General features: G+C 44.3%; 2 protein-coding genes across 2 annotated transcripts; both read right to left on the bottom strand.

Annotated features, from left to right (window-relative positions):
• Positions 1–31,507: 31,507 nt before the first annotated feature.
• Positions 31,508–79,339, bottom strand: LOC144798577 (asialoglycoprotein receptor 2-like). The gene is made up of 7 exons (XM_078669527.1): positions 79,199–79,339; positions 76,006–76,151; positions 72,500–72,616; positions 38,259–38,378; positions 34,856–35,007; positions 34,239–34,348; positions 31,508–33,197 (listed from the first exon to the last, which is right to left on the bottom strand). Exons 2-7 carry the CDS (start codon positions 76,076–76,078, stop codon positions 33,020–33,022), a joined length of 750 nt encoding a protein of 249 aa, XP_078525653.1. The 5' UTR covers positions 76,079–76,151; positions 79,199–79,339; the 3' UTR covers positions 31,508–33,019.
• Positions 79,340–95,800: 16,461 nt separating this feature from the next.
• Positions 95,801–270,183, bottom strand: LOC144799464 (excitatory amino acid transporter 1-like). The gene is made up of 11 exons (XM_078670786.1): positions 270,063–270,183; positions 185,522–185,732; positions 135,896–136,152; positions 133,767–133,904; positions 126,881–127,085; positions 125,233–125,275; positions 114,717–115,051; positions 110,456–110,689; positions 103,378–103,572; positions 102,207–102,341; positions 95,801–99,333 (listed from the first exon to the last, which is right to left on the bottom strand). Exons 3-11 carry the CDS (start codon positions 136,113–136,115, stop codon positions 99,138–99,140), a joined length of 1,701 nt encoding a protein of 566 aa, XP_078526912.1. The 5' UTR covers positions 136,116–136,152; positions 185,522–185,732; positions 270,063–270,183; the 3' UTR covers positions 95,801–99,137.
• Positions 270,184–288,358: the final 18,175 nt, after the last annotated feature.

The following is a 288,358-nucleotide window of genomic DNA, read 5'->3' as shown; positions in this document are numbered from 1 at the left end:
GGGAGTCTGGGAGCCTGTGCTGCAGTGAGCCAGAGACGAGCCCTAGAGTGGCAATGTGGAGTGCGGCAGGTAAGTTATTATTTTGTTTTTTCCTGTTTGTCGTCCACACCCTCCTCTCCTCTACTTTGCCTTGACAGCAGTTGCTGCAGGAGTCTGATATAGAGCAAACTTGGCCCAAGGTCATTAGCGGGCTTTACATGAACACAAGATTACATTACACGTGTTTTTGTAAGAGGCGCAGAGATTAAGTACTTTGCCCAGAATCACAAGATCATTTGAATTTGTTCCAACAGGAGTGGCAGCTAGGCCACATCTCCCCAAGTGAATATTAATTTGCTCAAAGTGGACATATGTTTTGTAATAGTATTAAGTGTCACATCTATTCATAGACATGCACTGGTCTATCAATCTATCCATGGTTGCTAATCTGGATTGCTACTGTCGGTCGTACTTACTTTTAATGTTGCATCTGTTTACCTTTTGCTCTTGTGCTGCACTGCAGTTGCTCTTCTGTTTGTATAAACCTGCAATCCAGTCCTATTATTTTGCCCCTGGTATCACTTGGGATGGTCAAGTTCTTCTCGACGATAGAGCAGGGCTCAGCTTCTAAGGCATACCCACCAGTTCGCAGACCGTGGGATGTTGTGCTGATCACACATCTCTCACAGACTTCTCTTTATGAATTTGTGGTTGTGTCAACTTCTCCTTTTCTATCGTGGCTGGGTGAAGTTTTGGAAACCATGCTGCCTTAAAGGGGCCATCGGATGAATGATGTCATAAGAAGTCTCAAATCCCAGGCAGAAGTCATCAAACAAGTGATGTAAATGGTGCAGGAATGGTAGTGAGAGATCTGTTTTTTCCTTCACTTGATGTCCACCCGCAGTGGGGCTAATTTGCCAGTTCACTCTGAGTGACACAGCCCTGAAATTGCAATGACAAGCGAACAATCCAAACTCATTAACACAATTGCATTAATGAATAAACTGGATCCAGACCAAGGACCCTATTAGGATGGCGGACGGACCTGCGTCCGCCCGCCACCCCAGAGGTGGAGGGACCGTCCGCAGGGGCAGCGGCGGTCCCTCCGTGCAAATTAGGATGTGACCGCCACTCTGGCGGTCACATCCTGTATTTTTAACATTGCGGCGGGTGCTGCTTGAAGCAGCGCCCCCGCAATGTGAAAACTGCATGCAGTGCATTTGCATGCACAAAGCGGCAGGCACCGCGCTGTGCCTGCCGCTTTGTGCATGCAAATACAGGGGGTACCATAGGTACCCCCCATGTGCACCCCCACCCCCCGCTTCAGCATGGGGGCCCGCGACGGGCCCCCAAAGAAAAGACTGTATGCCTTTTCGTGGCGGCATTGCCGTCGCGGAAAGGCATATCACAAAGCAAATCCTAATATGGCTGGCGGTGTCTGATAGACACCGCCACCATATTAGAGCTTTTCCGCCGCGGTCTCGCGGCGGACGGTCTCCACGTCCGCAGATGACCCCCCTGCCATCCTAATCTGGTGGGGGGTCATTTCTCACAACACAGCGGTGAATCCGCATCCTCCGGGCCGGCGGTGGCTTCCGCCGGCCCGGAGGATGCGGATTCAACGCAATCGTAATCGGGCCCCAAATGTCAGCACACAGTTTTTTAATAGAAGAAAGTTATGCCGCAGGTTTATTAAACAAGATAATAGGTTACCTTCTGGGTGTTCCAAAAGTAGTCAGTGATGATGCAACCTAAGGTGACTATCAGTCTTCTAAGCCAACAAGCATCGCAGCAACATACAACTAATGCAATACTCAAACTTCTTGGAATGGGTTTACCCCATCTCTGGAGACCATAGTCCAAGGGAATGTAGCTCTCACCAACAATGGAGTGAAAACAGTGCTGCTGCCCAGGCGTGGAACTCTCTCAGGGAATTCTGGGGCACCGTTCTGTTTACCGGGGGAGGGCAAAGGATTAAGGAGGTATTGCCACTAGGCCCCCTCTCCTGGGCACATTTCCTTAGTTTATTTCAATAGTTGATTAGCTATCCGTCCTGAAAATGGTCTCATGTATTTGGTGACAACAGTGACTGGCACATTGACTCCGCCTCCGCCCTGGATAAAGTCAAATGCCATATTGTCAACATTTGAAAAGAGTTAATACACATTGTTTATCTTTATAGAGCAGTAAAATTAATATGTACCCTACATTGTTGTGGGAGCATTGAGTACATTTCTTGACAAATATCTGTTCATTCGAATTGGACCCAACTTTTAGTATTGAAACAACATAACCCATAGATTATTAAATGTGATACTTCAAGCAACGTACACTATTCTTGATATGTCCACATACGTACACACTTGCTGATTTGCTCCATTACATGCTTCCCAGTTGCCCAGTACATTTACCAATGGGATTTGTTCATTTAAAACCACTCTAAATAAGTTCTGTAGGGGTTTTCTTTGGGTGCAATTTTGTTGTATGTTGCATGTACCCTGACTCTCAAGGGGCTATTCGTGTGCCATTTAGTGGTATTACCTAAAACAAGAACCCTACCATTAATAAAGAGCACGCACATTAACCACTCCAGATAGTGCAAGCGGAAGGGCGGCTTTCACTGCAACTGCCCAAAAACAGGCCAGGCTGAGAATTCAAATAGAGGTTGAGCCTCCTGACCCAACCCTGGAATTTATGAGCGGTAGAATATGGGGTACACCGAAGACTTTTTTTGCCCCGTGTCCACTTGCGTCTTCCCTTTCAACACCGTGTGGCTGTTCAATCCTCCCTCAGTGGGGATACAGTGGAACCAGGTGGAGAATTCAGCACTTACCTCTAGAAATGAGGAGCAAATGGAGTTCATCTCATCACACCCTCAACATTTGCTCAATCACAAATTATGCACCAAAAGCAAATGTGTGGCAAAGACAATAGCGTTCACAAACATCTGATTTTGCACAGCTGCCAATACTTCTGCAGATGAGCACCAGGGCGATATATATGTTTTCCTCATAGCCAAATCAGGAAAAAGCTTTTGGGACTCATGACCAAAGACAATATAGAAGCAATTACAATACGCTATCCTCCAACTACCTCTCACACACCTGACATGCCCTCTTCATCACAATACAGTATCATCACCACCCACCTTTCTAAGCAGTGCAAGTGCTAAAAATAGCAAAAATCATTTGTGCCTATTGTAATTCTAGTTTGCTGCCCATTAAAAAGAGTTGTGAGCTCTGTGTTGTGTGCTCCAGGTTTAGAAATGTTGATACAAATTACAATATATTTCCAGGTCAGAGTTTTGCCTTCAAGACAAATCAGATTATTTCTCTGAGCCATAAGCTTGAAGGGGGCCAAGGCTGCTTAGCAAACAATTTATACTGCAATCTGATGAAATTTTTTCTGCTTATTTTAATATTTTAAATGTTTATAATAAGTCATCTATCCTGCCTGTTGGCCCACCACTGCAGATCTATAGGGCACAGGCAAGGGGGGCTGCCATGTACGAGTGCGAGCTCTGGGGTCATGTACCCTCTCAGGATTTGTTAAAAGAGGAGAATAAGTTTATCCGGAGGATTGTAGCCCTTCCCCCCCAGCACTCCTCTTGTTCCTCTAAGGATGGATCTTGGGATGCGACCCCTTGACGAAGAACTGGCTTTCCGACCACTAGCATATTGGCTCAGGATATGGTCTGTCCCGGAACTAAAGAGCTACAGACAAGGACTTCAGGAGGTGCTTGCAATCCCTAATGCGGGAGAAATTAAATGGCTGAAATTTATAAAAACAGAGCTGGAGGGTCTGGGCCTTTTGAAATTGTGGTCCGACCCTATAACCACCTGCCCACTGCTTCCCAAAAAGTTATTGGCCAAAACATACCATGACTGCAAATTAACAGCTCTGCACCGTCATCAAAATAACGGGTCACTAACTGATTCATTTTTATGGACTAAGGACACTTATACCTTCGAGCCAGTACTAGATAATCTTTATCCCTCCCTGCTTAGGAAACTCTATTTACAATGGAGACATGGGACTCTCCCGCTCCGAGTATTCACAAGCAAGTGGAGTGAACATGCTAATAGTGTATGTCCTGTGTGCAAATTGGCTGATGAGACTGAGCTCCATATAATTTTTTTCTGCCCTGTTTATCACGTGACACGTAGGAAATGGATTATTCCTCTGTGTAGAAATCTGAAATTTACTGAATGTTCGGCCGCCTTCAGAGTCCTTAAAACTGACTTGTCCAACCACATTGTATTTACAGTAGCCAAGTACCTTGGTGCTGTTTGGTCTCTTAGGAGTAAATGTATCAAGGCTGCTTAGCAAACAATTTATACTGCAATCTGATGAAATTTTTCCTGCTTATTTTAAGATTTTAAATGTTTTACAATGTACAAATGTCTTTTATGGTAAATACTTTTGCCGAAATAAAGAACAATAAAAAGTATCAAATGGAAATACATATTTATGATTTCATCTGTAGTTTAACCTTCAATATCTTCTTGATAATTCACAGACACTGTCTTTTCACCACTACTTCAATAGGTGGCAGTGGTCCAACCATCTTTTCTATTCAACTCATTACAATCATGAAAGTTGAAGAACTAAATCAAAACATTGTCTCTTGGTGATCAATTGGAAGCATCTTGTGCCTTCACCCTTCCTTTTGCTCCTTTCCCTTATTGTTCCACCCATCTCCTGCCTCCCTCACACCGACTCCTTCCTTTCCTTATCCTACTCTGCATACTCCCATTTCTGTCTTTCCTCCATCTCCACTTCCACCTTTTGCTTCTTCTGTCTTTCTGCCTTCTTCTCTTTAACCTTCTCATTCTCCTCCTTTCTTTCCTTCCATCTCCATTTATCATCCTTTCTTCAATATTTGCCTTCCCCCATTTGTTTCTTGCTCGCTTTTTCTTAGTAGTTTGTGCCTCCTTCTCAGTGGCCATGTTCTTTTTCATGTATCTCTCTCTCTTTCTTACCTCCTTCTCCCTATCTACCTTTGTTCCTTCTTATCCCTTTCCCACCCTTCTGATGTCCCTACTTTCCTCCTTCTCCTTCTTCTCTTATGAGACTACCTTTGCCTTATACTCTTTATTCTTCTCTAATCCATTCTTATTCTATCATTCTGACTTCTCCTCCTGCCAATCAATTCTCTCCCCTGCTTCCACTCCCGATCTCCTTTTCCTCCTTCTCCAGCTTCCCTGTTTTCTTTTTCCTTGCTCCCCCATTTTCTTCACGTTCATCTCTTTCTAGTTCCCCTACTCCTTATCTTCATTCTTCTCCTCCTGCTTTTCCCTCTCTCCTTCCTGCTTTTGTTCTACTTCACTTTCTCCCTTTCTTTCGTGTGCTTCTTGTGTTTAAGTCCTCAGTGCACTTAGTTGTCTTTTTGTGAAGCTGAATGATGTCCACCTCTGACCTATTTTCTAAGATTCTAAACAATAGAGGGTTCTGACCCATAATCAGCAAGGCTAGGCCAATTCTATACTGTAACAAAAACACATTTGCCAATACTGATACTTATTCTGCTGATAACTACTACCGATCACACGTGACACTCCTAGTGACTGAAAAAATATTATTTTTTTCTTTTTCTTTTTTGTTTATCTAAAGATTCAATTTCATCAAGATTCACTTTATCAGTTCATGTTATTATTCCAATGAACAATTTCAACAATTTAGCTTGAAACACATTAAATTACAAACATATATAACATTAATCCTAAATCACATGTATGACAAGACTGTAGGAGAGTAGGGTCTGCTTTCCTATGGTCACCCCAATTTTTGCTTTTTGCTTCACTGGTTTTCGACTTAATGTGGCTGTGGGCCTGATAATCAGACCCACAGCCCTGCTGTTCTCTCTCTAAATTTCACACCATGTACTTTAGGTACATCACCAATTGGGATTTGGGTCACTCTTGTGAGTCCCTGTACAGTGTACTATAGGCACCCAGGGCATTGGTGCACCCAAGGCCTACCAGGGGCTGCAGCTTATCTTATGCCACCCCTGGCTGGCCATCCAAACTGACACAACTGGCTGATCACTCAGCTGGGGCTAGGTCGTGTAATCACCCCTTGCTTAGGTATAGTATTCCTATACCTATCATTATATATAGACACATATGCACCTATAAGTCACTCCTATGGCAATCCTTAACAATCCTGAAGGCAGAGTGCTTGGTTTTACGTGAGATGGTGCTCTAGCATGAGCTGAGCCTGTCTGCAGCTTTTGGAACCATGTCCTTATATCTGTTCTATGATATAGCCATACCATATACTCTTAAGTGCATTGTGAACCTCGCGGTTAAATGCTAACTTTGGTTTGGCTTTATCAAAACATTTCGTGTAAGGTGTCATACGCTTTGGAATACTACCCCCTCACCAGTTCTGGTGACGGGGATAGCATTCCACCCTTCTAGAGGGAGAAGACATGTTGTTCCTACTAATCCCGGTTAAAGTTAACCAGAGCCTCAGCATCACAAAATGGATGCTGCTGCCACAGACACAAGTCTGACCTCCTGCTGCTGGGAGTCCTTCCAGCGAGGGAGGCTTGGACAATAGGTTTCCCGTCTTGGGAGGTGCTAGCACCACCCCAGGCAGGCCATAGTGTATTGGGGCAGGGAGGGCTGAATGAAATGAGACACTGCCTGGGGCGCACAAGGTGTCCCATCCATAGTCCAGTTCAAACCGGTGCTGAGGCACTCCAGCCCCAGCTCTGGCGCGAAACTGGACAAAGGGAAAGGGGTGTAACCAACCCCTTCCTGGGTCCCACCCATAGGAGGGACCTAGCAGGTAATCCAGCCCCTAAATTTGGTATATAGGTAGGAGCTGAATCCCAAGACTTTAGATTTATCCTGACTGAAACTTGAAACGAAACTCTGGACCTTCGACATTCTACTCGACATAGAAGACTGAAGAATCTCCCTTGTGGTCAAGGAGTGACCACCCTGTGCAAGCAGGCACCATCAAGCGATCAACGGTTTGCTTTGTTGATGCTCCCGCCGGAGCCCGAGCACAGAGCCTGACAAGACCCAGACTTCCAGACTTCCAACAGCCCGATCTGCAGTCACAGCAGAGCTGAGACCCGTGGAGGCGACGAGAGACGTGGGACCGGCCATCTTGGAAAGCCAGCAAATTGCTTTCCGTGCAACTTCTGAGGCACCCTCGAAATTGTGAATTGGGGATTGAGAAGCCCCAGCCCCGAGCACCAACGGCACCGAAGATCAGCCCTTCACACTCCAAGAGTTCTGCGTGGGGCCCTTCTGCATTTTCCTGCTTGACGCGTCTGTCTGGTCACTTGCCCGTTGGCTAGTGGCCTCTGCGACGACGAACCTTTTGATTTACACCACTGATCTGGTTGCTCCAGACTGGTCCTTGCTTCCCTGAAAAGGAGAAGTCCATCAGACCTTGCTCGTCTGATCCGTAAGCCATCTTTGATTCCTGCGTGGGTTGCCTTTGCCAAGGCTTGTTGACTCCAATCCGGAAGCCGACACCGCCGACAGCGAGAACCTTTGTGGGACAGTCCGTATCCAGCTCCTGGTCATTGTCGACACCTCCTGGTCCATGTGGCTGCAGAGACAAGCTTCACAACATCACCTGATTGCTTCGCAACATCGCCTGGTTCCTTCCTGGTCACTGGCTAGTGACCCAGACTCTGTCCCCTCTGCTTTCAGGTACTCTTCATCCTCGATCCGCCCTTGGATCCAACCGGACACTTCCCTCGTGGTCACCTGCAGCATCTTTCTCCAAGGCTCCATAGGATTTAGCGACGAAACCCGACACACTTTGACACCTATGCACCCGCTTCCTGTGGGTGAGGTAACGCGAGTACTTCGGTGCTCCTGTGGGTATTTACTATCCTAGTGTCTAACTTTCAAGTAGCTTTCTCCTTGTCCATCCGGAAGTGACCTAAAAGAAATAGTTTCATTTCTTTCGTTCCCATTCTAACTCTATGGTAACTTGCGTGCGTGTAAAGACACTGCACGCGCATCCCGTGGGCCTCCTGCTCCCTATCCTTTGGTAGTACAGCGTAGCCCCAGCGATTCTCCAGGCCCTAGGCCTATCCTTTGTTCGTGATGTGGTTCTTATACCACTATTTTAGTATATGGTTTGAAGTGCCCCTAAGGCATTACTGTATTTTGTGCAACTTATTGTATTATAATTGAGTATCTTGTTATGTGCTTGTGCCTCTGACCTCATAAAGAGTTCAGAAGATTGTGTTAGAAATAAATACATATATATTTTGATATACAACCTGTGTGGTGTCCTTTCACTTGGTATTAAAGGGGTTACATATGGCTTCACATGCCCTCTAGAGTTTAGTCTAAGACTGCTTTGTCCATGCTCCCACTAGGATAGCTGGTCTATAAGGTTGACTTTACAACCATCACCATAAGGGTTGTTTGGACTGGTGCAAGGTGCTCACTAGAATAGTGAACATCATATACCAGGCCAACTTCTCACATTGGTGTGCAGCGGTTGGGATTTGAGCTTGCTGTTGTTTTACCAATTGTAATTTTGAGATATCATTTGAAAGATAACATTAGGTACCATAGGTACATATAAGACTTAGAATACTTAAGTTCTACTGAACTTAGTTGTTGTAGACCAAAGGGCCTAGCACATCCTGACTACAACTCCTAGAGAGGTTTCGTAGATAACACTTAGTGTAGGTAGGTGCACACACCACACCTCACTAGAAAATGTCAACCACTGGTGAACCTAGTTTATCTCTACCTGTGGGAGGTGACCCTATCAGGGTACCCTCAAAATTTGACATACTCAGCTTCAGAGAACTGAGATACTTGTGTACCACAAGGAAGCTGAAACAGGGTTCTAACCCTACCCTTCAGAACCTGATAGACCTCTTAGAAGAGTCTGAGGCTCTGAAGGCCCAAGGCACAGGTCCTACAGGGAATGCAGAAAGTATACCATCTTCAGAAGATGACCCCCCCTGTCCCAGAAGAAGAGGAAGAGGAAGAGGAGGAGGAGGAAGAAGAAGTTTCTGAGGAAGAGGTAGACAGCCAGGTCCCAGTCAGAAGACTTAGCCAGGCTAACCTAAGCCTGCATGGGGCTGGAGAAGGGCTAGCCCTCCCCAGACCCAACAGTAGACTTAATCAGAGGTATAGGAGGGATAGATCTCACTCAGGTGAATCTCTCCACTCCAATGCCTCAAGAGGTTCTCAGAGGCGAAGGACCTCCCCTCAGAGGAGACAACACCAGGCTAGGGTGAGGAAAGTCCAACTCAGAAGAGAGAGGGAAGAACTTGCCCTAGCTCAAGCAAAACTTGCTTCAGCAAGGGAGCAAAAGTTGAGTGGATTAGATTCCACTGGTGGCAGCAATATCCCTAAGGATAAAGACAGGTCCTATGACAATAGACACCTGAGTAAGATTGTGCCCCCTATAGAGATGGGGATGATATCCACAAATGGATAACTGCTTTGGAGAGGGCCTGCAAGGTACAGCAGATCCCCCAAAGTCCGTGGGCAGCAATCTTGTGGCTCTCCTTTGCAGAAAAAGGAAGAGCCAAGCTCCTCACAGTTAGTGATGATGATGCTAACAATTACACTGTCCTGAAGAGTACTCTAATTGATGGGTTTAGCCTAACCACTGAGCAGTACAGGTTGATGTTCAGAGATACCCAGAAGACACGGACTCAGGACTGGACTGATTTTGTTGATTGTGCCACTAAGGCTCTGGAAGGTTGGTTGCTGGGAAGTAAAGTTAAGGACTATACCGGATTGTATAATTTGATCATGAGAGAGCAAATTCCTAACAATTGTTAGAACCAGTTGCTGCACCAACCAGACCCTCCAGCTTTTCGCGATTTCGCGATTCGCAAAATTATCGCGAAATCAGCTGAGGACCGCAATGACCGCGATATTTACCTTTTGGGCCGCGAAAAATGTCTCCGGCATTCCAAAAAATAAAATGGTGACATCTTATTGGCTGTAAGCGCACACGTCACTACGTGGCGCCGTACAGCCGTAATTGCCGAGGCCGGCCCCTGAAGGGGGCCTCGAGAACTCCTTTGCAGCGCGACTGTGGTATACCCCAATCCGAGTTGCGGCTTAGAGCAAAATGAATATATGCACCCCTTGATTGAACGTGTGCGTGCCCCTGTAGAACACCCAGGGGAAAACGTTCAATTATAAACAATTTTCAAAGTATGCGCTGTTAATAAAATGCTTCCATGCAGGGCCGCCGAGTAACTGGTTGCTACTATGCTGCAGTGCGCAGGGAATAAACATGAGTGGATGAGCTCATGATAATAAATTAAATGTTTTTCACGGCCACACGTCAGCCAGTCTTCTTGTTCTCAGTTAAATTCGATGAGTATATTTACCATAGAGCTGGAACCCAGTCTCGAGGTGAGAGGTAGCTTTGACGTACGGGAAAAACTGCTCTGAACGTGGAAGCAGGTATTTTGTTCCTACACAAGAAAGAGAAGGCCAGCTTCTTGGTGCCTGCCACTGGGTACTTATGAGTGATTTTGATCGACCCCTTTTTTACGATGGTGGCGATTCTGCCGTGCCGCTGTATAACCGCAGGAAGTAGAATTACGTGACAAGGGAGGACCAAACCGTGGATCCGGTAGATTAAATTATGTGGCTAGAAGGCATAAATTAAGGTACAGCATTTGGCACATTCTGTATCCCCAGTTCACTGTTTGGTTGTAAACACACGGCATTCAGCGTGGGCACAAGGCTGGTTAGATCTCATTTGCAATCGGCAAATGTAAGGTGACCAAATAAACTCTGCAAGTCGTCTGCCATTTCCAGGCGCCTTATGTACAGTTGTGTTAGTAACTTTTAATCTGTTCGAGTCAGAGCCAATGTTTTGGTCGGGTTAGATATTTATAGAGCACAACTTTCTCCCAAAAAGTAGTCTTAACGCTGTAAAAGAAAAATCAAATGTCTAATGAGAAATAGAAGCCACAAAACCAAATAAAGATGCAAAAAAAAAAAAACCATGTATTTAAAGCCATTATAAATTTGGGAAGGTTCGACTTTTGACACAGAGGGCAAGGAGTTCCACTGGACTGCTACAACCACAGAAAAAAGCGTGATCTCCCGAAGTTTTCCTTTTTTTTAACACTCTGGGATCTCCAGAAATTAGCGGCCAAAAGAGCTCAGTGTGTGAGTTAGTCTGTAACACTTGTAACAATGGGGAAAAAGAAGAAAGTTAATGGTATCAATCGCTTTGGTGGCCGAATCCTGCAAGGTCCCGGGCACTGTGTTTGGGGAGGCCTTGCAGGTTTCCTGCTAGTGAAATGGTTCTAAATTGGATGAATGGTGCCTGCTTTTTTATAAGCGTCCTTTCAAAAGCAAACGCAAATATATTGCGTGCACCTGTGTGTGTATGCGTATAATTAACATTTAGGTGTAGGTTTACTTGTGTTGGTTAACAATCATTGAGCTTCATAGTCAAAGACCTCTTCCAAACTAAATATTGATCAACCGTTCACGAACATACGGAGAAAAATATCACGCTCAGAACCAAATGAAATGGCGCCGGGGCGAATAAAGTTCTACAATAACAAAGAATGCCATTTGTATAGTAAGCTAGATGGTAAACTTGCTGAACTGTCAGGATAATTTGCGTAGAGAAGTCCACAGATGCTCGAAAGGCCATACAAAAATGCAACCGCATAAGTAAGAATGCTGAATAGACGTGGTTGCATCTTTTGAGAGAGAGGTGTCACCCTGCTCCTGTACATCCCTCCAAATGAGAGACTGACAACTTGAAGCTGCATGTGTCTTCAGAATTCCATACTCTTAAGAAGGACCTCAGTATCTATGTGGTCATGGGACTCCTTGGTGCCTGGCTATATCCTTATAATGTACGGTAGTGGGTGCTTTCACCACAGAAAATGGGCATGACTGGCAACTCTCTGCTGTTGTGCTTGGCTTAACCTATGATCCAGTATATTACCACAAAGGGGAATATAGCAAATAACATTTTAGACACTTTAAACATGCCTATTTCAGAGTGGAATACATTGCTGAAACATTTTCACATTGACTTAAGGCCGAAAAGGAATGATTACGAGTAAAATAAAGTGCCGCTAAATGCCGCTAAATTTCCGTTTTTGTGCCGCTAAATTTTCATTTTTGTGCCGCTAAATTTGCCAATCCATGCCGCTATATCCTGGGGGGTCTGACCAACACCTGATTGGCTCAGATCTGACCTCTCCCCAAGAATTGGGAAAGAAGGCAGACAAATGGGTCGGAACCAGGGTTAAGCAGAAACCCCAGAACCAAGGTGGTGATCAGAAAAAGGCAGACCAAAAAGGTGGGGATCAGAAACAAAAAGACCAGAAGTCTTCATCCGGCCCCCAACATTCTAATGAAGGGGGTCCCAAAATTCCAAGAAGAAGAAGAAAGAATGTCCTAAGAAACCTTGGTGTAATTATTGTAAATCTGCCTCTCACTGGTTTAGTGAGTGCACCAATAAAGGTACAGCCCCTACCACCGTGGCCCCTAAGGCATCTGCACCCCCTAGTACAGTTAACAGTGGTAGTTCCCAACCCAAGGCTATAGTGGGGTTAACCATGGGTACTGAGATGGATTCTGGCCTTGTCAGGATACCAACTCAGGCTGTTTTTGTCTGTGATGTGGACATGGCTATGTCAACTACTGTGAGTCCCAGTACTCTGGGCAAGTACAGGCAAACGCCTTTAATCAATGACAAAGTGGCTCAGGCCTAAAGGGACACATGTGCCAGTGTCACTATGGTGACACCTAACTTTGTGGATCCTGGACAGATTGTACTGGGTGATAATTAGCTTGTGACCAATGCAAGCAACGTCACTACTACCCATAGTGTGGCAGTTGTTAACTTCTCCTGGGGAGGGGTAACTGGCCTCAAAAGAGTTGTGGTAAGTGTAGACCTCCCAGTTGAATGTCTGTTGGGCAAGGATCTTGAACCCTCAGTATGGTCAGAAGTGGAGTATAGGACTCATGCAGAGATGTTAGGCATATCAGCTCATGTCCTTGCTGTGACCAGGTCACAGGCCAAAAAGTGCCAAACTGAACAGGCCTTGGATCCTGAAACTATGGACCAAGTGCCCTCCAAGAGAAAGAGCAGTAGGGTTAAGGCAGCGCCTTCCCCCTGCCTACAAGTGAGGATCAGCCTTCTCAGGAAGCTGATTCTGAGACTCCTGAAGGACCCGTCCTAGAAGAACTTGAACCTGACCAGGTTGAGTTTCTTGGGACAGGGGGAACTTCAAGGGCAGACTTGGGGCAGGCACAGTTAGACTGCCACTCTCTTGAACCCCTCAGACAGCAAGCTGCTTCTGAGGCTGCAGGGAATGCTACAGGTACCCATAACGTTCACTGGGATGAAGGACTCCTTTATTCTGAGGGTAGAGACCCCAAGCCTGGTGCTTCCAGGAGGTTGGTCATACCTTAGGCCTTTAGGGGTTTCCTTCTTACCTTAGCCCATGATATTCCCTTGGCAGGACATCTAGGCCAGAACAAGACTTGGGACAGGCTTGTCCCTCACTTTCACTGGCCCCATATGTCAGAAGATACTAAGGAGTTTTGTCGCTCCTGTGTGACCTGCCAAGCCAGTGGCAAATCAGGTGGCACAACAAAGGCCCCCCTTATACCACTACCTGTGGTGGGGGTACCCTATGAAAGAGTAGGGATTGACATTGTTAGACCAATGGATCCCCAAACAGCCTCTGGGTACAGATTTATACTGGTGGTAGTGGATCATGCCACCAGGTACCCAGAAGCTATTCCCCTAAGGATCACAACAGCACCTGTTGTGGCAAGAGCCCTCCTGGGAGTTTTCTCAAGAGTGGGCTTTCCAAAGGAGGTTGTCTCAGATAGAAGTGCAAACTTCATGTCTGGGTACTTGACTGCTATGTGGAAGGAGTGTGGTGTTAATTACAAATTCACTACACCCTACCATCCACAGTGCAATGGGCTTGTTGAAAGATTCAACAAGACCCTAAAGGGTATGATCAAGGGTTTACCTGAAAAGCTTAGGCGAAGATGGGACATCCTTCTACCCTGCCTTCTGTTTGCTTACAGAGAGGTCCCACAAAAGGGGGATGGCTACAGCCCTTTTGAGATTTTGTTTGGGCATCCTGTAAGGGGACCCCTATGTCTGGTGAAGGAAGGATGGGAGTTACCTCTCAAAAAGCCTAAACAAGACATAGTGGACTATGTACTTGGTCTCTGCTCCAGGATGACTGAGTATATGAAGAAGGCTTCTAAAAACCTTGAGGCTAGCCAAGAACTCCAAAATGCTTGGCATGACCAAAAGGCTGTGCTGACTGAGTACCAGCCAGGACAGAAAGTGTGGGTGTTTGAGCCAGTGGCCCCAGCAGCACTCCAGGACAAATGGTCTGGACCCCACACAATTGTTGAGAAAAAGGGAGAGGTCACCTACCTGGTGGACCTTGGAATTCCCAGGAGCCCCCACAGGGTGCTCCATGTCAACAGACTCAAAGGCTCAAAGCATATGTTGACTGGACAGAAATGGGCTTGCTCATGGCTACAGACGAGGGACAGGAGGAAGAGAGTGACCCTCTCCCAGACCTGTTGACTCAGAACCCTGATGATGGTTCAGTTGATGGTGTGGCCTTAGCTGGCAGCCTCACTGGCCAGCAGCAACAGGACTGCAGACAAGTTCTACAGTCCTTCAGACATATGTTTTCATTGACACCTAGTCAGACTAACTGGTGCACCCATGAGGTGGACACTGGTGACAGTCTGCCTGTGAAGAGTAAGATCTACAGACAACCTGACCATGTCAGGGACTGTATAAAGACTGAGGTACAGAAAATGCTGTAGTTGGGAGTAATTGAGCCATCAGAGAGCCCCTCGGCCAGCCCAGTAGTCCTTGTACCAAAACCTCACACCCAAGATGGTAAGAGAGAGATGAGGTTCTGTGTGGACTATAGAGGTCTGAATGCTGTCACTAGGACAAATGCTCATCCAATTCCAAGAGCTGATGGGCTCATTGATAGATTGGCTTCTGCCAAGTTTCTGAGCACATTTGATTTGACAGCTGGCTATTGGCAAATCAGGTTAGCTGAGGATGCCAAGGCCAAAAATGCTTTCTCAACCCCAGGAGGTCATTATCAATTTGTGGTAATGCCCTTTGGCTTGAAGAATGCACCTGCCACTTTCCCAAGGTTGGTGAACCAAGTCCTCACTGGGTTGGATGATTTTGTGCAGCTTATCTTGATGATATTGCTGTCTTCAGCTCCACCTGGGAGGATCACCTGATCCACCCGAAGAAGGTTTTAGAGGCCCTGTAGAAGGCAGGCCTAACTATCAAGGCCACAAAGTGCCAGATAGGGCAGAGTAAGGTGTGTACCTGGGCCACCTTGTAGGTGGGGGTCAGGTTCAACCATTGGAGAGTAAGATCCAGACCATAAAGGACTGGGCTCCTCCAACCACCCAGACACAGGTCAGAGCTTTCTTGGGCCTGTCTGGTTACTACAGAAAGATTGTTAAGAACTATGGGTCCACTGTGACACCACTTAAGGACTTGACTTCAAAGAAGATGCCAAAAAAGGTTCAGTGGACAGTTAGCTGTCAAAAGGCATTTGATGACCTGAAGAAGGCCATGTGCTCTGAACCTATCTTGAAGAGTCCCGACTACTCCAAAGAGTTTATTGTCCAAACAGATGCTTCTGAGTTGGGGGTGGGAGCTGTGCTTTCACAACTTAATGTAGATGGTCAAGACCAGCCCATTGCTTTTATTAGCAGAAGGCTGACCCCTAGAGAGAAACGTTGGTCAGCTATTGAGAGGGAGGCCTTTGCTGTGGTTTGGGCCCTGAAGAAGTTGAGGCCATACTTGTTTGGAGCTCACTTCAAAATTCAGACAGACCATAAGCCTCTCTTGTGGTTAAATCAGATGAAGGGTGAGAATCCCAAACTGATCAAGTGGTCCATTTCCCTACAGGGGATGGACTTTACAGTGGAGCACAGACCAGGGACTGACCATGGCAATGCAGATGGTCTCTCCAGGTACTTCCACTTAGAACATGAAGACACAACTGGTCAAGGTTAGTCTAATGTCCCTGCGTTGGGGGGGGGGGGGTTATGTAGGAGAGTAGGGTCTGCTTTCCTATGGTCACCCCAATTTTTGCTTTTTGCGTCACTGGCTTTCGACTTAATGTGGCTGTGGGCCTGCTAATCAGACCCACAGCCCTGCTGTTCTCTCTCTAAATCTCACACCATGTACTTTAGGTACATCACCAATTGGGAGTTGGGTCACTCTTGTGAGTCCCTGTACAGTGTACTATAGGTACCCAGGACATAGGTGTACCCAAGGCCTACCAGGGGCTGCAGCATATCTTATGCCACCCCTGGCTGGCCATCCAAACTGACACAACTGACTGCTCACTCAGCTGGGGCAAGGTCGTGTAATCACCCCTTGCTTAGGTATAGTATTCCTATACCTATCATTATATATAGACACACATGCACCTATAAGTCACTCCTATGGCAGGCCTTAACAATCCTGAAGGCAGAGTGCTTGGTTTTATGTGAGATGGTGCTCTAGCATGAGCTGAGCCTGTTTGCAGCTTTCGGAACCATGTCCTTATAGCTGTTCTATGATATAGCCATACCATATACTCTTAAGTGCATTATGAACCTCGTGGTGAAATGCTAACTTTGGTTTGGCTTTATCAAAACATGTCGTGTAAGATGTCATACGCTTTGGAATACTACCCCTCACCAGTTCTGGCGACGGGGGTAGCATTCCACCCTTCTAGAGGGAGAAGACATGTTGTTCCTACTAATCCCGGTTAAAGTTAACCAGAGCCTCAGCATCACAAAATGGATGCTGCTGCCACAGACACAAGTCTGACCTCCTGCTGCTGGGAGTACTTCCAGCGAGGGAGGCTTGGACAATAGGTTTCCTGTCTTGGGAGGTGCTAGCACCACCCCAGGCAAGCTATAGTGTATTGGGGCAGGGAGGGCTGAATGAAATGAGACACTGCCTGGGGCACACAAGGTGTCCTATGCATAGTCCAGTTCAAACCGGTGCTGGGGCACTCCAGCCCCAGCTCTGGTGCGAAACTGGACAAAGGGAAAGGGGTGTAACCACCCCCTCCCTGGGTCCTACCCATAGGAGGGACCTAGCAGGTAATCCAGCCCCTAAATTTGGTATATAGGTAGGAGCTGAGTCCCAAGACTTTAGATTTATCCTGACTGAAACTTGAAACAAAACTCTGGACCTTCGACATTCTACTCGACATAGAAGACTGAAGAATCTCCCTTGTGGTCAAGGAGTGACCAACCTGTGCAAGCAGGCACCATCAAGCGATCAACGGTTTGCTTTGTCGACGCTCCCACCAGAGCCCGAGCACAGAGCCTGACAAGACCCAGACTTCCAACAGCCCGATCCACAGTCACAGCAGAGCTGAGACCCATGGAGGCGACGAGAGACGTGGGACCGGCCATCTTGCAGCTTCTGAGGCACCCTCGAAGTTGTGCATTGGGGATTGCGAAGCCCCAGCCCCGAGCACCAACGGCACCGAAGATCAGCCCTCCACACTCCACGAGTTCTGCGTGGGGCCCTTCTGCATTTTCCTGCTTGACGCGTCTGTCCGGTCACTTGCCCGTTGGCTAGTGGCCTCTGCGACGACGAACCTTTTGATTTACACCACTAGTCTGGTTGCTCCAGACTTGCCCTTGCTTCCCTGAAAAGGAGAAGTCCATCAGACCTTGCTGGTCTGATCCGTAAGCCATCTTTGATTCCTGCGTGGGTTGCCTTTGCCAAGGCTTGTTGACTCCAATCCGGAAGCCGACAGCGAGAACCTTTGTGGGACAGTCCGTATCCAGCTCCTGGTCATCGTCGACACCTCCTGGTCCATGTGGCTGCAGAGACAAGCTTCACGACATCACCTGATTGCTTCGCGACATCCCCTGGCTCCTTCCTGGTCACTGGCTAGTGACCCAGACTCTGTCCCCTCTGCTTTTAGGTACTCTTCATCCTCGATCCGCCCTTGGATCCAACGGGACACTTCCCTCCTGGTCGCCTGCAGCATCTTTCTCCAAGGCTCCATAGGATTCAGCGACGAAACCCGACACACTTTGACACCTATGCACCCGCTTCCTGTGGGTGAGGTAACGCGAGCACTTCGGTGCTCCTGTGGGTATTAAATATCCTAGTGTCTAACTTTCAAGTAGCTTTCTCCTAGTCCATCCGGAAGTGACCTAAAAGAACTAGTTTCCATTTCTGTCGTTCCCATTCTAACACTATGGTAACTTGCGTGCGTGTAAAGACACTGCACGCGCATCCCGTGGGCCTCCTGCTCCCTATCCTTTGGTAGTACAGCGTAGCCCCAGCGATTCTCCAGGCCCTAAGCCTATCCTTTGTTCGTGACGTGGTTCTTATACCACTATTTTAGTATATGGTTCGAAGTGCCCCTAAGGCATTACTGTATTTTGTGCAACTTATTGTATTATAATTGAGTATCTTGTTATGTGCTTGTGCCTCTGACCTCATAAAGAGTTCAGAGGATTGTGTTAGAAATAAATACATATATATTTTGATATACAACCTGTGTGGTGTCCTTTCACTTGGTATTAAAGGGGTTACATATCGTAAAACGGCTAGCTTCACATGCCCTCTTGAGTTTAGCCTAAGACTGCTTTGTCCATGCTACCACTAGGATAGCTGGTCTATAAGGTTGACTTTACAACCATCACCATAAGGGTTGTTTGGACTGGTGAAAGGTGCTCACTAGAATAGTGAACATCATATACCAGGCCAACTTCTCACAAAGACATTCATTATCACATTTAGACCAAAACCTTTTAGTGCATGAACAAGCTCAAGTTCCAAAAGAATTTTTCACATAGACAATGACATGAATGAATGGAAAGACAGAAAGAAAAACAAGCAAAAGACCCAGGGGAAAGGTTTAAAGATTATTTGACAGAAAGCGTCTTCAAATTGTTAAAAGACACAAACCCTGCAGAGACATTAGCCAAACAGTATCGTATTCAGGTCTCCAAAGTTAGACATATACTTCTATATTTTAAGGTTTCATCAAAGAATACGTTTTGCATATAGTGGAACTGATATTCAAAATTAAAGATCACTTTTTTGGTCAAATAAAAAGGTTGACGCGTTTCAAACCCCTGATATACTTTAAGAGGGGTTCTCCTCAGGACCTGGAACAAGGAAGAGCTAAAAATAAAATAAACAAAAAGGTGCATGTGTTACCACTTATTCAGACCAATCATCAAGCACTCCAATCCAAGAGAACCAATCTCTTTAATTTACCTTGTATAGGCTTTTTTTTAATGACACTGACTGTGCCACCTCAATAGACTGTAGTAGATACAAATGTCGAAGTGAAAGCAAGGAAAAAGATTTTATTAGTGAGACTAAAAATATAGTGGGAAAAGAATTCTAAGCACTTTGTTCAATTTAGTTGAAAATGCAGGGCAGTGGCTTGCGTTAAGATGGCTTCAACGTTTTTATATGGGCTGGTCGAGACGATGTTTTTGGAATGTAATGCGTCTTTAAATAAAGAATCAAGGAAAAAACAAGGTCAAGAAATGGCCCATCCAGCACCAATCCGCTTATGGTCGGAAGGTCATCAACATCTCCTTTGATACAGCTACATTCCCGGAAAGCTGGAAGCACGCCGAGATCAACGCCCTCCTCAAGAAGCCCAATAGAGACCCCAAGGACCTCAAGAATTTCCGACCCTTCTCCCTGCTCCCGTTCCCGGCAAAGGTCATCGAGAAAATCGTCAACACGCAGCTGGCCCGCCACCTCGAAGACAACAGCATCCTAGACCCATCACAGTCCGGTTTCAGACAAAACCACAGCACTGAGACAGCCCTCATTGCCGCCACAGACGACATCAGGTGCCTACTAGACAACGACGAAACAACAGCACTCATCCTCCTGGACCTGTCAGCCGCCTTCGACACGGTCTGCCACTGTACCCTAAAAACACGCCTCCAAGAAGCTACAAGAGAAGGCCCTCGCCTGGACCACGTCCTTCCTCTCGGGCAGAACCCAGAGCGTCTGCCTCCCACCATTCCGTTCCGAAGCCACCGACATCATCTGCGGCGTCCTCCAGGGCTCATCCCTCAGCCCGACCCTGTTCAATGTCTACATGGCCCCCTTGCACAAGTGGCCCACCGGCACAACATCAGCATCATCTCCTACGCCGACGACACCCAGCTCATCCTCTCCCTCACCAAGGACCTGCACTCCGCCAAAACCAACCTCCAGGAGGGAATGAAGGCTGTCGCCGACTGCATGAAGAGCTGCCGCCTGAAGCTGAACTCGGACAAGACGGAGGTCCTCATCTTCGGATCCACCCATCAGCCTGGGACAACTCCTGGTGGCCGACCACGCTGGGAGCAGCACCAACACCCACCGACCACGCACGCAACCTCGGATTCGTCCTCGACGCCTTCCTCTCCATGTCAAAGCAGGTCAGCGCCGTCTCCTCCTCCTGCTACAACACTCTCCTCATGCTCCGCAGGATCTACAAGTGGATCCTGACCGAAGCAAGAAAAACAGTGACACAGGCGCTCGTCACCAGCAGACTGGACTACGGCAACGCACTCTACGCAGGAATCCCAGCCAAGCACCTGCGTCGACTACAATGCATCCAAAACGCCTCCACCCGACTGATTCTGAACATCCCCCGCCGCATCCACATCACCCCCTACCTGAGAGACCTACACTGGCTCCCCGTAGACAAGAGGATCACCTTCATGCTCCTCACCCACACACACACAAAGCACTCCACAACGCCGGACCAGCCTACCTGAACAGCAGACAAACGACCTCTGGTGGCAGATATTTCTCCTACCTCGCCACCAAGACCTGGAACACCCTTCCCACCCACCTACTGCAGACCCAAGACCTACTTGCTTTCAGAAGACTCCTCAAGACCTGGCTCTTCGAGCAGTAGCAGCACCCCCTCCCCCCAGCACCTTGGGACCCTCACGGGTAAGTAGCTCGCTTTCCAAATAACTGATTGATGGTTAATAACATGGAAGCAGTTCTACATACCTAGGGGGGACGTTTGTTCTCCTAGCCGAGCGCCTCTTGTTCAAATCAGCAAGTTGGCAACCAACAATCTTGCGTTTATGTTGCTCTGAAAGGAATGAAACTGCATAAGTAGAGGGACCGGACCACAGTTTTGCAAAAAGACAAGGAATCTTTGTTTCGTGTACCTGATTCGAATCTTCCTGAGCGCCGTCTGTGTACCAATCACGCGTTCGTGTCTCCCAACCAGCAGTATCGGGTCTTTGCGGGCGCAGCCTATTCATGACGACATCGGAATGCGCGTCCTGAATGATCAAATGACCGCATTAGCTTGAAGGCGAATGCATCAAAAAACGTTATTGTGTCCGGTGGGAAAAAACAATTATAAAATGCAAAATTGTAACAACCAGAACTTTGCAGTTACATCTGCGGTCCACAGAGGATTATCATAACGATCTAAAACTATTGCTAAATCACGTATATTGTTTGTTATCTGATGAGGGGCGTGTTTAAAAGTCGATAATTGTGGTGCAACATGGGATTCGGAGGCAATGAGGTTCCTTATTTGCCCCATCCATCGTAATATGTAAAGTGCAGTTTCTCTATATGAAAAAGAGAAATCTTTTATTTTGAAAATAGGAAGCCTGGGCTTTCTGTCTACTGTGCCATTTTCTTACAGTACTGTCACCAGCGAACACAGGATGTGTTATGTCAATAAAAATTAATTGACAGAAAAATTTAGTTGGAAGTGAAATCTGAGGTCAGAAGAATGATGTCATAATTTGTAAATTTCAGATAATTTGTTTAGCCCATCCACGTCGGTGTTAAATTTCACAATCAGCATGGCTTCTCTTTGCATCAATAGTCTCTCCATATCTCCACCTTGTGGGTCCTTCTCAATTTTTGTTAAAATAGTCCATTTTAACTCATTTGCAGTGTGATTATTGAGTATACAATAGTTAACCAAAGGTGTGTTTGGTTTTTTTTTTTGCGAATCCTGGACATGTGTTGTATTACGCTTTGGTGGGCTTCTTGGTTGGTTTTTCCAACGTAAAGTTTCGGACATGGACACATAATCCCATAAACTACATTCTTTGTTTTATAGTTGGTAAAGGCATCACGTTTCCATTTGATATTTTTATAGGAAAAAAGTGCTCCTTCAATTGTTTGGGGATAGCACACACAGGTGCCACATTTGTGGTGTCCGGTGATCGGTGGTAGCCTCAGTTGTGACCTTAATGTACTCCTATTTAGTGGTTTGGGTACTGCTGCATGAATAATTAGGTTGGCTAAGCTTTTGTCCTTATTGAGAGCAAACAAAGGTTTGCTGAAAGATGTAGGTACCTTTTGAACCAAGTGCCTATTTTGATGTATCACCTTTTTAAAGAAGTTTGTGCGCAAGCAATAGGTCGTCACACATACAAGACGTTCGGTGGTTTCCTTTCTTTTTCTCTGTAAAAGAGTTTCTCTTGGCGTCCACCAAGCTCATTTCATCGCATGTTTTAGAGGTTTTTTTGGGTAACCTCACAATTTTTATTTATTTTTTGTAATTCAACAGTGAAGCAATTGTATCTAAATAGTTATGATTAAAGATTTACTTATTTATGCACTCACTTATATACATGTTAAAGACAGAATAATGTAACAATCAGTAATATGTACATCTGTTAAGCAGAACTGACAAATATCTATATATTTAAAAATATAATTATTATAGATGCAATACACACATATAGGTGCATATCTATAGTCCAAATAAATGCTTATATACAGAGGGTTATGTTGTATATTTATGTTTGGACATGGTGGTTATGTGGGGAAAGGACAATTTTTGAGTAGTTTTCTGAAGATAAGGTGGTTATCTGTGGATCTCCTGTTAGGGTTTAAAGAGTTCCATAGTTTGGCTGCTTGAACAGAGAAGGATGTGCCACCCATTGTTTTTTTCTTGTATCTTGGGAGTTTGAGGTGAGGTGCCACTCTAGAGCCGACATTTTTTTGTTGAATGTAGTTGGTGATTTTATTCCTGATGAAGAGTGGTCCCGTTCCATTTATCGCTTTGTGGGTGATACAAAGCAGCTTGAACATGGATCTTCTGGCAACCGGTAACCAATGCAGGGCTTTTAAGGCAGGGGAGATGTGGCCTTGAGGCTTTATATGTAAGAGTAGTCTGGCAGCCGAGTTCTGAATCTGTTGTATTCTTAAATTAATTCAAAGTACAACAACACTTGAACGCCGGAGTTTATTAAATGCTTCTTTAATCTACATGTACTACCTTCCTTATGCGTGTATATTCCTTCCATGTAGTTACGTATCTATATATTTATCACCTTTCTTCTAATTCAGCATATCCACGGCACTACCCTATTTCTTACCCTATACCGTTCTCAATATATCCTCTACATCAACTCTGACTCATCTCAAACCTCATTCTACTACTCTTTCCAATGCACTACCATACTTCTTACCCTGTACCACTATCAATATATCCTCTACCTCCACTCTCTCATTCATCCCAAACCCCATACCACTACTATGATCCCCAAAATAACTCTTTCTAGACTTTACCCTCCACTACCCCTCCTTGCATCATCGCATACCTCATTAACTATTCAGATCTCCTAAACAAGCCTTTCTAAACCCTTACTTCTGCTTCTTCCCTCTCCACCTCCCTTTTACTCATTCCAAACCCCCTCTTACTGCTATGAACTAAAACTATTCTAGACCCTTCTATCTGCTATCCCTCCTTCCCTCGTCTATCCCTCCACTATTCCTTTTCAATCCAAACAACTGAATAACATGTCCACCACTCAAATTAATTTCATATTTCCCTATTCGAATGCCCCTCCAGCTCCCCTTTACTCACCCCAAACCCTCTCCTACAGCTATAAACTCTAAAAACGCTCTAGATCCTGAATGTATCCAGTCTAGCGCTTGAACCCTCAGCCTATGGTTTTGATAGCTAGCAGCCTTACCTCTAAGCCACAGAAGCTGCTCACTTTCATCATTCTGTTGTTAATAACTTTCTCAAACTTTTATTCATTTAAATGTATTGTTTATATTGCCCTAGTTAGCAAAAGTGCAGGTGTTTTGCTGGGACTGTAAATCACATATAAAGCTATCACTTTAATATGTTTTATGAACCTAAAATAGAAGCAAGCAGTATTTTTATTCACTGTGGTACCCAAGTACCTCATAAATACAGGGTATGTTATGTAATTTTACGTTCTACCTTTCGCAGGTCCCACAAACTGTCTTCCCTTTCTCTCATTCTTCTCAGTGGCTGAATTTGCAAACCATGTAACATCCTAAAGTTATTTGAGCTCCCTGGAAAACCCATCTCCTCCTGAAGCCTTCTTTCTACTTGCTGCATCTGATATCCACTACAACAGCTCTGCTCGAAAAGGACTTTTCCCCATTGGTCTTGTAACATCTTACATCACACGTATACTCAAAAGGCAAAGTCTAGACCTCTTGAAAACAGATAACTATAGACCTAACGAAAAAGAACAATGGGAAGAAGAACATCCACTATTCCTGTGCATTGAAGGGAATGATCTCTTCGTACCCCATCGTGGAACTGAGTCCACATTAATATCCATTTGGGATGACCTTAAAAATGCTGGTGGTCTTGGAATCCATCCATTTGAAGGTGTCAGCTGGAATGAATGGATTCATTTTCTTGAGATGTCAGAGAGTGAAACGAGCTCCTTTAGCTGAGTTTTTTTATGTGGTCGTTAAGAGTTAGGTTTTTGTCAACAGTGATAACAAGTGATTTCACTGAATTGGATAAGGAGAGCAAACAATTGGGTGTCAGATACTGCATGATTGATACTGCCTCTTCACTCTGCAAAACATGAGTTCCTTTCTCAGCACAAAATAAAGCTTTACACTCTGTGCTTTATTTCAATTTATGCCCGTTTACCACTCTTGTGAAACTACCATTATCTACGTAGTGCAGAAAGGATTAATTAAAGGTTGTTTGCTAAACACTTCTATATATAAAGGTTTAAAATACCTCATATCTTGATCCACTCAACAGACCCCTTTGCCCTCAATCGCTTTGCTCCAACACGGCATAATTCAGTTGCCCAGGCCAGAAAGATGAGTAGGTGTGGTACCTGGAAACCACTACTCTCAACTTGGCAACAGGCATATCTCCTTTTGTTTCATTGCATAGTAGACATCCAGGTACCAAGCACACTCCCAATTGGCTGAATGGGGTGATCCTCTCTGGGTTCATGGAGAATTCAGGAAGGAAAGAGGCTGACAACATCAAAGTAACTATAAAGGGAGGTATGGCTCCTACAAGGAGTAAAGGACCAACTTTGTGCTGTAGATGAATGGGTGGGTTTGAAAAGTCCAAGTTAACACAGTGATGAATCATCTCCTCTTGTCTCGTCTCATCTCAACTCATCTCAGCCTCCTATGAAACCTTTAAAGGTAAAACAAATGTAGTTGTCATGGAAGAGTCTGCACCTGGAAAATGGATAAATTAGCACATTGTTCTATCATTTATTGGGACAGACAATGCAACTTATCAAACGAAAAATTCTGAATCCCTACCTTTCAGTCAAGAATTTCCAGGAAACAGCTGAATTCTATATGGACTATGTGATGAGTTAAGACGTAGTTCCATCTGACATCTTTATTGACCATATGTTAAAGTTCTGCACAATTTGATGTTAGTAGCCACTACCAGAGAGAACAGCTTAAAAGGTAGCTTCCAAAATCTTAGTAAAAATGTCCACTCTTACAGATTGGAGTTGTTTCTTCACGGCCCCACCCCGCACTGGGAATTGTTCTATTCTTTCTTTTCTTTCGGGGTAAATTTGCATGCTCTCCTTCCTTCATCCCAATTGATGCTTGTTCACTCAAGTGTACAATACGGATAAGACTTCTTCTGACAGATACTTACTGATGCTAATGTAACGTTATTGATTCATTCGCCCCAACAATTCAGAAGTAATTTTAAAGTGAGAGAACACATCAGAAAACAAGCATTGTCTTCTTTGTCACTTCTTCCTGGCAGTATCAAACTGAATGTGCTGGAACCATCTCGAACTCAATGCTTCAAAAACTGAAATTCTAACTTGAAGGGACTAGACAATTCAGTCTGAGACTATTCAATTCTTCATCTTTACATGTCAGTGGGGTGGTCTGATTCCAGGGACAAGATTCAAAAAGCCAATCTTTCACTACAACATTCATAATTGGCATTTGCGGTCATAAAGAGGGCCAGACATTGATTGGCGAGCCTGGGCCTGCTCTTTTAGCCCCGCCCTCAATGTATTACAAAGTTGTGTGTCTACTGCAATATTATGCCTTGGCTCCCCAAAATACCATCAGTATGGTGGCAGAGCCCACTGATATCATTAGGCTTGCATCCATTTACCTACAGGCTTCCTGGGGCAGATATGCCTGAAGTTTAAAAGGATGTACGTGTCACACCTTTGTTCTAAATCTCCAAAGTTCCTGTTATTTGCCAAGAACAACCAACAAGTAACTGTACAAAACTAGGTGTAGGCCATGATCCTTGATTTCCTCGAAACCCATCTTTCACTGAATGCCCCTTGAATTGACCCTGAACACCAACCTTACCCTTAATAAACACACTGGCAAAAAAACAATGACAGCCTGGTACCAACTCTCTCTTCTAAAGAAAGTGAAACATTTTCTTCTGAGAGTGATTTTATATCTGTTGTTCATGCTCCTGTATTCCCGTATCTGGATGGTGGTAATACCCTTCTCTATGGCCACCAAGACACCACAATGGCACCCCGTTAAAGTGATCATAGGCCCTGCCAAAAAAAGGATCACATCACCTCCATCCTTATGGAATTCCGTTGACTCTCTTTGCCAGCCCACCGGATCTTGAAAACCAGCTGCATCGTTACCAAAGCCATCAAGAACAGCATCACACAGCTCACTTGCCCTGGGGGTTGTCGGCACAAACAGAGCTGGTCTGGCCATAGCGGGCACTGGGCATTTCCCCGGTGGGCTGGTGAGGTGGAGGCTAGTTTTGTGCCCGTGGGGGCCGGTTGTAACAAAAGCAGGAGCGGTGCTTGCTAGCACACACTCCCGCTCCCAGGGTCGGTTGAGCAGAAATGTGCCAGGGCTGGTTGCTGTTCCCAGTCTGGCCCTGATTAGACCGGGGATTAAGAAGTGTATAAAAACAAAGAGACAAGTCAGAAAGTTTTTTTTAAATCAATGTAACAATATTCCCATATCCATCAGGAATGGCAGATTGCTATCAGTTTAGGAAAGAGTTGAAGATGCACCTCTTTAAAGAGCACTCCATTACAATGCATTAACACCCGCCATCACTCGTTGACCTTGACCCTGTACAGAGATCCACTGCCTTTCAGCTAGGTTCACGCTATTGAAATACCACATGAAAATACAAATGAATTACGATGGGAATGTAAATCAGTCCTTCACCGCTCATGTAATTCATGAGCAGTGGAATATGGAATACACAAAGGACATTGTTTGAACCCTGTCCACTTGTCTCTTCCTTTTCAGCACCCTGTGCCTGTTCAGTCCTACCCTACTGGGGATGCAGTCAGCAGCGGTTCCTCCATATAAGCGGAGAAGCAGCCCCCCCAAACTGGTACATAGAAAACTGGAAAATTAAAATGGTAATAAAAGGATTTTATTGCCATTTTATTCCAGCTTTCTGCCGAACGGAGAGAGGGCAGGGCCAGTGCATCATTGCCGCTGATTGGCAGCAATAACAAGTGGCCCTTTCAGTTTAAAGTGTGCATGTGGTTAGGCTGGGTCTTGCTACGGCTAATCCCACATGCGCACTTCAAAATCTCCATCCCAGCTGTCTTAGACAGCTGGTTTACAGAGCAGATACAGGCCTCCAGTGCCCTTAAGAGCATTGAGGCATCCGCTCCAGCAAATTCCGACACTTCATTTATACTGCTTAACAGCATGAGAGTAGCGTCTGGATTGGATAAGGACCTGGGGAAGCTGTGGGACCCCGCACTCGAGGGGTCTGGAGCCGGGGACTGGACTGGCTGCACGATAAAGTAAGTTTCTTTTCTTTTTTAATTTTTAAATGTTTGTTTATTTGTATGTATTTTTATTGTATTCTGGTATGTTTTTGTATGTCGCCTCACCATTTTTGACGAGCACCAACCGTCACTGTATGCAGCGGAACCCGGTGGAGAATACAGCACTTCCCTGTGGAATGAGGACCAAGCTGAGTTCTATCTCATCACACCCTCAACTCTCGCGCAATCAAACATTATGCACCAAAGACAGATGCCTCACAAAAATAACAGTGTTAACAAACAGGTGCAAATACTTCTGCAGATTAGCACTTGACCAAAATGTACGCTGTCCTCGAATTACCTCTCATACACCTGACATGCCTTCCTCATCACAGTACATACGTCACAGGAATATACGTCATGATGGTGGGAACATGGATCAATTAAGTACCATCATCCCCCGACTTTGTAAGCGCTGCAAGTGCTTCAAAGAGCGAAAATAATGTTGTGCCAATTTTAATTCTCGTTTGCTGCTCATAGGTTGGTTAAAAAGAAGAGTTGTGAGCTCAGTGTTGCATGCCCCTGGTTTAGAATGGCTGACCCACATTCAATATATTTCCAGGTCAGAGTTTACCTTCAAGACAAATCAGGTCATTTCTCTGAGTCACAGGCTTCAAGGGCTTCCTTCTGAAACTCAGAGGCCTCTTACCCCATAGTGGAAGCAGATGAAACCTGGAGGCGTCGTCTTTTTTCAGTCATTTATTATTTTTATTACAACACAAAAACAGTGATATCCACAAGTCTGTGGGGGTTGAGAAAAATTGTATTGTATTTAAATTGGCAATTTCCATTTCAGTTCAGGCTCATATACATTATGTACCGTAAAAAGAAGGATAAAGATATATACATTTATGAGAGTTACATTATTTTATTTACATGAGGGGGTTACATCCCCATTATGGATTTACTATCAAAGAGAACTTTGCAATGCAAGAGGATTTTCATATCTATGCTCTAAATGAAGTCTTCCTGGAGACCAGCCACTTCAAAAAAAGAATAGTTACTAACTGTTTAGAGTGAAATTAATTCTAAACCTGATGACACAGGTTAAAGTGCAATTTTATGCTTTCTTAAAATTACAAAATAAACCGCAATATAATTTGACCATGAGATGTCACACCACAAATGTTTTAAAGGAAAATGCATATTTATGATTTCATTGGTAGTTTAACTCTCATTATCTGCTTGATAATTCACAGACACTGTCTTTTCACAATTACTGCTGCAGGTGGCCATGGCCCAACCATCTTTTCTTTTCAACTGATTACAATCATGAAAGTTAAAGAACTAAGGGCCAAATGTGTCAAACATTTTCCCGTTCGCAAACGGGCCGATTCGCAGAATTGGCCCGTTTGTGAACAGAAAAAGCCTTTTGGGATGTATTATCCCAAAAGGCATTCGCACAATAGGGAATCGCAATTTTGGCGATTATTTATTTTGCGAATGCATGTAGGGAAACACGATTTGGGATTCCTTAAATGCAATGCAGGAAGCAAGCAAAAATTGCGACCTTCTTTTAAGGAATCGCCAAATAACACCAACTTCAAGTTGCAAATTCCTAGAAAAATGCACATTTTTGCATTTTACTATGTGCCATGTGGCGCACATGCATGCCCTTAGGGCATGTATGTGTGCCACATATGCACACTTACCTTTTTGGGGGGTGAATCAGGGTGGTGTTTGGCCCCCTATCACCCTTGAAATTGCATTCCCAATTTGCGATTACCAATTTGGTAATCGCAAATTGTGAATGTCTTCCCATTCATTCTTATGGGCCTCTAGGCACATAGGAATAAATGGGAAGGCATTTTTTAATAGTGAATCACAATTTGCGATTCGCTATTAAGGAATATGTAGGAATTGCGATTTTATTTGCGAAACCTACATACATTGCATTTTGCGAGTCCATAATAGCGAATCAGTAAAATTTGCTATTAAGGACTCGCAAAGTACAATGTTGAAACATCTGGCCCTAACCTCTCTTTCTGTGGTCGAGTGAAAGCATCCTGTATCTTCACCCTTCCTTTTGCTCCATTCCCTTATTGTTCCACCCATCTCCTGCTTCTCTTACTCCTTCCTTTTCCTCTCCTACTCTGCATACTCTCATTTCTGTGTTTCCTGCATCTCCACTTTCTCCTTTTGGTTCTTCTACTCTTCTGTCTTCCTCTATTTTCCCCTCTCATTCTTCTCCTTTCTCTCCTCCTTCTATTCCTTCTACATTTCTCATCCATCCTTTCTTCAATGTTTGATTTCCCCCACTCTTCTTACTTGCCATGGTGTTCTTAATTTCTCTCTCTTCTTTACATTCCTCTTTCTCCCTCTCTACTATTTGTTCCTTATTATCACTTTCCTCCTCCTTCTGCTCTTCCCTCCTTTGTCTCTTACGGGATTACCTTTGCCCTATACTCTATATTCTTCTCCAACCCATCTCATTCTCACATTCTGTATTCGCCTCCTCTCACTCAATCTATTCTTCCCCTATTTCCACTCCCCATCTCCCTTTCCTCCTTCTCCACCTTTCCTGTTTTCTTTTTCCCCTTCTCTCTGTATCTCTCTTTCTATCTCTACATCTCCATTTTCTTCACCTTCGTCTCCTACTAGTGCTCACACTCCTTATCTTGATTCTTCGTCTTATGTTTCTCAGTCTCTCTTTCCTCCATTTACTCTACTTCTCTTCCTCCCTTTCTTTCCTGTGCTTCTTCTAAGTCATCAATGCACTACATTGTCTTTTGGTCAAGGTGAATGATGTCCCCCTCTTACCTATTTGTTTAGATGTACTGCCACAGCACACCTTAAACCCCTTCCTAAATACCTCTTCCTATACACATGCAAAGCACATTATTAAACTGCTGCTTTTCTTCCTATTCTTCTAAGACAGAATACTGAGTAAATCCTGCATTTTACTTTGTTCACTCTTGTTGCTTAGGATGCTCTCAATTGGGTAAACCCTCTCCTCTGTAGCTTCTATGGACAACTGGGTTCATAAAATATCCCAGCTATCCCAGATGTACCACACATTACACAATTTTATTCCAGTTCTTTGCTTATTATCTGATAGTAATCATTGCCACAGATGGGCTGGCCATGCTTCCCAAGCATCAGAGGACCATTGCTCACTTACTCAGTATCCAAGAACAACTGTTGGGAGTAACATCCTGGTGTAAGCCATTCTTAAGAGACATGGGCGCAATTTCTCTTCAGCAAAAAGACAAATATATCAGAATGTTGTATAACCAGTTGATGATTTAGTCAGGCCAGTTTTTGAGAATATTCTCATTGCTGCCATAAGACTTTCTAATGTATGGAGTTCTTCTGACATCCAAAGGTTCTGCCTTAGAGTGAGAATATTAACAGTATCCCTGTGTTTGTTTGTATTGTGGGTAGTAGTTACATAGACATTGTCTGAGGAGTTTAGTACCCAAAAATGTCTCTAAATAAAGATATATAGATATGTCTCAGCTTCTAACCTATATCTATTTGTGTGCGACGCAACCCATTTACGTGTCAAACTAAAAGGGCATGTATATGGCATAGAGATGAAAATGTCCAATTATACCAATATAAACAATTAATTCACAATGACAACTACTCAGGCCTTTGTTCTACGTTTCATTGTAATGTCGATTTGGGTCACAACAGAAATTCTGCTTGTATTGTTTTTACAAGAAATAGAAGGCCTGATTACGACTATGGTGGTTCTATCGACCGCCATAGCCGTGGTGGCAGTGCGGGCATGCCACACCGGAGGTCGGACTGCCCTATCACAACTTGGGCGGTCGGACCACCATTGCACCGCTGCAACAGCCAGAGATCCCTGGCAGTGGCACAGTGGTCTTGAGGCCGCAAAATGCTTGGCGTGACTGCTGCGGTCCTGCCAAGCATAGTACGAGTTTCCTCTCTGCCACGGGATTCATGGCGGTTCCTCCTCCATGACAACCATGGTGGAGAGGAAACAAAGGGGGTCCTACAGGGCCCCCTGTTGCCTCAGGCCCATGGGGTGCATGCAGGGGACAGATGTTGTGCCCCCCTGTGTGCATGCACCCTAGTACCTGCACGGCATGGATTGCAGCAGGCCATGCCATGCAGGTATTGCCTTTGACTTTCCATTTCGGATGCCTTTTTCATATGCACCGCCGTTGGGCCGCCAAAGAACCGCCGCCAGTGACTGTAAAAGTCGTAATCTGGCGGGCGGTGTGCACGCGGATTTGGGGGGGTGGGAGCGCGGCGGCAGCATGGTGGTCCCGCTCTCACACCGCCAAACTCATAATCAGGCCTGTAGTAATTTTCCGTGCTCTAATGCAAGAAGAGGTCAAACCTGGAATTTGTCCGGAACTCAGAATTTCCACATGGAGATCGATGCGGTAACACTGATGCCCACAAACGTTCTCCATTACAAAGGGGGAAAAAATAGTAAAACCACGTTACATTTTCACTCCTGCAGTATGAGTAATTCGAATGCGAAATTATTTCTTGGGGAGGTCCAGGTACATACATTCCAGATGTCCATTCAGATGGCCCCTTCAAGGATAAAACATTTCTTGAATTGTATTGTTTCGAATATCTCTTTGTCAAGAACACTGTCTTATCGTGAAATTTGCAAATTTTTATCTTACCGCAGTGGGCCTTTTCTTTCAACTCCATTCCCTTTTCTTTATAGTTCACCCTATCACCGGTTCTGGCCATTAAAAGACTTGCCTTTTTTATTTTAAACATTTTTCCTCTATTTACAATACATTGCATTTTAACTGTTTGTAACAAATGTACAATTCAAATGAAAACATGTTAAAAATTGAGTTCAATCAAATCTTTCTCTGTCTCATATATATGGGAATTAGACTTCACTATTATCAGTCAGGTTTTGACAAACTAATAACGCCTGTTGCCCCATGAGAATTGTGCAATCTGACGCTGTTTGTACATATTGTCTTTTTTAACATAAAAGGGCTGAATAAAGGCGATCCTTTGTCTGCCTCGGTATCTCACGGGGTGAAATCCATCTTCCTGTCCTCCGCCTCTTTTTCGCAGATGAATTTCTCTTTATTTTCACAGCGGGCATCATTCCAGCGACTCGAAGCGCCTCCGCACTGTGTGAAAGAGCCCACTGTGGCGCAATGCTCTGCCTCTCCAGCGTTATCAGGTTGAGTACAGGCCCAAAATCTAGAAAATAAGGTTCAAGAAATGGGTTGCAATTAACGAAAATATTTGTACATCTGCCTGATAGGTTCTGAATGCAATGTGTATTGGTAAAGGGGGGCTGAGTAACTTGTGCCAATGTAATCCAACCCAATGGTACCCATTTCATTGACCTCACAAGGATGAATGGGTGAGTAAACTCGACGGGATTCCAATGTGGGTCTATGCCGTGAAAACCAGGTGTCTGCAGTGAATGCATTAGTCCCCTGAGCAACCAGATTTGACCGAATATGACCAGGGCTTGAGCTGCAGTGGGCATTACATCTACTGCCGAGAGAAGAATTTAGATATCTCAGTCTCATTCTTTCTGTTACCTGAGGAATAAGAGTCCCCAACCCCCCTCCCCACACCCCACAGTACTGCCACAGGACAACCTAATGGAGGCAACACTTGCAACCGCATAAGCCAGCCCGGTTATGTTATGTAGTAATTGTTATACGATTTGCATAATGGATGTTGTTGTTCTGTTTTATATGTTGTGTTCTTTTGTGTTGCATTGCATTGCGTTATCCTTTTCGACCACGCTTAGAATGTCATGTTATTTTAGGGTTTAAACAACTCTAGGATGTCTCAAAGCGCTGAATTTGGAAAGGACTGACCAGGAGAGAGAGAGAGGAAGGAGGTAAAATGGAGGAAATCAGGAAAGGAGCCTGGTTGATAGCGTGATCGTCCTCACAGCGTCACTATTACACTACACAGAGCACTGAAGGAACCCTTTTTTCACAGATTGTTTGGCTCAGCCATATCCATCGCCAAAGAACCCCTATCCCTTCACTCCCATTCCTCTAATTTGACTTTTTACACAACCAACCACTTTTTATTTTTATCTTCCTCCAGCCCTCTCTCTCCTCTGTTTGATGTACTGGCCTTGCCTATGCTTGTTATCTTTAGTTAACACGTCGCTGTTCTACATTTGATTTTTTGGTAAGTAAAATAAGGTAAAAAAAGAAAACTATAATATACAGAAATATAAATCATGCACTTTTTTTGTGGAAGGTGACTTACTCTTTTGTTTGTAAATTGAGACCATTCACCCACTTCCAGGCATCTTCTTGGTCCTTATCCGTCAGGCCAATCCAGTGGACCTCGGTCTTGGTCGTGTTTCCGATAAAAATCTGTACAGGAGAGCAAAGGGAACAGGTGCTGTAAAAGAGCACAAGGACTGGGGGGCGTGGGGTATTTGTGACCTGTCTCAGACTCATGTGGCCTGTTTTCATGCCAGGCATGTCATAGATATGCGGGAGCTGGGGTCAGGCAGGCGTCCTGCAAATTAACTGACCAACATCCTTTCTATGGACAAAATCTTGCTGGGAGTAATAAGGCTTTTGACCTGTGCTGCAGCTGCTGCTCTCACCAGGATGTGCCTTAAACTCAATTCCATCATGATTGCAGTTGATGCGTAAAAACAGAAATGTGGGTTTTCAGATGTATCGCCTGTTGCACCCCTGAAGGCATGTATCCAAGCCAACTAACTTTATTACAATGCGCAACAGTGTCAACTCTACAGCAGTGTGCACTGCTTGCATAGGAAAAGGTATATTTACCTGTCTTTAATCCTGGAGATGCTCTAGACTAGTGTGTTTAGCCATCACAACAAAGCATTACACAAATCTTTAGCTCACCTGCTCCATCCTGTCATTGATGATAACCAGGTCTGCCTGACTTGTCAGACATTTTGATCTGCTTCCGTCCCATGTGAGGGTGTTTTGAGAAAAGAAATAGCATTTTCCATTGTACGGCAGCCAATCTGTGGGGCAGGCCCGGTAGAATAACTCTGAAAGACAAAGGTACAGTGAGAACAACCAACAACAATACTTCTGTTGTGTCAGGAGCGAGGCCTCAGGGTGCTCTAATGGGGAACTCAAACCACATCCTGTTTTTGATGGAGGTGTCTCTAGGGGGAAACATCGGTTACATCGCGGCGTTTACACCGCAATACCTTTACAACGCGGATATTACAACGCAAGTCATTACAATGACTCTCGCTGGATGGCGCTCTAAGCTAAGGAATAGTATGATTTACTATTTTCAACACCTTTCCTACTATAACATAGGCTGGAGTTGGAATAGTAAATCAAACTATTCCTAAGTCCAGCGCACTCCAGGGCAAGTCGTTGTAACAACTTGCGTTGTAATGCCTGCATTGTACACTGTGATGTAAGTTGTATATTCGTCTCTAGGGCCCTGAGTTTAAGCAGGAGAGCTTCTAACTTCACCATCCACTGCCCTGAATGTATATTCGTGCAGCTACTCTTTAAAATGGCCCCACAAGCTCAGTGGGCTGTCCTGGCGCAACTGGCTCGGCTTTTAGGATTGCTTCTGATCAGTATACGTTCTAATATAGCCAACAATACCAGCTCCTTTCTCCTGGCACTCAGGTAAAACCCCATTAAACCCTTCCAAGAGCCGGGCCCAACCCACACCACCTTAAATAAAGGCACCACAAGGACTAACCTGAAAAACCCTAAAGTTGATCCAGGCCACAATGAAAACTATAGGCCCATCACGGCTCTACCTTTCATTGCCAACATTTATGGAAAAATGTGTAACAAAACAATGCACCCAATAAGGTGACGGAAATGGAAAAATGAACAAATTTCAGGTGGGTTTCAAATCAAGACCCGGTGATGAAACTCCTGTGTTTATCATTACTGATGATGCCTATCAATGCATGGCAATGGTAACGCATTTCGCGTAATCCTGGATTGGCCAACCGTAGTTGATGCAGCGCTTTACTGTTTAGCACATCATCCTCCCTCTTCAGTATTGGAGGAACAATGTAAAGTGGTTCTGATGGTAACTAAACCAGCACATCCAGGTTGTGAGGATTAACAAAGAAATTCTTACAAACTATAAGAACTTTCGTTATCTCACTGGGCTCAGTTCTGGATCCCAACCTTTTTGAACTGTGACTGGGCCAATTTGTCGATTTTCAAAACGCTCTTAGCTTGTCATATCAACAATGCGCTAATGATACAACAATATATGTAACATTCAATGACTTATATTGGCTACATTAATAACAGTATACCTAAAATAGAAAAAAATGTATTTCCACACGGCAACTCAAGAAAAAACAGAATTTGGTGGTGTTAGTATTTCTCACTTGTGGGCCAAGAAATAGCATTGCAAACAACTTACAATTCAAAATACATGAAGCTGGGCCATGCTCCAAACATTTCACATGGCAAACAACAAATTCAACCTGAATGCACGCTTAACAATTAAGGCACACTTTGCAAACAACCAACTAAAGCTCAGACATAGAAGCGTCAATTGATTCTCTTTAAAGTTGCTACGCTTGGTGAAGAACAAACCATTCATAACCCTGATTTACTTGGGAGTTATTGTGAAGTTATAAAGCAGACACTGCAAAGTCATAGTCTGCATTGCCTGATACAGTTTGGAGTTTTTTTATCCAATCACTTATTTAATTCTTCTCTGTCAAATTAGTCCACAGTCAAAGCAATAGCCACTCTACTTCTTCTTTCCATCTCTCTTTCTTCCACTTCTCTCTAATCACCATTTCTATTTATATCCTGCACATCATCATGTAATCTCCCTGTCCTTTCTTCCCTTAACTTCTCTTTGCTTCCACATCAACTCATGTTCACTTCTCTTCCCCTTTCTCCCTTTTATTCCCCTCGTTCATTTGTACTCCTGTTTCCCATCTCCTCAAATTCTCTGTCCTCTATCGCCGTCTTCAAGATGAGGTACCATAAATACAGCTTCTCAATCATCAGTTAGCTCATGTCTGCCTAGAGCCTGGCTCTGTCTTTATGGCTGTGACTCTTCCAAAACTCCCCAAGGAAATTCTACAAAGAGACATACCCCAGAGAGGCATTCGTACAAATGAGTCTGAGCATGCGGCTTTTAACTGAAGTGCAGATGATGCAGAGAAAGTTGGGTTTCACATCATAGTCTAGGACCTGGTGCCACTGCACAAACTACCTCGCGGATCACTATGCCCTTGCAGAGTGGATAATGTCTTCCTTTGTCTTACAGACATTATGTCAGCACTGGTGTGCCAAGTACATGTAAACTAAGTATGGTTTACTGCCTCATTGGAGTTATTATTTACCCAACCTAGGGACAGGGCCGGACTGAGAACCGAAACCAGCCCTGGCAAAGTACTGAGCTGGCTCCCGGGGGTATTGCTGAGCTGTTTGCAAGGGCCGGTTTCAGCCGATTCTGGTACAGGCGGCTGATATTGCCGACCCCCGGTAACAGAAACCGCCTGCCAGGGGCCCAAAACCAGCCCCCCCCCCCCCCCTGGCAGCCCACCGGGAAAATGCCGGGAACCCGATAGGGCCAGTCCGTTAGTTTTCCCCCACAAATGATCTGTCTACGTTTGTTTTGTGTAGGATCATAGTATGGTAGTTGTGTGTGTGTGTGTGTGTGTGTGTGTGTGTAAGATGGTGTATGATTTTCTGCCACAGAAATAACATAATTCCGCCACATACTGCTATATCAGTAGTATGTTTTACACAAAAACACAAGCAGTCCGCTAAACCCCATTTGTGATTGTATGGATAGCGTTAAAACATCAATTTACACATGTATCAGAATCATAATATCGACACCCAAAATATCATCACATCAGAGTTAATTTAAGAAAATCTACACTTACATTGACAATTTTGCAAGAGTCAATTTTATGCTCCAACATTTGTGTATGTTGATATTTTATGGTTTGATATTGTAACGTACAACAACTGGACTGAATCTACAAAACCAAGCACATGTGTACTGGTATTGTTTTTATTGGTCTGTTTATCCAGTGGAGTGGGATGTTGTTTGTTTCGTATGTTGATTATGTGTAATACGTTAGTCAAAAACTCACTTGGAACATTTGAATCCATTACAACGCCTAGTACCTGGGCACATGGTCTAACAATTAAGTGGGCAGCTGTTTAATTATAGCACTGAAATAGGATGTGCCTCTGATTGGACTGATGGGGATATATTGCAGTAAAATGTAAGAAATGCAAGTGATAGCCGGGGATGAGTAGGAAGAGTACTCACCACTACAGTTCTGATCAGTTCTATTTTTGCATCCAATGTACTTAAGCACTTTGGTGTGATTCCGTTCCAGTTGTGCCATTTGCTTCTCCAACTCAGGGACCCTTGAAGATGCCTGGAAATCTATAAACAGTGCAAGTAATGCTGTTATCTATGGATGATCCTTGAATCACATCTGTTTGGAGAATTCACAATATCTGGACATTCCATTAAAAGTATTCCATTGACAAAGAATATTTAAGTCCTCTAATAACTATGGTAGTTTCAATATTTATTTTCACTTTATTATGGACGGAATGAGAACTCATGTATTGAGCAATATTGCATTCAGAGAAGAAAGTTGGTTCTGCTAATCCAATATCTTAAAAATATTCTGGGTTTACACTGTAAATCCCAAAAAGAAGCAAGAACCTAGCAGCTAAGTGACGGTCACTAATGTTTTTGGGTGAATTCTGTAGTTTTAATTTGTGCTCTATGAGCTTCAAAGTATCTGCAGATGTTAGTGTAAATTTTGCAAAACAGGAAGTAGGTACAACATGTTTTCAGTAATGCATAAAATAACATCAAAAATATACATGACGGGGGCGTGGCCAAGATGGCGGGGTAGGAAGACGTGTCTGCCGGAGCTCCCGACCCCATCCAAGGCCCCAAGCCCTGATTTCAGCTAAATCTCCCCCCCGGAGCCACACTGAGTAGCTGTGCTGTCCGGAGGGTTGGTCACCGCCCGGTCGCCACCGCCGGCGCCCCACAGAGCGAGAACTCACCGGGTTCGAGGTGCCGGGCTGCTGCCCGGTGCAGGCACTGTACCCAGGTCCCGACGGGACGGTGGCCACGAGACGGCGGTGAGGCACGGAGCTGTCCGACTGGGGTGTGCGGAGCTCCCTGAAAGCAGCGGACTGCGGAGCCCCCATAGCGGTGTGGAGCGGCGCGGTGTCCGGGGCGCCTCTGCTCTCTTCATTGCGCTCCAAGATGGCGACGCGCCGGGACCGGGGATCTCCGCCCAGACCTGAAGACGGCCCCGGGACTGCACAGTGAGTGCGCTGACTGGAGCGGTTGCTCCCCGCTGCTAGGTGGGACCTTCCGGGCGACGAAGCGGGAGAGGTGCCGGACACAGCGGACCCGCCGACCGGAGCCTGGAGATCTCCCCACCCGAGGTGCCTACGCGACCGGGGTGAGAACTACGCAAGTGCCCGGCTTGGAGGCCTCCCCGAACTGTGCGAGAAGCCGGGCGCGACATCCAGCGGGGCTGCGGCCCTAACGAGCGCTGTTTGAGGCCGACTAGACACGGGCACCTGACCAGCCTGTGGCGCCCCCACGCCCCCGGTGCCGACCCGCTTGTGCGCAGGGCCACAAGCGAAGCCCGCAGAGACTTGATGCAGGCGGGGGAGCTACGGACACACCCTTGAAAGAGCTATCTCCCCCGCAGACGCCTCGGGGCACACAGGGGGGAGACGACGGGGATCTGGCTGCCCTTATCAACGTTTGCCGCGACTGAAGTCGGACCCAAGGAGGCACAGGGACACGACCGTGCTGAGGTGGTGCGTCCTTTGACCACAAGTACCGGCTGGACATCAGTGAAGGCATCGGGGCCCCTGAGCCACTGTCAGCCCCAGAAACGCAGCACCAGTGACTCCCTGGGAACAGCGAGCGCGGCTTTCCCCACTTCGGCCTGGGGTGCGGCAACTGCCCTGACCAGCCGTGGTTTTTGGGGTTGCCGTGGACCACCGCCTGCCCTGGCCTGGAGGCGGACTCCTGGGGGTGCGGGAGTTGCTGTGAGGAGGAGCTGAGACGGGCACTCGGACCGGTGGAGGTGCCTACATCATGGCTGTTCAGCGAGGGGGTAAACGCAATGACCGCACGCTTCCGGAGATGCTCAACAGACAGCAGAACAAGGGGGACAAGAACTCTTCTTCGCCTGGAGCAGCTGGGAGCTTGCACTCGGGTGAGGCAGCGGAACCTCCGGTCACCAGATCCTTTTTAGAGTCTCTATTTGGCACGCTGAGGGACGACTTCCAGGCCCTGAAGCAGGAAGTAGCAGAAGAGGTGAGAGAAATCCGCAGGGAGGTGGAAGGTTTGGGTGAGAGAGTGGACACTGTGGAGAACTCCACGCACAGACAGGATGAAGAGATCACTCTTTTGCAGCAGGAAGTGCTGACTCTCAGGGAACAGCACTTAGATCTCCAATTGCACAACGAGGATTTGGAGAATAGGTCACGAAGGAACAACATTAGGGTCCGGGGTGTGCCATCATCGGAAGAAAACCCTGATATAGTCAGATACCTGCAGGAACTCTTTCGCATGGTCTTGGGAGAAGGGGACGATTTCCTCATTAGAATCGACAGAGCACACAGGGTGGGACCCCGCAGAAGGGCTAATGCCCCCCCCCCCGGACATCCTGGCGTTCCTCCCAGACTTCCCGCTGAAGGAAAGGATCATGGCGGAGGCCCGAAAAGCGCGCTCGCTCACCTTCCGAGATCACCCTGTGGCGCTATATCAGGACCTGTCTACTCTCACGCTTCAAAAACGTAAATCATTTAAGATTGTGACGGATTTCCTCAAGCAGCACGACACGCCCTATTCCTGGGGGCACCCCTTCCGTATTATCTTTAAGTGGCAGGGAGAGACTCACCAATTGCGGAACCTGCAGGACACCTGCGAAATCCTGGGCATCACCGCGGAAGGGGAGGAGTCCCACACGCCGAGAAGACGGCGCACAGCTGACCGAGAATGGCAACAGGTTGCACGAAGAAGAAGGACGGCTGAGGGGTCGCGGAGGCCGGGGTCTCCAACTATCAGAGCGGAACGTGAAGCTGCGGTTCGAACAGCGTCCGAGGAGCTTGGAGGTTCAGTGGAGGTTGCATTGACCGCTTAATCGTGCTCCGGGGGGAGTTCATTATAGCATTGTTCCACCTGCCGGCTGAAATGGGGGGGGGGCGAAGGTTGGACCACGTGTGGCTGGACGTCCACTAAGGTAACATTCCACGGACTGGTCCGTTAGGGCCTGTCTGGGACTATTTCAGGAAGTTTTGGGTAGTTTGGGGCGGAGGGGAAAGGTTACGATGCTGGGGGGGTGCTGGAGAGGGGGGGGGGAGGTTGGGGAAGTTGCGGTGTGAGTTGAGGGGAAGGGGGGGGAGGGAGTGTTGGGAGTTGGGGAAGGGGAAAGTTGAAAGGGGAGAGTTGGGGTTGGCCCTGTCCAGTGCTTCTTCGGTGTCTGCGAGTATTAATCTAGACACACACGTTCACTTGGAAGTCGTCGTGTTGCCACACACTTTGATCCGCACACATAGACAAAGTAGTCCCGACCGTCCATGGCGGAGTTGAAGATAGTCACCCTGAATGTTAAGGGTCTGAACAATCCCACGAAGAGGAGGGCTGTCCTCTCATTGTTGGAAAACTCCCAGGCAGACATCTGTCTGCTTCAGGAAACCCACCTATTGGCCGGGGATTGTCACAGGTTGAGGTCCCGCCACTTCCCTACACAGTTCTTCTCCTCCAACACGACCAAAACGGCTGGGGTGGCCATTCTTTTGTCCAAATCATTCAGGGGGGAGGTGCTGCACAAATTTGTAGAACAAAAGGGGAGACTTCTGGCCTACAGATTTAAACTGGGAACCCTGGTATTCACGGTGGGCACAGTTTATGGACCGAACGAACAGCAAGATAGATTTTTACGCAAGGCACTGGAGGACATCACAGCATCACCGGATATACATATAATACTGGGAGGGGACATTAATTTAGTCTTTGATTCCTCAAAAGATAGATCAGCGCAGCGACACCCACAGACTGGGGAACTCTCACAAGCGGTAAAGGCGCAGTTAGTTGATTCCGACCTGCTCGACCTCTGGCGCGAGCACCACCCAACCGACAGAGACTTTTCCTATTACTCTCACGCGCACAAGACATACGCCAGGCTGGACCATCTGCTGGTCTCTGGACCGGTTCGTGACTTAGCTACAGCCTCAGAAATAGGAGTCCTATCCCTTTCGGACCACGCACCGGTCTCGGGGACCTTCCTTCTCCCGCCGGGCTCTGCCTGGAGAGGGGTCTGGCGGCTTCGAGACACGCTTCTACATAAGAAAGCAGTAGTGCAGAGTATTATGGACTCTGTTAAGGATTTTCAGCTACACAATTCTAACCCTGACACTTCGCTATCGACTCAATGGGGGGCTCTTAAGGCGGTAATACGGGGAGAGTTCATTGCGATTTCAACCGCGGACAATCGAGATAGGAAAATAAAGCGAGACGAGCTCACTCAGAGGGTCAGGGAGCTGGAGCACGTACACCGTCGCACCGGGGCTCCGAGAGTTTGGAAGCAGTTGAAGGTAGCTAGGAAACTCTTGTCCTCGTTAGACTTAGATAGGGCTGAATATGCTGCGCTGCGCCTAAAACACGCCTATTACACGGGAGGAGATCGATGTGGCCGCCTCCTTGCAGCCAAACTGAGAGTGGCACACCAGAGTCGCCAGGTGAAGGAATTGGCGGGGAGCGCGGGACAGGGGATCTCAGGCGATGCTGAAATTGCCGAGACCTTCCGTCGATTCTATGCCGACCTGTATGCAGCTGAGGTTGCACAAATGGGGAACCCGGATGATTACCTTGATTCGGTGTCCTTGTTGTCCCTCACCCCCGAACAGGCAGGCTACCTAGAGAGAGAGATTAGGATTGAGGAGGTGATAGCAGCGATTTCTAGGCTTAAATTAGGGAAGGCCCCAGGCCCGGATGGTTATACCGCCCTCTTTTACAGGACGTTCTGCGCAACGCTAGCCCCGATCTTGACCAGGCTGTTTAACTCTTTCTCTGACCCAGGGGCTATTCCTCCAGATCTCCTACAGGCGACAGTGTCAGTAATTCCCAAACCGGGGAAAGACAGGAGACAATGCGGCTCCTATAGACCGATCTCCTTGCTGAACGTAGATCTGAAAATCTACACGGGGATCCTGGCGACGAGACTGGCACAGTACCTTCCCGGCCTGATTGAACCTGATCAGGCTGGCTTCGTGCCTGGAAGGCAGACTGTGGACAACACTAAGAGAATAGCACACATCTTAGAAAAGGCCTCCCGTATTCCCGGGGAGAGGATGCTGCTTTCGGTTGACGCTGAGAAAGCGTTTGACCGGGTGCATTGGCCCTACCTCGAACGGGTGATGGCGCGGTTGGGAATGGGGGAGAAATTCCGGAACATGGTGTTTAACTGCTATAAACTCCCTTCTGCGACTGTGCGAGTGAATGGCTGTGGTTCCCGGCGGTTCGCTATCGAACGCGGTACGAGACAGGGATGCCCCCTCTCCCCCCTCCTCTTCGCGCTCTACATGGAGCCCTTCGCTCAGCGGGTTCGGCAGAATATGGCCGTGACTGGGGTACGAATGGGTGGTTTCATCCATGCAGTAAGCCTTTACGCAGACGATGTACTTTTTACGTTGGAGAACCCGAGGCAAGCCCTGCCCGCATGTATGGCTGAACTTAAGGCTTTTGAGAGAGTAGCTGGCTTTCGGATGAATGTGGAGAAATCCACAGCCTTGGACATATCCCTGTCTCCGGCAACAAGAATCGACCTACAGAGGCTCTTTCCCCTACGTTGGTCGCGGGATCAGGTACAATACCTGGGGATTGCGCTAGCCTCGACTTTGCAGGCAATGGTTTCCATTAACTATGAGGCGATGGGTGTGAAGGTGAGGGAGGAACTTGGAAGGTGGAACAAAGGGACGATCTCCTGGCTGGGCAGGGTTGCAGCGGTCAAAATGACCGTTTTGCCCCAAATATTGTACTTATTCCGAGCACTACCTCTACAGCCCCCCAAGGGTTGGATTCAACAGATGCAAACTGAAGTGTCCCGCTTTGTGTGGAAGGGCCGTAAGCCCCGAATGCGCCGCGCCCTCACGACTCTGGCATCGGAGACTGGGGGACTGGGAGTCCCCGACCTCCGCAAATACTTCCAAGCGTCCCAATTGCGATACTTGGTGGAGTGGAGTAGGTGGGAGTCCGACAAACACTGGCTCTTCCAGGACCAAGCAGTAGCCGGGCGCCCTTTACAGGAAATACCATTCCTTCGCAGGCCACACCGCCCCCCGAATCTCTATGCTTCTTATATCACGCGAGTGCCGCTGAAAGTGTGGGACTCTACCTATCGCGCATTCTTTCTCACCACATTTCCCTCGCCATTCACACCGATTGTGGACAATCCTGACTTCACACCGGGGACAGAGCAGGGGGCCTTCTCACACTGGAGGGACAGGGGCTGCAGGGCACTTTTCCACATGTACACTGCAGAGGGGGTTATTCCCTTCCAGAGCTTTAAGGATGAGTATCAGATGGCCGAAACAGATCGCATGCGATACTGGCAGGTACGACACTGGGCCTTGCAGCCGAGCGTTAGAGAGTCAGCGGATAGGAAGCTGCTGCCGTATGAAAGGTGGCTAATAACCCGCAACTCGGACGCCAAACTCATAACTGACCTGTACAGGATGCTCCAGCTCCCGTCTTCCCACTTCCACATTCCTGGTCGGGAGCGCTGGAACAGGGAACTGGGGAGGACACTTAGCCTTAAGGAGTGGGACCATATTTCGTATAGGGCAAGACATTCAGCCTATCACGTGGGCCTCACGGAAACCTTCACCAAGATTTCCACATATTGGTATCACACCCCTGAGCGTTTGCATGAAATGAACGGACTCCTTAGTGACAAATGCTGGCGGGAGTGTGGGCAGGTTGGTACATTAACACACATCCTCTGGGACTGCCCCGTACTGCAAGCCTACTGGTCGGCGGTGATGGATGAGATTGATGCATGCTTTGAGATTGAACTGCCCCGACTTCCAGCGTATGCCCTGCTGGGTCTCCCAAATGGCTTAATGTACCCGCTGAAATCTAGGAGGGGACGGCAGATTGCTATTATGCTGGGTTCGGCGGTCCAAAACATACTGATACACTGGCGCACGCCTACCATTCCATCACACACAGGTTGGCTGCACAGGTTGTGGCATGTTCTGGGGATGGAAAAGCTGTCTCTCACATTAGCGGGAGACATGACTTGTTTTGAGGAGCTGTGGCAACCCTTTCACTCGCTACTGGCCACAGAATTTAAGGAAATTACATGACCTAGATACCTGAGACTACTGAGGCTTACGCCCCCGTTGTGAGGCACTGTTCCATTGAGGGGGGGGGGGAGCACGGCCACTCAGGAGTGAAGGGGTTCGGGATGGATGATAGGGATGACGACTTACCTCCACAATACGCAGCACTGGACAGGGAGGGTGGTGGGAGGGGGGAGGTTTGTTGGGGGGTGTTGTTCACTTAAGGAGGGGTACAGGACTTTGGGGCGATGCTCCTTCTTTTTCCTTTTTTGCACATTTTCATGCAAGACGCAGGATATTGAGGCAGCCCCCAGGGCTGGGACATTTGAACTTTAATCATAGGACAGTTCCTGCCACGAATATTGCATATCTGTATGTTTGTTCTACTATGCAACTGTACCTTGCAGCAGCGCGGACTTTGTTTGTGCCAAATACCGAGGAGACGGACTGGGGTTAAAACGCTACCCGACCGGAGGAGTCTACACATTGTGACTGTGCCTTTACTTCTCGCGTTTCCCGCTTCGCGGGAAACGCTCGCAGGAGCTAACATCAGGGCCAGAACGTGTGGAAAGGACTACGGGTCCCAGGAGGAACAGCGGAGCAGGGACAACGACCCGCCACACCCACCATTGATCAACAGGTGATTTAAATCACCACTGGACCCGCGCATAGCGGGAAACCTTGCAGCAGCGCGGACTTTGTTTGTGGCAAATACCGAGGAGACGGACTGGGGTTAAAACGCTACCCGACCGGAGGAGTCTACACATTGTGACTGTGCCTTTACTTCTCGCGTGTCCCGCTTCGCGGGAAACGCTCGCAGGAGCTAACATCAGGGCCAGAACGTGTGGAAAGGACTACGGGTCCCAGGAGGAACAGCGGAGCAGGGACAACGACCCGCCACGCCCACCATTGATCAACAGGTGATTTAAATCACCACTGGACCCGCGCATAGCGGGAAACCTTGCAGCAGCGCGGACTTTGTTTGTGGCAAATACCGAGGAGACGGACTGGGGTTAAAACGCTACCCGACCGGAGGAGTCTACACATTGTGACTGTGCCTTTACTTCTCGCGTTTCCCGCTTCGCGGGAAACGCTCGCAGGAGCTAACATCAGGGCCAGAACGTGTGGAAAGGACTACGGGTCCCAGGAGGAACAGCGGAGCAGGGACAACGACCCGCCACGCCCACCATTGATCAACAGGTGATTTAAATCACCACTGGACCCGCGCATAGCGGGAAACCTTGCAGCAGCGCGGACTTTGTTTGTGGCAAATACCGAGGAGACGGACTGGGGTTAAAACGCTACCCGACCGGAGGAGTCTACACATTGTGACTGTGCCTTTACTTCTCGCGTTTCCCGCTTCGCGGGAAACGCTCGCAGGAGCTAACATCAGGGCCAGAACGTGTGGAAAGGACTACGGGTCCCAGGAGGAACAGCGGAGCAGGGACAACGACCCGCCACGCCCACCATTGATCAACAGGTGATTTAAATCACCACTGGACCCGCGCATAGCGGGAAACCTTGCAGCAGCGCGGACTTTGTTTGTGGCAAATACCGAGGAGACGGACTGGGGTTAAAACGCTACCCGACCGGAGGAGTCTACACATTGTGACTGTGCCTTTACTTCTCGCGTTTCCCGCTTCGCGGGAAACGCTCGCAGGAGCTAACATCAGGGCCAGAACGTGTGGAAAGGACTACGGGTCCCAGGAGGAACAGCGGAGCAGGGACAACGACCCGCCACGCCCACCATTGATCAACAGGTGATTTAAATCACCACTGGACCCGCGCATCGCGGGACGCGCGCGGGAAGCGCCCGGGAGAAGCCCGGGACAAGGGCGGGACAGTCTAAGACTGGCCACGACTGGACTGGGCCAGGATATTGACATTTCCAGTACTGTGAGTCCTCTGCCTGTTCTCTTGGTCATTGAACTGTTAACATTTGCCCGTTAAACTTGCAGCGCTTATAATCGTGCAGAATTATGTCAAAGCAAAAAACACCTATTACCCCTGCAAACACCATGGATAATTATCTAGTGCACAGGGTGGCAAAAATAAATAGTGACCGGAGGTCCTCTTTGGGGCTTAGTGACTCTTCTCCTTGCTCCCAAAGTGAAGCTTTAGATCTAATTGATCTGGATCTAGAAGCAGGGAATTCAAAAGTAAGTCAAATTGCTGGAAATAACGATTGTTCAGTATTACATTCTCCTATAAATGGTTTACATCATGATATAAATGTTGATTTATTAACGGGGGAGGAGCTACATAGGTCCTGTATTGACCTAGAGGTAGTTGAAGAGAGTATTTCTCCGCCAACACCAGTCCCGGCTCCAAGAGCGGTCAAAAGATCCACTAAGGTCCCCCCGAAAAGGCTAGGTCTACGGTCCAATAGCAAAAAACCTGCAACCCCCCCTAACATTAAACACAAAAATGCTACTGATGAAATAAGGGAGGGAAGGAGCAATACAATAAATTTTGAAGAGCTGTTATCAAACAAGTTTATGGCCATGTTAGAAGCTAAGATATCTTGTATAATCAAGCCGCTCATATCCAAAATAGATCATTTGTCTGATAAAGTCCATAAATTGGAGTCCCTCTTAAAAACTACAAATGATAACATGGGCGAAATCCCAAATTTAATTATGAACAAGATAGATGAAAAACAGGTGAATATGACTGTTACCCCACAACCAACACCCCTCCCTATTCTGACAGGTGTATCCTGTGTCAGAGATGATGTTGGAAATCCCACAGTTGCAGTACCCTCGACAATCCTAGGGGATGTTTTAACACCCAACCCCCATCTAGAATCAAACCCTGTGGAACTGATTGTGGAAGCCTCTCCACTGGTCTTAGTATTGGCTAATGTCCCACCACTGGAAAAAGATCAGATTGAGACCCCTGATTCCCTCTTAAATAAATCCTTGCAGTGGTTAGGCAACAACATGCAAACATCTCCATGGGGTAGGCAAAAGTTGTCTGAAGATCTCCTAACAGCAAGAAGAGTAAAGTGGATAGGGACAAAACCAAAGAAATTTGCTGGGGATTGTGTGGTATTAAACCTTAAGAGCCCTGATGTATTACCAGATATTCTGCTTAATATTTTTCCACCACAACGTAGAATGGCAGAAATAATTCCATTAACGTTGGACTTTTTTTACAGCAGAAGAGGCCTAGTAGCAAACCCAAGCATCCTAAGGACAAAGTGGTCAGTAGTGGGAACTAGAAGGGCTAGGGGTGAACAAAATTCTAATTGGGGGATAAATTTGGAAAACCACTACTCGGCTTTATCTGACTTAAATGAATGTGATTGACTCACAAGCCATGATAGGCCGATGTTGCAAAAGCATGCAAGTAGAGGAAACATGACATGCACCGACCTGGTAAACCAGAATATTGATAAAGAGAGACCATTTTACATGGTACACGAAAACCTCGTCCCTGAAGTGCAAAAAATAGTTACAGAGTGTACCGCTTGCACTGCAGAGGTGGTAGAGCCCAAGGTTACATTAATGGAGGGCAGAATAGCAATACCAGAAAGCCAAATGATAACACGAAAATTTGAAAATGGGCAGCTATTGCTCCAACAAGATTCTACCTTGCTTTCCCTTGTATCTTGGAATATAGCAGGAATAGCAAGTAAGATATCCACATTGGAATGGGTCGATTATATCGACCAACATGATATAATCATGTTGCAAGAAACATGGTCACTTATTCCAACCTTTAGAGAGGGGTTTCTTAATTTCCATATCCCAGCAACCAAAAACCGGCTGGGACGCCCCTCTGGAGGTTTGTTAATTTGGATAAGGCAGTCCCTGAATTGTACCATAAAACAACTATCCATACCAAGTAATGATATTATGGCACTTATCGTCAGATGGGATAATGGCCAAGAGCTTATCCTGTATAATGTCTACGCCAGAGGAGTGTCTAGCGGCAATTCTTCTAATACTGTAACAATTTTAGAACAGAATATTGAAATGCTATCGGAACAAAGTCAAATAATAGTGGGAGGTGATTTCAATGTCACTTTCGAGCCTCTGGGAGAAGAGGTCGGGGCTTTGTCTGAGGAAGAGGATGACAAGTGGGGAATACCCCAGCTGGAATTACCAGCCATTAAAAAATGGAGTAGTGTGGTAATCCAGCTAAAAAGTCTCTGTCTAGCAAGAGGCTTGAGAGCGACAAATGGCCGCTCGCCTTCCGATCAAAAAGGACACAATACGTTTGACAATGGCCGATCAACTAGCAGAATTGACTACATACTTCTAGACGTTAGGATCTGGAGTAAAATGCTAGATATGGTTGTAGAAGACAGACTAGAAAGCGATCATAATCCCCTGCGGTTGACATTCTTTTCCCACTATGAGTCTATAGTGCGAATTAATAATATTGGAATGATGACGCAGGATGTAGTATGTTCGAATAACTTACGCCACCTTAAATGGAGAAAGCTCATAGAGGATGTAGCAAAACTAGAGGTACTTAAAAAAATGGTAGTCGATGAAGTAAACATCATCGAGTCGCACCAAGGGACGCCCAACTTTCAAGATTATGTGACAGAGGCTCATGAAAATCTTTTCTCCAAAATACAAAGTTTTTTCATTAAAAGAGCAGTTCCTTTTAAAGCGGGAAATAATTGCCCAATGCAAGGCTGGTATGATAAGAGTTGCAGGGTGGCACGACACAATTTGAGCCTGGAATTGAAAACAGTCAATGCAATAGCAATTAGGAGGGCGAGAGATGTATATAGACAAACCCAAAAATTGGCCAGGAAACGCTGGGATGAAGAAGGTTGGCAGGATCTGAAGGAGGCCTGTGCAGCCAAAGACTCTAGGCGTTTCTGGGCTATAGTAAAATGGGAGAGGGGAGGAATAGCTGCTCAGCCAAATAATAATGTTCCCACAAACCAATGGATAGAATTTTTTAAACCACAGTATGCCCGTAACCCTGCTCACATTTTTGAGCAACCACCCTCACTCACTTTTTTCAAAACTCAAATATTCAATGAGAAGGATGTGAGTATAGCGTTGGATTGTATAGCGGGGGGGAAAGCACCAGGCATGGACGGCATTCCAGCCGATGTATTTTTATCGGACCGAACTGCCTGGTGTTCCTATTTTAAAATGTTGGCAAATGCTGTGGCGATGGGAGGGGAAGTCCCCCCCTCTTGGAAGGGAGCAGAAATAATCCCCGTATACAAAAAAGGAGATAAAACACTAGCCCAAAACTATAGACCCATCAGTCTAATAGATACAGCGCAAAAACTGATGGGGCGCCTAGTCCAGAACAAGCTGCAGCAATGGATTGATGAGAAGAACATATTGTCCCCCTACCAGGCAGGGTTTCGGCCATTGACAAGTAGTGTTGACCAAGTCCTCTATTTTATGACCATTTATTGGAGAAACGTCACACTTAAAAAGGGTACGTTGTATGCAGTCTTTGTAGACCTAAAAGCAGCTTTCGACCTAGTCCCTAGAGAAAAACTGTGGCAGACCCTGGCTGAAGTAGGTCTAAGCCAAGAACTCCTTACTCTCCTGGTTCGCCTCCATGACAATAACTTTGCTAAAATTAGATGGGGCAAGCAAGGAGAAGTTACAGACTCTTTCCCAGTAGAACGAGGAGTAAGGCAAGGGTGCGTCCTTGCACCAACACTATTTTCAATTTACATAAACGGAATTGTTGCCCATTTAATGAAGTCCCCATGCGATGCTCCAATTATAGCAGGCTCTCACGTCCCCGTCCTAATGTTTGCGGACGACACGCTTTTACTTTCACGCACACCGAGCGGTCTCCAAAAAGTGGTAGATGCCTTTGGCGAATTCTGTGATAGTAGGGGCCTTGAATTGAATACCACCAAAACCAAATTCATGTGCCTAAACTACCAGTCCTCTTTCAAAGGCGTAATCAAATATAAAGGTATCCCTTTAGAGAAAGTGGATGCCTTTACTTACTTAGGCATCACCCTCCAGGAAAATATGAAGTGGAAATCGCACATTAACAAGACATTATTGAAGTTTAACCAGCTTACTGGTGTAGTAGCCCTAAAACATCGTAAATCGCTAACTAAGCCGGTTAACTGTGCATTAGAAATATATAATATGAAAGTATTAGGTGCCTGCTTATATGGATCCGAACTATGGGGGTTTTCTAACTTGGGTGAGTTGGGACGTGCGGAAAACAGATTCCTAAGAGGGCTTGTATGGGTTCCCCAAAGTACACCTGTAATTCCGCTAAAATTGGACCTGGGCAGAAAAAATATCGAGGATATAGCCAGACTACGGCCACTCCTTTACTGGAGGCGTCTGATGGTCACTCCAGAGCTGAGCCATTATGTTGCAGCTCTAGAAGATGTTGTTGAGTTCGATCGTTTCCATTGTATTGAATGGCTGAAAGAACTACGGGGGCTCCTTGTACTGCTAAAACTGGAATACCTCTGGGGCAACCATGATGTGGCTAGTTTCCCTTCGAAAGCGAAATTGAAAGATTTATACTGGGAGATGGTCTATGTAACAATGTTCAGTAAAGGTTCCCAATCAAAATTGACTAATCGCTTTTGTGATATTAAAATGTATCCATTTTGTGAAACATATTGGGACATAATAGAACGACCATATGATAGGAAATTATACTTTCAATTTCGCATAGGAACTTTACCAGTGAATGCATTTAAAAAACACTGGTCTCCAATGTGGGATGATCATTGCCATCACTGTAAAGATCAAACAGAGCACATTTCCCATTTGTTGTTCTGTTGTCCTTTATATGCTAGCCCTAGACGTAAATGGTTGAAGCCAGTGTGTCTAAACATCGGCACACGCAGACAATCGGTAGCCCTTAGAATACTTGAATCTGATTGTTCCACACCATTGGTTGTTGCCGTAGCTAAATTTCTTGCCTGGGCATGGATGATCCGCACACGCACTTTAAAATCAAATGTAAATGAAATAGTGTTGCCCTAATCTAATTAGTCTATTGTATGAATTGTTTTTAGAAGAAACATTTTTAGAAGTAATTGGACATTTATTGTACTTTTAATGCATAATATTCGACTGTCATTGTTTAATATGTGTTTTAGAAATATTTTTAAAAAATAGTATTTATTGTAATAGGGTTAGGAAGGATGCTTTTATGACAAATGTCGAATAAAGCTTTGAAATTTGAATTTGCAACTGTACCTTTCTAATAAAATACTTTAAACCTAAAAATATACATGACTTTTGATGAAAGCAAATTTCAAAAGTAACATTAAGTCTTGTCATCACAAGATGGAGGCTACTATGAAAAATGGAGTCCCTCAAAGAGATATGCTCAGTAAATATTGAATGGGATTGGGATCAAATTGTGCAGAATAATTGTCATTCTAGGTATCTCTGAAAACAAATAGTAAAATATGTACATCCTACAGAAGCCAGGTGTGTTTAATAGGAAAAAAGACTTTTAGCTATGAACCACTAAGACTAAAGGTAATGAGGAAGGTATGGGCTATTTATATTGTGATTCGATCCCATTTTGTAAATTTCAGACAAATCCTCTAAAGAAAAGTGGGACAGATGTCCACACAGATCCTCACTGTGAAAAGGAGTCTTCCTCACTCCCACTCTGATTAGATATGTGAATCTGGGGCATTTTGAGTCTCCGCTCTTAATGCCTTGCCATGGGATAATGGAATATTGTAGGGGAAGGATTCTAGAGCAGGTGGTTGGAGTGGCAGTTGAACTGGGAGTTCGGCGAGTGGCAGAGGCTGTTCAGTTGTCCTGCTGTTAATTAATAAAATCTGGATCTTACCTGCTAGTGTCGCATCGTAATAGGGCACATGCGAAAACTCTTCGAAAAGGGATACCTGAATTAAGTGTCTGAATTGCTCAAATGAAATGGTGTAGTTTGGAGCATTTTTCTCTGAAACTGAGTTGCCTATGGCACTTGAATTTGTGACCACGGCTGTCTCCCACAGTTTATAGCCACTGCTAGGTTATTTTGCAATTGCTGGTTGAACTTTTAAATAACCACATTCTACTGGTCGGGAAGCAGCTGATGCTCACTGTCCGGCATGCAAGACCAATAACTATACATCTATTCGCAGTTTCACAAACTCATCCCATATGAATTTATTTAAAAATACTAAAATAAATCTGCTACTCACTGCAGCTCTGATTACTAGAAAACGAATAATTGGCCCTCATTGTAAAGGTGAATTGTTAACCAGCAAAAAACAATATAGGGGTCTTGCAGTTCACTGCTTAGAATTTGGCATACAATAATTGTATTTATTGACAGAGCAAGAACAGATACAAACAGCAACACCGCTGGCACAGCAGGTCACTGGAGTCCTTGAATGTTTGGGGTGCAATAGTGCAGTCTAGTGCAAAGTCAATCAGGGAGTTCTGAAGCTGTTTCAAAAGTCCCACAGATACTCCTGTGATCTACATTGGTAGGTTATCACCCACATTTCTAGTAACTTTAGGGTTACCAAATAAATCCCTAAAAAAGATTAGTTCAACAATATGCAAGGCACTATGGGAAAGCAACAATGTGAGAATTTCAGTAAAAGTGTTGCATCATCCACAGAGGGTAAAACTGTCAAGCCACTGATAGGAAAAGAAAATAATTTAATCTGAGAAAATAGGAGGCATGAGGAACACCATAGAAAATGCTACCGGTCTGCTGTCAGACTGGGATTGGTTCAGATAACATCCTAGTAGCATTTAAAACGGTCAAAGGCCTCTTGCTGAAAGAAGTAACTTGGGGTTTGGAATGTGTGGATGGGGGGTGTCAACATTCTAGATGATGTAAATCATTACTTCTCTTTCGAAGTAGAAGAGACTTTTAGTAGAGCTACCTACTTTCTTTGCTGTTTGCCACAATTACTATTCAGGTTCTCCTTAAACTAAGACTTTTTGAGTTTACAAAAATTATACATGTGATATACTTATAGAGGCTTTCAGGCAGCACACTGCATCTGTAGATCTGTTGTGTCAATGTTTCTTCCGCCGTTTTCAGCACACAACATGAGTCAACACTTAAACTATTAGCTAACTTCATTCTGGGTGATGGCATTCTGCTTTTTCACAAGAAGCACATCCGCCCTCAAAATAGTTCCCTTCAGCTCAAGGTACTACAATGGCATAGATTGCTTCTGAAACCAAAATATATTTTAGCGTTTTTTTTTACATTGTTTGAAAATGGCAGTTCACACAACTATATAATAGTTTATTTAAAAAAACATAGCAAAACGAATAACCTTTGACAAAGTCAAAAAGCGGGCAGCCACACCATTCCTGTTGCTTGTTACTTATTGCTAAACTTGAGCACTGATTAATCCGCCACTTAACTACACAAGAGTAGGGAGAGCAAAGACTCTTGCACAGAAACTGGGTGTTTTTTCATGACTTACTTTTTTTAAACTTATTTTCATACATAGCGCAAACTCCACTCGATTAGTTTCAGATGTCTATACAGCAATCATGTATTGAACTGTGGCATTACAGCATTTGCAACATGTGTTAATTAACAAGAGTGATGTGGAAAATACAGACAAAAAAGGGTTAATCGATCATAAATGTAGGATTTGAGAAGAAACAAGATATGAATATAAAGACCGAGGAAAGGCTTGTCTCACAATTCCAGAGGACAATTAGGTTGCATCTTGAATCGGAGATTCGGATCAAATAAAGGAGAGATATATCCAACTGAGAGGAGGAGAATATCACAAACCAATATAATAATGAGGACATAAAGTGATTTTAAAGCTGTGGCCTTTATAAACATTAAGTAGTTTTCAATAATTAGACAAGACATTTTAAGTATATTATTCTGGCTAGAATCTTAATATACATAGGGGGCAAGAAATCCAAGTCCTACGGATATGAAATACAAATGGAGTAATGTATGTAAGGGAATAGGACACTTACCAATCTTAGATTGCAAACAGTGCAACGTAACATAGCAACAAAAAAATAAAATTGAGCAATTAACTTCTCTAAATTGCAAAAGTAACCATAAGAATATGAGATGGAGGAAGTTACTGTGGAGGGACTTTACTAATTGAGAAATACATGAAAGAAAACAGATTGATTTAAAAGGATTTGAAACAAAGCTTGAATTGTGTTTTAAAAGTGTTATTACTGACCACCAATTAAGCTATTATGTAGCCCTCTGAGCCAAGGATCACAGACCTACAAAATATTGTACTCTTTTGTTAACACGTTTGGAAATGGGAAGGCATTGGCATAAAGTGATATAAAAAGGGATTAATCACTATTGAGCATGCATAGTAAAAATAGATATCATGGTGTTTAGCTAGTTTGAAAAGTTTGTAAAGTTCTAGACTGATCCTTGAAGCCACTTTGCGAGCACCAAGCCCGTCCATCCTCTACCATATCTTTCCGCTGGTGAAGTCACTTACCCATGAGTTCATAAGTAAACAAATTGCTCCATTTTCATGAAACAAAATTTAATTCTAAGAAAATTTAAATTTCTACTCAAAATAATTTCAAAGGAGCTAAAGCCACTCCAAAATTTCCATAACTAGTACACATCTGAATTGGTTTTTGAACCTAAAGAGAATTTAAGATTGGGAATTTCAAGTTTGAACCCATTTAAAACCATTATAAGTTGTGTGATTGTTCACTTGAATGTCAGCGGTCAGATTTTTACTTGTGGAAGGAGACAGTTTTCTTGGAGATGGTATGAAGGTTACGGTCTGTTGAGCTTTGATTTGAGACACAAGTTGACTCTCTTAAAAATACAATCACTACCGGGGCCTGGATGTCCCAGATCTCGAATTATACTCATTGGCTGCACAATTGCAGTGGATAACTCAACTAGATGGTGAGGGGGTCAAAGAGACGGGTAACATGGGTGAGATACCCAACCAAAGTGTCTTAACATCTCCCATACTAGATAAAACAGCCAAACCCCATGCGACGTCCAGGCTATTATTGATAGGCTTGCGGTATTGGAGGACAAGTGCGTAAATTACGTCGGAAAGCCCACTGTACTCCCTGGAAATACCTATTGTGGAGCATCTAATTGAGCCTTCTTTACATCCCACCAGATGATACAATAGACAGAAGTGGGTCTCATTACGGTCGAGGATTGCTGCAAGAATGGAGAAGTCCTATCCTTTGAACAGTTGACAGCAGACTATGACCTGCCACCTGGAGAGTTTCTGACATACGGGGGCGCTACTCCATACAGTTACATGGCTTTGGACTTCGGCAACAATGAGCCCACATAATACATGGTCCTACATTCACTTATGACTCTGGGTAGTAGCAAACAAATAACTTGGACATGTAAATTCCTAAATTATATGATATGTCCAGACCTCTGAGGACTCAAACACAGATGAGAAATTACCCTGGGTTACCATATACTGGATTGAGAAAGGGATAAAATGATGGCCTATGTACAATCGTTATCCCGAAACAATAGACTGAAGTTCACTCCAATTAATTATCTACATTATACCCATCTCTCCCCTAAGAAAGTGGGGGATACGTGTGGGGTTCATCAGGGACTGCGACCTAGATGTTCAACTTGTGAGACTTGGCCCTTTCCCCAAAATTTTTCGCCTTTTTATTTCCCTTTTAAATCAGAATGCCCTCATGGTAACAACAATGTATAGGCCTTGTGTAGTGAGGAAAGCCCTGTGTACTGTGAAACTGATGTTAAGATGCAGGTGTCTTATACCCCTAACATGGCTGCCACTGACCACTGCTGCTGCAGCGGGGTTTAGTGGGCGCATTCTAGTGGCTAGGGCCTGGCTGGAACCCTCCAAACAATGTATCAACTTAGCCTGCCAGCCTGCCCACAGGTAGAATGGTGGAACCTCCTAGAACCCCCTGGAACCTTCTGGAACAGGTGAGGTGACACCAACTGCCACTGCCAACTGTCAACTGGCACTGTATAAGGAAAGGAAGGTAAACTTTCCTGTCAGAGGGACTAAGGGGAGACCTGGGGAAGTACCTACGCAGGAGGATAGGCAGTGGGGGTCAGGGCAGGGTCTTATGATGCTGGAATGACAGGGCCTAGTGTGCTGCTTTACAAGTATTGAGGCATCCTGTACCCCCCCCACTGACCTAACCCCGCGGCAGGGAACCCCCAGGGACCACTTGAAGGGATTGGCTGAGAAGAACTTGGAACTCCAGCCACCAAACTATTCCCCCCTTCAAGGAACAAGAAACCAAGCAACAAAACTAAGGGCGTAAGGAACATCACGCCAACAAGAAACTAAGCTTCTATTTACAAGGGCGCAAGAAACATCACGCCAACAAGAAACTAAGCCTCTATTTACAAGGGCGCAAGAAACCTAAAGCGCTAAGAAGAAATTAAATCATCACAGGACTTTTGAAGAAGCAAACAGGTATTGGCGCGGTACTGACCCTGCGTTTCCTGATGTCACCTGGGGTCTCCCTTGCTAACCTGCTACTGGGGTGTCACCTGTCCTGTATATCTAGCGCTGCCCTTGCTGACCCTGTGAAGAGCGCTGAAGTAATGGAGGGGGTTGCTGCCTTCTGAAGCGCTATATTTGCCTGAACTGCAGCACCCTGAACTGAATGTTATTAGACCTGCTGGTCTTGCCCCCACCTCGTGTGGGCCAAAGCGCTATAGCCCTGCACCCTGCTGTCTGTGAAGCGCTAGAATCCTGGGCGTGATTCCTGCCTGAAGCGCTATATTCTGTGGTGCCCTTCAGCAGCGCTACCTGGAATGAACGGTCTGCCGAGCGCTACCTCTGCTGTGAATTGCCTGCTATATCGTAGCGCTGTGAATCCTGAAAAGCGCTATCCCCCTGAAGCGCTGTGTCACCAAGAACTTCTGTGGCTCTAGAAGTTGCTGCCTTCTGAAGCGCTGACTCCCTGCTCCCCCAACGCTCCTTTGCTGTCCCTGTGAAGAGTGCTGAGGTACTGAAGGGGGTTGCTGCCTTGTGAAGTGCTGTACCTGCAGGGTGCTATTATCTAAACCTGATTGCCTGCTGAAGCGCTGTCCCCAGCATTGCCTGTGGCCAAGCGCTGTCATGTGAGGAACTGAGGTAGTGCCCAGGGAAGCGCTGTAATTTCACTTCAAGCGCTTTCTTGAATGTCCCATAGAAGCGCTGTAATTGTGCCTCCAAGCGCTCTCTTGTAGGCCCCAGAGAAACGCTGTATTTTTGACCTTAAGTGCCCACCTGTTGGCCCCTATGTGCCTCTAGAGACGTGGAGGCCATTAAGTTACTGTTTATGCCTGAGGACAGGCTTGCCATTCATGAACTGTTTGGGCCCTGGTTCCGGCGTAGGCCTAAAGACATACTGAGTTCATCTGCGATGGCTTAGCCCTGCATAGGGGAGTCCAAGGCATAGTAAAATGCTCATTGAGAATGCTTTACTGAATTGCTTATTGAAATGTTCACCTTAATTAACAGAAATGTTTTACTAATCTAAAGCAAGGCCTGTGCTTACTTAATGAGATGTTGCTCTCTAGCAATGAGTAATGTTCTATTTATAAGTTACTTAATGAAATGCCTATGCCTAATTCCTTCCCTGTAATGTTTACTCCTGATTAGGGGGATGTTACCTATGATTGGGGAAGAGTTTTGAAGTGGTTATTCCTGCTTGGAACCAGGATTATTCTGAACTTTAGACGTTTTATTACACCCCTGCCCCAGTGTTATAACCTCTACTTATTTACAGGATTACTCTTGGGTGCTGAGAGGTTTATGCCTGCTTAATGTAGGAATTAGAATGTTGATCCTGGCCTGGGGGTGGAAACGCCAACAGCTGCATAATGAACTGTGTCTGCTGACTAATGAAACATTTATTCATGTTGGTTGAAAGGTGGAGCACATGCCCATAGTTATGGAGTGAGGTGCTCCTTGCTTTAAAGAAATGTTTACATTTACTAAAAGGCTTTACATGCATAAACCAAGTCTTCTAAGCTCAGGCTTGCCTGTTAAAAATGGTTATCTCTGCCTTGAAGAGTTGTTAACTGTTGATTGCTGAGTAGGGGAACGTTAATGCTATAAGGATATAGTTACACTGCCTAATGAGATGTTTTATCCGCAGTGGCGTGTTTTTATTCCTGCCGTAGGAGTTTCATTCCTGCCTAAGGAAATGGTTAATGAAATGTTTTACCCTCAGTGAAGTGTTTTACTTCTGCTAAACTGATTATCTCTATTGCAGGAAATGTTTTACCTGTAAGCTCCTGATTAATAGGGGGAAGGCCCTGCCTGTTCAGGCATCAGGTAATAGGATGGTGTGTGATGCCTAAAGAAATACTTTATGCCTAATGAAAGGTGTTGTCGTCATTTGAGGCAATGTTTACTCCTGCCCAGGGAAGGGTCTCATACCCCTGCTATAACAGAGATCTACTTACACCTGCTCAATGTAGGGATTTCTACTTCCCTGATGGAATGTTGGTGTAGCCCTGATACAGTTAAACCTGCACAAGGGGATGGTTACCTAGATTGCAATGTTTTCTCCTAGTTAGTGCTGGCTAATGCAATGGTTAGCTGGGCCCAATGAGAAGTTCTCCCAAAGGGATGCCCAACCTTGTTATATGGAATAATTATTCTTAATGAAATGTTTAATTCCTATTACAGGAGGAGTGTTACGTCCACATACTTTTGTGGCAAATGAAATGTTTCATATTTAAGGAAATGTTTGAACTACACTTAACGAATTGTTTATTCCTACAGCGGGGAGATGTTTCTGTTATGGAACTGTCCCTTTGTTTACCTGAGGAAATGGATATTGATGCTTAATGTAGTGTTGTTCTTATGACTTTGAGAAGTATTCCTTTCAGGTAGTGACCAAGAAGCAAGGCGTAGGTCGGGCCTGTGTCCCACTAAAAATGTATTTAACTATTTATTGATCCAATATTTAATATTTATTGCAGAACGGATATTTATTCATCTAATATTGATCGCAAGTTTTGAGACACATGTATTTTAAATGAATTTATGATTTCCCTGATCCTGCTCTATCTAACTATTTATCTTAATACAAATCACTTGTTTTTATACAAGCTCTGGAGTGGAGTCATTTATTGCGTGCCCAGGTTTCTGTCTCAGTGTGAGTGTGTGCTGCATGATCGCTTAACACATGTGCTTTCGGATGCCTACCCGCTCGTGCCATGCTACCCTAGGGGACTGGTGACCCCAGTTCCAACATATTGGTGTCGAGCGGTGGGATCCAGGACCTGTGACCATGCAGCACCCTCCATTGGGACAGGGTGCACAGCAATTGGGCTGCACAATTATTGTGTGTGCAAGCCTTAGGAATTGACCCCTCCACTGTCTAGCCTGTGAGTGTATCAGGGCCTGTTGGACCTCATTCTGTCGCCACATCCTAGAACCTTTTTCCTGAATTATCTGAGTCCTCACCTGGCATGTGGAAAAGTAAATTTTGTCATGTTCTGTGTCCCTACGTGTCATCCATCATATGTTATATGTGCATGATTAAATATGCATATGCATTCCCTATGTTTGTTTATAGACGCAATTACAGTTGTGTCCACTTCTAGTATGCCAGTTTCCAGTTCTCGTGAATACTACGAATATCAGGCCTATGTAAAGTTACGTTGCCACGTTTCTCAGTGTGCACGTTATTCCATTGTAAAGTCCCCGTTTCTAGGCCTCAGAAGGGCCTGGACACCAGATTCAGCTCCTGTCTCCTGAAGCCTCGCTGAGGAGCGATACAGCCCCCACCTGTATCCTCGACCCTTCACTTACTTCCTGCCTCGCAGTGCCCGGTTCAGCCTGGCTCTGCCTCTGAGTCTGCCAAGAGTATGTTATGATTCCAGTTATCAGTTCAGTACTCCTTCTCTGCATTCCTAAGCTACTGAATCGCATCAATAGTTTCCGTCATTGTCTAGCCTTTACGTCTCCACGCTAGAGAAATACTGCATTTTAATGGTCATTTAATATTCTTCATCACGCACTACATGTAGAATAATGCATGCTCCAGTCTTAGAGTCCGTTAGCCTCTCCCCTCCTGACTCTTAGTTCATATCAACATGTTCCCTAAAACATCAGATACTAGATACTGCTTAGGTACATGTCGCCCTGACTCTCCAGACTTCAGTCTCTGCTCCTAGCACAGAGTTCGAAGCCCCCAGCTTCTCCTAGTGATACGTCATTGCCAGTTTGCGCGCACCATCAGGTTAGAGGTCCCGGCTCCTCAGGTAGCCCCCTCCATGGTTTCCGCCCCATTCATGACATATTCTGTTACGTTTGCATCACATGTCTATGTATACGCCCTGTTACACCTCTTTTCACCCTTATCTTTCGCGACTGCTACGCATCACGCCTATTGCTCCACCCACTGCTACGCCTATTGCAATGTAATGCTATGTGTTTGCGTTATGTATATATGCTCATGCACTGTTATTAAAAAGTTATCCTTCCTTAGCGCGCTCATCCCAGATCCAGCCCCAGCAGCTGCTGGGCCCTGCCTTCCTATTCCTGTGCAGGTTGTCCTGTTCCTGTCCTTATGCTGTATTAAACCTGCAAAACTCCTACTACCTCGAATCTTGACTCTTATTTATTGAGCTATCTGTTATTCATTTATTCATCCAAAAATAGAGGTATTATTTATTTATTTACCACAGGCACTGGAGTGTTGTGTCAGGGGATGGGGGTGCCTGTTGGGCGGAGGGAAGAAGGAACTCCGTACCACTTTGGGGCACGGGTAGGAGCCCACCCAGAGGGGAGAGGGGATGGGGACAGGAGGGGCAGGTCACACCCAGGGAGGCGGTCACACCAGAGAACCTTGGAAGGGGGGGGTGTGTCGTCAAAGAGGTTAGAGCAGAAAAGGGAGAGTGTGAGCCTTGCAATGAAGGAAGGGAAGCTGGTGCACAGGCTTCAGCTAAACAGAGACAGAGCTGAAGACCTTGAAATCATGTGTGCCAGGTACTTCCAAGGTGGCAGCGTACCCGAGGTTCGGGGTTTGGACCAGTCACGGGGTGTAGAACCTGGACTGGGGTTTCAGGTGCAGGGATTGCCTGACCTGGAGGGTGGGGTACCAGTAACTATGGACCCTACCAGTGTGACTTCCAGGGGTACCTATCCGGGGAGGAGGGTGCGGAAACCTGGAAGGGGGTGCAGAGGGAGGAAGGACTCTCCTCTGGCACTGGTCCAGCCACGGGGTTAAAGATCCTGGGTTGGGTGGCCAGGTTCAGGGGTTGCCTGACCTGGCGGGAGGAATCTCTGTATTCAGAGTTCCCCCGGTTGTGACTTCCAGGGGTACCTATCCGGGGAGGAGGGTGCGGAATCCTGGAAGGGGGTGCAGAGGGAGGAAGGACTCTCCTCTGGCACCGGTCCAGCCACGGGGTTAAAGATCCTGGGTTGGGTGGCCAGGTTCAGGGGTTGCCTGACCTGGCGGGAGGAATCTCTGTATTCAGAGTTCCCCCGGTTGTGACTCTCAGGGGTACTACTCCAGGTGGGAGGGTGCGGAACCCTGGGAGGGGGTGCAGGGAGAGGTAGGTCTCGCCCCTGTCACCAATTCAACTTAAGGGTTTAGACCCTAGGTTGAGGAGGAGAGTGGAAAAAGGTACCACGGGCCTGGGGCGACTGCCCCCCACTCTGAGAGAGAGTAAGGGCCAGAGACATCTGGATTGGAGGTCTGTCCTGGCCGCATCCCACTAGGAACACCAGTGGGGTGGTTGGATTAGCGAGAATGTCATGGTGGTATTGGGCCTGCGTCCACCTTTTTCCGCCCCAAGCAGGGAAGCCCATCAAGGGAATGATCGGTCTACCCTGGCTTTTGGCTGGGGGGGAGATGTGTGAGACTTGGCCCTTTCCCCAAAATGTTTCGCCTTTTTATTTCCCTTTTAAATCAGAATGCCCTCATGGTAACAACAATGTATAGGCCTTGTGTAGTGAGGAAAGCCCTGTGTACTGTGAAACTGATGTTAAGATGCAGGTGTCTTATACCCCTAACATGGCTGCCACTGACCACTGCTGCTGGAGCTGGGTTTAGTGGGCGCATTCTAGTGGCTAGGGCCTGGCTGGAACCCTCCAAACAATGTATCAACTTAGCCTGCCAGCCTGCCCACAGGTAGAATGGTGGAACCTCCTAGAACCCCCTGGAACCTTCTGGAACAGGTGAGGTGACACCAACTGCCACTGCCAACTGTCAACTGGCACTGTATAAGGAAAGGAAGGAAAACTTTCCTGTCAGAGGGACTAAGGGGAGACCTGGGGAAGTACCTACGCAGGAGGATAGGCAGTGGGGGTCAGGGCAGGGTCTTATGATGCTGGAATGACAGGGCCTAGTGTGCTGCTTTACAAGTATTGAGGCATCCTGTACCCCCCCCACTGACCTAACCCCGCGGCAGGGAACCCCCAGGGACCACTTGAAGGGATTGGCTGAGAAGAACTTGGAACACCAGCCACCAAACTATTCCCCCCTTCAAGGAACAAGAAACCAAGCAACAAAACTAAGGGCGTAAGGAACATCACGCCAACAAGAAACTAAGCTTCTATTTACAAGGGCGCAAGAAACATCACGCCAACAAGAAACTAAGCCTCTATTTACAAGGGCGCAAGAAACCTAAAGCGCTAAGAAGAAATTAAATCATCACAGGACTTTTGAAGAAGCAAACAGGTATTGGCGCGGTACTGACCCTGTGTTTCCTGATGTCACCTGGGGTCTCCCTTGCTAACCTGCTACTGGGGTGTCACCTGTCCTGTATATCTAGCGCTGCCCTTGCTGACCCTGTGAAGAGCGCTGAAGTAATGGAGGGGGTTGCTGCCTTCTGAAGCGCTATATTTGCCTGAACTGCAGCACCCTGAACTGAATGTTATTAGACCTGCTGGTCTTGCCCCCACCTTGTGTGGGCCAAAGCGCTATAGCCCTGCACCCTGCTGTCTGTGAAGCGCTAGAATCCTGGGCGTGATTCCTGCCTGAAGCGCTATATTCTGTGGTGCCCTTCAGCAGCGCTACCTGGAATGAACTGTCTGCCGAGCGCTACCTCTGCTGTAAATTGCCTGCTATATCGTAGCGCTGTGAATCCTGAAAAGCGCTATCCCCCTGAAGCGCTGTGTCACCAAGAACTTCTGTGGCTCTAGAAGTTGCTGCCTTCTGAAGCGCTGACTCCCTGCTCCCCCAACGCTCCTTTGCTGTCCCTGTGAAGAGTGCTGAGGTACTGAAGGGGGTTGCTGCCTTGTGAAGTGCTGTACCTGCAGGGTGCTATTATCTAAACCTGATTGCCTGCTGAAGCGCTGTCCCCAGCATTGCCTGTGGCCAAGCGCTGTCATGTGAGGAACTGAGGTAGTGCCCAGGGAAGCGCTGTAATTTCACTCCAAGCGCTCTCTTGTAGGCCCCAGAGAAACGATGTATTTTTGACCTTAAGTGCCCACCTGTTGGCCCCTATGTGCCTCTAGTGACGTGGAGGCCATTAAGTTACTGTTTATGCCTGAGGACAGGCTTGCCATTCATTAACTGTTTGGGCCCTGGTTCTGGCGTAGGCCTAAAGACATACTGAGTTCATCTGCGATGGCTTAGCCCTGCATAGGGGAGTCCAAGGCATAGTAAAATGCTCATTAAGAATGCTTTACTGAATTGCTTATTGAAATGTTCACCTTAATTAACAGAAATGTTTTACTAATCTAAAGCAAGGCCTGTGCTTGCTTAATGAGATGTTGCTCTCTAGCAATGAGCAATGTTCTATTTATAAGTTACTTAATGAAATGCCTATGCCTGATTCCTTCCCTGTAATGTTTACTCCTGATTAGGGGGATGTTACCTATGATTGGGGAAGAGTTTTGAAGTGGTTATTCCTGCTTGGAACCAGGATTATTCTGAACTATAGAAGTTTTATTACACCCCTGCCCCAGTGTTATAACCTCTACTTATTTACAGGATTACTCTTGGGTGCTGAAAGGTTTATGCCTGCTTAATGTAGGAATTAGAATGTTGATCCTGGCCTGGGGGTGGAAACGCCAACAGCTGCATAATGAACTGTGTCTGCTGACTAATGAAACATTTATTCATGTTGGTTGAAAGGTGGAGCACATGCCCACAGTTATGGAGTGAGGTGCTCCTTGCTTTAAAGAAATGTTTACATTTACTAAAAGGCTTTACATGCATAAACCAAGTCTTCTAAGCTCAGGCTTGCCTGTTAAAAATGGTTATCTCTGCCTTGAAGAGTTGTTAACTGTTGATTGCTGAGTAGGGGAACGTTAATGCTATAAGGATATAGTTACACTGCCTAATGAGATGTTTTATCCGCAGTGGCGTGTTTTTATTCCTGCCATAGGAGTTTCATTCCTGCCTAAGGAAATGGTTAATGAAATGTTTTACCCTCAGTGAAGTGTTTTACTTCTGCTAAACTGATTATCTCTATTGCAGGAAATGCTTTACCTGTAGGCTCCTGATTAATAGGGGGAAGGCCCTGCCTGTTCAGGCATCAGGTAATAGGATGGTGTGTGATGCCTAAAGAAATACTTTATGCCTAATGAAAGGTGTTGACCTCATTTGAGGCAATGTTTACTCCTGCTCAGGGAAGGGTCTCATACCCCTGCTATAACAGAGATCTACTTACACCTGCTCAATGTAGGGATTTCTACTTCCCTGATGGAATATTGGTGTAGCCCTGATACAGTTAAACCTGCACAAGGGGATGGTTACCTAGATTGCAATGTTTTCTCCTAGTTAGTGCTGGCTAATGCAATGGTTAGCTGGGCCCAATGAGAAGTTCTCCCAAAGGGATGCCCAACCTTGTTATATGGAATAATTATTCTTAATGAAATGTTTAATTCCTATTACAGGAGGAGAGTTACGTCCACATACTTTTGTGGCAAATGAAATGTTTCATATTTAAGGAAATGTTTGAACTACACTTAACAAATTGTTTATTCCTACAGCGGGGAGATGTTTCTGTTATGGAACTGTCCCTTTGTTTACCTGAGGAAATGGATATTGATGCTTAATGCAGTGTTGTTCTTATGACTTTGAGATGTATTCCTTTCAGGTACTGACCAAGAAGCAAGGCGTAGGTCGGGCCTGTGTCCCACTAAAAATGTATTTAACTATTTATTGAGCCAATATTTAATATTTATTGCAGAACGGATATTTATTCATCTAATATTGATCGCAAGTCTTGAGACACATGTATTTTAAATGAATTTATGATTTCCCTGATCCTGCTCTATCTATCTGATTATTTATCTTAATACAAATCACTTGTTTTTATACAAGCTCTGGAGTGGAGTCATTTATTGCGTGCCCAGGTTTCTGTCTCAGTGTGAGTGTGTGCTGCATGATCGCCTAACACATGTGCTTTCGGATGCCTTCCCGCTCGTGCCATGCTACCCTAAGGGACTGGTGACCCCAGTTCCAACATATTGGTGTCGAGCGGTGGGATCCAGGACCTGTGACCATGCAGCACCCTCCATTGGGACAGGGTGCACAGCAATTGGGCTGCACAATTATTGTGTGTGCAAGCCTTAGGAATTGACCCCTCCACTGTCTAGCCTGTGAGTGTATCAGGGCCTGTTGGACCTCATTCTGTCGCCACATCCTAGAACCTTTTTCCTGAATTATCTGAGTCCTCACCTGGCACTGGAGTGTTGTGTCAGGGGATGGGGGTGCCTGTTGGGCGGAGGGAAGAAGGAACTCCGTACCACTTTGGGGCATGGGTAGGAGCCCACCCAGAGGGGAGAGGGGATGGGGACAGGAGGGGCAGGTCACACCCAGGGAGGCGGTCACACCAGAGAACCTTGGAAGGGGGGGGGTGTCGTCAAAGAGGTTAGAGCAGAAAAGGGAGAGTGTGAGCCTTGCAATGAAGGAAGGGAAGCTGGTGCACAGGCTTCAGCTAAACAGAGACAGAGCTGAAGACCTTGAAATCATGTGTGCCAGGTACTTCCATGGTGGCAGCGTACCCGAGGTTCGGGGTTTGGACCAGTCACGGGGTGTAGAACCTGGACTGGGGTTTCAGGTGCAGGGATTGCCTGACCTGGAGGGTGGGGTACCAGTAACTATGGACCCTACCAGTGTGACTTCCAGGGGTACCTATCCGGGGAGGAGGGTGCGGAACCCTGGAAGGGGGTGCAGAGGGAGGAAGGACTCTCCTCTGGCACTGGTCCAGCCACGGGGTTAAAGATCCTGGGTTGGGTGGCCAGGTTCAGGGGTTGCCTGACCTGGCGGGAGGAATCTCTGTATTCAGAGTTCCCCCGGTTGTGACTTCCAGGGGTACCTATCCGGGGAGGAGGGTGCGGAATCCTGGAAGGGGGTGCAGAGGGAGGAAGGACTCTCCTCTGGCACCGGTCCAGCCACGGGGTTAAAGATCCTGGGTTGGGTGGCCAGGTTCAGGGGTTGCCTGACCTGGCGGGAGGAATCTCTGTATTCAGAGTTCCCCCGGTTGTGACTCTCAGGGGTACTACTCCAGGTGGGAGGGTGCGGAACCCTGGGAGGGGGTGCAGGGAGAGGTAGGTCTCGCCCCTGTCACCAATTCAACTTAAGGGTTTAGACCCTAGGTTGAGGAGGAGAGTGGAAAAAGGTACCACGGGCCTGGGGCGACTGCCCCCCACTCTGAGAGAGAGTAAGGGCCAGAGACATCTGGATTGGAGGTCTGTCCTGGCCGCATCCCACTAGGAACACCAGTGGGGTGGTTGGATTAGCGAGAATGTCATGGTGGTATTGGGCCTGCGTCCACCTTTTTCCGCCCCAAGCAGGGAAGCCCATCAAGGGAATGATCGGTCTACCCTGGCTTTTGGCTGGGGGGGAGATGTGTGAGACTTGGCCCTTTCCCCAAAATGTTTCGCCTTTTTATTTCCCTTTTAAATCAGAATGCCCTCATGGTAACAACAATGTATAGGCCTTGTGTAGTGAGGAAAGCCCTGTGTACTGTGAAACTGATGTTAAGATGCAGGTGTCTTATACCCCTAACATGGCTGCCACTGACCACTGCTGCTGCAGCGGGGTTTAGTGGGCGCATTCTAGTGGCTAGGGCCTGGCTGGAACCCTCCAAACAATGTATCAACTTAGCCTGCCAGCCTGCCCACAGGTAGAATGGTGGAACCTCCTAGAACCCCCTGGAACCTTCTGGAACAGGTGAGGTGACACCAACTGCCACTGCCAACTGTCAACTGGCACTGTATAAGGAAAGGAAGGAAAACTTTCCTGTCAGAGGGACTAAGGGGAGACCTGGGGAAGTACCTACGCAGGAGGATAGGCAGTGGGGGTCAGGGCAGGGTCTTATGATGCTGGAATGACAGGGCCTAGTGTGCTGCTTTACAAGTATTGAGGCATCCTGTACCCCCCCCCACTGACCTAACCCCGCGGCAGGGAACCCCCAGGGACCACTTGAAGAGATTGGCTGAGAAGAACTTGGAACACCAGCCACCAAACTATTCCCCCCTTCAAGGAACAAGAAACCAAGCAACAAAACTAAGGGCGTAAGGAACATCACGCCAACAAGAAACTAAGCTTCTATTTACAAGGGCGCAAGAAACATCACGCCAACAAGAAACTAAGCCTCTATTTACAAGGGCGCAAGAAACCTAAAGCGCTAAGAAGAAATTAAATCATCACAGGACTTTTGAAGAAGCAAACAGGTATTGGCGCGGTACTGACCCTGTGTTTCCTGATGTCACCTGGGGTCTCCCTTGCTAACCTGCTACTGGGGTGTCACCTGTCCTGTATATCTAGCGCTGACCTTGCTGACCCTGTGAAGAGCGCTGAAGTAATGGAGGGGGTTGCTGCCTTCTGAAGCGCTATATTTGCCTGAACTGCAGCACCCTGAACTGAATGTTATTAGACCTGCTGGTCTTGCCCCCACCTTGTGTGGGCCAAAGCGCTATAGCCCTACACCCTGCTGTCTGTGAAGCGCTAGAATCCTGGGCGTGATTCCTGCCTGAAGCGCTATATTCTGTGGTGCCCTTCAGCAGCGCTACCTGGAATGAACTGTCTGCCGAGCGCTACCTCTGCTGTAAATTGCCTGCTATATCGTAGCGCTGTGAATCCTGAAAAGCGCTATCCCCCTGAAGCGCTGTGTCACCAAGAACTTCTGTGGCTCTAGAAGTTGCTGCCTTCTGAAGCGCTGACTCCCTGCTCCCCCAACGCTCCTTTGCTGTCCCTGTGAAGAGTGCTGAGGTACTGAAGGGGGTTGCTGCCTTGTGAAGTGCTGTACCTGCAGGGTGCTATTATCTAAACCTGATTGCCTGCTGAAGCGCTGTCCCCAGCATTGCCTGTGGCCAAGCGCTGTCATGTGAGGAACTGAGGTAGTGCCCAGGGAAGCGCTGTAATTTCACTCCAAGCGCTCTCTTGTAGGCCCCAGAGAAATTATGTATTTTTGACCTTAAGTGCCCACCTGTTGGCCCCTATGTGCCTCTAGTGACGTGGAGGCCATTAAGTTACTGTTTATGCCTGAGGACAGGCTTGCCATTCATTAACTGTTTGGGCCCTGGTTCCGGCGTAGGCCTAAAGACATACTGAGTTCATCTGCGATGGCTTAGCCCTGCATAGGGGAGTCCAAGGCATAGTAAAATGCTCATTGAGAATGCTTTACTGAATTGCTTATTGAAATGTTCACCTTAATTAACAGAAATGTTTTACTAATCTAAAGCAAGGCCTGTGCTTGCTTAATGAGATGTTGCTCTCTAGCAATGAGCAATGTTCTATTTATAAGTTACTTAATGAAATGCCTATGCCTGATTCCTTCCCTGTAATGTTTACTCCTGATTAGGGGGATGTTACCTATGATTGGGGAAGAGTTTTGAAGTGGTTATTCCTGCTTGGAACCAGGATTATTCTGAACTATAGAAGTTTTATTACACCCCTGCCCCAGTGTTATAACCTCTACTTATTTACAGGATTACTCTTGGGTGCTGAAAGGTTTATGCCTGCTTAATGTAGGAATTAGAATGTTGATCCTGGCCTGGGGGTGGAAACGCCAACAGCTGCATAATGAACTGTGTCTGCTGACTAATGAAACATTTATTCATGTTGGTTGAAAGGTGGAGCACATGCCCACAGTTATGGAGTGAGGTGCTCCTTGCTTTAAAGAAATGTTTACATTTACTAAAAGGCTTTACATGCATAAACCAAGTCTTCTAAGCTCAGGCTTGCCTGTTAAAAATGGTTATCTCTGCCTTGAAGAGTTGTTAACTGTTGATTGCTGAGTAGGGGAACGTTAATGCTATAAGGATATAGTTACACTGCCTAATGAGATGTTTTATCCGCAGTGGCGTGTTTTTATTCCTGCCATAGGAGTTTCATTCCTGCCTAAGGAAATGGTTAATGAAATGTTTTACCCTCAGTGAAGTGTTTTACTTCTGCTAAACTGATTATCTCTATTGCAGGAAATGCTTTACCTGTAGGCTCCTGATTAATAGGGGGAAGGCCCTGCCTGTTCAGGCATCAGGTAATAGGATGGTGTGTGATGCCTAAAGAAATACTTTATGCCTAATGAAAGGTGTTGACCTCATTTGAGGCAATGTTTACTCCTGCCCAGGGAAGGGTCTCATACCCCTGCTATAACAGAGATCTACTTACACCTGCTCAATGTAGGGATTTCTACTTCCCTGATGGAATGTTGGTGTAGCCCTGATACAGTTAAACCTGCACAAGGGGATGGTTACCTAGATTGCAATGTTTTCTCCTAGTTAGTGCTGGCTAATGCAATGGTTAGCTGGGCCCAATGAGAAGTTCTCCCAAAGGGATGCCCAACCTTGTTATATGGAATAATTATTCTTAATGAAATGTTTAATTCCTATTACAGGAGGAGAGTTACGTCCACATACTTTTGTGGCAAATGAAATGTTTCATATTTAAGGAAATGTTTGAACTACACTTAACAAATTGTTTATTCCTACAGCGGGGAGATGTTTCTGTTATGGAACTGTCCCTTTGTTTACCTGAGGAAATGGATATTGATGCTTAATGCAGTGTTGTTCTTATGACTTTGAGATGTATTCCTTTCAGGTACTGACCAAGAAGCAAGGCGTAGGTCGGGCCTGTGTCCCACTAAAAATGTATTTAACTATTTATTGATCCAATATTTAATATTTATTGCAGAACGGATATTTATTCATCTAATATTGATCGCAAGTCTTGAGACACATGTATTTTAAATGAATTTATGATTTCCCTGATCCTGCTCTATCTATCTGATTATTTATCTTAATACAAATCACTTGTTTTTATACAAGCTCTGGAGTGGAGTCATTTATTGCGTGCCCAGGTTTCTGTCTCAGTGTGAGTGTGTGCTGCATGATCGCTTAACACATGTGCTTTCGGATGCCTTCCCGCTCGTGCCATGCTACCCTAGGGGACTGGTGACCCCAGTTCCAACATATTGGTGGCAGCGGTGGGATCCAGGACCTGTGACCATGCAGACTTCAACCATATGGGACGGATGTGCCTGATTATACAGGGATACTGGACACGGGTTGTCAAACACCTGAGCAAATCCTTCGAATCAAAATAGATATGTCACCTGAGACATACCTGATGAGAGGGTTCCTCTGTCCTATCCCAAGAAAGCGATAACAGACTGGTTGACCTGGCGCCTGCATTGGTCAGGAAGTTGATAGTTAAGAACCGGAAGTCGACATCGGGCCCGCTCTATACCAGATGGGCTATCGAGGTTGAATACAGGGCCAGGGAGGAGGAGGAAGCTCTACTCCAGGAAGAAGCCTGTGGCTCCAAAAGAAGACCAATGTCAGATGTTTGGAGGAAATTCACCCAGAGTTTGGTAGAGTCCTCAAACTCTCCGGGGGTTCAGTATTCACCCCCCCCCACCCCAACACCGAGACGAATGAGCCTATAGATGCTGATGGAAACTGCCACAATGGAGCCGATCGGAATGCCCCACACCCAAAAGGCCACTAGAAAGAAATGTATTGCCTTTATCCACATGCATGTCAATGAACCCTACGCGCCCCACTCACACACATTGTATGTTGCCAAGAGAACCTACCCATGTGTCTGTTAAGGTACCCTACTATGATTGGTTACTTGCACACAATTAACCTCAACTCTAATATGTTCCTATATGCAAAACAAACAGTTTTGTCTGTCATATATCGCGATGTATAATCTCTACCATTCCATGATACTAATAAACAGAGGTTTAAAAAAGTCTTGGTATACCAATGATTTGGAAGAAATACATTTCTGGTGACCTTGTCGGAATCAAGAAACAATACCTGGCCTCTAGATTAGGATGATTAGTAAAACACAAGGTACTTACAGAGAGTTATCAGAACACACAATCCTGCTAGCAGAATGAGGATCACCAACAATAACACTATCAAGATCTTTGGTGATGTCTTTTTCACGGCCTGAGCCTGGGAGTCTGTCTTGGCATCTAGAAACACAAAGACCATTAATTTGATTATTAAGAGGATGTTGACCATATGTTTGAAAAAGCACCTAGGTTAAAACCATTAAAAAACTAATATTTTCTTGTGCAATTTTTTCCTTCACATCTTCCTCCTTTTTTCTAAATGGAAAAGCCCTCTTCATTTCACCGCTAAATACATATTTTTTGATCACTTTTCCTATTCTCACTTTTATTCACAAGTATCCAACTAGCTTGTTAATATTTGCAATAGTGGTACCTTTTAACAGTTGTATGACACAATATCAAGGACTATAATATTGGCCTACAAAATCAATGAAATTGCCTACTACTACATGGACAAAGAAAGTATATATTTACTACTCTTACTCCACATATGCTTATCAAAACTTATTATGAGATGTAGGGCCATATGTATGAAGCAAATTCGCATTCGCAAAGGCCGAAATTCGCAGAATTTCGGCCTTTGCGAATGCAAATTAGCAAAATGATATGTATGAAGTAAAATCTAGTGCAAAATAAGGAATCGCAAAATTTGCAATTCCTTATTTTGCAATTGCATTTAAGGAATCGCACATTTTGCGATTCCTTAAATGCAATGTATGAAGCCAAAACAAATTGCAAAATGCCTTCTAGTTGGTGGTAAATTGCGATTTCCTTGAAAAATGCACATTTCAGCATTTTTCAAAGTGCCATGTGACGCACATACATGCCCTTAGGGCATGTATGTGTGCCACATGTGCACCCATGCATATTTCAGGGGAGCAACAGTGTGTCCTTTGGACACCCCTGCACCCTTGAAATTATTCTCAATTTGCGATTTTCACATTGCGAATCGCAAAATTGAGAATACCTTCCCATTCATTCCTATGGGCCTCCTGGCCCATAGAAATGAATGGGAAAGTATTCCTTAATTGCGATTCGCAATTTGCTAATCGCAATAAAGGAATACTAAGAATTCGCTAAAAAAAAGCGAATTTGTACATACATACCAATTTGCGATTCTGAAATAGCAATTTCTTAAAAATCTCTATTTCAGAATCGCAAATCAGTACCTTCATACTTATGGCCCGTAGTGGTTAGGTATTGTGTCAGATGCTATATTTTATTCATGCTATAGAGCAGCAAAGAGCGGTAAAGTAGTGGTGGCATGTCTCTTTAATGCCTTTCCCCTTATCTTGAAAAGCAGGAAAATACAAGAAAAACAATCTTGGGTTTCTTGTTCCTCCTGATTTGAAATTCTAAGGCATGCAGGGATTGGGTAGCCAGGGTCTAGACAATGAATTGTTTTGCAAATCAAAAGTAGATTCAACACCATTTGCAATAGAAATGTGAGGTCCCTTCACCCACTAAAAGTTTTACTGAGCCATATACTCATTACTCTGAGAAACTGATCTAATTGAGTATGTCAAATAGGCAGTCCTCACAGATAAAGGGGTTTCACTGAGTGCAACCTTGGTTCACAATCAATCGAGTTGGCAAGAAAGCTTACATTAGTAAATGAGGTATTGAAGGTGCAGTTAGTGTGGTACTTAATAAACCATCCAATACAACACACATTAAGATATTACGAACTTCAATACCTAAGCCAAGTTTAAATAAAATAAATGTTTTTTTCCCAAGAATAATGAAGCAAAAATGTGAAGACAAACAGAAAGGGTGTTCAAAAGTTATGCGAAAAGGAAGAGCATTGCTTATAAACATTCAGTGGAGAGAGCGGTCAGTCTCAAAATCCATGACAAACACAAATTATTAAAGCTGTCTCCCGCAAAAATAAATCTAACAGTTATGTATTAAAAACAAAATGTGAAAAAAATGTCAATGATGAAAGTTCATTGTAAAAAGCAGAAAATTAAAACTCAATGGTATACAATTGATAATAGTGTAAAGTCGCTAATCAAGATTAATAGTAAAATATGCTACCTTTAAAAGCAACAGGAAAAAAAAAATTATGAACACCAGGGTGGATCTAGTTAATGTCGAAAGACGTTCCTTCCTCAAATGTATCTAATTAATTAATTTATTATGTGGTCATTTACCATAATACATCTAGTTAATTCACAGTGGCTTTTCTTCACCAGAATATATCCAATTAATGAGTGTAGCTATCTCTGACCAAGTAAGACCAACTAAGGCTTCACTCAACCAAATATATCCAGTTAATGCACACACACTCACATACATAACTTTACCAGAATATATTTAGTTAATGCATGGAGGCATTCTCTAATCAATAGTCCAATTTCTAACCAGAAAATATCTAGATCACGCATGCAGGAGTTAATCACCAAAAATATACTGTTAATGCATAGAGGGGGACCCACACCAGACAACGTACAGTTGATGCAGAGAGGCAATCGTCAGCAAAATATATTCAAGTAAATCCACATGGGCATTCGTTGAACAGAAAATATCGGGATATTGTAGAGGCATTTCTTCATGAGAATATAACTGGTTAATGCTTGTGGTTAATCAGTTGCCTGAATATATCCAGTTATTGAATGGGGAGAGAGGAGTTGGCCTGGGGGAGAGGAGTTGGCCTAATGGCTAGGGCGGTCTTCCTCAATACTGGGGAACTGGGTTCGAGCCTCGGCAACGACTCTGAACATCCTGTGATTCTGGCCAAATCACTTAATCGCCCTGTGCCTAACAAAAAATATATATATATGTATGTGTCCTTGTGTAATGCAACTGGTGCTATGTAAAGCACTCTGATACCTGATTCGGGTCAAGTTTGTGCTATATAAAACTCCATAAAAAAAAAATGAAAGCCATCAGTCTCTAACCAGAAACTATCTAGATCATGTCCGGTGTTAATCATCACTGAAATGTACCAAGTGCTTAGATGGAGTTAAAAAAACACACAATCTCCAATTCATACCGACAGGCATTCCTCCCCCGAATATATTCCAGTTAATCCAGAGAGGCATTAGCAGATCTAGATATGGCTGAGAGGCATGTGCTCATGAGAATATATCTGGTTAATGCTGGATGGCAATTTCTCACCAGAATGCATACTGTTAATGCATAAAATCATATCTATACACGAATATATCCAGTTGGTGATATCCTATCAGTAATTGTTAGTCTAATCCCAGACTTGTGCATTATTTACTTCTGAATGTCATAATAATTGAGTAAATTCATGGAGGCCTTCCATCACCAGAATATATCCTGTTACTGGAGGAATGGATTACCTCACCTGAATGCATCCATTTACCTCTTGGAGGCATTTTATGAGTTGTTTGGAGAATTTCTTACTACCTCTTGAATTTTGAGGCATAAGAAACACTTGGTCATGGTAGAAAACTTTGCGCGACTTAGGCCCATTATCAGTAAAAGGGGGTCACTCATTTACTTAAATTGCATTGGATAAACCTACCAAGCTATCATACCTGTTTTTATTTCTGCTTTTATTTTAGCTCCATCACGAAATTTCACCTCCGCATAGGTAACATCCGGTTCCATTTTCGTAAGGCTCCGCCTCCTCAGCCGCGGGGCGGTTTAGTGGAGATTCATTTTCGCCAGCTGCTCGGAGATGCTACAAGGGGTAAAGACAAAATCTACTAGCAAAATACTTTTGGAGGAGAAGTAGGAACGGGGAAAGAATGGCACAATTGAAGATTGACTGTTCTGTTACAAAACAAATAAACAAACAGTTTCACCCGATGAATGAATGGCGGTTCTAAGTTGGAAGTACAACACCGGCCCTCAATAGTTGCCACTGTAGAAGATTTTCAGGTTAATCTTTACCTATATACAAGATTTCCATTATATAAATTGCATGAACTTTTTTCTCTGGTGGATATTCTGAATATCTGGCAGGCTGTACCCACAAGGGGGAGAAGTCAGGGTTATTGTAGGGCCCTCACTGCCACTTGCTAAATCAATTTATATATCACAAAAGCACTACTTGATAGGACAGGTAACCTTATACGTCACAGGAGATGCGATAAAACCAGAGACGGGCCCTGGATCATATTTTGACTTGAGATCCAAAAACGATTATGAATATCCTGTTTCTGTCTCTTTAAGACCAGGATAGGAGGCTCTAACCAATAAGAACATGGTGATTTAAATTTTTGGCAGAGGTACATTGCTTTCCTCGGGGGACATTTTCAAGTTGTTAGAGTCGAAGGCTATCATATACTTGCGATTCACGGCTAAATGGAGCAGGTTATTAATTTTTATTTCAATTAAATCCTTTATTATACAGTGCAAACATTCCACAAGCATGCTGGGACTATTTTCAATAAAGTGAAAAGAAATTCTTAAAATATTTATTTTACTACCCTTACACTGTACAAATTATCATAACATGTTTAGGAACATATAGAAATCCAGAGAGTGAAACGGTTAAGGTATTGAAAATCTTCAGTAATTCACACCCTAAATGCTTGTCCAAAGAACTGGTATGAATCTGAGCAGGGCCAACTTAGCCATCCATCCTTCTGTGGGTGCTGCAAAGAGTAGCATCGTGTTTTGAAACTAAAATCCTATTGCTTAAGCATCTAGAAAGAGATCTCTACAACTGGCCACAATAATTGCTACATATACAAGGAGTCACAGTAATTATTCAGTAAAGAAGGATCAAATTATGCACTTGGGTTTACTAAATTATGCACCAAGTAGAGGCAAATTATGCACCATGATGAGTAACACACTTTGGCAGGATACTTTTCCTATTTTACCATTTTAACACACAATAATAGGTAGGCAAAAATGTCACTTCATTAGTCTCAGGTTAGCAATATATATATATATATATATATATATATATATATATATATATATATATATATATATATATATATATATATATATATATATATATTCATATATATAGATATTGGCGTTGCACTGCACCAATAGTGGCGTTTTTTTAATTCATTTTTGATCTGTGTGTGCTCGAAACCATTCCTTTAGTTGAAATCTGAAATGTATGCAGCATGTAGCAGATGTGTGCGTATCATATGTAATGTTGGCATGTTATCGAAGGGTCGTACACATAGGTGTACAGGCTATAGGAAGACAGGAAGAATTCTCCAAGAACATTTGAAAAGTTAGCTGAGCTGGGGCAGAGTCAGTAATGTCACTCCCACACGTCTAACACTAGTGAAAGAGGAAGGAAGTGGGTGCAGAGGGTGTTGCAGCAAAAATAAACCACCCTCTGGTGCCAAGAAGACTGCCGAGGTGACGAAAGGCAACTGTGGGGGGAGGAGGGAGAACTGTAGGGGCAGATTTGCAGATTATTAGGTATGTTACGTTAAAGTAGCGGGGGTCCACAGAGTCCTTAAAAACAAATTGAGGATTAGGGAAGAAACTTGAGGGCAGGAGTAAAAGGAATGGAAGCTCGAGGTGGCGGCTCATATAAACCAGGGTGTCCAAAGTAGGACCAGGAAAACTGTCTCATGCTAGAATAAAGGACGAAAATAAATTTAAATACAATCAATGGACTCTTTTAAATAGTCATTGGTAATCCTGAAAATCTGGCACGGATCGGAACCATGGGCACAACCTGATGTGGTAAATTGCCTGCTTATTGTATTATTTTCTTGATTATTTATGTATTTGAAAAAACGATAAATCATGCATGGAAGCCTGGTCACCTACAATGAGGGGGCATATATTTGTAGCTATGGAAGTTATAAAATCGCAAGCCTAAAAATCTGGTCGTCATTCCATTATTTTGAAGTTTGAAAACTGGAAAAATAGTGGTCGCCGAGAGAATGTAGAGGAGCCCTAAACTATCTATTCTTCCGGTGTCAAATCTAGGACCAAAAGGTAGACCCGGACGAGCAATAAGTATTTAAAACCCCAGAACGTGAGGTCAGAGGTTAGAGAGAAAGACAGAGGAACATATAGAAATATAGTGCCTGTCATACATTTCTGTAAGGTTTCCTTTGCTCTTTAGATAGCAATGAAACTTTGAGAGAACAAAAATTAGATTTTCTTCTAGTTGTAAACTTTTTTTCAAAATATAACAAAACAACACACTGAGCTTAGCTGAAACGTGTCCTGCCGAAATCCTTGAAGTAGTTGAAAAGAAATCAAAATATACAAATATAAATTATTCTAATTTATTAAGAGAACCAAGTAAAACAGGAGAGATAAGTAAAGACAAATACCGAAAAAAGTTATAAACAAAAAATAGAATGCAAATTTACACTGTTGTGAGCATGGATGCTTTTTATTTTTTCTTAATTTTATGTTCTAAGGTGTAAACAGTAGCTCTATTGAAAGATAATTCCACTAATTATCTCCTCACACTAAAATCTGTTACCCTAAGACTCAGTATATTTGCACTAAGAGGGCAGAGTTACTCTTGCGCGTCATTTGTACGGGACGGAGGCAAGCCAGAGGCGTAACACAAGCCCATGCAGCACCTCTGGTGCAAGGTGTCCCCCAATCAGAAGCTCCCAACCCTTCAGCAAAAGGCCAATGAATAGATGTGAGAAATAGGAGACTAACGGACACCGCTTCATATACTGCAGGGGGCCCCCTATGATCTTGTGTTACACCACTGAAGCAAGCCAAGGTGAACTTAGTGTTGTCTGCACTGGTGACCATTCATCATTCTTTACTTACAAATCAGCTTGGTGAGTGGGTCTCTTCGCCAGCAGCCCGGTACCTCCTGGTAAGTCCACCCCTCTATTTTCACATAGTGCAGGTGGCAAGCAACGAAGCGCATAGTACGTGCACGGCTGAGGAACCAACTCTACAGTATGCGTTGATTATGGCTTGGGATGAAGTAGTCCCAGGGCAGAGACTTCCGCAATGTATCAAAAGGGAAGTTGCACAGAACCACAATTTCGCAGCAAACGTGCGACTGACGCTTCAAATCAAATCTGCATGATGCTCGCTGTTGCAATTTGCTAAAGTTACGCGTTGCTAGAGAAGACACAAAGTCTGCCGTCATGGGCACCACGTCTTCTATAAACAGTGCCATGACAATATTGTAACATACAATTTTGGTCCAAAGCTATCTATACTCCTGCTGGGCAGGTGTTCTCCTGACTAGTTCGAAGATTTATCCAGATTTCAGTAAAGCACAGATCCCTCTAACACAATTCTGTCCTCTGAGTTAGACACAAATTTATCAAGACAAAAACATAACATGGACCTCTGTGCTCAGGTGTTCTTTCTTACTAATACAACTTGTAATTCAGGTTCAAACAAAACCATAGTCTTTAAGAAGAAGCTTTTCTTTCCCACCAATACCAATAATGATCCCAATTCAAACACAACCTAGGTCTTTATGGTGCAGAAGAGCCATTTATCTCATATAAATATTAAAGAAGGCTCAATCACAGCCCAAGTACCTGTGAGCGAAGCCTACTGTTGACCAATGTTGACTCGAACACAAACTCTAGCCTATGAGGCACGTGTATTGCTGACCAATACATATATTGATTCAAGTCCAAACATAACCCAGGTCTCTATGCGGCTGCTATTCTCTCCGATAGATATAAATATTGATCCAGATTCAAGCACAACCTCTGTCTTTAAGGGTCAAGTGTTCCCTCAAACGGATACAAATATGTTCTGGCGACCAATAGTAATATTGATGAAGAATCAAACCCAGCCTCCGTCATAACAGGCATGTGCACTCCGACCAGTACAGATATTGGTGAAGCCTCAAACACAGAATCAGTCGTATGAGTCATGTGTGTTGCCAACCAATTAATATATTGATCCAGATTCTAACATAACCTAGGTCACATTGTGGCTGGTATCATCTCTAACAAATTCAAATATTGATCCAGATTCAAACTCTACCTCTGCCTCTAAGGGCCACGTATTCCCTCAAACAATACAATATGTCCCATCGACCAAAACAAATATTGATGAAGACTCGAACACAACCTCAATCCTACGAGCCATGTTTTCTCCTGACCGATAAAAATACTGATCCAGATTCAAACATAACCTAGGTCTCTAAAGAGCTGCTGTTCTATTTCAGAAATAAAAACAGTAATCCAGATTCAAGCTCAATCTTGGTTTAGAAGGACTGAGGAGGTTTTCCAGCCACTACAAATGTGTTCTGTCAACCAATACAAAACATCCTCGGTCCTATGAAGCAGGTGTACCGCCGACCAATGCAAATATTAATCCAGATTCAAACATAGCCTACGTCTCAATGGGTGTGGTATTCTCTCTTACCAATACAAATATTGATCCAGATTAAGCATGGTAGTTATCTATTGGGTAGTGCACTCTATAACCCATATTACATTGATCTAGATTGAAAAACAAAATAGATGTTTATATTTGATCGCACCAATACAAATATTGATCCAGATTCGAGCACCTAGGTAGGTGTACTCTCTAATAAATATTAACAATGATCCAGATTGAAACACAGAACAGATGTCGATGTTCCATCCACTAACACAAATATTGATCCAGAGTCAAACACAACTTTGACCCTTACGGGCCAGGCATTATCTCCAACCATTACAAATCTGTTCTGTCGACCAATACAAACGTTGGGGAGGTTTTCCAGCCACTACAAATGTGTTCTGTCAACCAATACAAAACATCCTCGGTCCTATGAGGCAGGTGTACCGCTGACCAATGCAAATATTAATCCAGATTCAAACATAGCCTACGTCTCAATGGGTGTGGTATTCTCTCTTACCAATACAAATATTGATCCAGATTAAGCATGGTAGTGATCTATTGGGTAGTAAACTCTATAACTCATATTACATTGATCTAGATTGAAAAACAAAATAGATGTTTATATTCCATCGCACCAATACACATATTGATCCAGATTCGAGCACCTAGGTAGGTGTACTCTCTAATAAATATTAACAATGATCCAGATTGAAACACAGAACAGATGTCGATGTTCCATCCACTAACACAAATATTGATCCAGAGTCAAACACAACTTTGACCTCCAAGGGTCGGGCATTATCTCCAACCATTACAAATCTGTTCTGTCGACCAATACAAACGTTGGTGAAGAGTCAAACACAACCTCAGACATATCACGCACACGTATTGCCAACCAATATAAATATTAATCTATATTGAAACATTATCTAGGTCTCTATGGGGGCTGGTATTCTCTGTCACAAATATAAATATTGATCAAGATTCAAGCACAAAATTAGGTGCTCTCTTTAAATAATATCAACATTGATCCAGATTCAAGCATAGAATAGTTGGTGTTCCTCACCAATACAAATAATGATACAGATTCAAATATACCCTTGCTCTATAAGGGCAAAGTGTTCTCTCCAAACAGATCAAATGTCGGTCCAATTGCAAACCTTGGTCTCTATGGGACACTTGTTCTCTCAGACCAGTATACATATGGACCTATATTTAAGTACAAGCCAGATCTCTATGGGTCGTGCCTTCTTCTGGCCAACAGGAATCATACGCCCTGCACCTTTGATTTATTTCCAGCTGTGCTCCTCAGGGGCAGAAAGTACATACAAAGGCATTAGGAGCTGCCTCCCAAGATCTGGGAAGATGGAAAACCTGTGATGGATTTTGTAAATATCCACTCTTGAACTGGAAATCCAATCCACCATGTGTAAGAGTTTCCAGCACACAATAGGATTTATTTTGTTATAAAGGACCGCATTAAGAGTTTGGTGGGAATCTAAAATCCTCCATTTTCCAGAGGAGCAGAATCCACCAGCTGAAATTCCTCCACAATATTATGCCACAGTGAAGGAAATTGAGCAGATGGACCCTCCTTGTTATTTAGAGTTTCCTACAAAAATTGCATTTGCCGCAAAACTTTAAATAAGACCCAAAGATTCACCAAATGCCTCTTTGCAGGAAGCATAGCATGTGCTATCTTGCACAACATTGTAAGGTGCCAGGAAGGCATATATTAATCCGGATTCATAGATCACATTCGCCTTCATGAAGAATAGGAAATTCTAGATTAAGTTTGAGTTGGGCTGTCACATCTGATTGTGACATCTTGGAGAAGAAGGAGTTCTGAAAGTGGGTGTTTACTGCTGGTCTTCTAATCAGTTAGATGTTACGTATTTTAGGGCAGTAAAATAGTTTGAATCAGTGCTCCACATATGGTGTAGGAATGTTGGCTCTCTGGTTGTGTCAGAATATAGTTAAAAACAAAAATACTGTAGACCGAATATGGGGTACCAAAATATTTCAAAGGTAAGTATAACCAGGTAAGTATAGGTGTAGTATTGTTGCGCCACCATCCACATACCTTGGTTAAATACTGAACCAAATTCAAGCAAAACATTTATTCCAATTGGACACATGTTCCCTCAGACTGGAACAAAAATCTAACTGGATCCAAACACACCGTAGATCCAAAAGTTAGTAGGTGGTCCTACTTGGTTAATTTGCACCCATAAAAACGTTTACACAAAGTTTAACAGGACATAGCCCCATGTGGAGCTGTGGGCTCTCTGGCCAATCTAAGGGGCCGATTATGATAGAGGATTTTCCGCCTCCTCCGGGGCGGCGGAAGCCACCTCCGGCCCGGAGGAGGCGGAAAATCCTCTGCGGAGTCACCAAAGACCCACCGCCGCATTACGATGGCTGGTGGGTCTTGGATTCTGTCCGCTGCTTTTCCGCCGCGGTCGGATTACAACCGCGGCGGAAAAGCTCTCCTTTGGCTGGCAGTGTCTATCAGACACCGTCAGCCAAATTAGGAAGCATTAGTAAACATGCTTTTCCGCAGCGGTTTTTCCGCCGTGGAAAAGCATGTGTACTTTTGCTTTTGGGGGCCCGTTGCGGGCCCCCAGGGCGTAGGCGGGTGGGGGGTGCACATGGGGGGTACCTATGGTACCCCCCAGCATTTACATGCACAAAGCGGCAGGCACCGCACGGTGCCTGCCGCTTTGTGCATGTAAATGTTACACATGCACTTTTAACATTGCGGCGGGTGCTGCTTGAAGCAGCAACCGCCGCAATGTTAAATATCCAGGATGTGACCGCCAGGGTGGCGGTCACATCCTGATTTGCATGGAGGGACCTCCGCAGTCCATGCGGACGGTCCCTCCACCTCTGGGATGGCGGACGGACGCAAGTCCGTCCGCCATCCTAATCGGCCCCTAAATTTGAACCCAGATTCCAAAACAAGTTAGGCCTGACCTAATGAGTAATCCAGACTTAAACACAACAAAGGTCCGTTGGCGTCGCAAATTACCTGAACAAATATTTATTCACATTAAAACACAACAAATATCCCTCAATCAGGCATGTGTTCCCTGTATCCAGAATAAGATTTAAGCACATTACAACGGTCCCTATAATGGATGTTACCTCTGATCAGAAAAGATTATGTCAAACCTAAATATTCTGTGCTAAATGCCCAGATGGTATGGTTACCAATAAGGGACCGCAAGGATAAATGAATCTGTCTCTCTCTGTGGGTATGAAAAGGGAACTCTCACTGGAAGTAAGTATTTTTTACCATGCATAAATCGAAATAATATTTATATACAATGTACGTGTTTTAGATTGTTTTTAATGCAGTTTTCCACTTAATGAAAATACTGCGTGTAGAAGTTGTATACATGCACTTTCCACTAGAAAACTAAAACAGCCAAAGGTCTTCTGGAGAACCCCTGAATACTGAATACTTTTAGAATTCCATAAAAGTTCAGGAATTTTGAGCAGCTGGGGAGGAGCAAGATGGCGGGTTGACGCCGCCGGGAGACAGGCACTCTGAGCAGCTCCCGCTAAAGCCCTTTAAGCCCGGCTATAGCCCTTGCCGTTTGCTTCTATCTACCGGAAATCGATGGAATCCAAAACGTGGAAACTAACAAGGTTGCAGAAAGGAGTTCTGACTTTTTAAATCTGACCTTAAATCGGACCTTAAATTTATATCGCGTCCCGCTGGTACACGAAAATCAGCGGTCGCCAGTGCTTGTGAGCTGTAAATTATAAAACTAATAAGGCGTAACAAAGTAACCAATTCAGGAGCCATCACATACCTGCCGGATCTATCGCATGACTCATGCTTGCACTAGCTGTCAGCACCGGAGCCCTCAGGCGGATTAGCAGATCACGGCAGCTCTGCTTGTTGAACTTGCGGATTAGCTGGGTGTCCTGGGTTTCCTGGTTTGCAGGCAGAAGTAGCAAGCTCGTAATGGCTCCGCCGAAAATACCAGCGTGCGTCACACGAGCAGGAAAGCTTCCACCCCCCGCTGTAGTGGCGGAAACAGAGCGGAGAGAGGACATGGATGCCAGCACAGGAACGCCGAACGGAAAAATTCGGGCCGACAACTCCAAGGTTGGTAAGCCCATTCTTCAGCTGATTCGCTCAGGGAAAGCAGTGGAGATAATCTCATCAAAAGTGACTACAGAGAGCGGCCTAAATCAAGATATTGCAGCGATGCTTATGAGGGCTGTACCTGGCCAGCAATTAAGCCTTGAAGAACGGTCTGCAGAACCAGATGGGGGTGAGACTGTGGAACAGGGGGCAAATGGGCTGGATAATGTGGCTTTGATCTCGAATAGTAACAACGATATGCTAGAAACAAGACTTCAGACTAGCTTGATTGAGGAAATAGAGGATGGCGCTGTTAGCGCGATTATAACAGAAGATGCTGCTGAGACTAGTGGGGCTAATGGAACTCAGAACTCACTAAATCGGAGTTCATCAGAAGAAGGGGAGGCACCTCAAAATTTAAATCGAATGGGGACTAGAAAGGACCTAGAATCAAATACAAAGAACTCACCCAGGTCAGGACCAACAAAAAGAATGTAGTAACAAAAGCTAAATATCTAAGGGGGAACAATAAGAAAAAACCCGCTAAAGCGGACCAACAGGGTGGTGCATTAGGCAATAAGGAAATTCTGAATGATACGTCCCTTCGCCGCTGGGTTCAAACAAAGGGTGGTGTTAAGTCTCTGGTCTTAAGACTTTCTGGGAGCAGCCCGACAGAAGCACTTCATAATGAATACGCGATAAGGAATAAAGATACAGACATAACTCCCATTGTTTCTATCATGCCTCCTTCTTCTGTAATGCCCACGGTAATTCCCACTGCCTCCACACAATCAAAGCCATCTGATAATGGGGCAGCCTCAGGAGTTTCAGGAGCTGATTGTGGCGAAGTTGACTCAAGCGTAAGAACAAGCCTAGACCATCGTTAGCTTTGATCTTTCAAGCTTTAAAAGATCAGAGACAGGAAGCTCAGGAACATTATTCACAACTCAGGTCGGATAACGTAGGCATCCAACAGGCTCTTCAATCTGCAACAGCTAAGGTGGATTCCCTGGTAAATGAAAAATAACAGATCTCCAGCAACGTATAGCGGAAACTGAGGAGGGTGTGTCACAGACAGTGGAACTAACACAGACTCATGATACTTTAATTAAAGTACTCCAGCTCAAGGTGGAAGATTTAGAAAATCGCCAAAGACGGCAGAACTTGAGATTATTTGGCGTTCCGGAGGGAAAAGAGGGCGCAGACCCTCGAGCATACCTGGTGCTGCTACTTCAGAAAGCCTTCCCAGATCTGGCAGATTGGGATTGGGACAGCCAGATACAGCGGGCACATAGACAAGGATCTAAATTTCCAAGGCCTATGTTAATTTATTTTGGCAATTTTTTGTTACGTCAAGCTGTATATCTAAAGGCTCGCCCTAGCTCGCCTATAACATCTGAAACTGTAACTTTTTTTGTACGCTCAGATCTTTGTAAAGCTACGATGGATAGGCGATGGTTAATGCGGCAGGTAATAGAACCTATGAAATCTTTAAATGCGCAGGTCTTCTTACAAGAGCCGTCACGGCTAAAGGTACTCAGAGGAGGTCAAACGTACTTATTTTCTGCAATTGAAAAGGCTAAGAAAGCACTTAGTACATGGCAACATGAGAAGGGTGGGAAGCATTAAGGTGAAACGAATTGTTGTAGAGGGGCTTATTAATATTATACTCTCACGATTTTGGGAGTAGAGGCTTTCGGGTGAGGGGGCTGTTTCGGGGATGTACTGTCTCCCTTTGCCTGCTAGTTGAGCAGCTTTTTGCGAGGGAGGTAATTCCTCTCCTAAGGTACGGGGGTGGGTCGATGAGTACAGGGAAGGGTCGGGTGAATGAAAAGATGAAAAAGAGTTCAACAAGACAGCTACAAAAGAAGCAGAGATGCTTATAACAGGGCAGGAGGAAAATAAACAGAACAGAGTAATAGGTTATATTAAACAGGAAAATAAATACTTTTATGATGAGTAAAATTGAATGTATAATTTGGAATGTCGCTGGCTTAAATAGCAAACTCAAGAGGCAGTTGGTACGCGAGGAACTGAAGACATATAACCCACAGCTTGTAATACTTACTGAAACACATCTTTCTTATAAAGATCGGAGGTTATTAGGGCAACTTGGCTATGAAATTATTATATGCACTTCACAGTCTTGCTCTATCTGGGGAGTGGCTATTCTAAACCAAAAGGGATTTCGCTGTGTGCCTTTAAAAACTTTGACCGACCGAGCTGGGAGGTGGGCAATAGCCCAGGTAGAAATACAAAGCGAAAAGTATGTCATATGTGGTGTATATGGCCCTAATCTAGATGAACCACTTTATTTTGATTTGGTAAATATGGAACTTCTAAATTGGGAAGGAGAAAATATGATCTTGGGAGACTTTAACTGTATTATGGATTACAACATAGATACTAGCAGACAGACACCGAATCGTAGAATGAATAGATCAAGAGCAGCCATAGTAGAAATGGGGAGGTTACATCTAGTGACGGATCTGTGGAGATACTTACACCCTAACACAGCAGGATACACTTATTATTCATCTCCGCATCAGTCATATTCAAGAATCAACATGGTATGGGTTTCCAACGGTATTGCTACAACAGCTGAGATGACGATATGCCCACGTATAACCTCTGACCACAATCCCCTTATGTTAAAATTTCAAGCTGCACCAGCAGAAATGATTCGCAAAACTTTTACTTTCCCAGAATATTTACTTACAGACGAGATTTATGTAGAGACTATTAGCAAGCAGCTCAAGCTCTTTTTTCAGGAAAATAAGGATACATCTACACCTATTATAATATGGAATACTTGGAAAGCAGTGGTTCGAGTCCTGACATTAAAATACATACTACAGCTAAATAAAAAAAGCAAGACCAAACACCGCAGGGTATTTTGCTAATGAGACAGGCTGAAGAGGCTCATATGCAAGCAGTTTGGTCCGCTTCATCTAACCAACAGGAGTTGTTACGAGATTTAATAGATCGAAGGGTAGCAGCTAAAATGGTATTTAGGGAAAGAATGATCAATAGACTTAATAAATACTGTGCTATACAATATGAGTTTGGTGAGCATATGGGAAAAGTCCTTGCTCATAAAGTAGCCGACGATCAGGCTAAAACCCATATTAAAGCAATCAAATCAGCAAATGGGACTACATATACGGAACCAAAAGGGAATTTAGAAAAAAAATGTTTTATCAGAAGCTATATACTTCTGAAACTACTCCTAATGATTTAGATATACAACACTATTTTCAGAATATACACTTGCTAAAATTAAAAGAAGAAGATACTGCTATTATGGGTAATGACATCAGCAATGAGGAAATATTATTAGCAATATCTGCGCTCCCTTTGGGAAAAGCTACAGGGGAAGATTCGATACCTCTAGAATTTTATAAAGTTATCAATGAGCACTTAATCAAACCATTTAGAGAGGTAACTCAATATATCGGTTACAATGGAGTGGTACCAGAATCTTAGAATTTGACACGAATAGTCTTCTTTTTAAAGAAAAATAAACCCCCCACTGAGTGTGGCTCTTATAGGCCCATCTCGCTTATCAATTCAGATGCCAAAATATTAGCTAAAATCTTTGCTACTCGATTAGCACCAGCAATGACTGAGCTTGTCTCAGTCCACCAACATTTGTTTTATTCAAGGTAGGGAGACTACGACTCATATAAATACTGCTATCACTGCCTTTGATCTCGCAGAAAAAAGAGGGATTCAACTGGGTATGTTGCTTTTGGATGCACAAAAGGCGTTTGATAGGGTGGATTGGAAGTTTTTATGGGTTGTACTGGAGAAGGTGGGTATAGGGGAAAGATTTAAACAGTGGATTCAGGCTTTATATGGTAATCCTCAAGCAAAACTAATGAATTTAGGAGCCCAATCGGAAATATTTTCAATCTTCCGTGGCACTCGACAAGGATGCCCACTCTCTCCCCTTGTATTTGCCCTTTATATTGAACCATTTATTTTTTCATTACAATCTAATCCTCAAATCATCCCATTATGGCAGGGTATAAACTCATTAAAGGTAACGGCCTATGCAGATGATTTAGCTATATTCTCACCCGAACCAATTAGTGCAATGGCAGAAATAGAAAAAGAAGCAGATAGATTTGGAGTAGTAGCCGGCTACAAGCTTAATACACATAAAACGCAGGTGTTGGTAAACTTCACTACCGGGGATTGTCTAAGAGGGGTATACTGTTGCTGCGTATCTGGGGGGTCAGAATATCTTCACAGATCAGCCAAATAATGTCATTAAACTATGAACTATTGAATAAAGAAACAGCTATCCAGCTAAAAAAATGGCACAAACTCCCAATTGGTATTATCGCCCGCGCTAACATAATCAAAATGAAAATACTCCCAAAATGTTTGTATCTCTTCAGATCTATTCCTCTACGGGTCCCCGATAGTTTTTTAAAAAGATTAGATGGTCTTTTCAGTAGCTTCCTATGGGGCTATAGGAAGGCACGCAGAGCAATGGATCTATTGAAGTGTTCTTTTGAACAGTGGGGTATAGACTTCGAAGACTTTAAAATGTACTTTTGGTCTGCTTTTACAGCTCGCTTCCAGAGCCTATTAAATCCTTCTTGTACCACCTTTTTTCATCAACTTCTATTGGCAGAAAATAGTACGATGTATATTTACAAAACCACTGATCCTAACTACTTTAAACGGGTAAAATTCAAGACCCTACGGGACACTATCTCCATCTGGAAAGCTATTCTCACCAGTCGCGACCATTCTTACTATCATGACAAACTCCCTCTGTGGGGGAATCCAATTTTCCCTGAGATTTTGCACGATGCTGTACTACGACAATGGGCGGATTTGGGGATTTTTTCACTTGGGGATTTATTTGATCACAGGGAGGTTTGTCTCATTTGAGAAACTGCTAATTTTGTTTACTCTACCAGGTCATATGTTTTTTAAATATCTGCAAATTAAGAGCTTTCTGGTGACGCATCTCAAACTGACCAATGTAGCTGAGTCAGATTTATGGGACTTATTATATCAAGATAGCGCCAAGTTCAAGATTAGTCGTATGTATAAGATTCTTGCCAGTTTTAGAAAGGGGGATGGCAATAAATTAGCCCATAAATGGAGCACGATACTTGGGAAGGAGGTCTCGGAAAACGATATAGAGCAAAGTTTATGTGTAGTAAAGAAATCAGTACATGCCACTAATCTACAAATGCAGCAGTTTCGTACTATCTGTACCCTGTATTATACACCAGAGAGAATAGATAAATGGGTCAATATTGGGACAGTTAGCACACGCACAAAATCTCCCAAATGTGATCTTTATGCTGCAAACTTGATACATATGTTTGTGGAGTGCCCTAAATTGAAAGATTTTTGGCAACAGATAGGTCAAATTTGCTCCCAGAAATTAGGGATTGACTTCTCCCCTACAGCGAGGGATATTATGTTGGGACCTGATATGTTTAGTCATCAACAAAATCAGCTATTATTGATCTTGCCTGTAGTAGCAAGATTGGTCATCGCCAGAGCTTGGATCAGCTTATACTCTCCAAGTATCAGCGAGTGGTGGATGGTGCTGAAGGAGATATACTCAATGGAACACATGTTGGCGAATGCTAGGGTTTTACAAGCCCAGAATAAACTCGAATCTATATGGGGACTCATATTGGAATGTTTTTGATTAGCAATTTAGCATAATTACTTAAGTATCTATTGTCTCTTGTTTTGTCTTATTCCTGCTTTATACAATCTCAGTGTTTCCTTTTTTCCTTTCTCTCATATTCCTTTTTTTTTGTTATAAGATATATGTAAACCTGCCTATGATTGAAAAACTTTTTTTTCTTGTACTTGCTGACTTGTTGAATAATAAAGATATTAAAAAAAAAAAGAATTTCATAATAGTTACTTAAAGGAGCACATTTCAACTTTTTGTGAGAAATAGAGAATTTATATTTATAGAATGGGGAACCAGCACAGCTAGGAGGGAGGTGATAACTAGACTCTGCAACACATGTATAATTTCTGCGTTGCCAGTATACTTTATGGAATACATCAGTATTTTTATTCTCCAATAACATTTAGATAATTATTGAGTTTTCACACACCATGTGATGTTTTTCAATTTTTTTTTCACCTTCACTGTGAATAGTGTTTTTACTGCACAGAAAGAAGATTGTATTGCCAACTGAACCCAACTAAGGCAAACACACATGAACAATTCACACAATCTGCTATATTTTTTCATGCTGAAAAATAGAGGTAGATGGTTTTTCCACTGCAGGGTCACATTTTGTAGAACTTTTCTGTGCACAGTATAATTTTGTTAGAAATGTTCAGACCTGAAGTTCTGATGTGCCAGTTCCATGGATTCGCAAGAGAGCCCACTAAAATCGTGTGCACTTTGAGATAGTTCTCCGTCAAGAAGCTTTGGTTATAACAGTTACAGTGTAACATAATGTGAAAAAGGGTTGAGAAACTATGGAGAAATCTGGCAGATAAAGAGCTGCAACACGTATGCCTCTGGAATGTATTTTCCCCTGTCAGCATCATGTGGGTAAGTATTTATGAGAAGCAGAAGAAGAACAAAGTCTAATTCAACCGTGGGAAAACCTTCTGTGGAAGCCCATAACATTATTTAGTCTCTTGGGCCTTTCACTATTTTGAGAGATGAGTGGACGAAGGTAAACTCAAATTCAAATCTTCAAAAATGCTCATATAATAAGTTGTTAGGGCCTCATAACCTGAAGACATGTATAGACAACTGTCATAAGACTAACAGACAGACAGGTTTCTGTGAATAGTCAAACAAAATTTGTACAGATTTATTTACTCCAATTACAACTTCTGGGGTGGATTGTTGCAGCTGCTTTGGATGGTATAATAGTGTTGCTTGCTGCAGAAACAAATAATTGTGTATATTGGAGTGCGTGTGCTTTAATGCTTCTGCAAATCTTCAAACAGTGTTATAACAATAAGGGACCGGTGACATTTTTTTAATATAAAAATAAATTAGATAAAGTAAGGTATCCTATATTAACACTGCACATTGTTTCTACGTCTAGTATGCGTTAGGTATGCAGTTGATTTGGAAACAAGAAAGGGATGAGATATTTCGCTGCGATGAAACTGATTCTTGTAAGGAAAAGAAAAATATAAATTAGGAAAATTATAATGTAAAAGGTTTGCAGTTCATCACAGAATAACACCTATCTCATAAACTAATTGCCACAGTTCATCACCCACGTAGAGATTGTTAAAGTTATCAGACCTAGTGGCAGAAGTACATCAGAGTGATTGATTTATGCCAAGTGTATGGCACATGAAAATACATTCTATAAATCATGTATGTTCTTACTAAGAGATTTAGTGACCTTGTTGCAGAGGAGTAAGAGTTAGAAATGGGCTTTGGAGGAGGCAATGAAGTGGATCCGGGCACTATGATGTGTTCACCTATAGAATGTAATATATTCATAAAGATTCAGCATTTACTCATGGTATCCTGAGTTGATGAGTTCACTTTGAAAGATACTATACAAAAAACTCTTGTTTTGATGTGCACATTAAAGACATCTGAAGGGCATTTTATTGCTGTAACTTGTAAGGATTGGATTGAGTTTCATTTTCTTCACATCTGTTGGAAGATCAATTTGCAGAAATCTTTTCCAAAGGTCACCATAGCTTGAGATAGCACACCACAAATTAATAGTTAATTTAAAACTAGCATTCTACCTATCAATTTTTGTATGCCTTAAGCAAGTGCCCATTTTCTAACGGCACTCGTTTGTCTCACACTGTTCATGTAGTATCTCACTATTATGTTAATTCTGCTCTCTCCTCCTCTTTAGCTCAGCATGAGAGAATATTCAAAATGTTCAGTAGACATTCATAGATGGAGAAGTCGGGAAACATCCTTTACAACGCAACTTTTACCATGCAGTGCCTTTACGACGCAACTTTTACAACGGAAACCATTACAACGCATTGCGCTGGGGGGCGCTCTAGGATAGGGAATAGATTTAATTTACTATCCAACACCTTCCCTACTATCCACGGGGACTGGAGTTGAAATAGTAAATTAAACTATTCACTATCCAGCACCCCAAAACGCTATGCGATGTAAAGGCATGCGTTGTAAAAACCACGTTGTAAAGGCATGCGTGGTAAAAGCATGCGTGGTAAAAGCATGCATTGTAATGTCATACATCCGGAGAAGTCGCCTCTCTGGACCGTCATTGCCTAAGTAACAGTTTAGTTGCTATAGGTTAGATGTGCTGCCCATGCAGCAGCTTTTATCTGGCTCATGGCGTTGGGCCTTACACTTTCACCCATCCTAAACTACATCCCTTACGCCAATCACTATTAAATCCTAAAAGATTTTACCAATGATGTTTACCAGATTGGCTATGTTCTTTCCAGGATGGCTCATGCTTGTACTAATGGCTATACATTAAATACAAAGTAAAACACTATTATTTTATGTATTTCATATTTAAATGTCATCAAGTCAAACTTGAGAATGCTAGAGCCTAATGGCTTAGGTTTCATGTGCAGTTCCATGGCGGGTGCATGTCTAGTTGTGCTGGGTGCATATGTGGTTGTGTTTTTCTAGAGAACCTATTTCTGTCTTCTACTTCTGTGTTGGGTTTGTCGGTTAGACAATGGAATCCTTTATCTCCCCGGTAAAAACCTTGTTCTTATGAGCATGCCAGAGGACCAAGGTATGAGGTATACCATAGGGCTAAGTGTCTTCTATATTGTCTTTTGTCCTAAAGGGTAGATCGTTGGACAAACACCGAAGGCGAGGATCCAAACAGTACCAGAGTGGCTCTATGGATGCCTTTTGATTTCTAGGGTAGAAGAGACAGACAGACAGAAAGAAAAACAGGGTTCGATCGGGATAGAGAAACCACAGCCTTAAGCTGGGCCTGACTATCCATCAGCTCAAAAGGATCTAATTAGCTATGCCCTTGCAGTGCAATTGTATTCACAGGATCTAATGTACTGCTGGTAAAAAAAAATACCCATCACTGATATTGCCAAGTAACTACCGGTGGCCTAGAGATCTGGGCAAAGGGCTCATGTCCACAGAGAGGCATTTTGAGATCCTATAAAATTAAAGCCTTTGTCTGTCCATGGAGAGCAACTGCATGACAATTTGTGGCATAACACAAAAGGCCTCAACATTCAGACACTCCAGTTAATTAAGGATGGTGTACAATAAAACATTCTTAGGTATATCAAGGAATATGAAAAACAACAAAGACCATTTGAAAGAAGCAACAACCCCCAAAAAACTGTCAAAACAATTATTTAGGTCAATGAGAAATGCTCTGGAATATTTCTGCCTCACTTTGCCTGTTGCTATCCCAGAAATAGCATACCAATTTGGAATCAATCTAAACTCTTTACCAAAAACAGGAGAATATCTAACAGGGAAAACAATTAGCCTGTAAAAACCACATTCAGAAATGCAAGGTTAGTGTGAAATCATTAATGCACCTAGTAAATAATGATTCCACGGGGTGCAGTATTTGCAGGAAGTGGGCAATAATATGTATTACTAGTTCCGCGGGCCCAAATGAAGCATAAAATACTGGATTGGTACTTAAAATGCTTCACATTTTTCCCCACTATGTTCTTTTAGACAATTGCAGCAGGCTTTTCTTTGTAAAATATGTCAGTGGAAAGGTCGGTGTAGTAAGTGTTTACTGTGGTGGTGCCACTCGGGTATTAACTCTATGCAGTAATGTACCCAAAACCTGAAATCCTTATGTATCCACAAACTCCTGTTTGCACGCAAATCTGAAAATGATTAATTTTGGTTTTGGTGCACCAAGCCAGTAGGTTTAAGCTATAGGGCAAAGATTAACATGACAGTCTATCAATTCACAAAAGCTGTGTAAAACTATAGATAATAACATTTGCCTGAAACAAGCCATAATGTTCTGGTGCATAAAATAAACAAATACTAGAGAACAAATATTTGCGAGTGTGAAATTCCGTGATTTCAGTAAATTTTGTGAAACACTATATAAATGTTCCTGAAGGTTTTTTTTTTTAATGAAGGAAAAAAAGAAGAGTTTTACTGGGAAAATTAGAATAGGAACGATTTGGCCTTGTGGATAAATGAAGTGAAAGAGATAAAACAGGCGTTATGAAAGAGAGATATGGCTGCTAAAATAAAAGGAGAAAAGGTTGAAAATTAAATAAGATCCAAATAATTACAAATGTAATATAAAGGAAAATGAGAGGACATGATTAGAACAAAATGTATCTGGGGTGTCATCAAATGTTCAGCCCCAGGGCAAATTTTTAGGAAATCCACATAAGATAGTTTGAAATATTACTGAATTAAATGAAGCTCTTTTGCATGGTCAGTGATAATCCGAAAAACTGGCACGGAGTGTGCCCTAATTGTACTACATTTTACAACTCTACGATAAATGAAGTCAGGATTAAAAAGTGGAACCACTTATATTTCTGTTTATGTAAAAAGAAGGAATTACACTGGAATGGATGGAAGTTATATGATTTCAGAAAGATAATGAAAAAAGAAAATCTGGATATGTGCAATAAACACAGTGGCCAAAGAGTTTGCTGGGAAATTCAGAGATTTCACCATATATGGTACATCTGAAAGACTGTCAGAGAAAGGGATTATTTGCTCAAAAAAGTGTCATATGTGGGGCATGTCTCATGTATGGCTGGCTCGGAGTCTACCAGATATGTATTCTTGCAAAGACATATCTGGTTTTCTGCAGGGTGCTCTGTCACTAGAAAAAAAATAATAAAGACATATGTTTGGAAGTAATAAAAATGAGAAGGTGGAATGGATAGAATTCCATAGGGAATTAGCAATGGATTCGTTTAATAGATGAAGAAAGAATGCAAGAGCAGAGCCTTACTTCCAATGGAATAATAGAAAACCTCCTGTCATCTTGAAAAAAGGGGCACAGATAGTCTCAGGATTTAATTTCCAGTTTTATTTTACATACCACAAATCCCGCACAATCAGCCACAGACGGGCACCAGTCATGAATCTACTGCCTTCCGTTGGCATCTCAAGATGGGCATTTTATCTGCTTTGCCCAGAGAGATCCTATGGAAGCGTCACATATTACACTTTCAACATTAAAATAAAAACAGCTTAGGAGGGTCCTCTGCAGAGTTTTTCAAGCAAACAGTTGGGTGTTCTTTATAAACAATACTGTTCTGTAATTCAGTAATATAAAAGTACAATTTTAGAGATTATTTCTCCCTGGACCCAGGAACCTTTGCTCAGACACTGCACAGTTATGTTCTTCTGAAGCATCACCGCTTATGTCCTTATTTTCCGTAGCATCTTTGCTCTGCTTGAGATTTTGTGGTCCAGGCCTAAAAGTGAAGACATTATCAACAAGTGTTGCACCAGATAATTTGATTATGTGTGGTCAACAGCATCAAACTGATGTACAAAAGGATTTCAGCAGGCTATTGCTCTGAAAAGTTGAGAGCTGAAACACAGTCAATCCCGTGTCAAAATGCTCGAAATGTCACTTGATATCAACTTGGAACAGTCGAACTTTGCTATCTCCTCTGACGACATTTTACCTAGTCCGTGGTTAAATGAAAGAAATACATTTCATGTTTTGACAACCCACCATCACAACCAGTAAATATATATATAAAACAACAAATTAAATTACAACTGTTTGTACCTTAATATAAAAAGAAAATGATCACTGTTGTTCATTCTTCCATTGGAATTCTTTTTTAAAACAAATAAGAAAACCAAACAATTGTATAGACATATGGCGCATTAGGTCCAATTTCCACACTGCCCTTCCATTGTGGTGAGAGAGTTTGTGCTATGTTTGCTTATGCATGTGGAAGCACAGGAAACATCGACCATGGTATTCGCCAGGGTGCCTTATTATTATTATTAAGGTTGACTCCACCACAAAAGAATTATAGACATATTCACAAAGGTATTTTGGAGTACCCCTGTAGTACTCTTTAACACTCTTTTATTCCTTAATAGAAGAATGCTCAGTAAACATTCATATAAAATTAGTATAAATAGAAAGGACTGTGCCCTCTCTGAACTGTTTCCATTGTGAGTTTATTATTTCAGGCCAAATCACAAAGGTATGTAAGACAACGTAAAAAGGTACTGATGCTGTACTACTTACCACATTCATAAGTGATTTTGTGAACCACCCCCACAGTTCTGAGTACCTGTAGTTTGGGCATGAAAAACATCACTATGCCATAGCTTGTCTAGTGCATTTTTGAGTTATTGTGAGGTTTATAACTTTTGTATGCTGTCTTTTTTAAATGGTATGTCTTTTAGGAATTTATTCAAAATAAAGACTCAATGACTTGACTTGAGTTAGCACAATAGGGTGGTCATGTTATTTTAAGGTTCTAAAGATGCTGAATAATATCTTTTGAACCTGGGAAATATTTTGACGAAAAGCAAGGATTTTCTTGCACACAAAGGGCCTGAATCCATGTTGCACAAGAGAAAGGCCAGTGAGCCTCCGCATTAATTGGCTACACTTTAGAAGTAGTGTTTATAACGTTTATAGCAGCCAAATACAAGACAGAACATCTATAAATCTAAACTAAGGTTGTCTTCGTACACCACACAGAATGATCCATTATTAAATAGTGTGCAATTATATTTACAAACACTTATGGAATGTTTCCAAAATATAAGTCCAGTAATATTAAAATCCCTGAACAAGCTTTACATAGCTCCCGTTTCCACTTTTGAGATCTTATATTTCGATTATCTTCTCCAGTTTATTTTAAAGAACTAGCGAGCAACCATGTGCTATAATGCGGAAGGGCAATTTCATGAAAATGAGGTATATAGATGGCAACTCAGTTAAGCCTACAAGAAAATAGAGCTCCCAGATATTTGTGTGGCCTTGTAGATGTGTCCTTTATTCTCATGTTCATGTAAAACCTTTGTTTGCTTTCCCATAATGGGTACATAACATTATTTCTTGGTAATTAAGCGTTCAATGATTAGATACTCCTTCAGACTATGTGTGGAAATGAAGCTGTGTGCCATTTTAATTGGGTGTAGATAAAGTGTAAATCCCTGATAATGAGCCATGCTAAAGAAATTCAAATCCCTACTTGTTCCTTCGATTCTCGTATACCCTTTTCCGAGACAAAGAGGACCACCTATACGTATGTGTATAAACGCTGCTGCAGATTGGGTTAGCATCTTGGCTTTCAAAGTGAAAAAGTAAGAGTCACGCTCTTATTTAGATAATTTAGCCATCCCACAATACACTGCCCAAGAGAATAATTTAATAAAAATACAATGTAATCTCTAAAATTTGGATCAGTTTAAGGAAGCTTTCAATCTAGTTTTAAAACTCTCACTCTGCTCTCGCTAGTTTTTTTTTATTTATCTGGTTTACGCGCTGTGACAAAGTAATGAAATTCAACAAGAATTTAAATTTCAGGTAAAACTGGTCTTTTGTCAGCAATGTGTTGTTAACAAGATTCTTGTTCCTACCCTACTGGAGTTTATTTGTGTATTTCCTTAAAATATAAATTTGTAAATTACAGACTGGTTGGGCTTTTAACTCTTCTTATTGCAAATAAAAACTTTTCAAAATAATACAAAAGAAGTAATTAGGAATATCAGAGAGACTAAACTGCTGTTTTTTAAGCAACTCTTCTCCTGTATGAGTTAAGGTTGAAGATGGACCAAGGACCAGGAACTGCACAGCGGGTGGAACTTGACAAGTATCACTTAAAAAGAGATTCTCTCATATCATTAATTGAGACAGTTCTCTGTACAAGATGTAACGCCGCACCAGGAGCGATTTTGTCACATTTTACGTCACATTATGGGGGACACCCTCAAATCACTTTCACAATGAACATATTTTGAGGAAGTAAGGCTTGCAACGTAGGAGAGGATTATGAATGGCTAGACTGGAAATTGCAAAGGTCACTCATAGACCTCTGAGATCTTGGCTCATTCCCTCAAGCCCTCCCCTCCAGTCCATCTCACTCAGTCACTCTATAGTTGATTTTGATTGCATTGCTGCAAATCTGGTGCCTTCGTATGTTAAATGAGAAGAAAACAACCGAGAACAAATTTTGCTTCCTCATTTTTAGGCAAGTTGGGAGTGGTCCAAAGAGTTCATTTCCTTTTCTGAAATTTTGAAGCAAAGTCTTTTTATACAAATTCGTCTTGTGCTGTTTTGTGTGTAAAGCACTAAAATAGTGCCATTGTTTCTTGTATTATCACTCGCCGATTTAACGGTCCCTTCGTTCACCAGCAGTTGATCACAGCTTGCTCTCGCTGTTTGGGTGTTTTAAGGTATCATTCTCCTGACAGATCAGTTGGTAGGATTTTTCGTCCTCAAGCACAGAGTTTCCAAGCTCTTCGTCCTGCTTCTGCAGCTCGTGCCTGGACAGGTGTTCTACTATGCCAGCTCCAAGTGAATCTCCAAGCACGTTGGTGGTGGTTCGCAGGCGGTCCCTAAACATAAAAATGCACAATTACAGGAGAATTTACCCAGCAATAGTCAAAGTTGACCAGATATTAGAAACTAAGCATAACTTTAAATGGTTAGTAAGGTGGTGCATCACTTTCTCCATATTATGACCTCAGAATACATACATCTCAGGTTAATAGTAGATTGAAAACAAATGAATTCGAAAGAAAAGGTAAGTTTAAAGTGCTAAAAGTAAGTGCTAATTTTTAATTTGGAGGAATGATATAACGGAAGTTTAAAAGTTAAAATATAATGAAAAAGGACATGGGTAATTAAAGGAGTTATGGTGTTCTCTACATTATTAAAACCTTAATAAATAAGCATACTTTGTAACACCAAATAAAAATGTACAGTCATAGAAAATGTTTTTGGATGCGCACTTGTGCAAAATAATGAATATGGCCAGTTTTCTGTAGAAGATCTACCAAAACAATTTGTTTTCAAAAGTCTCACTTAATTTGATTGACATTTACTTCCTAGTTAACACAGTTACAATGTCAAAGGATGTGACCCAGGGTTGACCTCTGCAAAAGATGTGAACTGATGTTGTGCAGACCAGTGGTCACAGGAAAATGCCCTCCACTCGGAGTTCAAGCCACTACAAAAGTACCACAATAAATGCCTCACTGCTCCCACGTCTACCTGAGTAATGCAGCATAACCTTAACAAATGTTTTAGGGAATTGGCAACATCTCAATGCTCTGAAAATCAAAACACCCATCTAAGGAGGAAGTGTTACCCTGTTCAAGCAATATGACATACATGAACAAGGTTGTTCAAAAATTAATGGCAACACTGGTGGAGCATGCAAGAGCATTATTAAACTTAGGCATACACCACTGAGGCCCTTGCTACTAGTTCAGCAGATATTGGAGTGGGGATATTGATGCTAGCCAGTAGGCCTGCACTAAAATCCACCAATCATCAGTTTGCACAATGGGGAATAAACACAAAGCCATGGAGACACCAGCTCTTTACTGAGCGTTTTCCTAATTGCAGGGCCAAAAGGCGGAAAGTGTTTGGAAATGGCAGAGTGGTGGCAGTCGTGGAGGGCTTCATCCTGTCTGGGTGAGCATTTAAGGCTATCCCTTGCTGTTGCAAGGTTCAGTTGGGAGTATAACTGATTAGCTGTATGCAACCCCTGCAGCATCAACGACAGGTCCATTGTCACCGGGCCTGGAATAAGTGGGTAGGGAGGTACTTGTAGCAGCGGGCTGCAAGTTATTGCTCCAGGGTGAATTTGCACCATGCGTAATGACAGCCTTCAGCTCTCTTTACAAGTGGCCCTGTTATTCCCATGCATCCAGTAAAGTTAATCACCGGACCCATCGGAATTATGAGGTCTGTGGAAAGATGGCGAGTCCGGGGCACTTGCAAGGAGACCCTTGACGAAAAATGATTTCAGGAGTAATTCACTTTATGGTCAAAATGGTTTTAAATACATGGGCATAGTGAAAGTCAAAGGTAGTGGTAATGCAAACGAGAAGCATACTAAACCATTTTACTGAGAAAATTAATATAATTTCAGTTCAACAAATGTACTGCACGACTATTAAGAATTTGTAATAAAATTGGTAATTCAAGGCAAAAGTGTATTGTTTCCCAGTGTTTATCAGAATCCACATCTCCAATTCAGAAATTCACACTCTGACAAAGTCTCATCCTAGTAACTTGCTATTCTCACACCATCAAAAACATCGTTGTGAGACGCCCTACAGTTGATACAGCGTTGGAAGCCTGCCTTCCTACGCCATGCTAGCACGTTTTTCTGTCTGTGAGTGTTGTCCACATTTCTGGCCACAACCAGAAAAGTAAACAATGAGCTGTAATCTATTCTTAGAACAATCTGTACTAGCCCTTTAAAGGTAGTGACATCATAGCAATGCTTGTGGGACTAAACGGGAGTGAGGTGCGTAAGAGAGGTTGAGAGGACTCAGTGTGGCCATGTTGTCCATTAGTGGATATAAGAGAGAATAAAGTGGCAAACTGAAGGGACTCTTTCAGATTAATAATCATAACAATGTCTTCTCTGCACCTTAGAGGAAACTACCAGCAAATCAGACTAATTATGGTATTGTTTTCCAAAACACAACCCCCCACCCCACACCCCACACTTTGGAAACTTTTCTTTGAAAAATATAAAAAATGCTGAAAGGAGCACCATGCCTGCATGGTGTTGTGGACGGGTGATCATTTCCTATGTGCAAGGAAAATTGGTACTGAAATCTCAATAGGAGCTCTAGTGATAAAAATCTGACTGTTGTGCATGGTGCTCAAAAGGGAAGGCTCATGGTAGGCGGTTACAGTAAAAGAGCAAGAAAGAGAATGAGAAAGAAAGATGTTTATTAGGAACTAAGAAGAACTGGGAATTAGTTTCACGTTTAGGTATAACCCTGGGGTTTTGTTTGCCAACTAGACCACTCTTCTATCTGGTCAAGACAGTCAGAGCCTATGCTAGGTCGTGTTAATAAAAAGAATGAAACAGTTTATTAAGTTCACAATACAAATGTTCCTTTCAACTTATTGAATTTGGCGACATTAGTCCCTTTCGTAGTATTTTTTGTATGCAATACAAGAATCTGTTTTTCGAAGATCTCCAGTGTGGACAGAGGGATCTTGAACTGATGAATTTAAATGCTGTTCTTGACCTCTCAGTTGGATGTGGGGGCTCTAAACCTCCCAGGTTGAAGGAGGGCTCCGAAACGTCAGGATGGAAAGTGGGTTCTAGAAATCCCTAGTGCACGTAAGACTCATTACTTTTAGTGTAAACATAGTTGGGCCGATAGTTTTGGGAAATTGATATAATCTATAACTTGATCTATACTAAAACATGATCAAAACAAAAATAAAGACTTACAAGAACCAGTCCACAGCAATGATCAGAGAGATATCGTCCGTTGGCAGGCCCACGGATGTCAGCACAATAACCATGGTTACCAGACCCGCTTGTGGTATGCCGGCCGCACCAATGCTTGCTGCAGTAGCGGTGATACTACATTAGAAAGGAAATGAAACCCAGTTAGTGGTAACCTCAGGCCACAAGCCACCAAAGAATGGTGTGGGCAGAACGGGATCTAAAATCAGTTCTGGAAAATAGTTCAGAGCAATTCTCATATTGCACAGAGCATGGGAGAACTACAACTGAGTAAAATCTTCTCCAGGAGGCTAAGCTGGAGTTCTACTGAGTTTTTCTAAACACAGAGCCAAACGATACAGTCTGCAACAGAATTGCACTAAAAACAGGATTTTACTAGCAATTCTGAAAACTATTTGCATGGCTTTCCTAACATTTTTGCAGTTAACAAAATCTCATTGCATACTACTCACAAATTGACACAACCTTTTTTGCACATAGAAACATTTTCTTTGAGGAGAAACCCCCTTCATGGCAGCCCTGTAAAGTATCAAGTTTAGGAGCACTATCACACTTTTGCACCCATATGCCCGCAATATTTATATTCCTCAAATGGCTGCCAAATGGCACTGGAAAAGTCTTTGGAAACCCAAAAATGTATGATTTTCCAAGTGTCCAGGGCATTCACACTGGATATTCAAAACATTACTTTGAAACATTCATATTCCCATCCCCTAACTGAATACACACATTTTTTCTGGTGTTGGAAAAGAGATTTAGGGACTTAAGTTCTTCAAATTATATTTCTCTGAACAAGATTTAATAATTCAGAACCTGAATATACCTTTTTGGGCCATAAGTGCCTTTTATGACTGCACAAAGTTGATAAAAAGACCCAGACCCATCCATACACATAAACCTTTCAGCCTCTATCTCAAAGCATCAGTAACAATATAAACATTACTGAGGCCGAAGGCAAAAAGGAACTTCTGCCTGGGACATTTGTATCTGTAGTACTTACCTGACCCCAGCAAAAAGGGCCAGATTTGCATTTCTCCACTGCAATACAGTGCTCTTTACTGCAACCCTGGTGTTGATGGGGCCATGAGACAGCTCCCTTACCGTACCTAATTAATGTGCAAGCCCTGCAAGACTTACAAATAAGTTAAATCACCTGATGGTAATAATTTGTCCAAAGTTCAGTTCGTAGTTGTTGACTTGGGCGATAAAGATGGCTGCCAGGGCCTCGTAGAGGGCAGTGCCATCCATGTTAATAGTGGCACCCACTGGTAGGACAAAGCGGGTGATTCGTTTATCCACACCATTATTCTCCTCCAAGCACTTGAATGTAATCGGCAGAGTTGCAGAGCTGGGGTACAAACAGAAAACAAGAGTTTTAGTATCACGAAAAATGGGTTAACAATCCAGACGAAGGTAATAATAAGGACATGGAAAAGGCAATCATCTGTATGAAAATAATATCACTGAAAATCAATAAAACATCAGAAATCACAAGGGGAGCTGCTTAGAAGGTGGGTATGTCAACAACAGTTGTTTGGGCATTACTGGGCAGTGAAAGATAAATCAACTCTGCCTAAATAAGACATTAAACAAGTTTTACAATATTGTATCTAAGATCAATTTGGATGTCCTAAAGCTAAAAATAAAGAAATGATACTTTTATCACAAAACTGTCTAAGAAATTAGAATATCTCACAATAAATATACTTTATCTCGTGTGGAGGTTAACGGGATGTGGAAAAGCAACAAAGAGAAAAACAAGTATGTTCAGTAAAATTCTTCGTTAGCAATAAAGCCTCAGCCTGGTCAGCCTTTTCGGTTCACGTTATAAAATGCACAGACATTATCGGCACCAGTCTCCAGGCAAGAGCACAGCGAGTCACCAAACATCTTCACTACACAATAAAAACATCAATAAATTGAAAAAAACAGCAGGTGTGCAATAGATACACAAAGATACAAATATCCAATGATACTTCTTGTTATGAGCTACTTTCACTCTCTACACACATTAGAAGCCATCCAACTTTAACAAATGTTATTACTAGTAGAACACCCATCACGATTTCAGATATTTCTATTCACATAGAGGTCTAACCTTCACCACCAGAAGTACCTTCTTATCCTTTCTTTCATCTTCATTATCAATGAACCACATTGGGCAAGACCTTGTATCTCTAAACAGGAGACAATTCTTCTGCACTTATTCAGTCCAGAATGGTTTCATCCCTTTAACAATATTCCTCATTTGTGGCCAACACTTTTTACCTACCCCTAAACACCGAATAAAAGTGTCATCCCACAAAAGCTCATACTTTTATTCCTACGAACACACTCTCCCTTATTCAAATCTTTTTTTTTCTCTTCCCTGCAATTCTCTTTTCCCAGGAGAACACTCCAATGATAATCTGCGGAATGGATTTTGAGACCTGGAATATACTTCATCACAAAGATTTAATCTTGTAACCATCCCCCGATTCTCAATGAATTGAAATCCAAACCTTTTCCCGTGACAAGATCTCTCACAACTGTTTGCATTCAGATCTCAATGTGACCATAGGTCCCCACAAAAAAATCCTGGGAATTCTTAATCACCCAACTTACTGCTAACAACTCTATCTCAATTGTTAAGTACTAAGTGCATCCTAGATGCACGCACACTCTACGGTTCTCTCAACCCCATCCTTCACTTGCATAACAACTCCATCCAACCATTTGCAGCTGGCATCTGTAACAATAATCGATTAATTGATGGGTATGAACACATGGGAACTGAGCTTCAACAAATCCCCTTTAATTCTTACAAACTCCAATTCATATTCCTTGGGCCATTTGAACTCAGTACTTTTCTTAAGTAACTCTCTCACAGCACAAGTTTGCTTCTGACAAATTTTGAATAAATCTACTATAAAACTGAATTATTCTAAAACAAATACACCAACTCTTCTTTACTCTTGAGAGTCTCCAATTTCCAAATGCTATCTTTCAAATCCTCCTTATTTTGTACCCCTTCGACTCTTCTTTACTCTTGGAGGGCCTCCAGTTTGCAAATGTTATCTTTCAAATCCCTCTTAGGTTTTATCACCTTCTTTGATATGGTATGCCCCAGATATCAAATATTATCTTTACCAAAACAGCCTTAATCTCTTTACCAAAACAGCATTCATCTAGTCTCAGAGTTTATCCGTTCTTTCTAAAGCTCCCAGATGTATATGTTTAGACCACGATTCTACAAAAATCAACACATCATCTTGGACGACTTTACCCCAGACCCTCTGTACAATAGATGGAACAGAGATGAAGCCAAAAAAGCATTTTTTTAAATTGTACCCCCGGGTTTATGAGGGCAGTCAACTATTATGAATCTTTGTGTAATTTGATCTGGTGGCACACTGAGGGTAAATCTAATACTGTGAAATATTTACTCCCAAACAAAGTTGACAGCATCTGTGTGATGTTGGGGAGAGGAAATCCACCCACCAAAAAGCCATTCTCCAACATGTGTGTTCTGACATGGGGGCTACGAAGGCCATCAAATATTTTGAATCCTTTAGTAATTTGATCCTGTGGCGCTCTGGGGATAAATCTAATGTCACCCCTAAACAAAGTTGATAGCATCTGTGTGATGTTAGCGAGAGGAACTCCATCCACCAAAACGCCTTATTAAACACCCCGAGATTGACACAAAGACAAAATTATAGCGTTGCCAACCAGTCAGTCACTTCCACTGGGTCAATCACTTTTGAACTACACGATCAACCTATGCCTTTCTTTTCTGTCTCCTGGACATTCCTTAGTATCATTCTCAACTTAACTGAAAAAGGCACAGCATTCCTTTTGCGCTTTCAGTTGTCAACAAAGTTTCAAAGACATCCAATTTCAAGCTTAAACTTATCATGATAACAATTCTCAAATTCCTCAACTCACTCTTCCAGTTGAAAGATCTGTAAATACTGAATATGGGCATTGTGATCCAAGAACACTCCTAGATTCTTTTTCGTGAGGCCATCCTATCATATTATCCCCGTTACAGCTGCATTAACTATCCCAGTGATTCTTTCTTTGAACCTGAAAATTCCCTAGCATGTCATGTCAATATCTTGCCCAGCATAACCTATAGGTCTGACGTCTACCTTAGGCAACTTTACACTTTCGGCAAAATGTTACAATATCATTTTAAATGTACCCATTCTATTATTACTACATCGTAGGGACTGCCTTCCCTACTTCCTCCCTTCCATAGATCATTTCATCACATACCTCTTTAACCTCTTTACTTATTCCCCATTCCCAAATACTCGAAACATTTTCCAAAACTACGCTGGTTCACGATATTTGTTACACTGTCTGAAACCGTACCTTTCATTCTAATATTCTACCTATATATACATATATATGGTGCAAAATGTAAATCCACCTTTGGAACACGGACATCCTATTCGTTTAAGCCATGTCCTTCATAGTGACTAAGTTCCTCCTGTCTTTCTGCTCCAAAGCAATGAAGAGGGAGATACAACTTCCTTTCTGTACCCTAATTGGCCCAAATCACCTGATTGACTCAGAAGAAAGAGTAGAGCAGGTACATTCTGAATTTCACTCCCCAGGTTGGCTGTTCCCTATTTTTCAATACACAAACTCAAGTGTAAGCTGCACAAAACAACCAGGTACACAATAACCCACCCTTTGCGCTATCAAGATACAATGATACACGAGCGAATTGATCATAGAAGTTATCAAACACTACTCAAACAGCATTCACTACTGAATTTATCTGGGCAGCTTCAGGCACTGACTGAGGAAATTATATGACTGAGGAAATTATATGAACTACCACAATAGGGTACTCCTGAAATAACTAGACTGCAGCTTACCCCACTAAATGAGGTAGGATTTTTTCAAAAAGGTGCACCCATGACAGAGACACACATAGCTCCCTTTTCTTCTCCAAATATGGTGTGCCAAGGCACTGTTTCAAGCTATTCAAGTATGTTACACAACAAAATATTTCCCATGTTCTTATAATTATTCCAATAGGCTCTGGATTATACAATGACTTGTATATCTACTTTTCTTTGCACATTTCAACTACTCTGCACCCATTTCTCAGTGGATTGTCCCAGCTAATATCTACACAGTCTGGTTGCAAATCCAAGACTATTCACTTACTGAAAGTGCTGATGGGGGCGTAGTTTGGTCAGTAAAACTGGGCGGGGGGGGGAGCGAGCTTTCCCGACAATCACGCTGGCACATCATGTTAACCATTATATGAGAAGCAGTGCATTAGGGGCGGGCTTTAGGGCCAGTGGGAAGGAAAGTGTGAATTGTAAGAATTTTGTTGTAAAATAATAATGTTTTCAAACTTTCAAAACAGAGACAAGTATGTGTGTGTACGTGTATGTCTGAGTGAGTTTTTAAAAATTCCAGATGAAATCCGCTCACCTTATAATACCTGACTGTAAGCTCCTGTACCCAACTATTTATTAAATAATACATTTATTTGGGGGGGGTGTAACACCCCAAACACCCCCCTTGAAGCTAGCCCCTCGTGCTGAATGTAAATTCTGTGGTGCTCTTCTGTTATCTATTGGCCAGCTTACTGGATAGTGTCGAGGTGCTAGCTTTAAACTCACATCCAGTCATTTATGACCCAAGTGACAAAGAACAAAGAGGAAGGCGAGTAGGTTCGGACAATATTAGCTCCTCAGCGCAGTCAGTACTGGAGTAACTACCAGCTAAGGAATGTTAGAGAGACACCAACATCTCCACATTTTGCTAAGTCTGCCAATATCATTACCTCATTCCACTGGCTCAATGATTCTGAATATCTTCCAACCAAGCAGTCTAGCCTAATTAATATATGTAGTATCCTGAAAAAATGGATTTATCTCTCACAGCCCAATATTGACACACATAGCTGCATATCTTGGTCCAAGAAGTGAGTATATGTAACTGGCAAGACAGAGAAGGATATATTAATTTTACATTATAGAGCTGTAAATGAAGATTGTCTGAGGGATATAACAGCTTATAAAGAAGCAAGCCTCCATACTTTTGTCAGCATGAATGCAGCTGTTAACTTAATGGCAGAATTGCTACAAATTGGGGTTGTATGGTGTTGCACTTTAAATGCAATGAAGAGGAGTTTTGGCAAGTGGCAAATCTACTGACCAAAGAATCTTAAAGTGCGGGTTTGAAACTAGGCCTTGACACTTTGCTAAAAAAAAGTTGTGTGCATCTGGGCAAATGGCTTTAACGTTTGTTCAATAACTGTAAATATAATTTACCTAAAACAACTGTAAGGTAGGGTGTCCCAAGTATATGGCCCACTCTCCCAAGCATATCTTGGGCAGAATGCTGGGTGTCTCAGTGAGTTAAACTCTCACCACTGATATTCAGGGTCATAGGCAGGTCACACGTGAATCTTGGTTGCTTCAACCTTCTAATTTCCCACACTCAGAACACTAACTGAACCATAGGGTAGTCAATGTGTATGCTGTACGTAACTGCCCGTGTTTTAATTTCAGGGTGCTTCTTGTGTACCCTTCTGCCCACCCATTGCCCCACAATCCCCACCTCCTAATCTGGCCCACCTGCCAAGTCAGTAAACAATTTAAATTCCCCTGGCAGGAAATCAGTGAAGCGCACTTTGGTGGTTAATGACAAATTGCTGTTATTGTGGTTTATTGGCTGAGATGTGCATGGGGAAGAAAAAGCAACTCTTAATTCCGACGCAATAAGAAACCCCAGCTTCCTTCTGCATACAAATGACAATAAAGTCTAATACATAAACTCAGATTACACCTGCTAATTTTACTAACTTTCTTTAACCAAACATTGTTGAATAAGGGTGAGAAACCTGTAACATTTCCAGAAACTAGGTACATGTTTATAAATAACATTAATTGTATGCTAATTTACCAATTGAAAATTGGGTTTGTTAATCCTGGTTATCGTGAAAATCAGGTTTGGTTCAGCCCCTGAACACCAGCAATGGATGGACGCCCCATTTTGAAGTTTGTCAGTCTGCCTGTCGGTGAACTCTGTGAACTGTCCCCTGTTGTATAGCATTGAATAGGTTTGCAATTACAAACATTACATTTTCTACTGAATGTTCATTTGCAAACTCTGCCCTGTCTTCATTCCTCGAGCTATGCCCTCAAAAACTGGGCTGAAGATAGTGAATGTGTCAAACAACATACAGTAGTTAGCAAGAGGCTCCAGTTTACTGGATAAGGAAACAGATTTATCAGAAACTTTTTTGTGGCCTTGGTCACAAACTTCACATACGTCCCCTCTCTCATACTGTGACCTCACCTAATCAGGGTGGGAGGTGGTAGACCTTACCACTCGTGCTGCCTCATGGTTATGAATCTAAACCTATTCAAGTGTTTTGCAGGCTTGAATGTTTCTTTACAGAAAACGTAGCATTGCAATAGAGTTACATTTTTCCTACTACAATTCTCCTATAACTGTATACATTTTGTTACAGCTTTTTGGGTAACATGAGCTGGACTTCACAGAGTTTGCTAATAGCAAGTCTTTCCTAGAACACATTCTTTACTGTTGATTCACCAAAATGCAGGGTTAATGGAACTGAAATCACACACCCTTTGACCCTAAGCTTCAGAGGGGAGAGACGTGTGGCGCAGTGGCCAGATCGTCTGACTCCGGAGCGCGGGGCTCTCGGTTCGATCGCCGTCAGCAGCTCAGCACCATGTGACTCTGGGCAGTAGCTCACTTAATCTCCTTGCCACCCCTCAGCGCCTTAAAACCCTAAGGGGTGATATATTTGCGATTTACAAATATGGATTTTTTTTATATAACCATTAATAACATCATAGGATTGACCTCTTGCCCCAACCTTAGCTCAACTGCCTCCTAGTAGCTGCTGAGCAGTAAGAGGATGAGCAGGGAGGGGAAACAAACTAAAACAGGGTTTGTTTTTATCTCCGGTTCATTTTCTTTTAATGTCCAGCCTTATTGACCACTGAGACCAGGGGTACTGAGAGCAGAGCCAGGAGTACCAAGGGATATAACAGCCTTCTTTTATTTCCCAATACATTAATCAATAGAACTGTAAAAATCAATACAGTACAGCATCTTTAAAACTTAAAAAAGGTATTCAGCTGTTTTTTGTATAGTGTTAAGAAGGGACAGAAATGAAATATTTTCAAACTGTAAGGGCAATTGTTGGGATGTGGAGTTGAAATACATTTGAAGTTTTTTGTTACCTTGATGACGTCCCAAAGGCGGTGATGAGGGCCTGGAGCAGGCCGCCGATGAAAGCCCAAGGGTTCTTCCGCGTGATAACGAAATAGAGCAGCGGCAAGACAAACAGAGCGTGGATGAGCAGCCCGGCGATGACCGTGATGGTGTACATGCCCAGTTGTCCGCCCATCTGGGCCAAGTCGTCCATCTCGAGGATTTTACCTGAGATCAGAAACATGATTCCTATCGGTGCATACCTAGGAAGGTTAGGGAAAAAAAAGATTTAACAAAAGATTTCACAGAAGAATGCAAGGGACAATCATTTGTCTGTCACTTCACTGCCTGACACCACAGAAGTTCAACATCAATGCATGTATTGCAAATATTTCCTTTTTATAATCAATGTTACCTGTGCATAACACTGATTTCCACCCATCAACTTTTGCCCTGACTGATACTTCTGAGGGAAATCTAATCCATTAACATTTTAGCATCGTCACACGACAGCCCATACTCTATCTCCATAAACAAAATCCCTCCAATACCACCCACAGAAGGAAACACATTGATTCTGCAACCATTTATAGACAAAAGAAGTCACTGCTATGAGGCTCATTTAACCCTCACAGGCACTGAAGACTCACTTAAACACTATGGGTACTCCCACCACCTGTGACAACCAATATGCATATATAAAAAGCATGGCGTAACATTGGTCTGTCATGGATTGCCACTTGGGTCATCCTTGGGTAAGCTTTACCTGCGCTTCTCCTTAAACCAGTGTATAGTGGGTGTATATACTTTTCCGCCAGTTGTATGAAGATTGATGCATGGTCTAAGGGCCTCATTTAGACTCTGGTGGCCCACCTGCTCACCAGGCAGGCCTCAACCTCCCGGAGGAGGACCGTCAACCATATCTAGAGATCCCCGTCTGCCTGGTTGGATCTGCGATAAAAGTGCATCTGCCCCGCCTCTCCTCAAACTGGCGATCACTTACTGGCGAAAGGCATTAAAGTATACGTCCCCTGGGTCGTCCTATGCACCCACGATCCCGCTCTTGGGTATCCCGCTGGCCACGGGGACTCTATCGGCGGACTCGCTGGAACAATGGCATGACGCGGGAGTGTCACACGTAGGTGACCTGTTCGCGGAAGAGCACCTATTGTCCTTTGCAGACTTTAGAACTACCCATGGAGTCCCTGGAGGCACCTTCCTCCTACACTCTGGCCTTCGCCACTATATCACACACAAGTGGTCCCCTAGGGGCCGAGAGCCGGCTGCAAATCCTCTCATCACAATGCACTACCTGATGGGCACGGGCGCCCACCTGACAAGGTGGCTCACTGCTAGTATTAGGAAGGGGAGGGCTTTCGACCTGTCGCCACTCCAGGCAACATGGGAGGGGGACATTGGTAGGCCCCTGAGGGATAGAGAGTGGGAACGTATTCTTCAGTTTCCCAAAAAAGTAGCTAGGAACCCCAAGTTTAAGTTCATCCAATTGATGCTCCTACACAGAGCCTACCTGACCCCACGCCGCATACATATGATGTTTCCTGATGCGAAAAGTAATTGCCCCCGATGTGACACCGAGGACGCAACACTACTACACATGCTTTGGCAATGCCCCAAACTAGGATACTACTGGACCACGGTCCATGAATCGTTCCAGAAAGCGGGCGCCCTGTCCCGATCTCCTACACTGGAATGCACGTTACTGGGGTTGGGGCCCTCACAACGCACCAGAACCGTGCGGCACGTTTCTCGGACCTGGCCCTGTTGCTGGCGAAGCGTGCCATCACGATGAGGTGGAAGTCACCCAGACCTCCCAACCCTGAACTGTGGAGGGCAGAAGTGGTGAGGTGGGGCAAGGCAGAGGGAGATGCACTGCAGCGGGAGGAATACAGAGGCCTGAGGAAAACGCCAATCTCACTGGACTGGTTTACCATATTAGGTATGTTTGAAGCTGGGGACGACGGAGGGGACGAGGATGCAGGTGCCTCTCCGAATGTAAGATAAATGTGTCCTTAGCCGGACTGACATACACTGTTATTGACTGTGGTGCGCTATGGAGAGGTGCGTGGGGCCCCCCCAATCACAATCACCATCACTGTAATAGTCTCGTTCCATCTATGTGTACAGGCGGATGGAGCAATATGTTGTACTACCGTACGTGCCCCAGTCTAATCATTGCTCAATCATATGTTTTTGTGAGAGTGTCGGGTGGGTTTGTTGAGGGTGGGGGGAGGGATGGCTTTGACCGGGGTTTGTCTATAATGTGACGGTTCTTGTCACCAACAAAATGTAAAATCGAGACAACTATGCAATTATATGTTCTGAGCAACCTTATGTATGTATTACCCTGTTTCCCTCCGGGACTGGAAATTCTGTGACTGCTTTACCTACTATGCTAATAAACAGATTTTCAACAAAAAAAAAAAAGTGCATCTGCCGATATGAGAGATGCACTTTCATCACTTGGGAATGCTGAGTGGGCTTTGCTTATAAGAGGCAAACCGTCAAAGCAGGGTTGTGCTTCTGAAAAGCAAGAGAAAAATGTATAGGGGACCAATGAGTTTTCGCTCTATGCATTAGGGACACTTTCACATTTTTCTTTCCATCATCCCACTATGTCTGCATGTTGGGATGATGGGAAGCCTGAAATTAAACATAGGAGGCATTTATCAATGGGACATGTCAGCCTAGTGGTGGAAGGCCCAGCAGGTCATGGATTGCAACCTGCAAGAGTCAGCCGATGCTCCACCGGTGGAAACTCTGCGTTCCCCACCTCTAAATCAGACTGGGGAACCAAGAGTGTGGCGAAACTTCCATCCAACCAAACTCTTAATGGGCATTTAAGACAATCAAGTCATCTGTTAATCACTTCAGAATGATGATATCTCAGCATTGTCCGCAAATATAACTCTTAAAGAGGGTATTTAACTCATCTTGCTTAACCATTAACTCTCAGAACTGTACTATATAATAGTTGGGATCTGGCACCACAAATTGAGGAATTTAAGGGGGAATCCCACTGTGCGCCATCTCCTATACTGCGACGACTCCCAAAAGTTGTGGCTGTGGGTTAATTCCTGGTCTACTATAAGCAGTGGTTCTGGTGGTTGGTGAGCTACAGTCACATGTTAAATTTGTGACTTTCTAAAAAGATGCTTCAATGTATATATAATATTTTGTTTTGAAGATATGGGACACATGGAAGGCCACATAACCAATTAAAGCAAGAGGGGTGACTCACAGCTGAGCATATATTTTACCTGGCGATATAGAGACAAAGGAGCATCTTGTTCTTAAAACAGTCATAATCAGCCATTGTTAATTCATGAATGGTTCTCCGGAGCTGATCAATATTTTCAATTTTGTAAGATCAAAATAGAAACATAGGCAAATATATGCTTCTAGAGAAGCAAAACTGTAACCCTTCTGGGATCAATTTCAGGGTTCTGCGTGAACCTGTTGGAAAAAATTCTATGAAAATGTACAAAACGCGCCCTCACAGGCATAGCGTCATTTTACAGGAGCTAACGGTCCAGGCAGATATGTGTGTTTGGGAATCCAAGCAGCTTAGAGTAATTACTAAAGAATGTAAAGATAATACCACTTCCACAGCTGAGGAATAGCGACTGTAAATGAGGACTATTGCTATTTTGGGAGAGAGCTTTATAAATTAGAATTTAGATATATATAAAAATGAATAAGGCGTGGGGCGCTTTCTAATAGGTATTGCAGAATGAGGATTCAAATCTGGATCCTCAAACAAGGAGGAAAAGAGTTGTTACTTAGCACTTTATTTAGGATTGGAATTAATTTAAGGAACAGGTGGACGAAATGCATGATTATTAAGTAGATGATTGTAAAACTTCTGACTTATTTTAATATTGAAATAAGAAACCTGCGAGATCTCAAATGAGAATTTTTTCTGTATATATATTTTTTCTCTCTTTTATCAAGGAGGATTTCAAATGAGAATTTTTTCAGTATGTTTTTTTTTCTCTCTTTTATCAAGGAGGATTGCTCATTTATGATTTGCACTTTGACAATTTCATTTTTGATGCAACAAAAAAGAGCACTGACAAATTAAGCTTTGCCTTACTTTCAGATTTTCTAATAACTATACCGGATTTCACTAATGATATACCCAGCACTTCTTTGTAACAGCAAAGTGAAAGTGTTAGCGTCCCATCACATTCTACAAAAAATAAATAAATAATACAGCATTGTCTTTTTGCCCAGCCACTCTCTTTCGAAGTTCTCAAGATCTAGGCTCACCATATGATAATAGCGACGAGTCTCATAATGGCCTCGTTCAGACTGTCGAAGAACTCGCGGAGGGGTTGCCCCTGTTCTTTCATGTTTCCAATTACAAGCCCGAAGCACATGGAGAAAACCACCAGCCCGAGGGCGTTGACACCGTTTGCAGAGCCTGGTATAGGCACCACTTCCTCGATGGTCATCATCTCCTGCAGGCTCCCCACCGCCCTCGTGACATTGTCCAGTATGCCGCTCAGGTTAAATAACAAAAAGGACGGGTCAGCGGTGGCCGAGGTATTGCCTAATTGCATCAGCGGTACCTGAATGGATCTTGTACTGTACTGTGTCTTGTACTGAAAAACAACCACAGAAAGTTCAAATTAGAAAAATTCTAAATCTTTTCATAAATGACTACAAGTCTTGAATGTGCAGCAAGAGGAAATATTGTTTGAGTTGGCAACAAACATGGGAGGTAGTATTTGGGGAGTGGATTGATATGGGCATTTCTTTTAGTTGAATAAGAAATGTTGTGTTTTATAAGCAAGGAAATCAGATTGTGCCTAAGGGTAGCAATTGCTTTCTCTTTGTTGCTGCATTGAAGCCATGAGGACAACGTTGACACTAGCATGCATTCAGCTTTTGTTAGTGCCTTTTGCAGCCTCCTGTGGCTTTTCATCGTTATAGCAAATGTCTGTGATTGGGGGTCATGGGTAGGTGATGTCAAATCAAATCAGAAATTACTTTATTCGTATTTCATTTCATAAAAGCACAGATAGAATTACATTTCCTGGAAATAAATAAGAAAATACAATTTGATTACATTTGAATCACAAAGGAAAAAGCTACAATCTTACTTAGTTTACATCCTAATTGTCTTTCTTAGTCTAATCACACATTTTAAATAACTTACATCATGCCCCACTGTCAATTCATCTTCCACACATTGTAACTTTAAGAGTGCGGCTCTACATTGTCTTAACCCATGCTGCCTTAAAATCGGTAGTAGAGAAAATCTCCTCGGCAGAGTGTAGAACCTACAGAAAAGAGTTACATGTAATGTTGATTGTACCGAAATACCGTCACATCGACAAGGTACTAGGGTGTGTGACCAGCCATTCATCTCAGGGAACGTGGTGAGCCTGTGCACAATACCTAGGCGAAAGCATGTCAATAGCATCCGATCAAAAGGCCTTGTCACATGTGACAGATATGGCTGTATCCCTGTGCAGGTCAACATAATATGGTTATCCATAACCGATAATTTTTCTTTCTCCTTTAACCAACGCTTTTCCTCTAGATGGGACAGATAATCCTTTTTAAGGACCTTTCTGGGGGTAGTTGTCATGCAATCCGGGTTTGTAAAGAATTCAATTTTATCTGCAATGTCCTTAATGTGTCGTAGCCATGGGATGTGAAGCGCATTATCCAGTTTTAAACAGTCCGTTATCACATCCTGGTTAAAAACTGCTTCAGGGGTATTCCATATCTTATGCCAAAGTAATAAGAGGCTAGTCTTTATAATATCAGCAATATACTTCAAGCCCACTTCAGAATGGCAGATATATGTGGCAGTTGAGCTCGGTATTGCTAATAAGTAACGCAAGAAGATGTTTTCACAATTCTGCATACACTGTGCGTAGGTAAACCCCCATATACCTGCGCCATATGTGGCTGTTGAAACACATTTCGATTTATAAATTGCAAGCAATTCTGGGACAGGTCGACAACCCAATTTTTTTGACATACTAATAAGCGCCCCAGTAGCTCTTGAAAACATAATTTTCCGTGCTTATATTGCAGCTGGCCAAGTTCCCTTCTGATCGAAATGTATCCCTAAGTAAGCAACATTTTTCACACACTCAATTTTTTTACCATTAATGAAGATATCACATTTCTTTGCAGTTCTTTTCCCACACTTCATACTAAATGTTTTGCTTATATTCACTTGTAGTCCCCTCACCTGCATAGAGTTAACAAAACGTGTGACTGTTTTCTGGAGGCCTAATTGAGTCCTTGACATTAAAACCTCGGCCTCGGCATATAATAATATTGGGACTGTTTATTTTTTTTTGTTTATTGGGTAATCATAGGGGAGCTCGGGCAATTGTTCTCCCAGACTATTAATATATAATGAAAAAAGGAAAGGGGCAAGGACACATCCTTGCCTCACTCCTTTTCCAATGTCAAATCTGGCCGAACACGCCCCATTTATCCCGTATCTCACCCTTGCTCCCGCCTCCCGGTAAAGTTCTCTAATAAATAACAATATGCCTTTTTTGACTCCTAGCTCAGATAAGGTGTTCCATAATTAATTGTGTATAACACAATCAAATGCGGAAGATAAGTCTACAAAAGTTAAAAACAAATTTCCGCATTTTGCCCTAGTATATTTATCAATTATTAGGGTAAGATTCAGGCCTTGCACAATTGTGCCCAATCCATATTGTAACCGTGATAACACACCCTTTTCCTCCGCCCATGATTGCAACTTGTTTAAAATTACCCTCCCCACTACCTTTAAAAAAGAATCTAGCAAAGATATAGGGCGATAGCATTTGGGGTCATCACGGTTTCCCTTTTTAAAAATAGGTATTAAAATAGCATCTGACCAGGACTTTATAAAACCAATTTAGCAACACTTATTTAAAACATTTATTATAAGTGGAGCCCAGATGTCGACATTTGACCGGTACACGTCGACTGGGACACCATCCGGCCCTGGGGCCTTGCCCGGTGCACTATTTTGTATTGCACAAACTATCCCATTCAGGGTAAAACTGATATCGAGAGGGTATTCAGAAAACCCCTCTTTTTTCTCATAGATACCCTCTACCTCAATACCTCTTTCTTGAGATATTTCTTTCTCCAGCTCATTTTCTACTGGATTCGTGCCGTCACTGTATAGGCCGCTAAAGTGACGAATCCAGCTGCCTTCTGTGATGGCTATATCCATTTTATCACACTCCCTCTCCAAGAGGTATGGGGAATTCACTATCTTCCAAAACTTAATATTGTCTTTCTTTATACATGCTTCATGTAAATCTTGCCAGACTTCCTTCTTTAATTTTAACCTTCTTTTCTTTTGGGCCCGTTTATAGAGCAATCTGGCGTCCCTTATCTCTTCTCTGTTTCTAGAGGTCTTTTTCAGAGATTTTTTTAGATTCTTGTGTGCCTTGCTACATTCATGATCAAACCACCCCCGTCTTTTACTCATTATCGACTTCTGTTTGACCATAAGGATTTATTTAATTTTAGCTGAAATATTCATGAAAGCTTCTATCACGTCTGCGTCCTTATTCTCCTCAGTAAAACACATATGAAAATCCTCTTGTGCTTCCTTTACAAGCTGCCCCAAAAAGGTGGTGGGATCAACCTTCTGCCATTTCAATATATAACCATTAGTGCTTGATAAATATATTTCCTGGTTATATAAAGTGCCCACTTTTCCCGTTCCATTGGAGGTACAATTCACAAATTCAAAGGAGACACTATTAGGGTAATGGTCACTCGCCACATTACAAAGTGTCGTAAATGTTAAGATCCTTATGAAATTCTTATTTTTTGATAATAAGACAAAATCAATCATCGTATTACATCCTCTCCCTATGTATGTGGGCTTAAAATCGACTGGGGAAGTACATAATTTTTATTTATTTTTTTAAAACCTTTATTGATTTGATCAAAGCAGTACAAGCGCAGGCCTACAACCACAGGGGCCGGCCGCAAACTCAGGAAATATATGCAGAAGCATTGCACATGTTTACGGCTCAAGGAGTAATCACAGTGTAATCATAATACATGGTTGTAGGCACCACGAAGCACAAGGATGGAAGAGGTTTCATTTTTTATAGTTTTGAAGAAGTAGCTGTGGCTATATCATCGAAGGCATCACACTACACGATAAACAAGAAGAGATGGGAGGGGCGCATCCCTCCACGCAATCGGGAATCGGTGATGAGCAATACGGCCTAAAACACACTACGCCCGCCGAAGGCAGGCCAGGAGTAAAGGTCAAACAATGGCAAGCAATTTAGCGAAAGCATCATCCGAAAAACCCACCCTTCCGAGACAATAAAATAGAGGCAAGTGCAGATGCCCGACAGAGAAAAGGATGAAAGAATGAGATACAGCCAACCCACTAAGAAAGGAAGAGAGAAAGGGACCATAGAACAAAACAAACTAAAATAACAAAACCCCCCCAACACCCGCCACCCTACATCACCGTAATGGCTATGGCCTACCCCACTAACAGCGTGCCTGTTGCCCCAGAATTACCCTAAAGAAAGGAAAATAAAAGATAAAGAAAGAGAGGAGAACAATAAAACACACTCCCGGTCTCCTTAACCCCCCGCCATTAGCGACCTCCCCAGGACATATTATCCACTATTAAGAGCAAGTATTGACCCCATACAAGGGGAGGACATCATCAAAAAACTGCCAGACTCCCATTCGAATAAAAGGTACATTTCCGGCATAAATCACAAAGCACGGCTAACTCCAAAAAAGTCAAAAATCAACCCTGACCAGTACTGTTCTTTACAAACGCCCAAGTGGCCCGAGCCACGGTGACATCAAGGTAGTCGAAGCGTCCAGAACAATTTGGGGCCGCAGAATCGGGTTGAAGATAGGAAACAAAATGGCGACATCCGAAAATACGACAACAAAGGATGATGAAAGGGAAGGGCGATTCTCTCCGAAAGTCACTCAAAAACTGTCCATGTCGCTCACAGCCTTTAGCGACGATGTTTCGCCAAACGGGAGTCCGGTATGGAAAGCCAACAACGTTCGTGGGTGCGCCATCTACGAGGCCAGAGTCATAAAATTGGGATAAAGCAGGTTTCCGCTCGAGGACCTCGGAAGGACATGCAGGATATTCCTCGGGAACCATAGCTCACGGATAACTGGTCGGAACATCGTCGTCCGGTCTCAAGCAAACAGTATCCAGCGTTACAGACATCCGTTGGTACGTGACAACAAAGTGAGAGTGGAGCGCCCCAATGGTGGCCATTACGGACCTCAACGATGGCGCGCCGTCCGTCCCCTCCATCTCCGTCCCCCCAGACGAAGCAGGACTCGGGTCACGGAACACCGTCGAGGCACAGGCACACACTGAGCTGGCAATAACAGCGGGCGCTTTCACAGCAGGCAGAGACGGCACCTTCGCCACCCACGGGGGCCAGCCCGTCAACCCCGGCCTCCCAGAAGGGTCTCCGGGCGTCGGACCCCCGACCGTGGCCACCGATATTACTTGCGTCACCGTACCATGTCCTTCGAGAAGCTGGTTGCTTTATTATCAGCCGGAAGCGGAAAAGTGATCCGAGATCGGGAGACCGGATGCACCCCTGGTCCCACAGCCGCTGTTGTTCACTTCCAGCCCGAATGGGCCAGAAATCGAGGTCCCGGCGGAAGCCCTGGAGCAGGCCGAGGATAGAGCTCGACGTAACTTCGTCCCCCGGTAAGTTAGAAAACCCGGACTTGCACCTCAGGAGTCAGAAAGACTTCATGCGCATGGGAGTCCGGCACGATTGAAGGATAATAGACAGGATATACGAGCTGCCGGCGGAGGGCGGCGGAGCCGGGAGCTTATGCGGCCATCTTGCTTCGTAGCGTAGCTCCTCCCCGGGAAGTACATAATTAATTTGCACAATCTAAATTGAATTCAAACATAATTTCATTTAGCATATCTCCCAAAGAGGAATGTGTAAAATGGGTTACAGCTTCATGTGTTTCCTCCCCTAGACCGCATATACCACTCTGATAGTGCATATACAAATATCAGTTAAAATCCCCACCCCATATAAAGCACAATTCCCCTTTAGACCTCTCTTGAAGTTTCCTCAGATCCCTTTGTAGTTGGATCAAGACACTCAGTATCATTTCTTTCGGTACATTGTTATAGAAGTTAATAATTATCAGACAACCGTCTCCTTTAGGTAGGTGATGTAATTTCCTATGATATCATAGTGGGAAGTGTGTTAGGACATGCTCTGTCTGCTTTGTCTATTATATTGGCAAAATATTAACTGTGTGAAAATGCGTGTGCATCTGCTAATGCTGATGTTACCTCAACTCCTCTGAATGTGCAAAGCTTTTGGGTTATAGTGGCATAGCAGTAGACGAACTTTCATGGGGACCCAGCAGAGCTGTCGTGACGTTTGGCAAAGTAAATTTAGATTGATAACACTGGTGAAAAGTCGAGCATCGTCACCTTGAATAATCTAGTGCTCATTTTAGCAAAGAATTGTAATGGAACTAAAGAAAAATTGGGCATTTCAAATACGATATCCGTGTGAACATCATGTCCTAACCCTCCAGCTGAACCATTACACCAGCGGCTCCCCTTCATTCCTATAATTGCGCACTCATGATTATCAAGATAAGCACCTTTTAGGAGAGTAGATTCATTAAAAAAAATCTCTTATTCTAAAACAACCACTATTTTTTAACCATACCAACTAGGGGTTAAAAAATAATTAAGGGACACCTACTTGCCAGGTATTTCTATAAACTACACACCATCAACCCGGACTCCCCTTCCTTTTTTGAACAACCTCTTTATCATTGTATAGAACAACAGAAAGTGCTCCCAGGTAGGTCATAGTACGCCCCGAACTGCAGGGGAACGGGATGGACCTGATGATGAAGCATGCCATCAAGGGGTAACCCTGGTGGTTGAGAGTTTTACAAGAAAACCTTTGTTTTTCTTCCATGGAGAGTTGGTTGAACATAGCTAACCTGTTGTTTCCCTTTAAAAAAAAAAAAAAAATAGGTAACACATAGAGGAGGCCAAAACCCAGTGTATCCTCCTACTCCACCCTTTCTTGATACATATCAAGATAAGTAAACACAGTGTAAAATTATATCAATTTAAAAGTATTAATTTTAAAATATATTACTCTGGATATTTAGAGCATCTGACACAAATCCTCAAACTCAGGAACTGAGTGTCTGAGCTTTTATTATATGTAGGAGCTATAATTAATCTCTTAGATCTGCTAGATCAAACTATGATGAAGAAATTGAAGACAGTTGGGTCTCTGGGCATTCCCCTCTCCCTTTCCGTGGTCAAATATACAAATGAATTAAATGTTTTAATCAGTAATCAAAATGCAACTCAAACCTACTGATATGCCAATACGTGTTTCAAAAGCCTCAATAATGGTTGGAATGCTTCATGAACAATGGTGCGTGCAAAAAAAAAAAAAACAATAGACACCATTGTCGATGTTACTGTTCATGGAAGAGGATATACCCTAATATTAACCGTGGAAGTAATGTGTGGAGGCTTGCATAATAGCGCACTAAAAAGTATTGTGCTTGGTCACGCACCCAATAGTAAAATCCGCTAATATTTTGAGGTTGACCCCAATAGCTACGCATGAATACATTTAGATTTCATGAGATTCACTTAAGTTGATTTACGAATTCGTGGTCATTATGGAAAAAAAAGATATGGGTAATATTGGAACCCAGCCTGGGCTCCAAACGTGGATGAAACAAATAATTACTTCGCACTGTGCTAAGACCCCAATATCTAATCTTGGCAGGAGTACACACTCAATAAATGGGTTATTTAGTTGGCATCAATATTTCTAAAGCAACTTAACAGCCAAAACCGCAAAAAAAAATTGGCAGGGTTTTACTGACGAAAATGAACAAAAATGTACATTTCTCGAAAAAAAACTTTTTTCTTAGTGCGTTTTACGACAAAAAAAGCACATGTCGTTAAACAAGTGGAATGTTAAATCTCTGCAGTCGTATTTCCTGCACTGTTACGTTGTCGCCCATAACTAAGGGTCGACCCATAATGACCACGGGGTGGCAGTGTTACACCACGAGGAAAGGGGTTTTCCACCACATCACAAAGCATATCTGAGTGGAAGAATTAAATTTGATACATTAATGAATTAAAACGATTCTCTCCAACACCTTCAACGTTCTCCTCACAGGGCTAGTCCCCTGGCGCCGCGCGCCTCTCACAACATTCCATTCCAACCGTCCAAAAGAACATACCAACCGAGTATACAGGGTAGGGGGTGGGCGATTGGAAGTGACCAAGGGGAGAACGGGGAAGGACTACATGCTGACCAACGGTGAACTAGTCAAACAAGGGGCGCGCTTTTATTAATTGTGGTATTAAAGAAAGCATGATATATCTCATAGTGAGGCCCTCATTATGAGTGGTGGGAGTGGCGCCCCCCTGGAGACTTTGGCCATTTTGGCTAACCCGGTTTCTTCGGACCTGTGCTTAATCGGTCTATTAATAACAGACGCCATCATTCTGAGCTCTGAAGCGTTGAACATGGGTGTGTAGGCAGCTGCTGCACCCCGTCCTCATCCGCCCTTTCCTCTCATGGGGGTGCAAAGACTCGCAGAAGCTCTCTCTTCATCCTCTCCTCGACCCTCCCCCCCCCCCCCCCCCCCCCCCCCCACCCCACCCAACATCCACAGCAGGGGTACATGCTCCGCCCCCTCATGGTCAATGCAGCAGACTGGGCATATAATTTTCTCAGAAATGGGGCCAAGCATGTACTTGAACCTGTTAGTCCTGATCAGTCTTTAAATAGAAATATATAAGCAGGGCCATTGGAATTATGCGGCAAGAGAGGACCAAATTATGTGGCAGGTTTGAGTAAATTATGCTCAAGAAATGGCAAATTATGTAGCATAATGCGGCACATTTTGTAACCATCAATTTGTTATTTCGTCCTTTTTAAACGTGGTAACACTATCTGGGCATTGGTTGCGCGTCATTAGTAACATTTTAATACCCAAATATAGCAATAAGAAACAAAAAGGTGACAAGTCCAGCTTTGCAAAGGGCCTTTCACTGCACTGCAACAAGTGTTGCTCAATTTTTAGTTCTTTTTGAACTGTTTAAGGTAGAAATCATTTTTTGGGGGAAATATCTGAGATTATGCAGCAGATGATGGATTATGTGGCAAATGCGGCAAATCTATAACTGCGAAAATCGCTGCAGCCGCACAGTCGCATAATTCCAGTGGCCCTGTATAAGTGCTGGTACGCTCTATTTAGAGTACCTGTTTTCTCCCTGAGAAGTGCCGGAACTCCCCCTAGTAAATTAAAAAAGTGCAGGTATTCAGAACCAGAGAGTACCTGCCCATTTAGAGCACTGTGCTTGATGGATACTTTCTCATCTGCAGGTCACATTTTGACCACATGACAATGTATACTCTGAAACCCGAGTGTGCATGTGTGCATACAAGTGCATCACTGGTGAATGACATTACAGTAAGCATCAAAACCCAGTCTGACGTCACAAAAGCAAACTGAAAGGGTGACTGTCGATGATGTAGGTCTGGGTAAATAGGACCGTTTTATTTTTATTGTTTCACGACATGGGCACAAACGAGGTGGGGTTTAAATCTTACAACTAGGCTAACAGGAGTTGGCAGAGGAAATTAAGTTAAATCTATGTTTCACACTATTGCTGTTTTCACCACACAGATTTTGGCAGGTCAAACATGCTGAAGTTTTTCTGTGGAAAAGATTCGGAAAAAAATTGTAAAAAGTATAGATTTTTGTATTTTATTCACCCCATGTTATGCCTTATTCCCAAGTGAAAAAAAAACCACAGGGGTGTACTTCCAGTACTGGATAAATACCTTATCCCTGAGTGATGGTATTTACCAGGCCCAGTAAATGCATCACTTATTCTAACCTATTCAGAGCCAGAACTTTAAGCTCTTTGACGTTCTTCTTTCTTGAACTCCTGGTTAGAAGCACAGTGTCACAGATGGGGGTGTGCCAGAGGCCGCCAAGGGCCTCTTCTGTAGCATCATCAAGCCTGTCCATATAGCTCTGTTCTAATGGGCTGTGGCCTGGGGCGGCAGCCGGGCAAAGATGTTACCGCAGACAGGACTGATCCCTCATCTACACATTTTACCCTAATATCCTTATGTTACCTTTTAGTGCATCCTTCTGTTGGCATGGTGACATCTACTCTTGGGATACCAGATCAAATTAGATGTTGACTTGTCCTATATTTTTTGTCAGTAAGCCTGGACTTGATGAAAACAGAACGCAGAACAGGCGTTTTTGTTCAACGGTGTAGAACTAGGAGATCCAGAGGACGAAGTGGACAGAAACAATGCTCCTTAATTTTTTTTCATTTTAATATAGAGCTTAAACCAGCAAATCAAGGGGTGTGAGAGCTTTCATCCTTTGGAACCATTAAGTTGAAAACAACTTTACATATAAAAATGGGTTAAATTCAGAATACAATTTTTCCAGAATGTCCATGATCACAGGAAGTCAGAGAATTCTTCAAAATTAGCTAGTTTTCTCTGTAACCATTTTAAGTTCATCCTAGCCAATTTTCAGACAATTACCACAAGTTAGCTCTAATCCCTTACATATAAATGTAAATGCTTATATCATTGTTTTTATCATCTTTGTAGATTATTTGTTTGGTGAATATTTCACTTAATTGTATGTTCTGACTGTCTTCTCCCATTGACTTGATCAAACGCATGCCTTTTTTCGCAACAACTGAAAATACTTTTTGACCTACCTGTTTGAAGCAGGCTTCCACCAGGTTAGGCGGGAACATGTTCCTGTAACAATTAGATAAGAAGAGGTGGATCTTTCGATTGTTGTTCAAAGAAGACTGTTAGAGACAATCCTGTGTCTACCAACTAATCACAGACAAACAAGAAGCCCACTTCATCTCCCGCCGCCTTCCTCTTCATACATGAAGACCCAAAATAGAAGCTGGTAATGGTCAACACATGACTCCATAGAGCATGGCAAACACCATAAACTTGTCTGACATTTTAAAAAACATGCGCTAATTCTAAAAATAATCTAAGTATTTAATACATGGGATTCTGCAGTCTTTGTATAAAAACCTGTCTAATTTCTTTATAAACTTGTGATGGACTCAGTCACCTGTTATAAAGAAATCAAAACTCAACTTTAATAATTTATTACAGTTGAGTACTGACATCGTAATGCCTGCTGCCAGTGCTAGCATCTGAGGGGTAAAGCAGATCAGATCATGAAGCATAATTAAACAGTTATTTAAAGATCAAAAACAACAAAACATGGCTTTTCTTTCTTCTGCTCTGTTTTTCTAACACTTATTTTTTGCACTCCTTAGTTAACGATAGAAAACATTGAATCTTTGTTCATGTTTCTACACATTGCAAGCTAATGCGTCTTTTTTTATTAAAAAAACCAGTTAATTATAACCTATTTTAATAGCTTTTTGCAACAAATATCTTGCAATTTTTAAAATATGTTTAAACTTCCACTAAAGATTCTACTTTATTATTCATGTTTGCAAACATGCTCTCTTATTTATAATAAACAGCTACGCACTGAGGATTTAAGTGATTTGTTGGAAAGGTTATGGTTTCACCATGTTTTATAAAGAATAAAGTCCCCCCCTGCTGTGCTTGAAAAGGATATTGCAAGTCATGTTGGCGTTCCATAAGCTTATAAAGGAACTCAGCCTGCTGTCTTGTTCCTCTACAAGGTGATAAAACTTCTCGGTGACTAGCAATATCCTTATAATGTAGGGCAGGGAGCACTTTATACCATATATTATACCAATTAATAGACTAGAAACTATTAAACATCGGCACACAAATCTGCTAAATATAGCACTAGCAGAGTAGAAAGCTAGCATGATGAACATTAATGATAACAGACAGAGTAGTAACAATAATGCTACAAAGACAATTTTAGTAGTAGGAACATAGTTGGAATATTACTAGTGCCAGAGTTTCAGAAGTAGTAATTGGAATGGTAGTAGTAACAGTAACTTTAACCCCAATCTTAGCACCAGTGATAAGTCTAAATGCATGAGCAGTAGAGGTTTTAATTATGCAGTCTAATAGAAGTTGTATTTATTTAGTTGATACATTTATATTTTGCCTTATGGTGACTTAACATATTTACATAATACAAGAGACCAGAAATTATGATATATATATATATATATATATTTCTTTTAGAAAATATATAATTTTTGAGTACCTACTGGAACCCTACCCAGATCAGATCTATTTGACCTCAAATACTTTTACATCTAGTTTTCCACACTATTAGCAACATTTTACCTAATAATCTTTTCAAGCTATCCGACTTCCAGAGCCTGCAACAGCATGGCCTGGTGACACATGACAATTGAGAACTTTATATATTTAATCACTGACCTGACGAGGTCCATGAAAGCATCCGCCGTCTGCACCCGCTCGATCTTCGTCTCACCATGGAGGTCTTCTTTGGTCCCTTTCCCAGGATGGATGATGATCACCATGACAATGCCGATAAACACCGCGATGAAGGTTGTCACCATGTAGTAGAGCACGGCCCGCAACCCCATCTTGCCAGAAGCCTTACTGTCCAGAGAGGCCATGCCTGTCAACACCCCCTGACAAAGTTAAAGACGCAGTCTACAGAGAGCTTTGAACCATCTCACTTTGAAAGGTCACATTCGAGGGTCTTTTGCTAATTCCATCCCTATTTCAAAATGTCTTCACACATTGACAAAATTCAAAAGTTTCAGAAACTATGCAAAGTCATGCACATTCCAAAGAGGAAGGGACCACACGTCCCCATCTCTGGAAACATTACCAGTAATCACTGCTAGCAATTGTGAATGAATGGACATTGCTATGACAGGTGGACACTCACTATAACTTGACAGATTTCAGTGATGCAAACCTACTACCAGTGCTTAATTTGTAAAAACAATAAGCGCCGGGGCTCTCCTGCTTACAGCACACAATGCCCCTGCTATGCTTCCAATTGTAGTAACAACTCAACTACTGAACATCACACTCCTACAAGTGTGACAATTAGAACTACTTCAGGCCCAAAAATCTATAAGAGTGGCTTGGGAGGCAGGTAATAGTCATTTTTAATGTATATTAAATTAATAATTAACTGTTTTGGTAATCTATAAACTATCCAGGCAGTGCCACCTTGTGGCAAACTGTCCCTAGCTCCGGTATTGACAATTAAGTGCCCGTGCCAAGCAACGGTAACCACTGGCTCAAAATAAGCACTCCCTACTACATTTATTGTACCAGAAGCCCCACGTGCTGGTGTCACATTATGGACTGGTGCCAACTCATTGATGTTCCGTTCTGGTATACTCACCAGTAAGATACTCCGTGCTTAATTTGAAATGAATTCATGCAGAGGCCCAAAGTTTTGCTCAATATACTGTGGCCAGGCTATTGAACGTCAGTGGTGCTGAATACTAAGGCTGCGTAGTCTTGATTCCATCTCATGCCTCATTCATCCACCACCAGCCACTCCCTGCAACTTTATCTCACTCTTTCAGGTTATTTTTCATCCCCGCTTTCTTTCTCTGTTACTTTATCCCCATCTTACACTTCCCCCTTATGTGTTTTTCTCTTTATGGCTCAGGGTTGATGTCTGATAAGAAAAAATAACTGCTGAGCCACATAAATGGCATTAGGCAGTGAAGAGCCCCTTTCCCTTTGACTGGGAGATAGATTTGAGCTAAATAACCGCAAATCTATAACCCAACTGGCCCAGAAGATGGTCTTGAAAATTCTGGCTAATTTGGGTGGGGTCCGCGGCAAATAGGACAGAGATTGTTTGACCAGCTAGCACTGTAATAGGAACAGATTGCTTCTGAACAACTGGCAGCCCCAACCTTCCTTCCATCAATAAGTGGGGATGGGTTTGCCAGACTGTTCTCACCTAGAAAATAACAGACCCATGGAACTTTACAAAACCTCTATGAACAATATTTTAGACTGCTTTGGAATCTTCTGAGTAAGACGGAAACTCATGTACGAGATATGAGGCGTTCAGATTGAGAGGGGGGAAGACGACTAATGGTAAAAGGCCAACTTTAGACTGATCCACAGTAAAATATTGCGTAAGGTGCATTTCACATTAGCAAGAATGAAGGCTGCTGGCCATAGGGTCATAGAAGAATAAGGAACCTTGCTCCCTACAATCTGACATAGTCCCAGGATCTTGTCTTCTGGAAAGGAGACAAAGGCATATTCTCCAGAGCACCTGGGATGGTTGTTAAAACACCATAACATAATACTCTACCTCAGTGGTTGTAGCTCGCAGAAATGTAGCCCAAAAATGTGTGAGCAAAACAGTGAGAGAACTGGTATTTTGATGAACTAATAAGGACTATTACAGGGTCTTAGAAATAGTGGATACCAATTGCAATCATTGTATTAAGAACTTTTATAAATGTTATGGCTCAGAGAGCATCATTTTGCAGTTTAATCTGTGATGGTAATTGTCTAGGCCTGCTGAACTGCAGGGCAAAATGTGTATGCATACCTGGGTTCACAAACAGTTACTTCTCCTTTAGAAGTATGAAACTTTGGCTCTGCGATGAGGGAATACGTTTGTGCACAGTGAGACGTATTAATTGCTTGTTCCTAATTTAAGGGGTGAATAGGACAGGGATGTTTGGTTGATCTAATATTTCGCACTACTTTTCAGTTTAGGTATAAATTTTGGACGATTTAAAAAGGTTGTATTTAACGGATTTGGGAGAAAGAGCGAGGGACAAGGTCCATGTCATATACATTAGGAAAGGTAAGGATAATGCTATTCTCATTGATTCTGGGGAGGAACTTTACTCAAAATTATAGATGACTGGGGAAATTTCACTCTGTCGCTATGGGTAGATGTGAAATTGATGGAATTGAATTGAAATTCGAGCCTAGAATAAACATCACTCAACTGGAGTAAGAAACATACAAGAGTGATATAGGTGAGCATAAATTGTTTATTGAAGGGTACTGGCAATGGAGGTGATAGTGTTTTCACAACATGATGGGACATTGGAGCGCCGCATTATATAATATGAATATGGTTCAATCAAATACATGTATATATTCCCTTAGTAATTCCTATAGGGTGACTCTACCCGGCAGAATTCAATACAACTAATTTATCTGGGACACTAAGCACCTAGCTACTACTGACCTTGTCTTTCAAATGTAGGTGAGTTGAGTTAGAGATTATGGGGTTATAATATCAATTGTGTTAGTGGCCAGAATTGATGTACTTAGGGATGCTAATTTGTACGAATTAACAATTGAAATTCAACATGGATTTCTCTAATTGTAGGGGAAGTTTGAGTAAACAAATTGGTGACATATAGGATTGGTTGAGGAGGATACGACTCTACAGGGTCACAACTCGATATGGATGCAATTTTGGGAACACCATAACATTGTTCTAAGGTGAGGACATGCATAGATATATACAAGCAGTATTGATAATGATTTCAGGTACTAGGAGAATATCCCAAAAGTGGAAAGAGGGTGAAAGATGGAAAATTAATTCTGTTGTTGTGCAATGTAAAGATGTTTTTGTTAAATTGTGACCACCATGGAAGTATTGGGCTATTCCTCAATATATACAGATGGATTTGTTAGAATGGCATATAGGCAGGCTGTGTTTAGAATAATATCCATTAGGTCAAGGCATTAGAATGGTATATAGGCAGGAATATGAAATATTGTTTTTTTGTGTTGTTACTACTATGGATTGATTTGGTTGTGATCAGATCATATTAGTTATGTTTATTTTTTTATATATTCTTTACAGCCCTGATGATGTCCCTGAGGGGACGAAACGCGTAGGCTGTAGCAGTTGGAAAATCATTTTTGCCTTTGAACAATTTCTATGAATGACTGAAAATTGATTTGTCAATGCAAGTGGATGTTATGAAGCAATAATAAAAAAAGACTGTTGGATGAAATCATCAAGCAAGCCTGCTGAGAATTCTTTTTCTACATTTGAATCGCAAAAATTGTGCTAAAATTCAGGTGTTTACTTTGACACTCCTTGGTTCTTATGTTTACTCCTTTAAAAGTACTTGCTTTCCTCTTCATAGAAATAATTGTATAGTTCTCTCAGTACTGAATGGCAGGTACACACAAACCTGGAGGGCTTGTGTGTGACCTTCTTTTGGTATGATAAAATCTTAAAATTTAATAAGAAATTGTTACTCATATACCTATTGCGGAACTTCCCATAAAGTCTCATTTGGTTAGTATATTTTGGCAGAGAGTGAACTCAGTCACAAAGGCCAAACTAGGAATTTGCTAGATATCCATTCGCCCCATTAAGATGGGCGGACGTATAGTCTTTTTTACTGTACGTCACCGGCAGGCAAACCCTGGAGGTAAAAAACAGTAAACAAGAAATAATGCCCCCTGCTCTGGGAGTTAACTCCTATGGTGAGGGGGGTATTATCTTTTTAATTTTCAAGAAGAAAATACTGCTTTGGGAATGTATTTTTTTAAATAAAAATAATACTTTTTAGTTCAGGGTTCCACCATGTGGATGGAGCCCTGCACCAAACAGCAAAAAGCAGTGACATGAACCGCCTTAGCAGTGGTTCCTACCAATACTTTATAAATGACTATAAATCGATACCTTGAGCTGTGCCTTCTCTAAGTGCAAGTTTATGTAATTATTTAAATAGCACTGTTTAACTAAGTCTTTATGTTTAAGACCAACTTTAAGGGTTTTTAATATAATTCTGAGACTCCTAAAATCTCAAAGATTCCTCAGTTAAGAGAGCCGGGGATCACGTCCACCCTGTCTGACAACAGGTAGTGAGTAATGGAGGTTCTATCAAGGCCGGCCCTCAGGGTATCCTAATATGTGATCCAGAGTACCAACGGTGCAAGCTTAGTCAGACCCTCCAGGTATGATGATCTAAGTTCCTCATGGCAGATAAATGTAGCTGCATCCCTGATTACTAACAATCATCTACGTGTAAAGCGATTTTCAGCACGTTGGAGGGTCCCCCTCATTACAGTAGTCCCATAGCCCTGCACCGTATACCTCTAAGGATAGACATTTACTTTTATATTAGCTTAGCATTTCTTTAATTGGTTTGTTTTAACATGTGTGTGAATCTAAATATAGATTTGATATTCCTACTGAAGTGTTGTCGTCTAGCAGTTAATAATGCAGTTCAACTACAAGATGTGATAAAAAGGATTCCTAAATTATTAAAAGATTTTACCTTTGCTAAGTGTGTCCCCCCGTAACAAAAAGCTTGGAATTCGTACTTCGACGACCACCAGACATAATGTAGTATTTTGAGTGGCTGACCTGCAAGTCCAGGTCACTCATAGAAGTTAAAAACAAGTCTAAAAGAGTCTATAAGCCGTTTGCCATGCGGGCAACAAGTACTGCATCATCCGCGATAACCGTATGGATATTAATTTATTTCTCATGCATGGCAAATCCTTTCTATTTTCTACTAAATATTTATTAACCCCATTGACATAAAGCAGGAAGAGGAAAGGGGCCAAGATACACCCATGCCTAACGGCCCAGGTAGAGCTGATATGAGAGGAACATTCACCTGAAAGACCATAGCACACCCTAAAGGTCCCTGTGTAGGCGCCCTACACGGATGAGGATTTCTCTTTCGACTCCCACCCTGTCCCTCATATCCCATAAGCTTAGAGCAATTCAATAGGTCAAAGGCGCTTGGAAAAATCAATGAACGCCAGAAGTTACGAGCTCCCTTTAGCCCTGACCTACTTCCCTGCTATCAGATATAGGTTTAGGTCAACGGTGCTAATACCATTACTAAACCCGTATCTGGCTTCCGTCAGGACGTTATTCTCTAAAGTCCACTTTTCCAGCCGAGACAATAGTACTTGGACCAGGATCTTGGCAATGGAATTCTGTGAGGAAATTGGCCTGTAACAGTTTGGCTGTTATTTGTCCCCCTTTTTAAAGATAGGAATGATAGCCGTCCTCCGCGAGTCAAGAATGGGGCCTAACACAACAGATCCAAGAACATTTGTTAACAGCGGGCCCACAGATATATAGTAGACTTGAAAATGTCGGCTGGGACACCATCCGGACCAGAAGCCTTCCCGGGGATACATTTTTTAATGGCTAGGGTCACTTCATGTATATTGATGGGATTTAAAAGGACTTGGGGGATACGGGGGTAAATAAAGCATCATCTGAGGCTGAATTAATATGCAGATTTTCTGCTGAAAATCTTTTAGTGAAGTGAGTCACCCAAGAGTACAAAGTAATTAAATGTTCTACTTTGGGGACATCTGACTCCACAAAGAAAGGCTGGTTAACAACTTCCCGAAACTTTATGCTATCCCTGGACTTGGAAGTCATTTATACATCTGATAGGCGGTACCGCCACCAGGGCGACAGCGTAATTTACTGCATTGCCTTGGCAGAAAAGGGCCATCCGCCAGTATAAAAATGAGGCACTAACTTCGATAGCGGTCCCACTTCCTAAAAATTACCCTTGAGTTTGGCCCTAATGTGGTCTGGATACGGCACATTAGACTGGGTTAATAGAAAGAAACATTTCCTTAATTTATGCCTTAAGAAAATAATACTTAGATCATTTTTATCCACCCATTTGCTCTCCACCTCCAATTTCCATATACCACTGAGTTGGGTTATAGCAAAAGCTATTCATTTATATTATTCATATTGTTATTTCAAGTATATAATTGATCAATACAGCATATGACTTTCTTTACTAAGATACCTCATTTGATTAATAATGACTGGTGCATAAACCTATCTGCAACCCACAGGTTACAGGTTTAGCTATAGGGAGGGACGACTAAGGACTTATTTATCCTGAAGTTGATAACATGATTATCACAGTACAAAAACTGCCATGAGACTTGTGCAAGTTACACACAAATCTGCACAGCAGACGCGGACCCGTTGACTTCGTGTCAAATTGTACCTCGTCAAGAGAATATATTCAGCATACACAAAATCACAGATTAAATATTAGAAACCTAAAAACAAAATGAGGATTGCACATTGTACACAATTCGCAAATTAGTGTTACTCGTCATCATGTAGAAAAGCAAGAAGGCTTGCATTTCATCTTCCACAAGCAGTTCTAGTGACGCGCAAGGTGCTGGGTCTTTGTTCAACCATATGGGACAACGGCTGGTGTTTAAATTAATGCCCCACCCTTGGGTTTTAACTAAATCCCTTGGATTGGCTGAATATATGCAATTCTTTTTATGGACATTTTGAATAATACAGAACATTCCTCACCTGAGACCAAGCTGGAGATAATAAGAGGAAGGACCAACATCTGAAGCAGTCTCATCAGCAACTCCCCAGGGAAAGAGAAGTACTTCACCTGGCGATAGGTCATGTTGTAGGGCCGTAGGGCAAAGGCCAGAACAATACCTGGGAGAGAGGTGGTAAAGGGATGAAAATGAATGCCATTACTTGCTCATTGTGCCTTGATGTTTGCAATGTCTGTATAATGTTGAACTTTGACGAGTCAACAAGGAATGATTCTGATTATATTATAATAAACTATTATACGATTCACTTTAGATAATTGTGAGACCTAATTCCTTCTAAGATAGCTGCCAAAAAACATTAAGTAATTCTGAAATTATATCACTCCTGAGGTCGGCCACATAAAAACCAATGACAAAGAAATTAGAGGATTTTGGTTGTGCCACATGGTAAGAGGTATGTACTGTATGTAGCCTTTAAGGGGGAGATGGACTTTCACATGTGTATCTTGAGGTGCTGGTACAGTAATTATTTAGTGGAAGGGGTTTGAATTGTTTATTGGTTGTTGCTCACTTTAACAGGCCATGCTTTTGATTAATTTGGTGAAGATTTTGTAAATGATCATGTAGTGGGGCCAGGGATGGGGACAGATGAAAGCCCTTGCGGCCTTCTCTGGGGTACACAGCAAATGTCAGTCATATGGGCCATGTACTTTTTTTCTGCCCAGCTCTATAATTTTATCAAAATTAATATATATATAAAACTTTATAAATAAATAAATAAATGAACACCTATTTTAATTAAGTATAATGCCAATATACTTTCTGACAACTCGAACCGTCCAATCCAAAACCAGTGAATGTTTGTTACAAATTGTATAAACATTTTAAATCTTTTTTATTATAAATGTGTATGAAACTCATTTTAAAGATTTTAATTAAAATAAATATTTCTTTTGAAATATTACTTTCAATTATAAATAAATCAATAAAACAAAACTCTAGGCTAGAGTAATCCATGATTGACAGTGAGAAAGGTTTTTTTGGTCAAAAGTGTAACTCCATCATTTCTCTATGAAAGATAAATCTTACAAATAATTGGTACTGAAGTTTGGGATGGGACTGGGTGACACCTCCACAAGTGATTAATTAATCAGAGGGTCACTGGGACCTTAGAAAGGAAGATATGATACCCTATAACTACAGTGTAGACTAGGCCATTATCAATACGGTTGGAGCAAGTTCACAACAACATATGTGTATTGGTTATAAGGGTATCAGTCTAAAATGTTTATTTTTGAATTAATTACATGGAAAGCAAAAAGCCATGTCTGAACCACATACTTGCAATGTTAGTAAGTAAGCAGTCAGAGTGAATGGATTTGTGTCCAAGTGGGTTAAATGAGGAAGTTGGTGAATGTACTTCTATAAAGTGCCTTTCAAATGTAACTGTTTTTTGGTGCTAAAGGCACTATTTTAAAATGTGCTGGTCCTCCTCAGGTAGCTTCACAGTGTGGCATGTTAGTGCTCTATAAAATACAAAGCCAAAACATGTAAGGCAGGGACAGGTACTGTGGAAGCCTCTTACACAATACTTTTATCAAAATTGGGGACATGATTTATGGCTCTGTAAAATTGCAATTATGTTCACAAATTGTGTCTAATACTGTGAAAAGCAATGTTAAAATCAGGAAATCTCATATAATATCCAGTAAAAAATGTCCACAAGTATGCGTTTAAAGAGGGAAAACAACAGATCACTATATTTTTGCACTGTAACTATTAGAAGAAATGTTTTGCAATGAAAAGAGTTTACAAAACGTCAATTTGCTGTTTTTGTATTATTCAACATATTGGGTTAAGACAAGCACCTACACATTTATTTATGGAGAATTCTTTCAAGGAAAATGTTGGACTTTTTTTTTGCAGGGTAATTTATTCTCTAAAATGACAACATTTCACCCGAGGGGTTACTGAGAAAAGGATCTTCAATTTTCACCTTATAACAAAATCACAATGATTAATAATAATAACAACAATTTACAAAACTGTTTTGTACACTGAAATTTAAAGGCATCTAAAGGCCCTCAGAAACATCGAGTAAAGAGAATAATCCTATTTGCCCCCACAATGGAAATGCATCTTTTTCCATACCAAGAATAACAGCTACAACTGTGAGGATGACAAAGGCGTTGTGCTTCAAGAAGCTTGTTGCACCCTCCCGTGTGATGCAACGCACATGCTTTTTGGCCCGTGTTGCTCGCGTCTGCATGGCCTGCTGTAGTCGCTGAACCCCGCTTTCAGAGTTGTTCATCTTTTCTGTATCCTCATTGAGGAATAGGCTGTTTGGGTTGTCTTGTTTTTCATCCATCATTAAGCCAGTGCCTGATTGAGAAGGCACTCTTGAGTCACTGGAGATAAAACAAAAAGCAAGGAAAACTAAATAACATTCAGAACCATAAAGATTTGCTTCAGCCCCTCAAAAGAGTTCTTCCTGGCCAAATTTGTCAAAGTTATACCGTAGGCCAGTAGTCACACATTCTATAGCTATAAAAGTTCCATTTAGCTAGGAATAACACCCATATCTAAACTTACAATTTGCCATTACCATAGACTGACAAAAGTGTAAAAAGAAAAATGGAGTAAAAAAATCATTTTTATGTTCCCGTCAAAATGGGCACCCATGACAAACGTTAAGAGGTTAATTCCAAACTTCAACACCCACTTCCTTAAACTCTTTCGAGGATCTCTATGGATGTTGGAAACATTGTGACTGTCGAAGGGTACAATGTCTCTCAGAGAAATTGTTCAAGTTACTAAAAGGTTTGACAATTTCTCTTAAGTGAACATTGCTGCACTTACCATAAACCAACAGGTGAGCGTAAGTTATAACTTATGAACGGTATTGTGAACAGATGAGTGCAGAGAACACTGCAGGATTGCTGAGAAGATCAAATCCCAACAAGTGCAACTCAAATGTATACACCTTTTGGAAAAATTAAAATGGTGGGTGGGTGGGTGTGTTGGCAAAGTGGACTAATGCATCTTCTGCAACGACCTGTCCTTGACCCAGCTCTCATTCTCAATGAGCCCTTCATCCTCCAGAAGTTGATAAACTGAATATCATGGCGTTAAATAACAATAAACAAACACCAAGAAACACCATGAGTAACCATGCGTTGTACAAATACATATTCTATTTATGTTTAAGAAAGCCTTCCATTTTTCCGATGTCTTATATGCTTCAAGACTGCTAAAACCAAAGTATGCCCGACCGATGAGCCATAATAAGGGTGAAAGTGGTCTTGGATTGCCTGTGTTCCGGTTCAGGGAGGACCTGGCAGTTTGGACTGCACTCTCTCTACTGGATCATGGTCAAGACTCACTTGCACATGGCTGAAACCAAACTGTATTGGCACTGTGGGATCAAAAATGATGGACTGGGATGCAGCCGAGCAATTCCCAGTGGCTGGGATTAATTCAAGCATTCCACCTTTCGCCTTGTTGTTGTTGTAGTCGATGCCCCAAGTGCAACGTGTATGCCCAGGTCTGGGTCCTGTGCTCACTGTGCCACCGGAAGCAAGCTATACCTGACGGTAGAGGCCAATCAGGGAGAAACTGGTCTTGGGCTGCTTGCGTTCTAGTTCAAGGAAGATCTGGCCTGACAGTTCGGGCTGGACTGTTCCTATTGGCGCAGGGTCAAGACTAATTTACATATGATTGGGTCCAAATTGCAGTGACATGGTAAGCAAAAAACGATGGATTGGGATGCGGCCCGAGGGACTGCCCATGGCAGAGATTAATTCAAGCATTCCACCTCTCACCTTGTTGTTGCAGTAGTTTAGAACACTGGGATGCCTGAATCGGCATCGTTAGTTTATACCTGATGGAAGTCCACTAGGTACACATGAAATCGCTGCCCTTTTTCCTTCCAATAAAGTTGCTTCTCATGTAATGTAACAGATTGAAATCACATGTATATGTAGAATAACAAAGCTAATAAAAACACCCAAGCAAATAGTACTAATTGATATTTTACTGAATCCGATTTGCGATAGTTTCGGACGCTCTTAATTTTCAAGCATGAAGGCATGCAAACCATGTCCCACCATCTGTAGCCATGAATGAAGGACGTAAAATGCGCATTCAGCTTCCACTTAAGTAGGAGCGACGTACCAGAACTGATGATAAGCTGGTAAAATTATTTAAAAACAAAGTGGAGGAAATACATGTCAAATTAAACACTAATGACAGTGCCACAGCTTTGGGTTGCAAAAAAAAGAATTTCTGTAAATTCCCATGTCTTACAGAGGAGATCGCAATCCAACTTATAGGCCAAACAAAGTCAGGGGCTCAATCTGACCCCTGTCTTCCAAAAATAGTTTATGATATAGCAGGAACGGTGGCCCCTCCTCTTACTATACTTCTGAATACTATTATTGACTCAGGAGAGCTCCCTATTGATCTGAAAAAAGCTTTGATTCTCTCTTTACTGAAAAAAACATCACTAGATCCAACCACCCTATATTTCGTTTACCTGTGCCAGCAAAAATATTGGAGAAGCATATGAATAGTGCACTCTCTAATTATCGACAAGACCCCGCTCAATTTGGGTTCAGACCAAACCACAGTACCGCGTCAGCACTGGTAGTAGCCACTGAGGAGCTGAGAAGTATTCTAGATAATGGTGGGAAACAGCGATGATCCTGTTGGATTTATCAGCTGCCTTTGATACCATGCGAACCATGTGATCATGCTGGAATGCATGATGGAAATCGGAATCGGAGGCCCTGCCCTTGATCAACTGCATTAATTTCTCGCAGACAGAGAGCAATTAGTTGACCTGGGGGACTTTGTATCTAAATCCTTATCGTTGCCGTGTGGTGTTCCCCCTACACTTTTTAATATTTATGTGGCCCCACTGACAAGGTTGACCTTTTCGTTTAATCTGGCCCCTGTGGCCTACGCTGATGGAACACAATTTGTTATGTCCATCTCAAATGATGTTGATAAGGCTGCACATGGCTTTAACAACTGTATGCGTGCAGTCGCACAATGGTTGAGTAACAATAGTCTTATGCTGAACCCAGATAAAACCAAGGTACTCTTGTTCGGCAAGGACACAATTTTTGGGACCAATCCTAGTGGCCTCAGATGCTTGGCCCTCTCCTCATCCCAGTCTCGTCAGCCAGGAATCTGGGAACAATTTTGGTCCCGGTCTCTCCTTTAAGGCACAAATTAATAAGCTCACTTCCTCCTCCTATTTTTTGCTGTGCATTTTAAAGAAAATTCCCCCTTTTATTCCATATGAACTGACACTCTAGTTGAACTCCATTGAAGAGTGATGTTTAAGGCCTTATGTATGGCACATACAACTCTGTATGGCAAAGGTTCAGCATACCTGAAAAGAAACCTCTTCTGGTACTCCCCCAGAAGAATCCTCTGCTTAGCAAACTCTAGGACAGTCAATGTCTTAAAAAACAATACAGAGATCAGGGAAGGAAGGAACTTCATCCACATTACATGTCGACTGTGGAATAATTTACCCCACCAGCTTAGAGCTCAGCCTAACCTTTCCAGTTTCAGAAAACATCCGAACCCTGGTTGTTCTCCCAATCGGTTTGATCAGGTGTAGGCCCTTCCTGTTGGTACATGTTTTGGTTTTTGTCCGTTCATTCCTTAATGTATCAGACATTAGCGCCAAGACGCATTTGGTATTTGCACGCTATATAAAATATCTCAATATCAATATGACAGATTAGGCTCTTCAGCACTGGCATTCAGAAAACGAATCCTCGCCTAGCTGAGTAAGCCCATGTTTCATACTCCAAATGTTGGGAACTGACCCAATTGATCCAAAGAATCAAAATTGGCGACTGTCTCCAACATCAGTGCTAGCACGTAAGCGTCATAATAGTCAGATCTCTAAATAGGTGGCAACTAGAGAATTCGGGTTTTCTCTGGTTGTCTTTGCCTATCCTTGCATTATATTTAGCATTTAGTTAATCAGAGCACATAAGTAAAAGTGATGAATTGACTCGCCATTCAGTATCTGGGGGTGTACTGTTGTAGTAAACAGTGCTTTGAATGTCTACACTTCATTGACTTTGTGAGTAAATCTGGTTATGCTCTGTCTTGGTACCCTGAGTGAGAAAGGTACTAAGCAATAGGATACTTGCTAATCCTTTTTGGGGTTCAATAGTACAATGGTACAAGTGGTACACAACTCCAAGTGTCACAACTGGTCCCCAGTAAACTGATTACTCTAGGACCACATGCACGATCTCTTAAAGCTTGCGAATATGCTTCTGTTTAGAGGGTTAGTTGACGTAGTGTGCATAATTTGCTTTTGTGCATACATGTGAAATGTAAACAAAATTACACAAAATTACATGTAATTACAAAATATTTGATCACAAAATGCATCCACGCATCATTTTTTGACAAAAACGCATTTCTTGCTAAAACAAATAGTGCAAATAGGAGGATCACAAACAGCCGCCCACATTCTGTTGTTAATGTGTGTTCGTGGCAAATTTTTACCTTGAACCCATGTTTGCTGTATATTTGTATTGCAAATGTCCGGTGATTAGGCAAAGTGCCATAATGGCATAATAGTGTGAATTTTGCGTAATACCAAATTACGTGGATTATGCCCCGACATTTCAATTTCTAGTATGTTGAAAATCGTGTTTATGGTATAAAATTAAAAAAATTAAATCCAGTACTTGTATAGCGCACGAATCACCCCCAAAGGGGTGTCTTGGTGCTGGGGGCCGTTGAGAAGATTAAGCGAGCTATTACCCAGAGTCACATGGTGCTGGGCTAACCTGTCGCCGGAGCCGGGGATCGAACCGTAATCCCCAGCATCCAGCGTCAGTCGCCCTGGCCGCGGTACTATGTTCAAGGACAATCCAGTCCACGCTTGTGCGCTTCCTTTGTTACACCCCACTTCATCAGCTTAAATACATCTAACATGGCGTGTCCCACCTCCTAGTTGGCATCGGGTCATTCTCACCCATGGGCAATTATAACTGCAAAAGCAAACCTGTTTGTAGCAAACTAAATAAAAAATTTAAAAAGTGTGGAAAAACTTCTCACGGTTCACAACTAGAGAACTCTATTAAATAAGGCAATGGTAGACTAACCTGGTTTAAGGGGAAAGAGGTTGGAAGATCTAGAACGACAGAACAAAAAACATAAAACACATAATATTGATTAGTGATACAGAGTTTACTCTGTAATCCTCCAGTGCAGCCACTGCTGGGTAAGTAAATTAGAAAGAAAAGAAACAAAAAGATGTACAATGTTTCTAAAGGTCTTCATACTCCCATGTCCTACACCGGTCGAGTCAGCAGCTTTTGGTACCTCGAAATCTGTCAGTCAGGGTCACAAACTCACTTACCTCCATGCAGGAGATATATGAAAAATTAATCTGCAGCTTATTAGCTTGGTTCTCCCGGGGCTCATTGGTAATTCTCTCTCAAGCCTCCCAGGGCACCTATGAATAATTGAGCGCCTAGTTCTCAGCTACAAGACATGACACCCACACAATGTGAAAGGATGACAGATATGGTCTTGTTGCTAATGGCGGCACCACTTACAGCCTTGCCCGCGGAGGCTGGTCTGGGTGGGGGGTAATCTGGAGATTTCCGCGACAGGCCTACCTCTCTGCCGCTAGCGGTGGAGAGGACTCGTTGACTCCTTCCAGCCGCAAAAGTATTTCATAGGAACCAGATTTGCCGGCTTTCTAGGCCTGCGCTCGAAGTATCAACAAACTGAAAAATCCTTCTTGGTTTTCAGGAAATCCACATGGGAAAAATGCATATATAATGAATTTTAAAGATTATTTGAAAATCTGTTGCTCATTACATCTAGACTAGATATACTGTTTTGTAGCTCCATGGGAGCTGCCCTAGATGTAACTCTAACTGTTTCTACCCAGGTTCAACTATTATATTCTAATCTGCTTGTTGACCCAAAAATGAGAAGATTAAATGTTCAGAATACCCTATATATGTTTCATCCACTCATGTTCAAACCACTACTGACTGTTCCTGATACTCATGGCCATGCCACCAAAATTTCTACTTAATGCACAATACCTTTTACTTCTGTGATTTCCATTCTTTCCAATTTGCTAAGACCTTCAGCATCAAAGGGGAGGATGTTGAGGGTGAAAAGTGGGACAAGAGTGGAATGTTGTGAGGTGTTTGTGGGTCAGAGTGCGTGTGTGATGCCACCTTCACCAACACCGGTATATTGGTGAATCGACAGCCATACGTTTAGGTTAGAATACAAGTTCTTCTGAGTGTCACACCACAGGTAAAGCTGGTAACTGTAGGGAACTCTAAGTCAGAAAGGGATCTCTTGTTGCTTATCTTCAGAAAAAGAAGTAAAGCACCAGAACTAAGGGTAGGCCAGCGTTCTTTACACTTAATTAAAATAAAAAATAATTAAAATACAAATTACACTGTTCTACCTAAAGGGCTGTTCTGCCTAAAGGGCAAAAGTAATAAGAGGATTGCCCTCTTCTACAGAAACAACAAGATGAACAAGCATTGGCAAAGGCAATATGTCTCACTTCTGGGACCTATTGGTTTTGCAAGTGGTCTTTAGCAGTACTTCCCCACTGCTGAGAGCATGGCTAAAAAAACAATTAAAAAAAGGCTCAATGACTTGGCAGCTGTGTCATTTTTTAGGCATGCACACCAAGCCTTCGCTCACTTTTAAAATATCGCAAGCATTATAAAAAATATGGAGCACAAAAAAGTTTTGTAAGCAATTGTGTTGAATAGCAGCACGAAGGCTGCTGGAGTGTGAAACATCACAAAGGGCGAAGTGGGGGAAAGCATCACAAAAGTTGCAAATGGAGGGAAACAAAATGGAGGGCGCACATGGAGGGAAACAACATGGAGGGCGTGCATGGAGGGAAACAACATGGGGGGCGCACATGGAGGGAAACAACATGGAGGGCCCGCCTGGAGGGAAACAACATAGAGGGCGTGCATGGAGGGAAACAACATGGAGGTGCACATGGAGTGAAACAAAATGGGGGGCGTGCATGGAGGGAAACAACATGGGGGTGCACATGTAGGGAAACAACATGGGGCGTGCACATGGAGGGAAACAACATGGAGGGCTCGCACGAAGGGAAACAACATGGAGGGCTCGCACGAAGGGAAACAACATGGAGGGCTCGCATGAAGGGAAATAACCTGGAGGGTGCGAATGGAGGGAAACAACATGGAGGTGCCCATAGAGGGAAACAAAATGGAGGGTGCGCATGTTGAAAAGCAACATGGAAGGTGCGGGTGAACCATTTATGCAAATGGAAGGGCCTTAAATTTGCAGAGTTGAGTTATACATGTTTTGTGAGTTTGCTGATCAGCTGTATACTCAAGCAATATCTGTAGGAGCAGTACACAGTGTAGCACAGCAACAACAGTAGGTCGACATATGGGAACTGGTCTTCAAGACACTTTTATACTTGGCCTTCATAGTGGTTATTGTTGACGTGTAAAATTTTCAGTAAAGGCGAGAATTAGCTTGCCGCCAATAAGGGTCACCGGGCAAAGCAATAGCTACAGCAGTGCCCTGCTTCCATTTCTGTGGCTGTCTTCTCCTGACCTCTGAATAGTATACAATATTTCCCTGTGTGGCTCAGAACATTTTACAAGGTGGAAAAATGACAACAGGGATATAGTCTTTGGAAAATGGACTTATAAATCGCTGCAATTAAACTCGAAACACAATTTGCAAGTGATTGCCAGCAGGCACTTTCTGGAAGTTTTATTGATCATATGTACACAACTCTACATTTACTCAGCATTCACAGAGAATCAAATATGTCAAAGCATATGGTAAAATTCAGTTTAAAGAGCTGAACTAAACTTTCTGTAGATTAATTGGTGCTTTGTAGGCAGTACCAGTCTGCAGGGGCGCTCCTCCATTATGGCGGAGACATGTCGCCCGACTGCTGAACGGCAGCAAATGAAAAATAAAACGAAAATAAAACTATTTTATTGTTCACTTACTCCAACGCGTCCAAGTCCGCCAAGCCTAGGGAGGAGCGGGGCCATGCTCTGCATCAGAAACAGCCAGGCCCAGGGAGGAGGAGTGGTAGGTGCAATGTAAGTGCGCATGTCAGTTTGGCCTGCCATCTTAGGACGGCCAAACCGACCCGCACCCTTACATTTCTCCAACCCAGCTGTCTTGCACAGCCGGGTGGGAGAAAAGGCTCAGGCTCCCTGTCCCTAACTCAGCGGCATTTCGGCCCGCTTAGACTAATCCCGCGCTCCTCTCATGCATGAGAGCAGCGTCTGGATTGGGTGGGGATGGCAGCAGAGGAGCGCCGAGGCAGCTGGAGCAGTGAAGCATCGAGGAGGCGTCCGGGAGCGGCAGGTGCCAGTTCCAGTCGGTAAAGATCTTAAATCTACAAAAATAAGCTTTCATTTGAAGTCATCCTACATATATAGTGTGAAAAAGGGGAAGACCCATGCCCAGTCTGATCATTTGAAATAAGTCATCTACTAACAAGATTTATCTTCCTATCACTCTACAAGAAGCATTAACAAAGCTAATAGGTCTCCTCTAGCTGAGGTTTTGGTCTTGCCTGGCCGCGTCACAACACAGTGGAACGGAGGGAGGGTAAAGTGGGAAAAGTGCTGTGTCATGGCACTGTCCTTGTCATACGCTGGGATGGGGCAAGGCAACATGGACAACTGGAGGGAAGACAGAGACCAGAAAACACAGACAGCGGGAGGTTGGGACAGCACAGGAGGCAAAGGCAACCCGGACAGCAGGTTAAAGGGTGGGAGGCGGCAAAGGCAACACTGACAGCAGGAGGGAGGGTGGAAGCAATGGGGAAAAGCCAGCACACAGAGTAGGAGGAATTGAGGGGGCAAAGACAACACAGGCAGCAGCAGGGAGGGTGCGCAGTGGCAAAGCCAACACTGACCGTGGGGGGCTGGGGCAAAGCAAGCAGGGACTGGGGAAGGGAGGGTGCAAAGCCGACACAGACAGAAGTAATGAGGGGCAAAGGCAACACATACAGTATGAAGGTGGAGGTGGCAAACCTAATATGGACAGCAGAAGGGAGGTGGCAAAGCCAACATAGATAGCAGTAGAAAGTGGGGTGTGTGGGGTCAAAGTCAACATGGACACAGGAGGAACACAGAGGGGGAAAAGTACACAAGAAAGCCAGCTAAAAAAGACACACTCTGGCAGAGTGCTTAAACACAATGAGAAAGTCTTAACAAGAGAGCAGTGTAAGGACACAAGTAAAGCTTCCCTGCTCCAGGTGAGGGACAAACACACTAAGTTAAAGGAGGCCTACAGCAGCTGACCAATTAGACACAAGGAAATGAGAGTGGCTATGGAGTCAACCAATGGTAAGTAATGGGCCCACTGCATTGAAAATAAAAGATCTCGCAAGTGACATGCCTTAGGCGAGACCTAAAGGTATCCACACCAATGCAAAAAAATACAATATTGAAAGGTATTCTATGCCTAGGTTCACAGCCAAGGATCATATGATGTCAATTCCTGTCATATCACGTGGGTCAAATGTCAGGATAAATATCCTATTTTGTCATGCAATTTGTTTCACACCCCAAGGCAGTCAAATGAATTAATGTCACTGAAGAATTAACTAGTGAAGGTCAAAGATTTGTTTTTACATTGCAACTTTACCACACTTTAATTTAATGTATATTTCAGATATAATAAGAAATAATGAACTGCTGCAGGCACTTCCTTTATAATAAAGAGCAAATGTGTTTTAAGATACATAAAACACGGAAATGGAATCCTAGTTTTATTTGTAATATTATATCATGGTTTTTAAATGTTCTTCTTGAATGCACACATTGCATCTGGTGGGATGAGTGGCGGGAATAGTTGGAGTCAAACCCATATCATCTGGTTACAAGTCTCACAACAGTGTTTTTATTTTTTTACTGAAATCCTAGCCCGGGAAACTGAAACCTGATCCTGGTGGTGGTGTAGCAGCAGTCGTTACTGGGTTTGAATTGTGGAAACGGGAGTAGTTTACCACTGGTGTCCTGCACTTACCTTACTACCAAAGCCTAGGTTGGATTACTAAGTACTCGCCTTTAGCACTTGACTATCAATGGTTACAAGACCAAGCAGGCAAGACTTACTTAAGAAGATGATGCTGGTTTGACACTCAGCGCCCAGTAAAACAAAACAATACCCCTTACTCTCCAAATCCTCCGTTACTGCTTTGCTTTATCAAACAAAAAGTACTTTAATATAGACAAACCTAAATACTACACATACAATATGGATACACAACAGAAACCATAACTTTTCTGTTCCTTCCTAGACAGAGATTATATATTATATCATATTATATCAGATTATATTATATCATATCATATCATATCATATCACCTCATATCATACTATATCATATCATATATTATATTATATTATATTGTAGCACGTCACACTAAGTGCTGGGTTTTCCTCCAATATTAAACTCAATGTATGACGTTAGCCTACAGATGGGTTTGTGGTGAGTTGTTCGCTTTGTCAGCACGGGACCTGAGTCACTTTGTGAGCAATCAAACTGGTAGAACAATGACATGCATTCAACAGTCCAAATTCACAGCGTGATCACCAGCACAAGAAGGCGCAGGCAGTAACAGTCCAACCGCAACGTATGACTCTACTCCTTTACTCAAGACAGTTCAAGCTGTGCTCCTGCTCAAAGGAATGTGTGCTTCTCTGATGTTTAGAGTCACCAGTCAATAATTATCACGGGCACAAACCGATGCCCATAAAACCACCCAAAATAGACAGAAAAGCTCAACCCAAGCCTGGTAAACAAAATGTTCCGAAGGGGGTGAACAGAAATAAACTACGTGTGCTCACATACCACAATGAGTACAGGAGGAACCCGTAGCTGGTTCCAGTACTGTGAAACAAATTGCTACTTTTTGGCATACTCACTGCAACACAGTGTATGTCAAGAACTCCCAATTTTGTTTGTCATTTTAGCAAGTCAGAGTGCCCACCGGGATGGAAAATGGCCATAACAAACTAGTAGACAGTCAAGTCCTTGGGGACTATTGCCTGTTTTTTATGCAACGTTTATATATAGCTTCTTAAATCTGGTATCCATGTCAACGAGGCTAATGTATCAATCCCTCAAATATCAAATCTAGATTTACTGATTGTCATCTTTCCTTAAAAATGTATAAAACCACTGAATATACCCAAAACAAACAATTGAGACCGAACACACTTCATTTAACTCATGGTATGTTATATTTAATGCACAGCACTATGTGTTCTAGTGTAAATTAACTGCTGGTTTGAAGTTAGGCTTCATTGGAGGTAAAAACCCTCCTTCATGACTTTAATCAGTCTAAAGTTTAAATCGTCCTAAATATATTTTTTTTAAATTGTCCCCGCAAGAGAAAAATCTTACAATTTTGTCCGTCAATAAAATAGCTGTCAGCACTACTCCAGTGAGGAATACCCCTCTGATATCCAATCTCACTTGTCTTCTTTACTAGTTTCTAGTAAAATTAATATGGACCCGTCATCCCTAAACTTGAAAACGAGTACACACCTCCGATGAAACTCTCATTTTGGTGACAGACAGACTTTTGAAAAAACATATCTGTCTTGGGTCCTAGCGCAAATAATATTAAAAAAGCTTCTTACAGTTCCTAAATAAAAGCAGTTCTAAGAAAAAAACAACAGCGATTAGGGGGAAGGTAATAAAGATTTCAAAAAAGCTACAACAGCCTTTAATGATGGGTTTTGGAAGACAGAGCGAAACATTGGATGATTGAATAAATTCATTTAATTTGCAGAGTTAATAAAATCCATTAAAAAAATTCCTAGAACCTTATACATCGACATTGAAATATTTCTGCAAGTTCATCCAAACTTTTGTCAATTAATCGAAAGCAGATACTATCAAAACCCTAGAAGGTGGTGCGACCCATCTTTTGCTACAGATTAATATGGGAAACTACAGGATTCTGCCATTTTGCTTATTTCATATGATTTATGCACCCAGTGGCGAGTTGCAAATCAGAGCTGTTAAGACAATTCATGATGCAATCCTAGCATGTACAATTCTCTAGGGAAAGCGTTTAACATCTCTTTTGTCCTCTAGCACAATTGGCAGCAGATGAAGACATCTCACGCATAAGCAAAGAGCTGTCAACCTTTAATTTTAATATTGACATGGCGGACTGTATGAAGCTTCACTTTGATCAAGCCAATACCAAAAAAGAGGGGCTAGACGATGGGGACAAGTTGGACAACAAAAAAATGCAAAATATAAGATCACAAGGTCAGATCTAGGAAAGGCAGGAGATAAACAGATTTTTCAATTATATTCTTTAGAAAAAGTCTAACTACTATAGATTATAATAAAACTAAATAGAAATAACTTACACAGAGGTTGTGCTGAAATCTGGAAAGGAAGCAAGCCCTCCTGAAGATAAACATTGGACTGTCCTGCCCTAGATATGCAAATCATTTACATCATCATTTATAACTTCTCATTTTTGGCCACCATAATTATACGCCTGCTCATTTACATTTTGGTCACATTCAAACTTGGCAAGCAGCTTGTAGTCGTCCGTTTGTTCAAATTTTGATGTTTCCTATGCCTCCATCACCGCTTGTTCTAATGCAAGTCACTGCCTGCCCAGGGCCCCCCCTGTGATCAAAAGACAGGAACGTCTGCTCCACTGACCTTCTTGTATTCCATCCCAGCCCAGGCAGCAGACCCCCGCTGATCAGAACCCAACCATAAAGATGAATCTTGAGCGCCAATGGTCCACAAAAAGACTTCTGCAGACCAGTAACACCTTTCAATCTCAGAACAAGCCGCCAGGAAACAATGGAAATCACCTTAAACCCAATCCAACCTCCGCCAGGCCTCAGAGACCTAAGACCCTCCCCAAGGAATTTGATTTCAGGCTCTGTAAGAATTATATTTTTATAAAATATTTACCCTGGAATGCACTAGGCAGGCACTTGCCTTATTCCAAACTATCACAAATTTGGAAAACTGATTTATGGGACTCTGGAGGTTAATAAACTTAGTACTCCCAGGCCAGCACCTAGGTCGAAATATATGATGAGCGGCTCTTAACAATATCACTGCTCTAGGCTTTTGGTACCCACTGCCAGAGATGCAATACCAAAAGATACGTCATGTTCTGCCTTGATTAGCAAATCCAAAAAATTAGCTTTTTGATTGTACAAATGGATGTGAAGTGTTCCTCAGAGAAGTATTTTCAGTAACCCAGAAAAAAAACCAGTGACTGCTTGGTCAGAGATGGGGGTTTTTCAAAAACAGATGCTTAACACAGCAACTTCATAAAACATTTTTTACAAAAAATCTAAGAATTGGCAGGAACTGTTTGGTAATGGTTAGGTAGCCTTTTGTGTGTGTTGCCCCAGCAGTCCCCTAGAAAGAAAATCTCAAAGTGAAGAAAAATCTTGGGTTATGACAATATGGGCGTTGTAAGTAAGGTTTCTTTTCTAAACCGGCTGCATTAGCACAATTGACCCTCAAACAAGGGTGATAACTTTATCTTCAGACTCCATGTGCTTTCATTGTAAGTGATGAACTTAAAAAGCATACACAAGCAAATATTGCTTAGTACCCATTTTTGCCAACTGGACACTCCCTATCTCTCAAATGTATGAAAGTCTTTGTGTATGTATGTCATTACTATGTTATCAAAAAAGATGTAAATTCAACAACCTGATATTATGACATCAAAGTAAAACTAATTTACCCACAACGATTAGTGAATAGCACTCCTTTTATACAACAGGCGAAAGCATTTAAACAGAAAACACTTCCTAAACAGCAAAACCATAAACACCAATTAAAACGTTGTTTTGGTAGCAAAGGAAATACATTAATGTGCGAATACTGGATCTACTCCTAACAGAAGGACTATTGAGCCCCAAAACTGAAAAATAATGGGAACTCAGTGGGACAATGTAATCATTCTTAACATGTCTTGGCATTGATGCACATGGAAAGCCCATCTACTTAATATCAAACAAAGAAAGAAAAAAATGAAAACCAATGGCTGGCAAGGCTCACCCCAAGCCCACTCACTCTCTTTCCAATTTTCTTTTAAAGAAGTGATGACATGTGGTATTCAAGATTCCTACCGCTTTCTGTAAGCAAGATCTTAAAATAGCTTATGCTGACCAATGGCACACCAGGGATTTCCACCAACGTATTTATTTTTGGGAAAATGTAAAAAGTATGAAAGATCATAAAATAGTCACAAAGGGATAGATACCTCACAGATTTTAAATTAAGGGGAGCCTTTTGAAAATAATACCATAACTAATTAAATTAGAAATTATATATATGGCAAAACTAATTGGTTGTAGTCTGTCTTTCACTTCCATTGAGGTAATGGGCATTGTGTTTCCAAGTTCTACTTATAAAGTGGTATACTGCATTGATTACTTCGGTTAATTTAATTAATAGAATACCGCCTCACTAAATCGAGTATCCACTTTTTCAACATGACCTCCAGCTAGATCGGTTTGGCTGGCCTTTTTGTGTTTTATGGTACAGTAATATTTTCAAAAAGCGCTTGGCTATCCTGGCTTATTATGTCAAAAGAACATCAACAACATGTTTTCTGGTCTCAAGAGAAATGCCAGTTTGGAGGTCCACCTGATACCTGAACATGGTTGTCCAAATCGGTGATAGACACAAAAAATGCATTCCATAACATAACTAGTAAATACTCAGAGAATGACCTTATTAACTGAGGAGTTGCCATTTAACCAAGGCTGGCCAGTCTCGATGATCTTCTCGTCTAATTTCTGATTAATTTGTTTTGCAAGGATTTGGAACCATGTGCCACTGTTCCCTCGTATGCCATGCACAGTGACTTGAGCGTTGTTAGAAACGGGACCTCTGGCCGGCCAAGGCTTGCGCCAAGGTCAGTCAGGGATCACCATTTCTAAGTCAGGGCTAGGGAGTCACACACCAAGATAACCCCCGCTCACCCTCTAGGTAACGTGGCGCGAGCAGCAAGGCTAATCTCAGAGGCGATGTGTAAAGCGTTTGCGCGCGCACCCCAGCGACAAGAACCAAAGGCCCACCACAAAGGAAACTCCACACAAGGTTATATCAAAAATAGCCTTTGTATTATAATAATAAGAACACATTAGATAACACACACACTTTACAATGTGCCAACAGGCACGGGCAAGATTTACAAGGGATTATGTACAGGACAGGGCCACTTGGACCACTGTCAGGGGTATGCACTTGTTAGGAATAATACTTGTAGGTATAACACTTTAGCACATCAACATATAATGACTGTAACACAGAAATAGTAAATGTAGCATACAACCAGTAACTACTGGTAAAGGGAAAATACCTCCTACGCCACCCTAGTCTCTGTAGGGAAATCACGCAGGGAGCTAGGACCTATGGAAGGAAAACCTATCACCTACTACGCCACCCTAATCTCTGTAGGGAAATCACGCAGGGAGCTAGGACCTTATCATCAGGACCTATGGAAGGAAAACCTATCACCTAAGCAAGTCACATTTAGCAAAGGGAAGGAAACCTAAAATAATCACCTAGGCAAGTAACATTTAGCAAAGGCAATTAAACATCAACATTCCTCTAAGCAGGTCACTTTTAGCAAAGGTAAAAACAAACATTCCTCTAAGCAGGTCACTTTTAGCAAAGGGGATAAAAACATAAAGAATTACCTAAGCAGGTCACTTTTAGCAAAGGTAATAATAAACAAGAATTGCACATGTAACATTAAAACACATTCAGAGGTGCAGGTTAGAACTTTTGCGCAAGAATCATATAGCAAAGAAATCACAATGCGCAGGGTGCATGTAGCACAACACTCAAAATGTCCCTCAGGCCAACTGGCCTCGAAAGGGGCGGAATGCCCTGAGTCTCAGTGTCAGGGAGGTCTGCGCAGGCAGCACAGACACAAAAGCCTAAACGTAGCAACTGTCCACTAAGTGCTGGACAGTTGTGAATAGCAAGTAGGCAAATGTTGGAGCCGCGTGGGCTCAAGAACACAGGTGGGGAGACACAGCGTGGGAGCCTCGGGGCTACAACCAACTAGCTGCCTGTGTCCCCCTAGAGCCTCTGTGGCTCGCAAAACAAAGGTGCTGGCACCAAAGAGCTTCTCGGGACTCGTGAACAAATGCAGGTGCTTGGAGCCTCGTGGGCTCTTAAAACGAATGCCCCCTCGAGCCTCGGGGCTCGTAATTATGCATAGGGCGGGAGCCTCGCAGGCTCGACAAAGATCAATTGCCCCCGGAGCCTCGGGCCCGTAAAAGAACTATGGCTGGGGCCCCTCGGGCTCACAGAACAAAGAATGGCCCCTCTCGTTGGAGTCCCTCACGGGGGACTCAGAAAACCTGGCACGTGGGAGCGGCCCGCTGCCAACCGGGGCCGCTCTCAAGCAACAAAAGACCCTGTCCCCGCACTCACCGGTCCTTCGCTGGTGCTGCGGGGGCAGACCCTGCCGGCTCCTCTCGCGCTGCTCGTCTCTTTCTCCCGGGGCTCCTCTCTCCACTCGGGGAGCCTCGGGGACACGGCCGGCTGCTTTCCCTTCGCGCTGCTCGGCTGCGGGGGCGGGACTTCCGGTCGGCCTCTCCCGGGCCGCGCTGTGATTGGCCGGTCAGGCCAGTGCTTCCGGGTCGCCGCGGGCAGCGCGGCGGCTCGCTTTAGACAGGCAGGCGGGCTCACAGTATCCGAGGAGTGGGCTCCCTCGTGATACTTACAATATCCAAAAACGGGGCAATGCCGGGTGGGCACCGGCTTCCAAATCAAAATATAACGCGAGGTGGCACTCGCTAATGCCAAAAAGCGGCAAAAGCGCTCCACAGCGCTATAATAGAAATAAAGCGCACCCAGCGCTTAGGGGCTAAAGAAAAGCGCTCCTAGCGCTAGAGATATCAGCAAAGCGCTATTGAGCGCTGGGGCACCAGGAAAGCGCTATAAATCAAATAAGAGCGCCTCCAGGCACTCTAAGCAAAAGCAAAAGCTCCAGCAGGGACTGGAGGCAGGCAGAGGGGCAGGGCAGGGCCAGAGCCAGCACACTGGGTCTCCAGGCAGGGAGACAAGCCAAGTGGCGGTCCTCTTGGCCCCAGCAGCAGCAACAGCCCCCTCTGGCAAGGATCCAAAAGTAGAACAATTTCTGTGGGGACACAGCCCCATATTTATACAGAGAATTCCTTTGTTAGGAGGTGCAGGGTGGGGGGAAACCAGTTGCAGCTGGCTTGGGAGTACCCTTGATGGCCCAACCACCCCTTTCATTCACTGGGGAGGCTAGGGTCATTAGACAAACCACAGGGGGGCGGAGCCAGCATTGTGTGGGGAAAACCCAGCCCATCCAGGACACAGATCTACTCCTCCCACACATCACTCATGCTGATCTCACACTCACCACCGGGCAGACCCATCCAGACTTCCTGGAGCCTGGCATGCCAGCCAGCTCCAGCCAATCACGCTCCACTATCCTCACTGCACACATACATCAATGTCCAGAAGTAGCACTTCCCTTCTAGACACATACAAGCCGCACATACCATTGCGCAGCATTCACTCTCACGAGTTCATACATACTAAACTCGAGCCTGCACTCCCCACACATCAGGAACTACCAGGGCACACACATTCCCCATGCATTCCTATGGGAGGGCAGGCCAGCCATACTACACGCACGCACTTTCACTCTGGGACACAGGGAAAAAGTGCGCCAAGACCCAAAAATCACTACACAGGGTCACAAATAAAGGCAAAAAGATTAGGGGTGAACCTGCCCTAAGGCCCAAGTCTAACACGACCCCCTTCCAGCCAAAACGCAGGGCAGACCGATCACCACCGTGATGGGCTTCCCTGCTTGGGGCGATAAAACAAGGACGCGGGCCCACAACTGCAGGGACACCCTCCTGTTTTACGCCACGGTGAACCCCTAGGGTTCCTTCTAAAACTACTGTAGGGACTAACTGGGGTACCCCACTGGTACTCTCCAGCTGCCCTCGGCCAGGACCAGGCCCTAGGCCATCCAGGTACCACTGGATCCTGTATACTCACAAAGTGGGGGGTAGTAACCCCTGGCACATAATACCCATGCTCCACTCTTCCTGTCTGTAAGACAGGGCTAGACTTCCACGGGTTCTCCAGCCTAGGGTCTACAACCTCAGGCGGACCAGGAGTCTCAGGGAAGGCTCTCCTCCCCTTACCTCTTCTCCTAGGGTTCCTCCTCCTCCTGCGAGGGGTCCCCTCTAAACAACATTCTCCCAACCTAGGGTTCAACCCCTCAGGTGGTACCGGGGTCAGAGGTGGGCTCTCCCACCCTCTGCACCCCCTTCCAGAGTCCTGCTCCCTCCCAACCGGGGCGGTACTTCTGGAGAAAGAACTGGTCAGGACACTGATTACAGTAGTCCCACCCTTCAGGTCAGGCTGATCCTGAACCTGGCCTTCCAACCTCCGGTCTACAACCTTTGGTGGAACCAATGCCTGGCACTCCAGGACTTCTGGGGACTCACATACCATCCCCCAATCACTCCCTTCACTGGACTTCTGTACTCTCCCTCCTGGAGCGGTACTGCCAGCTTCTAGGACCATAGAAGCTTCGCTTACAGATGCTCCAGGTTCTCTACACACTAGGAGATCTCCCTCAAGTGAACTAACAGGCAAGTCTAGGTTCCCTTCCTGGTGTTCCCTAAAGAAACCATCCAGGCTCTGTGACAGGGCTTCGGGCGTCTGGGGACTCTCAGTCACACACTCACTCCCGCTCCACTGAGACAGGCAGTCAGCCCCTACACCCTTCTCACTAACCAAGGACCTAGCTGGGCTACTCTCACCCTCCTCCACCACACTGGGCTGGAAGACACCTGACCCACTATTGTTGGAATCACTCACTAGTGACTCAAAAGAACCTCTCGCACTGTCCCAACGGTCTGCTTCCGCTGCAAGCTCACATGCAATAAACGATCCAAACTTCAACAGGTGCTGGCGCAACCCGGGTGAACAATAACTGAGCAGGTGCTCTGTGACAACCATGCTAAATAAACTGCCAGACTTGTCGTTCACGTGAGCCTCTTCCCAATCAAACAGTGCTCCACAACATTCGTCCTCAAAGTCTTCCCAAGACTGATGAGGCTGTTTCCTAAGTCTCCTGAACTTCAACCCAAACTCTTCTGCGGGGGAAGCAGGCAACATACTCGGGGAACTGGTAGTGGGACTGTCTACACAAATATTTAAAAAGCTGCCACCACTGGACTCCACCCTCCCTGGGGAATCCAGACAATTACAATTATGCGCAGGGAAGAGTCTATCCTCTAGGGCTGCTCTCTCACGGATGATGGCCCTTCTCTCCACCTCTATCCTCTCCTGCGCTAAGAGTCTCTCGATCTCTAGCTGCGCCATAGCCTGGGCATGCTCTAACATGAGCTGTTCCATCGCTAACTGATGCTCCCTCTCTTCCTTCCTATCTAACCAATCCTCTGGGGACAGGACAAGGGATGTGGCGCTGGTACTGACACTGGACTCAGCAAGGGACTCCCTCTCTATGGGGTCCTCACTATTTGCTGACATCCATCCACTGTCATCCTCATACAACTCACATTCTTCAGGGCTCTCCACAGACTCACCATCCTCATGACGTGCGGCCCGGGCCCTCTCTCTCTCACTGTACTCAAGATCCCACCGCTGCCACCAATGTTAGAAACGGGACCTCTGGCCGGCCAAGGCTTGCGCCAAGGTCAGTCAGGGATCACCATTTCTAAGTCAGGGCTAGGGAGTCACACACCAAGATAACCCCCGCTCACCCTCTAGGTAACGTGGCGCGAGCAGCAAGGCTAATCTCAGAGGCGATGTGTAAAGCGTTTGCGCGCGCACCCCAGCGACAAGAACCAAAGGCCCACCACAAAGGAAACTCCACACAAGGTTATATCAAAAATAGCCTTTGTATTATAATAATAAGAACACATTAGATAACACACACACTTTACAATGTGCCAACAGGCACGGGCAAGATTTACAAGGGATTATGTACAGGACAGGGCCACTTGGACCACTGTCAGGGGTATGCACTTGTTAGGAATAATACTTGTAGGTATAACACTTTAGCACATCAACATATAATGACTGTAACACAGAAATAGTAAATGTAGCATACAACCAGTAACTACTGGTAAAGGGAAAATACCTCCTACGCCACCCTAGTCTCTGTAGGGAAATCACGCAGGGAGCTAGGACCTATGGAAGGAAAACCTATCACCTACTACGCCACCCTAATCTCTGTAGGGAAATCACGCAGGGAGCTAGGACCTTATCATCAGGACCTATGGAAGGAAAACCTATCACCTAAGCAAGTCACATTTAGCAAAGGGAAGGAAACCTAAAATAATCACCTAGGCAAGTAACATTTAGCAAAGGCAATTAAACATCAACATTCCTCTAAGCAGGTCACTTTTAGCAAAGGTAAAAACAAACATTCCTCTAAGCAGGTCACTTTTAGCAAAGGGGATAAAAACATAAAGAATTACCTAAGCAGGTCACTTTTAGCAAAGGTAATAATAAACAAGAATTGCACATGTAACATTAAAACACATTCAGAGGTGCAGGTTAGAACTTTTGCGCAAGAATCATATAGCAAAGAAATCACAATGCGCAGGGTGCATGTAGCACAACACTCAAAATGTCCCTCAGGCCAACTGGCCTCGAAAGGGGCGGAATGCCCTGAGTCTCAGTGTCAGGGAGGTCTGCGCAGGCAGCACAGACACAAAAGCCTAAACGTAGCAACTGTCCACTAAGTGCTGGACAGTTGTGAATAGCAAGTAGGCAAACGTTGGAGCCGCGTGGGCTCAAGAACACAGGTGGGGAGACACAGCGTGGGAGCCTCGGGGCTACAACCAACTAGCTGCCTGTGTCCCCCTAGAGCCTCTGTGGCTCGCAAAACAAAGGTGCTGGCACCAAAGAGCTTCTCAGAACTCGTGAACAAATGCAGGTGCTTGGAGCCTCGTGGGCTCTTAAAACGAATGCCCCCTCGAGCCTCGGGGCTCGTAATTATGCATAGGGCGGGAGCCTCGCAGGCTCGACAAAGATCAATTGCCCCCGGAGCCTCGGGCCCGTAAAAGAACTATGGCTGGGGCCCCTCGGGCTCACAGAACAAAGAATGGCCCCTCTCGTTGGAGTCCCTCACGGGGGACTCAGAAGACCTGGCACGTGGGAGCGGCCCGCTGCCAACCGGGGCCGCTCTCAAGCAACAAAAGACCCTGTCCCCGCACTCACCGGTCCTTCGCTGGTGCTGCGGGGGCAGACCCTGCCGGCTCCTCTCGCGCTGCTCGTCTCTTTCTCCCGGGGCTCCTCTCTCCACTCGGGGAGCCTCGGGGACACGGCCGGCTGCTTTCCCTTCGCGCTGCGGGGGCGGGACTTCCGGTCGGCCTCTCCCGGGCCGCGCTGTGATTGGCCGGTCAGGCCAGTGCTTCCGGGTCGCCGCGGGCAGCGCGGCGGCTCGCTTTAGACAGGCAGGCGGGCTCACAGTATCCGAGGAGTGGGCTCCCTCGTGATACTTACAATATCCAAAAACGGGGCAATGCCGGGTGGGCACCGGCTTCCAAATCAAAATATAACGCGAGGTGGCACTCGCTAATGCCAAAAAGCGGCAAAAGCGCTCCACAGCGCTATAATAGAAATAAAGCGCACCCAGCGCTTAGGGGCTAAAGAAAAGCGCTCCTAGCGCTAGAGATATCAGCAAAGCGCTATTGAGCGCTGGGGCACCAGGAAAGCGCTATAAATCAAATAAGAGCGCCTCCAGGCACTCTAAGCAAAAGCAAAAGCTCCAGCAGGGACTGGAGGCAGGCAGAGGGGCAGGGCAGGGCCAGAGCCAGCACACTGGGTCTCCAGGCAGGGAGACAAGCCAAGTGGCGGTCCTCTTGGCCCCAGCAGCAGCAACAGCCCCCTCTGGCAAGGATCCAAAAGTAGAACAATTTCTGTGGGGACACAGCCCCATATTTATACAGAGAATTCCTTTGTTAGGAGGTGCAGGGTGGGGGGAAACCAGTTGCAGCTGGCTTGGGAGTACCCTTGATGGCCCAACCACCCCTTTCATTCACTGGGGAGGCTAGGGTCATTAGACAAACCACAGGGGGGCGGAGCCAGCATTGTGTGGGGAAAACCCAGCCCATCCAGGACACAGATCTACTCCTCCCACACATCACTCATGCTGATCTCACACTCACCACCGGGCAGACCCATCCAGACTTCCTGGAGCCTGGCATGCCAGCCAGCTCCAGCCAATCACGCTCCACTATCCTCACTGCACACATACATCAATGTCCAGAAGTAGCACTTCCCTTCTAGACACATACAAGCCGCACATACCATTGCGCAGCATTCACTCTCACGAGTTCATACATACTAAACTCGAGCCTGCACTCCCCACACATCAGGAACTACCAGGGCACACACATTCCCCATGCATTCCTATGGGAGGGCAGGCCAGCCATACTACACGCACGCACTTTCACTCTGGGACACAGGGAAAAAGTGCGCCAAGACCCAAAAATCACTACACAGGGTCACAAAAAAAGGCAAAAAGATTAGGGGTGAACCTGCCCTAAGGCCCAAGTCTAACAAGCGTACCTTGCTGTGCGATAAGTAGTCAATGCACAGAGCCCAAAAACCTTTGAATACTCTGACCATGTGTTCACAACTTTAACAGAACATGCACTGCAGCATTCTGGATTCCCTGCAACCTCAACATATCCGACTCGTGGAAGCCCAAAGAAATGTGGCCAGAATATTAAAGCCGAGGCGATACGAAGGCCCCGTGGAACTGATGGTACAGTAGCCAAGCTTCCGTAATTTGGAATTGAGATAAACAGCTGCTTCTTTTTAATGCTCCCATTTATGGGCTCATAAAAGATCTGGGTCTTGATTGGTGGCCATAGTCCAAGGCAGTTGTACTGGTGATGGGCCAGGTACCGTAAAGTAACTAGACCATCGCTCATCACGCCAAATCTCAGATGCGTGGCTGACAACCAGGAGCAATATTTTTTGTAGCATTAAATATAACATGTTGATGTTCACTCAGAGACCGATTACAACCAAGCAGCTCTTGAACTGACTTGCCGCCGCCTCCTCCAGGGAGTCATCGAAATTAATGAACACATGGGTATTATGGGCGTGCATAGTCAATAAAGAGTCAAACTATTAAATAAGTGCAGCCAGAGCCATCCGCTCCACGCAAATTAATACAAACAACAAAAAAGTCCCCAAGGGAAACAGCAGGGAAAGCTCAATGCTCAGGTTCTCACTGGAGGATTTTCCTGCTGAATGAAAAAGATCAGTCAGAAGGAAAATGTTGCTTACCTACAACCATCAACTTTCACCTTCTTGTGTATTTTCGCATATGAAACTAACATTCTCGTCAGAGATTATTAGATGATTACAAACACCATTACTTGACAGGGAAATTATGCAGTGGAAAAAAAACCTTAATGTATTGTTCAATCTACGATGGGATGTAGGGGTTTACATGGCTTGGTGATGAGCCATGAAATCACACTTTCAAGAAACCCAAAAGAAACTTCCAACATTGCAGTCCCACCACCCGATGGCAGGATTAGGGCACAGAAGCTCAAACTACAAAAGACCTTTGCTGCAAGCATTGCTTTATCCAACGCAGAACTTTCCCTTGAAAGTCAACCAGAAGCAGACGCAGGACGTTCTATTTTAATGGTTGCAAAGATGCCCAGAAAGTCCAAAACCAGAAGTTTCTCCTGTGTCCACCACCCACCAAGTCAACTAGCACTGAGAGGAGTGTACAGGTCCTGTTCAGTATGAAATCCCACCCAACAGCAGTGCATGGTGTTGCTCTTGAAACAGTGTGCAATTGTACCACCGCTTCGCTTTGCACAAAAATGTTGCTGGAATGGAAGCTGTGAAACAGGTCTTAAGTTTACTTGACTCATGAATTCTAGAGGGTTTTTTTTCACAGACATTGATTTCTTCATCTTCTCTTCTTAGATACTCTATCAGTTGCAGGTGAAAGGTTTGCAGTAGCAAATACTTGCCTGAATAGAGGTGATCTTGGTAGTTTGGGGGGGACATGGTCCCTGGTGGAGCAGATGGCTCTTCAGGCCTTAAACATACTCCATGCCTCTGTTGCCAGCACTGTAAAAAGAATGTGATCAGAGGCTTCGAGGAAGAGGCCAATTTCACAACTCAAAGTTTTGGCACAGATAGGGTGTTAATAGCGTGTCTAATTCCATCTGTCATACGATCAAAATAATCTGCTACTTTGACGCATGCATCTTGTGTGGGTGGAGAATGCTCTGGCACTCCCTACATGTTTTCGATCACTGCAAAGACTTTCTTCACTAAGTTATAGGACTCACAGATTGAAGTCTAATATATATACATACATATATACATACATATATATATATCTATATATATATATAGATATATATAGATAGATATTGATATATAGATATATAATTAGAATATTTACTCGTATTGGTCTTATTTATTGGCACAATTCACTGATCTTTATGTCTCCTAAGAGAGTCACAGATGGGCAAAAAGTGTCCTTCGTGTGCACAAATTACAGATCTTGATTCACAGAAGCATGAAATGTGAATAGTTGCATGCAGGAGGCACCAACTATAGAAAAATTAAGAGGTTGATAATTTTCTATATCGAAAACTTGGTTCAGATGGGAAACAAAATGGGCAAGAGAAAAAGGGCTTTGCAAATATCGGAAGCCCATACACAGTTCACATATACTTCCAAAAGCTGAGTAAGCATGCAGCTAGAGAGGGAAATTGCTCCCAACAAATGAACTTTTCAGGGAATATGCACTTAGGTATTGCCCAATTACTGAAAAAAGCGTCCCATGTTAACATACAAACAGTAGAAAGCAAAGTCATGCATGAGCCCATTTGATTAATCTTAAACCTACTATTTGCCCATCTGCAGATCTATCACGTCAAGGTGAATTGAGACAATATCAGGACACCTGGAAATCTCTTCCTTGCATACAGATCTGAAATGAGTCTTAAGATCCATCATCAAGGCTGCACAAACAGATTGAAGGAGTACCAACCACCACAATTTTAACAGGGGAGGAGGGGTAAACAAATGCTATGGAGATAGTTTCAGATGAGAAACAAAAGATTATTTAAATGTAATTTAAAAAATTTACACATCCCTTCAAACCTAATACACATGGCTGAGGTAAAATCACATTTTAGTTAATCTAATCCAATACAATTAAGGTTATTCCTTACCACGGATATTTATTATGTCTGTTTGGGAATGGAACTGCGGTAAATACCCCACGTATATACTATAGGAACAAGTGTAGAGTTAACGTATTTAGAAAATCACACCTTGAGTTTGCCTCTTGTTCAACAATTTGGACTGCATGTCTCTTCCCACCAACACATCCCCTGAATCTCCCACAGGACTAAAAAATGTAAAACCTGCCAGGCACAACCATCCATATTCAAAACTAGGCCTAATCGAAATTTACATTACACGGGCATAACCTTGCATAGTTGTAGTAATTTCACATTATACTTGTTGTTAGATTTTCACTGCATTGTTATGCGTCATACCCAGCAAGAAATTAGCTTCAGCGCATTGGGAGCAACATAAAGGACCAGAAAGCGACCGGCTGCTGTTTGCAGCTCTGTGGTTTATGAGTTTTTCCTTAGCACAAATACATCCTTTAGTCAATATGGATGCAATGAGGCGTTAAATAAAGTATTTCACATTAATTATGTGTAATTGTTTTGCGTAATTGTTCGGAAATTATGCATAAGTAGTCAAAAGCAAATTACGCAAATTTCGAAGGCGCCTACACATAATCTTTATTTGGATCAAGCTTTAAGAAACAGGAACTACTACTTTATTGAACAAATCTCTACTAAATAAACACAACTAAACTACCATGCAAAAACAATAGATGGAACTAAAGCTAGACATAAGAACGCGCAATGAGCCTTACTAATGGTAGGGGGTGCTAGAGAGTTGCTCAGATCATAAAGTCACGTGTGAAGGTTGTGCGCCTCAGCGTATATTCCGGTTCCACTTTGTGTTTGTATTCATGTGACAGCTGTTCTTCCACAATCCCTGAGGATCAAATACACATTTGAACCAAAACAAGGGTGTACCCCTGAAGGTCTGACTTCCATTAATCACAGTCCAGTGGACTATGTTTAACAAAGATACAAATATTTGCATTTTTATTGTATTCTTCCAGTTGTGTACCCCTCACAGTGATTCGAAGAAATACTGCAGGGAATTTGTGGCCAATGGTAGAAGCTGCACCGGTCATACGACTGCCAGATACTGAGATCCTTCAGGCTCTGCCACATACCACTTGGACTTACAGGTGGAAAAAGTTCTAAAACAATCTGCAAAGCTGGGTGAAGTCCAAAAGCTTAGCCCTTCGTGAACATTGTTGAATGTTTCCTCTTGATGCAGCGGGTTGTCCTATCCAGAGAGGGCGGGACTTCCAGCTGCACGAGATAAAGACAACAGCTGCCAGCTTCTCACTTCTGTCCACAATTACATCCCTTTTCCTCCACTTTGTTCAAAAGTATTCTATAAATACTACAATTTGCAAGACTCTTGTCTTTGTAATATCACACACCAATGACTGAATTTTCAGCCGCACTAGCCAGTAATGTTAAGATCTTTGCCCAAACCCTACCAGTCTTTCAGACACTCGGCCTCTCTTGGATGGCACGATAATCCAGGTTTAGCACATCTCACAATCCCTGGAGCGACACGTGGCGCACTCTTTCAGTGTCTCCAAATAAGGCTCAATGACTTGCACCTGGATTGATTTGAACACCAATTTTCCGTCAATGATGCGTCATCTAGATATACCAGGGGCTCCGACCTCACACTTAAGGAAAACGTAGGCAAGAAAACCAAGGTGATGTGGTACCAGCTCTGTTTTTCTAAAGATAGCGAAACCATTCCTTCAGAAAGCGACCTCAGAACTGCTGCTCAAGTCCTCATAGTATCAGATAAAGGATCATGTAAGTACCCTCCATATATTCCTAGACTCACATGGGCTCCCTTTGTGGGCATCAAACACACAGCAGCACAAATTATCAAATGGCTGAAGAACTTTAAGCAGATCATCCCACCCGGAGCAAATTCAACAGGGCGGCCTTTGCTGGCCTGCACTAGTTTCAAAACCAGCCGCATCATCTACAAAGCTAGCATGACCAGCACCTCGTCTATATGGCTGCCATGTGCACCGTCTTTGGGCTATGTCTCTTCATACCTACAGCCAGGACACATCAAACTGGAGACGAATAAGTGCAAACAAGGAAAAAGCTACAGCAACAGGCTCCTCCACTGTATCAGGAAAACTATCCAAACATCGCCGCCTGCATGCTCATGGTTGGGCTTACCCATAGGTTGGGCGTACACATTCATGTTTTTAAAGCCCATTTAAGGTGAGCACCACGTGTAATGCCCACATTGGTGCAGAGCACTTCAAGCTGCCGCAAGGGCCCAGTGTCAGTGTCTTGGCAGCGGCCAGCCCCTACTGTATTAAAAAATGAAAAAGTAAAAGAAAAGTGAAAATATGTACTATATGAAGCACCCATTGTGGTAGGGCAGAATGCCGTCATGCACACAGAAGAGAACCAATGGCTGAAATGGGCTGACCCAGTCCTCCATGTGTACATTATGATGGGGGAATCAACATTTGAATGACAGTCCCAATGGACCATGGGAGGAAGACAACTGTCTGAAAGCTCCTACTTGTATACCGATATCTGGGACACTATCTCCTCCCTCACTCCCGACATCATCTTCCTCACCGAGACCTGGCTCAACCACGTATCCGCACCCAACATCGCCTCAGCAATACCCAACAGCTACAAGCTAGCTCACTGAGGGCAGACAATGAGGTGGAATCGCCATAACCCACAATGAAACCATCCACTGCACCACCACCACAGACGACACCGCCCGCTCGTCAATGACTACAAACAATACATGTTCCCTGGAGACCTCAACTTTTACCTGAATTTTTAGGGATTTCTTTTTAAAAACCAAAGATCTTGATTAACGAGAGACTTATACATACACTTGTATTCTGATGGCCTCTTCTTTCTCAACCCGTCCCTTCTTCTCACAGCCGCCGGGGCACCGATTATGAGGCTTATTTTTATCACAATAAAAGGAATGCCGGACAGGGCCGGACCGAGAACCTAAAGATGTCCTTGCAATTTTCTCGGACCAGCGCCTGGGGAAGCACTGCAGGGCCCCGGGAAGCTGGAAAGACTTGCTTGCTGCTTTTGTTATAGGGGACCAATATAGCAGCACTGCTGAAGCTCCCCACCCCCAGTAACAAAACCGCCCCTCATTAATAAAATTGACCCCCACCACTACAAAACCGTCCCCCACCCTTCCAGCCTCCCAGGGAAATGACCAACGCCCACTACGGCCAGTCCAGCCCATCAAACCTAGGGAGGTTTCAGTTCTTTAGTTTCTGATGCCAAGATAGCAATGATAGCAGGTGTGACCTGCATTAACTGCTTAAAGCCAAGTTCTGATAACACAATGCCTCCTCTAATCACAAAAATTGTATCCACAAAATGTATTTTGGATTTCAGGAGGGACGAAAACAGCTTCAGTGAAAAAACATAATCCAGCTCAACCTCTGTTGCTTCTCAGACAAAAAAAACATTAGGATGATCTCTAGAACATTGCCGATTTTGTTATATTTTAACGTAAGAACCTCTAATTTCATCAAAGATTGAAACATTTAATAATGTATACATTCATATAGTGCTTAATTTGTAAAAAGTAAAAAAAAAAAAGGTCAGGGCTCTCGTCAGGAGGGCACTGCAGCTTGCTCCACCCATTGCCCATTCCAGCGCTGCCAATGACAGTAACAACACAACTACTAACCATCACACTCCTACAAGTGTGACAATCAGACTATTCCAGGCCCCCAAAGCTACAAGAATGGCTTGAGAGGCATGTATTAGTGACATTTTTAATGTATATTGAAGTAATAAACAGCAGTTGTGCTTAACTCTAAATTAGGCAAACAGCGCCACCATGTGGAAGGCTGTCATAAGTGTCAGCGTTGACAATTATGTGCCGGTGCTGAGCACCGGAAACCACCGGCTCAAATCAAGCACTCCTTTCTATAATCAATGCAATTTCATTATTTGGAATGGTTCTGTATGCAGCCTGAACTCCATAACTAAACATACTCTCACTCACACATTTATTCATCTCTCCTATAAAAACAGGGGGTTCTTGAAGAAACAAACTTGATACTCCGAACTGTATCCATTACTCTTTCCCTGAATATATTACACACTGATTGTTTCTGTTCAGTGAACCTCAATTCTACGGAGAGACCATACATGCTTCAGTAGCTCTTTTGAAAATATCACCACCTTCTTCGGGACCAACATTCAAATTACATGCTTTGACCACTGCTGGGTTCAGGCCTTCTCAATCTTTTCAGTACCAAATGTATACATTATGAAATATTTCCATTGTCAAATACATTTTTAAAAAAATGCATTTTTCTATGGATCATATTAAATGTTCGAAGAATCAATAGCGATTAAATGCCTTTATGTTATGCCTTCTACCAGAGTTAGCCAGGGACAGTACACAGCGCCTTGAGACCCTCCGGGTGAGTAGTGCGCTATACAAATGCCTAGATAGATAGATAGATAGATAGATAGATAGATAGATAGATAGATAGATAGATAGATAGATAGATAGATAGATAGCGTCAAAAGAATCCTCCTGAAAGCAACAACAACCACTGCAATAATATTTGATGCAAGGAAGTGCCACTCTTTTAATTACACATTTAATTTGCTGAACAAGGCTTGCTTAATGACCTCGTGTTTTGTTTCTCTACTACACACCTACTGGAATTTTGGTGAAGAGACTACAGCTTCCGCCTTGCCAAAACAACCCACATTTTACAACATACAAGTGGACTATGGGCTGGCTCCCTCCACCATGTGAAGCATGCATATCTGTGCATCAATGTTTATGTGATTCATAGTTTTTACATTTAGCTGTGTGAGGAGATCAGGTCTTCTCTTTGTATATTATTTGGAAGCAGAACGCATTCAAACTATATCAAACTAATTCCACCACTTGCTTCTAAAAGTTACTTGCCACAGGTTTCAGCCTTCCCTGAGTTTTCTTCCACCCCCACTATTCAAGTCCACAAGTATTCTATGTACTGAGTAAGCAGTGCATCATCGGGAACAAAAAACACAACTATTGCACAGCCAGTTGGAGGAGCGAGGGAGGTGGGAAGATGGCTATGCGAGTTAACACTCGCTGCTGCCACGTGCAGTGATCTGCAGAGCTTGAATTTGAATCCTAACAAGGCAGGACCAATCTTCTTTCCTTTCGAGGGGTTTAAAATCGAGCACCTTTAAAATGGGTGATGTCGAAATGTGTTACTTATGCTGCTTAGAACAGGTATAAATAGTGTGGTATAAAATAAAAAAACACATACAAATATTGAAATCAAGTAACCGGATGCTTATTACCGATTAATTTATAAGTCACATAGTCACTTTAGAATGTTGTGATGTTGGAATAGATATTGCCCTTCTGCCTGCTTGCACTAAGAATTCCTCTGTCACTACAATAGCATTTAAAGTGCTTTGGGTCGCACAAGGGTGTGTAAAGCGCTATACTACTATCCATAAACCAGCCCTATACTGTACAGATGGGGGCACTGTATCCCATATGTAATTACATACACACAGGACTGGCCTCCATGGGTACCCAGGCATTGGGGTCAGCATCCTCTGAGCAGCTGCTGCCTCTGAGAAGCCATCTTGGCCGGCCCAGATGCTGCACAGATGAACAGATGCTCGCTTTGTTTTCAGGCCTGGAGCGCTCTGGAGAACTCCCATCCGAGACTCCCTCTCAGGTTCACGCTCCAGCAGAGAAGCATCGAGTCACAGGATCCTCAGAAGGAGAGAGGCCACTGCACGACTCCCATTCGGTTCCTGGTCTCTGCTGGGGCAGATGGAGATGCAGCCATTTCCTAACAGGCTGTGGCTTCTGAGAAGCCTGTGGGGTTGGGGCAGGCAGAGGCAGTCACTCACGGTGAATACCTCGAAAAAATATTTCAAAGCACATTTAATTCGAAAAAAAAAAAAAAAATAGGAAACCAAAGCATAGCAATATTTACATTCAATGAATATATTTTAAAATAGTTTTTAAAAATGTACATTAATTCAATTTATTTACAAAATTGTTTTTATTGCAGACATTGTAAACAACATTTACAGCACAGCATTAACACCTATTAGCTCGTACATTCTTCCATCTCTAATCAGTATTGTACACAGCCTGGAGGCCCACAACCCGGAGGTCGGGCGGCGATAAGAGGAAGAATTCGCAATGCCAGGTAGGAAAAATCAGGTGTAATCCACTCTCTTGCCAATGTGCCCGTCTGCTTTTCCTCCCCTCCTCCTATTGGGATCTCTCCTCAATAACTAACTAACCCCAACTTCCCTCCCTCCCTCCCTCCCAAACGTGCACCACCTTCTCAGAAGCTCCTATCTACTTCTCGTCAATGGGTGTTATCAGGAGACGTCACCTAGTGTTGTTCTAGCTGTGCAGTGTCCCTGATGTGTTGGGGGAGCCGTGTCCATTCCCACCTAGGCTAATCTCCTCCTCCTGCAATGTGCTGTCCCTAAGGGCTTGAACCAATTCCTCCCAAGCCGCTGCCGTTTCCAATGTTCTATCGGTCTGTGTACGGCGAGCCATCTGGTATCGGTGCGTACTATCGCATGCGGCCCACCTCAGGAACTCATTGATCCATCTCCTATGGGTAGGGCCTATTCTCGCCTTCCAAGTCCGTGTGATTTCCCTTTTAGCTATGATGAGGCCCATGTCTATAAATTTGCTTGTGATTCGGTTTTTGGGTGTGTGCGGAAACCAGTGCAACAGGCAAACCGCTACGTCTTATTGTAGCGTCCTGTCCGTCACCTCAGCCAGAGTATCGCCTATCGCCTGCCAATAGTCTCGAAGGCCAGGGCATGACCATAACATGTGTTCCAACTCCGCTCCCTCTAGCGCGCATCTCGGGCAAGCCGCAGTAGCCACTCCAAAATACTTCCTGATCCTACCCGGGGTCAGGTAGGCCTTGTGAAGCACGTAAAAGTGGATTTGCTGAAAGCGCGCATTCCTCGTACTATTCTTAGCCCGTCTCACTAACTGAGCCCACGCCGTCTCAGGGATCTCCCTATTAAGGTCCTTTTCCCAGTTGTCCTTCAGCTTCGTCAGTGGTGGCAGGTTTTCCCGGAGCATTCTGGAGTATAGGCATGTCACTGCCTTGTAGGTTCCCGCCGCCATCATGGTGTACCGGCAGGCCATAGTTGTCGGTGGTTCTGCCAATCCACCCCTCCAGTGCCTCTGGATGGCCCTAGTCACCGCTGCATGCAGTAGATACTCCCCTTTGGGTAGGCCAAACCTCTCCTGCAGCTCCCGATATTGGATAAGCTCCCCGTTCTCATAAAGGTCGCCTATCACCTGTATTCCCGCGTCCTCCCAGCTCTGCAACCACGACCAGTCGCCTCCATGGGGGAGTGCTGTGAGCATTCCTAGGGGTATCTCAGGGGCATATGGATGTTGCACCCCCGCACGACGCTGAGACCGGTTCCAACAGAGTCTGAACGTCCTTTCTTCGGGTGTTAGGTCCCTGAGAGCTATCCTCTGCTGCAAAGCAATGTAGGCCAGTACATGGCGTGGTGTGCCCCCGCCTCTCTCGCTCTCCGGGCCTCGGAATACTCTCGCTACCTCCTGCGTAATGATCTGCAGTTGGGCAGCTAATAGTAAAGTTCGAAGTCGGGGGTTGCCATGCCGCCCTCGTCCTTCGGGCGTGTGAGCGTCGCTAGCGCCACTCTACATCTGCCCTTTCCCCATATGTAGGAGGTTAACTGAGACTGCAGGTGACTAAAGAAGGATCTGGGTATCCAGACTGGGAGGGTACGGAAATAATACAAAAGGCGCGGCAGGGCGATCATTTTCAATAACGAAATTCGCCCAGCGACCGATAACGGAAGCGTGGCCCAAAAGGCCATGCTACCCTTTAGGGCCCGCATGCATCGGCCCACGTTACCCTCCATCAGGTCTGCCGCCGTGTGATATATAGAAACTCCCAGATACTGCAAGCAAGTGGGCTCCCATCGAATCTCGGGTGGGTGGTCGGGCTGTTCCGTGTTCCGTCGCAGAGGGAACAAACAAGTTTTCGCCCAGTTAACTGTCAAGCCTGATAGCACTCCAAAGCGCTCCAGGAGTCGCCTCGCACCCTTCAAGTCCCTCGAACCGTCTTCTAGGAACATCAGAAGGTCGTCTGCGTCCAAGGAGATAAATTGGTGACCCTCCCCGTTGTCTATGCCCCGAAAATGTTTACCCGTCCGGGCCTCAGCTGCGAGTGGCTCAATCGCTAAGGCGAACAACAGGGGGGAGAGGGAACAGCATTGTCTGGTTCCCCGCTCCACCGGGTATTGGTGTGAGACTAGGGACCCTATCCTCACTCTAGCTACCGCAGCCGTGTATAGGATGCGTGTCCACCTGATATAGCCCTCACCCAGGCCAAAGTGGTTCATGGCTCTGTAGAGATAATCCCATTCCAGGCTATCAAACGCCTTTTCTATATCTATTGAGAGAACCAGCGGCGCCCGGGCCTCTATATTCGGATTTTCAATCAAACGCGTAAGTCTCCGTATATTCAACGTCGTGCTCCGCGCAGGTATAAAACCCGACTGGTCTCTGTGGATCAGATCGGGCATGTAATGTAGGAGTCTTACCGCTAGTATGGCACTCAATATTTTGTAGTCCGTGGTGAGCATGGACAACGGTCTATAGGAGGTCGGGCTTCCGCTCTCCCTCCCAGGTTTCAGGAGTGGGATCACCAGGGCTTCTCGCATAGAATGGGGTAGATGGCCGGTTATTTTGGCCTCATTATATATCATTTGCAGTTTCGACGCTAACAAATCCAAGAATTTGCTGTAGAATTTGATGGGCAACCCATCCAGGCCCGGCGTTTTGTTGCGGGCCATTCGTTTAATCGCCCCTTTGATCTCCCCTAACTCAATGTCCCTACCCAATGTCTCCGCCTGGTCACGATCCAGTCGCGGTAACTGTATATCTGCGAGGAAAACTTGGATGTCGGACTCCGGCCCCCCTGTTGCGCTCCTATAAAGGTTCTCATAGTATCTCTGAAAACAATTTAATATTTCCATCTGGAAGTAATGTATATGGCCCCCTTCTCCCCCGACAGCCAGTACTGAGGAACTTCGTTTAGTGGGGTTGGCTAGCCACGCTAGTAGCGTTCCAGCTTTATCACCCTCGACATGGGCTCAAGCGTGTATGCCTTGTAATCAAAGCAGCGGAGGCGTTCTACTTCCACCGCCACTGCCTCCCTAGCCAAGTTGACCTCCTCCTGGAGCTCGGGGTGACCCGGTCGCGCTTTCTCGGCCTCTCTCAACTTGGAATCCGCCTTCTGCAGATCCTCCAACAATACCTGCCGTACGCCCACATGTTTCCCTATGCACTGACCTCTAACTACCACTTTAAAGGCATTCCATTCCATCGCTCTGGTATCCGTGGACCCCTCGTTTTCCGCGAAATACTGGCCAATACCTTCCTCCAACGTCGCGTGAAATAGTGGGTCATCCAGTGTCTCAGGCCGTAGCCTCCAAGTCGGGACCCGGGACACCTCCGTGACCCAATCCAAGCTAATTAACAGCGGATTATGGTCCGAGAGCGTCCTGGTGAGGTACTCGGACCGCGTCACAGCTTGCATGACCAATCGAGAGCACAAAATTGCGTCAATCCGGACGTGGAGGTCATGGAGGCTCGAGAAAAACGAGTAGTCACGTTCAGTTGGGTGTTGCGAGCGCCACGCGTCTGACAAACCCCATCGCTCCTGCCAGTCTAGCCTTCCCTTCGTGAGGCGGTGTACAGGGGAATCTCCCAGTGGTGAGTGGGATCTATCTAGGGTTGTGTCCGTTACTGAATTGAAATCGCCCCCGATTAGGACCGGCCCCGCCAAGAAGTGTGCAAGCGTCCCCGATATTCCCGTTAGGAAGGTCAACTGGTCAGTGTTAGGTGCGTATATGCTACACAATATTACGTCCCTGCCTCGTAGTCTGCCCTCCACCACCACATATCTGCCCTCGGGGTCCACCAAGTGTCTGGTCGCCTGAAATGGGGTGCCCGCTCGTATCCATATCAGAGCTCCCCTGGCGAAGGCTGAATAAGTGGTGTGAAAGATCTGGCCCCGCCACCTCCTCTGTAGTGCCACCCCTCAGGTGTCGTTAGGTGTGTTTCTTGTAGCATCGCTATATGCACCCCCCTGCAGGCCAGGTATGCATGTACTTTGTGCCTCTTGGTCATAGAGTTCAGCCCTCGCACATTCCAGATCACACATCGCAACACATTTGCATTAGCCATTGTCCCATAGTTCCCGTCCTCCCCTCCATCGCAATCCCAGCGCCTCATGAGTGGTGGTGGCCCCCCAACTAGCTCCCGGACTAGCTGACATTTTCATTCCCCTACATCCCAAAACCAACCAACGCCTGAAAAGGAAAACAACCCCAACAATCCCCTCTCTTCCCCCCCCCCCAGAACAGGCCCCAATACCGAGCTATTAGTTCCCATCCAAACTGTTTCAAACCTCACAATGTCCCAACTAAATCACGGTCGTAACTGTGAATGCCTTAAGGGCAAACGGGTTGTGGTCTAGGCCAAGAGGTGATACGCAGCCCCCTCAAATGTACATTAATTCAAGGCTGCAGCTTTAAGCACAGCTGACAACAAATTCAACCCTGTTCCTGCCGAAACCTAAACTCGACCCAAACTCTGACCCTGAATTTAACCATAGCCGGTGTCTGCTGATGGTCTGACCCCAATAATAACCTGTCCCAAAACCAAAGCACACAACTCACATACGCGTGACCTTGAATAGCATAACTATGGCCTTTCTCCAATCCTAACTTTAACCATGATCTAAAAACTAACCCTAACTTTTATCCTAAGGATGACCCTAAGCCTAACCCTAACATTTTCACATACCCCTGATGATAACCCTTACTTGGAACTTGACCCCTAAACAGGCCGGCTGAGTGTGACATGATGAGTCCCAGCCCTTCCAGCTTCCAGAGGCTCCCCTTTAGACCAACCCCCTTTACAGGACCCAAGAACAACTGCCTGCACCTAGAACATAGAGGTCTGTTGTAGCGCTTAGAAGGCTTCATTCTGCACTTGGTCATTTTATTTAAGTATGGGCGTTAAATTCGCTCCGCTCGTGGAATTTGCTAATTGTTTGCAATTTCGTGATCCATGAATCGCGCAAAATTGCCCAAAAATTCGCAATTCGCGAGTTGACGGATTTTTTTTCTTGTTCGCGCTTCAAAAATACCATCTCGCACGCGCGGCATTGACTTACCATGATTCTGCGTTCGCTGATGAGTTTTCCTCCCTGTTCGCGTGCGCTGCAAGATTTTGGTAGCTGGCCGAGCGACGCCGCGATCGCGAACACGTCATTGCGACCCAAAACAGGAAATTGCGAACACGTCATTGCGACCCGAAACAGGAAAAAGGCATCGCGAGCAGGCTGGTTGAGTGGAAACAACATGTTCGCGACCGTTGCGACCGCATGCGCAAGTGCACGTTCCAGAACTGGTAAAAAATAATCTTGCAAACTCGCCAAAAAAAAAATTTTGCAAGCTCGCGGAATTTGGCGGATTTCTCGAATCGCGATTAAGAATTCGCGCGAATTTGTGTATCGCGAAATCACAAATTCCACTCATGCTTAATTTTATTCAGACTTCTTATTCTAAATCTGCATCACAACAATGAGTGCAGCTCGGCATAACGCCTGTGATTGTTGGAGAACCTTTGAGAAACGTCTCGCTTTAACACACTGGTGTTTAAAGTGGCTGAGCCTTTCCAATATGACAATATTGGAAGGTTGTGTTTAGAATCAAGAAAACGAACGCATGCCAGTGTTCCTGGTTACAACTTCAAGATACTGTCTGATACTAGTGCAAAATAATCAACTATAACATGTGCTGAGACAACAAGGACATTAAAAACATACTAGTCATTTGAAGACTGGGCAATTCTCACCAGTCAACCCAATCGTGAAAAATATCCACATGTATTAACCCACAACCAAAGGGTTAGACACTGGAATCCAATAACCAAGGAGCATATATATATGTATAGATTTATGTTGCGGCGTGATCAAGGGCATAACTTGCCAGAAACGCGTAGCTGCTCTGTGCATCTAATAAAATCCTGCTGATGCTGAAATACTGTGGTCCGTCTCCCTTTGTTTGCTGGCGTTTGTGCGAGGCCGTGCTGGGTCTGAGACGCCGAGAGATTCGAAGAGGAGTCACGTGATATATATATATATATATATATATATATATTTTTTTTTTTTTTGGGTGGAGTTTTATATAGCGAAACTAGACCCGAAGATATCAGAGCGCTTGGCATGAGCAGCAGTTATGTTACAGACGGACACATGCATTTTTGTTAGGCACGGGGAGAGTAAGTGATTTGCCCAGAATCACAGGATGTTGAGCGTCCCTGCAGAGACTCCAACCCAGTTTCCCAGCTCCAAGGTTGACCGCGCTAGCCGTTAAGCCACATTCTCTCCCCTTATTAAAAGGCACAATACAATCTGCCTCACCCAAATGGAAGGACAACATAAAAGTGCATAAGTCAAACGTAAAGAGTGGTAATACGTACAGGATAGCCAGGATAAATGATACAGCATGGGACAATGGCGATGGATGGAGCTGGCCATCGGCCCTTTGAACCCAGTATGTTGGGCACCTAACACGAGGCAAAAGGATATATCTGAGGCAGAACAATTCATCAAATCGACAAGCTGGAACTCTGCTGGGCTGGCCTCAGTTCTACAAAACAAAGAAGCCTGTGAGTTCTTAAACAGCGGTGACCTCATCTGCTTCCAGGAAACTTGGGAAATGAAGCCAACCACAATTCCTGGGTATTATGCAGTTCATAACGCCACACATAGAAAAAAACATCTGTGGAAGAGCATCCGGCGGCCTCTCAATCTTTACTGAGCTCAACTTCCAACTCAGAATAAAGGAGATGAAAACTGGGTGTAATAACATGCAGGCAGTTGAACTTTTAGGCCTAACCCCAAGTGGTGTGTGTACTTTCATAATCCTTCTTAAAACTTACATCAACCCATGTAATGAAGGCAGGAAGAAGGCTGTGGATAATTTCTGTGAGCATGTCCAAAAGCTCCTCTCTCGGTACCCCAATCACGAAGTCATCTTGGTTGGGGACCTCAATACGAGATGCTTGCTCCAGACCAAGATGCCCCAGAAAGATGTCCATCAGATGACCTTAGAAGCTTGCCTGAACGAATTCAACCTTCATACATGCGACCAACAGAGTGAACTAGACGGGGGAAGGTCGCACACGTTTAGAAATATTTTCACCTTGGACTACTTATTTATGCCATACACTTGCATGGAAGGTCAACGGACTTTCAAGTACAACGTCGTTCAGAAAGCAACCATCATCCTTTGACCATCGTAATCCATTTAAATTGTACCACACATCTGGCAATACAAGCAGCAGGCTTTACCCTGAGTGCAGGAGCAACCCCATTAGGGAAAAGGATAACATGGGGCTTAAAAAGCGAAACACAATACCAGAAATGGAAGGGACAACAAAATTCAGTTACACGAATACCAACTCACAGGACTAGACGCATGGGACAGCATAATGGGCGATCTATACTTGCCACTAACCAACCATAAATCAACAACTACCATAAAGCATCCACAAAAAGTTCACAACCGCTGAACCTCCATAAAGCATCAACACAAGGCCCACGTAGACGATAGAGCGTTTCTCCAAAATAAAAAGGTGTGTCGGAAGCCAGAACTCAGACTCAAGAGGAATGATGGAGCCCTCTTGAAAAAAGGTGAGATGCGGAGAGGATAAAACATAAAACAATTACTTTGGGCTCTCAAACAAAAACATCTGGAGAAGGAATGGAAGCTGGCATTTCCCTTCTTAGCACCTGCCAGGTCAAGGAAATTCTGAGAATATGTTAACCGCCTTGGCAACCAACTGAATCTCAGCTGAAAAATGGTCAAACCACGTTAAATCATTGTATACAGGTTCTGAACCGACTCACATTCCCTGGGATGTGCAAGCAGGATAAGAACTGAGTGTTCAAGTCGAGGAACCGATCCATCTAACTGTGAAAATAAAAAAAGACCATACTTCAAACACTACGCAAAGACGGCACCCCTGGACCTAATGGTCTACCCGGGATCATCTTCAGGAACGACGCAGACTTTTGGGCACCACAATTGCATGACTTCTTTCAAACGTGTCTCTTGTCTTTTAACATGATAAATTCCAGCATCATGGATGTATCTCTTCTGCATCCAATTTATAAATAGGGCGAGAGCTCAAAGCCAGAAAACTATAGGCTTATAGTCTTACTGGATGTCAAGGGGAAAGCCTTCGCAAAGGTTCTACTGTGCAAGCTGGAGGATTGAATAATGGACAATAAAATAATTCCATACTAACAAACAGGGTTTTGGATCCAAGTATCCACCATAGACAATGTCATAGGTATGTCCTTTTTGGCATATAAAGCTGCAAAAAAGGGTTATGTCCATTATATGCATACTTTGTAGATTACAGAGCGGCATTTGACAGCATAAATTGAAACATTTTATGGCAAAGTTAGCTGAGTGAGGAACACCAAACAACCTGCTCAGTGCAATAATTGACCTATAAATGGACACCTGGGCCAAAATCAAACTGACCCAAACCCACACACCACCAACAATGAACAAAAATAAAGGCTTAAAATAGGGCTGCCTCATAGCATCCATGCTGTTTAATCTCTACTCTGCCAAACTAGAGCGAGCGTTATCCAAAGGGAATTTGTTCTCTCCAAAAACTGGATCAATAAAACTTCCAATCATATAATATGAAGACAAACTTGTCATTTTGGATCACACCAACATTGGGATGCAGAGGGCCTTAAGCATACCCTCCTCTTATAACATCAAGAACAGCCAAACAGCTAACACAGACAAAAACAAGGCCCTAATCTTTGGGCGGCAATTGCAAAAACAACAAGTGATGGACTGAATGTGGATCAATGTCACACACTCCCCCAGTCAAAAGATCTGGGCCCAAATCCATCGTTTTTTTGCACTCCACACCACCCTGGGTTAGACAATGGCGATATGCAAATCAGCTCTGACCCTGTTGCCCCATGGGAACAGTCCAGTCCGAACTACTAAAGCCATGTCTTTCCCAGAACGGAATCAAGCATCCGAGGACCGGACCGGTTTCGAGGTAACACCTCTCTTCAGCCCGGCTAGCTTGACTCCAAGTGGTGTGGAGTGCCTGGGACCCACGTCTGGGCATCCCCAGCGCACTTAGGGCGGCAATTGCAAAAACAACAAGTGATGGACTGAATGTGGATCAATGTCACACACTCCCCCAGTCAAAAGATCTGGGCCCAAATCCATCGTTTTTTTGCACTCCACACCACCCTGGGTTAGACAATGGCGATATGCAAATCAGCTCTGACCCTGTTGCCCCATGGGAACAGTCCAGTCCGAACTACTAAAGCCATGTCTTTCCCAGAACGGAATCAAGCATCCGAGGACCGGACCGGTTTCGAGGTAACACCTCTCTTCAGCCCGGCTAGCTTGACTCCAAGTGGTGTGGAGTGCCTGGGACCCACGTCTGGGCATCCCCAGCGCACTTAGGGCGGCAATTGCAAAAACAACAAGTGATGGACTGAATGTGGATCAATGTCACACACTCCCCCAGTCAAAAGATCTGGGCCCAAATCCATCGTTTTTTTGCACTCCACACCACCCTGGGTTAGACAATGGCGATATGCAAATCAGCTCTGACCCTGTTGCCCCATGGGAACAGTCCAGTCCGAACTACTAAAGCCATGTCTTTCCCAGAACGGAATCAAGCATCCGAGGACCGGACCGGTTTCGAGGTAACACCTCTCTTCAGCCCGGCTAGCTTGACTCCAAGTGGTGTGGAGTGCCTGGGACCCACGTCTGGGCATCCCCAGCGCACTTAGGGCGGCAATTGCAAAAACAACAAGTGATGGACTAAATGTGGATCAATGTCACACACTCCCCCAGTCAAAAGATCTGGGCCCAAATCCATCGTTTTTTTGCACTCCACACCACCCTGGGTTAGACAATGGCGATATGCAAATCAGCTCTGACCCTGTTGCCCCATGGGAACAGTCCAGTCCGAACTACTAAAGCCATGTCTTTCCCAGAACGGAATCAAGCATCCGAGGACCGGACCGGTTTCGAGGTAACACCTCTCTTCAGCCCGGCTAGCTTGACTCCAAGTGGTGTGGAGTGCCTGGGACCCACGTCTGGGCATCCCCAGCGCACTTAGGGCGGCAATTGCAAAAACAACAAGTGATGGACTGAATGTGGATCAATGTCACACACTCCCCCAGTCAAAAGATCTGGGCCCAAATCCATCGTTTTTTTGCACTCCACACCACCCTGGGTTAGACAATGGCGATATGCAAATCAGCTCTGACCCTGTTGCCCCATGGGAACAGTCCAGTCCGAACTACTAAAGCCATGTCTTTCCCAGAACGGAATCAAGCATCCGAGGACCGGACCGGTTTCGAGGTAACACCTCTCTTCAGCCCGGCTAGCTTGACTCCAAGTGGTGTGGAGTGCCTGGGACCCACGTCTGGGCATCCCCAGCGCACTTAGGGCGGCAATTGCAAAAACAACAAGTGATGGACTGAATGTGGATCAATGTCACACACTCCCCCAGTCAAAAGATCTGGGCCCAAATCCATCGTTTTTTTGCACTCCACACCACCCTGGGTTAGACAATGGCGATATGCAAATCAGCTCTGACCCTGTTGCCCCATGGGAACAGTCCAGTCCGAACTACTAAAGCCATGTCTTTCCCAGAACGGAATCAAGCATCCGAGGACCGGACCGGTTTCGAGGTAACACCTCTCTTCAGCCCGGCTAGCTTGACTCCAAGTGGTCTGGAGTGCCTGGGACCCACGTCTGGGCATCCCCAGCGCACTTAGGGCGGCAATTGCAAAAACAACAAGTGATGGACTGAATGTGGATCAATGTCACACATCCAGTCAAAAGATCTGGGCCCAAATCCATCGTTTTTTTGCACTCCACACCACCCTGGGTTAGACAATGGCGATATGCAAATCAGCTCTGACCCTGTTGCCCCATGGGAACAGTCTAACTAATCTTTGGGCAGCAAAAAAATAAAACATCAACAGAGATGGAACCTTGGGTCGCTCAACATAACAACAACAAGCAGATATAATTATCTGGGCCTTTGGCTGTCTGACACAAGTAAACCGTTCTTGCAGTCCAGGTCAATAAAGGATAAGGCAGCCAAAACAACACTTGAATGGGCAAAACTCCATCGAGACATACACTGTCCTTCTACAGAAGGAATCTGCACAGTTATTGGGGACAAACTTCTACCGCCCATAAACTATGGGCACCTTGCCTTGCCTGGAATGCTATCGCCTGTTCTCGGGTACTGCTAATCTGCAGTTTGTTGGAAGATATTTGGTCTACCAAAGCACATACGATGCACCTTTCTGTGATCGGAATTTGGCCAGAAATTGAGTGCAAAACAGCCATTGTAAAATACTACAACCAGATCTCCACCGCCCCAGATGTCTCAATGGAAAGCACACTACAGGCCATTTTTAAAGCTGAGTCAAGTCCATGGGCAAGCTATCTTTAGAAGGCCTTCGGCTCCCTGAACGTGAACTGCGGTTTCTCCATTCACACGGTGGTAACTTACCAACAATTGAAGTGCATTGTAAAAACCCATGGAAGGCACCTGTCCAAATTGCTTGACCTGCTGGAAGCTTCACACACTTTTTTTTGTTGTTGTGAGGGTAGTTTGAAATTTACTAGGATTTGGTATGACGTTCTACACTTTCTTCATGAGCCTTGGATACCACTTAATTCCAGGCAAGTGAAGCAATGTCTTGCTGATTCAAAGTGATGGCTGTTCCAATCTCATGTAAGAATCGCTATGCAACAAAGTTCACTCCCTGTGAACATGAGTGTCTTATAGTTGTTGTGTGTACTGAAACTGAGTCACTTCTAAGCACCATCGGGTGAGATCAATGGGAGATTTCTATGCTAGTGAACGGTGCCAGACTGACAGCGCTGAGGAACAAGGTTCTCTACAGTGGTGCAAGATTCCACCACCACTGTGCATCAGATCAAACCAGAGGTGTCTAAAGTTGCAAAACTCTACATACTGCTTGAAGTTTTTTTTTTTACTTTAGCAACTTCTTGCAATTTACGAAATAAGCAGTTTAAAAAAAAGTAGACTTGAAAATCCCTTCAAAGTAGGTTTTTGCAGGAAGAGGGACCAGGAGCCATGTGCCCCCTTTTTTAAGCTTTAACCAACAAGTGGCATAGAGCCTGGAGCCACAAATGACGCTTGGGCGGTGGTTTGGGGGCACAAACACCTGGTCAGGATGCAGATGTATCACACACAGTAGGTGTTAAGTCCAAGCAGTGTTAATCTTGCAGAAAATAGATGTTATGTCTCTATTAACCCTTTCGCTGCTGCGGCTATTCCGCCGCAGTGCTAAGGGGCGGGGGCGCGCGGAGCCCCGATGCTGGTGACGGAACTGCTCTGTCACGCCCCTCGGGTGAGCTGTGCTTGTGACGGAACGGTTCCGTCACGGCCCCGCCCACTCAATAGAACGCGCCGCGCAGTCGCAAAATCAACGCCGCACAGGCGCGGCGAGCGGGCCGTGACGGAACCGTTCCGTCACCAGCACAGCCCACCCGAGGGGCATGACGGAACGATTCCGTCACCAGCGTGGGAGAGGTTAATATTAAATAAATGTGCTCAGTAACTTTAAGATGTTTATTAGCAGAGATATTCCTTGCCACTCCACCATATTTGTTACACCCGTTCTATGCCTAGGAAAGTTGGGGGGTCTATGATGGCCAAGCGCTGCATCTCCTCGTGAACTTGGGTGGCCCTGGACTTGTGCATTGTACTGAACACTGCCTTCAGTGGTCTCTTCCCTATGTTCAAGTTCTTTTGATGAGAGTTCATGGTCTCTGCGATTGGAGCCACCAGCCCAGATTGAGGCTGGGCACTTGCCGAGCCTCTATCAGGCCACGGTGCACATGCAGATGTTAGGATAGGATAGGATATATGTTTATAGAGTGCTCGATTGCCGTGGCGTCTTGGCGCTAGTGATGTTGGTGGTGGACATCGGGCGGTTTGCACCTCTTCAGGCGCTCATGCTGGTTGGGGCACGTCACCAGCTGGTTGTGATTCAGTGAGCATTTTGGCTGAGCCTGGACAGGCATTGATGGGGCTTGTAAATATGCAGGGGAGTAGTGACATTTTCTCTCCAGCTTACATGATCGCGCCAGGGCCCACAAGCCTCATTTGAGTTTGCGTTGGATCACACTAAAGGCTTCCACCACAAGGGGGTGCCACACCCAGAGACAAATGCCTGTTCAGTGTCTCCAGAGGATGCAGTTGGGTAACCTTCAATTTCTGAGTGCATGCTCCCACAACGGGTTACCACTTCCGGGTTTCTGGGATAGTACATGCAATGCTGCTTCAGCAAGTGAAGTGCTCAGATTTGTGGGTCTGGCTGAGCAGAGCAATGTTGTCTTGACTTTGGGTCAATGTAGCAGCACTCTGTATGTCACTGTAGATTGTGCAAACTCAATCTTGTGCTCTGGGGGTACAAAAAAAGTTCTAACCACTACCACAGTCTACCTCCTTCTAAGCAGGGCATAGCAGCACAGATCTCAGCAGTCCCAGGGATAGTTTGGCTATTCCTTAAATAAACAGTCTAGGATTCCACACTTCATCCTCTCCCTTTTCTGCACCAGTAAACTTCTCCATGGATAAAAAAACAATGCCAGTTAAAATCAGGTCATGTGGATAATTGGATCTGTGCCATTTCCAGTAAAGCACACTTGCTTCTTTGAAGGTTGGTGTACTTAGGATAGGTAAGAACCTCGTTTTAGTTTTAATGCACATCGTTCAAAATGTCATTCTAATTGGCACAATGAAAGATATTATTGACTTTACTCTACAGTAACCCAAAGACATAGTTTAAAAACACAAAGACTGAAATAATAATAAAAAAGGATAAAAAATGTGATTAAAAAAGCGCCCAAAAAATTAACGTACTGGTCCACCAGCCCTGGCACTGAATAGAGTGCCTTTTAGGCGGATGTGCACAAGCGATGAGGCGAAAAAGCCCTCACAGTGGAAGGGAGCCATTGGCGGACGAGGGACCATTCATTATCCCACACTCCAAGATGTGGTCGCGGAACCAAAATGGCGATGACAACAATCCAATGTATGAAGAGAGCTCATCCAAAATCCATGTATTCATCCATTTATGTATATATTATTCGACTATATCAAGCTTGGGAAGCACCTAAATATTCTCTAGGTCAGTCCTAAAAAATGAAAGAATTAAATTGTGATGTAACAAAAAGAACACGTTCAAACCACGTCCCTCTCTCCTAAAAAGCCTGCTTGAGGCTTTTTTCATTGGAGAATCAAGGCACGGGCAGAGGGTGAGGAAATGGTAATTTGCTATAATTCAGTCAATATTGATTTTTTGTTGTATACTAAGTCCATCTAAGCAGAGTATGGCAAACAGAAATGTACAGCATGTCTTTAACATAAATTATCCTTATTAAATCACCAAGAAAAATAGAGGTCTATTATAATTGCAACAGAACATTAAAATAAAAACTAGACCGTACACAGTACATGGCTAGCTATTTACTCAGTGGAACGCCCAATTCTTACAGATAACATTTTATATTGTATAAGTAGATTGTTATAAGTACAAATAAATATTTTTTTTAATCCAGTGGCTATAACCAGCACATAACTGTTCACTGTTGAAGCAAAAGTGCCACTGCCCTTGATCATGCTACCGGAAGTGAGCAGGAAAGAGGCTTAAAAATAAAAACACACTGTGTACTGTATCAATCATGAGAACATGGAAGTCATCAGCGAATCAATATATTATTTCCAAATAAAATTCATTATTATTGGAAGAGACGAATGAAAGGACGTGTATCATGTTATGTCTCCACAAAAGGCAAAACTGAAAATAACGTTTAATATCATATATATTTTATTAATAATCATGATATATTACAATAGAGAGTGTTTTATGCAATTTCTAAAGTTCAAAAACAGAAAAGAGATGTGTTTGTTATAGAAAAGAGGGGAAAACAGGGAAACTTGTATGGGTGTTATTGGTGCAACAGTACAACTACACGCTTACTATCCATATGTAAAGAAAGCGGGGTGTGGCGATGTCAAGACCCGCTCAGTAATCTATGTATTGATGATTGGGTCTCTAAAGGATTTCAAGGATTCTCTGCTAGAAACTGCTTTTTCATAGAGAATACCCATTACTGTTGATTCTACTGGCGTGAAGCGAGTAGCGCAAGTGTGGGATAATATGAGATACGGTCTTCTACATTTTAATCAGAAGCCAACATCAGATTTCTGTCCTGGGGAGGGCGTCAAAGAGCCCGCCCTTGACCATGCAATGCCCTCCCAATGTTACTCACTGCTGAAGCATCTACTCTCTAATGACCTTTTCTTGAGTTCTTGTGTCTTCCCCAAGTCTCAGGTGTAAGTTACTCATGAACGTCCAGGAGAAACACCTTATGGGCATCAGACCCCAAGCAAACAGGTTATCATGATTTATTGACCTGCCTTATAACTTTCAAACAATCCTTGGCTACCACCTGCGGCTGAACGAGCTGTAAAGGATTCAATAGCTAAGATGGGCATCACTCATGGACCAGTTATGTAGAGAAGGGAGAGGCAGAGATCAAGATGAATTATGAAGGAATGGGAATGACATGGCGTGTGTCAGGCTATGGAAAATATGAATCCGGACCACCCAGTTGAACCCTCAAATATCACTTTCTCTGTCAGTTGACAAATGGGCAGGGCCACAGGAATTGTGTGATAATTCGGTTTTTCGCATAATTATGGATTCCCTGCATTTGCCACATAATCCATCATCTGCTGCAAAATCTGTTGAATTTAACTAAAAAATGTGTTTCTAGGTCAAACGGTTCAAAAGTTACTAAAAACACAGCAACAGGTTATCATTCTGTTGCCTATTGCAATATTGTGGGTGTTAAACTGGTAGTAAGGATTTGAAATATTTCCCAGACAGTGTTCACAAGTGTAAAAATGACAAAATAAAGAAGTAATACTATAAAAAATGTACCGCATCACGCCATATAATTTGCCTTTTCTTGCCGCATAATTTAGTCAACCTGCTGGGTGAGGTTCCCAATGACTTAGAAATATTGTTGCCCACAAATGCCACAAATATCCATGAACTATACGCTTGAATGAATCCACTTCAGCTTTGGACATCAGTCTGTTATATGCCTGCCCTGCCTTTATACATAAAATTGACTCTAGACACACAAATAGATGCACACTTCTTGTAGGCGTAGAGCCCACATGTGCACTTGACGTATATATGGAAGACAATATCGAAATTTAACAGTCGCCATATGCACATCCTTTAGAAAGGTTACCCGATAGCTCATGCTTCGCCTTTAAACAGAATAATTAATTGATTATTTAATGGAGGGCTAAAAGTGTGTGCCCTGATGTCCTCATAAATTGATTTACTCCCACTAATGCTTCAGCTTTGGGGGTGAATTGTACTTTGGAGAAAGGACCAGGCTGGATGTGCCCAGAATTAAAGATCTACATTCATTCATATCCAGAGGCAGCCTTAAGACTTTTGAAGTGGAAATCAAGCATGCATCCTTCGTTAAATTACAAAACACATACTTCTGCAAAGTTTTCCCAGGTGTTTGCATTTCGTTTTTAATTTTTTTGTTATGAACCTTGATATGTTTGTAGATCTTTATACCACAACGTGTGTCATTTCTTTGATTCACAAAATATTGATTTTAGGATTAACATTTGTTTTCAATTGCGCCGGCTCGGCTCGGTTTTTGGCTCCTAGAGACGAGCCGGACCTGTGTATCGCTTCTTACCATAGAACCTCTGGCTCTCCCCTATAGAGTACTATCGTCAAAGTCCACCATTTTGAAGCGGTAACTCATAATTCAGGTTTTCTAATAATAGGTAAAGTGATATGTGTTGTAACTGCTGGGGGTGAAGTACATGTGACCCGGAAAGCTACCAATGTGGAATATATCCAAGCATTAAACCCCTATTCTAAGGGTGAGCTTATTAATCCACAAATGCAGCCGGGTCTGGTGGCTCATTGGACTAATGCTTCCACAGTAGGGGCCTGAGTTCGACCTAATGGTCACAGGTTCAATTCCCAGCGGGTCCACTCAGCCTTTCATCCTTTCTGAGGTCGATAAAATGAGTACCATTGAGTTGGGTAACAATAAACATCTGTTATTCAGTGCCAAGATACCCCTTTGAGGGTGAACGTGCGCTTTACAAATACACATGTTATGTTAATGAGAAAGGAGGTAAGCTGCAATGAAAAAGAACCTGCAAGAGTGAGTTAAAGAGACTGGAAGTAGGGTGGTGGTGGAAGAAAGAGCCATGGGGTGGAATCAAGACCAGGCAGTGTCGGTATTCCCGAGCTAAAAAGATAGAAAGTGTAGGGGGTGGAAGAAAGAGGTGTGAGGTGGAATCCAGGCGAGGCAGCCTAGTTCTAGTGGCGAACTCCTTAGAAAAATGTCAGGCCCCGCACTTTTTTATTTTTTTAACAAATTAAGCACTCATTCCTGGGCAAGGTTGATGATCCGCATCATTATGCATTATCCAAGGGTCTTATTCGTGAATCCATTTACCCTGCTGCAGACTCCCATTAATGCTTGGCAGAGATGTCGGTCTCTATCAGGAGAGATGGGGTTGTGTCTGCCCTCCAAGAAACGCTTTATTATAAATACAAGCTGTCTAAATGCGCCCCAGCCTCAGTGCGCTATGGGGATGAAGGATGAAAGTGTGAGCACATCAATAGCCAGGCTGTGTGTGTGCGTGGTATATTTCTATAGCGCTTATCTAGCCTATGGCTTCGGAGCGCTGTCCAGGTTCGAAAGCAGAGATGCAAACAGAGAGTGGACCTAGACATTTACTGGTTGGTTATGTCCTGTTCTTCAAAGAGTTGTGTCTTCAGCTGTGATATAACGCACAGTACACACGGTTCTTTGTAACTTAAAAACGTGTTTTCCCATGGCACTTGCGCCACGAGATTGTTTTTCATTTAGCACTGTAAGTGAGAGGCGTTAATAATACTCGACATACGGTACTCCGTTTCTCAACATTAGACAGATGAAAGGCAGGGCTGGAATGCAATCCTGCGACCTGTAAATTGCAGAGATATCTTGGAAGCAATCACCTAATTTCCGTTTGCATTCCACCAAACAAATAAACGACTCTTAACTAACTAAAAAGCACAGCTTTTATCAGATTCAGAAGGATGGGACGTCGACTGTTGCATGCTGGGATTTGCAACCTGTAGCTCACATGCGGCACACGCACCTCGCCATCCCCGCCTGTGCTCTTTCGGGTCAAAACATTAATATATGTATATTTTTAATTCCCCCCCAAAAATTGAAACGGAGCATGATTGTTTTTACCTTGCTGGAGGGCAGGAGCCAGTCAGTCAGCTTCGCAGAAGTTGAATCCTTCCAAAGGGCTGTTTTTCTTGCCCCTTGTTTCAAGGCGCTGTGAAGTCGGGTTCCGCCGTCCCCTCGCTGTGCTCTCCGTTCTAGGCGGTGGGAACGGTGTTCCGCGCGCTCCACGGCAGACTTCCTCCGTCCTCAGCTCCAGGCGCGGCTCTGAGACCCCCTGCCAGAGAGAAAACAGCAGTGTGAGCCTGAAAACGCTCAGAGTGTGGGAGGGAGGAGAGGGGAGGGGGCGAGATGACAGGGGAGCCGGCTCGATAAGTGGGTGAGAGATGGGGGGTGAAGGGGGGTGAAGGAAGATGCTGGCTCTGTGCAGGTGGAGTACAAAATCCAAACACTCCTGTTTACCGTCGTCAGTAAGAAGGATGGAAGGGTCAGTGCATGTCCTGCAGGTAACATTATGGCACCTTCTTGGTTACATGTTCAGTCATACAGCTCAGTGGGTTCGACATTGCTGCGGATCAGCATCGGAAAAAATCGTGGCAAATATTTGAGAGAGACTAATTTATGTATTGATTAATCAATTGTAATAATAAAATATTAATACCGGTTTATATAGCGCCTCGATTTAAAACCTGCAGTTTCTTAGCGCCAAAAACAAATGTTACTATTACCCAGTTTAATGGTACTCAATTTATTGACCTCATGACCTTTAGACGGAGTCAGAGGAGGAATCGCCATCGTCCACAAGAACAGCATCAGGGTCTCGACTAGCACCGACAACGCGCTCAGTACCGCCGAACACATGCATTTCCAGATCCACACAGAGCCCAACTCCACCCTCAGAGGCACCCTCGCCTACCGACCCCCCCTGGACCCCGCCCCCAGTTCAGCGACTCCACCTCCACCGACTACATCCTCCTTGGAGACCTGAACTTTCACATTGAGAACAACAATGACAGCAACTCCACCACCCTGATCGACAACCTCGGACTGAGGCAACTCGTCACAACGCCCACCAACTCCAGCCGGCCACACGCTCGACCCAGTCTTCTCCTCAAGCCCAACATCTCCGTCAGCCACATCACCGAACTCCTCTGGACCGACCACCGCTGCATCCACTTGACCTTCCACAAACCCACCACACACCACCGCACCCAACAGATCCCCCGCTGGAGCAAAATCACCGAAGACCAAGTACATGCAAACCTCACTCTCAGCCCACCCACTGAACCCTCCAACACCGACGTCGCTGCCCACAACCTCAGATGCTGTATCAAGGACTGCACCAACACCCTCGCCCGCTGAAGAAACCCCCCCACAGAGACACCAGCAAGAGGGCCAGCTAGTTCACCCCAGAACTCCTAGATTCCAAGCAAGTCTGCCGGAAACTAGAGAAGAAATGGCACAGTGATTAAACTCGGGACAGCCACGCAGCACACAAGGACTCTGTCCGTAACCACCACCACCTCATCAGGGCTGCCAAGAAGACCTCCTTCAAAGACCGCCTCAACAACAACGCACACGAAGGAGCTCTTCAACATCGTGAAGGAACTCTCCAACCCCAGCTCCAACACAGACGACATCCCGTCGTCGCAAGCCCTGTGCGACTCCCTCGCCACCTTCTTCCACCGCAAGATAGCAGACATCCATGACAGCTTCAGCACCCAGACAGCCCCAACAGACAGCAACACAACAGACCCTCCGCACACCATCAACCACATCCCCTTGCTAGCCTGGACCAGCGTGAGCGTCGAAGACACCATCAAGACCACGAGCACAATCCACTCCGGCTCTCCGTCAGACCCATTCCCGCACCACGTCTTCAACAAAGCAAGCAGCTCCTTCGCACCCCACCTGCGCAACGTCATCAATCTCTCCCTTGAGACAGCGACCTTCCCAGAGAGCTGGAAACACACCGAGATCACCACCCTACTCAAAAAACCCAAGGCAGACCCGAGACCTCAAGAACGTCCGACCCACCTCTCTGCTACCCTTCCTGGCCAAGGTCATCGAGAAAATCGTTAACAGACAGCTAACCCGATACCTCGAAGAGAACAGAATCCTGGACCCTTCCCAGTCAGGGTTCTGCAGCAACCACAGCACCGAGACCGCCCTCATCGCCGCCACTGACTACATCAGGACCCTGCTGGACAACGGCGAGACCGCAGCACTCATCCTCCTAGGCCTCTCTGCCGCCTTCGACACTGTCCGCCACCGCACACAACGCGTACGCCTCCATACCGCAAGGATCCGAGACAAGGCTCTGGATCCACCTCCTTCCTCTCCGGCAGAACCCAGAGCATCTTCCTCCCCCCATTCCGTTCCAAAGCCTCCGAGATCATCTGCGGCGTACCCTCGGGACCCCTGCTCGCACACGTCGCCCGACAGCACGACCTCAACATAATCTCCTACGCCGACGACACTCAACTGATCCTCTACCTCACCAAGGACCCCATCACCGCCAAAGTCAACCTCCATGAAGGAATGAAGGCCGTCGCCGACTGTATGAAGATCAGCCGTCTGAAGCTGATCTCGGACAAGACGGAGGTCCTCATCCTCAGCTCCAACCAGTGAGCCTGGGACGACACCTGGTGGCCAACGACACTGGGGGCAGCCCCGCCCCCCACCGACCACGCACGCAACCTGCGAATCATCCTCGACTCAACGCTCTCAATGACCAAGCAAGTCAACGCTGTCTCCTTCTCCTGCTTCAACACCCTCCACATGCTCCGCAAGATCTGCAGATGGATCCCGACAGATACAAGAAAGACAGTCACCTAGGCCCTCGTCAGCAGCAGACTCGACTACGGAAACGACCTCTACGCGGAAGCCCCGACCAAGCTAATCAATCGACTACAATGCATCCAAAACGCCTCGGCACGACTGATCCTCGGTGTACCACGACACGGCCACATCACCCCCCACCTGAGAAACCTGCACTGGCTCCCCGTCAACAAGAGGATATCCTTCAAGCTCCTCATCCACGCACACAAGGCACTCCACAAGACCGGCCCAGCCTACCGCAACAGACGGTTCTCCTTCTACACCCCCAACCGCCAGCTACGCTCCACCGACCTCTCACTTGCCACCGTCCCGCGCATCCGAAGAACAACCACTGGCGGGAGATCCTTCTCCCACCTCGCCGCCAAGACATGGAACACCCTCCCACCGAGCCTACGACAGACCCAAGACCTGCTGACCTTCAGGAGGATAGTAAAGACCTGGCTGTTCGATCAGTAGCGGCCCCCACCTCCCGCCCAGCGCCTTGAGACCCTCGCAGGTATGTAGTGCATTTAACAAATGACTGATTGATTGATTGATTGATTGACAACTTCAAATGTCAGGGCCACAACTCACACACAGTGCAAGCACTGAATATTTGGAGACCAGAGGAGCGGGAGGAAAGGGCGAACACACATCATTCATCACACCATCCCTCAACACCGCCGCCGCCTCTTTTTACCAGTTACACACAACCATACAATCCTTGCATGCCACTCCAACACATACATGACCTATTCCAGTGATCAAATCTAACACAAACACTCATAACTCTTGTCCATCCCCTCTTACACACCACAAACTCTTCTCCAGAGCAAATCACCACCCCGTACTATTAAAATATCACCCACCACCAGTACTGCACATAAAAATCTTTCACAGAAAACCACTACATCAATAGCTCCTCTCACTACTCCACAAAAACAAAACACACAAATTTCAATATATTGTTTACACAAATATACCCTTACTATGTAAGCAGGTATCTATATATTTATTCCCTTTCTACTACTATGATCTCCAAAATAACCCTTCCTAGACAACTCCCTCCTCTACACCTCCTGGCTCACCACAAATATCAGTTTACTACTTTGATCCCCCAAATATCCCTACTAATTTCTCCCTAATGATTTCTCTCCTTTGACTCATCCCAAACCTCATTTTTTTCTACTCTGATTCTCTTACTCCCGAACGCCTTTCTACAGGTCCTTCCCTCCTCCATCTCTCCTTTACTCATCCCAGACCTCAACTTACTACTATGATCTTCCAATTAACACTTCTGTTTTTCTTCCTTATTCTTTCCCTCTATTACTCTATTCAATCCAACTAACAGACTCACATGTCCTCTGCTCAAATTAACTCGTACCTCCCTATACTAACACTATACTCATATTTCCCTATATTAATCCACCACTAATCCTTTTGGGTTCCGGAGTAGGGTACTACTTGCCAAAAAGCACTTCAACACCTCATCAGGGGTTGTAAGTGCTATATAAATACAATTATAATTACAATAGAGGAACAAGTGCAAGGGGTTTTCTCTTTGCTGAAAAAATGCCGCACATTTAAACCATGCAGACAGGTTCCAATGCACATCTGGTACCTGTGATAATACCATGGGAGCCTCATTATCAGGGACATCTTAAGAACTTAGGGGGCCCTGGGCAAACCGTATTGTGGGGGCCCCTGTTCCTAACAGCTTTGGATTTATGATCCAATTTCAGCTCTTTTATGCCCTCTTTGGTCAGGTCACTGACAGTGCACAGGTCACTGGTACAAATTCTAAATTTGTTTACATCTACTATTCAGGGATAGTGCCTTGTTTTCAATATGATAATTCAGCAACAGCTAACTAATATTATTGCTTATAATATTTGTGACACCCTTCCATTTCCCACATGTGAGGTGCTGTTTTAATCTAACGGAAATAGTTTTTCGATGGTCTTGAAAAACATATATTGCTCTACCAGATGACTTTAATAGATTCCAATGCATCACCCACATTAAAAATAAATTAAAGAAAAACTGTACTTAAAACAATCTGTTAATAAGTATTCACTGTCATCAGCACAAGAATAGGGTGGGACCCTGGGCCAGGGCCCACTGTTCCCATGGCTTAGAACGTCTCTACATGCGGAAGTGTTCCTAAAAGGGGGGTCACCACCTCAACTAAAGATATGAAAATTCACCCTATGAATACCACTGAATCTTCTTTAGTTGCATTTAGAAACAGGAGACACATTTACAATTGAAGAATTTTGACGTTCGAAGAATTGAAGATATGAAATGCGTTTCCGTGGAGTAGAACAATCACCGTGGAAACTAAGGTCCTCATTACTCATGGCCCATTTAATTGCAATATATGCATTAACTGGTGTCAATCAATCAATCAGGTGACTTGTAAAGCGCGACTACTCAAGCATAAGGGTCTCAAAGCGCTGGGGGGGGGCAGGGGGAGAGGGGGCTGCTGATCCGCCGAAGGCGCTGTGGTTCAGTCAAAGAGCCAGATCTTGAGGTCCTTCCTGAATTGGGGCAGTGAGGGTGATGGCCTGAGATGGAGAGGCAGGGAGTTCTATGTCTTTGTCACAGAACATATTGCAATTATAAGTTTAGTGATAAGATATCTTTCAGGTCAAACCTGGGTAAAATACCCAGTATTTACCCACACATGAAGATTTTGGTGCAGTAATCACTAACTCATGGTATATTATTCCCAAAAAACTCATAAATTGATGGTACTTATCACCCCTGATAGAATCCGGCTCAGCCGAGTCAAAATTTATCAGGTGCGATGACTATCACACCAATTATGGACCACTCGTAAGGAGGGCCTTAGAAGAAGTCATAGACTTTAACCCCTTGGCCGCGGCGGTAATTCCGCCGCGGCGCTAGGGGGCGGGGGGGCCGCGCGGCGCCGCCATGCTCGTGGCGGAACCACTCCGTCACGAGCCGCGGTGGCGCTGTGCTTGTGACGGAATGGTTCCGTCACGGCCTCACCCGCTCAATGGAACGCCCAGCGCAGGCGCGGAATCCGCATCGTGCAGGCGCGGCGGCCGGGCCGTGACGGAACCATTCCGTCACCAGCACAGCCCCACCGTGGCTTGTGACGGAATGGTTCCGTCACCAGCACGCAAGGGGTTAATTAAAGTGCAAGTAAATAAATGAAAGACTAAGAGCTTCAATAACAGAAAACAAATGAAAGGTCAGATTTGACAGTTGTGAGCGCAAAGTAAATTGTTGTAACCATTGAGGTTCCGATGCAGCAAATAAATAGTTAATGTAATAATATTACAAATATGTTGTGTTCTCTAGTACAGAAAACGTGTATATAATTGGACAGCATGCATATGGGAAAGGAGCTTTTATGTGCCCAATATATCAGTAGTGCGATATAGTTCCTTCAGCGGGCAATACAATATCTAGATGGAGCTCTGCAAACTTGTTTAATCCATTTGAGTTCTGTGGCAAAAGCATGGTGGATACCATACATTTATTTAATAAGAACTGGCTTTTATTGTTGAAATATCGATACTGTTTGTGAGCCACAAGTTATCTTGAGGAATAGAATACGATGATTTATATATTCAGTGTTAAAAAATATTTTGCCATTTCACAAAAATGTAAACTATGTGACCCAAGCAGGTGGTGTTTTTTTGTTTTTTTTAACAACACATTTTATTGTTTTTATAATACCAAGTGGGCGAAACCCAGTAAGCAGCATACAGACATTTGACAGAATGCACGAGCATGAGATACTGGAGAAAGCCTCACCAGGAGATCTGCAAAACATTCGATCCAACATCCCGCCCCTCCCCCAACACTGCACCACACATCCCATAAGGAACAATAAATACATGCACAGTAAAAAGAGTAGGTCTACAGCTACAGCCAATTAACACATAAGATTGGTGAGTCATTGATGGCCAGTCGTTCGATAGGCTCTTGGCTTGCTGGCTGCATAAGGAGGGACAGGTCAATACCCCTGTGTTTTGCCTACCTGGCCCAGATCTTCCCATGTTTCTGCGGGCAACCCCATGCCTGAAATACCGCTACTTCAGCCAACATACATTTATCTAAGGCTGTTTTCCATGCCGCCACCCTGGGGGAGAAGAAGACTTCCAATGCTGGGCAATGTCATGCTTGGCTAAAGTGAGGCCTAGGAACAGGAGGTATCTCTTATATCTGTTCCCCCCGATGTCTACCGTGCTGTGGAGAAGTATCAGTCGAGGGTCCGCCGGAGGTGGTGTTTTTTAACCCCTCCACAGCACCCACGATTTAGCAGAAGTGCGGCACTTCCGCAAAACGGGCAGGGCCGCGTCGGCCATTGGCTGACGGCAGCACCAGCGAGGTAGCGTATAAATAGTGTGATGTAGGGCTTCCTAACACGCACCCACAGAATTGGCAGCAGTTCCCTTTGCCTCCTTGTTCTGATTTACTGTTCGGATCTTGCTCTGGATTCCTGTGTTCATTCCATGTACCAGGAGGGAGTAACTTCTTTAAGTGCCCGTTAGGTAGATTCTTTAATTCCTTGTTCTGAGTCCTAGTTTCATTTCCCTGTGCCAACCAGGCCTAACCTGTCACAGATACTTTTGGGTTCAGTCTCCTCTTGATCCCAGAATTGATGATCTTTAATTTGTAATTCGTTGTCTCGGTTTTCTCCATGTCTCGTTGCTATCTCTATTGTTCCCTGGGCTAGTTTCTGTGTAGTGTCTGTCTTCAATCTCTGTGTCCAGTTGTTCTGTTTTGTTTGATTTCCTGTTATTAAGCTTTGCCTAGCCTGTATTCTGGTTATTCTTTCCACTCTGGTTTTTTGTTCCATTCCAAATATGTTCCCCTGTCTATTGCAGTCTATATCTGGTTTCCATTTGATCACACAAGGGAAAGATTTCTGATGTTGTGCCCGGGTCCCTTGGAGTCTTACCTGTTGCATTGTTGTTATCAGTCTTGGTCAACCTTGAACAGTCTACACCAGTCTCCATAACCACGGACTCAAAATAGGACTTCACCCTATGACCTTTGGCAAGAGCTATCTGCTGATGTCATTCCAAAAGAGTGTTCCCTAAGCTACTAAGAGGCCTTTTCTCAAATACTAGTACGTCCATTACTTTGATCAACTCCAGACTTGCGCCTCCCCTCGGATTACCTAGTCACATCTCTTAGAAACTTGGGGACTTGTCTTGAGTAACTATAAAATGCAAACTCTACATTCGTGTCCTCTATCCTTTATATATCCTGCACCCTGCCCCGCTTTACCTTTTGTATATTATTGTGATTCCAAGCCTATTGTACATTTGTATGATTTCTGTAAAGCGCTCTGATACCCTAATGGGTCAAGTTCGCGTTCTATAAAAAACAAAAATAAACAATAAATGTTCTTGTCCGCCTCCCACCTCTCTTCTTGCCTCTGCTTTCAGCCCTCTCCTGCCCTCTATAGTCCTGAGAGCACAGCAATACTTTCAATAGCCTGGCATTTACCTTGCCCAGTCACCATGCTCATTACCACCTCTGGAATCACCCGCCCTTGCCTTCGCTACCTGGCAGTGTATTAATGATGGAGCACAGTTGAAAATGTCCTGGTCATGGTACAGGGGCGATGGTGGGCATGCATCTTAAGCTCACCAGGGGGATTCCAAAAAAGCATGACAGGTTCTTTATTGCCTAAAGACTAGCTCCTCTGCATATATGATACACGTACATACGGGACCTATATCTGGACTGCTCTACCACTCTCCTTGGGACCACCTTCTACTGCCCACATGCCTCAGTATCCAAATGCACCCTCAAGTACAGTCGGCCGGCAGAAGCAGTACCTGAGCAGATAGGATCGTCCTCTTTTAGACGTACAAGCTAAATGTGTGGGGGAAGAGTCCAATGTGCCTACGTCTTAATCTTCAATTAAAGTCCTCATACAGGTAACCATTGAAACCACATATCCATCACCAACCTCATATGCACTTTTGTGAAAAAATAGCAAGTAGACCTTCTAAGACGTTCTAGTGTATGGCAAGGTTCCTGTTAGACCAATGCTATCAAAAGAAGATTAACACTTATACCGCCTGTACAACTCTCAGTACGTACAACCAGGCGTTACAGGATATTGCTAGTGACGTATACTGTCACTAACACTACAAAGGTTAATACTTGTGCTTTGACGCAGCATAACTGCAGAGGCTAGGATCACAATCTGTTAAGCTTTGAGACACAATGTGTGGGCAATATCTACTCCTCTGCATTCATCCCTGTGGTAAGAGCTCGTTAATAGTAGGGTGTAGACAACTGGCTGTGTACAGAAACATCTCTGGAAGGGAATTTTGGTGAAGGCACACATTGAGACGCTGATAAAATTGGTGGGGGAACAAGTAAATGGAAATAGCTAAGCGTGTGTGTGTGTGTGTGTATATGTATGTATATATATATATATATATATATACACACAAAAAATACACACAAACACGAGTACATTTACGCAAGATGTTTAATTCTTACTTTCTATGTATGGATGTATATTTATAGATGTAGATATATATTCATATACAAGTAAAGTCACAGATAAATGGTTTAAGCAAATTTATAGGCTCATATATTGCCTCTAACAATCACTAATTTGTAACAAAAGGAAGTTTGACCATTAAATGTGTATGTCAAGGTGCTGTGTCTGGTTTTTTGCTCGGTAGCCTCTCCGTACATTCAACAGACAAGGGATGGGACCTGGACAAATGCAGCCCCCCCCCGAAGAAATGCCAGTGACCAATCCATCGCCCTCCATCAAGAGGTACCAGTTGCTGATCCCTCACCCATCTATGGCTAGAATGTGATATTTCAATGACATAGCCAAGGATGCTTGTTTCCGTTACAGGGAAGACCTGGCTTGGCAGTTCGGGGTGGACTGTTCCCATGAGGCAGAGGGTCAAGACTAATTTGCATATGGCTGGGTCTGAACTGGGGTGGGGAAGTGACCTAAAGAACGATGATGGATTCAACCCAGATCTGTGACGGAGGCGAGTGTCTGAAAAGTTTCAGCGCTCGGTCAATCATCTCCTTGTGTTTACAGCCATTTTGTATTGTAATTACATTGCTACAGCACTTTACACCCCGATCAGGTGCTGAAGCATATAAACAGAAACGGTGCATGCTGTACAACACAGGAGTGCATGCTTGGAAAAGTTCTGAATTGTAGGGTGACCAGATTTTTAGAACCAAAAACCAGGACACTCCACAAACACAGAAGTGAGACAACATAAAACTTTATAAATCAATAAATAAACAATTTTTCATCAAACGAGGAGTACAGCACAAACAAAAATTGAAAAAAAACATACATTGAGGCACTATGGGGAATTAGAACACTGGAATGTTGACAGCTCCAATGAGGACAATGGAGTAGCTGCTAGCTTATAATGGCTGGTACAACCCTGGAGCTCCAGCATTCCAATGTTTGTCTTTTTGTTTCTCCCTTTCTAATTTGGAACATTCTACCCTTAGTGGGTGAAATGCTCTAATAGCCTTATAGACCTTCTGCCTCGGTCTATACCAGCTGTTAAAGGCCCTCTCCCTAGTTATAGACCCTGGCTTGCAGCTTGGGCCAATAACTCGGGATCAGGGCCTATAACAACCGGTATAGCCCTCTGCAGAGGGCTATAAGGCTATATTGCACGCAACCTTTACAAAAACTAGCATCGGTGTTAACTGAACTACATTTTACTGGGAGCTCTTAACTAATTCTTAGGTGGAACACATGAAGACTCAAATCCTTCTGAGTTCAGTCAGTTTACTCAGAAAGTCGGGACATGCTAAAGTTTATTCAAATTAGCCAGGACAGATGGTGACTGTCCCCGCAGATCTGGGACACCTGGACTACCTACTGAATTACCATGTGGCATGGAAGTGAAACATTTTAGTGTGGTGCAGGAGTTTCCAAGGTAGACCTCTTCCTTGTCTTAGGCATTTGTAAGTAGAGGAGAGAACAGAGATAGAAATGCATAAAAAATGATGGCGAACTGAAATGTGTGAATTTGAGGACATGAACATGTACCCAGCTCCGTAAAATGACTATGAATGAACAAATATGAAATTGAGAACAATAAATAACTTGCTCTTTTGTAACCTAAGAACTTTATTATGTTAAACCACCAAACATGAAATGATGTGAGTCCATTCAGGCACTGTAATCATTTTTCAAAACACCAGTTTCTTTTTTATGTCTCGATTGCCAGATGTCTGCAAGTCAACTCTTTAAAATAGCATGAGCTATGTCTCCACCAACAGAGTTAAACAGAGTTAAACAGAGTGTTCCATTGTGATGCATACAGGATTTGTTTATATTGCAAAAGAACACTGAGCCATCAAACATATTTATTGTACCGATGCACCATATACACAAAGGAATACTTTTTGCATCCGCGTTTAGATAGTGCAGCTGTCAAACAAACCTATTACTAATAGCATGTGTGGCTTTGGGTCCTCCTACGTCAACCATTGGCTTTCCTTGACCAGCCTCTTTCAGCTTCTGGCTTGAGACTTTGTCAATCACGTCTTGGCTCCGCCCAGTGGAATAATCATCTCTCATTTGATGGAACTGGCTGTTTGAGTATATCCTTCCGCCTTACCTGCAGGATGAGCGGTTGCTTTACAACTTTTGCCCCTGCCTTTTGCCCACCCTGGCTCCCTCTTGAGTGTCTCTCTTTAATATACCAAATGCTGCAAGTGTTGGCATATTAACCCCTTGGCCGCGGCGCTAAATCCGCAGTGGCGGTGGGGGTGAGCGCGGCGCCACCATGCTTGTGACGGAACCACGCCGTCATGAGTCACGGGCGAGCTGTGTCATGACGGCGTGGTTCCGTCACGACCCTGCCCACTCACTAATTCGCACACACAGGCGGGGAATCAGTGCCACGTGGGCGAAGCGGCCGCAGCATGACGAAACCACGCCGTCATCAGCACACGCTGCCCTTGGCTCATGATGGTGTAGTTCTGTCGTGCGCAGGGACGGGGTTAAACCCTTCCCTATAGCTTGTGTCAACTTTTGTTTACTTTCCTATTTATTCACCGTAGTAGGCTGTTAAAAAAATACATAATCAGGGCTCAAAATGCAAGCCAGGCCAGTAGGCTTTGCGAAAGATTTTAATTTAAAGGGTCCCAGGTTGGTCTATACTGTTCTTTAAAAAACAAAACTTCGCTCCAGTACAATTAAGTTAAAAATTATGAAACCTCCCGCAATTACTACAAAATGGCCGCCCATGTGGCGCTTGATAGTTTTAATTGTTTAAGCACAAGTGTCAGGGTCATAGTGCAAAAGGATGATGTGAAATTTAATAATTCGAGGTTATGCAGCAGATACCACCTAATGGCGGTGCAGTAAGACTTAAAAAGTCCAGAAAATTACCTTTTTTTCCAGTGCATGGGAAGTGGTCTAGTAAGGAAAACAGAATTTTGCCTAGAGCACACGAATTCCTTGCAGCATTTCTGGACATATCAGAGGATTTCAGTGAGCTGGCGAGCAGAACCAGAAAAATACACTCTAGTCTAGAGAGTGCTCCAGGTGGCCACAGGAGACACTGACACTACTTTGACAACTCTTAGAAAGAGTGACAGCAGAGACAACATCTATGGGGCAGAATACCTTCGTGAACATTGACTGAGCCAGAATCAAAGACGCGCCATGGTGAGACTTGTCTAACAAAGTATAATTGTCAAAACAGACTCTAAAGAGACGACTCTGAACACAGTACCTTAGCAGAGACAGAAACAAACGAGTACGCTTGGGTAACTTCAAACATTTGTTAGCCATAGTAACTTAGTAGGGACAAACTTCTCTGGAACAAAACACCATAGCAGAGACAGATATTAAAGAGACCTTTATGTGACAGCAGAGGCACAACATATAGAGAGTTACCTTGAGCAGAGCATCATAGGAAAGACAGACCCTCAAGCAACGGTTATAGGTGCACGGACCCCATGAGCGACAGGCTCCTAATTGGCCTCTCTAAGCCGGGGAACCTGAGCGGAGTCAGATTTCGGAGAGACATCTTTCTGAAGGAATACCTTAGTAGTGAAAGAACGGATGTATGACGTTACAACGCAGGCTATTACAACGCCTGCCTTTACAACGCGGTTTTTACATCGCAATCCATTACAACGCATAGCGCTTTGGGGTGCTGGATAGTGAATAGTTTAATTTACTATTCCAACTCCAGTCCCCGTGGACACTAGGGAAGGTTATTGGATAGTAAATTAACCTATTCCCTATCCTAGAGCGCCCCCAGAGCAATGCGTTGTAATAGTTTGCGTTGTAATGACCGCGTTGTAATGGTAGTGTGTTGTAAAAGTTTCGTTGTAAAGGTTGTTCACCTGAAAGAACTTATACAGAGTTGTCTTCAACAAAGCATCATAGGCGAGACAGACTCTAGAGCGACAGTTCTGGGTCACAGGAGCCTATAAGCGACTGGTTCTACATTGGGCTCTCTAAGCCAGAGTAACCGAGCACAGACAGGCATTGGAGAGACCATTCCAGGACAAAACATCATAGCAAAGACACACACTCGACCTGGGAAACCACTCTGGGACAGAATACCACAACACCAGAGACACCTTTGAGGACCAAACATAATATCCAGGACAGACTCCACAGGCACCTCTGTGGCTTACAGGGAGTAATATGGTCTGTCCAGGGAGAGTGGGAGGTTTTCCATGCATGTCAATACAAGCAAGGCCGACTCAATTTCACCTGTTCATAAGCAAACGGATGAATTGCTAGCCCTTGGATGTATGACATTACAACGCATGATTTTACATCGCATGCCTTTACAACGCGGTTTTTACAACGCAAACCTTTACAACGCATAGCGCTTTGGGGTGCTGGATAGTGAATAGTTTAATTTACTATTCCAACTCCAGTCCCCGTGGACACAAGGGAAGGTGTTGGACAGTAAATTAAACGTATTCCCTATCCTAGAGTGCCCCCCAGCGCAATGCGTTGTAATGGTTTGCGTTGTAAAAGTTGCGTCGTAAAGACACTGCGTGGTAAAAGTTGAGTTGTAAAGGATGATTCCCGCTAGCCCTCTGTTGCTGCTCCACATATTCACAAAGTTTGGTTGCTGGTTTTCAAGTCTGGCTACAACAGACCTCATGTCATCAATTATTCAAAAAAGTACAATAACAAATAGAGAGAGAGGGCTCTTTAGATCAGCCACTTCCTTCCGGCTCTTGGCTTTGACATGTTTTCCATGGTTTGCCATTGTTTGGTTGGGCTGTCCCCCAAGCCTGTGGCGTTTCGAGGATGGTTACTTTGTCCCCTTTGTGTTCCCATTAAATTTTGGTGATGGGGAATCAAGTAGTCCTTTAACTGGACTGCAAATGCAACATGATGCATAGTTTGTAGTTAAAAGCAAGTGTGTGTTCTTTGTTGTATTTACTTTCTAGGCTCGAGAATGTTCTATTTACCGATTTACCACTTATGTGTTTAAGGGAGCTGCTATTTGGATACGCTGTCATAAGACGAATGCTAATCACGAGAGGCCCTCGTGCTCATTTATTTTACTCACGTGTTCATGATAGGATGTTAAGTTCACTGAATTGTTTTGGTTTACAAAGTAAAGATGTGTGCACACAGGTTTTCTTAAAGATGAAACACAATTACTTGTCCTTTGTCAAAAGTGTCTACTATGCAATGTTTTATAAAGCTGCAGCGTTCAATTTTGCCACTTACAACACAAACATCTTCTTTGGAGCAGTACTTAATTTGTAATAAACAAGAAGTGCAAGGAGCCCTCGTCAAGAAGCCACTGCCGCTTACAGCATACCTGTGAGCGGCGCCAGTGACAGTACCAGTACAACTACTACCCACCGCACTCGCACTAGTGTGACGATATGGACTATTCCAGGCCCCTAAAGCTATAAGAATGGTTTGGGTGGCAGGTATTAGTAATTGTTAATGTATTTTGAATAAATAAACAACTGTTGTTGTGCTAATCTCTAAATTCGAAAACCAGCGCCACCTTGTGGCAGACTGTCATAAGTGCCTGTGTCAACAACTAAGTGACGGTGCTGAGCACCGGAAACCACCGGCTCAAATTAGGCCCGGCTTTGGAGTCCGTTTCATAAAACTCTTAGTTGATGATGTAGTGTAACGCTGCTATTGCTTTCTGTCCACCATACAGCCTTCTCCATATATGCACCCAGGATCTGGAACAACATCCCTGTAACAGACCTGTATCCATCAGGAAAGCCTCAATGCTTCTCCAATTTAGGAAAGAGTTGAAGACGCACCTCTTTAAAGAAAACTAAATCACCATGCAGTAACAATCAATTACCTCCACCTCTCCCATCTCTCACTGCCTGTACCCTTGCCTTCGACCCTTTACTGTTCTCCACTATTTTTTTGGCTAGGTTCATGCTATGCCCCCATCTCGCTGCTCCCGTTTCCTGCAAAAGTCATCGAGAAGACCGTCAACAAGCAGCTGGCCGCCTTCCTCGAGACGAACGGATCCCTCGACCTCTCGCAGTCTGGCTTCCGGGCCAACCACAGCACCGAGACCGCCCTGATCGCAGCCACCGATGACATCCGAGCCCTGCTCGACAACGGAGAAACAGCGGCCCTCATCCTCCTAGACCTCTCCGCGGCCTTCGACACTGTCTGCCACCGTACCCTAGTGCGGCGCCTCAGCAACGTCGGAATCCAGGAGAAGGCACTGGAATGGATCATCTCGTTCCTCGCCGGAAGGGCACAGAGAGTCCGCCTCCCCCCGTTCAGATCAGAAGCCACCGAAGTCATCTGCGGCGTTCCCCAAGGCTCCTCGCTCAGCCCAACCCTCTTCAACGTCTACATGAGCCCCCTCGCAGCCATCGCACGCCAACACAACCTCAATATCATCTCCTACGCCGACGACACCCAGCTGATCCTCTCCCTCACCAACGACCCCACCACCGCCAGAGCCAACCTACACGAAGGGATGACAGACGTAGCCAAGTGGATGATGAACAGCCGCCTGAAACTGAATTCGGACAAGACGGAAGTCCTCATCCTGGGATCTTCACCCTCCGCCTGGGACGACTCCTGGTGGCCCCCCGCCCTGGGCAACGCACCCAAACCAACAGACCACGTACGCAACCTGGGCTTCATCCTGGACTCCTCCCTCTCCATGACCAGACAAGTCAACGCCGTCTCCTCGTCGTGCTTCAACATCCTGCGCATGCTACGTAAGATCTTCCGGTGGATCCCCACCGAGACCAGGAAGACGGTCACCCAGGCCCTCGTCACCAGCCGTCTGGACTACGGCAACTCCCTCTACGCCGGAACCACCGCCAATCTCCAGAAGAGACTCCAGCGGATTCAGAACGCCTCTGCACGACTCATTCTGGCCATCCCTCGACGCAACCACATCTTCGGACACCTGAGAGATCTGCACTGGCTCCCGGTCAACAAGAGAATCACCTTCCGTCTCCTCACCCACGCACACAAAGCCCTACACAACCAAGGCCCAGGATACCTCAACAGCCGCCTCAACTTCTACGCCCCCACACGCCAGCTTTGATCGACCGGCCACGCCCTCGCCTCCGTCCCCGCATCCGAAGAGCCACCACAGGAGGAAGGTCCTTCTCCTACCTGGCCGCCAAGACTTGGAACTCCCTCCCGACCCACCTCCGCCTGACCCAGGACCACCTTGCCTTCAGGAAGCAGCTCAAGACCTGGCTGTTCGAGCAGTAGCGGACCCCCCCTCCCCTAGCGCCTTGAGACCCTCCGGGTGAGTAGTGCACTATATAAATGCTTTGATTGATTGATATGCAGATCCCACATACAGACCTACTTGCAGGTTCCATATTTTTGTAGCCAAAGAAGTTACTTCATATGGATTTTTTTCTAGAACATATGGGAAACACAAAGTCATCTAAACAGAAGGTCGAAGTGGGCGGGATCGGAGGGGCACAATGTGCCTGTACATTTTTGATGTATGAAAAAACATTGCTCGTCTTTTTCACAAAAGTTGAGCAATGTTTTTTCATACAACTGTCCGAGATGGCTAATTCTGATAGTTTAAATGCTTTAGCTGAAGTCCGGCAAACAGTTAAACATGTATGAAAAAACATTCCCCTAATTTTTATAAAAACAGAACCGTCCCAGACAGCTACTTCCAATAGTTTAAATGCTTCAGCTAAAGTGTAATTCAGTGAGTCTCCTGTGCTGTGAAACCAAAGCTGGGCAAACAGTTAAACAAGCTTTCCTGCCAGGGTGCCTGCTTGGCTGAAAGAAAAGCAAATGTGCACAAAGGTTAATTCATCAAATGTAAAGGGTTGTTGGGAGGCAGTAATGACTTTAATTGATCAAATCACTCGAAGCTTTGCGATGACAAAGATTTAATCTTTTTGAGTGGTAGTACAAATAGTAAACAACTGAGCTGTAAAGTTTGTGCTTTTAATTGTATTTATAGGGAAACATCCTTTACAACGCAACTTTTACCACACAGTGCCTTTACGACGCAACTTTTACAACGCAAACCATTACAACGTATTGCGCTGGGGGGCGCTGTAGGATAGGGAATACGTTTAATTTACTATCCAACACCTTCCCTAGTGTCCACGGGGACTGGAGTTGGAATAGTAAATTAAACTATTCACTATCCAGCGCCCCAAAGCACTATGCGTTGTAAAGGTATTCGTTGTAAATACCGCGTTGTAAAGGCATGCAATGTAAAAGTATGCATTGTAACGTCATACATCCGTATGTATATAGTGCTTTCTATCCCTGGAGGTGTTAAAGGAACAGTAATGTAATAAAAATTGCATTACATATACTCTGGGTATTACTAAAATCTATATTTTGGAAGTACCATTTTATCTTAAACCTTTATGCGCATTTTGTAGCAGTCTATCTTATACTGTGTGTAATCCAAGTTTAAAATAGTTACTCACATATTTACAATGCTTTCTGTCACAGGCTGTGACCTCGTAGAACTAAAAATACATGTAACTATTCTCCACTGCACCAAGATTTAATTCCCTGGCTCTCTGGTTACATACAGACCTCTGCAGTGCAGTAACTAATAGTGGTTTCGTAATGTACTATACTGCATTTCCCACTGAGTAACACATTTTTTTAATGACTTTTTTTAATTTAAGCTGTGCAGTATTTTATATGTAGCTAGCTATCTGTAGGTGAAAAACCAAAACAACTTTGCTTTTTTAGCCTGTGGTGGTCTCTCTTGGAGGCTTCTATCCTAATTTGTTCCCCTCTTGATAATAATGTTGTTCTTTATATTCTCTATCTCATTAAACACTGTAAAGCGCTCTGATACCCACAAGGGTCGTGTTCGCGCAACATAAAACTTTATAAATAAAAAAGATGGTCGTTTGTGGCTTTTACCAGTCATTGCTTACCAACAAGGTATATTCCCGAATTTTTAATAACGATTTTTATGAAACCATGGTATGGTTGTCACAGAGGTCATAGGTCATCCAGGGTATCTAACTTTGATCCCCTCCCAGATCCAAAGAGTGATTCACTATAGCTGTAAGTTTTGAGGGAATTTACACACTGCTTTTCAGATTGCACTTTGTGAGTTGCTGCTCCCAGACAAATTCCTATCACATGAGGTCAGTACTGACAAAATGTTTCTAACAGAGTGCATCTGGCAGAGACCTCTCCTAAATATTCAACATCGGCTAGAGGGGTGGACCTCGGAGCTGGGGAACCGGGTTCGAGTCTCGGCAGGGATGCTCAACATCCTGTGATCCTGGGCAAATAACAATCTCCAAGAACAGGGGAGAGGAGTTAGCCTGGGGATCTGGGTTCGAGTCTCGGTAACGACGCCAAAACCTCCTGTGATTCTGGGCAAATCACTTAATCTCCCCGTGCCTAAAAAAAATGAAAGTGTGTCCTCATGTAAAACGTAACTTGTGCTATGTAAAGCGCTCTGATACCTGGTTCGGGTCTAGTTCGCGCTATATAAAACTCTACAAAAAAAAAAAATTAATGTGTCCTCATGTAACGCAACTGGTGCTCTGCCTTCGGGTCAAGTTGGCGCTATATAAAACTAAACGAATTTTGTTTCGAGCATGGAAGCCAGAAGTCTAAGGCGGCAGCCCCCAGGGATACAAGCATCCTTTATTGGACCCAGGGATGGCTTCTACTTAAACTAGGATGTCTCTTCCCCAGAAAAACAGTAGATTTGCTTTTATAACCCCACCTTGCCTCTCTTTCCTTGCTATCCATTCATTCTTCTTCTGACTCCAAACCCCAGGGTGCTTCCCAGCCGCCTGCTGGTACCAGCCCCCCCTCCCCGCGGGAACCTGCGTCACGAAGCCGCTGTGTGGGCGCGCCAACCGGGTGGCACTGCACCCCAATGCGCCCCCCGCCCACGCCAGCCTGGCTCTCAACACCTCGCTCGTTAGGCAGCAGCAGGGAGGGAGCCGCCCACGCGAGAACCACAGAGAGTGCAGGGACTGGGAAAAATATGACAGCACCCCTGCTCTCTGCACCCCACCCACCGGTGCCCCTCCCGCCAGGGAAACCAGGCCTCTGAGCGACTCATGGCGGCGCCTTCCACGCCGGGAACTGGCAAGATAGCTCGGTGGGTAGAGCGCTGACCGAGGAGAGCGGGGTGCAACTGCACGTCAATAGTTTTATGAGAAACTGTGAATGCTAACCTACCCAAACCGATAGAATTATGTCCCATAATAATGATGTCTATTACACAGGTGCCTACAGATAAACACAAATTGTGCAGACTATCGTGATACAATAATTCACAATATATAATGTTCATTTAGCTTGGCGCGGTCGTATAATAAATAAGGTACTCATTGATGTCAATGAGGGGTAGTCACGGGTAGTGGCTGCAAATCCTGGATAGACCACAGGTGCGACAGCAACAGGCAGGTTTTTAAGCCCTATTTACTGCTGTCTGTTGCCACACTTGGACAATCCCCTCGTTGCCACATCTATTTTATTTATTGCTGTGAAAATGTATTTCTCTTGTGATGTTTTATTAATGCTCTCGTGGATTTCGAAGGAGTCAAAAGTTTGAAATAAACTGGACTTGTTCCTTCAAATTGCCACACTTTGACAATTCCCTAGTTGCCACACTTTGACAAACCCCACCCCCTACTTTATCAGCCACAAGTAGGAGTCGGGCGAGCTAAGAGGAGGGCAGTGAGCCAACAGTGTGATGGTATGAGGCATGAAGTCACTTCCGGTATTGGTGACATTTTTGTGAATTGGTCAACTTCCTGCCCTGGCCATCATAACACCACGCTTCCTGTGACGTCAGCGGTGCTTGAAATAGAAATACAGAGGTGCTGGTACTCACTTTACAGAGAACCTGTTTGTTGCTGAGAAGTGCTGGTACTCCCATCAAAAGTACTGCATCAGTGCTGATAAGTGCAGGTACTCTCCCTTTCAAATTAAAGAAGTGCAGGGTCTCAGTACCGGGCAGTACCTGTCCATATAAAGCACAGGGCATCACAGGTACCCTCAGATCTGACGTCACAATTACTTTTAGGCTGAATGACTGGCATTACGGGTGGAATCCACAATAGATGCCTTGTGCCATTTCCACGTTCTTCGCCCACCTCTTGCCAATGTCACCGAATTGAACACTGCTGTGGACAATGTGAACGAAATATGGTAATTTGGAAGCTTTTACTGACCATCCCTCCAATCACAGAGGCCGAAATTCCAAAAGGCTTGAGATGGAGAACAGTCACTAAGGTTGCAATCCCTCATCAGGAGTAACACCTCCCCTTTATCCATCCTAGTCCCTTCCTTCCATTCTTAGTCGCAATGTCTTTTATCTGTGATAAATGCATAAAAGTCACAGCCATCACGTACACATTTAATGCAAGAGGTATGTGTAATACCAGAAAACAATTAGGCGAAGTAGCAATAATGTTACTTCTAGTTTTTATAGTGTATCGTAATTAATGTTCCATCAGTGTGGCGGGTGGTATTTCTGCATGAGCTCCTTGTGGAGTAGAAATAACTTTGAAATTCTATCTTGTGTCCTACATGCCCCACATTATACTCATGGATTCAAAAGAACAGTCCAAAGTAAATGTACCACTATCCACTGCAATGTATAGCTAACTGGCCTGGAAAATGTGAATATTAGTGCTGTAAAATCTCAGCTCTCTCTAAATTTACTTCAAAGTTATGTGCCCTTGAACATGCAGACAAAGCAAGTAAAGGTCAAACAGGGTTTCCTCGCCTGTGGTTAAATGCAAGGGCAGCACAGGCTTTCAGGGTGGTGCATCTTTGGGTGGCTATAGAATGCATCAAGTGTTTAGTTACCCAGTATTCACTGCTGGAGATGCTCCCAGATCCCGCATGGCATGGACTTGACTTTTTCGTGTTAAGGTTGCTTTATGCTCGCCGCACGGTCGGAGACCTCTACCTGAACGGTGCTTTAGCCACACAGGAGGAGACACTGACTATTTGACCTCCACCGCGGACAGTTTTTACAGTATGCTGAGATATCTCGCGGATGCTGTGAGATCTGGACTGGTTTCACCGCGGAGCCAGTAGAATCACAGATGCTACTCCAGGTATTGGACCCGAGGTCGACTCATGGGTTGATATTGCGTTTTTATAAGGCTCTCACGGGAGATCGCCAGGTCAGGAGTCTGGGGTCCCTGATAGATGTGCCCATGCTCTGCCTGATCCGGCACATGGTCTGGGAGATGGCGCAGGTCCGAAAGATGGCCAGTAAGGCGCCATTCAGGTTGATTCAGTTTTATTATTTGCATCAGGCTTACTTGACCCCGCAGCTTTGACACAGAATTAATGAGACCAGGTCGGCAGCATGTCCGAGAAGTGGGGTTTCGCCAACGACCTTCCTACCGTGTGGTAGACAACAGAATTATTGAGGAGAGGTTCTGCAAATTTTGCGAGTGGTCGCAAGGGTGGAACTGGAGTTCTCCGTGGGCCTTTGCTTCTTGGGTGCTCCCGACACGCGACTAAGAAGAGCCACTGCTTTGCTCTTTTGGGCCTGGTGCTCTCTAAGCGGCGGGTGGCCATACATTGGCTGCGACCCACTGCACCAACTGTATAGAGGTGCATGCTATATTTGCAGGGGATGGCGGTGGAGAGGAGGCTTACAATGGTGCACGCTGACAAACATACGGGGCGGGATCTGGAGCGATGGGCAGCCATGCTGGATTGCCTCACTGATGAGGAGGGACATGTTGGGCTGCCTCTCAATGGCAGGTTCTACTGTCCCCCTAAACAGGAGGTTAGAATAGTACACCCATTGGGAGGTGGCTCCGGGGTGTGTGCATGTGTGAATTCGATTCTCTACGGGTGAAGAGACTGCCAGGTGTGCAGGAATGAAATGTGTTATGGCACGGAGTCCCAGTGGCCTGGCTTCCCATGGGGCGGACAGTGCCCCCCTTCGTTGGACCGGTCATCTGCTTGTGCTTATCCTTTGTAGTCGTGAAGGTTCTTGGGACATGACTGGTACTCTTAGGCTGGGTACTATACTACTACCCCACTGGCTACTGCTGCTTGTTTGTGGTTAGTTTATAAATATACATTTTTGGTTTTGATGATGTGCATTGTTGTTGCTTGTGCAGGTCTATTGCCACATGAATACTGCTTTGGTCTGTACAGAAATTCCATGCGCCGCAATCATGCAGGAGTTTCATTGTACGTTACTGCTATGCCTTGCCTATTGCTATGATCCCAATAAACACATTAACAAAAAAATAAAAGAATTGCTCTATGCTCTTTAATTGGACCGGTTGAGCATCTCTCGTTTAACGTACAACAACTGGAACTACAGCCAGATTAAATCTATCTTAAAACCTCTAGTGAAAGACACCATCAGCTTTTTACAGGGATCTACAGATCACACAAGTAATTAAAGTTGTAGAGGCGGTATTACCCAATAATCTTCTGGTGCCTCTGGCAGCAACCTACGTACAGGGCTAAAAAAAACAAACACATGGATCACGAGGTCTCACTAACAGCAGCCAAAGAGGTAGCAACATGTCTTGGTTGCTTGTGTTTCCTTGTAGGAAGATATGTGCCTGCTTCAGACTGAACCAAATTTATTACAGAGGGCAAAAACTAATTGTCTGATTGCTGATCCCAAGCCAAAGTGTCACAGAGGCAAAAAAAAGCAATAGTATGTAATGCAGCCACTTCTCACCATAGCTTAGGTTAATTCAAGCAGTGCCCCCATCATTTTATGCATTTGACTTACCGCCTCTGTACAAACATTCCACATGAAGATGGAATAGATTCCCAACAGAGATTACGGGAAGAATAAAACAACAGGACATACCTTCGGATTAAAGTTAATATGGATGTCTGAAGATTGATACTCACACACAGTTTGTTTTAATGGCAGAATTGTACTGCAATAGAAGGGAACAGCAAAGGGTACACAAAGGGCACCGCAATACACCAGCCTGCTTATAGCAGCTGTAAGCAGGATTTCTTACAACACTATCCAAAAAACAACAAATGTAGTTCTGATGCACAGATAATATTTTCAGAATTTGGAGGGAAAAAAGATGACTCTTAACTGATTTGAAAAGTTATTCAGTTGTTTTCATCAAAATCAATTGCAGGCATCCATACACTGCTATGCTATTACACGAGTGAGTAGAAATGGGCACTGTATACAGGACTGGCTGGGTCTGACCTCAGGTGGCGAAGTGAGCTAAAGAACAGTCACGGATTCAACCCAGATCTGTGGCTGGGGGTGAGTGTCTGAAACATTTCAGCACTCCATCCATCATCTCCTTGTGTTTGCTTTGTTCGCCCTACGTTGGCTGGGTATGCCCAGACGCGGGTCCCTTGCTCACTTTGACATTGGGATTCACGCTAGCCTGGCTGATGAGGGGTGTTACCCTGAAACCGGTCCCAGGATGCTTGTTTCTGGTCCAGTGAAGACATGGCTTGGCAGTTCGGGCTGGACTGTTCCCATGAGGCACAGGGTCAGACTGATTTGCATATGGCTGGGTCTGAACTGGGGTGGTGAAGTGAGCTAAAGAACGATGATGGATTCAACCCAGATCTGTGACTTGGGGTGAGTGTCTGAAAAGTTTCAGCGCTCCGTCCATCATCTACTTGTGTTTACACTGTATACAGGAACCTCGTAGACAAATATATTCATAGAACCGGCTTCTTTCTGAGCCACATAAAAGGATCATGATATTCTGTCAATCAGTTGCAGTACAATGCACATGTTTGGATTAAAAGGACAAACACACACCAACACAATGCTCATGTTTATCTGCGGAAAGGACACTCTGACAGATAAATGGATAGCGAATTAGACAGTCCATCAAGAATACATAGGGAATACTGCTACAATTACCGTCATCTGTAACAGCTTACTACTACATCTCAGCTTCATGGTATCCTAAATAAAAACTCCACAAACATGGATCCCACAAAGTCAGGGGTTATACAAGAGCAACACAAATCATCCATGTCTCTTTCAATGCAAGAAGTGATCAGAGAGTGATGTGTTGAAGAAGTTTAACGTAATCTATGCAAAAAGAACAAAATACCATGTTGTTTAATGTCACAAATCACAAAACTAAAAATGCGAGGCTCCACTTCCCAAAAGATAGGCACGCAGTGCTGAACATTACCGTTGTGTTACTGAAAGAGAACTATGTGAACACAGAACACCACCAAAAAATTGACAGCTTAAAATAAAGGCCTTAAGGGGTTGATGTTTAATGTTGTACTAAGGTGAAATTTCAATCTAACACCATCATGATAACTGCACAACTACTCCATGATAGAGCTGTGGGACATGTGCAAGTTAAATCACAATCTAACAAGTATTTTTAGCACACAACATTGTGTCACCTGTATGGATCTCACCCACAAAATGTAAACCAGTGGTTTCAAAGGTACTTCCACAACAGTTGAGCCGGTGCTAGTTGTCAAGTCGAGCATCGCAATCTCGATTTACCTACAATAATTCTGAAAGGAAGCAATTTAGATAGTCACTGGATATCCTGATAAAGTTACATGGATCCAGGCTTCCTGGACTACAGTGGTCACCTGTGATGTAAACAATGCCAAGATACAAATGTGTCATGTGGGCAACTCCCACCTCCATTTAACACCCGCCACAGTAGTGGCCAATGGAATCCTTGATCACAAAGTAGAAATGACTTGGCTTTGGAACCACTCAATGTAATACGGTGTCTGGCACAAACCTGGGACCAGAGGCAGAATCCTAATGGTACATTGGGCACCCATGGAAACCAAAGATTCTGTAACCATCAATGTATGTACAATAAGGTGGCTGACACTATATTTCCAAAAAGAGAAATGCAGCAACAGGTATAGTGTAGGTTTAACTGCACTGTTTTTTGTTTGTCCCTGTAGGCAACAGATAGTTTCTTCAAAACCAAAAGACGACTAATATCACATAAAACACAGTTTTGTGTGGCTTCATTATGCGGCTTAGGATATGTGCAGTGCTTAATTTGTAAAAGAATAAGTGCTGGGGCCAAAGATTTAGTTCAAAAGACCACAGCCAGAGTCATCGCAGGTGAGGGTGGCAAATACCAAAGATGTGTAGCCATGAATCCCAGCCTCTTTATCTCACTCTTGGGCCTTCTTTTTCATCCATGCTTTCTCCCTTTGTCACTGTTTTCCCATCTTTCGCTTTCTCCTTCTTTCCTACTAATCTGTTTTTCTCACACTGAATCAAAGTTTATAGAGGAAAATAAGTGCCTCGCCCCAAAAAAGGGCGCTGATGGGCCCCACCGGCTCAAATTAAGCACTGGGTGTGTGGTATAGCAGCATTGAAACAGTAACAGCTTAACTCTACATCTAATTTCTGGAGGACGTCTATTAAAAGGAGGCGTGCGGAAAACACACTTCTCTGGGTTTTGAGTTTTTTCAATGAAAAGATTTATTCGGTTGAAAATTGTTTGTGTTTTTTTTTTTACATTCAGGTAATCAGCTATGTTGCTTTCTTACAATCTCGACAGAGTGATTAAACCTAACTCTCAGGCCAAATGCCATCTACTTATTTTGTGTCAGCTTTCTAGCTGTACCTCGAATCCAAGACGGTCCAGCCAGTGCTTGGTAAATTAATCTGTGAAATCAATACTTTCAAACGTTCAATAGCATTTTTTTTACTGGATTTGGAGGGGGGACAGTAAGCATGGTAAATAGCCACAGGGGCCAGAGTCCTGCCACCTAAACTCAGAAACTGCTCTGATTACCTACTTAAATATACCTTTTGTTACTTACCAAATATAGATAAAAGGCTGAAAATCAAACACACATTTTTAAGCAAGCTAAACTACCTAGATATACTCTGGGATTAGCTAATATACATGTAGATCTGTATAGCATGTACATTAACCTCCCCATCCTTATTTTCTGATGTAAAGTGGAGCCTGCAGTAGGCATGTCTAGGTAATTGCAAGTGAACTAATATTCAGTGGTACACATTTTATCTACCATAGAAGGTGAAAAGTTGAGACTGTCCCACGTGGATTTGAAAGGGTGAGCCTGCAGGTTGAGAAGATTTTAGCAGCAGCTTTTTAAACTCCTGATCTATCTTAACAAAAAGAGTGACACGTTTCCACTTAATTACTGTAGGGATGCCTTCACCAGGATTCCAGTCCATTCAGCAGAGCCGGTCAGGGGTGAACTGGTAGTGATCTGCACAGTGCCCCAGTACTGATATAGCAGTGCACGATTCAGGGATAGTGGTGAACTATGAGACGCGTGTTTATGTCCTAGTACTATTGCACCAGTGTTCACTACGTATAACGATTGTGAACGAACTGCATTAACTCTGGAAACATTCCAACCGAGGGGTACGAATGTCAAGCAAACAAAACATTTAGAACACTCAGGGTGGATATTTAGAAATTAAAAGCACCAGAGACAATTATTTTTCCCCATTACTCAGCATAAATGTATTGTGGGAGGCTTGTACACTGATGCACAATAGAAAAAAGGTGCATCATGGGAGTTCTGCTTGTGACTCAGAACTGAACTATTAGCGCCTTAGAAAGTTAAAAAAAATGGAGGATCAGGACATTTTGATTTATAATCCTGCGGTAAAGTCATATATTTTAATAGTTTTAGAATTATTATGGATACATGTAATCAAATCCCGCTAAGGAAATTTTGGCTTCGACCACTTTGGCGCATCTTGAATGTCCGGACCCGTCGAGGAGCCCTAGAGGTGTGTTTGAGAGGGAAGTCTGTACATGTGGCTGCCCGCTTGGTGAAATTTATGAAGGCTGCAGTAGCACCGCTGTCTGCTTCACAATCACAAGAGATTATTTACTGGCAGAACCTTTCCTAGCTCCCAACGCTAAACCAGCCATTGAAGGGAAAACAGATTCATTCACTCCCCTTTCCCACTGTCATGTATTCCTATAGGTTCTGAATCGATCCCCCTATTCCTGACCCTATTCTAGTTAAACAAACCAACAAGTTAACTAGCAGTCAGCCCATGAGGCAGAAAACCCCCATGATGCAGATACCGTTATCTGACGCAGTCACACTACGGCACAGGAACGTGTTATCTGATTAGGTCATAACACTTGCGATCTAATTAGACAAGCGATATTCCTCCAGCCCCTGATAAGGCATACGGAGTTCTCATAACAAATCAAACCTATGACAACCTGGGCAAAACCCTGCGGCCATTGTTTTGATTTCACCGAGAACTTTAGTAAAAGAATGTGCTAACGAGCAAGTCGTATGACATCCTTATTGACGTATCTATGTCCATCCTTACGTCAATCTCGGCACCTTAAAGGTATAAATATTACCGATCTTGCCATATGCAAACACACGCGTGGTGACGAGACGGAGCAGCCATACTTGCCGAAGCGAAGAGCAGAGCAGACCCCGCTGGCAGCAGCCCCGCCTTTCTGACGCGCTGAGAGACGCGCTGCTTTCTCCTGCCGAGAATCCAGCACCGGCGTTTCTGGGCAGCCCTCGCAGGCAGCCTGGAATATCGAGACCAGAGAGAGAGATACCATTCCTCATTCATCCTAACTTCCAGGTACAGAACTGAATAACCCCTCACAGAGAATTCTTTAGTTATTCACTTGGCAAAAACAAACTTAACTTAAACTGTAACTATCTATTCCCGCCCACGTATTAGACTTAGGTCAGGTACACGGGGTAGGCGTATCTAGAAACACCAGTTGAGTACGTTTAGTCAAATGTATATGTGTATGTAATATATTTTATTCATTTTAAAACATCTTATGGCTTAGAAACCATATCAATGTTTTTACAGTATTATTTTATACTATTGCTTTTAATGTATGCACTTTACTTAACTATAAGTATTGCCATAATATCGATCCATTTCTCTTGTATGAGAAAAGAGACTGATCAATAAATAACACCTTTTTATTGAACACGCCCGTCTCTTCCTTTTCTCTACATTCTGATGAGACTAAGAATGCACGTACTGACTGAGTAAAATAATTTGCCTTTTGTTCACACGACTCTCGAGATTGACTCTTGACTAGGGGAGAGCAAAGTTGTCATGTTCTATGGTTGTCAGAAACTAAATCCCTTCTTGTCTAATCAGGGAAGTTAATTCCTCCTTGAACATTCGAGAAAGTTTCTAGTGAACTCTGAGCTAAGCTGGCAAACCCAAAACTTTAAGTCTAGTATCGACAGTAGTAGACCTAGTTAACGTCTGGCCTAGGCCTTTACTGCTGTAGGTATTATTCCAATGCGCAGAGCCTATTGGGAAGATAGGAACTACACTACATGGCGCCCAACGCGTTTGGAAAGGGCGATATAACTAACGTAAGACATTTAGAGTAACTCAGTCGTGCTTTCTCACTCAGACCCCTTTTCCCAAATACTCCAAAGACGTCTGGAGTGGGTGAAAGGTTATATCCGCCAGACCTCGCAGGAGGGAACTCCTATGTATGGTTCTTGGTATAGTGAACGTTGAAGGATAAACAGTTCCAAAATATTGTGCATCTAATCTTTGTTTCCATAAGAAACCTGATCTGCAAACAAACAAAATAACCTTCAGGACAGTAAAATGTCAGAAAATGAAGAAGAAAGAGAGGCAGTTAGATTAGCAGCTGAACTCGCAGCGGCTGATGCTGCAGCACTAGATGCAGACGGGGATATAATACTCATCCCAGTCATCAAAAGGAGATCTATAACCCTTAAACTTATAGAAAATGGACTGACACCTAGAGGTGGCACAGTCATATTCGTAATTGAGGCACACGAATATCGGCAGACAGAGGTATACTATTCATGGATACATTTTCCAGCAGCAAATGCTGTAACAAAGTACTTCCACTATTACAAAATAGAGGAACCTCCTAATGAGTACACTCCTTTCGAGGAGGTGGAAGTACCACTCAAATTCCAAGAGCATTTGCTCTTATTTGATGGCGCCCTAAAACATAATAATCACATCACCAGGCTCGGTCCTTTAGGTAGACCAGGAGCAACGCGGCCGGTCCTAGCCGGATACACACCACATCCAGACATCGACGGGATGTCTGCAGCTAACCTGTTAACACAGCTAAAACAATTAATAAAAATTCATAGACAATTAGTTCAGTATGTGATGCGGACTTCAACAATTCAGCCAGCGATTAAACTTCCACAGCTGACCCCTCATCAGGGGAACACAAATAAAATTACACCACAGAACATCCAATCCTGCCTAGGTAAAGTACCGGCTAAACGGGAACAAATACCATTCTGGTTGGCACAGAAAATTACCCAAATTGAGGCGGTGTTTCCTGACACCACCCCGCTAGAAAAACACAGGATTCTGACTATCTGTCTCCCAATGGGAATCGCACCACACATAGAGGACTGTGACACTTGGGGTACAGTCTTTGCTTCCATCTACACAAAAACGCACGGTGTTCCATCCATTTCGGTGATACCAGATGTGCTAAAACAAATTCAAGACGAATACGGTCCAGAACCTGCTTTAACTCTTGGTATGAAATTACTGAAAGACTTCAAGCAGGTCTCGGCTATATTATTAGCCAACATAAAAGGTGAAGCAGCAAACGTGGCGATCCGCCAGAGGTTAAAAGAGACAGATATAGCAGACCAACCAGCTGAAATTGCCAGAATCATAGAAAAATCCTATGAGGAACTAGGTAGAGACAGTTTAGGTGGAATACCAGTAAAACCACAACTGACTGAAAGTCCAGAAAAAATATTTTTTAATAATAATAATTCACCAAAAAAGAACTGGGATGGAAACAAACAATCCAATCCCAAAGAAAAGAAATTCCAGTCCCGAGGAAGGTCTCCAAGGCGAAGAGAAAAATCTCCGAACCAAAGACACAGGTCACCTCAGAGTGACCCCTCTGGGAAAAGATATAACCTTAGAAATAGGGATAATATAAAAAAGCCTGATAGATATCAAGACATTGATACACGTCCCTCTCAATCTTTTCAGACTTCCTCGCAGAAATCGGAAAGAAGAGGACGATCAGAACAAAGAGAAGAGCACACCAAGTCCAAAGACAAGGAACCTGCTCAACTAAAAAAGAAATTACAATTTCCAAAAAAGAAGGTAGCCAGTATCAAGGTAGTTAACAATGCCGAGAATACTGAGGACACAACTGAACAAGCATTTACAATGCAATGGTTTTGCCTTTGTTAAAGTTAGAGCTATTGGCATTGCTCTTGACATTATTTTTATTTATGTTTTTTTTTAACATAAATAAATGGCATTGTCATTTACAATGCCACTAGCTTTATCTCTCGCAAATGACACACACAAACACACACAGAGCCCCCCCACACATACACCCACACAGAGCCCCCCCACACACACAGCCACACAGAGCCCCCCACACACACAGCCACACAGAGCCCCCCACACACACAGCCACACAAAGCCCCCCACACACACAGCCACACAAAGCTCCCCACACACACAGCCACACAGAGCCCTCCACACACCCACACAGAGCCTTCCACAGACACCCACACAGCACAAGCAGGCAACAGGGGCACACGGAGGCACAAGCAGGCAACAGGGGCACACGGAGGCACAAGCAGGCAACAGGGGCACGAAAACGGAGGCACAAGCAGGCAACAGGGGCACTCAGAGGCACAAGCAGGCAACAGGGGCACACGGAGGCACAAGCAGGCAACAGGGGCACACGGAGGCACAAGCAGGCAACAGGGGCACACGGAGGCACAAGCAGGCAACAGGGGCACACGGAGGCACAAGCAGGCAACAGGGGCACACGGAGGCACAAGCAGGCAACAGGGGCACGAAAACGGAGGCATAAGCAAGCAACAGGGGCACACGGAGGCACAAGCAGGCAACAGGGGCACACGGAGGCACAAGCAGGCAACAGGGGCACACGGAGGCACAAGCAGGCAACAGGGGCACACGGAGGCACAAGCAGGCAACAGGGGCACGAAAACGGAGGCACAAGCAGGCAACAGGGGCACAAGGAGGCACAAGCAAGCAACAGGGGCACACGGAGGCACAAGCAGGCAACAGGGGCACAAGCAGGCAACAGGGGCACACGGAGGCACAAGCAGGCAACAGGGGCAGGAAAACGGAGGCACAAGCAGGCAACAGGGGCACACGGAGGCACAAGCAGGCAACAGGGGCACACGGAGGCACAAGCAGGCAACAGGGGCACACGGAGGCACAAGCAGGCAACAGGGGCACACGGAGGCACAAGCAGGCAACAGGGACACACGGAGGCACAAGCAGGCGACAGGGGCACGAACACTGAGGCACAAGCAGGCAACAGGGGCACACGGAGGCACAAGCAGGCAACAGGGGCACACGGAGGCACAAGCAGGCAACAGGGGCACACGGAGGCACAAGCAGGCAACAGGGGCACAAGCAGGCAACAGGGGCACAAGCAGGCAACAGGGGCACACGGAGGCACAAGCAGGCAACAGGGTCATGAAAACAAGCACAAGCAGGCAAAAGGGTCACAAGCAGGAATTGTAATTTAGACGGGGCTGAAGTGGAGAACGGTCAGTAGGGAAGTAGTGCGGCTGGTGCAGTGGTACCAGGCCTAAAGGTGAGAGGGGCTGTCTGCACCCCAGTTTGGACAGTTTCCACTACCTAACAGGGATTGGTGGGAGGGGGGCGTACTTCTTGCTTGCTTTAGGGCTGTTACTTCGGGGACGCAGTGCACGCTCTTGCCTGCTGCCTGCTGCCACCGGGACACGACAACAGGCAGGGAGAGGACAGGCTGGGAGAGGGCAGGGAGGGGACAGGCTGGGAGAGGGGAGGGAGGGGACAGGCTGGGAGAGGGCAGGTTGGGAGAGGGCAGGCTGGAAGTGGACAAGCTGGGAGAGGACAAGCTGGGAAAGGTCATGGAGGGGACAGGCTGGAAGAGGACAGGCTGGGACAGGGCAGGGAGGGGACAGGCTGGGAGAGGGCAGGCTGGGAGTGGGCAGGCCGCGAGAGGACAGGCTGCGAGAGGACAGGCCGCGAGAGGACAGGCTGCGAGAGGGCAGGCTGCGAGAGGGCAGGCTGCGAGAGGGCAGGCTGCGAGAGGGCAGGCTGCGAGAGGGCAGGCTGGGAGAGGGCAGGCTGGGAGAGGGCAGGCTGGGAGAGGGCAGGCTGCGAGAGGGCAGGCTGGGAGAGGGCAGGCTGGGAGAGGGCAGGCTGGGAGAGGGCAGGCTGGGTGACGGCAGGCTGGGAGAGGACAGGCTGGGAAGCCGAGAGGGTCTTACCTGAGAAGTCTGCCAGCGCGGAGCTCTCCGAGGCGCAGAGCAGCAGCAGGGCCCAGCAGAGGAAGTTCAGAAGAGCAAGCAGACGAGCACAGAATTTGGGGCAAGCAAGCAGGGCAAGGGAAGCAAGCAGGGACGGGGAAGCAAGCAGGGACGGGGAAGCAAGCAGGGACGGGGAAGTGGCAGAAAAAGCAAGCAGAGAGATCAAGAAATCTGGGACAGGGCAGGATTAGAGGCATGCAGGCAGCAACCTAGCAAGCAAGCAGGGTCAGGGAGGTTCAGAGAAAGAAAGCAAGCAAAGACAGAGCAAGGAATCTGGGACAAGCAAGCAGGAACAAGTGAAACAATGAGGGTCAGAGGGAATCAGCGAAAGAAAAGAGGGACAGGGGAGGCTCACAGGACTCAAGCAACGGACAGAGGAAGTCAGAAAAGCAGGCTGGGACAGGGCGCAAAATTTGGGGCAAGCATGCAGGCACCAAAGATTTGTTAAAGAGTAGATACAGGATGAATCAGGCAAGAGCCAGGCAGCACAGCTTCCATCCAGGACACCGGTAGCATCTGATCTCCTGGACTGGAACCCGTGGGAAGAAAAGTAGGAACATTCTAAGCCTCGCTTTGCCACGCTCTAATACATTAAAGTAACAATACAACATGGACCAAGAATTCTTAACGAACAAAGTACAGACATGCCCTTGGCCATCATAAAAACACACTGCACCAAGTGCAGACCTCAGCAGGGTCATTGCACTCCTACAATAAATAAAATGAAAATCAATTATGAGGCATCATAAAACCACATAAGGCTGAATGCAAACCCGAACTCAATCATCGCAAACTCACAATAATCCAGGCACAGACAGATCTGACCCTAACCATTGCGAGTAAGCAATAACCAAAGTACAAAAACCAGCCTGGACGTCATAATAACACAACAGAACAAGTGCAGACATGAGCCTTGGTCACAGCATTGCCACACAATGCAGATCAGAGCTTGATCATAAAAAAAACCAAATTACAACACCAAGTTACGATCTGGTAAAAATCTGCTCATATCCCATAACAAGTTACATATAGATGAGAGACCGATAACATCGCGTCCAAATTTAAGGAAACCAAGAACATGGCTGTGCAATGCTTCGAAAACAAATGCTAAATCAAAACTGTATTATCTTTCTCTATAGCATTTCAAATATTCGACATGCTGTTACATGTTTATCCATTTTAGGTTTTGCTGAAACTCTCACTTAAAGGGCCCCCCATCATTTTAAACTACAGAGCTCTCGCGTTTTTTGGGTCCAAGCATGAGTAGCTCACCGAGTGCAAGATTTCGTTTTCTCTCGCCTCCCTCCTCTCGGGGTCTCTCTCTCTCTTGCTCTCTCTCTCCTGCCCAGCACTTTAACAGCGTTACAGGAGAGGCGACCTGTGACCGGCGACCGGTGAGACTACGTCACGACACCCCATCTTCTCCTGTCTCGCGCTTCTGCCACCCCTTCTCTTTCGTGTTCTCCCCCATGCCTTCCTTGCCCCTTCTCCCCTTCACGAATATCCCACATTATCCCTGGCATCTCTTTACGGTCCCCCCTCACATTTTCCCTGTACTCTGCCATTTTCTTTCCAATGTCCTCTCCCGAATGCACTGCCCCATCTCTCTGCCCCATACCACGTCCCCTGTCCCCACACCTCGCCCTCACGTGCCCGTCTCCCCAGTAAGCGCTCCTGGTGTGCCCCTTCGTCGCCCTGCCCTGTCTCCTGGATAAAGCACATGGCAGCGCCAGATGTTGAACTCTCCTCCACAGGGCAGCAGCGCGGAGAGCCGCCCCAAGTCTCTCCCACTCACAACCCCCCCCCTTCCCAAAGTGGTGATCGCGGATAGATAAAGGAAATGCTCACAAACCTTCAAAGTCGGAGATGATGCCCTCCAAGTGCGCGTTGACGGCCGGATCGGACATCTTTCTCACCCTCTCTCGGTCCCAAGACATAAAAAAAGTTTTAAAAACAGTCTCAGAGAAGCAAGAACGCCCACACTTTGATTGCGTCCGCGAATGTTTTCTCCTTTTTTTTTCCTCCTTTTTTCTCGTTGCCGCTTCGCAAAAAAAATAATATAATAAGCATTTACAATGCAAAGGAGGGGGGGCGGAAAGGCACGGAGAGCGGGAGAGCGGGAGAGCGGAAGGGGGGCGGGAACGGCCACGGGAGAGCGGGAACGGCCACACACTGACGGGAGAGCGGGAGGGGGGCGGGAACGGCCACGGTAGAGCGGGAACGGCCACACACTGACGGAAGAGCGGGAGGCGGGAGGGAACGGCCACGGGAGAGCGGGAACGGCCACACACTGACGGAAGAGCGGGAGGGGGGCGGGAACGGCCACACACTGACGGGGGGGCGGGAAACGAACCAACAGCGGGAGGGGGGACAGGAAAGGGAAGACTCACCTGGACTTCCTCGGCCGGCGGTCGGCCGCAAAATGGCCTAAACAAACCTCGACGAGCCCGAAAAAAAGCCCCGCCCACCGCTGCATGACGTGGCCAAAAGGGAAAAATTCTCGGGAACGCCCCCGAATCTGGTCCGGCCTTTGACGGACAGATCCGGCTCCCAATGGCTAGCCTCCATTTATGGAGCTAGCCAATGGGAGGAGGGGGCGAGGAGGGGGCGGATACCCGACTACACAGAAGAAAACATTAGATTTTGCTAGCGCATGCGTACTTCGTACGCATTGCGTAGGCAAAACCTAAAAACGGAGAGTGGGCTCAGACAATGCTAGACAGCGCAGCAGAAGTGAGCATAGCTCGCAAAGTCCTTATGAATCATCTGGAGACAGTGGACACGAATGAATATCTTCAAGTGGAAACTGCAGACACCAGGGTTAGCAAACCTCACAAGATATACGAGATAACATTACGTATAGAGGGAGATAAGACTAGGAAAATAAGGGGACTATTTTGGGATAACCTCTCCAAGGGTTATGACATCCTTCTAGCTGAAAAAGACTGGCCACCAGAGTTTGTCAGGGAGTGCCCTCATGGCGAAGAAATAATTATGCCTGCCTTCTCAAATCAAATTCCAATTCATAAAAAATACACACTTGCTAGAAAGTGGGCAGTGGCTCTAGCTCCTGCTTTATATAAAAATCACGTGGGATGGGATGAGGATTCTCCTCCTCACAAAATCCAGTTAAAATCACAACCTACTGCACAAAGGCAGTACCCAATTAAGCAAGAAGCTAAAAAACAGGTAAATGAAATACTAGATCAGCTAGAATACCAGGGGGTGATTGAAACTTGCACCTCACAAATGTTTCCGGTCTCCAAACCAGACAATTCATATCGTCTAGTTTTGGATTACCGACACCTTAACACATGTTGCAAAACTTTTGCAGTGCAAAACTCACACAGTGCTGCACTAATGAATAACATAGTGCGCAAAAAATACAAAACAACATTATACATCTCTAATGGATTCTTTTGTCAAAACATAGCACCAGAGAGCAGATATTTAACTGCATTCTCAATAAATGGCACTCAAAAACAATTCTGTCGGTTAGCCCAGGGGTACAAGAACAGCCCGGGAGTATTCTCAGCGAGAGTAACAGAATTACTTCAACTATATGATGATGAAGCATTATCTTATGTCGATGACATTTACTTAACAGATGATGACTTGGAGACTCACTTGAAAAGAGTGAACACCATAATACTTGGGTTCGCTGCAGAGGGTTACAAATTCAACTTTAAAAAATCCAGAATTGCCCATCTGACAGTCCTGTTCTTAGGATATGAATTATCAAGCGAAGGCAAAAGCCTGGCTGACAATTTCCTAGAGAAATGTGCCGTACTCCAAGCACCTAGAACACTAAAAAACTTACAGTCGATTCTAGGCTTCCTAAATTTCGGAAGAACATACATTGCAAATTACGCAGAAAGGGTCAAACCCCTTTATGATCTAATTAAACCAGATTTTAAAAGATCCAATTGGACTCAAATACACACAGAAATTTTGAGATCCTTACAGACATGCTAATTAAAACAAAATTAGAAACACGTGATAACACACGCAATCTTGTGATTCGAGTCATCCCAGGGAGATGCGGATTCACATACCTGACCTCTAATGAGGGGGAAAAGGTACCAATTGCATTCAAATCACACTTGTACACTAAGGCTGAAATGAAATTTAGCCCAACGGAAAAAATTCTTACAGCAACACAGACAGCTATAGCAAAAGAACGAGCCCTGGCACAAGGTAAACGAATAATAATCGTGAGACCAATACCAGCCCTAGAGGCGGTAACAAAGGCAAGCATTCCAAATGCTAAAGCACTCCATCCGAGATGGATACAATGGGCTAATTCTCTTGCTGCAACAGACGTGGTGTACGAATTTGATCCTTACTTAAAAACACAAGAATTTCTCCAATATGAATTTGAATGTCCTCCGCCAACCGAAATTCTGCCTCTAGACCACTACGGCTGTATAATATATACAGACGGATCAGCACAACCCGCAGTGGGGGGTAAGCAAGCTTACAGTGCTGCGTGTGCGATCGTTAAAGGTCGCTGGCACGAAGGAAAATTTAAACCAGCAATCACTAAAACACAATCTTTAGGAGATTGTACAGCTCAGCGAGCTGAACTACTGGCGTTCAAGATGGCGCTTGAAAATACCGATCGAGAATTCCCCACACTCAGTGTGCGATTCGTATTATTGCGTTCAATCTTACAATGAATACTTGCAGATCTGGCTTCAGAATGGTTTCAAGGATGCGAAAGGTGGCACAATCAAGCATAAAATGCTCTGGGAACAAGTAGTTCTTTTACAAAAAGAACTACCAAAGACTCACGTGATACATACACTGAGTCATCAACGTGATGGCGTTCACGTTGCAGGGAATTCATTGGCTGATGAGGCCGCGAAGGCAGCTGTGCAAACGGCTTCCGTAGCTGCCGTCACCCGGTCAAAAACAAAAATAGACAGCGAAATATTACAAGCTGTCAGCGCTTCAGAAAAGGATTCGATAGAACCACTCCCTAAAGGCTTTCCAGTAAAATACTCATACATAACTGATGCAAACAATGTTCCTTTTGCTCGAATCCCTGGAGTGGGGGATAGGGCAATTCCAAACATGGAACATAGGTTAGGACTAATAATAGCGGCACACGAAGGGCTTGCCTCTATACATGCTGGCGTCTCAGCCACAGTATCATTATTAAAACAGAGATACTGGTGGCCACAAATGAGAAGACAAACAAGGAACTATGTTCTAGAATGTGAAATATGTCAAAGAATGAAAGTATCAACGGTGAGACGTCCAGCTCAGACACCCCTTCTGATCTCAGATAAACCATTAGCATGTGTTTATCTAGACCACTGCGGTCCCTTACAAAGGGATGGTAACTATAAATATATCTTGGTCGCAGTGGATTCATGCACGAGATTCATATGGATGTGGCCCCAGCGAACGGCTGACGCCAGAACTGTTATAAAAGATTTGCGAGTCTTTATCGGCACATACGCAATTGGCATGCTGCATTCGGACAATGGTCCTGCTTTTAGCTCTCGGGCTTATAAGGAGGCCATGGTCAGCATGGGCGTGCAATTGCGGTACTCTTGTCCATTTCACCCTGGGGGGAACGGAATTGTTGAAAGAAAAAACCGTGACATAAAGCAATCTATAACGGCAAAGGTATTAGGTTCGGGAGCTGGGTGGGTCAAACATCTAATAAGTGTCCAACGTAGTCTCAATAACTTGCCAAGAAATTCTCTGAAGGGATTCAGTGCGTACGAATTATTATTTGGAACTAGGATGATGATCTCTGACATTGATAGTCAGACTTCAGTGGTGAAAGAAAAAAGCTTTGATATCAAAGACCGTTTGGCTATTTTGCAGGACTTAAACAAAACAAGAAAAGACCTGAGCAACATAAAGTTGAAACAACAGCCAACAACCACTGAAGAACCACCACCTGTCCCAGCAAGACCTGTCTGGATTCCAAAAGTCGGGGATCTAGTCAGGGAAAAGATCGCGGTAAAGAAGGAATTTGAGCCTTCTTACAGAAAAGCAGTTCCTGTCTTGTCTGTCAACGGGACAAGATCAGTTGTACTACCGCCACTTGCTGGAAAAAAGGAGAACCGAGTTGTATCAATCGACCTGGTAAAACCACAACATGTGGCCGATAACAAACAGTAGGCCAAGTGGACTCCCAATAAGTAGCAGAACACCAAGGTTTGCTACCAGTACAGAGGTCCTAACGAAGAGGCTCATCACATTCGAAACGCCTACAGAAGAACAACAAGGACTATGCAACAATGCAATAGAACTAAGACCTCTGAAAACCCAAATAAAAACATTTAGCAGAGACACACCAATCTATAATGAAGTACCAAGTGAAAATGCAAGAAACAGAAATCCTGAACCAATTGGAACAATTGACAGAACTGCATCCGGCTACTTCATAAACTTCGATGATTCCTCCGAGGGCTTCAGCGAATCAAAGACACAGCCATCATCAAAAACCTTTAAAGACAAAGCTAAGGAACTTTTGAAACAACTGAAAGAAACATATCTGATTTCCCCATGGATTGAATTTTGGGTGGGTTTTGGTGCATTTATTCTCATACTTTGGCTCATCATGGTACTTACTTTGGGACGCTTCATTGAAGGAAAATATGCAAAAATGGACACAGCAAGTCAGAAAATCAACTTGATCCTCAAACCACACACATCTTCACACGTCGAGAAAAGAGAACTTTCTTCAGCCAACTTCACAGCCAATCCGATACCTGGTGGGGTAGCCTGGGACAACACTGACTATGAAATTTATGGTCCGGTCGAGATCCTGAAATATCCACACCAAATTAAGATCTCATTGAGTGACTTTGCAAAACCAAACTCATTTGCTGATGATTGGGACTTCGAAAGCATTAATAATATGATGTCTGACTTAGTAATGTCTGCTAAATTTACCAAACATGATTATTTGCAGGGTTCTACAAATTATGACAGTATGTATTGCTATAACCACTATGGTAACCACTTTTTACATAGATCTGCACAACCTAGAAATGTTTTAAATTATAATCAATGGGAACATTGTGCAACACCTCCAAAATGGAGCTCAAGAACCGTTTACGACAAATATTCATATTTTTCAGGTTTTAACACAAGTAATGCTGAAGCATTTTATTTTAAATTGTCGAACAAGACAGGAACCAAAACCATGATAACCAACACAAAATTGTTATATTCAGACTCATTTTTTGAACAAATGAATACTTTTGGATTTGATTATTGGGACAAAAATGTTGAATTGAAAAGTGTTTGGGGTACAAAAGAATGGCAAGTACAGGGTATAGAAGCGTTGTTTAGAGCCTGCATGATCCCAGAACAAATGATATTTTTAAATGACACTGTTCAACAGACCACCTGTCTTGGCTTAGCCAAAATCAAAGATTTAAATAAACCGTCTATTCCAAAGCCAACAATGTTTAGCAATAACTCTGATACAGATGAAGAGATAGACGTAAACCATATATTAAACCAAAACAGAACACATCCTGATTGGAAACAGTGGTTGATCTGGCCCACAGATACTAATAACTGTCAAGACAGATTCCTGAACAAAACACAGGGGTTCAAAATGACCAGGCCAGACCCTAGATATCCTCAAAGACATCACCCAGGGATAATAACCACCTACAGTGTGGGCAAATTATGCCTTCAATGGCTACAAACTTCCACACTGGCAGAAATTAAGCAACACCTAACTTTACTTACTGATGGTGCTGACTTGCGTGATTTCACTTTGGGACCACGCAAACAGCGTCAAAAGCGTTTCATAGCAGCCTCTGTATATGCAGCATACAATGAGGCCTGGAAGGTTACTCAAATTGAAACAGCAGAGAGAATACGGGAAATTGACCGTATTAATTTGGAAAAATCACTTTCTGTAGTGGACAATGGGTTAATGACTCTGTCCTCCAGAATTTTTTCTTTGGACAGCATTGTGTCGTCAGCAATCGATATATTATCGCAAGACTTACTGTTATTACAACACGGTCAGTCACAATTGCGTTCTATTGTACAGCTTGGCTGGACGTTACAAAATCTGCGTTCAGGCTATGTGCCTTGGCGTTTAATCAACACAACGTCACTATTCCAAATCTTTAACCTTACTGATAGACAAATCAGTATGGCGCAAAAGGGTGCTGATTATACAATCTTGAGCACTGAAAAACTAGAAAGATTACCAATGACAATGTCAGAACGACCTGTCAGTGAATGGATAATACATGGGATAATAAATATTCCAATCTCAACCTTCAGGTTTCAATACTGCCAAAAATATATACAGGCTGGCATGTACGAGAAATTAGGAAAGGGGTACCTTAAAACAACATGGAACCTGCCCTATTCACATGCATGTGTCAGTAATAAAGGACAGAAAGTGTTTCTTAGTGGCAACAATTGTGCGATGTCACTAAGTGGCACACTTCTGTGTAACGGAATTAGTTTGCATGGAGCCTGTGAAGGGAATTCATACAACCTTTCATGTCACCAGCAAGGCGCACCTGCAACAGAAATAGAACCATTCTTTCAAAGACTCTATAATGGGAGTTACATTCTTATTGTAGACCGTAGATGTTGTAGTCTTATGCCCGGGACTCCTTATCTAGTAACTACTACTGCGAAGGTCAAGTGCTGTGGACGCTCATTGTTCCCCAGCTCCTTCCCAGACAGGGAGGCAAGGGCATGGCCCGATTTGAAAATTACTTCTATTCGAATAGATACTTTAAGCAGAATGAAAACAGTCCTTCTTCAGACGCCTACCAGGCTCTCGTCATCAAAAGAAACGTATGATCTACAAGTCGCAAGGACGACTGCAGAGATACATACATTATTATCAACTAATTCCCCCGTACATTTCGCGGAAATCCTGAATGAAATCTTAAATATTTCTGATACCAATGGGGTCTCAAAGGTATTTAAGACAGTATTTTCGATGGCATTAACACCATTCAAAGCCATACTGGGTATTTTTCCAGATTTCGTCCATTCGATTTTTGGCGGACTTCCCCTGATCCTGGGACTAATTGCAGGAATCCTATTCTTAGTCCTTATTTTTCGTTATGGCAACCCATGTCACAGACAAAACTCTTGCGACAAGGGAAGAAACAATCCTAGCCATTGGATACCGGGACCGGATATCAAAAATCCTGGGACTCTCCCGGCTTAGAGACCTGAACATGACTTGGTTTCTATCATTTCGACCAATGTGGCAAAGATGTGTTTTACCTGTATTGAGGTGTCTGCTATGCGGAGAAGAATGCGTGTTAGACACCTGTCTGACGCTACAATCGGATGCGCCGATGGATGCAGAAACATTGTTGAGCCCGATCAAGGTTCATGCTTTGTGCTGCCCTCAAAGGCTACCAATCCTGATGACGGCATTCGTGGAAGCTTCACCACTACGATTGATGGGTAGTGAAGTTCAAGATGAAAGCAGCATCGAACAGGTACGACCTTCTGTCAGTAATGCAAATCAGAATGTCAATGGAGACAATCATGCGCAAGAATGCATGATTACACCTATTTCCGAGTTAGTGGAACTTTCCCAGGAAGCTGTTGACAGTTTCTTCGAAAGCCTAAATGATATGATGTTCTCACCCGAACAGAAATAGAGACTTTTGAGCAAGCTCGCACACGGCGTTCCCTGAATTCGGCCTTCAACTTTAAAAATAAAGTCACATGAACAATTTCGCTCCAGTTCACGGACAGCAGTTTTTTCCAGCAGCCCCAAATATTTTTGCATATTTTTCGGGACACTATCTTCTGCTTAAAGTAAAAACTATTCTTAGAGAACTAAGGTTTCTAAATTTTAGATAACTTATAGACATTAGCTGCCCGCTGGCATGTTCATAGATATTTTATTCTGTGATGGAATGGTCTCGAAACTTTTTTCTGTATTTAAGAAACCATTTCATGTGTAATTCTCATATACCAAATAAGCAATAATGTATACAAATGCGATTACTTTGGCATTTTTCTACAGCTTGAGTGCATACCATATATATATATATGTCTGCAATTTTTCAGTATATTTGAAAATTTCAAAATGCATTTATGTATTTTGGGGTGGTAAGGTATACACACTACTCTATAGTATGTTGTACTATGTTATACTATGCCTAGATTAGTAAATATGTCCATAGTTAGCGTGGAGTGGGTGTCATGTATTCCTATAGGTTCTGAATCGATCCCCCTATTCCTGACCCTATTCTAGTTAAACAAACCAACAAGTTAACTAGCAGTCAGCCCATGAGGCAGAAAACCCCCATGATGCAGATACCGTTATCTGACGCAGTCACACTACGGCACAGGAACGTGTTATCTGATTAGGTCATAACCCTTGCGATCTAATTAGACAAGCGATATTCCTCCAGCCCCTGATAAGGCATACGGAGTTCTCATAACAAATCAAACCTATGACAACCTGGGCAAAACCCTGCAACCATTGTTTTGATTTCACCGAGAACTTTAGTAAAAGAATGTGCTAACGAGCAAGTCGTATGACATCCTTATTGACGTATCTATGTCCATCCTTACGTCAATCTCGGCACCTTAAAGGTATAAATATTACCGATCTTGCCATATGCAAACACACGCGTGGTGACGAGACGGAGCAGCCATACTTGCCGAAGCGAAGAGCAGAGCAGACCCCGCTGGCAGCAGCCCCGCCTTTCTGACGCGCTGAGAGACGCGCTGCTTTCTCCTGCCGAGAATCCAGCACCGGCGTTTCTGGGCAGCCCTCGCAGGCAGCCTGGAATATCGAGACCAGAGAGAGAGATACCATTCCTCATTCATCCTAACTTCCAGGTACAGAACTGAATAACCCCTCACAGAGAATTCTTTAGTTATTCACTTGGCAAAAACAAACTTAACTTAAACTGTAACTATCTATTCCCGCCCACGTATTAGACTTAGGTCAGGTACACGGGGTAGGCGTATCTAGAAACACCAGTTGAGTACGTTTAGTCAAATGTATATGTGTATGTAATATATTTTATTCATTTTAAAACATCTTATGGCTTAGAAACCATATCAATGTTTTTACAGTATTATTTTATACTATTGCTTTTAATGTATGCACTTTACTTAACTATAAGTATTGCCATAATATCGATCCATTTCTCTTGTATGAGAAAAGAGACTGATCAATAAATAACACCTTTTTATTGAACACGCCCGTCTCTTCCTTTTCTCTACATTCTGATGAGACTAAGAATGCACGTACTGACTGAGTAAAATAATTTGCCTTTTGTTCACACGACTCTCGAGATTGACTCTTGATTAGGGGAGAGCAAAGTTGTCATGTTCTATGGTTGTCAGAAACTAAATCCCTTCTTGTCTAATCAGGGAAGTTAATTCCTCCTTGAACATTCGAGAAAGTTTCTAGTGAACTCTGAGCTAAGCTGGCAAACCCAAAACTTTAAGTCTAGTATCGACAGTAGTAGACCTAGTTAACGTCTGGCCTAGGCCTTTACTGCTGTAGGTATTATTCCAATGCGCAGAGCCTATTGGGAAGATAGGAACTACACTACACCACACTGGGACCAAAATTAGACAGACGGGCGGAATTCTGGAGGTTGGGGGTAATCAGCACGGCTCTTACTGAAGCAATCCCGAAATATTTAGTTTTAATATATCACTTGCTTCATTATCGCTCTTAATAACGACTTATTTATGTGTATTGCTCTATTTTTATTGTAGTTGTTCTTAATATGCAAGTGTTTTAGATTGTAATAATTTTAAGTAATCGTGCAATAAATAAATATATCGGAGTCTGTAATCAAACATGCCAAGATACCCGATTCGGGCGTAAAACTCTCAATTTATAAAGCAAAAAAAAGTCTCTTTGTCTTCCACCCGCCTAAGATTGCCTCCACTCCAATGCAAGTCAATGGAGCGAAGAAATAAGGGGCGCATTAGGATGGCGGGCAGACTGTAGTCCGCCCGCTATCCTAGCGGTAACGGGAACGCCCGCCTGCCATGTGGCGGTTCCGCAATCCCAATAATGATGCAACTGCCACCGCGGCGGTCGCATCTGGATAGTTAACATTGCGGCGGGTGCTGCTGGCTGCAGCACCCACCACAATGTCAAATGGCCATGTTGTGCATTTCCATACACAACGTGGCAGGCACCGTGCGGTGCCTGCCACCTTGTGCATGGAAATGGAAGGAAGGGTACCATGAGTACCCCCCCAGGGTACCCTCCTTAACCAGAGGGGGCCCGGAACAGGCCTCCAAAGCTAATAACCGCCAGCCTTTCAATGGCGGGATCGCCGCCATGGAAAGACACCTACAACACCCACATTCTAATATGGCGGACGGTGCCTGCTAGGCACCGCCACCATATTAGTGCCCCTGTTCCGCCCAGCAGGCAATCGTGACGATTGCCACTGGCGGAAAAGCAGTGGACGGACTTTCCATCCGCCGCGATACCCACTGCCATCATAATATGGCGGGGGTAAATCTCATGACGAAGGCGGAACGATCGCCACTTTAGTGGACACAAGGAAATATATTTTATTCCAAGGTATACTGTGCTATGCAAACACAACGCTGCAGTCTGCTAATAATGACCCAGAACCACTGCTAGAGCGGGGGAACTTAAAGCTGGGGAACTGGGTTTGAGTCTCGGCAGGGACATCCTGTGATTCTGGGCAAATCACTTAATCTCCCGGGACCTAACAAAAATGAATGTGTCCATCTGTAACTAAACTGGTGCTCATGTAAAGCGCTCTGATGCTTTCGGGTCGAGTTTGCATTATATAAATCTTCCCCCCCCCCCCCCCCCCCCCAAAGAAAAATGCACAGCAATTTCTACCGCCCACCACTCACACCTGTTACGTTCCCCCACATTTCGATCCACCAGGAGCAGGTGCATGAACCGAGGAGATGGCCCAGTGCTAGCAAGAGAGGCGACAGCCCAATTAGGGAGGGTAGCGAGCTTGAAGAACACTCCCTTCTTTCCACATGTCAAGGCCAAGAGGGGTGAAAAGAAAACAAAGTGTTCCTTGCTTGGCTGGTTAAGTTTCCAGGACGCTTCCCGTTCCCGCCAGAACTCTAAATGCATGCACAACCAGCACGGGGGCACTGGAAGCATGGGGGCACCCGGGGCCGGTCTAACTGCCCTCCTCTCAGCCCCTCTCCCCACCGTGGCAGACCGCATGGGGGCACCCGGGGCAGGTCTAACTGCCCTCCTCTCAGCCCCTCTCCCACCGTGGCAGACCTCTCCACAGAGCACTCACTGCAAACAATTTGGCCATCTTCGGAAATTGTCTGAACTGTTCAAGATGAAGAAATGTTCATTGGAAAACGCCGAGTAAATATTAAAAGCAAGTTATAAAATTTAAAGTTTCCATAATGCTGTTGCAAAAGATAAAAAAGAAATTACCCGCCTCCTTCGTCCTCGGACATGCCTCAGTGTTTAACTAAAGTTTAGCGGAAGTGAAAGCATGAACAAGTGTGCAAAACGTAGCTTCAGGGCTCGTTCATTTTTGCCCTCACAGATTCAACCTCGGGTGTTCACAATTCAACGTGTGCAGGAGGCAGGGTGCCCCGCCCCAACGGTTTCACGGCTACTGCCGGACACACAGGCTTTCACTTTCACTTCCCATTCAGAAAATTGTGACTAAGTTTAGGCATGATAAAGAGCTTTTGTGACTCGACTGCTAGTAGAATTTTTTTTATTTTAAAGGAAGTATGCAAACAGAGAATTCCGTTTATGAAAAACTGATTTAGTGGCGCTCATAATTAGGAGAAAATACCTGTGATATTTTATTGACATTTATGAAGAAACCTTTTATTAATTTTTGTCCTGTGGGTCAGTGGGTGTGTTACACATTATGAAGACTCTCTCTACGCTGCTGCGGCCCTTCCTGCGCCTCGTGGGGTGCACTCAGCCCGGGGGCCCCTCCGCTTCAACTCTCTGGTACTGCTGGTCCTACTCTGGCCTCAGTTGGCCCCTTAAGAACCACCGCGACTTATAGCACCACCGCAGCTTCTTGGCGTGGGGCCTACATACCTGCTGATTCAACTTAATGGTAACTCCATCATTGGTGATGGGCCCACTATCCTGAAGGAAGTGGAATACAAAATGACTACGGGCTCATGGACGGAAACCTATGCTGTAAATGCTCCAACATACAAGCTTTGACATCTGGATCCAGATACAGACTACGAGATCCGCGTTCTTCTCACTAGACCCAGGGAAGGAGGTACTGGGCAGGCTGGCCCTCCACTCATCACAAGAACAAGTCCGTCTGGCTTGACAATGCATTCATAAGCCATACCTATTGGCTTGTGTGCTTGTGCATGCCTGTGTGTGTGATGGTGTCGACATGTATTTGGGTGTGTTTGTATTAGAGCATGTGATTCTATGTATGCTTGTGTTTGTGTGAGCAGATGTTTCTGTATGTGTGCTTATGTCTGTGCGTATGATGTTGTGTGCATGTTTTTGAGTGTCTTTGTATTAGAGCATGGGGTTGTATGTGTGGATGGTTCTGTATGCGTACTTTTATGCACCCTCAGTTCGCGTATGAGAGTGTGTGCGCACATTTGTTTGTGCTTGTACATATCTGTGCATGTGATGGTGTGTGCATGTGTGCATGTATTTGTTTACGTCCTTGGGTATTTTTGTTCTTGATCATGTGATTGTATGTGTGCTTGTGTTTGATAGTTTCTGTATGTGTGCTCATGTATGTGTGCGTTTCTACGTGTATGAGAGTGTGAGCGCATTTGTGCGTACTTGTGCATGGCTGTGCATGTGATGATGTATTCGTGTGCATATATTTGGGTGTTTTTGTATTAGAACATTGGATTTCATGTGTGCTTGTGTTCTTGGATGTTTTCTGTCTATGTGCTTGTGTGTGTGCACGTCAGTGCACATCTGAGAGTGTTTGCTCAAATTTGTGTGTGCGTGTCTGTGCGTGTGATGGTGTGTGCATGCTGGATTTCTTATTCTCTGGTGGCCGCTGTCCTGGATATTGGCTTTAACTGCCAGATGCCTGACCTTAGGATGGCCACCAGTGTACAGTACAGTCCGCTGCCTGACCCCAAAATGGCTTCCAAAGTGGCCCCCTACACGTTGTTTTACTTCCCTGGGACAACAATTGGACATTGACCAGACCTTGAACCTATCCCCCTAACCTGCCTACACATCTGGACTTGGAACTTGCGGAACTTACCCCAGACTGTGGAGACTTAGTGATTTGGCTGATGCCCGGTGGAGCTACCCATATAGCTAAAGAGGAGATGTGTTGTGGACTTCACCCCCCCACCTGCCGTCACCTACCCAGCCGGACCTTGGGCAGATTTTCCCCTCGTCTCTACATTCTATCTTCCTCCTACCCCATTACCCTATCCCCTTACCCTTCCTTGCACCATTCACCTTGTCCCCTATGTTCTTTCAATCCTTTTCTTGATACTTATGTAATTTTTAACTGATGTAAATTGCAACATTATTGTTCCTCATGTAAGGCGCTCTGATTTCTTCGGGTCTAGCCAGTGCTATATTATAACTCATTAATTAAATTTGTTCCCATTTAGTACTCTTTCTCTCTTTGACTACTTCCCTAGCTCCTATCCCCTCTCCCCTGAATCTCTCACCTTGCCTGCTTGTCTGCCTAGCCCCCTGTCCTTTGTGCCCTTTGACTAAGCACTCCTTCTCCCCTTGTTGGGGAAAGATCCAATATTTATACTCTGGAGTCTCAGCGAACCCGCTGAGAGAGTCCACTGCACCAAGGGAGCCACTCACAGCTGAGGTATGGTATGGCACCCATTGCCAAAGCACTCCCTCTCCCCTTTTTGGGGAAGGATCCAGTAAAGTAGGCCTTGGAGTTTCAGAGACCCCTCTGAGAGAGTCCACTGCGCTTAGGGAGTCTCTCCCAACTGCGATAGGGAAGTGATACCACTTCCCCTGGGAGCACAGCTTACTTGACTTTGGACGTTTCTTTGACTCGTCTACCGGTTTGTGTCCCCGTCGCCCTTCCCCTCCTCTTTCCATGCGGTGTCCATCACCCTCCTCTTCTCTGCCTCCATTACCGGTCTACTTCCCCAGCTCCTTCCCCGCCTCCACTGAATCTTTCCCCCTGCCTGCTTTTCCCCCTTCGTTATTTGTGCTTATTGTTCATCTCGACCTTACAAGTAACTATGTTGCCATGCTCTAATAACTGTGTAACCTTTGTAACGATGTAACCTGTAACTATGATCTGATGCTCATGTAAAGCGCTCCGATACCTCCGGGTCTAGCCAGCGCTATATAAAACCTTTAAAATAACATAAATCAATAAAATGAATTTTCTGTCTTTATTTAATTACTTCTCAGGGTTCATTAACTAAGCTCTGGAATATATCTTATGTCTTAATGTACTTTCTTATATTTGCTGCTTGAAGTTTTTAGTGATAATGGGAAGAGCAACGTCTTTAGGATATTTTATTCATTTTTGTCCTGCCCGGCTCAATAAAATATAGGGTATGCTGCTAGAAAGCCACCCAGGTGGCAACTGAATGTAAGTAACATCTTTTGTCACGCAGGTGGGCCGTGGCTGGGAGTAGGTGTTTAAAGACAAAAAAGTGGCAGTGAAAATGACCCACCTTCTGAAAAGAGACAACACTGTGGACACTTATTATTCGGAAGACCAGGCTGCACGTGGCAATCATGTGTTTCATAACATTTTCTTACATGGATGACTGAACATAACTGCCATGTTTGAATTGTTAACAATGTGTAGCCCTGCTAATTAGAATAGTCGTGGAAATGTATGTTTGCTATTCTGGAGGGCCACAGTGCTAGTGTCAGACTTCGGCTCTAGACAGCGCATGCACTGTCTTGAAGAGACATGTTGTATACACTCTGTGGACTTACAGCCCGCCCATTGCTTTTAATTTGTTACTTTGAGTGTCCTTTAAAAATTGCTTCCTTGCTAGAGGTTAATCTTCGCTAATTGCACCTCCTTTTCGTGCTTTGTTCCCTCCCACGGAGCATTGCCTAATTACTTGTAGCTTTATACTTGTCCCATTTTAGCAGCTGTTGTATGAACTTCTTTTTCCTTTGTCTAAGAGCAATTATTATGATCGCTCGATTTTTTTAGTCGCACCGACTTCTACTTTTGTAAACATTGCCCCATTGCTGTGAATTCCAAATCGATGTCAAATGCTAGACTCTGTTTTCCGGTGGTGCCTGGTGTGCACTGTCAGTCCAGATCTGCCTCTGCAGTGCTGCGGGCCGCTCCTGGGCACAACCTGTTGCTGCCTCTCTACACCAGCTGTGTGTCCACCTCTATGGCTGGGATCTACTTCCCCAGCTCCCAGCTGGGATAATCCATCCAGTGCTGGTCAGCGTTGAGTAAACTAATTTGCATTGCACACTGTAACATTGCTGAGAGTTATTAACTTTCTTTCCTTTGTACTGTTGCTGAATCTTTAATGCACACTGCCGTCAGAGTAAACCTTGTAGCAGGCACGAACACAGTCTCGTGCTGAGGGAGAAAAAGCCTCATCCAACTGAATTGCCTCATCCTTCAATTCCCCTCTTCCCGCTGTTGCTTGGTCCCTCCCATCCCCGGTGCCTGCTTGCCCTGTGCTTCTCCGACTGTCCCAGACTGTTAAAAGTCTACAAAAAAACCAGCTACCTATGCCTGGATATGAAAAACTCGAGAGCTCTGAGAGCGGGAAAACAAAGTAAATTAAAACAACACTGCTGTAACATCTGCTGTTTTCCCAAGAGCAGAGACCACAAATTACACAGCATACCAAACGCACGTCCAAATACAACTGAGCGATAACTTCTAGTGGGCAGGTCAATTACTTACAAAATCTGCAGCACGTTTACTTCTGAGGCAACAGTGGGTGGTTTGTTCGGGTGAGTGGTGCTTGTAGCTTTTCGGGGACCAGCTTTTTTTTGCTAACCAATAACACTCTTTGATGAGAGCAGAATAGCAACCGGGACCCTCCCAGAACAGCTCTTTAGTCTGCCAATCACATTAAACTGGCTTTCCGATTGTCTTTCCCTGCCTTCACTTATTCAAGTCGATCAGTGTCTTTCATGCAAATAAGTCAGTAAAAGTTCTAAAGCACAGCAGAGGAAACAGGATTTTTAGGATCTTTTCTCTGGAAGTAAGTCCCATGTTCGGGATCCTCCTGCCTGGTTTGGGAAGGGTTGCCATGCACATTTCACGATCGTGGGTGCCCTGAGTTACACCTCCTATGTTATTGGTGGTTGTTTTCCATCCGTCTGAAGGCTCAACGTCTCTATGTTTTTAGGTCTCGGCTCTAGACTCAAAGAGATATTTTGTATATACTTTGTGGGCTTCAGCCCACTCAAAGGCTTCCTATTTGCTGTTTTTTTTGGAAGACGAAGAAGGAGGTAGTTGGGCTTTAATTTCTCTGTCGTAGCGTTCATGTGACTTTGTTTCGCCTCTCCAGCAGCTTTTTTTTCCCAGTCTCTCTCCTGCCACCGGTCGTCTTGCTTGCTGCCACCGTCCCTCATGTTTGTTGGTATCTATTGTGTTAATGCGGTTATCTGATTTTGGAGCTTACATTGACCTTGCATCTGCAAGCGTCAGTTACAGTTGCACAGTTGTTGCCTCAGCCAGCCAGGCTATCAAATCAGCTAGGCTGAAGGAAGCCTTATAAAAGCATGTACCGCAAAGCTAAACTGAGACCTCTTGGCTTTGCCAATGCTTTTTTTTACATGGACCGGGATGCTGCTGCAAAAAGGTTGAAGACCACAGCAGTGTCAAAATTTTGAGGAGCTCAATCCACAACCTAAAACATATTGTCCACAAGCCGCACCCTACGATACAGTGGTATAAACATGCCTGTCGCTTATGTCTATTTTGCCCCTTTCTGTGTCCTGTAGCCCTTGGCAGGCTCAGCCGAGTGCGGGGCACTGACTGTAAACAAACTAAAATATATCTAGTATTCTCTGTAATACTTTGGTCACAGTCAAATGTCCTCCGAGAAAGGTTGCGAAAGAGAGCCTTCCACTGTGGCGGGTGGTGCGGATGTGCTATCCTTTGTGTGACGATGTGGTCAAAAGGCCACCAAGGACCAACTTGAAAGGTAAGCGTGCGCGCCTGTGGCGGATAATGGTGGTATCCAGCACAAATTGACAGCAGTATACGGGCATTGAATGGAGCCATTGTTTGACTCAATAAAGCAGCGTTTTTTTGCAGTTGTGCTGACAGTGAGAGAAGATTAAGATTTTGAGTCCAGATATTTCCCTTTTTATACATCAGCTTATGCGTCTGCCTTTTAAGTTTGAGAGCCAGTGAAAAAGGGGATATGATTAGTAACAACCTTTTCTCTTACTGGTGACTTTGTGTGGCCTTATTGGTACTATACCAGCCTATTCCTCTGCTGCATATATTGAGTAAATTAATTGATAGTTTAGTTTGGTTGGAGACCATGGAAGGAAAAAGAACCGCAAAGCACGAATATGTGCCGCCTTCCCATTCTTCATAACGACGATGTAGGGAAGTGTAGAAGGCACGCTTCAATACATTGTTCTAGAGGTCACAACACCAATCATCCCCAGATTATAACATTAAGAGACATCCAGAAGTTAATTCAAGAAGCAGTCGCTAGTGTCCTGAATAAGGAAGAGAAGAAAATTAGGAGACACCACAGTTCCTCTCAAAGTCGAGATAACAACAATTTGCTGTTATACAACTTGATGTTCATTCAAGGGTAGCCCAGTTGGGTCCCACTGCATCAACCCAGGTCCTAATGAAGTCAGATATGTTCATACCAAAGGTAAATGAATATTAGATACAGGTATTAGGATTTGTAAACAAAATAAAATAGGAATTTGCTGCCCCCATTTACTTGCATTGAGTGAAGAAAGGTTTAGGTGGAAGGAAAATAGCACAGTATCAATTTCAGCCAAAAAAGTGATAGTCTGCAGCCTAAATCTGCAGTGACTTGCGACTAGTCCCTTTATTATAGGGATTTCTCAGTTTCACATCGTAGTTGCCTTTCGAGCACCGATTCACTGTCCAGCCACACAGAGTTGGTTGACATAACCAGCTAGTTAAAGCTTTGAGCAGCTCTTTCTATTGAATTTCTTGCTCGCTTTGTGATTAGACTGGCTGGAGGGGACAAGACATATGTCAATATTTCCCCTGCATCCAACCAGAAGGGTCTAACTAGAGAGATCTAAGCTGAACGGCTGAAGAAGGCCAAACTAAACAGCTGAAGAAGGCCAAACACAATTGCTAAACAGCCAGCAATTTCAGCAGTTTTGATTGGCTGCCACCAATGAATCAAAACAGGCAACGGTGGTTATAGACCCGTCCAATTGTCTCCCGGGAACCATTTCAGGCTAAGCCACCGATGTAAACGACATTGCCAGAGCAGTTGCCATCCAGGAGTCTTGGACAGCCTGAAGATGACAAGTTATTTCAGTGTTCCAGCAAGGAATAGGCTTTTGTTTTTAAAATTGCCCCCTGGAAAAGATTTTGGCAACTACTTTAGCTGTGATCTGTTCTGGCAAATTTCATAAGAAAGTAGATTCTGAAATTTTTCAAGTCAGTGAAAATGTACACCAGCATTACTTGGGATCACCCTTAAAAAGCTACAAGTCTACCGCTGCTTTTAAGAGATCTTGCGATAAAGAGATGTGTGTTGATACACATAATTGTTCTTGAATGTTGGAATAAAGTACTTGACTGTGGATTAGAAGTCTTTGACTGGTTGAGCGCAGCCTGACGCAAACTGACAGGGAGGACAACATGTACCTGGAGACGGCTCTGTGTCGGCCTTGCCAAGGCTTTCAGAGCACACATTCACATGGAACCAACCAAGCCGGCGAACCAGGATGCAACAATTCCCTAGGGACACAGGGACTCAGGGCTGTGCCAAGTGGAAATCTGCAGGCTAGAACAAGCAACTGATTGCATTTCAAACAAGGAAAGGTGGCATTTTGAAACACTATTTAGTGAGTATTTGATCAGTTTTTAAATTTAAATTGAAGGTTTAAGAAGAACTACATTTTATAGTAAAATTAGGAAGGATTAATGTAGTTTGGTTCTACCACACACTTTGCAAGGAAAACTTAGGAAATCCCCCCAAAGCCCAGGTAGAACATGAGAAATTCTCTATGAACCCAGAAATCACTACACTAAAAGTTTATGCAGACCTGCATTGAGCCGCACTAAAAATGAAGTACTATGGTTTTGAAAAAACTACACACACTTTCATTGATAAGGACTACAAAGAGTTACAAATTGTACTCAGCAATAACCAAACGATTAAAAGATTTTTCAACGGCATATTTATCAAAACACTCAACAAGAAAAAAAAAAATTAAAATGTATAAAGTCTACAAAAAGTTTTTGGGTTTTTTAAACACATACAAATTTCTTACGGCTATTTCGCACATTTGAGATTTAATTAACCGTGAGGTCCTTAACCATGTCTGCATTCAGTAACACTGTTTTATAGAACATTTCCAAGACAGATGTTTGGAGAAAACAAAAGAGGAGCGTTCAAGTGAAAATACCATCTGAAAACCATGCGCTTGATGGAATCATTTGATATGCAATAGACATATGTATTGGATAGGAATAATGGTTTCTGCAAATTTGTGTCAGGAGAAATATCACTGAAATTCTAAACTATTAGCATTGGTATTATCATATGGGAAAGCAGCTCTCATATATCTGAGTGCTTTCTGAATGGTCAAAAGAAGAAGACGAAAAAAGAGGTATTGTCTTTTCTGGTTCATTTTTAAATAACATTGCCACAGGAAGAGTGCAATTGTAACATCAGAATTTGTCTAAGTGTATGCATGGTGCTCGATTAAGCAAATTTACTTAACATTCTCAAATGACAGGCATATTATGTGCAATAACAATAACATAAGTATTCCAGTACCCTATATCTAACCTTGACTTCAAAAGTTGAATATCACCTTTTAATGTGGAGTCAATAAGATAATGAGACAAATCAAATCAAACTGAAACAGAGTTTCATGTATAGTAAAAGAAAGTTGCTGTGCAACTCAATAGGTTAAAACAATGAAATGCAGAGACAGATGGACAGGCTTATCTATAATTAGGCAGTATATAGAAACTTCTCCTTGGAACAGAGTACAGAAGTATTTTTTCAATTTTTTTTGATGTTTCAGCTCTGCAAAAGCTTTTCATTCATTCAGGCCGTCAACAGGACAGTTGAGTTTTAATGATTCAGTATGACTAAAACAAGGATTCCGAGCATGTAAGAGGAAAGCAAAATTAACCGAACCAATATCTCTTGTGACCCATAAAAGCTATAGCAGGTATTTCCAAATGTCTAGCTAAACTTTAAAACTAACATTATAAATACACACAATGTTGTATTTTTCCTATCTGTGTTACTTTGAATTAGTAACGAGGATGTCAATTTGGGATGTTTGATGCTGGCAGCATTAGCTATCATGATGGCACACCCATGATTAAGATGAAGTAATATACTCTGCAAGAACTTGTTTCCAAAGACTCAAGCATAATTTAATGCACTGAAATGTAAATTCACATAAATCAGCTTACAGATACAGAAATGTTACCGCCATTTGTCACAGAACAATCCAATAAAAAAGTTTATGGTCACTATTCGGAACATACACATTAACAAAAGGCTAAATACTGCAACAGGACAGTTAAAAATATCTGACAAATTAAAACATTAGCAACTTTGGCACAGTTAGGTGAGCTTAGAGTGAGTATAGATAGGGATTTTAAAGATTGTTCATTTTGAATAGCAGAGTACATTAATTGGAAAGATAGAGTCTCCATATTGTTCTTTGGAAAAGGCAGTTCAGTTTACTATGTAAAAAAAATAAAAAATCCTACAGATGGCAAAGTGACGCATTCACATTTCACCAGCCTTGTGGATGTCATTAAGTTAAAAGACCCTCAAAATAATCACCCTGATGAAGGTTTTCAATGAGGAAACAGGATAGAGACAAAACATCCCTTCAAAGATGTTCTTCATTCTGTGAATGACTGGCTGATTACATTTCTCAAAGTTGCACCTTTCAAGTAATATTCTTTACACCAATTATAGTACCCTTTTACTCTTCTATAATTCTTTCAGTCCTTTGTAATTCTTTTTATTGACTCTTTAATTAAAAAGTAAATTGTTATCTATTGAAATATGTGTTGCTTATGAACTACAGTAGCAATTTGTGCAATCATAATGCAGCTTTTTTTGCCTTTAAGACATTTATAGTACATCCTGTTTAAATGAATACAAGGCTTTAAGCTACAATACAAGGATTTGAGCTCCAAACAGTTAGCAAACTAAAATTAGCTGAGCACACATCCGCATTCACTTCTAAAGGTAAAAATAGCCAGGCTTCCATGGTAGCTACAATGAGATGCATGAGAAACACTTGCATCTATCTCATCAATTTCAGTGAAGATTATCTGCACATTTCCTGAGGCAGACAGACTGAGGAAATCTGAGCCGGAATTCTGATCTACAGTTGTGTTTTGGGGGGGAAGCCTGCATGTTGCCCTCCAATGCACAAAGTAGGGGTGATGTCACACAAAACTCAAAGTGGAGACCAAGAATCTGCAAGGGATTTTAGGAAGAGGGAAGGGCCAGAAAAAAAGGCTCAGTAGGTGTAAGCGGTTCAATGGCTATCGAGGCAGAGGACAATGTGAAGGTAATTTTTGCAAACACCGGTTCATGGGCGCCTGGGCGCTGCCGCTCCCTCACTATTGTTTGCCAGACTGAAGAAGGTACTTGAAGGTTTGTACAAATCTAAGTTCCAGCTGGGAGCCACCACCAAGAACAGAAGAAATGACTAAGAAGAGAGTTGGCATTTTATTGTTATTTTTTGTGTTTTTTATATAGAAAAGAATGGGCCCAAAGGATTTAGAGCGCGTTACAAGAGCAGAATTTCTGACCCATTCAATATTTTGACTTTAGAACACCCAGAGTTTCTATTGAAGAAGGAGTAGGCAGGGACTCACGCCCTTCATATCCCGAGACCAATTCAGAGAATCCCTTTACTGCGAAAAAAATTTTTTCAATGTGCTTCACTTCTTTTAAAACTTTGAAATTGATGATAAGCATGGAAGCCTGGATAGCAGTAGCTAACATCAATACAGGCCCGGGTACCAAAATAAAAGTGACTTAAATAGCTAAAAAAGAATCCCGTGTTATCAACCTGGGGCAGTATTGAACTTGTAAAGACAAGCAAGCTGTATCAGTGTTTTGCAAGGTATGGAAGACTGCATAGGTTTGAGCTTGCTGGCGATGATGTTTGCTTTAATATGAACAGTAAAAACCTGCCCAGCATACCATAAAACTGGCCTACAAACAGCCCAAAAAACAGCCCACACTGACCTCTCAGATAAGTCCGTCGGGCACTGCCGGATTGCCACGCAGGCCAGTCCGAACCTGATCACTGCTTGTCTTTCAAGAACGATGAACTTTATTTTGGAGTTTGTTAAGTGTGACTACTTACCCGAAAAGGTCTCAAGGCGCTGGGGGGGAGGAGAGGGGGAGGGGGGGCAGGATCCATTCCATCAAGGAGGGTGTCTGTCGAAGAGACAGGTTTTGAGGTTTCTTGCAAAGATGGGGAGCGGTGTTGTCTGTCTGAGGTGGAGCGAAAGTTAAGAGGGCAATTGCCCAGAACCCCACTCCCTACTTTCCAAGGTCCTCCTGATAAGATGGTCTTCCTCCCGCTCTATCGCCATTTTTAAATCCTCTATCAGACCCTTTCTGCCTATCTGCACTTCTGACTTTCTCTCCACAGCCATGTTTTTGGGAATTTTGGGGTTCCAGGAAAGACTTTCAGCTGTTTTTGTGCAAAAGTTAAAGTATAATTCAATACTGTTTGGAATCGTGTAGATTTTTATTATCAGGAAATAGGTAATACAATTCAAATGTGTTCCCAATGGAAGGGGGGCCCAAAACATTCCTTGTCCTGGGCCCTGAAAATCCTTAAAATGACAGTGCAGGGGCCGTGCGGTATGGTGTGTGGTATCTAAATGGTTCACAGCCTTCTTGTAAGATGAAAAGCAGTTTATATGGAGTACCTTACTTGTTAGATTTAAGTTTGAGCTAGGACTGACACAAGTGACTATATCAACGTATTGATTTCTTTTAGAGAACTGGATAAAATACTGGGTCTGCCATTGATGAAGACAAAAGTGAAGGCTCAACTACTCTGCTATCGTTCCCCTACATTGAGACATTGTCAGCAAATTAAGATGCAATTGATTACGGAAGTGTGGCGCGTAACTATAAACCCTATTTTCTCTTTACTTTGTGAACATATTTTGATCAAGTGAATTTTTGCAAGTGCATCTGTATATGAAACCACGGCTGGACTGCCCGTAGTGGGCACAGGACATTTTCCCAGTCGGCCGGAAGGGTGAGGGCCAGTTTTCAAGGGATGGGGGCTGGTTTTGTTACTGAGGGCCGGTTTTGCAGCAGTGTCGTAATATCGGCCCCTAGTAACAAAAGCGGGAGCAGTGCTAAAGGGGAAGTAGTGCTGCATCTCACTAGAACCCACCCCTGCCGCCCACCCCCACTACGGGCTGGGCCGGCAGAATTGCCAGGGCTGGTTTGTGTTCCCAGTTGACCTCTGTCAAGCGTGTACTCGCTTCCGCAGGCTCAGAGGAAAGGTAACATATGCGAGCCTATGTTTTTTTTTTGCAGAGTTTTATATAGCGCGAACTAGAACCGAACCGAATCAGTTATCAGAGCGCTTTACATAGCACCAGTTACGTTACATGAGGACACACTTACATTTTAGGCACGGGGAGATTAAGTGATTTGCCCAGAATCACAGGGGGTTTTTGGCGTCGTTACCGAGACTCGAACCCAGATCCCCAGGTCCGAGGTCGAGCGCCTTAGCCGTTAGGCCAACCCCTCTCCCCTACTTTAATGTAAAGGAGGGTTTCAAAATTTTCTTTTATTTCTAAAACCCAAAGCAATAGACTAGACTTTAGCATATTCTTTTTTCTTTGCTCAGAATGCATCCTCTTTTTTGTTGACCCATAGCAATGCTACAATTGAGACCACCAGTCACATATACATACTCATGTTTGCTGTACTTGCCTTACTCCAACAAATCAAGATATGGATACCAACGTAATTTATCCTTTAATTTCTTCACATTTACAGAGTATTTTTACATTTCCCATTTTAATTCAGCTTTTTATTGTGCGCATTGTATTTCAGTCGGATAATATTTAAATTCCTAAAGAGCCGCCCCCCGGTCAGCAGACCATTAGTGAATAACCACTGCTCCAATGTCATTCAACAGTAACACTTTTGTGCAGAAAAATTGAGCCATAGTGAAAAACAAACTAATACTACTGTGTTTAAGATGTCGCTATTCTAACATGTATTTATTTATTTTATTTATTTAATTTGTATAGCGCGTTATAACCACCGGGGTCTCTAAGCGCTGTTTGTCCAGATTACGTAGTGGGGTTCGGTTCCCCCTGACAATATCCACCTAGGAAAACACGTTCAAGTGGCCAAAAAACAAATCGAGATAACGATTTCGACAGTAATTCTCATTACCAGGTAACTGGATTGCCATCCCGCACTCTAGATGTGGAAGAATTTAGAGACGTTTTCGAAAAATGAAGCATCAGCTTATAAAGCACATAACGTCATACAACACACACGTCAACAGTAGAGCACAGAACCGTGTTAAGTTATACATAAATACATTTCAGTTCAAAGACTTCAGGAGTTTGCAATATGCAATAACTTTAGCTCACTTAAAATACCAAGCAAACAATTCATGCGTACTCTAGGATCAATCAAAGGTCCTGAGGTATTTGCAGACGGTAATACCGACTGCATGTGATGACTCAGCAACCAGTGCATAAATAATGCGCATAGATAAGAGAAAGCAGAGAACCGTGATCATGACCAGATACTACTTCTCTGTTCGAATCGGCCCACTGTTCGAATGGAGCGCAGCTAACAGGAAATACAGTTTTCCACAATGTATTTGAAGGCATTCAAGCAATAACATGTCAGTCAACTCAATCAGTGGTTAGATTCAACACAATCGACAATTACTAAATTATCTTCCTTAGGTTATCAGTAAAGGTACTGTTGCCTGCTATCGCCCCATACGTTAGGGGTTCTCTTCATGTTCATGTTTGTTTCTAATATTTTCCCGTGCTAATGCTTTAATTATTTCCACAATTGCCCGAACATACTTGATGTTCTAAATTGAAGTACAATAAAGATTTCCAACCATATAACTCTGGTATTCAGTGACATCTTAGAACCAAAGTGGAGGGTTTGAAAAATATAAGTAACCCTGCAAGAGTTTCTGGGTGGTCCGGAGCAGTCTTGATATTGATCATATTCCCACAACTTACCCCAAGGAAGTTCAGTACAACCCTGGTCTGTTTTCTCAGCTGTGTTATTAACAGAGGTTCAACAGTCGCTGGACGTCTAACCAATAGAGTAAAATCCCATCTGGGCTCGCAACAAGATGGGACGAAGGAGGAATTTTGGTTTTCGTACAAATTCCTGACAGAAATCAATGAATTCTCACTGCGGCACAATAATTGGGATGCAGAATGGACCACTGGTCTTGGGGCAAGCATGGGCATAAAGTGATGTGCAATGACGGGGATGGTGGACAGAATGACTTGATTAAGAAGATCAGTTTCCTAGAGCTGCATCCAGTTCTCACAGCTGTGACAATCTAGGGTGACTGGTGCTTGAAGAACAGCATCATTTCTGGTAGATCTGTGGAATAAATCCTTAGACAGGTGGATTACTGGCTCCACCCCCATAGGGAGAGCCTTGAGTTTGTGGCTACCTTTGAGACCAGTGACCACTGAAGCAGAGTATCACCCAGTGTGAAGCCCGATACGAGAATAAGACGCCAAGGAAGCCACCAGAGGCTTGCGATGCACCGGGCCTGGCTGGAGTTTGTGTGGCAATAAGTTCTGGCGGAAGCCCTGCAGTTAGAAGAGAATCCACCGGTGGAAATTTCCCCAACCTGAAGGATTCTCTGGTGCAGTAATATGCCACCCCTGAGGTGCAGAAAATTCCATCAGTGGATGCTTCTATGAGCCAAGTGGTACCACCCAACTTTAAAGTCATGAATGGTGACACTGAAATTAACTGATGGAAGAAGTGCAGGAACCAGAGATAGAAGAGGGCAGTATATTGAATCAGACTGCATAGAATCCTACAGCAGGTGTAATATACAAACTGACCTGCTACTGACTCCGGCCAGCCCAACCTGCTCTCCTGCAGCACGCGCATGACAAGATACTGAGCTTGACATCACCCTAGCTACCCCATTCCAGAAACACTGGCCTGGTGGGTAAAAACTCGAGTGGAATGCAGCACATTTAAAAAGAACCAAACTTTTTATGATTAAAAATATATTTTCGAATGCATTGTTTGAACACTCGCCTCCAGCATCATTGCTTTTCGAAGATTCTTTTTCGAGCTTTTGTGTCGGCTGATCCTGCTGGGGGCCTCCTCTTTATGCCAACAAAAATGCGGCCCCTTGTCTGAGGCCTCCTTGTTGACCCGTATCCGAGGCCTCCTGGCTGGGGGGCGGGTTATCAGAGGCCTCCAGGCCAGATAGGGGAGGGCGGGGACGCTTAACTTGCAGCCTCCAAGAGCGAGGCCACTGCAGCGGTCAAGGGCGAGCCTGCCTCCTGCCCTGGAACAGAGAGTGCCCTGGGAAAGCTTCGAGGGTTCTCCAACCAGCAGCTCGCTGCTGAGAGCTCTCCTGCTACCTGGGAGGAGCTCTCAGTGTGCAGCCCAACCTGGTAAATGAAGTTTTTGATGAGTTGAAGCAGTGTGTTTTAACAATTTTAAAAGATATAATCCACCCTGCCAAGAAGTTGGGCCCCACTAAAAAATGCTGAACTTGTCCTGGTGCAATTTTCAGGACAGGTTCAGCACCGCTTTCTATTCCCAGCAGCAACGTGCAGGTGGAAGGGAGCTTTGTTCTCTCCAACTGGGCCAAACATAAAGGCTGACAGTAAGGGGCCATCAGGCCTCCTTTTGTTCCTATATGATCCTGGCTGGGCGCGGTCTGGGGCCTCACACTTAGATGCAAATGCAATGGTGGGGAAACAAAGGCTCACAGCTTGTTTTCACTTCCCAAGTACTTAAGGGAGGCAGCTTTTGAATTTGTTCAGTCCCTGTATGCACTGTAAGAATGTCAGGTGCGTTGATCTGTCCCACTATTTACACATGTAATAATTTAGATACCACTATTTAATTTCTTTTATAGCGCTACTCCTACCAATGCAGGGTGTCAGAATGCATTAGGTAGCATACACATTATTCATTGACAGAAAGTCATGCAAGTGTGTAAATCAATGTACAGGATGGTTTACATTAGATAGTGATGGTTTCAAGGTGTAGGAGTCACGTGTCCTTCACAGCTCACTGTGTTATATTAGAAGTATTACAATTTGTAAACTGCAAATAACAAAAGGATCTCTGTGTTAAAAGCAGTACCCTCTTACCCATCTACATAGAATAAAAACCTGTCACACACATGTTACATGATGTGAGTTGCAGGACAGTTATTAACCCTCTATGCTACTTTGATTCAAATCTAGAAGTAAACAAAACACAGATCCAGCCAACAAAAGCATGAACACCTCCAGAGTTATCTTAATATTGTCATTATATCCTGAGATGTGCAGGGCACACAAAGATCTCAGCAGCAGGTGCCTTAACCTCAAAAGGGATTTAAAAATTCTGACTTTGCAAACATTAAGCAGAACAGATCTATTTTTTCTAATGGTTGCCAATTTCTTCGTAGAAGAGTTTTAAGTTAAGTAGAGGCCCAGATTTTGCGTCAGGGTTGCACCTCTTTTTTGGCACAAACCCGACGCACAACCTCATGTGTTAAATCTCGTAATGTGCTTATGTGTGAGGTCTTAATATCTGGTGTCACTTCTTGTGAGGTCCCTTCCTGTGATGCCACGGGCTATGTCATGCGCCGTGACTTGACTTCAAGTGCAATGATGTCACCTGCATATTTCCTAACTTGGTTAGTCCCCCCACTCATTTTTTTAGGACTTGTGTCCTGCTTATAAGTAAAATGCTAACTATTTTCAGAACTGCTGAGCATATATTTGACGAAAAAATATGTTTAAGGTAGATACATAAATGGTAAGTCATGGTTCAAGGGGTAATTCTGATTACTGATGTTCTTTCTTAGGGGCCAGTGGGCATTGTGTGTAAGATGCCATGACACGAAGAAACATTCAACATTAAAAACAATGAAGATTTTACAATTTGTTTTTTTTTATTGATACTGGTGACATTGCCTGATGCACTGAGGTCGTCACTGCTGGTAATCCCTCCTTGCTTATTTGGGCCAGTAAAGACATTTTGTCTGAAGTGGTCACGGTGAAACATCGTAATTTGAGTTAGTAACTCCAGATGCTTTATTAATGAACATAAGTGGATCTTAATATAGAAAATGCTGGAAATGCGCCTGTTCTAGCTGCTACTGTAGAAAGTCCACGTCAACCCTGGGTGGAAGCAGAGAGACACGAAATACCTTGTTTTATAAGGAAATGTAAAGTTGTTTCTTTATGGTGTTTCTGTAATAATCCAAACTTTTTTTTATAAAGTGCTTCATACCAGACCTGCACTGTTTCTAAGCACTTTACATATCAGTAATCATAATTATATAGTTAATTAATACTCATTTATCGACCTTGGAAGGATGGAAGTCACAATCAGCCCTTTTAGAATTTAAACTCTCCTCCAGCAGAGCACTTCATGTCTCAGGAGCAAGCATTCAAGCTACTGACGCATTCTACGCAAGTCTAGTGCCAATTGATCAATGTCAGTATTTAGTGGACAAAAAGGAGAGATGTATTAATAAACATATTTGTTTTTATTTTATGTGATTTATTTGATCCATAATTGATGGCATTAGTTTTGATCTTGCAAAGAAATCAGTAAAGAACATCACACCGCATGCAAGACTGTGACGAATGACAAGAACCCGACCGCATACATATATATATATATATATTTATTTGTTGAGTTTTATATGGTGCAAACTTGAACTGAAGGCATCAGAGCCCTGCACAATATTTGCATAGCAGTAATTATGTAGTTTACACATTGGGGTAGACATAGAGGCAGAATGGCAGTGCCTGAGTGAGACATATGCAGGCATTTGTATCAGTATCTGGTACACTTCTGAGGTAAAACAGCATATGAACATAAATATTGTTTTAACAGCGTATAGTAGCAGTGCATATTGTGGTGGGCATAAAGACAATGACATAACGTAAACTAAATATATGACATAATGGCATTAAATAAACGAAATATATGAAGGCATTGGGATCAGTAGCTGATACTTTTTTTGGACTAATCTGTCACTGGTTAGTATTTTTGGCACCACTGTTTTTTTTTTACCCTAAAAAATTGTAAATTCTAAAATAATTATTGGTTATTACATCGAAGACATCCTCATCTACTGAACATTTTCCAGCACAGATGATAAACTGTAAAGATCTTTGTTGCTATGGCAGCTGCCACTGTTCGCCTACTCAACAGTACTCGGTTTATTACTGCGTCTCCAATTTAAAATTAGATATTCGTGGAATAACTTCCAATTTTCTAGTGAAAAAATGTAATATGAAGATAAACCTTCATAAATGGAATAGGGTAGACGATGAAATGCCACTTGTGCATTGTCCTCAGAATTTACAACTTACTGATAGAATCAGACCAATTCTTCACTCCAGAAGATCTCACGTTTCTGTAACGAACCTAAAGGTACAAAATAAGATGCAGATAGTGACTGTGCATCTACAGTTGTTTTCAAGAGGACTCCAACAAACTTCCCAGGTTAATCCAACACATCTCCACTGTGGGGAACATGAATCCCTGTCCGACGCAAGAAAAAAGGCTTTGCCTTCATCTGTAGAATCTATGTACTCATACTTAAAACAGACCTGGCTGAGCTGCCCTATCATGGTCTCCACAGCTGCTGCCGATGCCAGAAGGGAACCACAAGTATTTGATTTGACTGATACAAGCAAGCATTTAGAACACTTTAGTTTTCTAGTTAAAGTAGTTACATCATTTCAACCACGTATCAATCTTTACCTCAACGTACCAGTGAAAAGTTAGGAACTTGTGAGTGAATTGTAGAGAAAGGAGATTGTATATATTCCGTGAGCTTCTTGGTTACTCAGAAGTATTGATCCTCGATCGATCCTCTTGCCGTTGCTCCTTTACCTCCCCTACGAAGGTACATTACCCTATTTCTGTGCAGCGTTACCCTAGTGGTGGGTGGCTCTTGTGATCCCCATCACTTTCACAGGCAACAACATCAAGGTGGTAAACTGCAATCCCTAAGCGAGTCATGCAATGTCGCGGAGAGAGTCACACAAACTATTGATAGTTGGGTCCAAGCATGATAGCCTCACGACACACTGAAACTTGACAACTTTGCTGCAGCTCCTTCATCAAAAAAAAAATACAGAAATTGGCCAAAACATCAGTAACATACATTTGGAGGCAGATAGTTGATTCATGTTTGGAGCATTTAGGTAACTGAGTCTCAAACACTCAAAGTGGGAAATGGAAGGAAAATATTGGGCTACTTTCCAGCATCAATTAATGCACAATTGCAGTTACTCTAAGGAGAGAAATAATATTTAACTTTCACAAATGACTCTAGAGAGGTTGCATCCAGCTTCCTCGTGCCAATGGTTTATTGCCCAGGGTCAAGGAATTGGGAGGTGGGTATATCTAGCCTACCTCTGGCGGAGAGAGTGGAATGGGCCCCGTCCTTATTATCCTATTTAAATTGCAGGTCTATCCCATTTTCCCTGGTCCCTTCTCTGTAGTATGTCTTCCTGGAGGAGTTACTGTCATTTTCTGGAATGTCTTTGTAGGTGAGAGGGCCTTGCTTGGCGAACAAGTGTTTTGAGGGGACCTCTATTTTTGGAGTAGAGTTCACTCTTGCCATGCAAAATTGTACTATTTTGGATTCTGACTCTAAAGACCTGTGGGAGATTTGATCTGCCATCAATCACCAACCCAGGAGAGAAATACATCACACTATTGCAAAAGTCGAGGTAGGAAGATAACGGCACCTGGAAGTCTTGGTTTAGCGCCAACTATAATTGGCAAAGTTGCCCGTTCACAAACTATTCTACCGCAGAAACTAAAAGAAAAGAGAAGGATTCCCCTGCTGATGAAGAAGAAATTGCAGATTTACTTGATGGTTGGGTCCTGAGAACGTGGTCTCATATTTCCTCTGCTCCAGGGGAGAAATTCACTGAACACACTATTCTGCTGTGTTGGAAGTCACCCACTCACTGCTTACCCCAAGGCTATAAAGGCTTTCTCTAGCGGATATCGCACAATCTCCACACTACGGTGCATAACTCGAGCTAGGTTTAATTACAAGAGTAAGGGCAGAGAATCAAAACATGAGTTGCCAGAGGCACACCCGTACAACCGACAGTGTTCAGAATCAGCCCACACTGCAATAGGATTTAACTAAATCCCTTTGTACATCACACCATCTGTAGACATAGAAAAAAACTCTACTACCCATACTAACACATCAAAACCATGGCCCAACAGATGAGTTGTATGCACTGCTGCTCTCATGCTTGACTACAATCCCATTAGGCCTTTATGACTGACTTTGATGTGGGTTTCCTCGCAGAGATTCCTCCGGACCTCTATCTAAGAGGAGTGAAAACTGACAAATTTCCCAGATGAAGGCCAGCCAATGTTTTTGGGTTTCGCCTAGACACTGCATGTGCTGTTCTCTGCAAGACACTCCATTTATGTACAGTTGTCTTACATCCCGCCCATAGCTTAACATACGCTAGCTTCAGAGTCGCACTCATTTCTTTTGCCAACACGGTCGCTCCCCCACGCCTCCAGACCTGCTAACATAGCGCCTACTCTCGAAGCGCTTCCCCTGCTTTCAGCCACCGCAAGATCTGAGATCGAGACCAGACGCTTGGTATCGTTACATTCTATCGATTTGATTTATCATTGTGATCCCCCTCTGCCGGTTTCAACAAATTACTCCGCAATATCACATTTAACTGAGCAGTTTGTCAGCGCGACTTCTGTTTACCATTTAGAAAGCCTGCGCTTGCCGTGATTGTTTATTTTGCATCTCTGTTATCAGCCCAGCCTAAGTTTCGTTTTTGGGTGCCCCGACCACCATCTTGTGTTGTGCTTCCCTGACCCCGCCTACCCGCCCCGCTACCGCCTCCCAGCTGACCTCCCATGCTCTGCCCCCTCCACTATCCATTTAAGACTGATGTCCCAACGCGCAGCGTCCACGCTCTGCGGCCGCGCCGAAGGTGCGCCAAAGGTAAGCCCGTCTGCGCCCGTCCGCGCCTGGACCGCGCCCAACGCCCGTCCCCCTGCTCTATGCCGCGCCCACCCCCCCAGAGTAACTTATGATGCCGCTACTCTCCGCGCCCTCAACGCCGGACGCACCCCACTTTGCTGCGAAGCTACCCCAGGACGTACCCACGGCCCATTCTCCTGCCTTTCCTGTAAGTTCAACTGCCTCAGGACCCTCACCAAACACACTTCCTCCACACACAGCTCCGAACCCAACGACTTAAATTGCATCCTGCTCAACACCCGCTCGGTCCACAGACATGCAACCGAACTCTGGGACCTAATCGACACTGCGTCACCTGACATCGCCTTCCTCACTGAAACATGGATGAATGCATCTTCTGCCCCCGACATCGCCATAGCCATACCAGACACTTACAAGATCATTCGAAAAGACCGCACCGATCAAACTGGAGGAGGCATCGCCATCGTCCATAGAAACACCATCAAAATTACAACCAGCTCCGACGTCAATCTTGCAACCGCCGAACACCTCCACTTTCAGATCCACACCGACCCCAGGACCACACTTAGAGGAACCCTCATCTACAGGCCCCCAGGCACCCGATCTCAATTCAGCGACGACATCACTGACTTCGTCAGCCCGCACGCCCTCGCCTCCGAGAACTACATTCTTCTAGGAGACCTCAACTACCACCTTGACAACATTCTCGACAACAACACCACCACCCTTCTGGACAACCTGTCCAATCTCGGACTCAAACAACTTGTTGACACCCCCACTCACATAGCCGGACACACGCTCGACCCTATCTTCACCTCCAGCAAGCACATCTCCTTCGATCACACTACAGCTCTCCACTGGACAGATCACAGCTGTGTTCACTTCAGCTACAAAACAACCCTGACCCACAACCGTCCACAACCCATTCCCCGAAGAAAATGGAACAAAATCACCACCGACCAACTCCTCACATCACTCAGCCAAAACACTCCCACCCTAGCAACGGACCCAGACCTATCGGCCACCAACCTCAGGCAATGGATTACCCACAGTGCGGACGAACTAGCACCCCTGAAAAAATACCAGTCGAAATCATCCAGCAAAAAAGCCCCCTGGTTCAACGATGACCTTAAAAAATCCAAGAAGACATGCCGCACCCTGGAGAAGAATTGGAGAAAAGAACCAACCTCAGACAACATGGCCTCCCTCAAAACAGCCACCCGCAAACACCACCAACTGATTCGATCCGCCAAGAAATCAGCATTTAAGGACCGTCTCGACAACAATTCCCATAACAGCAAGGAACTCTTCAATATCGTCAAAGAATTCACCAACCCTCCCGCAGCATCCAACGGCATCACTAACTCCCAAGACCTCTGCGATGCGCTATCCTCCTTCTTCTACAACAAAATTGCCAACATCCACAACAGCTTCAAGAATACTCCCAATGACCAACTCACCCCACCCCCTTCAGATCCCACCCCTCCAACTAACTACCTCAACTCCTGGAACCCAATCACCATTGAAGACACCATTCGCCTCATGAACTCAATCCACTCTGGCTCACCTTCTGACCCCTGCCCCCACTACATCTTCAACAAAGCTGACTCCATCATCGCTCCCCAACTCCGCGATGTCATCAACTGCTCCTTCAACTCCGCCACCTTTCCAGAAATATGGAAACACGCCGAACTCAGCGCCCTTCTGAAAAAACCAACAGCAGACCCCTCAGATCTGAAAAACTACCGACCCATTTCCCTCCTCCCTTTCCCGGCCAAAGTCATCGAGAAAGCCGTCAATAGCCAACTCGCAGCCTTCCTTGAATCCAACAACTCCCTGGATCCCTCACAGAACGGCTTTCGAGCCAAACACAGCACCGAAACCGCCCTCATTGCGGCGACCGACGACATCCGAGCACTCCTGGACAACGGTGAAACAGTGGCCCTCATTCTACTCGACCTCTCCGCCGCCTTCGACACTGTCTGTCACAACACCCTCATACAACGCCTCAACAACATCGGCATACAAGGAAAAGCCTTGGACTGGATCATCTCGTTCCTAGCCGGGAGAACCCAGAGAGTCCCACTCCCCCCTTTCTACTCAGAGCCCACCGAAGTCATCTGCGGCGTACCTCAAGGCTCCTCACTCAGTCCCACCCTCTTCAACGTCTACATGAGTCCCCTCGCCTCCATCGCACGTCAACACAACCTCAACATCATCTCCTTCGCCGACGACACCCAGCTAATCCTTTCCCTCACCAAAGACCCAAACACCGCCAAAAACAACCTTCACGAAGGTATGAAAGAAGTAGCCGAATGGATGAAACAGAGCCGCTTAAAACTCAACTCAGACAAAACGGAGGTGCTCATCCTAGGATCCTCCCCCTCAGCTTGGGACGACTCCTGGTGGCCTTCCGCTTTGGGATCTGCGCCCACACCCACAGACCATGCACGTAACCTTGGCTTCATTCTAGACTCCTCCCTCTCAATGTCCAGACAAATCAACGCCGTATCGTCCTCCTGCTTCAACGTCCTTCGCATTCTCAAAAAGATCTTCCGCTGGATCCCCCTCGAAACAAGAAAGACTGTCACCCATGCACTGGTCACGAGTCGACTGGACTATGGCAACACACTCTACGCCGGAATTACAACAAAATTGCAGAAAAAGCTCCAGCGCATCCAAAACGCATCAGCGAGACTCATATTAGACATCCCGCGCCAAGAGCACATCACTGGTCACTTAAAAAACCTCCACTGGCTTCCCGTCAACAAAAGAATTACTTTTCGCCTTCTTACCCACACACACAAGGCCCTTTATAATCTAGGACCCGAATGCCTCAACACCCGACTGTCCTTCTACTATCCCACCCGCCAACTAAGATCATCCAATCAAGCCCTCGCCGCAGTCCCGCGCATCCGAAAAACCACCATGGGTGGCAGATCCTTCTCCTTCCTGGCTGCCAAGACCTGGAACTCACTCCCCACCCACCTCCGCCTTACTCAGAACCACATCTCCTTCAGAAAAGAACTGAAAACATGGCTATTCGATAAACAGTAAACCCCTCCCCCCAGCGCCTTGAGACCCCCTGGGTGAGTAGTGCGCTTTATAAATACATGAACTTGAACTTGAACTTGTTTATCACAGCATGCGAGTGTCATGTCCTCTTCTTGTGTTTGGCCTTCCTCGGAGCATGGACCAAGTGCTTGTGTCCATCCACTGCTCCCGTTTTTGAAGTTACTTTTTTCTTTGGGTTGAAGCGCCCATATGAAGTGCTTGCCTTTTCAGTCTACCATCACCCCGTCTATGTAGCTTCTTTTCTATCCCCCCCCACCCTATACTCTATGCCACTGCACTCTACTCTGCGCCACTGCACTCTACTCTGCGCCACTGCACTCTATGGCATTCTACACCCCTGCACTTTGTGCCACTGCACTCTACACCACTCTACTCTGCACCACTCTACTTTAGACCACTGCACTCTACGCAACTCTACTCAGCGCCACTCCGTGCCACTGCACTTTACGCCCCTGTATTTGGGGCCCTCTACTCTACTCCACTCCACTCCATGCCACTGCACTCTACCCTGCACTACTCCACTCTACACCACTGCAATCTACTCTCCACCACTCTAAGCCACTCTACACAACTACACTCTACGTCACTGCATTCTGCGCCACTGGATGCTAAGCCATTCCACTCTACAACACTAATCTATGACACTGCACGCTCTACTTTAGGCCACTGCACTCTACGAAACTCTACTCTGCACCACTCTAGGCCACTGCACTCTACCCTGCACCACTCCACTGCACTCTGCACCACTGCACTCTACTCTGCACCGCTCTACACCTCTGCACTCTACTCTGCACCACTCTATGCCTCTGAGCTCTACACTGCATCTCTATGCAACTGCACTCAATGCCAGTGCACTCTGTGCCACCCTGCAACACTGCACTGTATGTCACTTTACTCTACACCCCTCTATATTATGCTGCTGCACTCAACACTACTGCACTCTGCGCTACTCTACTCTGCACAACTCTATTCCAGTCCACTCTACTCCAGTCTACGCCACTCCACTATACACTACTCCACTCTATGCCACTCTCCAGGCAACTCCAAACCACGCTACGCTATTCCAAGCCACCCTACGCCAAGCCACTCCACTCTACTCCGCGCTGCTGCACAACATGGCTAATAGACATTGGCAAAGCCAACAGATCTCGATTAGACAAAATCTATTGACTTTGCCAATGCTTGTTCTCAAATGAATTGCTTGCGCGTTCCCTAATCTAATCACCATCATCAGATCAGCCAATAAAACAACCCAGAGAAACCACAGACCTCACCTGCAGCGCCACTGGAAACCAGGGCCATTCAGGAAATGTAGTGTTAGGACTTAATTCTTCAAACATGTCATTAGAAGTAAATGTTGCCCACATTGTCTCGAGTTCCCATTCATCTAAGTTCCTGCATTTTGCTGGCTACTGAATCTAGGCATTCCAGTTTTCCCAGTTTGCTCTCAGAATACCTCCTGCACCCAAAGTCAATACAGGATCAGGCTCAAGTCAAGTTTAGAGGAAGAGGTAGAAAGCACTGCCTTGTCCTAACCACACCGCCTTCCCACAGAGGCTCTCGTGCTAAACTCCCCCACCCCTCTGACTGAACTGCAGGCTCTCTGCTGTTTACTTCCGCCCTGCGGTAAACGTCTGACTCACTGTGCTGGCAATGTGTGAAAAGGGCAATGTTTGAGAGAAAGATATCAATGCAAGGTTATGCCACAGTCAATCCACTTTCAATTTCAGTACTTCCACTCCATGAAAATGCTGACATTGAACAAAGATAGTTTATTTACACATTTCCCTGTAAATGAATAACCTGCAAGTCAACCTTTTTATGTATAATAAAGATACTTATACGTTGTGTAAATAATATAAACTATCTTCTTTAAGATGCATGTTGTTGCTAATACATACAGATATTCCAGAGGTGTCCACCATAGGCCCAGGAGGGCTAGATGCATGGCAGATTTTCTGCATAAGATATATATGCATTCAACGAACCGAATACAAATTCATTTACATAGTCATCTCTCATGGACCTACACTGGGCCTCCCTGACACTCATTTGCATAGTCTGCAGATAAAAAAAAAATCTGGCATGGATCCAGTAACCCATGGACTTACATTGGACATTCCTGATACTCATTTACATAATCCGTGGTTACCAGAAAATCTGGAATGGATCCAGCCCTCTTGGGCCTACACTGGACATCCTGCATACTTAGGGCTGGATTTAAATCTTGGCAGATGGGTTACTTCGTCACAACGGTGACGGATATCCCGTCCCTCAAAATATAAACCCAATTATATCCTATAGGATTTATATTTCAGCGGACGGGAGTAATCCGTCCCTTAATTAGATACTCAGAGGTTACAATAAAAATCTGCATGGATCCATCCTCGTGAACATCGCTAATTTACAATAAAAATTTGCTATGAAACAGCCCTCCTGGATTTTTGTTGGACATCCGAGACACTCATTTGCATAGTTAGCAGTTACCATAAAAATCTGGCATGGAGTGAGCCCTCATGGACCTACATTGGACATCCCCAACAATCATTAAAATAGCAAGCAGTTAGCACACAAATGTGGCACAGGCCGAGCCCTCCTGGACCTACGTTGGACATCCTTCATACATACATATTAAATACATGGAGTAGTCAAATACATGGAGTAGTCAATGCTAACACACATACATTGATTTTTAAACACAACTCTTACAAACAAGAGTTTATTCACACATTAATGCATCAGTTAGAAACTGGCCCTTGTTAGGGCTCCCGGTTTATGGCTGGCTGCCTCAAAACAAACAATAGGATAGCTAATTCACTGCTACTGAGCGTCAAGTGCAATTTACAAACATTTACAGATATTAATCTCATTGCAATGTTTTTCATGGCTTCTAATTTAACTAAGTGTTTTGCAAAATTACATCAACTTTCGTTGTCAACGTGTAAAATGTAAATTTTTCCGAGTTTAATTTTAACAAACAAAAACAACAGACTGATATTTAAAATATCAAAACTGGAAACTATGTGCACGCCTGGGCCTAAATAAATATCTTTATAGTACCCTGAGATGGTTCTGTGAACAGTATCACACTGTTAGTACAAATACTACTAGAATGTATTTACAAAGGCATACTTGCGTCAGTGTCGCCGGGGTGTATAAAGTACTGATTATTCAATATTTGCCACGCATGTACGTCATTCCTCTGTGAGGTTTCTGAGATCGGTTTCCTTTACCTTATCGGGCCCGATTTACCAAGAAAAGTGTTTGCATCCAGGGGCGTAGGAAGCGGGGTGCGGTGGGTGTGGGTAGCCCCGGGTGTCATCACTGAGGGGGGTGACAAAATGCCAAAAATATGTGTTTAAAATAAAATATAAATTTGAAGGCTCACAATTTTTTTTGAAAAAAAATATTCAATATTCAATGTGGGGTGGGAGGGCTTGATAAGAAATTTTCCGCACCGGGTACCACCTGACCTTGCTTTGCCACTGTTTGCATCGGTGTGACAGACACAGTTTAGGAAGGCAATTAAAACTCATCTCTTCCCTGTGGCTTAGGCTCTAGTGTTTTTGGTCTGCCTGTAGTAAGCGTCGGGACGCCTCTTTGCTGAGGCAGCTGTTGCGCTATACAAGTTGGACTAACATAACATAACATAACATAACATAACATAACATGACACGTGGAGGACTCGCGGCCTACTCGAGTCTTATTTGCAGAACACTACAAGGGTGGATTTCAGCAAAATCTCTGTGAATCGTGCCTAATCCAGTTTTATTTTTGCCTGGAGAGGCGCCAAAGGGCAGCACTTCAGTCAAAACCAAATTACTACTTTTTAACCCTTTCTTAAAATACTTGGCTAATCTTTAACATTCCCCATTGAATTTGGCACCTTATACTCTCAACAAAAGAGTCAGGAAAAGTGTGATCTGTCTCACTAAATGCAATGGTGCCCACAGACGAAGGAGCCTGCCATCTTCTCTCAATCATGGGGCATGCTTCCTCCAGGAATATGACACTTTGCAACGCACACGTTACAACGTGTGTCATTACAACGCATTTTTTACATTGCAAAATCCATTACAACGCATATTGTTTCAACGCATCTCAATGCAACGCATAATCGATTACAATGCAATTACTATTCTAACTCCACTGGGGCGTTACTTTGGGGAATGCGTTGTAATGGATTATGCAATGTAATGACATGCGTTGTAATGGATTATGCAATGTCAAAAATGCGCTGTAATGACACGCGTGTGTTGTAAACTATGTTCCCTTCCTCCAACAATCTTGAGAAAACAGCACTGGAACGCACTTTCTAGTTTGCTGTATTTTCACCTGCTCCCCGCTGAGCCCGTCCTCAGCCTCATGATTCCTGCCGGAGGCATTTACACTTAGTTTTTACACCCCAGTGGTTTTAGCTCGCTGGGAATGTCATAATAGTCTGTTTACTTTTCTTTCTGCACAGTGCAGCCCAAGGCGATTTGCACTATTCTTAAGTCCCTCGTCAGTTTTTATGAGTCAACCTAAGGTTTATGAGGGTGGGGTGAACACAGACTTAGAGAGGGGCGTGGCTATGGTTAGCATAGCAGGTGCAGTAGCCCTGGAGTGTGAGAGACACCCAATTATTGTTGCCTTTTATTGGCCAATCGGTGAGGGGTGCATTAGGGGCCAGCCCACCTTTGCTACACCACTGCACTGAAAATTAATACCCAAGATGTGGAATATGAAGATATGTAATAGTCGATTTTGTCTAACACAAGCACAAAGTCTAGAATGCTTCCCTGGCATTTACTAGCAATCTACTTTAAATTAAAATCTAAATCCCCCAGTTTAATACTGTATGGAATGCAACGAACACACTCCTATTAGCTCTGCGCTCGTTCATATACTGTACGCTGCTGCACTTCTGATCACTGCACGTCTCTTGTTTCATGGCAGAGAACGTGGGGGTAGAATTTGAAGAGAGGATACTCCATTGTAACAGCAACAATGTAGCCTTTCCACCAAACTGAAGGTCTGCTGCCATATTTAGAGCTGGGCGGACCTTGAGTATGTCTGCGACAGAGGCTAAGCCGCATCAGGGCCGACCTGGCTGTAGCGGGACCCGCTCGTTTCCCCGGTGGGCCACCAGGGTGGGGGCCGGTTTTGGGCCCTGGGAGGGTGGGGTGTGTGTTTTTGTTACTGTGGGCCGGCAATATTGGCCCGTGTAACAAAATTGTCCAAAACGGGCCTTGCAAACATCTCGGCCGCACCGCCCCCTCCTCCCCGGGGGGCTGGCCGAGCAGTTTGCTGGGGACGGTTTTGGTTCACAGTCCGGCCCTGCTCCGCATCTGTCACCGACATACTCCCCCAACACCCTAACAGGGTTAGGGCCAACGGAAGCTTAGCCATTCAACCACTGCCCGATTTAGAGTGGGAGGTTGATTGGCCAGTGTTTACTCTCTCTTACCACAACGATAAACGGACAGTAAGTGACCTCCACACCATGGGAGAAAACTCCCATAGTGTGCGTCATTAGTTTTTGTTTGTTGAAAAACAAAATCTCACTTTAGGATTTTGTTTTTGAAAAAACAAAAACAAGTTAAAAGTTTTGCGGACGGTACCAACATTTTGATGGTACAGTCCGTCAAACTTTTAACTCATTGACAGGAACCCCTGTCACTGGCCGTATCAAGCATCTGGTGTTTTGTAGCAGTGTAGCAATTTTAAAAGTACTGCAGAGTTCCTTGCATATCCAACAGTTTTCAGGCATAAAAGTGTCAAGATAATTCTGGTGATGAATGTACCTGCTGGAAAAAGAAAAATCGGAGCTTTGTCTAGTGGCAGTTTTGACTCATCTAAGGTAGCGCAGAGGGTTAATATGCCTGCTGCAAAGAACGTGCACTATGCATATAATAGAACAGTATTTTATGTGCATAGCTCAGTGGGTTACTGCTTTTGTCACAGAGATCCTTTTGTTACTGTCCAGTTCAAAAATTACAATACTAATCTAGGTTACAAAGTATTTTTTTTCTCCCAGTCTTTCATTATCCTAATTTTGCTAAAAGGGTTGGTTTGAGTAGAAATAAATTATTACTAGTAAAGTCACCCTAACCACTGTGTTACGTTCTGAATCTTGAGTTTGTGCTTCCCCAGACCAAGCACTCTTAAGAATGCCTATCAGTATGAATGACATGTCAATCCTGCACCTTGTAGTCCTTATCTAACATTTTCTATACACTGAACTACACATTGATTTACACGTATGATTCATTGTCTATGTATGCGTGTGGGATGTAAAAAGCTCTGACACCCTGCCCTGGTATGAGAGGCGCTATAAAACAAATGAAATACATGTGAGAGAGGGGCTATGGAGAGATGACAGTCACTGTTGGAGGGCGATAAGGACTGAATCACTGAAGAGCCCCAGTAAAGACTGCCGTATCCTCATGCACTGTAAAGTCATTATTTACTGGATTGCCGTATCCTCGTGCACTGTAAAGTCATCATTTACTGGATTCCCGTATCCTCGTGCACTGTAAAGTCATCATTTACTGGATTGCCGTATCCTCATGCACTGTAAAGTCATTATTTACTGGATTGCCGTATCCTCGTGCACTGTAAAGTCATCATTTACTGGATTCCCGTATCCTCGTGCACTGTAAAGTCATCATTTACTGGATTGCCGTATCCTCGTGCACTGTAAGGTCATCATTTACTCAGGGCCGGACTGAGAACCAAAACCGGCCCTGGCAAAGTGCTCGGCCGGCCCCTGGGGGTGCGACCGAGCCCTTTGCCGGGGCCGGTTTTCTTTGCAGCTATGCTGCAAAAACGGCCCTGTAACAAAAACGGGAACCGGCCCCCACCCTTGCGGCGCACCGGGGGATTGCCCGGTGCCCGCAACGGCCAGTCCGGCCTGCATTTACTATGCTTCAACAACTAATACATTGAATATATAATTAAAAATATTTTGTAGAATGCGCCATTTTGGCAATTTTTACCCAAATGTTCTTGGGGGGAGAACCCCCATGTAGTGGTCAGGCTCGCTTGCTCGCTCTGCACCGTACGGGGGATGGTCTGACAAAATTTGCCAGGGCTGCTTTGGGTTACTACTAGTCCGGTCCTCACCACCGCGACTGCAGTTCCTGTCGATGACTGGAGTGGTCTGCTCAGCCGGTGGATATCTTAAAATTCACAGTAAAGGGACTCCCTTCAGTGAGGCAAAGTATAGTTCTCACAGACAGACGGAGTACAATCCATTCGCCAAAATCTAAGTCAGGCACAAGATCTTAAACCTGCTTTTTTGACTACAAGCTTCTCTTTTCTTCTTCAAAGATTGGGTCCTTAATGAAGGTGGTAAAGATGAAATCTCAGCAATTTCGTCAATATTTCCCAGCCCTGAGATCACAAGACTTTCTCGCGGTGAAGGAGCATGTGCTTTGTGTATTTGTCGTTGCCATTTTAATCTTCTCTGCAAACAGGACAAATCAGCTGGGAGCTAGAGCAAGAAAATGCAAATCCTGCAAGGTATTATCTGTCTCCAAAGGCATCATCAAACAAAAACAAACATTGGCAAAGTCATCAGTTTTGGCAATAGAAAACGTGTTTTTCTTCTGCAATCATATGCAGTAAAAATAAAATTGACAAAGATATGAAAATGAAAGGATGGGCCAGCAATCCCACGACACCTGTAGTGGCACTGAAGAACACTCCTTTTTAGGCAGAGGTACACATGAAAATCAGGAAAAATGCTGTCAATCACACTGCATGACAGCCAATGGATGAAGTGGGCTGAACCAAGTCACAAGCTGTGGAGGGTGGCAGCAAAATATGAATAACTCTTGGACTGATCAGTGGATGTAGAAGGCAAAATGCTGTCACTCATGTAAATCAGTGGTAGCAACTTCACTGCAATGATTGTAGAAAAGTAGTCGCCTTGTTGGGTGTGGGATCAGATCACAATGACCTGCGGGGGTTGACGCCTTCTCCGAGAATAAGGGTAAGTATTCTCAGGACCTATTTGCTTGGTTATTATGGGAACTCCGAGTCATCAAATTCCAGAACGATGATAGTAAAACTAACCGGACGCTTCCCACACACGAGCAACGGCGAAACCAGATCTTGAGGGACCTTCCAGAAGTGGTCGATAACGCTCTACGCCAGATCAAGGGATATGTTTTTTAAACCCAGTTGAACGTTATGAGCCAATTAGGAACAGAACAAGCAAATGTACCCTACTCATCATGAGGAGGTCTGCAAACTGAGTGATATAACCCCATTTGGTGGAATTCACAAAGGCTTAAGTGCATTCAACAACTATTGACAGATTTGATAACCACCATGGGTTGGAGGAGTCCACATATGTGCGAGGTAGAGAGAGAAGCATAACAGAACTGGGTTCAGCTACAGGCTCAAATCATCTCCGAGAGGTCACCATTTTGAAGCGGCAGCGACATGGGATGGTCATTGGAAATGCCCCAGGTACATTATCATACATTTGCAGAGAACAAAACCTCAAATAAATTGAAGTGTTTATATTATCCAGGACTGATGTTCTTTCTGTACAGTCTCACCACACTGTTGCATCTATTACAAACATGGCCTCATGCCAAAGTATCATGTACACATCTCTTGTACATTTGTTGACCCAGGATCAGAAACAATATCTCTGTTTCTAGAAGCACCAGCCCAAATCTCTTTCAATTCGGAAAGATCTGAAGACGCACCTCTTCCTGGAACACTGCACCAAAACACCACACAATTCTCAGAAGTGCTCCGTCTCAGGATATGTTACTCTCAGTGCTCTTTGGTCATCAGTACAGACCTCCATTCCTCTGGCTAGATTTGCACTATGTAAATACTACCTATAGGAAGAGGTGTGGCGCAGCGGACAGGGTGCCTGACGCTGGACCACAGGGTTCACAGTTCGATCCCCGGTGTCGACGGCAGATTAGTCCAGCACCATGTGACTCTGGGCAATAGCTTGCTTAATCTTCCTGACGGCCCCCAGTGCCGGGACACCTCTGTCGGAGGTAGCTGTGTGTTTTAAAAATGCTGGCAATTGCATCTATATATACTGAGTTGTAGCCAGATATATATAAAAATTGATGCAACGATTTAGTACATACATGTAAAACAGCTTTATTAAACTGTCCTAATCCACTATGCAAAATACTGCTCTCTCTGCCTCCAGTTCCTTGGGTACAAGAAGAAATATTATTTGGGAAACAAGCAACAGACATGAATGGAGCAGTGTACACTGCCTGCGGCTGTGTGTCAGAATATTGCATACAGAAACATCATCTGATTTAAATATTGTGCTTGAAATGCCATTTACAAAAATACTCTCCAAGGGAATGCGCAATTTACCTTAACTCCATATTTTCATAGACAATATTTAGGACTCTGAATTTATCTCGGACAATATTCTGACAGCGATATTCTGGCACCATACCACCTTGGCTCCGGTAATGAAGCCTTGATTCTGAAAGGTTTGTGTTTTCAAGACAATGGATGCTCCAATCTTTGCCTTTTCCCATATGTCCGACAGATGACGTCAAGGGTTCTGGTCTTGCTGTACTTATAAGCAGGGCCGGACTGGGAACGCAACTGGCCTTGGCAATTGAGTCGGGAGGGGGTGGTGCGCATGGAAAACACTGCAGCAGCTTTTGTTATAGGGGCCGATATTGCAAATGGCCCCAGGTCGGCCCATCAGGGAAACACCCGGTGCCCACTACGGCCAGTCCGGCCCTGCTTATAAGAGCACAGTAACTGCCACGTTTGACAGTACTACTGAAAGAATACATATTTTATTCAAGAGTAGATTTGCGGTCAACATTGACCGAACATTTTTGGGCATTGAACAGCCTACAAATTTCCAATATCATCCAATTATTTTACTTTCTTTTAGTTTAATTTTTTTTCACTTTTCCCCAGCTTTAACCACTGGATGTCAAGACTTGACAATCATCCTCTCCCTCTGTCCTTGCTCTTTTGGGACACATTCCAAATAGAAATAATAGAAATATCAGCATTTGTAAAGCGCACAGCTACCTCCGGAGAGGTGTACTGGCGCTTGGGGCCATCGGGAAGATAAAGCGAGCTATTGCCCAGAGTCACATTTTGCTGGGCTAACCTGCTGTCGACGATCGAACCGTGAGCCCCCGTGATCCGGAGTCAGCCATCCTGGCTGCTGCACCACACCACTTCCCCTGGAAGAGAGGTGTGTGTTACTTTGTAACTTTGTGTGTATGTGTTTAGTTATTCTGGGCATTGGTGCTCCAACTAAAGTATCACCTCCTACATAGGTTAAAAAAAACGCACACAAAAAAAAACACTTGAAGAGAAAATAGTGATGGTTTTCTATACAAGGTCACACAAGCATTCCGCCTGTTAACCTATCCATGTGAATGACACAGATTATTTAATTTTTAAATGTAATTCAAGAAAAAAATCGCACATAGTAATTCATTGCAGAAAATGTAACCACCTAAAAATAAAAAATATCACTAAAAAGCCAAGACCAAATTAAAGGTTCTACTGTGGCATCACAAACTGTTTGGGAGAGAACAAATATGTCCGATGGTTCATAAACCGTATCACAAAAGGTGATTTAAACAAGGACGGTTGGTCCTGTAAATGTAAAAAGATCAGAAGGGCTGACAAATAACCTTTAAAAAGGTGCCCAGAGCAGGCTCTTGTGGGGCCAAAGACAAAAAACTACAAAATAAATAAGTAGAAAGAGTAAGGAACCAGACCACTAGAATTGACTGCTACACCTAACATTATCAGCAGAATCATTCCTTATGACTAGTCAACACACATCACTAGCAGGGTTAAAGGAATGCCAACAGCAGCCGTTCAAACCAGCGGCATCCAATGGTGGACCAGGAGGCCTGGATCACGAGAGAATTTAGGGAGAACCATTGACTAGATAAATAATAATGTAAATCTTTGCCTGGCAATGTGACTGACTCTGCCCCGCCCAACCACCTTGGTCAACACGAATCCAATGCTTCATGGCCTAGAAGCAATTACGTTTTGCAATGTATGTGCAATGCAAGCTCAATAAACATTCATATTTCAACACTAGTGTAGACATAATTACGAAATAATTTCCATCCCATTTTACCAGTAGGGCAACGCGTTAAGCATTAATTGTGCCTGATGTTATAACCACTTATAAATTAGCGGGATACAAAAGACCGCTAAACGCTTGGTTTAGCATAAATGTTATTTGCAAAGGTTGCAGTAAGTGCAAAACCTCAGCGGTCACATGCAGGGCTTTAAGTAAGATTAAAAAACTGGGGCGGTTTCTCATAGGGGCGGGCCGATGTAATTTAGGGCGTGGCTTGAAACACAAGCTAAAAATCGGTACTTAGCATAGTGTGCTGCCCCACTGGTATTTTGCTGCTTCGGTCAATGGATTCAGATATATAACACAACAAGTAACATTACACCTACAACAAGCCAAGACTATTGGCTTTGTCAGTGGTTGTAAATTGTAGAAGATAAATCAGCAACAACTATGACTTTGTTGTATTCCATATTGAAAATGCTTCCAATCTTGTGGGCGAGGTTGTGGCGTAAGTCTAGAGCTGCCAACTTTAGAGCTGAGAAAGCAGGTTCGAGCCCGACGTCGGCTCAACATCTTGTGATTCAAAACATGAAAATGTCCTAGTGTAATATAACCGGTGCTCATGTGAAGCGCTCCAAGTTTGCGCTATATAAGACTGAAAAATTAGTCTCTTTGAAGTTACATCAAAAGCAGTGATGGCTGGTACTGTTGCAGAATAATTTTTTTTCCACCCTAACGGTAAAAATAGAGAGCCCGATAGGGACCCGTCTCGGCACCTGCTTTTAAGAACTGCCGGTGCTGAGCACCGGCAGGTACCGGCCCACTTGCTGCGGTTTTATTGAGTGGGCTGCGTCGGCCAACGGACGTGCGCAGCACTACGGAGGTAGTGCTCACGATGGCCGTTGGCCAACCGGTGCATCAAAGAGGCTAAAGCCCTGGTCACATGAAAGATTTGCACCGGGGAGATTTTGCATTCAGTTGTGCCTCGCCCTCTTTTGTACTCCTTTAAATGCATGATCACCCCCAAAACTGATCCTAAGCAACCCCTTCAACAAGTCTTTTCAATGTGTGACACGAATATCTCAATCCTCAGGTATGGTTACATGTGGCAATACTGACATTGGTTATGCACAGCGCTTAGAAATGTCACATGTGCAGTATGAAGTGCTATATTACGAAGTTATTACTTTTACTGGGCCTGCCATAATGTTACACAACCTGCCTACAAGCAGTGTTCGCCCTTACCTCCTAATGTTCTATCCTACATATGCAACTCATTATTGCAAACGTATGCAATACATGCACTAAGGGACGAATAATTGCAAACCGTACACTAATTGCCAACATGTTACACACTCATAGGGCCCGATTACAAGTGGGTCGGTTAAGCCCCTTTTTAGGAATTACGAGTTTTCTTTTATTTAACGCGTCCGATATTTATCGGTTGTGTTAAATATGCCAAGGCTCGTTAAATTTCGACAGGTCAAACCTACCGAAATTTAACAGGGTTAAAGTATACGTAATTTACTGTATCATGCGGATATTGGTGCATTAAACGACAAAATAGGCATGCCATTCCCCATAAACTCGTAATAGGTGCTATTTATCGCACTCGATAAATATCGTATCCCATAGATTCGTAATTTACCAGGTGCGCTAAACATTCCCTACTCTCGTAATCAGTGCCCTAGTGTTCTATTTTTTCGCTCCTAAACTTTTAGCCTACAAGAAGCACTATCAAGCTGTAGCGTACGCAGTGTAACTTTTCTTGGGGCGTAGAGAAGTGTGGCTCAATGGTTAGAGCGGCAGACCCTGATGCAGTAGTCTGGCCGGGACCAGGGTTCAACTCCCGCCTCGGCGGGTCTCGGGCTCAATTTCCTCGGACCTTATAATTCTTGCCTCGGTGCCTATTCTAATCATGAGTCCCTCTGGGCAATAGCTTGCTTAATCTCTACAAAGTCCCCAACAACGCAATAATTTTTGGGTGCCCGTTCTCGCAATATTAGCAGAACATGTGTAATAAGCTTCAATATTGCGAGAACGGGCACCCAAAATTTTTTGCCTATGAAATGAAATGATTACGCACTTGTATAGCGCACACCTACCCGTAGGCATCTCGGCGCTTTTACGAATACCGCCGAGGAACCCTTCCTGGCCTTTCCCTGTGAGGAGCCCACTCCTGGGCACCCCCAAGGTGAAGTCAGGCATCCTCAGCGTTGTTGGGGACGTCAACCACTTTCCTGTGCGTGACCCCATTTCTGAAATTTTAAGCATAATTCAATATTGTTTGGCATCTTGCATTTGCCAAACAATATTGAATTATGCTTAAAATTTCAGAACTGGGGTCACACAAAAGCAGCTGCCTGGTGTGCCAAAAATCCTGAGTGAAACTGTGAAAAGAGAGAGAAAGGTAGAGAGAGGCAGCGATCAGGAAAGTGGTTGACGGGAAGAAAAGAGAGGCGAGAGACATATCACTTCCCCAGTGGGCCAGTTGGAGGGGGAGGCCCTAGGCAAATAACCACTTTGCCGACGCCTTAAAAAGTCAATCCCAAATAAAATAAATTAGAATCAGACGTGTTGAAAGTGGAGTCGATGTTGGGAAACCCGCCTCCTGGTGGGTGGAGCTGGGTGGGGTGTGCGGCAGACGTGCAAACATACTGAAAACTTTGAGGAGATACTGTGAACAAAGAACTCGGGACAAGTCTCCGCACCTCGCACAAAGCTGTCAGCGCACGCAATTAAACTCGAATTTCTTCCAACCGTGAAGAAATCGGATTTTTCCACGAAATTCCCAGCGCTCTGGAGCAAACGAAGGGCAGCTACTCAGTCCTCCATACACGCAGCACTCTGTAACACCACGAGAAATAGGAGATTCTGCGACGTGACGTCATCCTGGCAGGGCCAACTCAGCCCTTCATCCTGCCGAGACCGGTAACTCGTATACCCTGAAGCCTGTCAAATACTCATCAGTCCTGCACAGAGCTTATACAGCGTCGTAAGTAACTGCTCAAAAAATAAATCCACAACGTTTCTGCTACCGCTCGCAACTATTTTATTTCCGTTCTGTGAACAACTATTTGTATTTCTTTTTTCTGGTTTTATAAAGTGCCAACATGCCTTGAGCGAACGAAAGCGCTCCGCATTATCGACATGAAAACGCGTTTACAAAAATAACACAATTAGGGTGTTAAAACAAAATCAAGACAGATAAGAAATACGCTTACAATGACTTACACAAATGCAATAAACAGCGGCGAGAACGTAAGCAACATTCACATAAAACTCAAAAAGCACATCTACAAGTATGCCCTGCACATGTGTGTATACAAAGGATTCGGAAAGGAAGCGGTTAATTTGGCTCCGGTCAGCGCCTAAATGAAACAGCCCCCTCTCGGTCCACGTGGAGCTGTACAAACACCGCTGAGCCCGAGACGCCACGCCCACCCCCGGCCCCCTCACTAGAGGGCGCTGGACGTTTCCATAGAACAATATTTTAGCTAAATTTCCGCCAGATCTAGCTGGGGTGAGGAGAGATGCGCCGGTAAAGTGGCGCAAGTTTGGGAGGAAGAGTGGTACTTACAGCGCGTGCAGCCGCGTCCGTCTGTCTGTCCCTCAGCGCCCGTGCCGTGTGTGCAGAAGGACGCAGAGTACAGCGCGGCAGAACTTCTGCGAAACCCGAGCCCCTGCCCCGCGGCGAAGAGGCGTTCATTGGGCCCGGCTGGGCAGAACCCGCGGTTAACTCTTTCAGGGCTGGCGGGGACCCGAGCAGGCTTCACACGTGTGCAGTGCAGCTACTCTACAGCTTATTAACAAGTTTTGCACCAGCGCAAATTAAGGTTTAAACGCACATGGTGTTGTGTTTTTCTTTTTAATTCATAGAATTCACAATTTTTATGAGAATTTTGAAGTTCTTGCACAAGAAAGTCACGCGCTCGCGCTCCATGATATGGCCACTGACTCAGAATATTTACGAGGCCACGTGCCACTGACTAAGGTACCCCTGGCCATTATCCAGCGCAGCTGGCTTGGTTGCAAAATACCTATTGTGGGCTTTCCAAGAGCTTGCAGGGTCTTCCGGCCCGCCCACCTTCTACCATTGGTTGTTTTTATTGTCCCCTGTCATTGGCTTTTCACTTATTCAATGGTTTTTGAATCTTGTGTTTGTCCCTACTATAGAGAAAAGCCACTTTACCATCTCTCCAGATTGGCTGGCTTCTATCCTTCCACTGCTCACTTTTAGGAAATTACTTTATTTTCCTTTTGGTTTAGCCATGCATCAGAGGGCATGTGTTTTCCACCTGTCTCCGTCTTGTACATCTGCCTCACAGTTCCTACCTCATGCTGATGTGCAGGGCTGGACGGGGAGCAAAAAGCGGCCCAGGCAAAGTGCGGGGAGTGCGGCCGAGCTGTTTGCTAGGGCTGGTTTCAGACGATTTTGTTACAGGGGCCGATATTGCCAACCCTGGTAACAAAAACAGATCTTCAGTGGCCTAAAACCGGCCCCCCATCCTGGCGGCCCATTGGGAAACGTCCGGTGCCTGCTACAGCCAGTCCGGCCCTGCTGATGTATCCATAGTGTTGTGAGCTTTGCCTTGTGTGGTTGTTGCCCTCACCACACGCTCAAAAGCTCTGTGTTGCTTTTTTCCCCCCTACATTTTATGCTTCTCCCACTTCCCTACTGTTTGCTTCTCTCACCCACCAGTGCTGCATTTTCCACACTCACCACTCACTCCACATTGCTCCCCACTCACTCCCATGCTGCTTTTCTTCACACATCGGACATTTAAAAATAAAAAATAAATATGATTTTCAGGCGGTAAATTGCTGCCCTCTCCTCCCCCTTAAAAACAGTTTCGGGCTAATTTTATCGATCCATCTTGGATTGGCAAAAAGTAATAGTGCCGGCGTCATTTCTTACACATTTTTACTTGGTAACCCAAGAGTGTGCCTACAAAATGAAGTGGCACGCAACATTAACCCCTTCCGTGCTGTCGTCGGCCATTGGCCGACCCAGCTCCGCCCACTCCGTCGAACGCCCGCACCGCGGCGAAATGTCCGCCGCAGTAAACGGATTAATGCCCTGTTTTATTTATTTATTTATGTAACTTTTTGCAGGGTTGGATTGGGATCACAATTTGGCCCAGGCACCCCTTAACCCCTTGCATGCTCATGACTGCCCCCGGCCGTCATGAGTCACGCTGGGCGTGTGCTCACGACGGCCGGGGGCCTTCCGAATCCCGCCCACTTTGTAAATTGCCCGCACAACGTGAAAATCCCGGCGCATGCAAGGGGTTAAAAAGTTGCCCACATTCCCGGATTTCACCCATTTATAAAACAGCATTTGGCTAGTCTCATTGGGCTCATTTTTAGAGACATGTTTTCATAAATTACATATTTTAAAGCTTATAGAACCAGCAACATTGGTGAAAGCTAGAAGCACTACATTTTGGCTGGGCAAGTGAGGTGAAATAAAGTGTCCCAAAGGCCACAACTCCTGATGTGGCTATGTTTGCTTTCTTCCCATTTTTTAACCAGCATTACTGGTATTTTAATATCCTGGTCGTAGAAAATCACATAATGCTGGTATTTTCTCCTCTGATCAATATGTACTTTAAACAATAAATATAAGGTGAACGGAGTTTAAAATGTGGCCTAATGCTCCTTTAATGATCTATGACAGATAATTAAAAAACTAAACAAAGGCAGAACAGCCGTGCCAAGAAGGAATAGGGACATTTTTATTATTGTATAAAGAATCCTGTTTTATTATTATTCTAGCCTCCGCAGACTCTTAAAACATGAGCAAACAGAAGATTTATTTTTTTATTGTAGTTTTGGTGTGAAATTGGCCCAAGGACAGCGATTATATGCGCACCAGTCACATTACAGAAGATCAAAGACATTTTTATTTTAGGCCTTGGGCAATTAAGTCATTTGCCCAGGAATCACAGGATGTTGAGCTGAGGCTGGGACTCAAACCTATTTCCAAAATCAGCAGCTCTGACCCTAACATTACAATCCCTCAAGTTTTCTCTGTGAAAGATGCCTCACAGTGAGACCTATGCAAACATACACCGCCCAATATCAAGGGTTGAAAGACTCTGGTGCTGAGGTGCCCATAACAGGCCAGAGCAGGCCCCTTCACTGACTCTTCCCCCTCCCCAGCCAAGTATAGCCTCAGGGCGGTGGCCTGGTTGGGGCGGGGTGAAGTAAAGCACAGAGCTGCTGCTGCTCCAGGGGAGTTGAAGTGATGAAGGCCCAGCGGCCACATAACCTGCACCAGTGCTTAATTTGTTAAAAAACATAAGTGCCATGCCCTCGTCAGGAGGCCACTGCAGCTTGCACCACCCACTGCCCCTGCCATCGCTGCCAATGACAGAGCCAACACAACTACTAACCACCACACTCCTACAAGTGTGACAATTCAGACTATTCAAGGCCTCCTAAAGTAAAAAAATAACTCGGGTGGCAGATATTAGTTGTTTTTATGTATGTTAGACTAATAAACATTTCCAAATTACACTAACCGTGCTACCATGGGGCTGACTGATATAAGTGCCGGTGTTGACAATTAAGTACCGGTGCTGAGCACATGAAACCACCGGCACAAATTAAGCACTGATTCCTGCTAGCAGGCAGACGCCTCAGTTTAACAGCACTGCAGGGAAGTGAGACACTGCTTCTGAGCGTCTGCTCCGGCCTCACGGGGGCCAAGGTAAAGTCTGCAGTGGCCAGAATACTGACAGAGCGAGGTTGCTGCAATCTACCCCCTCCGAGCCTGCCTGCCCATGATGCTGGCTCCACCTTAGAGTGGCCGGCGGGGGAGAGACAGTAAGGCTCTGTGGGCCGGTTGATAACGCTAACAAAAAACGGTACACAGGTGACCCTTAAGCACCAGCCCTTCGGCCAATGCCCGACTGCCCGCCTTCCCAATCCGATGCTGCCCTTGGCAATGCTGCTAAACACCATGCAGATGTTGTGCAGCATCACCAAAAGTCTTTATCAAAGCAAGCATCGTCCAAAGGTAAGACCTAGTGACTTCGTCAGTGCTTGTTTTTAGGTCTCACTTAATAGACAGAGCATGCGCTGTCTGTTGCAAGACATATCCAATTAACTGACTAACTTATCCACCACTTAAAATGTACTTGCATGTTTCACTATACTAATTCAACACTAATCCTCTATGGGTCCCGGAGTAGCGTGCTACTCGCCGAAAAAGCGCTTTAACGCCTCGTATGGGGTAGTAAGCGCTATATAAATGCAATTACAATACAATACAATATTGTGGGTTATAACAACATACCGGGACTTGATGCCGGCCCAATGAAAACCATTGAGGGGCTTTCCTGTCACTCTCATTTGCCTATTTCTTAATCATATCTTAGCTTGTCATTTTTGTGATTGCCCGCCCATGGAGCATAGCCTATTTACTATCTCTTTGAATTGTCTAACTTCTACTGCTTCTATAGCTTGCTTTTCAAGAACAATTTTTTTCTTTTGGTTAAGTACTCTATGGGAGTGCATGTGTTCTCCAGCTGTCTCCCTCATGGACTGCTCTCCCACAGTCCTCCGTGTGCGCTTCCTTGTGTTCTTCAACTTGTTGCTTTCTTGACAATGTGCTAGTTTTCTTTTCTCTCTGCTCGTTCATCCCCCACCAACGTATGAGCATGAGCAACTTTTCTGGATTCCTGCAGCTGGGGCCAGTGGGCCTCTGACATCAGTCCCTCCCTCTGCAGGGGGTCAGCAGTGTAGTTTTCCCCATTCCCCCTCATCTGGCCCATTATCACTAGGCCTGGCTAATGGTACGAATCCTGATGCCTTACAATCCATTGCTCAATATCAACACCCACAGTAAAGCATATCAATCCGTCTGCGAGATGACTATTTTACCTGATCTGATGTCTGTTTTCTGACAAATTCCCAAGAGCTGGATTAAGGTAATTCTATCCTCCCTGAGCTAGGAAATGTCTTATTATGCTTGGTGTGGATAGAATTTCTTTTAATCCAAAAATAAAAAGACCTTGTGGAAAAGCATATCTTTTGATAGGGGCAACTGGAATTATGCAATTTTGCAACTGTGGTGTGTTCCATTGATTGTCACATTTGCCACATAATCCATCATCTGATGCATAATCTGCAGATTTCAACTAATTGTTTCTAGCTCAAGACATGTTGTCGCTCAGTGGAAGGGCCTTTGTGAAGGTTGACTTCCTATTACTGATTTCTGCATTTGGATGTAAAAAGTGCACTAGCGAGGTGAAACGTTTGACCAAATAGTATTGACGTGTAAAATAAAAGGCACAATAATGGGACAATGCTAACAAGAAATGTATCACATTGTCCAACATTATATAACTTTTCATGTCGCATAATTTGGTCCCCTCTGCTACATAATTTTGTCCTCTGCTGCCGCATAATTCCAGTAGTTCTGATCTTGACTGACAAAATACAGCAGTCCATAGGTTCATTGATGTAGCTCCATTGGAAGTTTTCACCTGATCCGGGAGAGACCCAGTGGGGATAATCCACACACTGCAAACCACACACCATTGTGGTTTGGGGACAGAATGCTCCTGTGGACAAATACATAATATTTTTGTAATTGCACTGTTAATTTTTGCATTAATTGGGTTTTTTTTCCTGCCAGTTGGGAACTGATCGGGCTGTAATAATTGCTCATCAATTCATTTGTTACTGATTAGTTGCACAAGATATGTGCACAATATTTAGTGGTAGGAAACATCTTGAAAGGATTTAATAATTCAGTAATATTGCTATTGAAGTTTACGTCTGCAGCCTTAACATTAGGTGGATGATTACTGAAAAAATATATTAGGATCTGATTATTGGGGAAACAACCTTTACAACGAAGTTTTTACCCTTTTGTGTCTTTTTACCACAGATTTTCTTAGTATGCGTGTTTTACCACATGTATATGGTAAGTTGGAGGTGTGTGGGGTCTCCCCCAACAAATACATTGTTTATATATATATATATATAAACAATGCGTTGTAATGGCATATGCTGTAAAGCAAATGCGCTGTAAAAACACGGGTGGTAAAAAATGCGTGGTTAAGGCATGCAATGTATTTTCTCGCGTTGCTCCGTTGTACAACCGATTATTGTAACAAAACCTGGGGTCCTAATTACTGCTCTAATAAGAGAGTGGATTTATTCCTAGCAAATAAAAAAGTATGATGGATCAGAAATGTCCATAGATGGACAGTTTTAAACAGTGTGCAGGTCTCTGGGTTATGTTTCAGGAGTGTTTTTTTCAAAGCACATTCCACAATGAGACTTTGTGAAAGGAAAAATGTCAGGGTAACCAACAGGAAAGGTTAGCAGTTCAGTCTCCAGTAGGCCTGATCAGTCGGAATTGTCCTTTTAAGTAGTGTTCCTTATAAGAGGCCCTACCTGTGAGGAAACTTCCAAACCACCTTATATATCACCATACCTCGGCTTAAGCTGTCTTGTTGATGACTTATCACCATGTTTCTGAGGACTAGCATACATCAACCACCACCTGAGCTTCCACCAACCTGCAAGGCGCGTGCGCTGTTCCTCCCTCGCTCACACTTCCCGCTCCGTCGAAGCTACGCTCCTTCTCCTTCCTTGCAGCCAAGTCCTGGATTGACCTTCCACTCCACCTCCGAACATCACCCTCTCTACCGGAATACAGAAAGTGACTCGACCTGGCTCTTCAACTACCTGTAGTAGGATCCTAGCGCCTAGATACCCTCACGGATTAATAGCGGCGCTCTACAAATCCCGATTGATTGAACTTTTTTGTTTCTTTATTTCACTTCCACAAACATTCAACAAGGGCTGGGTCTCATCCATTAGTTCGAGAAGAACTCCGAGCAGGACAGGCATGCTATGCTGACCGTCAGCTCTATGTCCCTGCCAGCTGGGATATTTACTTATGGAGTGTCCAGATGGCGATGGGCTTCCCAGGATGTGGAGCAAGACTTCCTGCAAACTAAGTCTTGACAGATCTGAGCACGAGAAGGCAGCTACCCATAGCCCGGACAGTACAGTGAACACACACCCCTCTGCCCGAATGTAATACACACAATTAGATGAAAAAAAAAATCTATTTTTATTAGTATTGTTTGATCCATATAGTACAAAAAGATGTGAAAATCGAAAAATCAATTTACATCATGAGTCACTGGAGCCTCCGTGTCTCCCCCACATCTGTTTCCCTCCTGGAAAATAAATTATATTCTTGAACTGTGCGAGAAGTGAACAACTGTACAGCCCCTATATATAATTGTCTATGTTATTCTGACATCACATTTTTGGGCAATACACTTTGGGGAAGACTCTTGGTATCTTTTGAATCTTGTCATTGCTATTCAACGATTTGTTACTTGTTGGGATGTTTGAATATGTATGAGTATGTGGTTGTGTGATAGACAGAATGAGTGTGTGTGACTCATGATGTAAATTGATATTTCGATTTTCACGTCTTTGTGTACTATATGGATCAAACAATACTAATAAAAATAGATGTATTTTTTCTAATCTACTTATATGTATTACATTCGGGAGGACATTGTGTTTGTAAGATCGAGTTTTCCTTATCGGTGACGTATTAGCACCAGTTTAATCGATGTTTGGGCAGAGGGGTGTGTGTTCACTGTACTGTCTGCAGCTTCATTCCCCTGCTCCCTCTGCCATCCGTCAGTTTCAGGGGCCCCCTTGTGTGTGAGTGGTTAGCTGCCCATAGCCCTCCCAGTACACTGACCATCTTCGTCACAGACTGGTATTGTAGAGATGCCACTTCGGAAGGTAGAACTGTAGTTAATAGAAGGGGTGAAGTCAGGTTAATCCAGGTGTATAGAAGTGGTTTTATCAGTAGGCTCACGTTGGTATCTTAGGAGCTTGCTTTCTTTTTAAAGCATTATAATATCCCACAATGGTATCCCTAAACTTTTATTGAACCAAGTGTGGCTAAGTTTAATCTTTAGCACTGGTAGAATTGTAACTTCAACTCATTTTGATGGTAGAGTGTAAGTTTGTTCTGACATTTGTTTTTCTGCTCACAAATTTGCCACACATCTACTGAATTTGGAGCAGGTAAGAAGTGGGAATTTAATAAACAAGCTTCTTGGAATTAATCCATTAGACACAGCAGGAAATTAATTTTGGTTGTCTCTATTCTGTCAAGTCATGAGGCAGAACATGTCCTCCATTTTATCAAAACATCTGTTGTTCTAGAATCTCTTGATTATTTGTCACAAACTAAAACTCTATGCTTTTGAAGCCCCCCAAATATTTGACTTTTAGCTTTGCAGATTAAATTGAGACTTTAGCTTTAAAGGGACAATCAAGGGAAGCGAAAACAGTACTCTTTATTCAGTCATCTATCTCTAACAATCATCACCAATACATGTTTTTAGTATTGTCCATTGTTTAATGACATCTGCTTGTGTTTTGAAAAATATTATGACATTGTTGATTGGCTGGCCCCTTTAAATGTCAGGGTATTCACACAATTCAAGGGCAACCTCCGTAATTCAAATCTATGGCTTCTTTTTGGACTTTAAAGCTCTATAAAAGTTTGACAATGCTTTATGTGGTTCTGAAAGAGAGTCAAGGTGTTGTACTCAAACCAGAGAGAAGACGTGTCGTTTCTAAATTGAATACCTCAATTTTAGTTTATTTCTCATTTTACCTGAAATTTGTTCTACAAACAGCATGAACAGAATAGATAGAAATCTCTATTGTCTTGTCCCTCTAATCACTGGATTTTTTTTTTTAGATCTTTTGATGAAAATACACACATGAGATTTGCAAAGTTGGCCATGATATACTCATCATATTAATACCTAGGTCCATTTTCTGAATCTTGTTAACATAAATGTTAAGTTGACCATTGTGAAGCTTTTTCTGGGTCCAGAGTGAACACTATCATTTTCTGGGCCATTTATTCATAAAATTGTGACAGCCTTCCTCTAACACTCTCGTATGTTTGTAATTTGTGAATACAAGGCGACAGAAAGATTATGCAACAGTGACAAAGAGATGTTTATGAAAGTTAGCAGTAAAATATTGGGTATAGTGGCGACCAGGACTGTAGAAGATAACACCTATGAAGCAGATGTAATATGAACATTGTTTTCAACACGTAAGTTAATTTGGTATACCGTAATAAGATATTCATGCACAGTGTGGAAATGTGATGAGGAGGGGACAATGCTATGAACAACAACATTTAACATACCTATGTAATTATAATATTATTTTTGCTTTGTACTGAGTAAACGTATGTCTTTATTGAACGCCCTGGTGTCTACAGGTTGTGTTCTGTTCATTATGGTTAATGATAGTGGTCTACTTTATAAAACAGACTGATGAATGTCTCTTATGTCTCTTTGTTTGATATATAACAAGTTGGGTGAGTAATCCTGATGATGAAAAAAAGGCATCCTGTAATGCATTGATTGAATGGATATAATCCCAGTAAAAATCCACACTTTGAAAATGATTGGTAAAAATGTAAGAATAAAGAAAACTTTGGGAAAATCCAATACTTTTATATGAGGTTTATTGAATGTTTATAAACCCAGAATTGGGACCTAAATGTGAATAGACACGGCTGGTCAATGGTGACACAGCCAAGGACGAATTTATATTATGATGATTACCGATTTATCAGATGTGTGTAGCCAGGTAAAATGATTAAGACACATTTAAATGAGTATAAAACACGTGTGTGCAAAACAGTAATTTACATGATTTTTATTGAAGTCCGTGTGATCTGAATCAATCAAAAATTGGATAAATGTTTCCGCCCATTTCCTGGATATTGTAGTGAACACTTTCACATCAATATTAATTTGTGTAATTGAGATCCTTGAGGTACAGTCCTCATTTTGTTTACCTTAAATCAGTATAAGGTAAATTATGGCTCCAGCCATTGAGTGTGTAACCCATTTTAACTATAGGAAGATGTTAAGTACTTCGATGAGGGACTCTTAGAGTATATTTACAAGTTCTTAATAGAATGACGGATAAACCTTTTGGTCTAGATATCCTGTTTAGTTTCAATCTTCCCCTACTTCCACTTCTCTTCCCAAATAAGCTCACCCTTTTTGTTTTAGATTCCGGCATGCAAGTTCAAGTTGTTTGTGCTGCTAGTTAAAAGGCTAGTATTTCCTTGAATTCATTGCCTTTTTCATAAAATCTCTGCACTAGTCACAGGTCTTGATCTGTTGGTAATCATTACGTCTTATGTTGTCTCCCACAACTTCCATTAGGTCACTTTCTAATTGCACCTTAACACTCCATGTATGCTTGAAGCAGGATACAATTACCATCTTTAGGATTTTAAAGGCATCCCAAAGATGCTCTACACATCTACCTTTACAATAAGGTCAATTAATGAGTGCTTAATAAACCTCCATGGGCCACAACAGATTGCGATTGGTTCCAATTGGACTGTCACAATATAGAGGGTTGATCAGATATAATTATCTGCCCTATATCTATCTTTTCTGCATGTGCTGCGGCAATCCCCCAAAACGGTACCAGGATGTTTGTTTCCAGTCCTGGGAGGACGTGGCCTGGCAGTTCTGGCTGGACTGTTCCCATGGGGGACAGGGTCAAGACTGATTTGCATATGGATGGGTTTAAACTGGAATGGCATGGGGAGCAAAAAAGAATGGATTCAGGCTTAGATCTATGTACTGGGGTGAATGTTTGACATTGATCAGCATTCTGTTCATCAATTTTTCTTTTGCATTTGTCAACTCAAGTGGGGCGGGTAGGCCCAGACGTATTACCCGTCCTCTCCATTCCACTGGAGTCATGCTAGCCACGCTGATGAGGAGTGAAACTGCAAAACCGGTCCCAGGATTGTTGTTTCCAGTCCAGGGAGGACCTGGCTTAACACTTCAGGCTGGACTGTTCCAGGGCGGCTGACGGATGACTTGTTCTCGGGGTGGGGGATGGTGGTAGTCAACAGACACGACTCCCACTGCCCCGAAAAACAGTGCCGCCCGGGGCGGACTACCTCCCTCCCCCCTCAGCTACACCACTGACTCTATAAGAAATCATGTTTTTTTCTTGCTCTCATGCTCACATGCAGCACACCCATCAAATATCCACCCTCTGTAAACTTGTTTCTGTCTCCCTCCCATGTCTGTTGCTTTCCCCACACCTCTCTATCTTGTTTTTATTTTCATATTTCTAACCCCCCACCCCTGAGCTACTTCTTTTCTCCCCTGTCCCTGGCTCCCCATTGCTCCTGCCGCTTGACCACATTCATTGGTACCCCAGATCTACGCCCGCTTCTGCATTGCTCACACAAGCCCTCCATGTCAATTATTTTTTCTAAACTATCTTTTTATTTATTGTTTGGGATTGCCCAGAAGTTGCAATTTGTTATTGAGTTGCTCTTTTCTCTTTGATGAGTCTTTAAATATATTTTACTAATTTACCAATCGAAGATTGGCACCCTCCATCTTGGAACGAGAAAGTTAAAACTTAAATGGAAACGGCTCCATGATCCATATGTGCACGCGATTGGTGGCGCATGCACACATATACGTCATAAGGCTGTGGCCACCATATTTTTCTGTTTTTGCCAACCAACGCTAATTCGCATCAGCAAACAAACATTTATTTTTCTTTTTGTTGTTGTGGAACCAATGGCTCAAAACATTTGCAGCAAAAAGTATTGGACACACAACCTATTGTTTTTGTGAATGCTTGTTTAATAAAAGGCATCTCCCAATAGTGATGATTAATGTCAGGCCTGGAAGGGCTAAAAGAAAGTTAGGGAACTGTAACTTGTGGAATATGGGCGAGGCAAGAGAGGATTCCAGCCAGGAGGGGCTATGGGTTGTTCAAAAGAGATAATTGTGTAGAGACCTAGCACATCAGAAGCACAAAGCCTCAACTAGAATTGTAAAGTGAAAAAGAGGTATGAATTTAATGCTAAAAGAAAATAGTAAAAATGTATTAAAATAAAATTGGTGCCACACAGTTCCCGTCAGTTCCCTCTAACTCTGGTCTTTGGATATTTTTGCACTTTGGTGTGGTGTGTATACTTTACACACCTCTCTTGCTTTTTTTGGGGATGCATTTGATTTCTAAACATACCTTTTCTCCTCTGGGTAAAATGTGGCCTATTGGCTGCTGCCAGAGGGGACAGTAGCTCTCAGTCTTCTTAGGCCTCAGGCCTGGCCAATGTAATTCCTTAAATCCCCCCAGCCTGAACATCCCTGGCATTCCCTTGGGCCCAAAAATATTTTGCAGAAAACTTAATACAGCTTCTGTGTTACAAACACTGCTTCTTCTGCTGAAGGAAACTAACGTTTCATGCCAGGATGGGGAAAATAATGCGGAGAGACCGTCTTTCGGTCGAAAAAGCCAAGCATTTCACAGCTGTGAAGCAGAGAGAGAGGAAGGCTGGCTGGAGGGTTTGCATGCACTTCCAAGAAAGTTTCTTTTAAGTTTTGAATGGTCGACAGCTGTGTCCCTTTGCAGGTGGGAAGCACAATAAAGGTCTTTGGGCGGCATGTATGAAAATCACATTTAGCGATTACTAATTTTTACCGACTCACAAATTGGTAATTGCTAAATGTGATGTATGTAAAAAATAGTGATTACCAAAAATTAACATTTTCAAATAGCGATTACCATTTTTGTGCAGTTCGCAATTAGCAAATCGCAATTAGGTAACCGCTAATTGCGAATGTCTCCCTTTGGAGCAGCATGATGACCTCACAGCCAGGAAGTAAGGCTTGCCAGGGAAACATCCTTTACCACGCGGATTTTACTCCGCAAGGCTTTAACAACGCGTCCATTACAATGCAAGTCGTAACCACGACTTGCACTGGAGGGGTCTAGAGGATTAAGAATAGTATATTTACTATTCCAACACCTTCTCTAGTGTCCACGGGGACTGGTGTTAGAATAGTAAATTATACTATTCTCAATCCGCGCCCCCAACGCAAGTCGTGGTAACGACTTGCGTTGTAAGAGACGCGTTGTTAAAGCACGCGTTGTGACGGTACACGTCGTACCATCATACATCCGGCTTGCCATGCTGCTGCAGAGGGTCTGACGCTGTGTAGGAGGCTGAGAGCAGGAGCTCAACACTCAGAATCACATCCACAGTGCAGAGGCAGGTGCAGCTACCCAGCAAGGCATCACAGAAGAACGCAAAGGAGGCTTGAGGACGGAAAGAAAATTTAAATTCTGTGAAAAGGAATTGGAGGTCCAAATAGAGGAAGTGGACAAATTGTTTGGTAAGAACTCCCTCCATGTACCAGAGTCAGAAAAAAGAAAAACCTAGTGGACATTCGAGAAAAAAATCAAAGCAGTGAGGGTCGAACAGAGCTCCATTGAAGATATTCGTAAGCGCTGGTATGACTTGCGGAAAAGGGCAAAGGAGAAGGTGGCAAGCAGGCTTGTTGACGCCAAGAAGACCGGCGGAGGACCATCTACCCAGCCTGCGTCAACGTCCCTTGAGGAATTGGTGGAGTCGACCCTAAGCCTCAGGGCTCATCAGTGGTGTCACGGACATTGGCACCTCAGCAGCCCCCACCACCAGCCATGGTAAGATGCATGCTTAGGTACTCTTGCCCCTATAAGTCACAAACTGAACTCTTAGCAAGGCCAGCAAAATGTTTTAGAAATCCAACTCCAGTCCACTTCTGGGCTACCACCCAGCAATGCATCATGGGAGATGTAGTCAGGTTCACAAGATGGAAAAAGAGCACACAAATGCTAGCAGCATAGGCGCAGTTGAGTGCTACATGCAAGGGACCAAGGAACTCACGGTGTTTGTTAAATCATATCCATTTTTAATTCAACTGACAATGTCACAAGCTGTACATACATCATACTAAAGTAGTGCTGTTATATTCACAGATACACCAGCGCCACAGGCTGATGGCACAGCAACTCGTGAGCCAGAGAAGACCCAGGCACAGGCAGGGGAAGAAGAAACAGTCACCACGATGTCTACACCGGCACCAACCACACGCAGGCACACTGTGTCCCCACTACTGGATTTCAAGGTGGAAGGAGATGACACCCAGGAAGAGCTGCAGTCGATGCCAGTTGAGCGCTCACATACACCCAAAGTGACCAGTCCCCCTACCAGCAGCACAATACCTAAGTCAGGAGATGCAGAGCAAGAGCACACTGTGCTTCTGAGGTAGGAGAGGGCTCCTCTGTCTTTGCCCGTCTGGAGGGCACCAGGGTGAAGGTGCAGCACCTGCAATAACGACATATGCGGTCAATGCAAACCCAGCTGGTGTCTCAGAAAAACAACATGATGGACATTAAGAACAGCAACAGGACGTTGACCAACACACTGGCAGAGGGCTATAGGGAAAAGGCTGGAAACCTCAGGAACATGACAGGAGCCATCAGAGACCTCTGTAACACCAAGCAGAGGGAGCATTCCTCCTAATGTAGACAAAGTCACCACCTTTTGGGCCATTTGGATGGTCACACCAGGACAATCAACTGACTGAGCAATGCCAGGCCGTCCTGTCCAGATGCACCGTGGCCATGCAGGTGGAAATGACCCACTGCAGTTCTGATGTACCCAGCCGATAGGTGCAGGTCACCAGTGCTATTGAACAATTACAGAAAGCTACAATAGATGGGACAAGTGTACTGGGTGCAGGGGACAGAGATCAAGATCAGACAGCAGAGTCCAAGGCAAGATACAGCATCAAGGGAGGCCAGTGTACACACTGATCGTTCCAGTGCTCTGCGTGCCCGTAAAAAGTAGAACGGTATTCGAGCAAGGCATGCCAATAGGTGAGGTAATCAGTTGCATGTGATACCCACTGCTGACTGTTGTGCATGTTTATTGAAAAGATCTATATTGTTGAACTAATTATCACACATGTAACATTGTAACAGGTGATTAAGGTGACTAAGACACAGTAGCAAATAAGTCATGAAGTGCATTGTCTCATCATTACTCACCCTAAAAATATTTTGGTGTTATTTCTGCACGTCGTTGTCGGCCCTCTGCTGCCCTTGATCCATGTCCAGGTTGCCGTGCCCTACATAACTCGTCTGGATCAGATAAATCCAATGGTATGCCTTTGGAGGCTGCAATTTTATGCAAAATGGCACAAGTGGCCACAATTGTACAGCATATCTCAGGCATGTACTGCTCAGGGGCGTAGCTAGAGCTTGTGGCGCCCGGGGCTATCCCTCAGATTGCCGCCCCCTGGGGGGGTGGGGGGGGTGCTGGCGAAAAAGGACGGTGGGCACTTGAAATAAATCCCACCGCACAGTCCAATAGCCCGTTAACTGTCAAAAGCAAAACATTTTATTCACATCTTTTTTGTAGAATCAATCAAATGATTTGCATCAGCTTTTAGCTTGTTTACTGCTGCAACAAGTTCGCAAATACATCTCATAATCACCCCCCACCTGTCTCAGCTGCTTAATAGCCCTTCTTCAGCCTCTGTGGTGGTATTTCTACCTCAGAACATATTCATTTTTGCAGTTTTCTCAACGTTGCCTTTAGACAGTGGCATCATTTCTAACTGACATTTGATTAATTAGATAATTATGATGAATGGGAAAACTTAATAAATGCATGTAAGTTTATTGATATGCATACACTGGCGAGTCCTAGCTTCCTTGGATCACTTGTCTAGGTCAGGCCTCAAGCACTAGTATGCCACAGTTGTCAACAGTCAATAGAACACAGTTATGAAAAAAGTCAGTGAACAAGATTGTACAGCCAGACATTCTTTGTAAAGGAAATAGCTTTTTAAACAAGTGTCAAGCCTAAAATGGGCGGGCAATAAATGGATTGAAGAAAACGCAGCATTTCAAGCTCTGAATGCATCACCTGAAACAGGTGGAATAAAGCTGGTGACCCTGCAATACAGGAAATAATGAGAATGGTGTAATTCTCTGTGTGCAATGCTCTCCAATGGCAGTTTCGCAGAGGGAACAGTGAATGGGGTGTTCTGATTGTTACAGCGCTGGGCAGGACAGCACCAAGGTGTGCACTGACAATATGCATTCTTAGAGAAAGCAACTTTGGTAATTAAGACTGCAACCAAGAGCTCCCTAAACAGCGCAGAGAAGACCTTGAAGCACTTTAAGGCAACCCCACACAGCTGTGGGCTGCACATGGACAGCGTCGAGAACCCCCGCACACTGGTTCCAGCACCCTGCATTAACAGCATAACAACATCACCTGGGGGCGAACATACAGGGGCCTCACAACCCTTGAGTGGGGTCCCTATTCAACCCCAGGCCAATGAACGAATATCTGTGAGCTACTGGAGAATATGGGCCCCTCCTGACATTCTGCATGGGGTGATCAGCTGCGTCACACACAGCTCCTATTTTTATTTATGTATGCATTTTTATATAGCGCGGACTTTACCCGAAGGCGTCAGAGCGCTTCACAATAGGAACAGTAATGATACATGAGGAGAAAATTACAAGTGAACAAATGACATAAGCAGACGTTTAAGTTACATGAGGCAAAAGTGACAATTGTGAGCAAACAAAATACAAAAGGTAGAAAACTGTGCATTACAGGAGGAAAAAGTGACAAGTGTGCAGGTTACAAGAGAAAACAAAGTACAATTAGAGGTATAATACTGCAATATATGGCAGACACTCAGGCACAAGAACAAACGTTACGTAGGCAATGGTGGCACTTGTGCAAGTATCAAAAGACAACAAAATGTGAGAGGTAGCAAACAGTGTGTTACAAGAGAAAAGTGGCGTGTGCATGTTACAAAAGAGTCTTTTCAAGCAGGTATAATGACACTAATAGGAACTGAGAAAATCTACCAAGCTCCAGTTCCCTCACTGCCCACATTGTATTCCACTGTCCTGCCACTCACAGCTTGTTTAATGCTAGGCAGACATTGTCCAAAGCAGGAGGCCCTCTCAAGGCTAGGCTTCGCTCCACATCTCTTGCCCAACAGTATCCGGATGTACAGTCCTTGCTCCCCCATCACTTATTCGTATCTGCCCTCCTCAAGATGTCTTTGACAGGGTGCCCAATGAAGGCCAAAGGAAAAATGGCACATTCCCTGTTTACTCCTGTTGAGACTGGACAAGGGAGCTAGTCATTCTACATAATATGTTTTATTCCAAAATGGTATAGTGCCTCGGATGTTATGAGTGCTTTACCAGATACTTCAATCATGCTATATGAGGGCTCCTATTCAAAATCTCGACAAACCACAGAATGTACCATGCTATTTATTTTTGAGTGTGCTGCCTGTTCTAAGCTAACAACCTGCTCATTTGCTACACACTCCGATAACCTACCTACAATACCACTACTTAGTATTACATAATGCTTTCAAAATTATGTTATTACCAATATTATTAATTCTCCAGATAAACCTTGAATACCTAACACTGAAGACCTATTTGAACATTCTCTCCATCCACTGGCGCATGATCTCCCTCTACCTCGCTTATTCTCCACTTTAAATTGCCTCTTGCACATTAGACACAATTCTCTCCTCTTCTGCAACCTGCACCTCACATAGTTATATCCACTCCCCATCTCTTCAAACAGAAATCCTGGTGTATTTTATAAACCCTTTGATGCACGTGGAATGATTTATTACTTTAAGCACAACAGCAGTACCTACCACGTAATGAACATTAGAAAAATGCACTCATGTCTCCTAATTATATTGCACTAAAGCAATAATTCAGTGGTACTTAATGAAATGCTCTAATGAAACAGCCTAATTTTGAGCCACCCCGGCATCTCTTCTACCCACAGAACAATGTGTTTAACGTTGCTACCAGACACGTGTTTAACTTGTCTACACATACTACCCCCCGTTTTCTCCCATGGTTGTTCTTTTTAAACTTTATTTCTAATTTTATAGATGTATTATACGTAGGCAATGGTGGCACTTGTGCAAGTATCAAAAGACAACAAAATGTGAAAGGTAGCAAACAGTGTGTCACAAGAGAAAAGTGACGTGTGCATGTTACACAGGAGTACCAAACACAGGTACAAGGATAATACTGCAATAAATAAATGGCAAACACTCCAACCACAAGAATACACTGGGAAGGCATTTCCATAGTCATGGAGTCCGACGAAGGTTGCCACATACTTGGTTGGGCGCCGTCAAGCGACCCCTGGCAGCGCCCACTGGGGGCTCTGGACGTACAATTCAGCCTCACCTTGTACTGGATGTCCGGTATAACCGCTGCAGCCGAGAACTGAATGATTGACGCCCCTCTGGTCTGGAGGACTCTGAGCTAGGCTGGGCGGGAGGGAAGGGAGGGGGGCAACAACCACAACGGTCGGAGCCGGAGGACTGACGAGGACGTCACTAGCGCGGCGCGGGTCTTAGGCCACGCCCGCGCTGCAGCCTGCACACTCCTGACCTGCTTGTAAGTTTTTTTTTTAACACTGCAGCAGGCACAGTGCAAATGCGGGCGGCGGGCGCGGCACTGGAGGCCCGTTGCGGCCGCGGCCGCCTTAATAATTTATGTGGGACACTGTGCGCCTTGTCCAAGAATCCCAAATAAATTATAAAGGCTGCCGCGGCCGCACCGGGCCTCCAGTGCCGCGCGACCGCGGCCGCCTCAGAAATGGTGCCGCCTGGGGCGGTCCGCCCCCCTCGCCCCCCCTAGCAACGCAGGTGGTACTGCTGTGCACCTCCACTTTTATCTAGGCAGCGGAACCTACTCTTCAGTAATCCAGAGGTCCTCTATATCACGTTGCGTATAGTCTTGTGCGCAGAATTGTTTCGCTGCTTGCTTGGAGTAGTTGGGCATGTGAGGGGTTAATGACTGATATGATTTCCTGTTCCTGTACACCTACTCATTGCCTGGGTGGGGGGCATATAGCTACATGCGTCCCATCAATGCACCCAAATA

Source organism: Lissotriton helveticus, chromosome 12 (assembly GCF_964261635.1).
Source record: "Lissotriton helveticus chromosome 12, aLisHel1.1, whole genome shotgun sequence".
Lineage (NCBI taxonomy): Eukaryota > Metazoa > Chordata > Amphibia > Caudata > Salamandridae > Lissotriton > Lissotriton helveticus.
Note: the sequence above shows the minus strand (reverse complement) of the source record. Positions and strands in the feature narration are given on the sequence as shown.

Bases quoted from the DNA above. Each gene is read 5' to 3' on its own strand.
- LOC144799464 (XM_078670786.1), bottom strand. From the start codon at position 136,115: ATGATGGATGAAAAACAAGACAACCCAAACAGCCTATTCCTCAATGAG. The intron at 125,276-126,880 runs GTCAGTGATTAA...TAATTGTTACAG, and splicing joins GCTTTCATGGACCTCGTCAG to GAACATGTTCCCGCCTAACC. The intron at 99,334-102,206 runs GTAAGTCTTTAT...TTTTATGTTTAG, and splicing joins ATTGCTGTGGACTGGTTCTT to GGACCGCCTGCGAACCACCA.
- LOC144798577 (XM_078669527.1), bottom strand. From the start codon at position 76,078: ATGGAACCGGATGTTACCTATGCGGAGGTGAAATTTCGTGATGGAGCT. The intron at 72,617-76,005 runs GTATGATAGCTT...TTGTGTTTCTAG, and splicing joins AAAAGCAGAAATAAAAACAG to ATGCCAAGACAGACTCCCAG. The intron at 33,198-34,238 runs GTAAGTCACCTT...CTTATTTTCTAG, and splicing joins CTCAATTTACAAACAAAAGA to ATTTTGGGCCTGTACTCAAC.